The sequence below is a fragment of the Biomphalaria glabrata genome, chromosome 1, assembly GCF_947242115.1.
Source record: "Biomphalaria glabrata chromosome 1, xgBioGlab47.1, whole genome shotgun sequence".
NCBI lineage: Eukaryota > Metazoa > Mollusca > Gastropoda > Planorbidae > Biomphalaria > Biomphalaria glabrata.
This window is the reverse complement of record NC_074711.1, coordinates 79634194-79910651: the sequence shown is the minus strand read 5'-3', so window position 1 is coordinate 79910651 and position 276458 is coordinate 79634194. Positions and strand designations below refer to the sequence as shown.

Genomic DNA, 276458 nt, shown 5'->3' with positions numbered 1-276458 from the left:
TTATCTTGCATCATTCACAACCAATCGCTAACCTCTTCCCACCATCACCATAGAAACATACACACACTCCATGACACTCAATCCCTTTTTTATTTTGAGAAATATATATTTAAATTTAAATAAAGGGGGACGTAGGGCGGGAGACACTGAATGAAAAAAAGAAATGCTTTAAAGAAAAACAATTAGATAGATAGAAAATCAAACTTTTCAACAGTCGAACACAAATGATAAGAAATGACACGGATAAACCAAAATAAAAAATCCCATTAAGTTCAATATGTATCCAGGAGACAGAACCAGGAAATGGTCAGCTCTATCGATTAAACGTGAAACGAGAAAATGATTCTCGCAATTTCGAGAATTGATCTGTTGTGTAACGTGCTGGTCATTTGTGGAGAAACGTTTTAGAGATGGAACATTCAAAGTAGAACATACGCATTATGTCCACGTTTAAAATGTTAGACAGAAACACGCACACTTTGTCAAATAAATGAGTTGTGTCTCAGTTTAGCGAAAGTTGATATATAGGAAAACATGGCAGAACAAGTGACCTCTGTCTCAGTTAATATGAGCTGATATATAGAAAACCCTGGCAGAACAAGTGACGCTATCTCAGTTAATATGAGTTGATATATAGAGTTGTATAGACTGAGGAGAAGGGTACAACACTACTGCTGCAGGGATATCTAAATATCAACTATACTATTCCATGACTAGTTACAGTTTTGTTGTTTTTACAAAGGTTAGATCAACTTGTCTATTGAGAAAGCTAAAAGCGTGAAATTGCGCTAAACAAAAACAATTGGTATAAATGATTGTAATCGCAGATATTTATTATTGTTAGACCATGACTAGACTAGATCTATTACAAATTTAATCACATGACTGATCCAAACTAATTAATACAATTACACTTCGTATAAACTTTTTTTTTAAGTAAAATTAGTAGGCTATAAATATTTCTAATCGCAGAGATTTATTGTTGTTAGTCTAGATCTGTTACAAACTAAATGACATGACTGATCCAAACTAATTGATACAATTACACTTCGTATAAGCTTTGTTATTTTTTTTAAATATTTTTTTTAATGTTTTTTTTTTTGTGTTAATAACACAGATTAAAAAAAAAGTATTCATTTTCAAAAGATTTGCATCCTTCAGCAGAAGACGGCGAGGTATCATATAACAGCAGAAGATAAAAACGAGTTTCTACATTTACAAGTCAACACTATGGCTATGACACTATGACTTGTCTGGACCAGTTGGGAAAGGGGTTGGGGGAGAAAGAAGGGGGTATCGCGGGGATCGCTTTTTAAATGCATTTATAAAAAAAAAGGTTGAACGATATGAATTCGAACAAGCCTCCTCAAGTTGTAACAAACTACTGTGCCAGCGGAGTATTATGAAAATAGATGGTTTGATAGATATTGTCATGTACACTGTATCAGCCAAGGTCTGCCGGCAAGGTCTACTACCTCGGGAAAAACCAGCCTTGTATAAGTTTCAGTTTCAAAATGTACTTTATTGGTTCCAAAAGTTAATTGTTGTACATTAGACTGCAATGATTGGTCGGTCTAGCAGGGGTAAGTTGTTGATCACGTGATTACGAGCTGAAACCCGGCGAAGATGCAAAATAGCTTCAGTCGTGTGTATAGATTTGTAGAGATAAGATCTAACTTGTATGTAGTTAAGAATATATATTTTATTCGTATCAAGACTCAGATATATTATTGAATAGATCAGTTATTCAAGTACATTTAAGCACTGTAACTATTTGTGAATAGTGTTTTCAAGTTATTAATTAAAGTAATTGTTTTTGAACGAAGAGAAGTTTCTTCATTGAATTTAGATCGTACTTAGATCATATTTGTCAAGTTGTAACTCCTAGACCTAGATGATCCTCTTATCAATTGGCAACATTCTGTATGATCGTATTATCAGCATAGATCTGTCTACTTCTATATGATCATCTTATCGAAAGATCATTTCAAGATCCTCGGCAATCACGACCATTGATGGTGCAATATAGTTCAAGTCTGATCATGACAGTAGCACCATCTTGGATTGTGACATCAACACCATTGATGATCGTGACAGATATCTATTGTTAGTTTCAAACTTTAAAGCTTTCTCTTTATCGAGTACAAAGGAGACTAATTCAACTTATACCATCATATCAGTCAAGTGTTATTTCTTTCACTTGTCCGATATCAAGCAAAATAATTTATTACCAATAGTTTATTAATTAATTGGTTGGTTTTTTCTACTTATTCTTGTGTAGTCAGATAAAAGAGGAAGAGCAACGGTCAGAGCGTTGCCATAGTTATCCCAATGTTTGCAAACAAAGCTTACAGCCATCTTGCGAAGTTCGAGAGCAACAATTTCGTCCATGACATTTTTCCAGAACTATGCGACTGATAGAAACAAACAGTTACCTGAAGCATGAATTTCGACTACATTGAAAGACCTGTTGATTCCATGAAATAGATGTGAAGCGGTGGCCATGGTTAGGAAACGATAGGCACTTTGACGGGGCAAAATCAAAACAAAGTTGCAAAAAAAAAAACATGAAAGTATTTTAATGACACCAGATATAGACGTGTGCAAAAAAAAAACCACACATAAATGTAGTCAAATATAGAATGTAAAGAGAAGGATTACTTGTTCTTCCCCCCCCCCTCTCTTTTTTTTCTGAGCCGTGCTCTCTGTCGCCGCGAAAATAACGTGGGGAAACTATAGTACAATGTATTTCTACCAACTTATGACTGGAGACTGGACTATCTATCAAGTTAATTGTTTCAAGTCATGAATGTGTTGTCTGCCGATACACGCGTTGCTCAGTGCGATTAGTCTTTGTTGAGATATTACATACAACTCAAGCTTCTCAGCACACAGAACCACACATGTATCACAAGTAACAACTAAGCAATATATGACACGACATGTTACAGTGGAGACAACTTATATTCGTTGGAGCAGCGGTTCTCAACCTTTTAAGCTCGGCGACCCCTTTTTACTACCCCCACTCTGCCGCGACCCCCGCCCCCTAACATACACAGCAATAGAAGAAAACACTAAATACAGTCCATATTTTCGATGGTCTTAGGCAACCCCTGACAAATCGTCATTTGACCCCTCAAGGGGTCTAGACCCACAGGTTGAGAACCCCTGTATTAGAGCCAATGATTTCTGTGCAATTCATAAGAACCAGACATTATCGAGAGACGAAACACACAAGTCAGAAAACAGACTTTTAAATGTAATAAGACATAAATACATTGGGGGGAAAATACACAAGCATGCAACATTTCACTAGATTCTCTTTCCTTTAATATACAGTCTGCTTTGAGGTTTGACAATTGTTATTGAACAGGCAATATCTGTTTAGCATGGTGTCTGTGTCTGTGTCTGTGGAGTTTTAATGTTAATCAGATATAGCACTTGTTGAGAAAGATAACATCGAAATGAATTGGTTAATCTGTTGCTGTTTTGTGTGCGTGTTCGGGTGTGTATTGTTTACGTGTATAGAAAATATATTTATAAGATGATATGTAAGGCATTTCTCAAAGTTTTCACAAGGAACCCTCAATAGTGCAAATCTAAATCGAAAAATTCCTACTTTAGCTGCCTAGTATTGAAATAACAAATTCGATTATTTATCTTCTTTTTCTGCTGCAGTTAGGTTAATCCCATTTGTCACGTTTAAGTTATGAGCGATTCGTTTCTTTCAATTACAATGAGACTTGGGCTCCTAAGTTCTGTGCAGTCTATATTAACACTTTTATCTTTTATTTTAAAGAATGCTTTAAAATTGAGTAAATGGTCTTTTTTTAACACAAGATCTATTTTAACATTTTTTAGTACTTAGCATTTAGCACTTAGTAATTAGCACTTCAATATGATAGGGACAAAGTGACTTTCACAAAGAATTTCGGGTGTCATTGTCACGGGTGGTACTCAATTCTATGAGAACAAATGTAAAATGTACACGGAAATAACAAAAAATGTGATAAACTATCTAGACCTGAGTACATGTGTTTACACAAAGAATGATCGTGACAAAATGTAAGAAACATTGAAAGCTAGAAACATTCTAGAGGTCAAAAGGTCACTTTGTCCAATATTCGATTTCGCCAATGGTCTGTTCAAAATCATTTCTGGCATTTTATGTTTTGGAAAATATCAGGTTTTAGAGATCATTCACCCCGTATGTCAATGAAAGATTGACAGTGACAGAAAAGAAACAGAAAAGAAACAAAAAGCCGGTATTAAAACGGCAAAATAAATTTTGCATAATCTTCTTTTCAAGGAGTTTGATATGAAAAGATCGATTGTGCTCAAAGTTAATTAACTAATAAAAAAAAACAAACAATCAAAGTTTGCGATGAACGACGAAAAAGACAGCTGTTGTCAGTCACGTGATATTAGATTTTTAATCTATAGATTTTTAGGAAATAGACTTTTTCCTTAGGTACTCAAGCACTTTTTACATTTAAGCACGTTTTTGATAGATTGGACTTAAGACAGCCAAATTATTCATTGGTGATTTTGAAGATTAATGTTAATAACAGTAACTCCATGTCTGGTATCCGGTTTACATTCTTTAAGCAAATGGAAACATGAACGTATAAAAAGAAGGGAAAGCGATATAAGGGAATGCTAGGGCGATATTAGAAATAAAAACTTAGATTTTGAAAGAAATAGATAAAGTAAGCAATGTCAAGGCTAAATATATTAGCAATCAGCAATGTCAAGGACGCTAAATTGATTTTAAAAAAATAACAATGTCAATCAGTCTAAATACTGTTTGCAAATTAATACCTCAAGAGTAACTGTAGATCTTGGTATCGGCTCTGTTACCATTAGTTCGTTGCCATATTAAATGTTTTTAAGTTGCACCACTGTCTTACGTTACCGCCACAATACTTCTATATCAATATTCATTTGTGCAGCCACACGTATATTCGGTACATCAAATTTTTTAAATCAAAACTAGTATTCGTCATAGATAAAAATGTCTAATAGAAGATGTAAATACATCAAAAGTACATCTTTTACTGATTTATGTCACAACTAAGTTTTTTTTTTTTTTTCATGCTTCATTAACTTTCCTGAACGGTAGCGGGGCGTGTGTTTAACAACCGGATGTAGGTGGCTTCTTGCAAGAGCGCTTGATAACTGAAAAGACGCTGGGAAGAGATTCCTGGCTTAGCGAAGTAGACTTTCTAGACAAGGATTAGATCTAGGCTAGGTAGACAATTGGTCGAGAGTCTAGACAACCCAGCTCGATATATGTATACGTGTGTGTGTGGGCGAGAAGAAAGTGCGTCACTGTTGTTTTGCAGTCTTGAAAATTTCTTGTTTATTTGCTGGTGTTTTTTTTTTTTTTTTTGTTTTTTCTTTTTCTTTTTTTTCAATGCTCGAGAAATTTTTTTTTTTTTTATGATGGAATAAAAACCAAAATTTTTTGATGTTCGAATGAGAGTTTGTTTTATTGTCAGAGATAAGGAAAAAAAGAGAGAGAAAGAGAGAGAGAGAGAGAGAAAGAGAGAGAGAGAGAGAGAGAAGCAGAGAACGAAAAGAGAAAGAAAGAGCAGATAATGAACAAGCGAAATACAACAAAAAATACTTTTTTAAATTACAAAGCTTCTATTAGTTTGGATCAGTCATGTAATTAAATTTGTAATAGATCTAGACTACCAATACAATACGCTATGATGCTATCACAGTTGTGAAAGAGGAGGGAAGAACGGAGTATCTGGGTGATCGCTATTTACGTGTTTTTTTGTGATTTTTTTAAAAAGGAAACAAGCTGAATTCCAACTTGTGGGTTAGGGCCTTCTCAAGCCAAAGGGGTAACCACTCTGCTAGAGCCTATGAACATGAAAGATTGTCTAGCTATCTATTGTTTCTATTTCATGTTCGTGTTCACTCATACAGCAAGCTAAAATAAATAGGACTAGTTCAGCTCATACCACCATTTCAGTCTAGTACGATTTCTATCCCTTGTTTGAGATACCAAACAAAATAATGGTTAATTAATAAACTAATAGGCTAGTTGTTTTTTTTTATTGATTCTTGTGTTGTCAATTAAAAGAAATAACTGTGCAAAGTTTGTTTCATCCGAGATTGGGTGTCGGAGAAACAACGTGTCAGTGGCGTAGCTACCAATGTGCGGATGGTGCGGGCCGCACAGGGCACCAAGTGGAGAGGGGTACCAAAAGTGACCAAAACTCCCCCCAGTGTGTATTAATTTCCTATTTCCCTGAGCTTTTCAGTTAAAACGACTAATTGTATGGACACGAACAAACATAAACTACTGTATTTAAAAAATGAACTAACGATTTATAAACTAGTCATGTCGCTATTTTGTTTCATCTCCTTGACTATTTCTTCAATACAGTGTAAGCTATAGAACAGTTTGAATCTAATTTACTACATTTATTTCGGACACACGGCACATGTTGTTACTACACTGATCAATGCTCTGTAATATAAAGAAGAAGATAGGCCAACCTTTTTTTTACTTCATTGTTTAGTGCATTGGTTTAATCTAGATATTGAGTTTACAAGTATTTTTCTAAACTCTTTTAACTAACTAGTTAATACTGTAACGTAAAAAAAATGATGAACAGTGCTCAAGGCTGACTAGTCAGGCTGGCGCCTCAAAACCATTTTAAGCTCAGACGGAGAAATCGGCATCTCTGGTTCTGTCCGGTCTGGGTAGACTATAAAGTCTAAAGAAGCATCGAGACAATTTCAAGTCACATCATTGCCAGAGTCCACCGACTATAGGCGAGATGTTATTGGGTATGAATTAACTGAACAATTAAAAGCAACAAAGCAAGATGAGACGGTTATCACTGAATCCAGAAAAAAATGATGAGGCCGACATCCTGAATGATGAAAAAGAAGAAAATACTTCAATACCGCAGGTTCTAGAGACTCAAGGACAGCACACAAGCATGTCTTTAGTACACTCCTCAAATATTCATACTGAAGAAGCTGAACCATCAGACAGTGTAAACAATACAGAAAGCAGGATAATAAACTCTACACTTAACGACATTGGAGATTGGCCTTATGTCATCACAGATAATATTCGCATACACCTTGTCACTCAAGGATCTGAAACAGTTCAGCGTGTGGACAGTCAATTCAGAGAGGCGTATAGACATCAAGAATCAGCAAAAGGAAAGGCTAGAAAGCTTCAAAGGCTTGTTTTTTCCGGCAAATGTCAAACGGCGAGAAAGTTCTTAGAAAGTGGATGTGTTATTCGCCCCCAAAAAAAGAATCCTTATTTTGCTTCCTCTGCATACTCTTCTCAACAAGATCAAGTACCAAATCTTCATTTAAATCCAAAGATGGATTCAATGAGTGGTGGAGGGTATCCCCGAAAATAGAAAAACATGAGACCAGCAGAGCTCACATTCAGTCATCGCTTGCTTGGAGGGAACTTGAAGTTCGCCTGAGAGTAGGGAACAATATTGACAACAAGGCCCAAGATTTGATTATACAAGAGACGAAAACCTGGAGAGTTAGTAAAATTACTATCAAAGTACGATCCACTCTTGAGGGAGCATGTGCTTCGAACTACAATATTGGGGGATCACGCTAAAAAACAAATCATACAGCAAGTAAAAGAAGCCAAATATTTCTCTATTAATTTTGACAGTATACCTGACATCTGAAAACTGGATCAAACTTCCCAAATTTTACGGTACGCTGTCATGAGTAATGACGGGGTGCAGGTTTGTGAGTCATTTGTTGACTTCATCGACACAAAGGACAAACATGGTGCTGGAATCGCTAAGATGATTCTAGAGAAACTGCGTTTGGATGGCTTAGACATAATGGACTGCAGGGGTCAAGGCTATGGTAATGCTGCGGTCATGAAAGGTCAAAACTACGGTGTCCAAAAACGTATTCTAGAAGTCACTATTCATTGCCTGCTGAAACCATTCTCTTAATTTAGCAGAAATTCGAGATGCTGAAGATGAAGTCAATTCGGTAACATTTTTTGGTACACTGGACCGTTTACACGCCTTTTTCTCAACTTCAATACACCGCTGGGATATCCTCATCAAAATAACCGGAACTAGCCTTAAACGTTTAGTTGAGACCCGCTGGAGCGCCAGAGCAGAAGCCGTCAAGATGGTTAGGGATACACTTTCTAAAATTATAGTAACTCTGGAGACATTAACTAGCAGAGATGAAAATTCATCGACTACATCTGAAGCAGGTGGATTATTTGTTGCTATTTAGTCTTTTAGTTTTCTCACCTATCTTGGATTTTGGGCTCCTGTATTAACTGAAATTAATGATGCGCAAGTCTACCTTCAAAAACAAGGATTGTCTATTCAAGACTGCTCACTCAAACTAAAAACATTAGAGACATTTTTAAGTAGTAATCGAGAGGACATCGCTGAAGCCAGCAATACCTTTGCCGAAAGCGTATGTTCAGATCTGAGAATCAGTACAGAACCTCAAGAACGTATTGGCCATAAGAAAAAGATGCCTGGTGAGAAAAGTGACGACTCTGTACTTACACACAAAGAAGAGCTACGAAGGGAAATTTATTCTACCTTGGACAGGATTGTTCAAGAAATAATCACCCGATTCGAGCAACTTCATGATGTAGTAGACAGATATGAATTTTAGCCGCCTTCCCAGCTATTAAATCCTCAGGTCGAAATCAATCTCAATAGTACTCCTAGCGACATTGATAAAAACGAATTTCTGCTGGAGCGAAAGAGGCTTCAACGTTTTGTCTCAATTTCATCTGAAGCCTCCAAACTTCCAAAAACAAGGACCTGTTGAGCTCTTGAAATTTATAAAAAAATATCAGCTAGATGATTCAGTCCCGAATATCGTCATCATGATTCGCATATTTTTGACTATTGCGGTAAACGTCGCTACATGCGAGAGAAGTTTTTCCAAACTGAAACTGATCAAGAATTACTTGCGATCAACGATGAGAAATTTACGACTCACTAATTTGTCCATTTTGTCCATTAAACAAGAGCTGGTGGAAAAAATTGATAAAATTATTGATACTTTTGCCAGCAAGAAAGCGCGTAAAATTCATTTGTAGTATGTTTATGTAAAAGCGATTTTTTTAAATTAACAATATTTGATTAATGAATACATATTATTTTGAACAAAAAAGTAAGGTTTTGCAATGTTATTGATTAGTTGTTTGTTTGTTGTTGTTTTTTTTTTTGGGGGGGGGGGCATCAAGATGAGGTACCGCACCAGGCACCATATACTCTAGCGACGCCACTGCAACGTGTACAAACTTTTGGCCAGACAGACAGACAGACACACAGACAGAATGAGTTGATTTAGGCTTCGTAAAAAAGAGACAAAGAAAGAGAGGTCAAAGAGAGTTTCTAATAAAAAGAGCAACAGAAAGTAAGGAAGAGAGAAAGATAGATAGAGAGAGAGAGAGAGAGAGAGAGAGAGAGAGAGAGAGAGAGAGAGAAGTTTTTGAAATGCACAACATCTACTAAGAATGTAAGAATGTATTAATCAAGTTACGCACATTATATAGTCACACTCGCGTCACGTGAGCTCTTTATAATGAAGTAGAGACTGTCCAATTTTAACAGTACTATTGACTTGAATATAACAGCTTTGGTGATAACGATAATGTACGACTGTCTATAAAACAGTGCTAACTAGACATGATGGACTTACCTACCTTGTCACTGGGTTCTAAAAGCGATACTTTAACTACTATTAATTCGCATTTATTATCAACCATTTATAATTCTTATTCTAAACATATAAAGTCTGTTATTGAACTATTAACGATTAGGTCATTGGGTATGTATCTATAAATCTGAGATCTTGATTCTTTGTGATTAATATTAGAAACTGATCTTGCTCTGACTACTCGCCTTATGCTCCTACATTGGCGACGATGAATTTCTAATTAATGAACTATGATGGGTATATTAGAACTGTGACGGGTGTATTAGAACTGTGACGGGTGTATTAGAACTGTGACGGGTATATTAGAACTGTGACGGGTGTATTAGAACTGTGACGGGTGTATTAGAACTGTGACGGGTGTATTAGAACTGTGACGGGTATATTAGAACTGTGACGGGTGTATTAGAACTGTGACGGGTATATTAGAACTGTGACGGGTGTATTAGAACTGTGACGGGTGTATTAGAACTGTGACGGGTATATTAGAACTGTGACGGGTGTATTAGAACTGTGACGGGTGTATTAGAACTGTGACGGGTGTATTAGAACTGTGACGGGTGTATTAGAACTGTGACGGGTGTATTAGAACTGTGACGGGTGTATTAGAACTGTGACGGGTATATTAGAACTGTGACGGGTGTATTAGAACTGTGACGGGTGTATTAGAACTGTGACGGGTATATTAGAACTGTGACGGGTATATTAGAACTGTGACGGGTATATTAGAACTGTGACGGGTATATTAGAACTGTGACGGGTATATTAGAACTGTGACGGGTATATTAGAACTGTGACGGATATATTAGAACTGTGACGGGTATATTAGAACTGTGACGGGTATATTAGAACTGTGACGGGTATATTACAATGAATAGTGGACATAATCATGAACTATTTTTATTGATAACCTTCACTCTTCAACAGTCGGATATGACCCGCAGCTTGCGGGTCTTAGTTTGTGTATTACTGATTTAGTGGATTGGATTTAGATTTATGTCAGACATTGCGAATGTTCCCTTTACTAATTTTAGATTTTGTCATTAAAATAAAAGTCATATCAAATATAAAATACTGTAAAAATTGGTTTGTTCGATTTGTTTAAAAATTTCGCTTTTTAATAGAGATAAATTTAGTGTTTCTTTTAGGGCCTGCCAATGGTGGCAGGGACATTAATCATACACCACGGTCTCCGCTATAATCTAAGGAACATTTATGTCAAGTTTTATCAAGATTGGTCAAACGGTTTTGATTTATATGCAAAACATACATACATACATAGAAACATACATACATGCAAACATTCGACTTACTTCTGTTTTATATATTAGAGATAAATACATTTAAGAATAGTTGGTAAGCACATGCTAGTGCAGTTGGCCTTGAGATGCTTTCCTGGTTTTATGACGGTGCTCTCTTGTAAACATGCATGCGTGAAACATGGAAAGACTAAGAAGTAAACAGGGTCCGTGTAAACTACATTGGAAGACTTAATTGAGTCACTTGTCTCCGATGGCGTTTGGGTGTTGATTCATCAGGGGGCCTGTTATGTCCTGAAACTCCCCAAAGCCGTTCCACAAGTGAGAGAGAGGCTGGTATCTAAAAATAGCACTTTCTTCGCTTAAAATGGGGGTCATTTAATACCTATCGGGGTTTTTGACTTTCTTTTTCCGCCTGGTTGGACATCGACGAGATTGATTGACGAAAGTGGTGAGGCGAACGTCTAAAAACGTCATTTTAGATACAAGAGGGGACCAAGACTTCATGATTTTAGTTTTCACCATAGTCAGAAATCTTTCTTAATGGTCTAGGACAGTGGTTCCCAAACCTTTTTTCTTAACGGAACACTTCGCACATTCTGAGTAATTAGTGAAATACTTTCCTTATTTGGAAGAGAGATTAATTCACTTGGTGGCCTACTAGTTAATCATTCCAGTAGTTCGTGAAACACCTTATTCGGGCCTCGCGGAACACTTTGGTTCTGCAGAACACAGTTTGGGAAACACTGGACTAGAGTAATACCATTAGTAAAATCACTATAAGTATAACATGGGCGTAGCCAGGAATTTTTTTCAGGGAGAGGTTGGGGGGATTTTTCCCCCACTCTCGCCATATGCAAAATATCACGAAATAGAACATGCAATAACATCCTAGTTTTTTAAACGTGACTAACGGTCGGACCGAGGGACGGGCAGTCAGACCACACAAAACTGAGGGCGCATTTTCCTCTTTCAGGGGCCACTAGAAATAGAAAACTCAAGAAAGAGTAGAAGTGCTTAAACTTTATTTAAAAAGAAACAAAAAAAACTCCAATGAACGCTCTATTTTATGATTATGCGCATTTCCCTCTTGCTCAGGAAATATATGCCCCAAGATGTTCTAGGCAAGTTGTAAACATGTTTATAACAAACCACGACAATAGCAACACCAACCATGTCCCTACACAGTACTGAACAGAATCATAATGTCTCTTGGGACAGCAACAAAAGAACCAATCGGCCCAGAGTAATACACTCGTTGTGAACTGCTATCTGCGCAACTGCTGATTTATAGGCATACTCTTGACATAAGCATATAGAAACAACCCATCGACATCAACAAGTTCCTTCATCTTCACCTTCACCTATCACTTGGTCTGTGGAACCGTTGGGGCACCACACATGATCTGTCAACTGTCTTCCTCCATTTCTCTGCCGTTTGTCTTAAGTAAAATGTCTTCCAATAACAAGTTTGTCCACGCTTTGATGTCTTCCCATCGCTTTCTCTGTCTGCCTCTTCTTTTTCCTGGTACTGTTCCCTGGTTTTTGCAAGCCCTTAGGACTTTGTGATATAGCCATAAAGTTTTAGAGTCCTTTTTTTTACAGTGATCAGCAGGTCATCGTGGGGCCCAATTGCCATAGTGATCCTGTTCCGAATCTCCTCAATTCTGATGTGTTTTTTTTTGTAAGCCAGCGGTTCTCAACCTTTTAAGCTCGGTGACCCCTTTTTACAATTCCACACTCCGCCCCGATCCACCCCCCCCAACACACATATACAGCAATAGAAGAGTAGACAATAACAATCCATATTTTCGATGGTCTTAGGCGACCCCTGGCTAATCGTCAATCGACCCCCCAAAGGGGTCGCGATCCACAGGTTGAGAACCCCTGTTGTAGGCGATACCTGGGTCCTCTTCTCTAGTTCTTTTAGAACGAATACACTAGAGGAATGGGATCGGAACATTCAACCAGGTCAGTTAACTTAGACATAGAGTTTGACATTACTGCAAGGCACTGTACAACAGGTTAGGGGACCACATATAAGGCCTTTGTGAAACTATTGATGGTAAAGATGTCTTCTGTCTTTGGGAGGAGGAATATGAAAAGTTATGTCCATATGTATAAGCTTTGTAGAAAACTCTTGAAAAGAAAGACATTTATGTCTTTATGCACCTTATTACCTTATTCATTCTGGGTCCATATTTTCACCAAATGTTCTTCTTTCAATCATGGTCTTTTTTTTATTCTCATAACTTTCTCTGTAATTATTGCCTTTCATTGCCATTATTCTTTAATAATTTTCCTTCTTTGTAATTAGCGTTTTTTTTCTTATTTTCTTTTCATTGTCTATTTTCGTAATTATTGCGTGTCTTTGCCATCATTGTCTTTCTTCTAGACCATCATCTTTTTTTTTTGTTTTTACATTGTCATCGTCTCTTTGTAATCATCTATTTTTTTATTTACCTTTTCATCATCTATTTCTATTCTTTGTTTTTCTTCTTAATTATCTTCTTTTTTTCTTTAGTAACACACTGTTTATGAAGTGTGTGCGTTTGTGTTTGTTTGTTTCTATGGTGACGGTGGGAAGAAGTTAGCTATTGGTTCTGAATATGATGCAAGATAAGTGGCATTGTCGTCAGCGGTTTTAGTTAAGGGAGACGACTCCGGAACGTGAGACTGAAAAGAAGGGTTAGGGTTATTGTAGTGAGTTAGATTGTGTTCAAAAAAACATTTATATTATTACTAAAGCTACTACATTTATTTTCATTTCATATCAATTTGACTCTGTATATACTATAACAAAATTAATAGTGACTATTGTACACAATAGAAGTTACTCAAGTTATTTAAAGTTGTTATAAGTTAAGATATATTACGTCTTTAGCGGTTTAGTTGTCTATCTGCAGACAGGTGCCAGAAATTAACTTCCGGTAACAACAAACTTTTTTTTCTTTTTGCTTTCAAAGAAATATAAAAATTAACATATAGATAGACAATATCCTGTTATAGACAAAGCTTATATCTGTCTGTCTGTCTGTCTTTCTAGATTGTACTCATTATTCCGCCCACACCCAATATCGGATCAAGCTGAAATTTCGCACAATTATTTCTTTTACCTGACAAAACAAGAATCAATAAAAAAGAAAAAAAGATTATTCAATAAGTTAAATAAATGTTGGTAATTATTTTATTTGGTATCCAACAGGATAAAGAAATTGTACTTTGCGGATAATGTGTATATTTTGAGTAGGTCCCCTTTATACTTTGTAGAGAAAAAGTTTGAAGCTTATTGTAGATAACTATAAAACCTTCTATTTTCCTGAGTATGTGGAGGCTTGAGGAGGCTTGAGGAGGCTTGAGCCCTCGAGTTCGAAATGTTGCAACATTTTTTTTTTATAAATGCATTTAAAAAGCGATCTCGATAACATTTACACAGATACTCCCTTCTTTCTCCCCCCCCCCCCCAATTTTTTCCCCCAAGTGGTCCAGATAACGCTGAAAGCATGAAATAGCGCAAAACAAAACAAAAAATTCTTAAGATATTTATAATTGCATAGAGCTATTATTGTTAGTCTAGATCTATTAAAAATTAATTACATGACTGATCCAAGCTAATTGATGCAACTACGCTTAATAAAAGCTTTTTTTAAAAAATATTTTTTTTCTTGTTCTGTTATTTAATCAACAAGTACGCCAGACTCTGTCATGCTTTTGTTTGTAATTTGATTGTTTTACGAAACTGTTTTGCAGATTTCCATTCCTTCGTATGTAGCCATACACCAGGCGATGTCTTTACTCAAGTAACTCTTGCTTTTTTTTTAGTTTAGTCATATTACTGAACTGTTTAAACACATTTTATACAAAACATTTTTGCGCTTATGACAGACTAGCATATAGACAAAAATACGGACAGACAGACGGACAGACAGACTTTTTCAAAATGAGTTTTTACGTTATCTCAGACGAAGGACGCTTGGACATTTAAGTATGCTGAAGACTTGCAACTGAAGAGCAGACTCAATTTATTTCTTATCTTGTGCTTAAGTACTCGTTTTGACCTTGTACCAGATGTAAAGGTCGAAATCGTATTGAGCAACACCAGAATGGATGAATGGTCAAGACGTTTGACTAGCGGAGTGCTACAAGATATTTGTTGAGCATCCATTAAATCTTCAACGTTAATTAGTAAATGAGTTGAGTTTCAATGGTAACCAGTATAAATCAAATCCTTCAGACAGCTCCATCTCTCTCTCTGTCTCTCTCTCTCTCTCTCTCTTGTTTATTCTTTCTTTCTCTTTCTTCCTGACTGTCTTACTCAGTTGTTCTCTCATTTCCTCTCTCTCTCTCTCTCTCTCTCTCTCTGTCTGTCTCTCTCTCTCTCGTTTCTTAAACTTAAAAACAACCTAAGCCATGAACGAGGTCGGAATTTGTTGACTGATTTTTGCTTTGATTTTGTTTATTTTATGTAAGATTGTATTACTAAACCATTACTTCCCAGCGCAGCCAAGGGGGTTTTGAGTTATAAACTCCTTACCAGGAGAATTTTGCTGTTGAAGACAAAAATACCTCTTCAATATAAAAAAAAGCAAATTACACACTAAAAACTCTATGAACGTAGCCAAGCCAAGGAAGGTTTTTTAGTAAAAAAAAAAACCTCCTCCAGAAGGTTTTGAGTTTGAAATCCCCCTACAGAGAGTTTTGAGGTTGAAAACCTCACTTCAATATTATTCTAAAGCAAACTACAGTCACCAAATTCTAAGGGGGGTTTGAATTTGTTTAAAAAAATCTAAATTTTTAGTTTTAAACACCTAACAGATGATTTTGACGATAAAACTTCCCTTTTCGATATAAAATCTAAAGCAAACTACAGTCACCTGATTCCAAGAGGGTAGACAAGAGAGGTTACAAATTTCTACCAGTGGCTGGGCTCCATTAATAAAGTGCAGTGAATAGTCATCTGCCGAAATTGAAAAAGACTAAATGTGGCTCAACAAAGATATCTAAGACTGATTTTAGGAATCAGTTATTGAGAACGGGTCTCAATCAAGGAAATCCTATGCCAAACTGGGAGTCGAGGGAAGAGGCTTCAAACATTGCCAGTGACAGATTTTTGTGGAAGCAGCTTGCCGCCCAATGCGCCGAACGGCGCTGGAGGATCTAAGTAAGTAAGAATAGCAGATTAGGTTTTTAAATTAAAACTTTTTCATAGCAGGATAATGCATTGTAGATGCATTGTGGTTTTTAATACCTGAAATAGTGCTTGGCGCTCCCCCAGACCCCCTGGCAAGAGCGGGGAGTCTACAATTTTCCCACTAACTCCAGGATGAACCTATTCTAGGGTACAATAAACGTTTCCGAAAGAATGAAGGGTCATAATGTAATAAAGATTAATTATGTACACACACACACATACATACATACATACATATCTATATATATACATATATATATATTGGCGGGGGAGGGGGAGAAAAATCCCCCCCCCGAAAAAAATCCTGGCTACGCCCATGACCTAAGCTGATTCTGCATGTGTACACTAGACCACAGAAACTATCCAACTCAAACTTTACTTGATGTTAGTGTGTAAACCCGAATTCTGGAATTTAATTCAGATTTGCTTTGACTCAAAATAACACTAATAGCTTGCTAAATATAATAGTATCTAATATAGAACATAGCATTGGGCATATGTAATATGGAAACAAAATGTGAAAGCATTTGCCACAGTTGAAAAGAAATGCCATTACTAAAGACCCACTTGCTAATGTTTTGTAATGTTTCATAATGTCCTTGTAAATAAATTTTATACTTATACTTTTAAACGACACAAAAACACAACATTCCTGGTTATTTGTTAACTTTCTTGAGTCCACTGGTAAAGCTGTTGATTGGAGGAGCAAACTTTAGACATTATTACAGGAAATATCCCGCAGATACAGGAGACAAAAAAAAGGCGTAGTGGCCTTCAACCCTAAAGGTCACCTGCACTGCAACAAGCAACGACTTCCAGTTGGTCCTGTCCAAACAATAACACGCCGCCAGCGGTACGTTGTTCATCTCAGCGGTCAACATGAATGGGGAAATAATTCGACTTCCGCCAGTTATTATTCCCCCTGATCGCCCCTAATCCATTCGGCGGACATAGAAAGTACTTATAGGAATTCACCGATGACCTTTGAACTAGTGTGACGGGGGAAAAAATCGAATCTCGAAGGCTGGTTTCGTCATTTTGGGATTATTTTCAGGCCATCCGTGGTTTACCCAAGTGAAATAGGTACATGAGATTGTTTTGATTTATTTTACAATTTCTGATATTGATTCCGAAATAAATAATACATCGTCCTTCTCCAAGCCCAGGGGCTGACTAGGGGTCAAAATCGGCCCTGGCATTACCATGCAATCCGGGCCACAATTTGCTTGCCTTATGGGGAATTAGAGAGTTTAGGCGTAAGTCAGAATTTTTGTGGAAATGAGTTAGTCGTCTCAAGTGGCTTGATAGAGATGTGAATATTCTTTTGTAAAACTTAACAACAGATCTAACAAGGTTTCTTATCTTCTTCTTATCTTATCTTATATAATACAGACGTTACTTCACAAAAGAAGATGATTACGTCCTACGCGTCATGCATTTAGTCATGCATATTAACCAATGACCTAAATTCTGCCAAGTCACTGGTTTTCCTGGCTAGCTCAGGCAACCCATTCCATGCTCTAATAGCACTAGGGAAGAAGGAGTATTTGTACAAATTTGTCCTAGCATATGGGACAGGGAATGTGCCTTTATCTTTGTGTCTTTCAGAGTATTTTATTAAATTTTGTTTTTGTATTTGAAGATTATGGTTCAGTGTTTTATGTATGATTGCTACTTTACGTTCGAGTCTTCTGTCCTGAAGGCTTTCTAAATTTAGTGATTTTACTAAAGGTGTTACTCTAGTCAAATGTGAATATTCGTTTGTTATGAATCTCACTGCTCTATTTTGTGTCTGTTCCATTTTCTTAATGTTTTTTTGAGTTGAGGGGTCCCAAACGGAGGATGCATATTCTATTATTGGCCTAACCAAGGTTAAATAACATTTTAGTTTTATGTTCTTATTTGATTTATAGAAATTTCTTTTAATATACCCTAATGCTTTGTTTGATATTTTTATAGTTTCATCAATATGTTGATTCCATGACAGTTTTTCATTTATTATAACACCAAGGTATTTTGCGTTTTTAGTCTGTGTTACTGGTTTACCATGAATAAGATAAGTGGAATTAATTTGTTTTAGTTTTTTTTTACTCTTAACAACTGACATTTTTCTGGGTGGAAAGACATGAGGATTGGAGAAGCAAACTTTAGTCATGATTACAGGAAATATCCCGCAGTTACAGGAGAGACAAAAAAGTCGTACTGGCCTTCAACCCTAGAAGTCACCTGCACTGCAACAAGCAACGACTTCCAGAATTGCTTGTGCCCAACTGTGGAGGAAAGCAGTATTAAATTTCTTGGCAGAGTATTCCCGCAATTTTTCGCTTTTTATCTCACTTTATTTTTCTTTACCTTTTCCTTTTAATTCATATTAGGTAATGCGTTTAACTGCTTTAATAATAATTCTGATATTTGAATGTTTTCGTAGCAGAGAAAACCTGAGATCCTGCAAACGAACCGATCGACCCACTTATATAAATCACCTTTGACAGTCAGTTTTGGGAAAAGTGGATCTACAGACTGCTGTAAATGGTACTACCTCATAACATCCAGAACACTTTCTAATTTTCAAAACTGAGGATTTCGTTTATCAGTTACATTCACTCGAGTATGTCGAAGTAAATTCGACTACAATAGGACTATAACAAAATATAGGTCTTATGTTTTTGTTAATATCTTAATGTGTATAGAGGTTTGAAACTCACAGCATAGGGATATTTCGAAACAATTATTTTAGATTAGAATACGTGGCTAAGAGTAAAGTCTGTAAAGATCTTCTATAAAAGGTAGAGCGATAGATGGAAATCACGTTTATGGGACTTAATGACATTTCTAGTGGCCCATTGAGCACTCCCATCGGCCCATTTAGGCACCGGCCAACCGGGCATTTGTCCGAATGCCCATATAGGCAGTCCGCCCCTGTCCAAGCCTCATTCAAGACGGCAGGAAGAGCGTTTCGTTCGAACTCGTCGATCCTGGCTTTATACCACACTCCAGTCTGTCACCCATTTTTCGTTCGGGAAAGTAAAAGAAGCTTGTTATTCTTATCTTATCTTATATTATATTATACATTACAGACGTTCCTTCCTACACCTATCCATTTGTTAATCTAGCCAGGCATGTTGATTACAGATTTAAACTGTGCTAAGTCAATGGCTAATTCATGTTCTAGGGAAGGAGGAGCACTTGTGCGAATTAGTCCTAACATATAGTGTTTAAATCACGTGACATTTACATACATACACACACACACAAAAACACACAGTGCTGAAGAAAGTCCCAGAATTAGAAGCTCCCCTTAAAGCTCTTAATGGGGGGGGGGGACGTTGTTGTCTTTTGGAATCAGGTCTAGAACTCGCCTTTACTTCCATTACTACAACCATTAAATCTCTACACTCTGTCAATGTCACTGACACTGAAATGTCTTGGCTACTAATGGCCTACAACTTTCTAGATCTAGAAGCCAATGTACAACTACAAAAGTATCCCGTAGGGACCAAGGGAGGAAGGAGTGTCAAAATCGGCCAGGGCATTTCTATGCAATTCGGCCCACAAATTCTATATCATATGATGGGCATCCATCTCTAGGTCTACCTGTCCTCAAAGTCCTTATTTCAAGTTTGATAATGTATTAATATGCATGTATACAGTGAACTTTACATCTTTATTAGCAATATGGGCCCTTTGTTACTTATTTTATCTACGTCTACGTATGAAGGCTCTTACATTATTTCGGAAATGTATTAAATTAAAATAGTATTACATTGTAGAGTCATTGAAAGATTTCTTTTTAAACACGACGCTCAGAGGGACTTTTTATAAGAGAATTTTATAAAACCTTCAAAAATTTGATATAAGCCATAGTGGCTTTGATGCGGCCATTTCGGTTGCTCTACCGGCCACCTGGCATTTGCCCAAATGCTCATAAAGCCAGTCCGCCCCTGGTAGGGACAGAGGCGGCCTTAGGGGGTGGCGAGCGGAACAACCGTCCCAGGCACCGCGCCTTGGGTGGGGGCGCGATAAAGAGAATCTTTTATTAGCCCATAGTACAGCTATTCGTGGTCCTAATATGACAATCGACTTGGGCCTCAGCACTACGATGACCACCTCAACGTATGGGCTAACAGGGGGAAGGATTTGAGTCTATGTCACACGTGTCAACCTGAATGAAGCAAACACTTAAACCAATGTTCTTGTAGAATATAATCCATTGCAGGGCTTCCTCTGAGTAGATGCCGAGAAATATATGTGTCACAGCTAGATATTCTTGACTAATAGTATTACTGCTAATCTTCTTAAGTCGCGGACAAGAAAATGCCTTGTTAAACATTGGCGTGCCTAAATTATTGTCTTTTTAGTTGGCAACAGTGATCCTTCAATATGACGTTCTTTTTTTTCTGTTTCTTACGTTTTTCTTAGGTCTCCATTATATCGCCATCACATTTCTTTATATTGCTTTCTTTTCTTTCTCTCTCTTTCTCTCGTTGCAGAAAGTGAAGATCACTGGAACATATATAACAACACTGACCAAACAAGTTACACGATACAACGACTAGCCTTCAGGGTAGATACTTATAAATATACCTAAGTAGGTAAAAACAGATTTTCATAAAGGAATAGGTAATGCTAGCAAAAGAATTGGAATAAGGTGATTTGGGTGATGACACATCACAAGATTGACACATGTACATCTGATGATTGGAGTACACTTACCCAATTATATTTTCTTGTGTTCTCTGCTTAAACTACATTGAACACTTATTTGGGTCATTCCTAAAATATCAGTTGGGTCATTTTGTCATCAAGCTAAAAGTTGCGTTCAGCTCAGATCTGCACTCTCTCAGACACGTCTTGCACTGTGATTCAAAAATTTGGCGACATGCGCCCTGTAGTATCGTGTAGCTTATCTGTTGTTGAATGATGGCGCCGGGAAATGATTTCATGACAAGGATATAAGAAGTCTAGTGTTTAATTACTTAGTGCTACCGTGGTGACTAGCTACTACAGGGCAAAAGTGTAGAAAGGTCACCACGATCTTGGAACCACTGTTTTTTAGAACATTTCTCTGGCAGGTTACAGCGGCCGCCGTCAGAACGAAGGATTCCTTAGGGAGCGTCCAGTTGTCTAGCCATTGCATATGTCGTGTGGATGTGCCATGACCTCATACGATTCCTCTTCATCATGAGGGTATAAAACTTAATACATCACAGTTAATAGAATTGTGGTCGTTCTTTTTTTTTTATGCAAGAACCTCTATCCCAAGATTGAAACGATTCTTGGTACAGTTTGTAGAGTACAAATCTCCCTCCCGCCCTTAATGCAAAAGTTACAGTCTGACAAGCAATGATTGTAAGAGCCATTGAAACAAAGAAGAACAAAACATAAATGTATGTACGTGTCTAACTTGTATTTTTGTCTAAGTCGGTGCAAAATCTCGGGGCATAAGATCGGAAGTTTTATCAAATAATAAAGCGGCAAAGAGAAACTTATAATTGGGAAAAACAAAAAGATGGAGAACTCTTCCTAAAATGAAACAAAAAATGTTTCTCTTCGCATCAAAAACACATTACGTCCTTAAATGAAGTCACCCTCAGAGAATATAGGTCTGTGATGGTGTCTGTCAGTACAAACTACATTATCCATCCATCCATTGTCCGACGGTAGTGTGGTAGATTAATACTATCCATTCTAGTTTTCTACAATTAGCAATTTTGAAAGACTTATCTTTTATTTTCTTTAGTTTTTAATTTTTTTCATATTTAATATTTACAAAAAAATCCCGAAATTCAAAATCCCAATCTTTACCGAGATTCGAACTAACGTGATAATATTATAGTGCCTTAGAATATATATAGATATTGTTACGACGAGGGATTGAACGAAAGTAAATAACTCACAGTGCTCTCAGGGTCGCTGGTATCTCTCCCATTGCAGAAGCACAATCCAACTAGGATCAATTAATATCCCAGATCAAAAGAAATAATGTCACAATCTCCAAATCAAATTTACATATCCCGATTCACTAACACAATAGAAAAAAACAAACAATCCACAATCAAGAAATCCAAACTCATAACGCCTCTGTTAACACATCAACACACCCCTCAGGTCAGTTTCCCTTCAAGCACAAACACAGCTCAAAAAGTTTTTCACGTGGAAAAACAAAAGGTCAGTCGGGGGGGGGGGAACAAGTTTATATATATATATATTAATTGTTCTGAATGAAAAAGGATTAATTAAACTTCTTACATATTACAATTTTTCATCGAGTTTCCAAACCGCATACCTTTTTTTATATTTTTGTTTTGTTTTTTTGTCGTTGGTCAACTCTTTATAGCAGGTAACTCTACTCTGAAAATAGCAATCTACCAAATATTTGGTAACCATATTAAGTATATTATAACTCGCATGTTAAAGACCTAAATAATCATACAGAAGGTCTTCACCTCAAGCTTTTCAAAAAAAAAATAAAAAAAAATTTTTACAAATCATAACTACTCTAAAACTTTTTTTTCTGTATTTTTTAAAAAATAAAATATACATTTTTAAAATTCTGATTTAGGGGGAACATTATAAAATTTACTGCATAAAGCTATTTTTATATATTCAGTGACTGTTAAGATCTTATATCTATAATATAATTCTCTTCTTCCCTCAAGAGTTTGGACGAGAAGCAAGAAGTAAAGGAAAGATCACTCTCTTATTTCTGAGGAGTCACCCCACGAAAAAAACAAGGGGGGGGGGGGAGAACACGTTTTCACAGCTCGCTACGGATGGCTGCGCTTTGGACTGTCAAACCCTGCCCGCTCCCTTCCGCCTTCGTCCTGCGGGAGGTTTGGACTAGGAAGTAAACTATCTTCAACTCTGAAGGAACATCCGAAACATGTAAAACATTTTACAAACAAACATTTTACAAACACTAAATAGCATCGCCGGACTTATCCATTGTGACCAAGAAGTCATGGAAAGAGAACAGGTAATCTACTATGTATATTTACAGGTCACTAAATAGCAGGGCCGGATTGAACCATTGTGGGACCCTATGCGAAACGGATTTCGTTTGGGTAGGGAAGCGGATAATAAGTGAAATGTAAGAGTTTGTATTAGAAAATAAATGCGTCTATGCATTTTATTCATTCTTTACTACTTACAGAATAACTTTACGAGCCTTGCGTGTAGAAAAGTCATACAGTATATCATAATAATTCTGTTTCCTACATAGATCACGCTCAATATCAAGAATTACCAAATCTATCTTTGAGAACTGTTGACTGCAAGTTATTCTTCATTAGTCTGAGGCGCGAGAAGCTTCTTTTACTAGATTACACAATTACGGCTGATGCATAATGCCGTGCGTAAGATTGGCGTTTTCCATATTGAATGACACCCCAAAATGACAATTTGTGTCTATACATTTCCGTATATTTTAAGGACTTTTTCGTATATTTTGCGATTTCGGGACATTTCCAGGAACTACTGGTAAATTGACAGGAGGGCGCGGGAAATCTGTTTAAAGTTATAAAATAGTTTAATTTAATAATTTATACATCTTGAATTAGCGCGGGTCCTATGAAAGTGCGAGGCCCATTGTGGCCGCATTGGTTGCAGTGGCCTTAAGGCCGGCCCTGCAAATTAGCGGCGTATGCTACACCGCCGGTAGACTAGTTCAATTTATTTTCCTTCAAACCTTCAAGTAAAAGTTCTTATACTAACGTGATATAGTGCCTTAGGATATGTAATGTTCTGATAACAACAAATGGGCGACCACTTTAGCATTTTTCCGACATCGGAGATGCCCGCTGAGAACAAAGTCAATCTTTAATCAGTTTAATGGTCTTGTGTTTTGTTTTGATACACTTCTAAAGACTTTCCTTATAATTTTAAAAAAATATTAACATTAAAAAAAAAAATTAAAACAGAATCTCGAGTAAACAAAAAAATAACACTAGACAGATATTTTGTAACATCAGCTAATTGTTTATTACAAGAATTATAACCATTCAAAGTTTTTCAGAATACATCGGATTTTATTTTCACACTTCTGATTGTATGAACTAGTGTTCACAATGTATCTCATTGTTTATGGAGAGGATTCTTTGGGGACCATCTTTATCTCCTTTTTCATACCAACACTGCCTTGATACTTTGCCATAATAAACAGTTTGATTGATCGTGACCGACGGAGGAGTCTTTCTTCTATTCCCACCAATCGCACGAAACTTGGTTCTTTAAGGCATTCCACCAGGAGTTACTTAATTAATTTTCTATTGGTTTCCTCGCATAAGTGATACCACGGTACCTGGTTAAGTATATCAAGCGTCTCTATGTTTTGTGTGGCATTTCCCATATCCACAGAAAGTTTATATACGGAGTTCTTTCACCAGCCGCTTAAGTCAGTTGATTGCCATCATTTCTTAAGTTGTTCTGTTGTATGTCAAGTTTTCTGTTTGTTTTGAATTCAATTCCTTTGTTTGTGGAAGTCTATTTTTGGGGATGAACCTTCTTTGTCAATACGGGTCCTCTTTCAAAGACGCTTCTTTTTTATCTGGACGTAGGAAATGAATAATCCACCCTGAAAGAGCGTAGTCTATTTATTTTGTTTTGTTTTATAAGTCTCACACGTTTCTTCAGAAATAAACATTATTAAGCCCCAGCTCAAACGTCCTGCTGGAGGACAGAGAATTACGTCCAAGCCCAAACGTCCTGCTGGGAGGACAGAGAAGGACGTCGGGAAGAGTTCGAACTCTGGACATTCATAAGGACACTTCGTGGCATATAAACCCAACCAAGCAGGAAACATTATTTTGGAAAATTGCGAGGGGGAGGGGGAAAGCTGCATACTTTTAGGTACAAATGCACTTTCGAACTTATTTAAACCTATAACAGTAAGCAATCTGAAACTATAACTTTACTAATATATTTTTGTTATATAATAATTATATAAAAATAAATCAATAAGTAACTTGTGCCTACATATTGCAGTACTGAGTAGGTCGAAGCTTTGCTAAAATCTGATCTCTTTAACACTCTCTTATAAAGTGAAGCTAATGTTATAATAATAAGACCGGATTTAAGGGAGGGCAAGCCCCGATGCCTCCATAAGAAAGGGGTCTCCACAAAAGAAATAAAAATATATCCGACATTCGAGAAGTCAGAACTTTTTTATTTTTTTTTCTAATTTTTTTTTTGGCATTTTTATCGCTGGCAAAAATGTCGTGATTAAGAAGTTTATGATTGTACTTTGGAATAAGTAAATACAGCTTCAGATTTACGACAGTGCTTCTAGCAAGGGCCTTACCCTCCGCAAACTCAAAAGTAAAAGTAAAACTAAAATATGCATATTAATTTAAATTAAAAAAAAAGAAGAAAGTGAGATTAAATGTACAAGTAATCAATTTCTTTCTTCTAAAATATAGCCAGCTTTTAGGTAGACGTATTTTTATTCTTAAGTGGGTCTTTATTACAACTTTCGAAAAAAATTTGGGGCCTTTAAAAAAAATCCTGTTCGGTCCACCAAATACTTAAATCCGACCCTTATAATAGTTGTGCTATTTCCGTTAAAACAATATAAAAACTTTTAAAAGTAAACACCAAAATACTACTGTTTGCTAATCTGTATGTGTTGACCTATCAGGTTGATCTATATGTAGTCACCTATATGCTTGGAATTTCGGGCGCCTCTGAGTCCACACTATTGGGGACCTGACATTAGCTGAGGAAAAGTAAGCGGTTGGCGTTGTGCTGGCCACATGATACAGAAGCAAATGACCTTAACATCATCTTCCCCATACATCGCAAGGTCTGAAAGGGGAACTTTACTTTACTTTTTTTTTTTTTACTATGTGCGTGGACTACTATGCGTGTTGACTAATGTGACGCCATTAACGTTTGCATTCAGACATGCTGAGAAACTTAGAAACAAATACTGTGTACTTGCACCTAATTAGTTTCCACGGCAACATAAAAATACATTGACGTCAGTGTAATTATATTTGAGATGTCCGTCCTTGAGCTTTATTAAACTGTTATGAAACCAGAAAGCATTCTGTTATGACCTTGTGTAAGGTCAACAAGTTCTAGAAGCATACAGGTCTCTCAAGATAATTGTTCACTGGTCGTTTCTGACACAAAAATTTATTATTTCGTTCCATATATATATAAAAAACCCGGGTTTATGACATGTGATTTTTAACCTCTCAACGGTTGGTTTAAGTCAAAGAGCTTTCAAGCTCATCCCACATTTTTTCTCTCTTCTTTTGACAAAATTTTGTTTTGTAAGATACAGCGACTTTTGGCATCCGTAAATGTCCATCTATATTTCAAACTACGTACTCACATGATCGATCTATCCAATATGATATTCAGCGTAAAACGTAATATCTCGATTCCCTGTGACCTTTTTTTTCATAACCTCTATTTCATCGCCTGTTTACTTCTAATGAGTATCAAGGATATTTTGTGGTGTTTTTTTTTTGGGAGATCATTGCATGTGCTGTATATCTCACCCTCATTTTGTGATCATTGCATGTGCTGTATATCTCACCCTCATTTTGTGATCAGCAGGACGTCGCAATCATTATTTACAATCATTATTTACAATCTAAATATCCAAGGTGCATCCACATTGAGTAAAATCCTATCTCTTGACAATCTAAATTACCAAGGTGCTTCCTCATTTAGTAAAAGACTATCTCTTGATCAATGCGCTTTGGGGAACTCAGAGGGGCGGCCGCCACATGTGCTGCGCTCAACAGGGCCTCTATATTCATCTTCCTAATTATACAAATTGTGTAAATAGTTAGTTGATGATTTCCATTAATTTCTGCTACAAAAAAATATTTATCTAACATTTTTGTTTTAACCCTGCTCTACAAATCTAAAACGTGGTTTATGATTATAAGCGGAACTTACTGAAGGGGGACGGATGCCAACTGTTGGACACTTAGAATTGTTAGACATTTAGTTTGTATAGAGACGCACCATAGCTGACGGACTTTGAACGCGACATTTAGTGACGCCACGACTTAGTTGGGTTCTTGAAATGCTTATGTTAATATTGTTAATAAGGTCAGTTGTAGTTAGGGCTTGAAAGGGATAACTTCATAATACAGACAGAGACTTGACTGTAGACTTTACAGTATTAAACTTCAGTTGATCATCTATAACGTTTTGGACTTGGGTCTTTCTACTTGTTACATGTGTAGGCTCTATTCTGTTGTAGTTTAAGAGCATCTAGTACACCCGTTCAAGAGCCCCAGAAATATCCAAGGTAATCTGTCGAGGTCAAGAGCAAGGCATATCACACGACAGTACATATCACTTCGACCCAATGTCTTATACGCACACGCACCCCCCTGCGTTTTTTATTTTAAACTAATGATTCCTACATATATTTGAGTATAGTGTATAGTCACTTTGATTCGACTGTATATTAAAAAATATATTCCAATATAGGATTGAATAAAGGTCTGTACCCCATTATATTGCAATCTATTTCATATATTTGTTGAATATCAAATATATTCATTTTAAAATTTGTTTTGAAAAAAAAACAGTAGAATATTTTATGTTATAAGAATATCTACTTTAATCTTTTTTCATAGATTTTTTTTTTCGCTCGCTAGTGTGATTATCTCATCTGGGATTCTTTGTTGTCTCCCTTTATTCATTCATACTGACCTAATTGATTACACTCCCTTGAAATATATAATTATGTCTTTTTATACATCGGTGATTACTCTTTCAAATTAAATAGAATAGTGCCGCGCTTTGAATTTAGAGATGATATTGGCCTGGCCCTACTTATTCTAATTAACGATACGCCTCCTGCTTCCTATACGCCTTAATTAACAACAACAACAGCCTCAGATGTAGTTATACTACAATGCATTAAGTTCTGAAGGCTTTTCACGAGTTGTATTCTCCTATTGATTAACACTGATTGATTCAGTGCCTGCCTTACACTATGAGAGATAGGTCAATTAGTTTCTGTGGTCACATTTTGCTTGATACGTGAATAGCACTGTGTACAAGTGTTCCAGTTCGCAAGATGAGAAATGTTCTGCTCTATTGACTTGTCCATTCGAAATAACTATTTACAAGACCCGATGGTATGAAAGAAATAGTAGAGGGAAGGGGAGGGAGAGGGGCAGAGAATGAACAGAGATGACTGATTGAGGGCAGAGAGATGGGCTGATATACAGGGGTTAAAGGGGAGAGCAGGTGGAGAAAACCATAAGCGAAAAGTAGAAGAGAAACAAACGGAGAAAATAGATAGAAAGAGGGAGAGCAGAGAGAGTTGATTGACGAAAGGGCGAGAAAGGAGAAAGGAGAGCTGGAGGAGACAATTGAGAAAAAGGCGGAAGAGACTAGGAAAAGTGTGAGCTCGAGGAGAGTGAGTTGAGAGTGAGAAATTCGAGAAAAAAACGGGAGAGATAAATGGGAGAACAACGGGAGAGATAAATGGGAGAACATCGGGAGAGATAAATGGGAGAACAACGGGAGAGATAAATGGGAGAACAACGGAAGAACAATGGGGAGATAAATGGGAGAACAACGTAAGAGATAAATGGGAGAACAGAAGGAGAGATAAATGGGAGAACAATGGGAGAGATAAATGGGAGAACAACGGGAGAGATAAATGGGAGAACAACGGAAGAGATAAATGGGAGAACAACTGGAGAGATAAATGGAAGAACAACGAGAGAGATAAATGGGAGAACAATGGGAGAGATAAATGGGAGAACAATGGGAGAGATAAATGGGAGAACAATGGGAGAGATAAATGGGAGAACAGTGGGAGAGATAAATGGGAGAACAACCAGAGGGATAAATGGGAGAACAATGGGAGAGATAAATGGGAGAACAACGGGAGAGATAAATGGGAGAACAACGGGGGAGATAAATGAAAGAGAGACGGGAGGATAATTGGAAGAAAGGTGATAATTGGATGAGAGACGGGGAGATAAATAGAAGAGAGACGCGAAAGATAAATGGGACATATACGGGAGAGATAAATTGAACAGAGACGGAGGAGATAAATGTGAGAGAGACGGAAGGATAAATGGGAGAGAGGGGGAGAGATAAATTTGTACATCTAACAGACCTGTCAATGAGTTATTGGTCTAAACTGTAGACAGGTTGTGACGTTGCAGGACAGTTTCAAGCTTTCTATAACGATTGGTCTCAAACTCACCGCACTGCTACATTGATTGTTTTTTTTTAACAGAAAGACAGACTGACTGATAGATAAATGAATACATAGATAGATAGATAGACAGACACACAGACAGACAAACAGACTGACTGACAGATAGATAGATAGATAGATAGATAGATAGATAGATAGATAGATAGATAGATAGATAGATAGACAGACAGACAGACAGACTGACTGACTGACTGACTGACTGACTGTGTATCGCTGTGTACACTTTAAAGGTAAAAATCATTTACCACACTTTTTTTCCACCCAAGCTTCGGTATCTCTGGGCTCCATGGAATTTCGTTTGTGAAATATTTTTTTGTTTTACTTTAAAAAAAAAAGAAATTCTCATCATTGAGTGAAGCCGCGCCTCTATTCTCAGAGGACTAACCCCCCACTCCTCCAAATGGGATCACCAACAACTTTTCTCAATGAGCTGCGCGCAAGCTTAATTCGCCCCTGGTGATTACTGCATATCAACAGTTAGCATCACGCATCCACTTTGAGTAAAGTCCCCTGAGGGCCATCTGGGAATTAAATCATCTTGTTCATTGGCCAACTCGGTTAAAGGGAGACAATTAATCTTGTAGCTGTCTATTGTAGGAAAATAAATACAATCAGTCGGCTTGACAGATTCTAAGATGATCGGTAATGTCCTTTTATAGTTGGTGAAAACAACAAAGAAATAGTGAACACATATCATGCAGATACACACATAGTCTTGTTTCATGATATATATCATACAGTATATATTTGGGCGTATAATTTTAGATACAATCATACTATACACATATACCGGTATATATATACTTGAAAATGTATTTGGTTAATAACATAATTATACCTCAATTGCTTTCACAATAGACTATGATCCTTTCACTTATCTGGACCAGTTTGGAAAATGGGGAGATGGGGAAAGAAAGGGATATCTGGGTGAATTTTAAAATAGTTGGTTTTTTAAAGCAATTACAAAAAAAAAAAAAAAAAGACAAGGTTACAAAGACAGTTTGTGTGAAAACACAAACTCAAAATCGGCCCTCCAAGTGGTCCACCCAGGCATCAAAAAGGCAGGTTTCAATATTTTCAGAAAGAACATCAGAAAGAAATCCATCAAAGACAAATGACAGAGAAGAATGGAAAAAGAAGGTTGACAGATCTTGTGTGGTACCCCAGCGGTACAGCAGACCAATGAGTAGGTGAAAGTGAATGTGAAGTTAAATGTGGACCAGGCCTAACTGATGTCTTATAATGATTATCTAATTGATCTAATTGTTTTGTATCGGGTCAGTCTCTTATTCAGAGCCTCATTTTAAAAAAAAAAACACGCATGAATGGTTTCCGTTTGCATAAATGTGTTAAAATTATGGTAAGTAGTCATCTCCCCTACTAAAGAGCCTCCCGTGTTTGTTACTATTAATAGTTAATAGTTGTAAAAGTTGTATATTTTTATGAAAAAAAAAAACTGCTTGCATAGGTGATTAAAAAAAAATTTTTCGCTTTCAGAAAAGAAAAAAGTTGCCGTTGCATCAGAACTTTGAATGGTCTTTCTAGTTTTTAAGATCTAAACGGAACGGACGGACAAACAGACATTCCACACAAAACTAATACCGTCTTTTCCCCTTTCGGGGGCCACTATAAAGGGAGGAGAGACCAGAATTCGAACTCTTGGCTCACGTCTCCTCGGGCAGATGTGCTAACCACTCTGCTAGCGAGGTACTTATGAATACCGAAGATTATATAATTAAATATTGTTTATTTCAATTTAGAGCGGCAACCTATCATGGGGACTAATTCAGTTTATACTACCACTTCAGTCAAGTACTATTTCCTCCCTTGTTCGAGTTGCCAAACAAAATAACTAATTATCAATAGTTAATTAACAAATTGGTGTTTATTTTTTTTATTTTTTTTTATAGATGCTTGTGTTGTTGTATTGAGTTTGGGAGTAGAAGAAATAACTTTTTTTTACCAGACAGAGTGGGTTAATATAAGTTTATAGTTACAAGAAATTTAGGATGTGGTTTCAAAAGTATTAATCACTGATAAATTATAAGACGCCAGTGGCGTGTCCATTTCTAAAAACCTTTATGATTTATTTTACTGCAATCAATTTATGTTTCGAAAGTAGTTTTAATGTCTTTGAATAGATTTATTTGTTCTATTAGTTTCTTCCTTTTGTCTTCAGGGTCTGCATTGGATTAATTAGTACAACTCTGAGATATCTTTAGATTCAGCCTGAGGGAAGCCGACATTTTGGCTTACGTTCTGTGGACGATTATGGACGAAAAGAATTGCAGACATTTCCATGCAGAAAAAAAATATATTTACGGTCATTGAACTAACCACCTAACACTCTCGTAGATTAGGTAACTATAAATGCTGTATCATACGAGTCGCATTATTCTCATCTCTTATAGACGATGTTAAAATAGAAAAGCTTGAAGGGCGTGACGTAGGAATTACATAGATAGAAGGCCCAAAGCAAAATGTATCCAATTCTGATGTTTTTGGCCTACATTGCCAGCTTACATTCTACATCTACAGGATGGCTGCCTGGTCGTGCGGTTTGTGCGCTGGACTGTCGTTCGGATTTATCGAGCGTCGAGGGTTCAAACCCTGCCCGCTCCCATCCCCCGTCGTCCTGCGGGAGGTTTGGACTAGGAAGTAAACTATCTTCAACTCTGAAGGAACATCCGAAACATGTAAAACATTTTACAAACATATATATATACTGTAAGAAACGAAAGTATTCGAATGTGCAGTCTTCTATGGCCTCAATTTAAAAGACGTCTCCAAATTTAGAAGAAAACAAAACTTCAATCGTAACAAAATATTGAAATGAATTATAAGAAAAGAAGTGCATGGACTAACACGGACACATTCAAACCAGAGAACGTTGAGTCTGTTTCAAGATACGGATTTATTCGTTCTTTAGCCTAAATATAAATTAATTTCTTGTTTTTATTTTATTTTGAAAATGTTAACGTTCAAACTAGAGTTTTCCAAGTCTGACCAACGAGCTAGTCATTCTTTTCTCAGCGAAACACAGAAATTGTCTAATTTCTTGGAAATTCGTTAGAGACGTTTTCGAGAATCCCGTCCACCCACCCACCCTGAGATGAACTCCAATTGGTGGCAGGGTGGAAGGATCAGTCCTCCCGTAGATCCACCCACCCAGAAGGTTCCACTCCGAAAGTGTGACTTGAATAGAGGTATTGTAATGAATTTATTTTTCTGAACTTTAGGAATATTTTTTTCTGAGAATGTTTTTCGTTACGTGAAATGTGTCAATTTTTGGGAGGGGGAAGGAGGGTGTGAATATTCCTTCATGAGAGTAGCAATCAATTATTTAACAAATTATTTTACTTTATAATTATTTTTCTTCCTCAAGTTTTAGCCTTCGATAAAATTTAATAAAAACTGTCTTTCTAGAGATCCGATACCGGAAATGAAGAAGAAAACATGTCAGCGAACTTTAACCCGGAAATGGGAAACATACTTCCGTCGCTTGCTGAGCTCTGGGCAGGGGAGCAACATAATTCTTAGATAGGTGGACAAATGACTTGGTAATTGATCGAGATGGGGCCGAGAGATAGAAAGTTCCACTTAGATACGTGAACAAAATTCTTCTACAATTAAAGAATCTTAAACAATTTTCTATACGATATTTGAAGGTCTTTAATTTTGCGTGACTTCGACTTCTAAGCAAATTTTTAAAAATCAAAGTAGGTCATGATGTCGTGGTGATTTCTTTGCGGTGTCTTCAAGACACACTGGAGTGTCCCGCAACGCCCGAGACATCTGTTAAGGTCTTACTTAGATTGGACACGCAAGATTCTTACGTCCGTCTCAAAGTCAGTACTTAGTAAATAATGTGAAGATTTCTTCCTAGTTAGGCTGTGTTAGCGTGTGACTGTGTTAGCTTGTGGCTGTGTTAGCGTGTGGCACGTTTTGTTTTTCACATGGCCTCACGTTGACTTTCTTTAGCTTTATAAAATTAAAATGTATGGAGTTAAGATAAGTTAAGCACCAGATCGTACTTTTATGCCCAGCTAAAGCAATTCAAAGTTAAAGTAGTATCTCTTGAGACCTCAACTCAAGAAAACATTAAGAAACTGGAACAGACTCAAAACAGAGCAGTGAGATTCATAACAAACGAATATTCGCATTTGATTAGAGTAATACCTTTAGTAAAATCATTAAATTTAGATAGCCTTTGGGATAGGAGACTTAAAAGTAAATTAGCAATCATACATAAAACACTGAACCATAATCTTCAAATACAAAAACAAAACCTAATAAAATACTCAGAAGACACAAAGATAAAGGCGCATTCCTCATCCCATATGCTAGGACAAAATTGTACAAATGCTTCTTCTTTCCTAGTGCTATTAGAGCATAAAATGTGTTGCCTAAGCCAGCCAGGAAAACCAGTGACTTGGCAGAATTTAAGTCATTGGTTAACATGCATGATTAGATTTACCTAATTGACCTAGGACGTAATCACCTTCTTTTTTGAAGTAACGTCTGTATTTTAAAAGATAAGATAAGACTGTACATATAAAGCAGTCACGTTTCAATTGTTACAGCGTCTGATAAAACCTTTAGGGGTTCGACATGTGGATAAAGACCGTGAGGTCTTCATTATGACTCTAATCTAATGAATGAATGCCAATGCCTTCGATTCTGAAGATTAAGGATGATTTCAGTGTTCCACATGGCCACGCAAACCCAGTTACGACCTGAATATTTCCCCACAACTTAAGCGTACAACGTCCGGAGGGATATATTAAGGTTTACGTCTTCTGCGCCTATCTCATGCAAGGGCTTTTCTTTGGACCTTTTATGAGTGTCACGCGGCTTTCTTGAGAGCTCTCCAACTATCTCTTTCAGAATACATCTGCTGCCAGCTACTTTCCCAAATAGTATGACGCTACTGCATGTGATATAAATTCATAATTTCAAAAATAAAATACAGGAAACCAACAGCCACCTTAGAATGGCATTTGAAAAGGTCATAGAGATTATTAAAGTAGAACCACATGACGGAATAAGTCTCAGCCTATCTACTTAGCTTATCTACTTAGCTTATCTACTTGGCTTATCGTAACCCCCACTCCATAAGCTTGATCAGATTTAAATCGTTTTAAAATCGTGGTTTCCATCCTCTACGACGTTACCTCCCTTGCCAGATACACTACTACGTTCAGAAACGAAGTTAATAACGAAATCGATTCTTTTTTGTTACCTCAAAATAAAAAATTGTGCTAATCTCTAGAGTCAATAGAAATCGATATCTATTTTATTAGTATAAAAACCCAAATTTCGAGGTCAGGGCTACTTATAAAAGAATTCGGTAAACTAAATGTACTTTTTGTAGTATTAAAGTTTGTATTCAAAAGCGAAATTTGAGGAGATATGGTACGATATTTTTAAAATGCATAAACAGATTTTCATAAGAAGAAAGCCAGTAGATGTCTGATGTTGAGGGACTCGAAAGCAAAGAAATATTTCAAAAATCTACTTTTTAGTGGCCCCCGGAAGGGGGAAAGACGCTAATAGTTTTGTGTGGTCTATCTGTCTGTCCGTCCGTCCGTCCCATTTAGATCTCGTAAACTAGAAAAGCTATTGAAAATCCGGCATCATGATATTTTAGACTATTCAAAGTTCTGATGCAACGAATACTTTTTTCTTTTCTGAAAGCGAAAAATTTAATTTTTAAAATCAACTATGCAAGCAGTTTTTCATATTAAAAAAATACACCATTTTACAACTATTCAATATTAATAGTAACAAACACGGGAGGCTATTTAGTAAGGGAGATGAGTATATACCATATTTTAAACACATCTATTGAAAAGGTTTTTGATTTTTTGTCAAATTTTTTTTAACAAATGCATTGGTAAGTTAAGTATGGTCTGTCATACTATTCTACATTTAAAAAAAAAAGTTTAATTACTGTGGAATTACGACACTTAACTAAAGGATTCTTCTGAATATTTTTTTTTTGACGGATTTTTTTTTTTCTGGCTTTGAATAAGAGCTTGATCCTCTACAAAACAATTAAATCAATTAAATCATCATTATATGACATCAGCTAGGCCAGGTTCACAACTAACACCACCTTCACTTTCAACTATCACTTGATCTGCTGGACCGTTGGGGCACCACACAAGATCTGTCAACTTTCTTTCTCCATTCTTCTGTCATTTGCCTTCTGATAGAATTTCATTCTTATATTTTTTCTGAAAATATTGAAACCTACCTTTTTACCAGCTTGGTTGGACCACTTCAGGGGCCGATTTTGAGTTTGTGTTTCCACACAAACTGTCTTTGTATCCTTGTTAGAATAGGAATTAACGAGTTATATATCTGAAGATTAGAACCTAAAAACATTGATTAAATCTAAGGCCCTATCTCCAAATATGATTTACCCCTGGGCTTCAGAAGTATATTGAAGGAAGAGACAGTGCATAGTAGAGTCACATATTTAGAAGCTCATAAAAATGTTCATATCCTCATAATTAAGATAAGATAAGAATTAGTTTTGGGTCCAAGCAGATAGAGATTCAGTTTGACTACAATGGTCCACCTCAGCATTTCTGCTATAACAATAAACAATAGAGATGGAAACACGAACGACTTTCCCATGCAGGTGAGCTACACACACACACACATGCACATACATACACATGCACATACACACACACACACACACAACACGACCAGCGCTTTATATGCTGCTGTGTCTACGGTACTGCAACAGCGACCTATATCGGTGGCATTGACAGTGTTAAAAAAAATTATTGCGTTCTTCTGTTTGCTATTTAGGTATTAGTTTAAGTAAACATTTACCTGAATACCTGATGCTTTTTTTGAACTTATACAAAACGACAAAAACATTTAAAAAATACTTTAAAAAAAAAAAAAAAAGCTTATACGAAGTGTAATTGTATCTATTAGTTTGGATCAGTCATGTTATTAAATTTGTAAAGATCTAGAATCTAGATCAACAACAATCATGGGCGTAGCCAGGATTTTTTTCGGGGGGGGGGGGGTTGGAGGGATTCCCCCCCCCCCCATCGCGAAAAAAAAATATATGCGTGTGTGTACTTAATTAATCTTTATTACATTCTGACCCTTTCGGAAGACGTTTATTGTGCCCTAGAATAGGTTCTTCCTGGAATTAGTGGAAAACTTCTAGACTCCCCGCCCTTGCTAGCAAGGGGGTCTGGGGGAGCGCTGCCGCCGAGCACTATTTCTTGTATTGAAAGCCAACAAAATGCATATTCTGAGGTATCTACAGTTCATTATCTTGCTATTAAAAAGTTTTATTTCAAAAACCTAATGTGCTATACTTACTGACTTTTTTAGACCCTCCCGCGCCGTTCGGCGCATTTGCCGGCAAGCTGCTTCCACAAAAATCTGTCACTGGCAATGTCTGAAGCCTCTTCCCACCTGTTCTGAGTATCTCAATGAAAGTGTGGCGCCAAGTTGTACTAGGATATCATTGCAACTTTCATTATGCGTAATTCATTTTGTCGGAGAACATGTCCCGCAAAACCTCATTCGACGCTCTGTCAAAACTTTACTAAGGGGTCGACTCCCAGTTTGGTATATTTCTTTGATTTAGACCCGATCTCTATAACTGACTCCTAAAATCTGTCTTAGCCGTCTTTGTAGAGCACATTTAGTGTTTTTCAGTTTCGGCAGATGACTATTCACACTTTATTAATGGAGCCCAGCCACTGGTAGAAATTTGTAACCTCTCTTGACTACGCTCTTGGAATTACATGCCTGTATTTCGCTTTAGATTTTATATCGAAAAGGTAGGTTTTATCGTCAAATCATCTGTTGAGGGGTTTTAAACTAAAAAATCTCTGGAGTTTTTTTGGCTGTTTTTTTTTAAATTCAAAACCCCATTTAGCTACGGTCATAGAATTTGGGGACTCTAGTTTGCTTTAAAATAATATTGAAGAGAGAGGTTTTCAACTCAAAACGCTCTGTAGGGGAATTTTAAACTCAAAACCATCTGGAGGGGTTTTAAATTTTTAAAAAAGCCATCTGGAGGAGTGGGGTTTAAACTCAAAACCCCTCATTAGCTTAGTTACGCTCAAAGAATTTTAGTGTGTAATTTGCTTTTTTTTATATTGAATAGGAATTTTTTGGCATCAAAACCCTCTGAAGGGGAATTTAAACTCAAAACCTCCTTTGGCTACGCTCATAGCATTTAGAGTGCGTAATTTGCTTTTTTTTTAATATTGAAGAGGTATTTTTCAGCTTGAAACCCCTCTGCCAGGGAGTTTTAAACTCAAAACCCCTTTGGCTACACTCATAGAATTTTGAGTGTGTAATTTGATTTTTTTTATATTGAGAGGGGGTTTATCGTAATTTTTGGAGTGGTTTTTGAAGTCAAAATCTTCCTTAGCTGTTTTTTTGGAATTAGGGGATTGTCGTTTGCATTTTTATTTACAGAAGAGGGGGATTGAACTGCAAAACCCATGGTAGGAGGTTTTAAACTCAAAACCCCTGTAGGGGGTTTTAAATTCAAAACCCCTGGTAGGGGTTTTAAACTCAAAACCACCTGGTAGAGAGATATTTATCTCAAAACCCCCTGATATGGGTTTTTAACTCAAATACCCCTTGTAGGGTTCTTTTTTAATCTCAAAACCTCTTGGTAGGGGGTTTTAAACTCAAAACCCCTGGTAGGGGTTTTAAACTCAAAACCACCTGGTAGAGAGATATTTATCTCAAAACCCCCTGATATGGGTTTTTAACTCAAATACCCCTTGTAGGGTTTTTTTTTAAACTCAAAACCTCCTCGGCTGTACTGTGGTAAGTGATGATTTAGTATTAAAATCTCACCTAAAGTAAACAAAATGAAAGGAAAAAATCAGTCACGTAATTCCGTCCCCCCCCCCCGGGGGGGATTTCATTTCGGCCCCCCCCCCCTGGCTACGCCCATGACAATAATACATATCTGCGATTACGCTATGATCCGATCACTTATCTGAGAAAATTGGGGGGGGGGGGGAGAGAAAGGTATATCAGGAGCAGAAAGGGAAGCACTAGCACTAGCTGCTACCATGCTAGCAAATCATCCAAGTTCCCCTCACAGTCAGATTGTCTTTCTAACAGACGCGAAAACAACCCTCCAAAGCTTGCAAAACTCTGATTCCCCTTGTATTAAAAACCTCAGAACAGCACTTACAAAGCTCAACAACAACAGCAAAATAACTGTTATTCAATGGATTCCAGCTCACATACAACTAGCAGGAAATGAGAAGGCTGACACACTCGCCAAGAGTGGGAGAACAAACTCACAAGTAAACTCTGCACTCTATCCAGAAGAAATGAAGAAATTAATTGTAGATAAAATAAATGAGAAATGGACGAGCTCTCCTCCAAATCACAAGAAAGATGACGCTTACTATAAGCTATCCCGACAAGACCAACGTATAATCTTTCGACTCAGGACCGGACACAACAGAATGCGACAACACATGTTCCGGAAGCTCAAAATTGGAACCAGTGAAATCTGCCCATGTGAAGTATCACCAGAAAATGCCGACCACGTCCTCCAAAACTGCTCTCTCTACCAAGAGGCCCGTATAAGACATTGGCCCCAAATCACCCCAATAGAAAGAAAACTATATGGAGAGCTCCCTGATTTGGAAACCACTGCGCAGTTCATCTCATGTATTGGTCTAGTCATATGAACACTCCAACATAACAATGAGAACGATGAAGAAGAAGAAGGGTTAATTTTACTGTAATTGTTTTTTTTTAAGCATTGACACAAAAAAGTGGGGGGGGGGAGGGGAGGAGGAGTGACGACCTGAATACGATCTCGTGGCTCACACCTCCTCGGGCAGACGAGTTCACCACTCTGCTAGTGAGGTACTTGTGATTAGAGCAGAGTATATAGTTATATATTATTTGTTTCAATTTAGATCTGTGGCCTATAAAGGGGACTAATTCAGCTTATATAACTTCTTCCGTCAAGTTCGAGATAAGAACTAAATAAGTAATTATCTATAATTCATTAACTAATTGGTTAATTTTTTTTAAGTTGATTCTGGTGTTGTCAGGTGAAAGTAATAATTGTGCAAACATTTCAGCTTGGATGTGGGTGGGGAGATAAAATATTTACCATACAGACAGAAGTGAGTTGATATAAGCTTTGTGAAAAATAAAGTTCCCTTCTCAGAGGGGGGATCTATGTACAGATGTTCCTGTTGCAGGGGCGTAGCTATGAATTTTCCATCGTTTGGGGGCCCGAGGGGCTTGACTTCTTTGGGGACCCCTGCATTTTGCGTAATATTTAATTTTTATGTAAAAAACACTCATTTGGGGGCGCCCCTCAAGTGGGGGCCCAGAGTTTTTTCTAATTCTCCCTCCTCCTCCCCCACCCTAGCAACGCCACTGTCCTGTTGACCACTATTAACGAGGGTGTCATTTGGCCAGCACAACGACCAACCGGCTATACTTTTCCCAGACCATAGTCAAGTATCCATAAGAGCTGGATGGAGTTCCCTAAATTAAAAATCTCAGTGTTTACCACTCAGCCACCCGCCTCTATAGTGCGAGAAATACTCATCCTTGATTTATTTGTTGTTTGCTAACTAACAAGTTCTAAGGTGATATAATGATGAGAACACCATTTCAAAAACTCAATTGTTCGATCACAGGACCGGCTTGATGCATTTTATTTCTGCTGTCTAGTGTCGTCTTAGAAGACCATCGCCTAATGCTGACACTACCCCTCCCTCTCCATTCCACACTTATATTATTTTCTTTCTGCCTTACACTTTCCTAGCCTCGTTCCTATTTGGTCGCAAGGACTCACGTTGATGTTTACACAGGGGAAAAAAATCAAAAACAATAAATCATCTTGATTCATCAAATTGAATTAAAAATGGACGCACTCAATCTATTTCTAGAACCGAGCTGGTAGCATGACATGACCTGAAATCTGACCAAATGTCATTAATTATACATTAATCATACATCAGAAAAACTGTGCTCACCAAACCTCAACATTTTTATGTTAGACAGTTTCCAAATTTAATAATCTTACACTTTAATACATTTAATAACTAGTACTAGGTAACCAAGCCTTGCTCAGATGTATAATTCGTTAAGGAAGGATATATACCCAAAGTCATTTTGGGAATATTTTTGTAATAACGAAATGAACTATCAATAGGAAGTGTTGATTTTTCATTCTGTTAGTTTTCAATGTCATTGTTCGTGCATGTTGTACCCTATAACGTAGAGATTTGCGTCACTTGATGTTTCGTACTTAAGCCATAATGAATATACTAATTGCAATATTAAATGTCTAATCGTAACCATTTGAGAGGTTACTCATTGGAAGTTATAGAGATTTGTAGTTGTTGAAGAAATTCTGCTTACAAGACAAGTTAGAATAATCTTCAAGGAATGAATTTCTTTTTTTTTAAATTCAAAATTTCACATAATTTTAGAATAGAAAACACCAGCCATTTTTTAAATTATATTTCTATCTCTAGCATTTCATTAGTAACTCGGTTGTACTGAAAATGTCTATTTCATTTTGTAGGCGAGTGAAACATACAACAGAAAACAAACAAATGAGTTTATATTTCAATACAGTCATCCACATTTTCTGTTTTGTATTTCCCTCAAGAAAACTGTGTGGCCATGTGTTATACGTTCCGTTCTTTGGTAGCATTGGTTCCAGACCAACGTATCATTATCCCTTGACGGCACATCTCATTACTGCACTAACCACAAAGTCTGACAGTAACAACAAAGTAATAATAATAATAATAATATTTACGTTTCTTTAAGTATTCACAGTCCGAGTTTTTAAATAAGAGTAACAGTTTTTGAGCAGCAGCCAAATGCGTTCCCTGTTACACTACACACACTACTACACTACAAACACTACTACACTACAAACACTACTACACTACAAACACTACTACACTTCAAACACTACTACACTACACACACACTACTACACTACAAACACTAACTTCAGTCATTCGATGACTAAGTTCAGAGTCTCTCAAACATAGTTCTTACCAAGTACTGTTTAGAGCTGACTTTTCTGTACCTAGTACACTCAAACGTTTCCCCCCACCATCTATATTTGGATTCAAACAAAGCTTGAGTCTCTTCCCTTGACCTATCATTGGATTGGAGTTTGTTCACGATGAACTAAACAATGTCAAGGACGCTTCACTGGTGCCAACTAAATAAAAAGAATTAATCTGTAAAGTTAACACTATTTCAAAATACCGGATACACCAAAAGGTTATTTATAGCTTCTTCACTACGTATGAAAATCCACAGAAGCATTTTTAATGTCAATTAAGCTCTCTCAATGGGCATTGTTACCTTCGGGTGTTATTCGTGTTTGTAGATAAAGTAGGCCTTAACACTGACCTGCGACGTCACAAACCGTGGGTAGTGGCGACCAATAGTTCGTTGCCACGCCGTACAGAACTGTGACATTCCTACAACATCTCTCCCTAATACATTTCTAGTAATCCCTACCTAGTACATCACTAGTACATCCCTACCTAGTACATCACTAGTACATCCCTACCTAGTACATCCCTACCTAGTACATCCCTACATAGTACATCCCTACCTAGTACATCCGTAGTAAATATCTACTTAGTACATCACTAGTACATCCCTACCTAGTACATCCCTACCTAGTACATCCCTACCTAGTACATCCCTACCTAGTACATCCCTACCTAGTACATCACTAGTACATCCCTACCTAGTACATCCCTACGTAGTACATCCCTACCTAGTACATCCCTACCTAGTACATCCCTACCTAGTACATCACTAGTACATCCCTACCTAGTACATCCCTACCTAGTACATCCCTACCTAGTACATCCCTACCTAGTACATCCCTACCTAGTACATCACTACCTAGTACATCCCTACCTAGTACATCACTAGTACATCCCTACCTAGTACATCCCTACCTGGTACATCCCTACCTAGTACATCCCTACCTAGTACATCACTAGTACATCCCTACCTAGTACATCCCTACCTAGTACATCCCTACCTAGTACATCCCTACCTAGTACATCCCTAGTAAATACCTACTTAGTACATCACTAGTACATCCCTACCTAGTACATCCCTAGTAAATACCTACTTAGTACATCACTAGTACATCCCTACCTAGTACATCCCTAGTAAATACCTACTTAGTACATCACTAGTACATCCCTACCTATTATATCCCTAGTACATTCCCAGAACATCCCTACCTAGTATATTCCTAGTACATGTATTCACAATATTTATATTTTGAAAAATAAAAATAAAAATTGTCCAATCCAGCATATAAAAATAAGGAAATCAAATTTCAAAACGCGCGTAAGACGAAAGATAAAAAAGGGAGACAATCTGTGTGATAATTAAGTTCTCAAATTTCTTCTTTTCATTTGCTTTTTTCCCCCCTTTAGTTTAAACATAAGCTTGCAGTGACGTCACGTTTCAGCATTAAAAAAAAACTTGAAAAAATCTCATGTGTAAAATAAAGTTGCAAGAGCCCCCAGGATAGCGAGGGACAAGGAAAGATAATCACATGTTTCTTTTTACTCGGTATGAGCCCCCTTTCTATTTTTTATTTTTTGGTTCTATAGAAGTGAATGCCAATTTTCTTGCAGTCTCTGAAAGGACCGGGGAGGGGGGAGATTTGAGAGAGCAAATTCAAGTGCAATCAAATAACGAATGACAATGGGTTCATAGACTGGAACTATTTGATTACCCTTGAATTCTAGGAAGTTTAAAAAAAAATCAGAATCATGTTAAAAAATGACAGGAAGGTAAAAAAACAAAAAAAAAAAAACACAATTTGACACTTGTGTCCGCACGTGCGGAGCAAGGCTTCTTTTACTCAGTAATTTGTATACAAATTGTGTCGTTTTGGATTAGTTATCTGCAGAGCAGTCTCATTTAAACCAGATCGATAATTGTAGTTTGTTTTTTTAATTGCAACATAGTGTGTGATTCTAGTTTTAAAAGGTCGTAAAAGTTTCAAATGGCGAGACAAGAATGGATGATCACAGAGCCTCTCAGCATCACGACAATGTGTCAAGGTATGGTCTTAACGGCTGTTGCAGAGGTGTGATAATTCAATACAATCGGACCAGTTGGGGCCATTGAAATGTGTTGATTATTAAAAACTAAATGTTTTAACTTCCTATTGTACATAGCATCCTTCGTGTAGTGATATTTGTTAAATGACGTCATCAGCACAAAGATGCGTTCATGAAAAGTGTATAGAAATAGAAAATCAAAGTAAACCTTCTTAGTATAAAAAAAAATAAGGAACAGAACTGATAAATTGTTGAAATGACTTTTCACCCAATTCAAATATGATCTCTTAAATAAAAAATTATCAAGGTAACGAATAGAGTTTGTGGTTTCATCTAAACTTTTGGGCGTTGCCTATGAATCAGCTGTTTGAAGATGTTAATAGTGAGCTATTGTTTTTTTTTGTTTTTTTTAATTGTATAAATAACTAAACGTATTAAGCGGAAGAAGAATTAACTTGCGCTTTGTGGGTGACATAGATGGTCTGGCTTAGAAGTTGTTAGGCCCTTCCGCTATGTGTATTAGGCAGCTAAGTCAAACGGAGGGTACACATCAATGATAACGAAATCCAATAACAGGCGAAAGACCAACAAGATAAGTTATTCGACGCTGAGAGCGAATGTCGAATAAGTTAAATAATAACAAAGGGAACCGTCGCTTGTCGTCATCTAAATATACGTTCATAAAAAGCTGCCTCTCTTTAGAGCCATCAAAAGAAGTCTGTTTACGTTCCGCTACGATCTAGTCCAGCCTTGACCAAAAAAAAAAACCTTTTTAAAATTATTTCTTTAACTTTTATTTTATTTAATTGTTAAATGTGACAGTCCAACAATTTTTTTTTTCAAAACGTATGTAGTTTTATACTTTTTATATTCATTTTACTGAAAACAAACGCATTTCTGTCACGTAATACTTGATTTTCTGAACAATTAGAAACAAACCAGAAGTTACTGAAACAGACAAAAATTAAAAGAAGACAAAGTTTATTATGAAAGTTCCTGCGGGACGTATGGACTAGGAAGTAAATTATCTTTAACTCCGAAAGAATATCCGAAACATGTTAAACAAAACAAACGAAGCATGATAATGCAGTTGGCTACTGATACAGTGATCGTCTTGATAACAAGTTTAAACGTCAGTTCAAACACACCCTACTAAATATAGTTAATGAGGTTAATACTTCTATTCACAATGAAGTAAGATAGCCAAGGTGAGGAACAGGTCTAAACATATTTTTTTGAAGAGAAATAATTATTGCAATTCCTCTATTCCAGTCACATATTTGAGGTAGGCAAAACATGGAACCTTATGGGTTGAAACGGTTCTCGAAAACGGCTCTAAAGATTGTCGTGGAAATTTGACAGTTGATGTAGGCTATATCGTTGAGGAAAAAAATACTAGCTCGTTGGCCACACAGGGGAAACTCTAGTTTGGACCAATTTTTTTTTAAAGAATAAAAAAGACACTAAATTTCGACAGAGGACTAGAAAATGCTTATCTTTACTACAAGTGGGGTGCTTGTGGTGTCTCCCTATACGTCGTGACTTAAATTCTGCCAAGTCACTGCTCCTCCTGGCTATCTCAGGCAACCCATTCCATGCTCTAATAGCACTAGGGAAGAAGGAGTATTTGTACAAATGTGTGTCTTTCTGAGTATTTTATTAAATTTTGTTTTTGTATTTGAAGATTATGGTTCAGTGTTTTATGTATAATTGCTACTTTACTTTTGAGTCTTATGTCCTGAAGGCTATCTAAATTTAGTGATTTTACTAAGGTTGTTACTCTTGTCAAATGTGAATATTCGTTTGTTATGAATCTCACTGCTCTATTTTGTGTCAATTCCAGTTTCTTAATGTTTTCTTTAGTTATGGGGTCCCAAACAGAGGATGCATATTCTATTATTGGCCTAACCAAGGTTAAATAACATTTTAGTTTTATGTTCTTATTTGATTTATAGAAATTTCTTTTAACAAACCCTAACGCTTTGTTTGATTTTTTGATAGCTTCATCAATATGTGGATTCCATGACAGTTTTTCATTTATTATAACACCTAGGTATTTTGCGTTTTAGTCTGTGTTACTGGTTTATCATGAATAGGATAAGTAGAATAAATTTGTTTTAGTTTTTTTGTTGCTCTTAATAACTGACATTTTTCTGAGTGGAAAGACATGCTCCAATTTGATTCCCATTTCTGTAATTCTCTTTATAAAATTTCTGTATCTTGTGTTGTTTTTATTAAGCTAAGAAGTCTCTTACAGTATTTTTAATTTTAAGGATTAATGGACATTCCAAATATATATGCTTCTCGTTATCAGCATTTTCAAGTTGACATACTTTGCATTCATGGACATTTGCCCGTTTTTTAACCATATGGGGTCATCCCAAAGACGAGTCTATAAATTGTTTCTCTAGCTTTTGGTGTGATATGTTTGCTGTGTAGGTTTCTGAATGTGTCCTTGAATTCTGTCATCCCAAGGGCTCTTCCCCACTAGGCTTCCTTGTAACAGCTTTTAAAGTGTTGTGTATGATTCTTTGATTTTGTTGTGTATTAAATGTTCATTACCAGGTAAAATTCTTGAGATAGATCTGTAAAATGGATGAGTGACTGTACCAAAATACTGAGGAGTGTCATTGTGAGAGCTACTTAATCTTAAACAATAATAGTAAATTGTCAGGGAAAGTTGGCTGGGTTTCTAACTACTTGGCCTACAAGTTTTAGCCTTAGTGAATGTATTTTTGTTTTAACATCTTGTAAGTCTATCCCCCCATCCTCTTTGTTTTGAAGGAGTGTAGTGTGTCTAATGCTCTTAATAGTGTTTTTAAATATAAGGCCTCTAATTAATTTGTTTAGCTTGTTTATGAATTTGGGAGTTTGCTCTGTAATGCTGGCTAGATAGACAATCTTTGGAATAGCAAAACTATTTGACAATGCAGCTCTACCAAATGTTGTGGAACCTGTGTGCTGATAAAGTTTAAATGAGTTTGAGGCTTTGACAAAGATATTCTCCTACTGTACCACAATACGATGGTCATTTTTTATAGTACATTTTTACACCTTTTACCACCTTAAAAACTTGCATGATTTCTATTTATATAAAGAAACTATTAAAAGTAATATTGGTCTAAAATGGAAATGTACAATTTACAAAAACAAAAAAAATTAAGAAATATTTATAAAAACATATATTTTTTTTTATAAATTTTTTATAATAATGAATTTAAAAAATGTTTTAGCAATGTTGTGCCACTTGGACAATATACTGTAAAAAAAAATTTATTATGAAATAAAATGCAAACTTTTCTTATTTAAACACCTACAGAGTTCTCTATATCGTTGTACTACGAAATTAAAAAACGGAAAGGTCATTCCTTCAAAGATGGATAACTGTTGAAAAAAAATCCAATCTATTTTTAATTTATGGAAGCATTACTAAATTTAGAATTTTACGGTCATATTTGTGTTTGTATAAAACTTACACTTTCTTTTTAGTAATACTGTTTTAAAACATATACAAAGTTTTGTTTATATTGACTTAGCATTTTAAAGCAATATATGTAAGATAGGAATTTAAAAAATTGTAGATTTATCTTTCAGTAGGAAATTAAATTCAAAGTATATAGAAATAACTTTGAATTTCTTTGACAATATGTCTTGTATGGCACTTCCATAGAACAACGGCTTATAAGCTAAATGTACGGAGTACGATTCTCTGTAAGGGTATATTTCTAATATAATTTTTTTTATTCTTATTTTTAAATAAATAAACTGTATGAATAAACTGTAATATATATTTATAGTTTTTATGTATTTTAATTTTTTTTTATCACCATCTGTCCCTTAACTGGTGTCGTTGGGGGTGCTGTTACAGTTGGCGTAACAAAATTTCTTCACTCTTCCCAATTAGCAGCCATCCTTAGTAGAAATCAAGACAACCGCAGGTATATTGTTAGACGTCGATCGTCTAGCTTTTCTTTGTCATTTTATTACCTTTGTATCTTCATTAAGAATGATTTAGACAGTGAGTCTAAAAATATGACCGAACCAGTCCAACGTTCGTCACGTTACAGCATTGAGGAGTTCCTTCGTGTTTGCTTGCCAGAGTGTTAACTTTTAAAAATACAAAACCTATTTGTTCTCTTTCCTGAGATCTAATAGCAGACTTAGCATTCAATCTCAATGGCTCCGTTGTCCACTACAAGGTGGACACATTTAATCATCACTGCATCTGCAGCAAAGAAACGTTGTCCCTTAGTAAATTGACCACTTGATATGTCCCCCAAGCAAGCCCTGCGCTTCATGGATTCAACGCCTCTAGTTGAGACACACTTCTGTCTCACAAAATAGGGTTAGCCGGCTTTACACAGAGCTTATATCAACTCACTCTGTCTGTCTGTCTGTCTGTCTGTCTGTTCGGTCAAAATCTTGCACACGTTTTTTCTCCCACTTCTCATTCTCGGAGTTAAAGCTTTGCACAATTATTCATTGTCGATGTCAACACATGAATCAATCAAAACATTAACTATTTACTAAATCAATTATTTTTAAGTAATTATTTTTTTATAGACTCTTGTCAAAACACATGTAGAGAATTAGGTCATTTGCCGAATATCTCGGTGGCTTTCATCGTGGAGGGTAGTGTTCGAATTCAGACGTGAGCAACTTTCCTTTTTTTTTTTTTAAATAGCTTTTGAAAAGGCAGCACGGAAACCTTCACCTCATTACTGGTGCACCAAAGTTAGTGGACCAGAGGACACTGCTCCTGTTATAAACATGTTAGTTTGTAGAGAGTTTCATTGTATATTTAAACTGTTCACAAATTGAGAGCGCCTCTTGCTTCTATAGAGGATAGAAGACTTAAAAGTAAAGCAGCAATTATACATAAAACACTGAATAATAATCTTCAAATACAAAAACAAAGTCTAATAAAATACTCAGAAAGACACAAAGATAAAGGCACATTTCTCATACCATATGCTAGGACAAATTTGTACAAATGCTCTTTCTTCCCTAGTGCTATTAGAGCATGGAATGGGTTGCCTGAGCTAGCCAAGAAAAGTAGTGACTTTGCGGAGTTTAGGTCATTGGTTAATATGCATGACTTGTTTGTTTGTTTTACATATTTCGGATGTTCCTTCAGAGTTGAAGATAGTTTACTTCCTAGTCCAAACCTCCCGCAGGACGACGGGGGATGGGAGCGGCAGGGTTTGAACCCGGGACCATCGATAAATCCAGCGAGCAAACCGCACGACCAGGCAGCCATCCAAAAATGTATGACGCGTAGGACGTAATCATCTTCTTTTTGAAGTAACGTCTGTATCATTTAAGATAAAATAAGATAAGATAGATTCAAAAGTGCATTTTTTTTCTATTAGAATTTTGTGTAGTATATTTTTCCTTGTCGCTTTTTCATGATTTATTGTGACGTAATTTGTCAACTCTTGGTTTGGGTTCCGTTTCGCCTCCTTGGGCTGAGGAGGCAGGCTGTACTTTTGTTGGTACTGAATAATTCTTGGTTTTATACTACTGGACCGCCTTAGAGCTATTGTTGGTAGCACTGTTTCACCGCTGTTCACTATGAGTTTTATTGTATAGTATAATGATATTCCTTATCTGGATGTGTTCGTATTTATAGTCCTAGAGACTTGTTTGTATTAATTTTAAAGAGTTTCAGTGTTGTCTTTACTTAGTTGATAGTTCACCTTGGAGTTGATACTGTGGGTGCTGGTATTACCCTGGACATTGTCGTAGACATCTTTGTCAGTCTTGTTACTCAGAAGTTAATGACACTCCTTGAATGCTACTACCAAAATTGATGTTCATTAACAGTTCATGCAGTGTCTGTTATAGGGACAAATCTTTGGTGCAAGTTGTGAAAACAGTTGGTGTTGAAGTCACCGTTGATGCCTTGTCATTGTTGCTAGGTAACACAATACACTGTGTTTTGTACATTAATAGTATTCAATTTAATTATTATGAATGCAATTTTGATTTATTATTTTCATATTTGGGTTGCCTGAGCCAGCCAGGAAAACCGATGACTTGGCAGAATTTAATTCACTGGTTAACATGCATGACTAGATGCATGACGCTTAACCAGGAGTCTTTCTCGGTGAGAGGGGGAAGGGGTACGGGGTACAAGATGTTCCATTGTTTTTACATGTAACATTTATTCATTGTTAAGTTCTATAAAGGAGATATTTTCTTTAAAAAAACAACACTATTTTTAATGTTTTTCGTGTTAAAAGAGTATTTTTCATATTTATCTTGTTTCTGATGTTGTATTGCACTTCTTATCTTATATAATACACACGTTACTTCAAAAAAGAAGATGATTACGTCCTACGCGTCATGCATTTAGTCATGCATATTAACCAATGACTTAAATTCAGCCAAGTCACTGGTTTTCCTGCCTAGCTCAGGCAACCCATTCCATGCTCTAATAGCACTAGGGAAGAAGGAGTGTTTGTACAAATTTGTCCTAGCATATGGGACGAGGAATGTGCCTTTATCTTTGTGTCTTGTGGCTCGTCATAAAGTATGGTGTATAACTGAGTGCATTTAAAATTGCTTCAATGCTATTGAACTTTGAACGCGTAGCTTATATTTGTACGTAAATCTAAAATAAATGACATCTAGATTCTATGTCCTGGAGTAGACCTAGACTAGATCTTAAGAGTTCTAAATCAGAACTTTAGGTCTAGTGCTAGATCTAGAGCACATGTGAAACACAACTAATAGGACTAATTGATGATTTTTCAAAAGGTTTAGATAATAGTGAACAAATAGATGCTATCTTACTAGATTTTTCTAAGGCTTTTGACAAAGTTCACCACCATAGTTTGCTTAAAAAATTAAAATATTTCGGCATTAATGGTCCACTGCATCAGTGGATTAAAGACTTTCTGATAGGGAGAGAACAAACTGTAATAATAAATGGCTCTAAATCAACACCGATAACAGTAAACTCAGGTGTACCTCAAGGAACAGTCTTGGGTCCACTACTATTTTTAATTTACATAAATGATTTACCAAATTGCATTACTTCAGGAACAAAAGTCAGATTATTTGCAGACGATTGCATAATATATAGAACAATAAAAACAACACAAGACACAGATATTTTACAAAGAGAATTAGATGAATTACAGAAATGGGAATCAAATTGGAGCATGTCTTTCCACCCAGAAAAATGTCATTTGTTAAGAGTAACAAAAAAACTAAAACAAATTAATTCCACTTATCTTATTCATGGCAAACCAGTAACACAGACTAAAAACGCAAAATACCTAGGTGTTATAATAAATGAAAAACTGTCATGGAATCCACATATTGATGAAACTACAAAAAAATCAAACAAAGCATTAGGATTTATTAAAAGAAATTTCTATAAATCAAATAAGAACATAAAACTAAAATGTTATTTAACCTTGGTTAGGCCAATAATAGAATATGCATCCTCCGTTTGGGACCCCTCAACTCAAGAAAACATTAAGAAACTAGAACAGACACAAAATAGAGCAGTGCGATTCATAACAAACGAATATTCACATTTGACTAGAGTAACACCTTTAGTAAAATCACTAAATTTAGAAAGCCTTCAGGACAGAAGGCTCAAAAGTAAAGTAGCAATAATACATAAAACACTGAACCATAATCTTCAAATACAAAAACAAAATTTAATAAAATACTCTGAAAGACACAACGATAAAGGCACATTCCTCGTCCCATATGCTAGGACAAATGTGTACAAATACTCCTTCTTCCCTAGTGCTATTAGAGCATGGAATGGGTTGCCTGAGCTAGCCAGGAAAACCAGTGACTTGGCAGAATTTAAGTCATTGGTTAATATGCATGACTAAATGCATGACGCGTAGGACGTAATCATCTTCTTCTGTGAAGTAACGTCTGTATTATATAAGATAAGAAGATAGATGTCCATCTAATGAAGATACCAATAAAAACGCCTTACTCGCTGGTCAGATAATGCGTAATTTCTAGCAGAGGACGGTGTCACGGTCTCTATCGGCACCTTCGATCACCGAATAGAACCAAAGTTGTTTGTTATTTTTATTATTATTTTATAATATTTGAAGTTAAATAATGATGGTATTTTCTTTTAAAGAATATATTTATTTGTTTCCATTAAAATAAAACGCTTTGGATTATTCCTTAGTTAATAGTGTCTGGTATCAGCAAATACAAGAATACAGGTGGTTGTCCATAGGCTCTATGCTATTGGAACATTTATAGTCTTGAAAGAGATTATTTAGTTAATGTTAACGGTCATTTTAGTTCAGCCCAGGACTTGGTGTAAGGACATCTCCTACATTAGAACTAAGTCAAACGGAGGACATTATACATTCAAATGTCCTTAGTCTACATACAGCTATAGTCTTCTCACGCAACCCGCTTTATCTATATTTAAGGTTTCTATATTGTACATTAGAATATTTCTACTTGTAATTGAGATCTCTCATTCTGTTGCTGAGTGTATAGAAAGTTTTGTTAGGGTAACGTTCATCTCCAGCAAATAGATGGGTTTTACAATCATCTTGTTGAATTATCTGAACTGAAGGAAATCTCTACATAGGTTGACTTACATGTCCTATTGCACTAATCATTTCACATTTGATTTATAGTCCAGGGCATTCTCAATCCTAATGGAGCTTCTTAACGCTGTTTCCTCTAATTCACAGGACACGGCACTTGCCATAGAGATTTAGATGTTCTAATGCTAATCAGGGAGATATAGATGTACGAAAGTAATTGTCAATGGAAAAAGATTGGTTAATTCACACTGCATATTGTTTTTATTGTTCATAAGTAATATATATATCAAAAATGTAAATGGATAAAGCCTTGACCACAAACTGGAAACTACTTGAAGCTTTGACTGCTTTATAGTAGAGATGGGAAACGAACCGAACCCGAACCGAACGAACCGAACTCGAACCTCACTTATGACCGAACCGAACCGAACCCGAACTTTGAAACTGCTTGGTACGAACCGAACCGAACGAACCCTCCTTTTCTTAACCGAACTAATTTTGCAATTTTTACATCCCTTTTTTATATTTTGGGTTAAAAAAAAAATTACTTCAATATTTTATTTAAATTCTAATGATTCCATTATACTTTGAAAACTTGGGAGGGGTGGTGGTATTTTGAAAAAAAAAAAAAAGCGGCTCGCTTTGATTCCCATGGGTTTTTCCGTACGTGCCGACTCTCCCCTAACCTTGAATGTTCGCGGGCTGTTTGCAATATTGGTTTTGAGTCGAATAGGCGCCCTCTAATTAGATCTAGATCTAGATTCAAGTTCCTAGTAAGTAGAAAGTCAACATTAAAATATTGTCACTTTTATTTGAGATGACTGTTAGTTGAGAGTAGAATATTTTTTTGCCGATTAGAGAGTGTAGATATAAATAGGTTCATTTGTGTTCTAGTTTAAAATAAATTTTTATTATCTTCTATTAAGTGATTTATTTTTACAAAATTTTGAAGTATTCCATATTGGAATATTATCAGTGGCGTAGCAAGGGTGGGGGACGAGGGTGAGAAATGTAACCCCCCCCCCGGCCCCCACTTGAGGGGGGCCCCAAATTAGTGTTTTTTACAATAAATATTCAATATTACGCAAAATGCAGGGGCCCCCAAAGAGGTCCAGCCCCTCCCGGGCCCCCTAATGATGAAAAATTCCTATCTACGCCCCTATATTTTTACTATTATTCTGTTTTGCATTGATCATCAGTATTTTTAATGCAGCATTTCTCAAACTTTGGGTCCTCTCAAGTGGGTGGGGATGTTTAGTATCTTGAATTGGGGGATGTGGAGGCGCAACTTCTTGACAAAAAGGGGTGTCATAGAGTGTGTGTGTGTGTGTTTTCTGGTGGCGGTAAGAAGAGGTTAAGCGATTGATTGGTGTTTATGCATTAAGGATGATGAAATTAGCGTAATGCAAATGTGAAAAGGCAAACAATCTTGAGACATGAAAGAGTAAAGACGTGGTTTTGTGGTGACCTAGATTTTGTTTAAATATCAGTATATTTCATTAATATTACATCTCTATCACAAGTTAAATATGTGAATATTGTAATAATAGTTAGGCTATATTGAGTTGTTCACATAAGAACTTTAATTGAAAGTGTATTAAGTTTATATGTTATTATAAGGCTTGTCTTCGAGTCCGAAGATTAGTGAGGAATGCAGTTTTTCCCATGGCTGCGCAGGCCCAGCTGTGACCTACATATTTTGCCACATCCAGGGCAAGCATAACCACTGTTCGCATTTGGTCGATTTAGTTTTTCTTTTCGCGTCTGCGTTTGTCCCCGGCAGCGGATTTTCTTTTGGTCTCAAATGTGTATCCCGCGGCCTTCGGGAGTGAACTCCAACTGACTCGTTCTAAGGCCACATGCAACCAGGTGCTCTCTTCTATGTCAGCTAAGGATAGTTGACTCCTAAGCTGGTCTTTGAAGCGTTTCCATGGGGCGCCTCTGTAACGTTGACCACCTTTTAGCTCACCAAAAAAAAAAGACTGCCTTTTGCATACGTTCGTTTCCCATACGGGATACGTGCCCTGCCCAGCATAACTGTCGGACCATAAGAAGTCCATCTATACTATCCTTACCGGTAAAAATATAAAACGCCTATATTGATTCAATTGTACTAGCTGTTTGTAAGCGATAAACCAACGACCAACTAACAAAGAGAGGGGGCTTCGAAAAAAAAAGTTTTATTTTTAGTGTAACTTATCTGAATATTAGTATAATTACATGTTTAAAAATTAAAATATATTAAGTGGAGATGTCATTTTATCTTCTAATAAGACCTTGTCAACTGCTTTTTGCGAGGCGCGTATGCACAATGTGGGTCAAAACGTTTTGAAGAAAACATTTTAAAACATCTCCGCTAGTGGGATTCTTCTGCATTTTTTTTTGTCTCAGAATAGTCGAATTTCTTCCGTATATTGCAATTTATAATAGTGACGACTTATGTGTGAAAAAAAAATCCTCGATAGAGACGTCTTTACATGAAGAATATTTCTTTAAAAAGATCACGCCCATTATAGAAGTACGTGCGCAATATGTAGGCCTACCTAGAATGTCCCTTTCATAATTCTATTGACCAGGTCTGCCTCTTTATTATTAGATTTAATATGGCCCTCGACTTTTTTATTATGATAAATAGTGCGTTCTGAAAGAAAGCACATCGATATTAGCCTTTTAAAAAAATTCGCTTAGCGCCGAGTCACGCCCTGAATGAAACCACTTGCCTACTTGAGCGAAAACCTGCCGCATCTTTATTTCTATCTCCATTAAGAAATTTTTACAACGCTTTAAATGTATGTAGGCAACATTATTTTGGAAAAAGTATTGCCCATAGGCCTATTATATATTGCAAAGTATTTGTTTTATGTAAAAATTCAAATAAAAAAGTTTTAACTAATAAATTGAATTAAACCTTATAACTTAATTTTGCTATTACAAAATTTCATAACATCGAACCGAGCCGAACCCGAACTTTAGACCTGACCGAACCGAACCGAACCCGAACTATACTTGTCATCGAACCGAACCGAACTCGAACTTAAATCTGACCGAACCGAACCGAACCCGAACTTTAAAAGTTGGGTTCGATTCCCATCTCTACTTTATAGCACTACAGAGCACATAATACTTTCGCTGGTTATCTCCCTTAGCTCCGCTATTTTGCCTCGAGGCTTGAATAGGTGTTCCCTGAACTCTTGAAACAAGTCACTAGTAGACCTACACCGTTACACGTGAGGTATTCTGAAGTATACAGAACAGAAAAATATATTTAATTAGCTCTTCTCAGCAAACAACATCATTATGACCTTTGAACTGACCTTGATTTAGATCCTGACTCTATTTGAAACAAAGATACCAAGATCAACCATTACATTATTTCTAGTCATGTAGCCTACAACAATATTTCAAAACTAGCTGATGTTATTGTACTTTTGTTTCTTATAACCTATTTGTCACTACGAAAATTTTCGTCTATTTTCATTGCAACAAAGTCAAATTATAAATCTAGAAACAGACGGCTGGTGGTGGAATTAAGCTTATCAACAATCGAAAAGAAGTTATGTGCTGTATGTTTGTAGGACAATCCTAGTCATTTAACCTTCATCTTTATGGTGTTAATGTCTGTATTTTTAATATAGTTTTCTACTTCAAATATTTTTTTAAATTATAAATTTAGAATACGGTTAAACTCTTATTGTTTTTAATCTTAACAAATGGTCAATAATTCGACCTAAATTAAAAACAAGCGAAGGGTTCCACTAAATTCTACGAAAATGGGAAAAAAAAAGTTTGGGAAAAAATATCGGAAACCTAGTTTTAAAATGCAGGAATTTTTTGTTATTGTATCCTATACTCTTAAGCGAGCAATTCTTGTATGTATGTATATATATTTATATATATATATATATATATATATATATATAAATTTTATTTCGAAAACGGCTCTAACGATTTTCTTTAAAATTTCACGGTATGTGCATAATAGTGAGAAAAAAATTATCAACTCATTGGCCACATCGGGAAAACTCGAGGTCGAACGTTATATCGGTTTCAAAATGGCTCATTATCGAAAAATTAATTTTGGCTAGAATGTTTTATGAATGAAATTTTCTATATGACGTCAATGGGAAAAAAACTTGACACCGCTTACGTCACTAGGCTCACTGCAGTACACTAAGACATTTCTTCGCAAACAAGAACAAGTTTTAATGATTCAATTGGCGTAATTAAACATTTGCGCACCATCTTATTGTACATTGATCAATTATGAAACTATAGAAGAAAATAATGAAATTAAATATCGTTGTGTATGATTAGTTATTGTTTTAAAGGCTTTATAAATTGTTTACACTTTAATTGAGAGTACCCGTAGGTAGCTTTTACTGTTATTATTTTGCTGGTGAATTATTGCAATGTGTTTAAGCTTCGAAGTCTACTGTCCCATACCAAAGCATAGGAAATTGTCATAACACAGCTTATCTATGCCTTACTTGCACAACCAGGGCCGGCCCTAACATTTGAGGGGCCCTATGTGAAATGGGTTGCGCGCGGACCAGTAAGGATAGCGATAAGGATAATAAGTGAAAATAAAAAATTTGAATTAGAAAATAAATTCGTATTTGCATTACATTTTTGTTAAATGAACGCTGACGATGACGTTTTTTATATCACGCGTAGGACTGGCGTTTACCATATTGATTGACACCCCAAATTGACAATTTTGTCTTTTTAAGGACATTTTTATGAGTTTCAGGAGATTTCCAGAAGCTCCTTGAAAACAAGGAGACCACGGGAACCCTATTATAAATTATAATGGTTTAATTTAATAATTTACACCTAGAATTAGCGCGGGGCTTTTGAATCTTAGGGGTCCACTGCAGCAGCATAGGCCCAAGGCATGCCCTGATGATATCCAGCTCGCGGTCAACGAATTTTCATCACGATGCTGCTTTTTTTGGTTAACCTATAAACCTCGGTAAAACAGAAGTCATGTTCCAGAAGTCACCCAATAAAATCTACTCAGCCCCAAAGATCAGCGCGAATAGGCATTCCTTAACGTGGTAGACTACTTCACATATCTGTGAACCATAGTATCAAATGACGCATTGCTTTAAACTACTTTAAAGGGAGGTTGATATGTGATCAGGGTAAGTCGTGCTTTTGGACGCCTCCAAGCGAGAGTGTGGCGAAATAAATCGCTCCGCCTGTCTACAAAAATCAGTGTCAACCAGTGATTCTCTCAACCCCTCTATGTGGATCTGAGATATGAGTACTTTATAGAAAGCAGCTAAGACTTCTTGAACGACTTCACCAAAGACCGCAATACAACCATCGATATTCTTGCAAAATGGTATGAACTTCTTATAATCCGACAGTTACGCTTTGCAGGGCACTTATTACGTATAGGGGACAAACATATTTTTGGCAATCTTTATTTTTAGTAATCTGAAAGGTTGTCAGAGTAACAGAGATGCCTCACAATAACGCTTCTTTAGAACACTAACGCGATGTTTTTAAGTCTCTTAGGAAAAAATTCGCAATTTTACTTTCTTACAAGGTGCACTTTTTACACTATAACGTAGAGATTTTGCATCACTTGATGATTCTTACTAAAGCCATAATAATAAGGCTTGTCTTCGAGACCGAAGATTAGTGAGGAATGCATTATTTCCCGTGGCTGCGCAGCCCCGACTGTGACATACATATTTTGCCACAACCAGAGCAAGCATAACCATTGTCCGCAGGTGGTGATTTAGATTGTCCTCGGCAGCAGATTTTCTTTTGGTCTCAAATGTGTATCCAGCGGCCTTCGTGAGTGACCTCCAGCTGTCTCGTTCGGAGACCGCATACAACCAGGTGCTCTCTTTTATGTCAGCCAAGGAAAGTTGACGCCTAAGCTGGTGTTTCCGTGGGACGCCTCTGTTTCGTCGACCACCTTTTAGGGATACGTGACCTACCCAGTGCAACTGTCGGACCATAAGAAGTCCCTCTATACTGTCCATACCGCCGTTGGCAAGGACATCGCTGTTTATAGTGCGGTCCTGCCATCGTATGTCCATGATGGAGCGCAAGCATCTTTGGTGAAAGCTCTCAAGAAGTCTTAGTTGTTTTCTGTAAAGTGTCCATATCTCAGAGCCATAATGAATATATTAATTGCAATATTAAATGTCAGAAAGTAAACATTTTAGAAGTTATACTGCAAAGACTTTCTTCCAAGCCTATAATAGCCCAATAGTTTTACACGAAGGAAGCAATGTAAAACGTTAAGACGTGAGCTGTGGTTTTCTATAGGCCTACTGTTGGGGGGACTTTCTATTCTAATCGCCATGTACAATTACATTGAGAACTGACAGAAAGAAAAAGCAACTCTTCGGATTGATAGTCTTTACTCGATCGTTCATTTTCGTAATTACAACAATATTCCCAAAATGACTTCAGGTATATATTCATCCTTAACAAATTATTCATCCGAGCGAGGCTCGGTCACCTGATATTTATTTTTAATACTAGAGAAGATGTACTGAACTGTTTGGAAGTTTGGAGGATTGCTTTGTGAGAGAGTGGGGTTTCTATCATGTGATATATATAAAAAAAAAACATGCTTTTTTAATTGGGTTTGACTAATATTGGAAGGATATTGAATAATGGAAATGTCTTCAATTCCGAAGATTAAGGATGAGTGCAGTGTTTCACATGACTACAAAAACCCAGTTGCGACCTGCACAAGATTGTTACATCTCCTTATTGGGTTAAATTTTTAAAATATTTTCCATTGTCATAAAATCTTGATAGACCTAGATTAGTAATTTGGTAAGAGTTTATAAGACGTAACATTGGACAGAAATGTGATGATTAAGAAAGATCGCTTCATTTACCGTGGCAATAAAGACCCATCTGTGACCTATATTTTATCCATTCGTAACGTCGATCAAATCAAAGTCAGCTGGTGGAGAAAAGGGGGTAAAAAGGAATCAGGGAAGTCGAAAGATGTACTTAGTAAGTCGTCTGGACATTTCGGAGACGGAAGTTTCGTCACCTTTCTTTGAGTCCTCATTGTGTGTCCTACGAACTTTTGTAAGAAGTTCTTCAGACATCTCTTTCGGAAGCCATTCTATTTGTTGCTAAGTTTGTTTTCCTTAGGCCAGTAAAGAGTCAACTGTCTAGTTGTGTGTTTTTTTTCTCTTACAATAGAAAACTTTAGTCTGGTGTTTTTTTATCTTTAGAATTTTGTTGTAAGATTTTTTTTTCATCTTCTTCTAAATCTTTTTTTTTTAAAGTTACAGTTGAACAAACAAAAGTCTTTGTCCAAACATTTACTTGTTGACTTGGGAAAGTGTACAGGATCAAGACGTTCGTGTGTCGTCACTCAATGAGCTTCTGTGTGTGTCGTAACTCAATGAACTTCTGTGGGTGTTGTCACTCAATGAACTTCTGTTTGTGTGGTACTTAATGAACTTCTCTGTGTGTCGTCACTCAATGAACTTCTTTGTGTGTCGTCACTCAATGAGCTTCTGTGGGTGTTGTCACTCAATGAACTTCCGTGGGTGTTGTCACTCAATGAACTTCTCTGTGTGTCGTAACTCAATGAACTTCTGTGTGTGTCGTCACTTAATGAACTTCTGTGTGTGTTGTCACTCAATAAACTTCTGTGTGTGTCGTCACTTAATGAACTTCTGTGTGTGTCGTCACTCAATAAACCTCTGTGTGTGTCATCACTTAATAAAACTTCTGTGTGTGTCGTCACTTAATAAACTTCTGTGTGTGTCGTCACTAAATAAACTTCTGTGTGTGTCGTCACTAAATAAACTTCTGTGTGTGTCGTCACTAATAAACTTCTGTGTGTGTCGTCATTCAATAAACTTCTGTGTGTGTCGTCACTTAATAAACTTCTGTGTGTGTCGTCACTAAATAAACTTCTGTGTGTGTCGTCACTTAATGAACTTCTGTGTGTGTCGTCACTCAATAAACTTCTCTGTGTGTCGTCACTTAATGAACTTCTGTGTGTGTCGTCACTCAATAAACTTCTCTGTGTGTCGTCACTCAATGAACTTCCGTGGGTGTTATCACTCAATGAACTTATCTGTGTGTCGTAACTCAATGAACTTCTGTGTGTGTCGTCACTTAATGAACTTCTGTGTGTGTTGTCACTCAATAAACTTCTGTGTGTGTCGTCACTTAATGAACTTCTGTGTGTGTCGTCACTCAATAAACTTCTGTGTGTGTCGTTACTTAATAAACTTCTGTGTGTTTCGTCACTTAATAAACTTCTGTGTGTGTCGTCACTAAATAAACTTCTGTGTGTGTCGTCACTTAATGAACTTCTGTGTGTGTCGTCACTCAATAAACTTCTGTGTGTGTCGTCACTTAATGAACTTCTGTGTGTGTCGTCACTCAATAAACTTCTCTGTGTGTCGTCACTCAATGAACTTCTCTGTGTGTCGTCACTCAATGAACTTCTGTGGGTGTTGTCACTCAATGAACTTCCGTGGGTGTTGTCACTCAATGAACTTCTCTGTGTGTCGTCACTCAATGAACTTCCGTGGGTGTCGTCACTCAATAAACTTCTCTGTGTGTCGTCACTCAATGAACTTCCGTGGGTGTTATCACTCAATGAACTTATCTGTGTGTCGTAACTCAATAAACTTCTGTGTGTGTCGTTACTTAATAAACTTCTGTGTGTTTCGTCACTTAATAAACTTCTGTGTGTGTTGTCACTCAATAAACTTCTGTGTGTGTCGTCACTTAATGAACTTCTGTGTGTGTCGTCACTCAATAAACTTCTGTGTGTGTCGTTACTTAATAAACTTCTGTGTGTTTCGTCACTTAATAAACTTCTGTGTGTGTCGTCACTAAATAAACTTCTGTGTGTGTCGTCACTTAATGAACTTCTGTGTGTGTCGTCACTCAATAAACTTCTGTGTGTGTCGTCACTTAATGAACTTCTGTGTGTGTCGTCACTCAATAAACTTCTCTGTGTGTCGTCACTCAATGAACTTCTCTGTGTGTCGTCACTCAATGAACTTCTGTGGGTGTTGTCACTCAATGAACTTCCGTGGGTGTTGTCACTCAATGAACTTCTCTGTGTGTCGTCACTCAATGAACTTCCGTGGGTGTCGTCACTCAATAAACTTCTGTGTGTGTCGTCACTTAATAAACTTCTGTGTGTGTCGTCACTAAATAAACTTCTGTGTGTGTCGTCACTTAATGAACTTCTGTGTGTGTCGTCACTCAATAAACTTCTGTGTGTGTCGTCACTTAATGAACTTCTCTGTGTGTCGTCAATTAATGAACTTCTTCGTGTATCGTCACTTAATGAACTTCTGTGTGTGTCGTCACTTAATGAACTTCTGTGTGTGTCGTCACTTAATGAACTTCTGTGTGTGTCGTCACTTAATGAGCTTCCTCGTGTATCGTGTCTGTTCTCTTTTGTGGAATGTTGTTTGTTTTTAAAAGAGTCACAACGAACTTCCAATAAGGATCAACAAAGCGGTCTGTCTTACTCTTAATTAGCATTTATCCTGTAATCATTTAATTGAAACATGAATATATGATGTTTGCATTCTTTTTTTAGTGCAGAAGTCACAGTAGAGCTAAGACTATTGCATGAGAAAGAAAAAATATCCAAAACAGTCAACATAAACCTGTGTATTTTTAGGTTGTGAATATATAAACAGCCACAAAAAACTCTATTGTTCTCCTGGGAATCAATGTGAAATGTATATGTTGGTTTTCTGTCGTTAAAATGTAATGCAAGGTGTAAAGCACACATTGTAAATTGTAAGACAAATTTCCTTATGGATAAAAAAGATTTTTTTTTTAATTTTATTTGTATAAAGGAGCGAAACTGTCAACTTGGGGAATTGTACATTTCGTGATTTATGATGAATGTATTTCTAATTGTTATTCAGACTAATTAACATGATGTATTCTTACTTTGATTAATGTGTTTCTGTTTATTATATTTGTGATTTTAAAGGTTACATTTCTGTATAGGTATTCTGTAAGGTTTTCAATTATCACCATTTCAGGTAGCCCCTTCTACGTTTGGTTATTGTGTCGTTGGAATTCACCATTAGCTCTATTTCATAGTTATAACCATACTAGCCACACAATATCATTGCAACAGTTAGTATAGACTTAAATATTTTATTTTCCCTTTTTTTCGTACGAGAGTTCGAACTGAAGAGAGTTTGTGAGACGGGGAGATAATTCGATAGAAGCGAAGGTAATGTCTTTGACGGAGACATAATTACACAAGCAACGATCTTCAGGATGTGGTTCAGCAGATAATGGCTTCTATAGAAGTGCCACGATCCCAAGACAGCTTGGTCATGTTGTCAAGGCGACAAGGCCAACAGAGGCAGATCAAATTGCCTCGAATGCTCACTTACTAATTCAGATGTGAGTGCAATTTACGTTGGCTTGTCTGTCAAGTTTCTCTCTCTCTCTCTCTCTCTCTCTCTCTATTTCACACTCTGTAATGCTCTCTCATGTTTTTCTTTGTGATTCACTTTGTTTTTTCCTGTGTTGATTTCACCCTCTCTTTGTTCTCTTTTTCTTTCTTTCCAACTCTTTTTCCGTTTGTTTCCACATCTTTCTCTCTCTCCTTCTCTCTCTCTCTCTTTCTCTCTCTCTCTCTTTCTCTATCTCTTTCTATCTCTTTCTCTCTTCTTCTCACTCTCTCTTTCTGTCTCTCTCTTTCTCTCTCTCTTTCTCTATCTCTTTCTCTCTTCTTCTCACTCTCTATTTCTCTCTCTCTTTCTCTCTCTCTTTCTCTATCTCTTTCTCTCTTCTTTTCACTCTCTATTTTTCTCTCTCTCTTTCTCTCTCTCTATTTCTCTTTTTCTTTCTCTCCCTCTATTTCTCTTTTTCTTTCTCTCTCTCTATTTCTCTCTCTCTCTTTCTCTATCTCTTTCTCTCTTCTTCTCACTCTCTATTTTTTCTCTCTCTTTCTCTCTCTCTCTTTCTCTCTCTCTTTCTATATCTCTTTCTCTCTTCTTCTCACTCTCTATTTTTCTCCCTCTTTCTTTCTCTTTCTCTCCTTTCTTTTCCCTTTACTCCTCTTCCTGTATACCTGCTCTTCTCTCTCTTGTTTTTTATTTTACCTTCTTTTGTTCTTTTATTCTTTTAAAATCACGTGACACATTCACGAACTCAATGTCCTTCATGGTTTCATTCCGTGTTCCAATCTCTAGACCGAGATGTTCAACTAGTGCAGCCTCTAACACTTGCCCATAAGTCTTCATCGCTCAGTGAGACTAAAGTCCAACTCTGTCATTAAATATTGCTTTTTGCGTTTTCGATGGGGTCAGGTTAAGAACAAAATATGTGGAAACAAAACCGAAAAAAATTCAATTATTTTTTTAATGTATTTTTTAAAAGTTATTCAGATGACTGCAAGGGTGATGGTAACTATTGCTGACAGAAATAGCCCAATACTTTGTAGGTCTTCTTTTATCAAATCCAGTTAATTTCTTTCGCTAGGTTTTTTTTTTTTTTGTCTGATCCTCCTTGACTCCTATTGGTAGATTGTGTTTTCCAGACTAATCAAATAGCGGGTGAAAAGTTTTAATTACACATCTTTTGTTGAAAGGAAATTGACCTTGGCATGATGTGCCATGACGTAATGGCTGAGAAAAACAGATTGGCTTTCATTGCAAGGTTATCAGACGACCAATCCTCTTTGCTTACCCTTGGTTATAATTGACATACGTTCACAACAAGTAAAATAGAACACATATATTTCGAAAACAATGTTTAAGTTGTGTGAAATTGTATAATTATTTTTGGAATCAATCGTGTAATTAATTTTTAATAGGTCTAGACTAGCAATAATACATTTATCCAATTGGAAATATTTTTATTACAATGTTTTGTTTAGCAAAATTGTCATGTTTTAAGGATGCTCAATGTACTATAGTCCAATCACTATTGTGGACCTTTTTTTGGTTGGGAGATTGTGTTATGGAATATGTGTGAGTGTGTTTCCTAGGTGACGATAGGGAGAGGTTAAGCGATTGGTGAGAAGGATGAAATTGCAATAGGGTTTAGACTCACTAGAGTGTCACTAGAGGAGTGCACATGTGAAAAGGCAGACGATCTATACTTATAAAAGAGAAAAGACGTGCTTCTGTCCCGATTTGCAATTTGTTAAAATATCAGGGTTTTTTTTTTTTTATATATTAGTATTACGTCTGTATCTCATTTCAAGTTAAATCATTTTGAATATTGTCATAAAAGTTTTTCTGTAAGTTTTTTAGAGGTCTATTTATGAGCGATATAATATTGTCTATTTATTTAGAGCTACAAGTTGATGACCGATCATCAACGGGGTGGGCAGCGAGGGTCTAAAAGTAGCAATTTAAATTTGTCGAGGCCTCCATGATGGAAATCGACAATATGACCACTGAGTTATAAAAGTCCTTTAAAAAAAATGGAAGGTTTTATTGTTATCTTTTGTTAGTTTCACATTTTTTGCCAAGAAACTAATTCTCTATACAAGGCTTATCTCCCATTAGCTAGAACTCTTGCACTAAGCTAGTCACTATATAACACAAAATTAATTAACTAACTAACTGATCCAATAATTGGTCAATTGTTTCCATACACTCATGTGTCGTCACTGGCAATGCATTCAGCTTGGTCCTGATCGGTGAAGCGCTTGGCTTTTTAATTTCGGGAGTCCACCCAGCTCTAATGGGGGGATGGGGTACCTGACGTTAGTTAGGGAAAAGTAAAGGCGGTTGGTCCAGGGGCGGACTGGGTGTCAAAATCGGCCCGGGCATTTTTATAAAATTAGGCCCACAAATTCTCTATCATGTGACTAATGGGCATCCATTTCTATGTATATATGTCCTTAAAAATCATTGTTAAGTTTGATAATGTATCGATATGCATGCATACAGTAAACTCTACATCTTAATAATGTCACGGTTGCAGAAAAGAGTCTGGGACAACATATTGCTGACTAACAGTTCTAAAGCCTTAGTCTACCAGACCTGTGTGTTGAGCACTTTGCTGTACGGAAGTGAAACATGGTCAACCTACTCATGGCAGGAAAAAAAGCTAAATGTCTTCCACCTCCGATGCCTAAGGCGGATCTTTAAAATAAGATGGCAAGATAAGATAACAAATGAGGAAGTGCTACGAAGAGCAGGGTTGCAGGACATCCGCTCTGTTATCAGCAGCAGACGCCTCGGCTGGCTTGGCCACGTTCGTAGATTGCCAGTAGGTCGACTTCCACAGGACATCCTGTATGGCGATCTAATAGAAGGCAGGAGAGCCGCTGGTCGCCCACTTTTACGTTATACGGATGTATGCAAATGCGACATAAAGCTCTTCAAAATTGACACTGGCAGCTGGGAAGAGGTGGCACTGGATAGATCCACATGGAGAGAGAGCGTAAAGGAAGGGTCACGGATTGCAGATGTCATACACAACAGAAGCAAAAAGAAGGGTGAAAATGCAACGGCGCCTGGTGATTATATATGCCCAACCTGCGATCGCAGCTGTGTATCAAGGATTGGCCTCTTTAGTCACACAAGAAGTTGCAAAGGGAAAAGATCGTCTCTCGAGACGTAAAATGCCACAGATATCTTAGTAAGCAATATAGCGTCTTTTTAAATCAGCAATTATGTAGGCCCTAAAAAGATGAAGCCTACTAGTAGCACTGTCTACATTCTACATTTTAGTTTCGGAAAATGTGTTCGATTAGCCAGTCCGCCCCTGGGTTGTTTGTTGTGCTGGCCACATGATACCTTCGTTAACCGTAGGCCACAAATACAGATGACCTTTACATCATCTGCCCTGTAGACCATGGAAATAGGCTGCGGTATAAATTTGAGCGACTGAAAATATTTATATTAATTGTTTGTTTGTTTTCTTGTTGGTGGTGGTGTTTGTAAATACTTGAGTTTGCTAACACATGAAGTACGCGACCCAGTAGTCGTGAACAATCAGATCATTTCATTAGTATTGTTAACTTGGCGATTATTTGTTTGTTAGATGCATTGATTAAATTATTCCAAAATGATATCTTTGGATTATATACTTTATTCATTCCTAAATCTTGTTGTTTTTAAGGAAGAAGATAGTATTCGCTAAATTATTGTTAGGCTGCTGGCTGTTACTGTCGGAGCGCGAGTTTAAGTACTTGGTATTTTTTTATTAAACTATCTGACGAGTAAAAATAAGGCTGCTTAGTTAAAAGTACAAACTATTTATTTCAAAAGAGGGGAATAGTCCAAAGTAGGTACAATTATAAAAGAAAACGTCTTGTCCTAAGCAAGACTGAAGTGAGTCTCTACCGTTATTCTGTCTCTAGGCTATTTCCGTTCCAAGTTTTCTAATGTACAGCCACGTCACTAAAGGAAATCCCCGATTAGTCCCAACATGTATGCGTCCAACTCCAGAGTCATTACATTATAGTATTGTAGCAGATGATACACTCAATCAAGACACAACTTCACTATTGCTTAATGAGATATTTAGTTTGCTTTTCTAGGAAAGATGACGCCTAGATTTAATATCGATAAGCAGTCGTCAGTGGCGTAGCTAGGGTAGGGTAGGGGGTCCAAATTAGAAAATCCCCCGGGCCCCCTAATAAGTGTCCGAAATTTGTTTTTACATTAAATATTACGCCATTATCTCATGTCATGATATCGAATGTCAAAATGCAGGGGGCCCTAAAAGGTCGGGCACCCAAATCTAACTACGCCACTGAGTCTGGCGCTACACTAAGTTTGAAACATTTTCCTCTCCTTAAACCTGTTTTAAAAAACGAAAGTACTCAATCATTGACTTCTGGAATTTAAGTCAACACAACATCACTTTCACTAAGGTTCTAGAACTGGACTTGAAGTACTCTTTACCACATGGACTAAAAGCTCTGGACTCTCTCCGGTGTCAACGGTGCTCCCCACACACGCACGCACGTAAGTTTGAAAATGTGTGGGTGCTGTCCTGTTATTTATTACCTCCCTTGGCGACCTATTTCACGCACTCAATTTTCCACTTTTAGTTAGTGACGGGCGTAGCTCTGTAGCCTACAATGGCATTCCCAATTCGTTGTTTTCTGGTGTATAGTGTCAGAATTAGTCTAGCTAATAAAAGATACATTTAGTTAAGTCTGCGTGTTAAGCTCCCTTTGTTTTAACCAGACTAGAAGTTGACAATTTGATTTACAATAATGACTAACACATTTAAGAAGAAATAGGACAATAACATCTGTACATTACTTGAGAAAAAAAGAGGCTTCTAGAACATTATCGCGGTGGCTGAGGGGTAAAGCGCTTGGCTTCTGAACCCGGGTTTGAATCCTGGTTAAGACGGATACTCTTAATTTCCAGATCCTTAGGCAACTCTAATGTCCACCCAGCTCCAATGGGAACCTGACATTAGTTGGGGAAAAGTAAAGGCGGTTGGTCTTTGTGCTGGCCACATGACACCCTCGTAGGTCACACAAAAAAAGATGACCTTAACATCATCTGCCAAAGAGAACACAAGGCCTGAAAGGGGAACTTTGTTCTTTATCATAGCATCGACAATGTCTATTATGATAAGCCTTGTCTTGTAGCTAGTGATGCCTGTCTGACTTAGACAGATTACTCTGGAAATGTCTGAGTTTCTTTGTGCGGGTGTATTCAATGTGACTAACCAACAAGAACATAGACTCACACAAAGTAACAAGTGAAGAATCTTAAGTCCAAACCTTTGTAAAACACAGATGTGGTGATAAAAGCGGTTGGTCGTTGTGCTGGCCACATGACATCCTGCTCGTCAACCGATTGCCAAAGAATAGGATGACCTTAACATCATCTGCCCCATAGATCGCACCCCCAATGAAAAGACTATTGAGTTAGTCCACTCGGGTTATTTGTTCCCGTTGGTCAGAAAATCTTTGATTGCTTTCATTAGGCTTGTTTTTATTTCAACTGCAGTTAAACATTGTTTCTTGTTTTGTTTTGTTTTTGCTTTGTTTTTTTTTCACGGCTTTCTTCCATATCGTTCATTTTAATCTCTTTTGATCGCTCTTTTTTAAATCCATGTTGTAGCAATGTAACAATGCCTTGTAGACCCCAGGTGGAGAGCTCATTTCACTTCATTGACAGTTTTCATTTTTCTTCCTAGCACAACAATTATTTGGCCTTTAAAATTGAAATTGCATGAGAGAGGGAGTGGATCATCCAGTGGATGACAGGAGGAGAGAGAGAGAGAGAGAGAAAGAGGAAGACAGAGTGAGGGTGAATGTTCCCATAAACTGTGTCCTAGAAAGCAATAAAATTGAAATGTTGAATTGCAGTCCGCTGCGTTAATATGTTCAGTGTTTCTTTTAAAAGTGTTTGAGATGAGAGGAGAGAAGATAATGTCTACCTTCTATTCGGAGCCTCCAGTGATGTCAAGGGGAGGTTAGCGTTGATTGGGTTTGTCATTCGTCTGCGCCATCTCGTGAAGGAATGGTGAAGAATTTACAAGGAGCGACATTTCACTCAATATATTTAACGCCTTTGCAGATTGATCAGAATGATTGACCAGTTCACGGAGCAAAAAAAAAACGTAAGGAGGCTGAGTGAGCAGACGTTACATAGTACTGTAGGAAATGAGGAATGTATTCGATCTGGACCTGATATTAAAAATGATAAGGCCCTGGCGAATTTCAAAATTTTTAATAATTTTAAAAAAAAATTTACCCTTGCAAGAAAATTACGTTCCATAACTTAGAGCATATGATAGCTTGTATTCGAAGGCACTATTAACAACGTGATTCTCGCCAACTGTCAAGCGCTTTTTACAAAGTGTATGTTAACTCACTCTGTCTGTCTGGTACAAACTTTGTGCACCTTATTTCTCCCAATTCACATCCTCGCATCATGTTCAAACTTTGTACAATTATTCATTGTCTTAAGCAAAACATGAATCAATGGAAAAATTAACCACTAAATGAATTAATAAGTGGTGACTAATTATTTTGTTTGATATAGAAAATGGAAAATAAATCTTACAGTTTTGAGATATATGGCTCTAAATGTGCAGTTATTTCCCTAATATAGCTTTACTTTTATAAGTATTTTATAAGTATTTTTTATGTTTTGCTAGTTAGATATGGGTTGAAACTTAAATTTCCTTAAATCTCGTATACGGTTTTTCTTTTTGGCAAGAGATCTTTTGATGACAACCAAGTGATGTATTATATGCTATCAGCGACAATTTTTTAATATTAAAAATATATCATTGAACATATGTCCTCTTTGCTAATAGGTCATTTATTAAATATGTCGTCACTGGAAATAAAATGTTTATACAAAATTAGGTCATCATAGAAAGTAGGTCATCAGGAAAAATAAGTCGTCAGTGAAAATATGGTTATCGTTGTACGAACAGATCTTATTGCAAATAAATCATCATGGACAATAAGTCATCATTTAAAATTATGCATAATTGAAAAAAGTTCATCTATGACAATTGGTTATGACTGAAAAAGTCATACGGACAAGATTTTTATTTGGTTAATATGTTTTCTCAACTCTTCGTTAAGTAAGACCTCGGCTCAGAAGGTCAAAATGGTTACCTACAAGCAAGATATGCCTCCAGAGGGAGGCTTTAATCCATTCGAAAACCTAAAAGGCTCTTTGGTGGCTATACTCAGTTTGCACTTTTCGCTGGTTTTACTTCTATTGCTTGGATATTCTACTTCAGATGGAGAAACACTAAAACATTGAATGAACTTGAGATGAGGGAATCTCGTGTAGCTATTGAGCCCTTTCTTTTAGCTGAAAGAGATAGAGCGATACTCAAGCACTACAGAAAAAACAGAGATGAAGAAAATGAACTGATGAAGAATGTTGAGGGATGGAAAACTGGTACTCTCTGGGGTGAACCAGTCTACTACAACCCCCGGAACCGCTATGTTAAACCTGCTTTAGAAGAGCTTCTTGCACATATGAGTTATAGAGAGCAAGAAGACTTTAAATATGACAAACGTAAACGATATTGAAGTGTTGTGTGAAGTTTTGTCTTTAAGGAATTCTCTAGTTAGTTTAATCGACTGTTTGCACTCTTTTTTAAAAAGAAACTACAATAGAAAATAATGAGAGATATTGTATACAATTAATTAATAATAATACACAAATTATAGAAAGATTATTGTTGACTTTAATTTGTATAGTGATTGTGTGTATTTAAATGAAACTGTATTTTGTAAAAATTTTGTAAATATTTCTTATGAATGGATGGCTTGTAGTAACTGTTAATTTTTGAATATTAAAAAAAAAAAAAAAAAAAAAAAAAAAAGTTTGGGCTAGCTGGCTCAAATGTCTACATAATAATAAGGTGTTTGATCCTAATCACTTGGAATTAACATTTAGAAAAATAATGGACTTTAGGGTAGAGAATTATCTAGTTTGATTTTCATATACCTGTACAATGCTCATGTAGTTTTCCAGAAATGGGGTATTGGGGGTCAGGGATATCTGATATTGTGTTGATTGTTCTGGAGTAGAGGATACTTGTATCATTTTTCTGTCTTTAGGGGGTTCATTAGTTAGGTAGTATGTCTTTGATATTAAATAATATTTCTATTACTAAAAAAAAAAAAAAAAACCTCGGCTAAAAAATTTGGGGGGAAAAAATAACGTGTTTATTAGAAGTGATCAACTGGAAACAACCCGTCGACCGTCTGGATCAATAAGAGGCTTCAAGAGATTTGTAAAACAAAAAACAGACGCCCTAGTGGGGCGCTTCCTCGAGAAGTGGAGCCACTGGCAGTCAGTATTGTTTTTCTCATTATCTGACACACAAACATTAAAAAACGAAAATAAAATAAAAAGAAGGAACAAAATGGAGCGAGAAAAAAAAAGAAAAAGGGTTTCAAGTCATGATCCAGTTTGTCCAAGACAAGACGTTTATCAAAATGTAGTCTCATAAATATTTCGATTTAAAAAGATCCTAATATAATTTTTCTTTATTAAGGTTAAGGTCTGTGTATAAAAGTTGGAATAGATTATTTATTTTTGTTTGTTTTGTTTCGTTCGTTGCTTCTGACTGTGCTTCTTTTTTACAAAGCTTATGTCAACTCATTTCTGTCTGTCTGGTAAAAAGTCTGTAAGCGTTATTTCTACCACTTTTTATCGCGGATCAAGATGAAATTTCGCACAATTATTCCTTTAAAAGCCAACACAAGGATCAATGTAATCAAAAATTAATTAATTAGTTAATTAACTATTGGTAATTAATTATTTTGTTTGGTATCTCAAACAAAGGATAGAAATTTTAGTTGACTTATAAGGTGGTAGATCTATAAGTTGAATTAGTCCCCTTTATTGTTTGTAAAAAAAAAGTTTGTAAATAACTATGAAATCTATTTTCAAAAGCAGCTATCTGGCACAGTGGTTACCGTATTGGGCTGGCTTGAGGAGACCCTCGAGTTCGATTTCAAGTCGTTCACTTTTTTTTATACAAATAAAAAATCTCACTTTCATCAGGATTCGAACTTGGGACGCCTTGGTTTGGAAATCTAGCACTTTTCCACTCAGCCACCGCGCCTCTTTTTTATCTGTTCCCACTCTAAAATTAGCTTCTCCAACATAAAAGAATGAACAATAACTTAATTTTTAACTTTCTGGACTATATTAACACTTCTCGAAATTCAACGGTTGCTTCTCGAAACCAATTTGTAGGTAAATATCTTGTTTACACATCTCTTGAGACCCTGATGCGTCAATCACGTGACAGCAAGAGAAACTATCGAGAGATATTAGCAGACGAAGATTCATACTGCGGGAAACGATAACAACAGAAGCAAACAAAAAGAATCAAATAACTTTACGAAGGATCTGATCACTAGAAATCTCAATGCAGTGGCGTAGATAGGGTGGAGGAGGAGGGGGGAAGAATTCGAAAATTCCCCCGGGCTCCCATTTGAAGGGGTCCACAAATTAGTGTTTTTTACATTAAATATTAAATATTATGCAAAATGCAGGGGCCCCCAAAGAGGTCAAGCCCCACTCCGGGCCTCCAAATGATGGCTAATTCCTAGCTACGCCCCTGACAGTTTTAACTTCCTCCCCCGCAAAGAACAGTCTACAATCTTCCAACTAAGAACAGGGCACACACCACTATTAAATTACCACCTGAACAAAATAAACTCCACACAACTACCCCTTTGCAGACATTGCGCCCACCCCTTTAAAACCGTAAACCATATCCTCTTTGAATGCAACTCCCTAATCCACCTTAGGCAGACCCTACTTCCACTACAGCCCAACATAACCAACACCCTTTACGGCAGTGCTGAACATCTGAAGAAAACAGCACACTTTTTTTCCTTGGCACAGTCTGCAAAAGAGCTCACAGCTCAGCAGCAATAAAGCTGGCTAGAAGAAGAAGAAGAAGAAGCTACGCCCCTGCTTCAATGGTTTAAGATAAGAAGTTGTAGGTAGAGCTCTCAAAAGAGGATTCTATTATGATATATCAGAACATTTTGCCCCCAAAAAATATTTATGGTTCTAGTAAGTGTTTGAGCTTGGACGTGGAATATGAATGATTGTATAGCAATACAGTTTTAAATGTTGACTCGTTTTTTACAATGTTTTATTGAGTTCTTTGTTTGTGTCCCAGGTGACGAGCAGCTAAAAGCTAGGTCTGCGAAGTCACTTGAAACCTACACGTCATTTAACGTTGAACCCCTTCCCCACCTTTCTCCCCGAGAAAGAATCCTGGTTTAGCTAATGTATAGACCTACTACACTTGATAGTTTTCCAATGATAGGCCTTTATATGTAGACTTAGAATGTGTCAGAAGAAAATATTCAACATTTTCTCTGAACATTCATTTATTAAACTCTTGGATCAATCATGCCTTACAGTAGGGCATTCCCGAACGCGATAGTCCTTTCCAGAACGCAATAGTGCTTTCAAAGCCGATTTTGGATCTAGATCTAGACCTAGTTTTCTATCCAAATTTAAATTTATTTCTTTTTTTAACTTGGAAAATTTATATCGGTAGAACTAGAGTTTTCCCACATGTGGCCAACGAGCTAGTAATTCTTTTCTCAGCGATATACATTAATTGTTAAATTTCTAGGAAAATCGTTAGAACCGTTTTTAAGATCAGTGTCCAGGTCTCACCCAGGTTCCATGATGTCAAGAGTTGAATATAGGATTTGTAAAAAAAAAAAAAATCTACAGCTTTAGCTGCATTAAAATCGCTTATTTTAAAATCGCTTAATTTACATATATCAATGGAAGGCACTGCTTCGTAGTAAACATAGCGACCGTAGGTCACTCCTCTCTTGACACTACTTTATGTCCCCTTGGAAACCAAAGTCTAGTTTACATAGCATAGCATGAATGCACTTTCACAAACAGATCTACCTCCCTATGTAAGTTTGATCACAAAGGCAGTAATCGTTTTCTTAGCTTTGTTCAGTGGCGGACTAACGACTAATTATATCCCGGGGGCTGCTTTAGCACGTCTCTCTAAAGGTAATAGGCCACTGACTTCAATTTCAGCTTGATTCAGTCGACCACAGTAGAAAATACAACTTGGGTTTTTTTTCGTTTCTTTTTCTGAGTTTTTTTGTTTCTCCAGCACTTTTAGTCCCATGATGCTTCCTCTCCAACAAGGGAGAATAGAACAGATAAAAGTTGATAATAGCACAAAAGTACTTAGACAGGATGTTTCCCCCAAGAGAAACACATTAGAACTATTTTTCAAAGAAATATGAGAATTGTTTTGAGAAATATTAAGTCCTTTAACACACTTAAAAAAAAAAAAGACAAACTTTTCTTTATAAGCTAAGTCAACATTCTTTAACAGTGCCTTTCTCAACTCGAGCAAGTATACCCATTGTTCATTTCAATAGTTGGCAGCAAAGAACGTATTCCTTTATGGGATTAAATTATGTTGAACCGTTGGGGCACCATGCAAGATTTGTTGACCATCTTTCTCCATTCCTCCCTGTCTTTTGCCTTAGTTAGAACCTCTTTCAATGGCAGGCCCGTCCATTCTTCCCATCCCGTCTTCCCATCGCTTTCTCTGCCTCTTCTTTTTTTCCTGGTACTGTTCCATGAAGTAAGGTCTTTCCGAGCCCCGAAAAGCCCTGTAATATGGCCATAGATTTTTAGCTTGGGGTTGTTTTTTTTACGATAGCAGGTCATCATGTGGTCCAACCGCTGCAGTCTCTAATTTCTTGGTTTGTGATGCGGTATTTAAATGTGATACCTAGGATCCTTCTGTAGCATCTCGATTCCATTGCTAGGATCCTCCTCTCTAGCTCTGCAGTCAGCGTCCAAGACTCACAAGCATATAAGAATGTGACCATGACCAGGGAGCGCACCAGTCTGGTTTTGGTGCATAGGGCTATGCCTTTGTCTTTCCATATTATTTTAAATTTTGAAAGGGCTGCTGTGGACTGTGCAATTCGGACCAGTAGTTCCGGTTTCGTTCCTTCCTCCTTCTTAGCATTTTATAATGACGTCATCGCGTATCCGTGTATCAGTCTAGTCGTGCATGTTAGTTAAAGACAAGCTCTGCTTAGTCATTGATTTTCCTGGCTGATTCAGGCAACCCATTCCATCAACTCTAATGGCACTAGGGAAGCTGGATCACTTCTACAAATTAGCCCTAGCATATATAATAAGAAATGTGTCTTTATCTTTTATTTTATTCGGTTGCGTATGTTGTTGTTGTTTTGTATTTGTAAATTATGATTTAGTGTTCTATGTTACATAGCCCTTTTTAATACATGAATTGTGAGTTAACGCATAAGTAGAATGTGCTTCCAAATGAAACAGTACATAAACACTATACCGTTTTATTAATGCGTACCCGTAGATTAGTTTTCACAGGAGAAAAAGAAAATGAAAATCTTTAACTATTAAAGTATTTAATTCAGTGAAGATTCTAAGGTTACACAATGGTGAATAAAAAAAAAAGATAGTTAACATTATAAATGGTGCGAGGAGGGCGGATTATGCTTCAGTAATAAAATTGATGAATAAAAGTAAAAATTTAAAAAAAAAATGTAAAAAAAATTAATTAATAAATAAATAGAACAAAAATAGTCCTTGCTTCTTTTGATATTACATTTTGTTTTCTTCTGAGACGGATAAACAGGAAGAATTGTGGATATTGAGAGATAGAGAGAGAGAGAAAGGGAGAAAGAGAAAAAAAAGAGAGAGAAAGAAACAAATGAGTATAAAATATTCCAAACATATTTCTGACAAGACAAACAAGATTCAATTCTCTCCCTAGTTAGGGATTGGTAGCGGGTACGGGGAGGGGGAGGGGGTATATAACTGAGTGTGTGTGAGAGAGATGAAGTCAAAACTGACCTCAACCGGAAACAGAATAAGAGTTCACAGTGTGACCCAGATAAATCCCATTGGCCTTTTTTTTTTTATCTTCATGACTAGCGTGTGACCGCCAATAAAGGTAATTGATGATGTGGGAGGTGGTGGCGTACTGAAATGATTAGGGGAAACATATTTCCAGCCTGGACTTTATTGCTGTGCTCTGACCACCCCCTCTATTACTTTCTTGCTTCCTCCACGCCTACACGCCCCCCCCCCCTCTCTCTCCTTTTCTTTTGTCTTCTCTGACTCTAACCTTTAAACGTTTCTTTTGTTTTGTAAAAAAAAATCTTGTTCGCTTGAGTTTCTTTTATTTACTGTGTGTTTGACAAATGTTTATGAGGTTGGGCAAATGTTTATGATGATAAAAATCCCCCAGGACAATGAGATATGGGTTGACAAATGACTCGTATTCTGACATTCTGACATGTACTAAACTTTAAAATATTAATAAATAAATCAGAAGTTATCGGGTACCAAGTGTATAGCAAATATTAGTGGTTAAACATTGCAAACTTCGGGCTCATCAGTCTCTCTTCCATATTCTCTCTATCCTATCTATCTATCTATCAATCTTTCTTTTTTTCTTTCTTTTCTTCTTTCTTTATTGCGCCTTTCATTCTCTCTTTTTCTTTCTTCCTCTCATCATCTCTCTTTCTCTCTATTAAATGCCTTTCACCCACGCCTCATTCTTTCTCTCTACATTTTCTCCAGATTTCGTTTCCCCCCTCTCCCCCATCAGTTTGAATACTGAATCAGGCTCAACTTTCATCGTGCAGTCATTCCTTTAACCCTTTTACACCTATCAACTTATTTGTTCCAACATGTCCTCTCAATTGGATACAGTTTCTAGCAGTAGCAAATCTTTTAGTTTGTCGTTTTGCTGGTGCAAGATTAACTTTTTTTTTTCCCTAATAACCTTTGCCATACTTGCGCATTTATCGTATAGGTAATAAATTACTAAGCTGCTGCGTCAATTAAGCCTTGACACAAGAGTTGTCTTTTTTTTTAATATATCACCAACAGCAACGACAATCTCGCCGGGCATTTAGACTGACCCATTCCCATCATTCTATTGATTTGCAGCGCCACATGTTAAACAAATTAATGGAGACAACGGCACGGAGTTAGTTCCCTTGACTTCACTGTCACCTCTAGGTGTAACGTCATCTTTTACCTTGACCCTTGATCTTTGATTTATTTTAACATTTTTTTTTTTCAAAGTGTAACTTTTAAGGTCAGCAATCCTTGAAGGCAAGCTGTGAATTGTCTTGCAAGACTTGGATCTTGTTTCTGTGATTTTATTACTTTGTGTTCGGCTCGGAAATAGATTCTGTCTGTCTGTACTTAAAATTACTAGAAGTAAGAAAATCGAGTGACACACTCCCCGCGGTGAGAACAAAGAGACTGGAGATAAATTGACTTGGGTTAATTAAAACACAAAATAATGCCTCCCACGAAGGGAGAGGGAGGGGATGAAAGGTAGCGAGAGAGAAAGAGAGTGAGCGAGAGAAAGAGAGAGATAACGAGAGAAAGAGAGAGATGTTTTGTTTGTTTGTTTTCAATGTTTGTTTTCATAGAGCTAGAATCTACATGTGATCATACAAAGTGAATGACACACCTGGGAATACTGTTTAAGTACATAATATACATTTTCCCTTTCGAAAATCCTGATGCTGGCAATGTGTTATTGTCGCCACTTGTTATTGCGCCTGCTTAGGTTGAGCTCAAATCCTGCGACAAGCAGACAAATGTTACTGTCAACAAGGCCGGCCTTATGCATAGGCAATTTGGGCATCCGCATAGGGCCTCTGATTTGCGAAATATGGATCAAATCTTGAACATAGCAGAACTGTGTGGCTCTATAACTACTAGCCTAGCTCTAAGTATCTGATATGATTGACAGTTAATTCACAAATGTTTAGATTTTTTGTTAGACAATATATGTTACATTTACAAGATCATTGTTTATTCCTTTTGTTAAAAAGTTCAAACGTTATTTCTAGCCTGGTGATCATAAATCGTCTATGAAGCACATTAGTGCTATCAGTGCTTGGATTGAGCTGAAAAACAGCAGTCGGTCTATGACATCTGTAGGATTATTTTTAGGAAGAAACACCAAATAGACGCTAGGGAAATTGTGTTGTTTTTTTTACTGTAACGCTTTTGTTGATCTAGATCAGTGATTCCCAAAGTGGTCTATATAGACCCCCAGGGGTCTACGAAGACCTCCAAGGGGTCTACGAAAGTAAAAAACTAAATTGGGGGTCCATGAGATGCCCACGGGGGTCTATGATAATACATTTTATTTAAGCACATTTAATGTTCACATTCCACTAATGTAACTAATATATGATTTGTACCTTCGTTAATCCTTTAAATATTTATCCTGCTATTCAAATGAAAAATTGTTGTAATAAATTTCAATACTTATTTAAATAGCTTAATTTTGTCTAGATGTAACTAATATTTAGAACAAAAAAAAATGTAGACAGTACAGCATTAGTTATTTAAAATTGGGATTCATTCCTTCCTTGTCGAACAAGCCTAAGTGACTTTTTTATGACGATATGAACCAGGTTCGCTGGAAGATCATCTGAGACAATGCTACCCTGACAAAAATAAAGATTTTAAAAACTTTCGAACAATCAAAGTTCAAAATAGACCCGCAAAATCATAGTTCGACATCATATAGAGAAGATGATGGTTTGTGAGAGTCTTACAAGATTTCTTTTCTTATAGCAAAATACAGAAAACAGCAAAGGTCAAACATTGATTCTACCAGCCGTTTTGCACAAACCTACATCTGTTATTATTAAAAGAATTTCTTAAAGCAACAATACAGTTCAAGGTCGCTTCGGTGGCATGAGTTATAAAATTAAAAGCTTCTTATGTAAATCTTTGCAAAAGACATAAATACAGTTTGGTCTGACAAGGTGTAGCGCTGTGTGCTACAAACTGTCTAATGGTCACCATCTCATCTCATCTATGCCTGTGGTCCCTTCTGGGCATAGACCACCAACCAGCTTCCCCCAGGCATCTCGGTTCTGGGCGAATCTCTCCAACTGTCGCCACGTCTAGCCCATCTGCTTCCAGATCGCGGAGACCTGGAGAACCACCATCACCACCTAGAAAAAAATCCAGCTATTCATCAATACCTGCCTGATGAAAATTCGTATGATCCGCTGGCCAGACAAGATCTTGAATGAGGAACTGTGGCAAAGAACAAAGCAGCAGCCCATTGAAGTAGATATCCTTCAGAGACGCTGGAGATGGATAGTTCACACCCTTCGCAAGCTTGCATCCAACATAACAAGGCAATCCCTAGCCTGGAACCCCCAAGGAAAGAGAAAGAGGGGACGGCCCAGAAATACATGGCGCTATTGGTCACCTTCTCCTTTATATTTCCTTAGGGTTGACCCACGAGACCTTTCCCATGTTTGGGTATAGTAGCAAGGCAGCAGAGATTCGAATTCAGTTTTCCTTCTGCTAGGTGGGTAGCAAGCCAAGGCTAATGAGCCCTTCCTGCTCGAAGTTTACTGGTTTAGGCTCCATATGCTCGCCTTTGACCCATCTCCTGTTAATGAAAACAGTTCAGCAGATTCAACCTTTGAGCCACACGTGAAAGATCAAGAAATACACGAGAAACTGCACTATGCGAAACCTTTTAATTAATTAATTAATATTTAATATTGGAAAGACTACTTCATAGAACGACAAATTCGTATATTAAACATAATTTTAGTTGTAGTTTTAAATTACTTTTTCACTCCTCAACTCACTACAGTAAGAAATTTGTTTAAAAAATGTTAATGAATTTGCAAAAATGTGCAAGCTGAGCAGGGGGTCTACCGAAAACCAGAAAACATGGCAAGGGGTCTACGAGACGAAAAAGTTTGGGAACCACTGATCTAGATACATGAAGGCTTTTTATTCATAGCGTATTGTTTTGGTCTTTTTTGGTCTTAATTTTTTCTTATTTCCGGTTCATTTGGGGACACTTCGCCTAGGCCTCCAATTACCTAAGGCCGGCCCTGCAGCCAAGCCTGAGACAAGAGTCACAAGACTACTCTCTCAGAATGTTCTGAGGCGACAGCTTAGGTGATAACCACTGTCCCTGACTGGCAATCTTGGTCAAGGAGGTTGAAGTCACGTTGTACTATTCTACCTAGAGAAGTATATTCGTATTTCATCCAACCAAAATTCACAAAGCTGAGCTGCTTCTTTACATATTTTTTTTAGCGAACAATGCTGTATAGTATGAAGAGGTTCCACAATTTGACGCGCTACTGACAGCAACGTTCTTAGATGAGCGAATTCACTACTAAATGTGACACAGCTTATCAACATGTTCATTTCTACACCGGATACACCGAAATGCTTGCAATTGATTGGTTCTCCGCCATGTATGAATCAGATGTCCTTTATGGTTCAAGACGACCGCATCTCTTTTATGAACCATGTGACCCGGGAAAAGCTTTTATCCCGTGGACAGGATGTGAAATTGGCTCTTCACCAATTCCTCTGTAAGGAGTCCCCCGGCGACTAGGTGATCATGTAGTCACACCCGGCTTGTCATGTTGTACGGTCCTCCAAGCCCCGACATGAGTTCCTGCCCTCATGCGGGGCCGGAGCCCAAGCCCCACGTGGGGGCCCTCCTTATGTCTATACTGTCCCATCGCACCCGTGAGGGGACCATCACCACTCGTATGGTCCCCGTTGGGGAACGGGTCGATGGGGGGTTCGGACTGGTTAGCAAGCACATCCCCACCACGTGCAGGTACACTCACTAGAGCATACAGTGGTAGCTCACTGGGAGCCATGTTAGCTCTCGTTTTTGGCCTATCCACTTCCCCGGGCGGACGTTTCCACTGAGGTGTCACAATGAGGCGCCGGGAGCTGGTAATCCTCCGTCCGCCAGGTATCAGAATCTCCAGTAAATAAGCATTTCATTTCATTCAAAAAGAAGAAGATCGTTCAACTAAACTACTGTCTAGGTCAAAGAGTTTATTTTTTAAAATATGGCTACATTATATGATAGCCCAAAGGTTATTGATGCTACAGGGAAAAAAACTGTTTTACTGAGTTTGCACTTGTTGATTTTAAAAATAATTTTGTAGGGTAATGAAAAACAGAACTTATGAGACTAAGCGTTTGAAGAATACATTTTTTTTAAAGCACTATATTCGTTACTTTCAGTTCGAGCTATGCAGAAATATTGACCAGTTGAGAAAGCAGATTAAAATGGAAATTTAATTTTTCATAAAAACATTTTTTTATATTATCTTTCCGATAATTTTCATTTTTTCTTATAGTTATTTTAAAGTTTCTTTCTTTCATCATGCAAAGCGAAATATGAATACTTTGATTTAAAGTTTAAAAATAATTCCACAATGCTTGTATAGCTCTGTGAATATTTCATCTTTCAAATTATGGATTTGAAATCACGAAAACAAAGGTTTAATTTTTTTTTTTTTTTTTTTTAAGGGAAATATTATAAGTTATATCTCTTGACCGTACTTGAATTTCACTCTATAATTTTCTGTTGAAAATTATCATGTTTTCTCTCGGCACCGTGTCAGCCCCTTTCCACTAGCCCAGACGTAATCCTTTTCTTTTTGTTTAAAAAAAAAACTTTTTTTTTAAGTCGTCGTGAATAATTGTAGGACTCTCTTGTTTAGTCTATTGATTTCTTGGTATTTCCAATTCTGGTACGCATAGTAAAATTCATTTTCTACTGTCCTTTATATTATACCTTCCCCGCCACTTCATCTATCCCTTACTAAGTTAGTCTGTTGGGGCACCTACAAGACATGTTGACCGTTTCTCTCCATTCCTCTCCGTCTTTTGCCTTGGAAATAATCTCTTTATACTCTACAACAAACTCAGGCTTCTCAAGCCAACACGGTAACCACTCAGCTAGCGAAGAGCGTATGAACATGGAAGATTGTACAGTCATCTATTGTTTCTATTTTATGTTTGTATTCACTAAGTCTCAGACGACGACCTATAAATGGGACTAATTCAGCTAATACCACCACTTCAGTCAAGTACTATTTCTTTCCATTGTTCGAGATACCAAACAAAGTAATTAATTACCAATAACTTTTTTAAATATTGATTCTTGTATTGTCATGTAAAAGAAATAACTGTGCAAAATTTCAGCTTGATCCGAGATTGGGTGTCGAACAAATAACGTGTACAAACTTCTTACCAGACAGACCGACAGGGTTAATATAAGCTCTTTAAAAATTAAAGATAAAATCATTTCTCTTTAACGTTTCCTTCCGGTAAGTAGACTGAGAGTGGACGATAAACCCACATTTGTACTTTATTTCCTCAGACTACTGGCGTGTTTTGCTTGTTACATGTCGACATTGTGTAATCACCTCTATCCCTGGAACATCAACAGGACATTGGACTAGGTCTAGCCATACATCACAGACGGACACGCTCATATAAACACATACAGACTCATGCAGAACAACAATGCTGATATTTATCTGATACTAGGGTGAATTTGAACAAAAAAAAGGTCTTATGGGAATTTTCAACCTTCTAACATCGATGATCGGATCTTGAAAAAAAATCTCCGACTAACGGAAAATGATGTCTACCACGAAGAGGGGAAGTAATGGGAACCACGAAAGAGAAAAGGGGAGGTAACATAGAAGCTAATTGTTTTGAGTCTTTGTGTTCAAGTCATCAATTGTCTAGTAGGTTACTCGTCTCTTTCTAGCACGTATTTGTTTTCTTTTACAGTCGAGTCTTTTAGTCTCGTGACCCATTAAAATCTCACCCCATGATATTTATAGAATTTTACAAGGAAAAGATTTTAAAAAATACTTTTAAAATAGTTTGGATCAGCCATGTAATTAAATTTGTAATGGATCTAGATTTTAAACTAACAATAATAAATCTGTTCAATTAGAAATATTTTTATCAATTGTTTTTGTTTAGTTCAATTTCATGCTTTTAGCTTTCTCAATGCGCTATGATCCTATCGCGTGTCTGGACCAGTTGGGAAACGGAAAAGGTGTGTGTGGGGGGGGGGGAGAGAAGGGGGTATCTGTAAGAATTTTAACGTGACCGTTTAAAAAAAAAATAGGAATACTTGAATTCAAACTTAGGGCTCAAGCATTCTCAAGGGAGGCTAATTTAACGTAGGCCTATAGCACATCTGTCAAAAAGAAGAAGATATCTGTCAAGTACAATCACTTTCCTTGTTTGTTAACAAACAAAATAATTAATTACCAATAGTTAATTAACTAATTGGTTATTTTTTCATTGATTCTTGTGTTATCAGGTAAAAGAAATAATTGTGCAAAATTTCAGGTTTATCCAAGATTGTGGGAGAACTAACAAACAGAGTGAGTCGATATAGGCGTTGTAAAAACAGACGCTCCTTCAAAAGAGAATTACATCGTGCATGTTAATTAGAGACTTAAGCTCTTCTAAAGCCTTAAGCTCTTAATGTCTGTCCCGAAGAGACGCTAGACCTTGCACTCATGGGTCTGAGATAAATGCTTTAATTTCTTCATGCACGAATTGTCCTGGGTTTGAACTAAAGCATGCTGAATTAAACGTACTCAAACTTCTTAGATCTGGTATCTTCTACTGAACGTCTGCGAGACTTCAAACATAATAATAACAGAGGAAGACTTATCACCTAATTAGCTAATTTGTCGACCCCATTGGTGCAGGTCACATGACATTATCTGGTTCATTGTAAAAGAATAATTCTTTCATATTAATACATATTATAACTTCATACGTGTCTTTGGAGAGCATGTGTTGTATGCATGGGCGTTGCCAGGAATCCCCCTCCCCGGGGCCAAATATATATGTGCGTGTGTGCGTACATAATAAATCTTTAAAAGGGTCATTCTTCCTGAGAACGTTTATTGTACTCTAGAATATGTTCTTCCAGGAGTAAGTGGAAAAAATTGTACATTGCCCGCCCTTCCCAGCTAGAGAGTCTGGGGGATAAAAACTGTCTATATCGTTATTGCTATAGTAGCGATGCTAATGTGGACTATTGTAGTCAAACTGAATTTCCATTGGTTTGGACTCGGCTAAATTTATCATTAATGTCTTACGTTTTAGCAAAAATTTAAAATTTTTCATCTTTGCTTTTTAGATGTGGAGGTGCGCGCGTTGTTCGTGAGTTTTTATCGGCTAAAAATTTCGAGTAAACTGTTAAGATGCCGAGTAGAATTGTAATGATTGGTCCATACTTGAAATCGTCTGCAATTGACATTTTACCAGTGCTGCCCCTTGGGTTGAAAGTCGTAGGTAAATATGTCGAGGCCACTGTACCAAAATCCGACGTAAACAGCTGTTCAAAGTTTGAACGATATCAAATTACATTCGAATCATTCTAATAATAATATAATATGAATGATAATGATTTTTTTTTATTTCTTCCTTCCAAGTACGGGGACGTTAATTAAACCCAATTAGTATGCAAATATTTTAAAATAAACAACCTAGAATTTACAAGAAATGAAGAAATTTAATTCATAAAATAGTCTCCCAAATACGTTTATTCAACATCAGGATACACTCTTATTATATCGTCTGCTAATGGTCTATGAGTCTGTGGTAATATGTTCTTAATATTACATTGGAACGTTGTGGGTCGCTGATTCATTACCTAAACACAGCAGGATTTTGTTTCAGCTAGATATGAGGCTGACAAGACAGGACGACCGAAATGTGACTGCAAGTAATTACACTAGTTTTACTCTTTTTCATAACATTATCTTTTCATATAAGTATTTCCCGCCTTTCTTTATATAATAAAATCTGTTCGCCTGTCTCATTACGTTTCCCGCCTGTTTATTCACTCGTCTGTATGTAAATACATCTCTCTGCAGCATCTCATCTCCATGGTTTAGTCTTTCTTGCCATCTCTTTTGTTACACGTCCAGACAGAAGCGAGCAGCCATGAGTGTATCATCTCAGTCTGAGCGCCGGTACTTAGAGATTAGTCTTAGCGTATATATATAACGTTAAAACCACAGACCTATGTTAATGTAGCAATAGCCAACAGAAATTTCGGTCTAACGAAAAGTCACAAAAAACTGTGAATTTTGTTGTACTGCAGACTAAGACTATGACTGGTTTATAGAGCCTTCATGAAAATGTGTTGTGATTATAAGGGACTTTTTTTTAAATTTAAAACCAGTAACGACATTCCACATAAGTGAACAGACCTACACAACACAAAATAAATATTAGAAACAAACAACAAATAATATGTCACCTATAAATCGGTATGTATATCAAAGTAAGCTCAATAATTTGTCCAAGACTTTTGCAGATGTATGACTTGATCAGCATTTAGAAACAAACGTTGCTATTTTCCCCCCCAGATTACTATTTTAATCCAAATTATGCTATTTTCCCCCCAGATTACTATTTTAATCCAAATTATGCTATTTTCCCCCCAGATTACTATTTTAATCCAAATTATGCTATTTTCCCCCCAGATTACTATTTTAATCCAAATTATGCTATTTTTCCCCCAGATGTTTACTATTTTAATCCAAATTATGCTATTTTCCCGCCAGATTACTATTTTAATCCAAATTATGCTATTTTCCCCCCAGATGTTTACTATTTTAATCCAAATTATGCTATTTTCCCCCCAGATTACTATTTTAATCCAAATTATGCTATTTTCCCCCCAGATGTTTACTATTTTAATCCAAATTATGCTATTTTCCCCCCAGATTACTATTTTAATCCAAATTATGCTATTTTTCCCCCAGATGTTTACTATTTTAATCCAAATTATGCTATTTTCCCGCCAGATTACTATTTTAATCCAAATTATGCTATTTTCCCCCCAGATGTTTACTATTTTAATCCAAATTATGCTATTTTCCCCCCAGATTACTATTTTAATCAAACTTATAATGATGACCATTTGGCCAAACATTGGGATAAGGCTATTATTCCATCAGCCTCAATGTCTAAAGAAAATAACAAGATATAAGCCTATCAGAAGTGTTCAAACTGAGCTTACAGAATTTTAGACCAGAACAATACAAAACAATGATCTCCATGTGCCTAGCTTAGTGAGCCCTTTCCATGCTCCAGCTTGTTACTTAAAAGTTCTTTATGAGTTTTCATTTTTGTGCTTTTTTCTCAAGAATGGATAGCTTAGTCTGAATAACAGCATTTAATGATCAACTCTTGAGGGCTACTAATCTTTGTGCTCATGTATATTTTTTGGAAGAAAAGGTGAACTCTACAACTCTACAGGTCACACAATACCATTGCAAATTAAGGTCAAATATATTGAAGAACCAACTCCATGAAATATATTAAGGCTTTAAGTCAGCAGTTCTCAACCTTTTATGCTCGGCGACCCCTTTTTACAATCCACCACTCTACCGCGACCCCTCCCCCCACATACACACACACATGCAGCAATGGATGCATAGACAATAACAATCCATTTTTTTGATGGTCTTTGGCGACCCCTGGCAAATCGTCAATCAACCCTCAAGGGGGTCGCGACCAACAGGTTGAGAACCCCTGCTATAAGTCATTTGTCAGTCTATGATCATATTTATTGCCTTTAGGAAAAAAACTAGAATGTTTGTTAATTTCATTTTAATAGCAAAAGGAAATTTTGCCATTGCTAAGGGAATTTTATCACTGCAGCTTTTTTTTCTAACATGATACAGATAAGATACACGCTGTCTTTATTTAAAAAATAAAAACAATAAAAATACATTACTATTGCATTGCAAAAACCACTAGTACTTAAATGCATAACTTCATATTTTTTTCATATTGTTTTGTAACTGGTATACACAATATGAATATTTGATCTTTAAATAATTGTACAAGTTTGGAAGACAAAAGAAGTCATGGCACATGTTTCTAGCAGAATGAAAAGGAAGGTGGAATCTGAATTTTTTACAATTGCTTTTAGTTTCTGAGATTTAAATGAGATAGACAGCTCAAACACCATAGAGCATCTTTCCCTGTGATGGAGGCTACTAAATATTGACAGAAAGTAGTGTGGATGAAATCATTGTGATAAAAAAGATGCAATGCTATAATCATTAATGAAAAATTCTTTTTTCACTTTCATTACTATGCATTGTTAAAATTTAAAATAACTATGAAATGCATTAAACCTTTTTCAAATTTCTAGCTCCTTGTATAGACGCTTGTTTTTATCATATACATATTATTTAAATTAAATTTTAAAAATATGGTCAGCACATATAAATAAAACAATATTTAGCCCCAAATATATATATATATATATATGTATACATAATAAAATTGAACATGTACAAATCTCAAAGTAAAAATAGTTAACTCAAAAACAAACAAAAAATAAAACAATTACCCCCAGTTAGTATTGGCTAGAGCATTGCAACTCTAAAATGCAATATCACCATCAAGATTAAATCAGCAATATTAGTTTTACAAAAACATTTCAATAATGTTTTGGAATCCCTGTCCAGGTAGCTTATAATGTAACACTGCTATTTACACATCAATCGTATTAAATCTAACTGTTGCAATACCAGTTTGTGCTATTTCTTATATACAATGGCTACCTGGTCATGTGGTATATGAAAATATAGTACCCCGATCTATGGGGCTGATGATGTAAAGGTCATCTGTTTCTATGGTCAAGAGTTAACTAGAGTGTCATTTAGTCAGCAAAACAACCAAACGCTTTATTTTTCCTGACTAATGTCAGACACCCATTAGAATTGAGTAAACTTAGGGCACTCTTAAAATCCCTAAATCAAAAATATCAGTCTTCACCCAGATTCAAATCTGGAATCCCTGGGTTTGAAAGCCAAGCACTTTACCAATAAGCCACCGCACCTTCTAAAAGTTGTTATTTAAACTAATTCTAGTTCAAAGATTGCATGAAAATGAGAAATACATTCTTCAACTATGGATTAGTTAAAGTTGAATTACAATTTACCGCCCACACCCACATCACATAAAACAATGAAACAATGTTTAACAAATGAATCAATTATAGACTATTATATTCACAATTAAAGAAAGAGGGGACACGAGCATTGGGAAGAATGAAGAACAATTATAATTAAAACAATTTCTTAATCATTCTAATTTCTTATTCATAGACATCACTACCAATAATTTACATGTATCTTTCTCTCTCCATTTTTAAGTAATATATCAAAATATCTTGGCAGGGTGGTTAAATCAGTAGCTCACTAAAGCCACAATAGTTGTCTGAGTATTAACAAGATGGTCTCAAAGTGACGTAAATTATTCTTTGGATCTCCTGGCACGAATGAAGAGTGCAACTATTGACAAGAAGCGGAATCCCACTTGTAAAACAACCAGAAGGATGATGTCTAGAACAAGGTTATCCTAATTCAAGCAAAGATAAAATGTAAAGCTATTAATGAAATATTAAACCTATTTTTAATTTTTTTTTTTAAATTTAACATTATATGTCATACAAGGAACATTGCATCAACAAAAGGGCTTAACTCAATATGTCACTTTGTTGGACCATGAGTTCTAGATCTACTTACTTCAGAGAAACTGGTGTAGTCCAAGACATCTTTCCCTGAACGATAAAGGCACTGAGGCATGCTGGGCACACTAGGGGTCGTTATGTTGGGAGGAATTGTGGGAATTGTAATGTTGGGACATGCTAAAACAAGTTTGATAAAAAGAAATTATTACTTTGAAACATGCTTTATTATTAAATAACTCGCTAAAAAAATATCAATAGAATAGTTCTTCCAATCCTATAATTTTCATTATTGCTTAAGATACTTACGGATGTAGTCAATGTTCCTCCACTGATTAACCATTAATACTTCATTAGAAAATTTAAACCAAGAAAGGTATTGAAGCCAAATAAAGTAAACTGGAATATTTCTAAATTAAAAAAAAAAAGAACATTTTAAAATAACTCAAACTTCTTGACTTTATCAAAATACAACACAAATATAAGAATTTTAAAAAGACAGTGACCTAATAGGAACTGATGAAAAAGATGCCAACTGACTGACCCACTAAAGCTGAACTGAGAATAGACTAGATTACTAGAAAATAATCTTATCCTGAATATGATTTTGTCACATTAAGGGAAATAATTTTAAAAGTTCTTTTAGAGTAAAGCATTTGCATAAATAGTTCAAGCAATTAAATGAGAAACTAGCAGCACATCTTAGTGACTAACATTAACTTTGTGCGACACCTCATAAAAACTAAAGTAGAGCAAAATGCTTCAAAAATAATTTTAACAACTCTACATCAGTATAATAAACCAACTCAATAAATCTTCATGGCAGTGTGAATAGTGTGAGAGAATTTATTGACATACAGATGTTGAAATGATAAAGCATGTTATTGGAAACTCTGCCAAGTCATTGATTTTCTTTTGATTCAGGGAACCAATTTAAGGCTCTAATAGCACTAAGGAAGAAATATTACTTATACTAATTAGTCCTAGCATATAAAATATGAAATGGTGTGACACAGAATTTTTTGGCAAACTATAAAATATAAAATCACATGACATTAAAACATCTAATGAGATTTGCTTGAAGATTAATTAAAATGGTTCAGAATATTCAGATGTTTCAATCCAAGCCAAAAGGGGGGAAAGTGAGCAGTTATAAACTGAGGACCATCATAATAATCACAGTCCCATACATTCACAGCATAGCTAAACAGATGACCAAAGCAACAGCAGAGTGAAAGCTTACCCATTGTTTACAAACAGTCCACCAAACAACATGATGGGAATTAGTAGTGGTGGTGCTACAGCTAATGAAACAGTCACTGACCCACACAATGTTGAGATTAAGTAACCTGCAAAACAAGAAACAGTAAACATCTTATTTTTTTTAAAAACTTTTAGGAATGAAGAGGGCATAAAGAATTCAAACCTTTTTGAAATATACATCACCAAATTAAATAATTTACAATTAGGTGTTGATATATTCAATGTCATTAGTAGCCAAGGCCTAGAGAAAAAAAAAATTACAATTAACTTGTACAAATGTACTTTAATGACATAAATGTTACCTAATGAAATGGCTACATTGGCCACCAGCACCAGAATACCAACTGCAATCAGATAGGCTTCCAAGGAGCCATAAAGTCCTGCGAATAGAACAGAATAGAAACAGAGTAAAATTTATATAATGTTGTAACTCTGCCCTTGCTCTTGTGTCTATGGTGCACACCAGTGCACTGTTTACAAATGGTTTAAGACATCATTCAAGAGAGACAGAGCTTTTCCTTCCACCCAAAAAGTTAAAAAAAAAACTGAACATTTTAATATTTTTAAAATGTATAATTATTGACTATTGTAGGGCATAGCTTGGTTCACTTTGCAGTAACACAAAAGGGATTATTGCCCTACACAGACTAGCAAGGGGAGTAACAGTGGAGGTGCTTTGTAAGCTTGTCAGGACAAGACTGCATCTAAAAACAGTGGAAGGGTTGTGTTTGTGGAGTGGAAGATGCTCCTGGTGTGTTGAGAGTGACACGGATCCGTGACCTTTTGCAAGAGCCATAAAGGGGACACTAATCGACTGTGAATGGAGAACTGAATCTAAGGCTGATGTAGATGTTTGTTGTGTCCAAGCATACACAGTGTTTCATTTGAAATATACATGTTATCTAACCTTGATCCTACCCTTGAGTTGCCTCATTAAATTTATAACAATAAATACATGCCTTATAAATACCCATTTCATAGTTAGCAACTTTTTTTAACTTAAGCAAAAATTTAATATTTATAAAATTTTCTAAACAAAAACTTCTGTAGCATCGCATGCAAGTTGTATTTTTAATTTTTTAAAAAATTAATGTACAGGTCTCACCTATCATCCAGTAAGTTATTGTAGCAAATATAATACTGACAGCAACAAACAATGGCACCTAATGAGATGATAAAATAGAAAGAAAATGTGAGATGTCAGTGTAATACAGAGTAAGACTTACTAAGTTTTGTTTACTTTTACCTCCAGACTTACAACAAGAGATAAATTAAGAATGTGCTCTATTACTATTTGTCAAACAAAAAAAAGTAAAAGAAGAAAAAGGCACTATCTAAAAACAAAGTCATATGGCCACATACTTAAGCCTGTTTCCTGATGAAGATTTTTAACATTATTTGTTTCAATTTGATAGTAATGCACAATAAAAAGTCAAGTTTCTCCTTAAGACCTTGCGATCTATGGGGCAGATGATGTGAAGGTCATCTGGTTCTGTGGCCCACATTTTAAAGAGGTGTCATGTGGCCAGCATAAAGACCAACTGCCTTTACTTGTCCTCAACTGATGTCAGATACCCATAAGAGCTGGGTGGACTCAGAGGCACCCTAAAGATCCCGAAATTAAAAATCCCAGTCTTCACCATGATTCAAACTCAGGACCCCTTGGTTCAAAAGCCAAGCACTTTACCTCTTAGCCACCTTGCCATGGTGCACAATACTTCTTTGAAAAGTTAACATTTTGTATAAAAAAAGATCTTCTGTCTCTTAAAACATTACCTCTGCTATAGTTTTGGTCAAGTAGTATGTGTCCACTCTATACAAGCCTGTTCCATACTCTCTCAGAAATATAGACAGTTCTAAGGGAAACGACTGAGGAAAAATTAAAACAAAATTAAACTTTTTGATTCAAGTTGCTTAACAACTTTCAGAGATCAACAAAAAAAAGGAAAAGAGTGGAGAGTTTCAAACCACAAGTCATGTGTCACAAATGGGTAATCACAAACCACATATATCAATCATATATACAACAAGCTAGCCAGGATGACAAGTTGAAGATAGAAAAGTAAACTTATAATATAGTTAAGAGGAGAGCTTAACAGATGTCTAGCATCAAAAGAGATGACTATTTTGTGTAGCATTTCATCATGAGATACAATCTATTTGCAATTTATTTTTCAATAGTATTGAACTTTGAACAAATCAAATAAAAAGCTTTCTAATTATACCCCTTTAAAAACAAAAAACAAATAATTTCGATAATTTTGATTGTAGAAAACCATATGATGGGAAACTAATAATAAAATATTAACCTGCAAAAAAAAAATTATTTGGGTATTAAGAAACATTTAAATACTTCTGATTGGAGAAGAAAATGAACTCTACTCACAAACCAAAGTATCTCCACCACCATCAGACTTACATTTACTACAGCAAACATGTTGGAGAAGGATGTGTTGGTGATAAGAAGAAAGATGGCGCCATTGATGCTCATGATTCCCTTTTGATCAACCGTCTGCTGGAGATAAATGAGGCCAAGGACAATAGCCAGTGTCTGGAAAAAGAAAAAAAAAATTACAATATCCTAACATCCTTGGATTTTTTTTAGGTAAAATTAAACACTTTATATCAGAGACAAAAAAAATTAAACACTTTATATCAGAGACAAAAAAATTAAACACTTTATATCAGAGACAATTGTAAATTGTGTACAAGTAGTCAAGTAGGGTTCAAATTTGCATGACCAAATGAATACACAATAAGATGTGAATATCTACTCTTTTGAAATAACTGTAATTTTATCAAATTAGAGGAGTGAGAGTCCTAGTATGAATGTTCTCACCAAGGCCTGCATGATTCTGACTCGTGTCAATATGACATCTCTAAACATGCTGATCCAACTTCTCCAGAACAAATACCTGAACTGTGTTAACCAGGAGACTTCATATCTGTACAAGTATTGAAACAAATATTATATTATATATATATATATATATATATATATATATATATATATATATATATATATATATATATATATATATATATATATATATATATATAAAGAGAGAGACAAAAAGATATAGATATACACATATAAATGGCTAGTTAGTTATATTTAAGACAGGAATAACAGAAAATTGAATTAAACTAAAGCAAACACTTATGATGTCTCTTACAAAAAAGAAATCCCTTTTCACAATGTATACCAATTAACACAACAGATTTTATTGATATACATGCATTCATATGAGCATTGAAAATGAATGTGTAGGTATTTTTCTTTATAAAAATGAGTGAGAACCAAAATAATTTAATAATTATAACAATGACAACATGTTTAAAAAGGTCTAAGATGGCTTAGGAAATAAAGTGATATTTCCAACAAATTAGGGGAGGGGTGAATTTCATTGGTGGGAGTCTTGAATTCATTGATTTTTTTATTGAAGAGTGTAAAGAAGGTAAAATTGAGTGTAAGGTTTGACAATTCAAAACAAAACACTCATTTTTAGGGAGGGTATTTTTCTTTCATAACTTTTTCTTGAATGTCTTTCAAGAATAAAACATACATTTGTAGCTGATGTAAACATCATCACCATGTCAGATTTAAAAAAGTGTTGGCTTATTAAGAGTGAACTGCACACTAAGCAGCTTATTTTATTGTTTACAAATATGTAAACAGCTACATCATGTTTTAACACTATTCTCAATGCTGCATTAGCTAGGCTTTCTCAAAACTCACCTAGATTCACCTGCCAATATATCATTTAACTGTGAACACACACAAAAAAAGTGTTACTTAATATTCATTTCTAAACAGGTTCAAAGCTTAAAAAAAAAAAAAAAAAAAAAAAAAAAAAAAAAAGATTTACTGCTGCAGGGGTGAACGACTGTATAGAAAATATGAAACACATGCATATATGTGACCTTGCAGGGACCAAGAAACACAAAGGACGTTTGGGCCACAAGGCCTTCATCAGCTACAAAACAAAACAAAACAAAAAAATGACAAACAATTAACACAAAATAGGCTCAAGTTAACACTTTTACACCAGCATAGCTCATTTTCTTTTCTCCCTCAATAGAGAAAAACATCGGACAGATAAGTTAATTTAAGCCTATTCTGTGTTAATTCTTTGTTTTGTTTTTTGTTTTGTTTTGTAGCTGCATTGTTTTACTGCGTCCAGCAGGGTTACATATACGCATGTTTTTTATTTCTAAGCAATAGACCTACACAAAATATACTTTCTTATATCTTATATACTAAATGCTTGATGATAATGTGTAATTGGGTGTACAGAACGTTAGTGTACTCACCAGAGGATCAGTCTTGCTGTGCCTGGCAGTCTGTGTCAAGTCTTCAGCTTGATTTACCATTTTAATGTATTCTTCTGTTTCACAGAATTTGTCACATACAGCCTAAGAGTAACAAGTTTCTACAAAATCATCTCCAACATTTTACTTTTAGGTTTATAAAAGCATTTTATATATTTCATTACTTCATAATGTTCCATTTAGTTTAAAGAATTGAAAGTTATTTTCATTAGATGTGTTTTCACAGGACAATGCAGTTCCTCTTTTTTCCAGGGCAGGTATTTACATTCAAGGGAAAGGAAAATAGGGTCCTGTAGAGACTTGGCCCAGTACTGAGAGACTACAAATTAAGACTTTCTTTTCATATATTTTGATTTTGTTTACAGGATCAGAATTAGACTTGATAAGACCCCAAGCTGTTTTAGATATGGGGCACCTTGTAATCAACATAAGGCAATTTTTCATTTGCTCACTTCGGAATGATTAAAAATATCACTAGAACCAACTTTAGGATCCTAAGACCTAAGATAAAGTTTATGTAGCCTATAGGTAACTCTAGCATTGTTTGTTTCTAATAGTGACACCAGGCAGCTCCATAATCCATTGGTCCACTAAGAAGGTTTTCTCTCAGCAGAGAAATACAAACTGGAAGCTCTTTACCCCATGTTCTACCTCCATACAGAAAAGCATTTTGTCTCTTATCTTATAAAATATTTTGGCATTTTATGTCTCGAGAGACCATCTTTTCCCTTTGCAACTTCTTGTGTGACTAAAGAGGCCAATCCTTGATACACAGCTGCGGTCGCCGGTTGGGCATATGTAATCACCAGACGCCATTGCATTTTCACCCTTCTCTCTGCTTCCGTTGTGTATAGCATCTGCAATCCGAGACCCTTCCTTTATGCTCTCTCTCCACGTGGATCTATCCAGTGCCACTTTTTCCCAGCTGCTAGTGTCGATTTTGAAGAGCTTCATGTAGCGTTTGCATACATCCGTACAACGTAAAAGTGGGCGACCAGCAGCTCTCCTGCCTTCTATTAGATCGCCATACAGAAAATCTTGTGGAAGTTGACCTACTGGCATTCTATGAACGTGGCCAAGCCAGCCAAGGCGTCTGCTGCTGATAACAGAGTGGATGTCCTGGCATTCTGCTCTTCGTAACACTTCCATATTGGTTATTTTATCTTGCCACCTTATTTTAAAGATCCGCCTTAGGCATCGGAGGTGGAAGACATTCAGCTTTTTTTCCTGCCATGAGTAGGTTGACATGTTTCACTTCCGTATAGCATAGGGCTCATCACGCTGGTCAGGTAGACTAAAGCTTTAGTATTGTTAGTCAGCAGCATGTTGTCCCACACTCTTTTCTGCAACCTTGACATGGTGCCCATTGCTGTTGGCTATCCTGTTGTTAATGTCTTTATCAAGTAGAGTATTGTTGGATATGATGGAGCCGATAGCAAAAGTGATCATTTTTGCTACTTTTACTTTTGCCATCTTATAAAATACAGACGTTACTTAACAGAAGAAGATGAATACATCCTATGTGTCTCCCTAGGTCAATCTAGTCATGCATGTCAATCAATGACTTAAATTCTGCCAAGTCACTGGTTTTCCTGGCTACCTCAGGCAACCCATTCCATGCTCTAATAGCACTAGGGAAGAAGATCCGAAGCATTTATACAAATATGTCCTAGCATATCGAACAAGGAATGTGCCTTTATCTTTGTTTATTTCGATTATTAATATAACTTCTATAAGTTGTTGGTTTTTTTTTAATTATCCAAACAATAAAATTAAATTATTAAATGAACACATTTTTCTGTCACAATAGTAACTACAAGTTTTACAAAATGTAGTATTAAAACATTAATCACTAACTTAAAAGAGAGCCAATAGTTCAAAAAAGAATGCTAATACAGTTTACAAGCACTGGGGGATTTGAATTCTTTACTAGAACTTCACCTGTTTTAGTCTCAACTGAATGCATATAAACATTACATGTGTAATAGCTAAGAACAACAAAGACCTACATGTGTAATAGCTAAGAACAACAAAGACCTACATGTGTACGTTGGCGACACTCAGCCTCTTGACCAGGCACAATGGCTAGTGTTAAAATGAAGTGGTCAGCAGGATTATAATTGTTGGGGCAAGGATACTCAAGGCTAACAAGAAAATAAAAGTTTTTGGTAAATATGAAGTTAAATGACCACTAGAACATTCAATAAAATCTCAGAAACATTCAGATATTAATTCAATGACTTTGTTTTTTTCCTTGACTTTTTCAAGTTTGAATTCAGTCAACATCTTAAAACAAACACTACATCTTGAAACAAATAAAACAAACAATACATCTTGAAACAAACATCTTAAAACAAACACTACATCTTAAAACAAACAATACATCTTGAAAAAAACACTACATCTTAAAACAAACAATACATTTTGAAACAAACAATACATCTTAAAACAAACACATCTTAAAACAAACACTACATCTTGAAACAAACACTACATCTTAAAACAAACAATATATTTGTGTATACTTCACATACTTGTGAAAGAAATCCATGGCTGCTCTCTGTGTTCCCATAAACGCAGTCCTGCCTTCAGCCAACAGTAGAATTCTAAGGAGAAAGAATAAACAGATTTATTGTTTACCTGCAAGAAGGATATAGTTAGAATCTTCTTGAAATAAAAGTTTCAATGAAATTGCCATATTAGGATTTGAATGTTGACATTAAAAAAAAACAACTTCAGGATTCATACTCAATACTGTTTACTAAAGTAATGCTTATTGTTAATGCTATCTCAATTCAATTTTATCTTCTCTGTGAGTTCAGTGCTTTTCAAAACAATTACTTTCCCAAGAATATTGCTTGATATCAATGACAGATGTTCCTTCAAGAAGAGAATCATTCAGTTTTAACATCCAAAATATCCAGCCATATGATAATGATAGTGAGTTACTAGATAGATAATAAGAGCTAACCTCTATTAAAGCTTCAGTTGTTAATACCTCAATGTTTTTGGTGGACAGAGAAACTTTCTTAAATTAAACATTTTTTGTGGTAATCTCTTCAAAAAACATGAACAACGTCAATAATCAAACTAAACTAAGTATTCTTAATTGAACTGCTAAAAAAACAACTCACTGATCAAACATAGAAAACAATTCAGAAGATGGTTGATGAATGGTGCAGAGAATAACTCGCCCTTTAGAAGCCATTTTCTACAGAATTAACAACAAAGAAATAAATAGCATTTATATTAAGAGAAAAACAACAACACTATTACATAGATCAGAAAATAATATATGAGCATACAATAAAATTTTCATATTTAGAAAATTCATAACCCCTCCATCCCCCACCCCACCCCCAAATTGTAAAATTTAACAATAAAAGTAAAATTTCTTTACTTAAAAACATTTCATAAGTTAAGTTGAAGAATTTTTACAGATCAAACATTATAAGAAAAACAGCGACCTAATTATTCAACATTTTTCTTTTCATTCCAATAGTACTTGCACGACTGTCCAAATCTTCTATATATATTATAGAGAATCAAAATAAAATTATTTTACTTTTAGCACCTACCTGTAGTGTTGTGATAATATTCTGGGCCATGAAAGAATCTAAGCCTGAGGTAGGCTCATCACAGAAGAAAATTGGTGGGTTTGTCAATGCCTCTGATGCAAATGAAAGTCGCTTCCGCTCACCTCCTGAAATTCCTTTTTTACCTCCACCAGCATCCCCGATTCTGTTGTTTGCACATTTAGTCAGACCCATCTGAAGGGATACAAAAACATTTTTTATTTTTAATTTTAGCATACCTTTTACAAATATACTTAAGATGCTTTAGAAAAAATATTAACAATGGATTTTAGGTTAAGCTAGCTAGGACTGTTGAGAATTGGCAAGCCCATGTTAATGTATAGATGCACTCTGTCTTAATAGAGAGTCATATTATGCTGCATATATCTTCTCTCTTGATGGAATTTTTTGTTTCTTTATAGCACTTTTGTTTACGGAGTGGTTTCCAGAACATATATTCTTTGATTAAATAATATTCACAAGTAGAAATTATTGTTTGTAGCAGATTCATCACACAGCAAATGTCTTTATCAACACATTCTTGCATCACTTGCAACACTTATATATTGAAATTGCAGGAAAACAATGTGTACACAGCATTCTGTAATGTCCCTTGCACTTGCACCAACTCATTTGAGGCATTACTTTCATTTCTTTCAATGTTTCACTGCAGTCTAGGCAATAAAAGTTATCATCATAGCATTGATGTTTTACTGCAGTGGTTGTAAATTCTTCCTACTTTTCTTTGCACATTTCTGTATTCATTGACACGTTCAATTAGGATGTTCACAACCAGGGATAAGAGAAAATGTTTAGAACTACAGTGAGAAAAACAGTTCTTTGGTTGTATCAAAGATAATTTTTCTACAGCTATGAGACACAAAGTGTCTGTGAGGATTGTTTAATCAGCAGGAAGATGATGAGACAACTATGTATTGTCTGTCTCACTTTCATTGGTCTGATTAATTAGGTTCAAATATGATAGGATAGAGTCAGAGATAGTCTGAATATGCAGCTTTTCCTCTTCTTCTTCCTCATTCTCTGCTGTTCTATTTTAACTGATTTTCTCTGTACATCATTATCAACTTTATAAAACTGTATAGATTTTCTATCAATACCAAGACATTTCAAAAAAATTTTATTTGGAAAGTTCATCAATAATAATAATTTTCAATACAAATTAAATACAAATCTGTTAATTTACAATAAGATAATTTCAGATGTCTCAAGCAGGTGCAAATACTATCCTTTAATTGTCTTGGCTGAATTATAAAAGATGACTTTAATTCTTCAGATTTCATTCGGCTCTAATATAAAAATATAAAAAGTAAACTGTGAACAGCTCTATAATTACCTCAACTATAACATCTTCCACTCTGGCAAGTCTTGAAGCTTTGTCCAGCTTTTTGTCCATTCGAAGTAAAGCCTTTGTAGAAATGTATTTTAAAAATACAGGTTTAGTTGGAAACAATTTCATTCATATGTCAGCCTTCTATGTATTACAGTTTACCTGAGTTTTGAATTTAAACCCTTTAAATTTTCATAGGTGTCATTAAGCATATGGTAAAAAGTGGTCATCTTGTATTTAACCATTTAAAGGAACTGAAACTAAAAACCTTTAGTCAGACCTAGATATGATCTGAGAGACTCATTGATGTTTCAAAGTCTAGAAAAACAAATGCTTAAGGCTCAATCTTTAATGTTTGTTTATATGTTTTGGATATTTCTTAAGATTCAGATCTGCAGATTATTACATCATAGCCCAAACCTCCCAAAGGAAAGCATAGGATGCCAGTGAACAGGGTTCAAATATGGAACTATTGTGACCATTGAATGACACTTCAGAGCACATACCACATAACCAGGCAGCCATCTAATAAAAATGTAAAAAAAAAAAAAGAAAATAATAGAAAAACTAAATAGTTTAAATGAAACATAGCAGCATCTTTGCACATATCTTCAAATCTTTCTAATTTTTCTTTAATTTAATCTTTTTGACATACGAAATGATGTTCTTACCCTAAATTGTAGTTGCTCTCTGACAGTCAGTGTTGTAATAAATAAATCATCTTGCTGAACATATGCTGAGATACCTTTAATACTTGAACCTATCTGGTATGACAAAAAAAGTATGAGTCTAATCATTAAGGCATTCAAGTTTTAGCACAAATATTTCTTACTCTATTACCATACTATTCTATCAAAAGAATCTGAGTCCAATGGAAGAGGGGAATTGGAAAAAATAATGCTAACTTTTAAAATTTCCAGTGATTATCAACAAACAATTATGCTAAAAATTGACAGAAAATATCAAAATTCTTAGTAAAAAAAAAAAAAGGTTCCCCTTTCAGACCTTGCGATCTAAAGGGCAGATGATGTAAAGGTCATATGTTTCTGTGGCCCACGGTTAAAGAGGGTGTCATGTGGCCATTACAATGACCAGCCACCTTTACTTTTCCCAAACTAATGTCAGGTACCCATTCAAGATGGGTGGACTCAGAGGCGCCCAAATATCCCGAACTTAAAAATCCCAGTCTTCACCAGGATTTGAACCTGAGACCTCGGTTTGGAAGTCAAGCCCTTTACCGCTCAGCCACCACACCTCAAAAAAAATTCTTAGTGCATGTTATTATTTATTTAAAATAACATATTTATTTTCAGACATTTCTTTTGACCTCATTATAAAAAAAAAAAAAAAAAATGTTAAGAAAGCTTACATGCCAACCATTCACTCTTATGTCACCATTAAAAACATAATTTTTGGTGTTTCTAGATGTCAGGACATTCAATAACGTTGATTTTCCAGCGCCACTGCAGAAAAAAAAAGTCATACTATTTGTATTGCTTTTCCATAGATTTATTTAGAAAAGTGAACTAAAAGAATGATAAGCAGCATTCAATTACAGCTGTCAACATAATCAAAGTTCAGTAGAATTAAATACTTGTTGAAATTTTTAATAATCGAGACCTGTATAACCTTTAAGATTGATCTTTGGTATTTCAACAAAAGAAAGTAAGTTTTTGTTTACTAAACACCAGTGGACACCTTACCTTGCTCCCATAATGGCCACTAGAGTGCCAGGATTGACTAAGCCACTCACTAGAAATAATAAAAACCATAAGAGAATAAACAAGAAAAAAATATGAAACAAAAAAACATAAGTAGATCTTCATTAAAGTCCAGAAAAAGTAGATTTTTAAGTGAGAGAGAGAGAGAAAGAGAGATTTCTTCAACAATTATTTTGCTTTAAACCAATTTTTCTAAGCATTATTACATTATGTTCATGGTCTATGATACTGAAAAGATTAAATGGTTAGGGTGGTCAAACATACAAATTTAAAATGATAAAATAAGAATTCTAGATCTGTATGATACTGTATCAACTTGTTTTGGTGAATAAAAACTAATATATTTATTATAAAATTTTCTATAGAAGAATTCTAGATCTACATCTAGATCTACTTGTTTTGGTGATTAAAAATTAATATATTTATTATAAAATTTTCTACTATAGTCTATAGCAGTGATGCCCAGCCTAATTCGACCTGCGGGCCATTTTAATTTCCGACACTAGTGTCGTGGGCCACATGACCGAAAAGATACAAAAACGTAATGAAATAGAACTAAAACTATTTTATTAGAAATTCGTGGATCTAGCACTTACATTAATTAGTGAGAAGTTTGAAGTTCGTCTTCTTTTATACACTTCGGAACAATGGCTTCATTTCTCTACTTACAATACGAGCAACATTCTATCTAGCTTAACCGCCAACTCATTTTCTTTTCTGTTTTTGGCAACTTCAATTCTTCAATCTCTAGGCGAAGTTTAATAATATTTTATTCGCGAATCAAATCAAGAATGCTTCGATATTTGTTTGATGTTTTGTTAAACAGCCACACTATCTTTCCAAAACAAATACATTGGCTCATTGTCATGTTCGCAAAAAAAAAGTAGTAAAGATCCATTCACTTTTCCTGTTAGATTATACATCTAGTCACATTTCATAAACACAATGTCAAAGGTCATGGTATCAATCCATCAGAGGAAAAGTTAGGGCCCTAACGTAGGTAAATAATAACTTTATCAACCCTTTGGAGAGGGGATTTTCTACACTTTGTGCTGTCGTTTCGGCGGGCCGGATGGAAACACTTCGCGGGCCGGATCTGGCCCGCGGGCCGTATTTTGGGCATCACTGGTCTTTAATTATAGTCTCTACTCCCTCTAGACGACTAGGCTAATTTGCCATGATGCATACTGGTGACTTTTCTGAACAACCTGGCCAACAGTTTCAACATAAGCTCCTTAGCCTTTTATTTAAAAACTTAAACCTTAGATCTAGAGGTTTTACCATTTTTCAAAATCGATTTCTCCGTAGCCTTCTGTGTTGTACGGGAACACCATTTTTTCTTGGCTGGGATCTTCACAGAAACACTGACGTTCTTCCAACTTAGTGAGATGGGGTAGATTTTCTCAACGCTTATGTTTCGTTCGATTCGGCCATTAGGAAAACTGTTTTCATTTGGTCTAGATTCTGGTAGCGCCACCTGCATCAAAAGTTTTTCTTCTTCAAATACTTGCTCCATTGGAATTTTATAAAATGTATTTGTATTGATAAACGTAGATAAAGATTCTATATAATTTTAACGTGCCCAAAGTACTACCTTCTTCTGTAACAAAAGTTCACAAAAAGTCATTCAAGTGGAATTATTCTGCATTCGCCATTTAAGAAGCCTTGGTAAATTTTAATTGTTGCAATTCTTTTGAGAAAAGTAATAACGGTCTAAAAAAATTATCAAAATGGTGTAAAGAATGTTTTGAAAAAAAAAAAGGCTGTGTAGTGTTTAACGTTTTACTGTCTTCATTCGTTAACAATATAGTGTCGTATACTAATACCAGCTTAAGTATACATACCCTGGAAATAGACTAATTAAAAACACGTGTTATATTAATTAAGCTTTTTTAACATAAGAGGAGGCCGTAACACCGTTGTGAAATGGTTGTTATAATTAAATTATGACGCAATTAACAAATAATATGTCGAGACGCTTCTTGCAGTTTTGAAACGAATGTCTACCACAGATCTCGGCTGCACCTACAACACGTAATGGACTAAGCTTCAAGTCTTAACGTGTTCTCTAAGTGAGTAAACTGACCAAACTGTTTAAACAGGTTCCAACTAAGCACAGAATGAAAACACACAGCCTAATCCATTCTCAACCACAGCGCATAGACTCTAGCTCAAATAGTGGAGATCGATCTAACACGCCAAGCTGAAGCAGAATCAATAGAATGATACCGAGAATTGTTATGAATATAGCTGGCCTGTGTTGTTGATAATTATACACTAGTGCAGACATGTTTCTCATAAGTCTTGGAACCATTAATGACTGCATAAGTAAGCATATACTTACAGAGACACCTATGCAAAGAAAGCCTCTATTGTTGTCATGTTAGCTTTCTGCCCATTAGGTACCGGCCCACCATTCATTTGTCTAAAATCTATATATACACATTGCCAGTTCATCTCTAGTTTATCTTAAATCTCTATCGGTGTCTGCATAGGTAAGTAATGGCCTATGAATAGAAAACCTCTATTGTTTTTATGTTGTCTTTCTGCAAAATTCCAGCCTCACAAAGGAACAACGCTTATCGAAAACTAATTTTGTCATCGTCCTCATCGTGCTTCCAAATGTTTGCAACGCTTCTCGTGGTTGTACTCAAGCGTGACCTTTGATTCTTTTGGTATGCATAATTAAACACATATACCGGTACCGGTATCTAAGGATTATTTGGCGCCATACTAATAAAGAGAAAAGCAGCTGGCAGCAGATGGTCTCTGAAAGAGACAACAGGAACGCTCAAACGAGGGTCGCGGGACAAACATCTGAGACCAAAAGACCTTGCCAAAAGACAGATGCAGACGATCAAAATAACACTTTTAAATAAACCACCGGGGGGGGGGGAGTAAATGTGGAAACTATGCAGGTTGCGACTGGGTTTACGTGGTCAAGTGAAATACTGCATTTATAAGACAATGCCTTATTATTAACTATTACCAAAAAAATGACAAATGAAGTTTGTGTCCCTTTAATCGGAGATTTGGATCTTTGGCGGATAGCTATTTATAGTGAGCTTTTTTTTTTTTAGCTATTTCTGTTAAAATTAGGGTTTATTAAAATAAAATATCAGGTGACCGAGCCTCGCTCGGATGAATAATTTGTTAAGGAAGAATATATACCCGAAGTCATTTTGGGAATATTGTTGTAATTACGAAAATGAACGATCGGGTAAAGACTATCAGTCCGAAGAGTTGCTTTTTCGTTCTGTCAGTTCTCAATGTAGGCCTAATTGTACATGGCGATTAGAATAGAAAGCCCCCCCCCCCTTACATTAGGCCTATAGAAAACCACAGCTCACGTCTTAAAGTTTTACATTGCTTGTAGGCTTGGAAGAAAGTCTTTGCAGTGTAACTTCTAAAATGGTTACTTTCTGACATTTAATATTTCAATTAATATATTCATTATGGCTATGAGATATGGACACTTTACAGAAAACAACTAAGACTTCTTGAGTGCTTTCACCAAAAATGCTTGCGCTCCATCATGGACATACGGTGGCAGGACCGCACTACAAACAGCGATGTCCTTGCCAAAGCCGGTATGGACAGTATAGAGGGACTTCTTATGGTCCGACAGTTGGGTAGGGCACGTATACCGTATGGGAGACGAACGTATGCCAAAGGCAACAGTCTTTTTTTTTTTTTTTGGTGAGCTAAAAGGTGGTCGACGAAACAGAGGCGCCCCACGGAAACACTTCAAAGACCAGCTTAGGCGTCAACTTTCCTTGGCTGACATAAAAGAGAGCACCTGGTTGTATGCGGCCTCCGAACGAGACAGCTGGAGGTCACTCACGAAGGCCATGGGATACACATTTGAGACCAAAAGAAAATCTGCTGCCGAGGACAAACGCAGACGGCGAAAAGAAAATCTAAATCGACCACCTGCGGACAATAGTTATGCTTGCCCTGGATGTGGCAAAATATGTAGGTCACAGCTGGGGCTGCGCAGCCACGGGAAATACTGCATTCCTCACTCATCTTCGGACTCGAAGACAATGCAAAATCTCTACGTTATAGTGTAAAACGTGCACCTAGTAACAAAGTAAAATCGCGCATTTTTTCCTTCGAGACTTAAAAACATCGCGTTAGTATTTTAGAAAGAAGCGTTATTGTGAGGCATCTCTGTTACTCCGACAACCTTTCAGCTTACTAAAAAAAAAGATTGCCAAAAATACGGAATAAGTGCCCTGCAAAGCGTGACTGTCGGATTATAAGAAGTTCATACCATTTTGCAAGAATATCGCTGTTTATATTGCGGTTTTTGGTGAAGTTGTTTAAGAAGTCATAGTTGCTTTCTATAAAGTACCCATGTCTCAGATCCACATAGAGGGGTTAAGAGAATCACTTGTTGACACTGATTTTTGTAGACAGGCGGAGCGATTTATTTCGCCACACTCTCGCTTGGAGGCGTCCAAAAGCACGACTATCCCTGATCACATATCAACCTCTCTTTAAAGCAATGCGTCATTTGATACTATGCTTCCCAGACAGTGAAGTTATCTACCACTTTAAGGGATGTCTATGCGCGGTGATCTTTGGGCTGAGTAGGTTTTATTGGGTGACTTCTGGAACATGACTTCTGTTTTACCGAGGTTTACAGGTTAACCAAAAAAAAGCAGCAGCATGATGAAAATTCGCTGACCGCGAGCTGGATATCATCAGGGCCAGCTTTAGGCCTATGCTGCCGCAGTGGACCCCGAAGGTTCAAAAGCCCCGCGCTAATTCTAGGTGTAAATTATTAAATTAAACCATTATAATTTATAATAGGGTTCCCGTGGTCTCCTTGTTTTCAAGGAGCTCCTGGAAATCTCCTGAAACTCATAAAAATGTCCTTAAAAAGACAAAATTGTCATTTTGGGGTGTCAATCAATATGGTAAACACCAGTCCTATGCGTGATATAAAAAACGGCATCGTCAGCTTTCATTTAATAAAAATGTAATGCAAATACGAATTTATTTTCTAATACAAAATCTTTATTTTCACTTATTATCCTTATCCCTACCCTTACTGGTCCGCGCGCAATCCATTTCACATAGGGCCCCGCAAATGTTAGGGCCGGCCCTGGTTCTGCAAGTAAGGCATAGATAAGCTGTTTTATGACCATTTCCTATGTTTTGGTATGGGACAGTAGACTTCGAAGCTTTAACACATTGCAAAATAATAATAAAGTAAAAGCTACCTACGGGTGTAAACAATTTATAAAGCCTTTAAAACACAATAACTAATCATACATAAAGATATTTAATTTCATTATTTTTCTTCCATAGTTTCATAATGGATCAATGTAGAATTAGATGGTGCGCAAATGTTTAATTACGCCAATTGAATCATTAAAACTTGTTCTTGTTTGCGAAGAAATGTCTTAGTGTACTGCTGTGAGTGTAGTGACGTAAGCGGTGTCAAGTTTTTTTTCCCGTTTACGTCATGGAAAATTTTCATTCATAAAACATTCTAGCCAAAATTAATTTTTCGATAATGAGGCATTTTCAAACCGATATAACGGTCGACCTCGAGTTTCCCCGATGTGGCCAATGAGTTGAGAATTTTTTTCTCACTATTATGCACATACCGTGAACTTTTAAAGAAAATCGTTAGAGCCGTTTTGAAATAAAATTTATAAATATATATACATACATACATACATACATACATACATACATACAGGAATTGCTCGCTTAAGAGTAAAGGATTTCTATAAATCAAATAAAACTAAAATGTTATTTAACCTTGGTTAGGCCAATAATAGAATATGCATCATCTGTTTGGGACCCCTCAACTCAAAAAAACATTAAGAAACTGGAACAGGCACAAAATAGAGCAGTGAGATTCATAACAAACGAATATTCACATTTGACTAGAGTAACACCTTTAGTAAAATCACTAAATTTAGAAAGCCTTCAGAATAGAAGACTTAAAAGTTAAGTAGCAATTATACATAAAACACTGAACCATAATCTTCAATACAAAGACAAAATCTAATAAAATACTCTTAAAGACACAAAGATAAAGGCACATTCTTCGTTCCATATGCTAGGACAAATGTGTACAAATACTCCTTCTTCCCTAGTACTATTAGAGCATGGAATGGGTTGCCTGAGCTAGCAAGGAAAACCAGTGACTTGGCAGAATTTAGGTCATTGATTAATATGCATGACTAAATGCATGACGCGTAGGACGTAATCATCTTATTTTTTGAAGTAACGTCTGTATCATCTAAGGCAGTGATGCCCAAACTACGGCCCGCGGGCCACATCCGGCCCGCGACGTGGTTTGGACCGGCAAGCCAAAACATCGGCACAAAATGTAGGGGCAAAAAAGGTAGAAAAATGTATTTTTTTTCTTTGATACGACTCTAGCTTTTTCTTTGATGGATTTCATTCTAATCTATTTTCTTGTAGTATTCATGTTTATTTTCTTGTTTTTTTTTCGGCGACAAGAATTGACAGTTGTTTTAGAGTCTTAGACACTACCGCGGCTGTCTAGAGCTAGCCGTGTTCATGACATCTCATGTGTGTAGCACAGCACATCTCTTCTGCATCATTTTGGTTCGTGTACTTCTGACGTCAGCATGTGTCGTGTCATATTTGCACGTTAATGAAATGGGAGAGCTGAAGAAACGATAATTGGATGTTTAGCGAGAAATGAAGCAAAACAGAGTGCTTGCTAGCAGTGATGGAATTAAATCGGCGTGGAAAAAAATGAAGCTGTGCCGCCTTTCTGGCATGACAATAGCAAAACGAGTCGAGCAGACGATGTTGGTGAAAATCTCCATTCAAAACTAAATGACAGAGCAGCAGATTTCGAAATAATGACTATTGCTGCTGGAACTTACAAATCCAGATTTCGAACAATGAGGACAATAGATGTCTATGCCAGGTTGTCTACATAAGCCTTGCACATTTGCGAAAACAATTCATGGTATGATCACAATGTTTACAAGAACTTATTTTAGTAGAGAACTTTTTCAGTTATAAGACATCTGAAACCTATGTTACGTAATTGAATTATGGTGTAAATAGGCCCATTGGAGCCACGAAATTGTAATATAACTATTTAAAATGGTTTATTCTCTATTTCATTTTTTTGGTATCTTTTTTGTTAATGTGGCCCGCGACACGAGTGTCGGAAATTAAAATGGCCCGCAGGCCGTATGAGGTTGAGCATCACTGATCTAATGTAAGATACGAAGTGATGATGTGCTATATATTTTAGAAGTTACATAATACTTTTACATAATAATTTTTATTCTGTAGTTGGCAACAGTGATTTCAAAATCTCGTCAGGCGTTCGACTTTTTTTTTGTTTCTACCAATCAATTAATGTACAACGAAGAGATTACCGAGTTTAAATAAAATCTTTCTAGAAAATCCACAGTTATTGCATAGGCTCTAGATAACATCCGACTGTCACCACCATTCTTTAGTTCATACGAGTGGCATCCACTCATGACAAATTAGACTGTTGTTGGAAGTCATCCATTGTTTTGTATTACCCGCTCGTTAAATAGACGTCATATCAACATGTATACTTAAATATGGACCAAATATTACACAGCAGCTGTTCATGGGGAATGTTACTCTGGAGACATTTGTTTGTTTGTTTGTTTTTTTTTGTTGTTGTTGTTGCTTTGTAGTGGTTTGTTGTTGTTTGCAAGTCAACAAAGGAACAATATTTCTCAGTCTGTAAATGATTAAACTTGTTTGTTGGTAATTTCATGGTCAATGTTGTGAATGTGTTGTGTGTGAGTCTGTGAGACACATTATCATAAGATTAACCATGCAATAGTACCATTAACAAATTCGTTGAACACTAAGTCCCTTCGTCACTTTGCATTTAAAATGGTTTCAGTGTGTTTGCATAATTTTAAATATTTAAGATATGCAGATATATATCTATACAAAATAAACCAAATGTTTAAAAACGAATTCTAAGGGAAACTATTCCTATTCTTTTAAGGTCATCGTATTCCAATCAATATGGCGTTAACGGTCTCATTAAAAACCTTCAGTTGCCGTCATTTGTTACCTAATTGATTTAAATTTTTATAACTAAATACTCAAACGACGTTTTTAAAAATGGGTGTGTCGTGAAACAAATGGCACGCCGAGCGATCCCCCACAATACACATGGTCATGTAGTAAGGTTTGAACTGAAACAATTCACACGAACTCTCGAGAGTCATCACTGGCAACGGAAAAGTTCGATAATTACATTCAGAGGCGATAGGCTTGAGTTCAATCCTAGTTTGAGGGTCTTGAGAAAAGAGACTATCAAAGCCTCTTACACGTCATACTACTTCGAGAGGCACTGTGCCAAAAGATTAACTCAGAGTTTTAAATTACTGCAAGCTAAGAGACTATCGCTCATAGCATTGAAAACCTCGGACCAAGAGATCATCACAGCTTGATAGTGTAAGCTTAGCAAATTACATAGTATTAAGCTTAGTGTCTGGGACAAAGATTGACAGTGTAAATTACAAGCTACAGTATACTGTTTCGAGGAAAAAATAAGTGAGAAACATGTCAGTTTAAAGTGTTTAAATATAAATATTAGTGAGACGTTAAAACACAACCAAGCGAAGATTAAAATAGCAATACAAGAATATGAAAACCTTATTTACAATAAAACTTACCCTTGTTTCGTCACTGCCTAGAGACCCCAATGTTTCTACAGGTTGAGGCACCATGACATGAACTGGGTTATCCCCCTTGGCGGAACGCCCTGACCGAAGGAGGGGCGTGTTTTCATCGACTTCTGCCATAGTTGATACACCCCTGGTATGTGGGTGCTTTACTATTTTAAATTAGTTCTTCTGTTATCTAGAATTATGTTTCATTTAATGTCCACAATGTTTCAAGTAAACTTCATTTTTGATCCTTGAAATGAAAAAAAAATATATAGAATGCATTAATGCATACATTAATTAATAGATGCTTTATTGAATGGATAGATAGGCACAGATTGAAATAGAAGAGGGGACTTAAGTTTAAATACTTTACAATTTAAAATTTTGTTCAAAAAAATTCAATGATAGAGCTTAAGAGAAGAAACAAGGTGGCTGAGGGGTCCCGGGTTCAAATCCTGGTGAAGACTGGGATTTCTAATTTCGATCTTTAAGACGTATCTAAGTCCAACCAGCTCTAATGGGTACCTGAAATTAGTTGGGGAAAAGTAAAGGCGGATGGACGTTGTGCTGGCCACATGACAACCACGTTAACTGTGGGTCACAGAAACAGATGACCTACAAACTGCCGAATAAAGTCGCAGCCTCCTTATTTCTCCGCAAGGTTAACTCTTGAAACCTTTCCCATGTTTAGGTATAGCTGCACGCGGGCACGTTGCCCTGCCTTATCGTGGCGCCCGCGTGGAAACGGCCATTCGAGGAAGTGGCTAGGCTAAATGGGTAGCAACACAAGACTCCCGTGGTGATGCCCACGGGTAGACGAGAGTCCACTCATTGCACGGGCGGCGTTGCAAAAAAAGTCCCCACAAACCTGTCACCAATCCATGCGCTGTTCCTCAAAGGGACCGTTACATAAATGGCGGGTCCCGCACAGTTAGCTTGGTACATTGAAGGAAAATGGCAGAAGATCCCGGTGCATTATCGGCCTTCGGCCGTGTATCTAGCCCACGTGTCGGGGGTCAAACGCATCGGTCAACAGCAATGCTTTACATAGGCATTGTCTAGGGTCTCTCCCAAACAGAACTGTGTGTTCACACAGGTTGTTTTTTTTTTACTGTTTGGCGTCCAAGCAGGTTTTTTTTTTCAAACTTAGGGTTCGAAGAGCCTTCGGCTCAGCCCTTAGACATTAACATTGGTATAGCTGCAAGACAACAGAGATTTGTATTGAAGAGTACCACAATATTTCAAAACAAGCTGCTCGATTTCTTTTTACTTCAGTTTCTTACGACCTTAATGTGTGAAGCAAGATTACAAAAAAAAAACAACTCAAAAGTATAGAAGTAGGGCTTGACGCCACACTAGTTATTAGAATTCAGCTTTACCAATATCGTGGCTAATATCAAGAAGTTATGCTCTTCAAGAACACAGTACCGTCAAAGTCTTTAGACCTATATATAAGTGATTATATCACATCTATATTTTTTTTGTAATTGAAAAAAAAAAGCTTAATTTAGAGTACCGGTATGGATTAATACATCTTTGTTTAATTTTAACAATAGAAAAAAATCCAACCTAAAAATAAGCAAAGTGTTCCTTAAAGGAAAAAAGTTTGGGAAACACTGATGTAGAGATTAAAATCCATTAAAATCTAAATTGAAATATTTAATATATGCTTTCCCATTCCCGTGCTTTACATGAAGCTTTCTATATAGAGCAGCTGTTCTCAACCTTTTTAGTTCCGCGACCCTTTTTACGTGGCCACTGTGCGGCTATCCCCAACCGTAAAATCGCTAATGCTATAAAATCGTAATAATAATGTAAATATCTTATATGAATTGCCAAAGCTGCATATTTAATCATGAGACTAAAAACTATTTCAGCTTGTAACCAAACTACAAAAATAAACACATTTTAATTTTATTACCGCATTTATTTACTTTTATATTGCGTGATCACCATATAAATCTTTTTAGACTTATGTGACCATTACAGAAGCATTACGGAGCATAGTCAACAGCTAAAGCAAATGTTTTCTACATTTGTACAAAACTGTTGCGCCGGTTAGGGACAAATATCAACGTCATTGTGAAAGTTGACTTTATTTCTGTTTTATCAGATCAAAAATTGTAGGGCAATCTTTACAAGATCAGAACGAATATCGTCATCTCCATCAAGTCTACATCTGTATTGAACAAGTTAGACAAACCTGTTTCGCAAAGATAAGTAGTTGGAGATTGAACTCATTTAGATTTAGGATGACAAAGATTTCAAACAGGAGGTCTTTTCTGTAGTTGGCTTTCACTGTCGGTTATGTTTGATTCAAAACTGTTTGACTTCAATACGAATATAACAAGAAAACGTTTCAGAACTTTGCCTCTCGACAGTAGTCTGACTTCAGCCTGAAATAGCTGAACATTTTGGACATCTCAAACTGATTACAAAGCATTGAAAACAGTGGACAAAATTGAAAGCATTAACATCGTTTTCTTGTAATACTTGTGGTATTTACTAATATTCGTCGATGAGTTTTGATGATTTTTGGTGACTCATTCTGTAAAAAACTTGAAATCCAGACCAACATCCAGCATACTTGGAGCATCATTTTGTAATCACTACAAATATTTTTTGCAAGAGATTTTATACTTTTTCAGAAATGAACATATTTGTCATATACATCACGTGCTGTAGTAGTCGTTTCAAGAAGAGAAACCAGCATTGACAATCGCCATCCTCACGTAAACCAGTCACTGTGATCCATTTCCAACATCTTCGGATTCTTCAAGCTCGATGATAAATATTTGAAGTGAAGCCACACCTTTCATAAGTCTGCATCCAACATCACAATACTAGCCTTCACCTGGAATCCTACAGAATACATGGCGCCCTTATTGGGAAGCCTATGCAAAGCAGATGGGCAAGATGTTGGGACAGTTGGAGAGATTTGCCCAGAACCGAGCCGCCTGGATGAAGGTGGTTGATGGTATGTGCCCCAGACGGGACCAAAGGCAGTTATATAATTTCCAGGATTATCTGATCGATAAATCACCAGACAGCTTTTCTGTCATTAGATACGGAGATTGGACTAAGATCTAACACATGCGGCTCCAATCATTACTCGAAAAATGTATTTACGCTGGCAACAGGAAGTCCTCAGCAATGATGTGAGGTTTCATAGTTCTAGCAGTTCTGAAGGCCACCCAATAAGAAGTCCTCAGCAATGATGTCAGGTTTCATAGTTCTAGCAGTTCTGAAGGCCACCCAATAAGAAGTCCTCAGCAATGATGTGAGGTTTCATAGTTCTAGCAGTTCTGAAGGCCACCCAATAAGAAGCTCCAATCGTTCGACGACTGCTATGTTTTATTTATGTTTGATATCAAAATGACTTTCAGATTGTTCTGATTCATTGATTCTGACAATAGCACGTCGTTACAATTGACGCACTGTGATTTCTCAATTCCGGCTTTAACCATTGAAGTAATACCATATCGTACAAATGGTCATTCTAAAAAACTATTATCTTTTCTATCATAGACTAGAACTTGATGGTGTATTACTAATTATACACGGATGTGGTTTTCAATTACGTGCGTAAATCTTCCCCATGGAAATAAAATCTCTGACTCCGCAATGGTGTTGCTTGTGTCTCATCACAGTAGTTTGCAATATCTATTCTCATAAGACAATTGTAGTATTTAAAAAAAAAAAAGCTAGGCTACTCATGAAAAATTTTGCATAATGTCACGTTTTTTTTTTTATCTAGGACTGAATGCCCTGCTCGAAATGCATTATGTCATCAGTGCGGTAAAAAAGGACACTTCCAAACTGTTTGTAAATCAAGTAAAACAACAGCCAACAAAGCTGACAGCAAAATATCACTGACCAGTGTGATAACTCCATGTACATTGTCATCAACGCATTTCTCTGGGCTTACACAGTCTACGGCCCAAGTGAACGTCAACGGGTTGCTGTTGCAAGCTCTCATAGACACTGGCAGCTGTGAAAGTTACATATCAGAAGCCATGCTATTGGTATTCTAGTCGTTATCATTTCATTACATTTTATAATATTTTTTCCGATAGTCTTAGGCGACACCGAAAAATCGTCATTCGACCCCCAAGGGGATCGCGCGTCACAGGTTGAGAACCCTGATTAAGAGTTACAATATTGTTATGATCTTGGCCTATCTACGTGACCAAATATAGGTAGGTATAACTTATTAAGTTCGTGTAATAGCTAGCACTATTCGTTTCTAACTGTGATAATGTGTAGTTAACATTTACTACACTGAAAAAAAAAAAATGCAACTAATTTTGTTTTCACTTTTACTTGTAAAAGAAAATTGGCAAAAGATCATTTGGTAACCAGCGATTATTGATGTAATTAATGCTGGCTAGACTACTGTAATCTTCAAATAGTCGTTTAAAAAAGTGTGTATGACTTATTTGTAATTACAGACATAACGATAAATCTTTGCATATTTTTTACAAATAAATGGACAAGTTAGTATAAGATATACATCAGTCTGAATCAGACTATTAAAATACATTCGTCTATTTGAGTCTAGCATGAGTTAATTAATACCTACCTACAGACTATTACCTTCGATATATTAGGTGCACAATTTCACCTCCACGTTAGAATAACTACGAAACACATTTAGTCCCACAGCACACTGCAAGAACGTCAAATATATTATACAATTGAAATAGCCGTTGAAAGGGAAACCGGCAATGTTAGGCTATATGTTATAATTTTCAACCTGATTAGCTCTGACAGCTCTGTGATAAATAAAAAAAAAGGAATATTGTCTCCTGGTTGGCTAGATTCTAGTTAGGCCTACATATATCCTATTGTGACTTCATTCTGATAAACTTTATTGATAAGGAATATTGAAGATAAACCGACTGTCCATATGATTGCTATAGGTCTAGATTTTATATATATTCAACAACATAAATCAATAGATATAAAAAAAAAAGTATGCAGTCGAGTCTTTATAAATAAACACTGTTACAATAAGAATATTCAATAGTATACACATCTAAAATCTAATGATCTAGGTCTAGCTCTTATATTCTTAATAGTAGTCTACTATCTATATTCTATATCTAGATCTATATATAGAATCTAGTCTTTTAATGAATGTATGTAATGTAAATGGATTCTTCAAAACTAGATCTAGGTCTATGTCTAGTTCCAGATTATTTTAAATCTAAATCTAGATGATAGACCTGGATTCTGGATCTAGAGATCTATCATCTAGGTTCTAGTCATTCTAATTCTAGATATAGATTAATATAGATCTAGAATCTAGGTCTAGTCCAAGACTTTCGATCTGGTTCAAAATAATTAAATATTCCATTTACAGACTACATCAAGATCTTTGTCCGAAACTGCTTTATACTTTGTTAAAAGAATGTAGATCTACATATAGACTTTAAGTCCAAATTTTCAAAGACATAAAGTACACAAAATATGTTTAGGTTGGACTGTAAACAATAACAAGGAAGACGAGGCGTGTGTACTTGGTCTCTTCAGTAGAAGCTGAACACACCGGCTAGCACAAATCGAATGTCTAAATTTAGAATTGTTTTGACCTGACCTACTTTTACTTTACGTAATATAGTCGTGTTAAACATACGGCCTGCGGGCCACGTGTAGCCCTTTGCATTTTTGTGAGCGGAACAGCGCATACTACATATCGCTTCATTAAAATGGCCTTTTTTTGTTTTTATTTGAAACGAAAAAAAATTTTTTTTTTTAAAGTTAAAATAGTTTTAACTTTCCATAGCCGATTCCAAACTGCAACACACCTGTTCGGAAACTCCAATAGACTATATATAGGTTATTGTTAAGGATTCTAGTTGATAGAACACACTGAATTCAATTTGTATGTAATAATGCAACAGACATAGTTTCTAAAGGCAAGCTTGTTTAAAGTTGTTATCAGGGAAGTATCATGTGTTTGAAGGTAGAGATGCTTGTGATCTAAGCTCAATATTAAGCAAGCTCCGAACCACTGGCGCTCAGGGAAAACTAGAAGAGATGATATGTTTCTATGTTGACAGTGAGAAGATGTTAGCGATTGGTTGGTGGTTATGCTGTGTGAATTATGTACAATAGGCAGAACAGTTGTAAGTTGTCTTGGGTACACCAGACGACTCTATGATGCATGAGTGAAAAGACGTGTTTTTGTAGTAAGCTAGATTTTGTTAAAAATACCTTTTCATGGCCGGATTTAGGTATGTGGAGGCCCCGGGGCAATTTTTGGAAACTTTTATAATAAAGATTTACTTATGAAGGAAAATACTTATATCTAAAAGCATGCTTAGTACATTTGAGAAGAAATTGATTTCTTGACATTTTAATCTCACTTTCCCTTTAAAAAAAAAATTTAATATGCATATTTTTGTTTAAAAGTGTATATTTTTGAGTATGGGAAGGGCAAGGCACTGTCGTAAATCAGGAGCTGTAGTTACTTTTCCAAGCATGCTACAAGCGTACACTTCTTAATCACGACATTCTGCAGGCCGTAAAAATGCGGGGAAAAAAAGTTAGAAAAAAAAACTTGAAAAGTTTTTGACCCTTCGAAATTTGGATATATTTTTATTTCTTTTGTTGAAGCCCTTTTCTTGTTGAAGCCCCTTTCTTGTGGAGGACCCTGGGCTGTAGCCCCACCTGTCCTCCATTAAATCCGACCCTGTACCTTTCTATATAATTACTAAAATCTACTAGGCTACATTTATTTCATTTCTTCTCAAGTTGAATTTGCCAATATTGTGATAAAAGTTATATTTAGTATTGTTAACAAAAAAAGTTATTCAAGTTATTTTAAGTTTTCAGCGCAGCTGTCGAATGGTATTAGTACATCTATACTGTTAACACTGGCCTACAACAAAACCTTTTTTTAAATGTAGTTTTGCCAGCTTATTCCCATCATGAAGCGAAAGCATTTTGATAAAATAAATACAATAGCAAGAATAAAGTTTTAAAATGCATTAAAAAAAAAAACAATGCCTCCATTACATAACTTACAATAAAATATTTTTTTTAATGCATCGGATATTGAACTCTTGATTCTAACACTGCCGGCTTCTTCATTGAACGATTTTATCAACTAGGCATTGTATAAGATATTTATAACTTTTGGTACGTTTATTGGTAGGCAAAGACCTTCCTTCAGAGAACAGTACCAGGAAGAAGAAGAAGAGGAAGACCGAGAAAGCGATGGGAAGACAAGCATCAAAGAATGGACAGGCCAGCTAGTGAATGAAATTCTGTCCAAGGCAAAGGACAGAGAGGAATGGAGAAAGACGGTTGGCAGTTCTTGTATGGTACCCCATCGGTTCAATAGAATAGATGAAGATGAACGTGAAGAAAACGTTTAATAAAATGTTTTTTGGTAATAAATTGTTGCTTTTTTGTTCACTTAATTGACCAACTAACGTCTTGTATCACTCTCTCCTATGACTACTCAAGAAGTAAAGCAAACAATAGAAAACACAATGAAAGGAACAGAGATTGACATCTGCTAAAAAGGAAATAGAAAAAAAAAAGCTATTTAAATATTTAGTCACGTTATCCACTGATTTTTTTATTTTATTTCTTGTAAGTTGTAATATTATTTTTAGATTACCTACAATGACCTACATTTTCTTTTCATATGTTAAAATATGTAAATATAAAAATATTAGGTCCCACCGAGATTTGAACTCGGATCGCTGGATTCAGAGTCCAGAGTGCTAACCATTACACCATGGAACCAGTGACATTACTGTAAAGTATTTGATCTAAGGACAGTTAGATCTAGTGTTTTTTTATTTGTCTTTTTTTTTGTTGATTTTGTGTTCGTTCATTATATTGTTATAAAGCTATTATGATTTTGATTGCTAGTCGCTTTTGAATATATATGCCCTCGAGATAGGACATTGAGAAGACTGGGAGTAAAAGAGGAGTGGGAGATCGAAGCCTTGAAAAGTTGGAAATTTGGGAAGGGGATCGGTAGGTATAATTTTTGACGGCCTGGTTGTAGGTCTATGCACTTCAGGCTGTCATCGTGTTGGTGTCCCTTCCCTAAGTCATGCAGTCCTGGCCTGAAGTAGACTTAGGCAAGGGCATAATGAGGAACGTGTGTAACTTATTAAAAAAAAAAAACATAATCACGTGCATGCCTTTAAAAAACGAGGCTAGTTTAATCTATTTTTAGCAAACAACAATGCGCAGTTTGACAGTTTTAAGTTAGATATAGATGATAAATAATTCTATTTCTGTAACATTTTATGTGACCTACGTAAAGATGCAATGCAATCTAACTCTGTGACTGTACGTAAGTATATACATATTACACTGACGTAGGCCTATTGCTGTGGCCGCGCTGGATGAGGAGGCGCGGTGGCTGAGTGGAGGTGTGGTGGATGAGTGGTAAAGCGCTTGGCTTCCAATTCGGTAGTCCCGAGTTCGAATCCTGGTGAAGATTGGGATTTTTACTTTCGGGATCTTAAAATTTAGGGCGCCTATGAGTCCACTCAGTTCTAAATGGTACCTGACATTAGTTTGGGAAAGGCAAATGCGTTTGGTTATTGTACTTGCCACCGAGGGCCATAGTAACAGATGACCTTTACATCATCTGCCCCATAGATTGCAAGGTCTGAAAGGGGAACTTTAGTTTTTTATATGAAGCAAAATTAATTAATTACCACTAATTAATAAAATAAATTAATTAGTTAATGTTTTTGTGATTTATATTTTGTTAGGGCCAATGAATTATTGAGCAAAGTTTCAACTTGATCCGAGAGTGGGAAATGAGAGAAATAACGTGAAAAAAAAATAGCCAGACACAGACAGAGAGACGAAACTTTGTAAATATATTGGTGCCAAAGACAGCTTCAATGATTTTGTTTTATTGATCGTAATTCGGAGAGGCTGAATATCACCTTAATGCTCATAAACTTCTAAACCATTGAGTAAGCCACCGATTTCCATTCAGTGTATTAGGCTACATAGTATCATTTCACTATTTAAATGTAAGCCCACAATATTATCTGCAGGCGTGTCACCAAAATAGTGTTTAAATGTCACCTAATCGAACAAGTGATTACAAGTGTAACATGACCTATGTAATATCTACGCATCATATCTCGTCTTCATGAGCGACGCTTCCCAACCTTCGGTACGCGCATGTGATAATAAACGGACTGTGGTGGGGATAGGCCCGAGCTTTGAAATGTTTGGGTCTTGTGCGAATCAGCAATAGGAACTCCATTACTTCGAATTTATGGCCCCAAAAATGAAGCTATGGGTCCGGAAGAACACTGTAAGCTCTTCTAGTGGGGCTCACGGCGGAGCCCAGGGGCTCTAGACCATTTTATGTTTTCTGAGATGATAAAATGCTTAATTTAGGTATCATTTTTTAAAATGGGATAAATGGATTTTGAACATTGAAATCAAGCTTTTATGTTATTCTAAATGGATAATAATAGTTGGGGAATACACGCTCTTCAAATTCTGGTTGTGCCAAACAGCTGTATCTCTTGCGGAAAAAAAATCGCAGGATCCCTTCAGCCTCGATGCTTTGTGCGGTCGCAAATCTTGCATACTTCAAAGTTCTAACCCACATGTGAGTTGGCCTGCTTTAACAGAAATCAGTAAAAGCATAAACACACTAGTTAATATACAACAAAAACAACAAAATTCTATTATGGTCAACCTTTGGTAAGATTTACATGCCCACATATACGTTGAAAATTACGTAAAAGATTTACCCTTATAAAAAATAAATAGAATTTAGTGTTGCTGTGAGTGAGACAAGTTCGAACAAGAAGGACTAAAATCAACAACATAAATCATACAAAGGGAGACAATACGACTCTACTTAAATATGATAAGTTATCTTTCTTTTTACTTCAATTCTGCCATAAACTTCCTAGCTTCATATGTTTTATCCCACAAATTTCCCTTGACCATTTCATCATTTCCATTTCGCCAAAGTGATCTATTTGAGAGTCCGTAACATTTAAACATAATGTCAAGGCCATCAGGAAGGAACTCTTTATTATCTAGAACAAGTTTCCTATACTCAGCTAAATTAATGAGGTTAAATTCCTGATATCTTTATTACGTAATTTGGGAACCTTGTTTAAAAGAATCGCCAGATTTACATCCACATCTGAGTCACAATTAGCATCTAACAGACTTTTAACAGTATTTTTCACCTTAGAAAACAACGGACAATCTAGAAATAAATGTTTCTCTTCCACTTCCACCGACCTGTTACATATTTTACATTTACAACAGATTTCTAAAATATTGACCTTCTTGTGCTCAGTAGGTGTCATGCCAAAAAAATGAGCATATACGTTATTTCCCTAGCCTAGAGTCAAGAGCGCAATGTGCTTATGAAGATTTATAAAGGAATCCCTAAACTCTGTTATACCTCTTTCCTTTCCCCATTTGATTCTGAGACCCAAGTTCTCCTTTAATTTGTACTTATGTGCCGTGTAAATTTACTTGAGCTTATTAAGCATTAAGTCTTCATTATTCAAAAGGATTCGTGAAATCGATCTATACAGTGGGTATGTATACAGCAAAGTAATGTGGGGTATCATTCTGAATTGCAAGTAATCGCCCCAATCTGATTCCATACAAATGCACTGCCAATGGACACTTTATAACTAATGTCTTTCTTAGTGCCTTAATCTTAACTCGAACATCATGTAAATTAATTCCATCGTCTTTTTTTATCTTGGATCAAAGTGTTATGCTTGATACATTTGTGTTCCTAAAAATGAAGCTTCAGGAAGCTTCTAATTAATCTTATATATTTTTTTTTTAAAGGAAACCTCAGAATTTGCGCTATTCAGTTTTAGCTTTATCATCATAGGAATCCTTGGGCCTTGGGCCTCTTTTCTTTGCCTCTTTTTTGGGCTTTATGTGCCTCTTTTTTGGGCCATTTTGCCTCTTTTGTGGGCTTTTTTTTTTTTTTTTAAATATGTTTTTATTTGTAAGTTATCATAATTCACAAGTATTAAATCATAAACAATTGAAAAGTGATTAACCTAAAAATATAATAACAGTAATAGAAATATTATTTAATATCAAAGACATACTACCTAACCAATGAACCCCCTAAAGACAGAAAAATGATACAAGTATACTCTACTCCAGAACAATCAACACAATATCAGATATCCCTGACCCCCAACACCCTATTTCTGAAAAACTACATGAGCATTGTACAGGTATATGAAAATCAATCTAGATAATTCTCTACCCTAAAGTCCATTATTTTTCTAAATGTTAATTCCAAGTGATTAGGATCAAACACCTTATTATTATGTAGACATTTGAGCCAGCTGATGAAAAAATATTGTGATGTCGTTCGATCGGAGAAAACTTTTGAACACACGGTAAACTCATAATATTAATTCTTGCATCTCAACAACTTAACAACTACCAAAATAATTATTTAAAAAAACAATTAAATAATTTAAAAAACCGTTATACTACCATTTGATGCACCTTTGGAGGATTTACTTCTAAAACTTTCTTGATTATTATTTTATTGTTGTATTTTGTTTAAATATTTTACCTGGGCGTATTATGAGAAACACCGTAAGGACAATCTAAGGGTTACCTTCTTTAAAAAGATTTCATCCAATAATAATAAGTTGTTCAGCGTGTGCCATCCTTCATGTATATACTTCATACTAATGTAATAAGTTGTGCATCGATTTGTTATTTCGCTGTTCAGTCTTTATTTATGTCAGAAATGTAATGACGAATAATATACATAGGTCATAGGTCACTTGATAAAATCGTGTAAGGGTTTGAAAGATTGAAATTCGTACAATCAATGCATTTTTTTTTCAAATATTTTATTAGAAGGGTACCTCATGCAGGGCCGGCCTTAGATAATTGGATGCCCCAAATGAAGTAGAAAAATAAAAAATAATCAATGAAAAAATAAAATTACACAATTTAAAAAAAAACCTAGGGTAGTACAACAATAATATTGGGCAGTAGTTTCGATATTTCTACTCTAAAAAAAAAAAGTCCTTTGGGAGGTCCCCACCAATTGGAACTCTAGGCTGTTGCCTAGTTTGCAATGACCTAAGGCAGGCCCTGCCTCATGGCTCCAATTGGTATTGGGCCCGGGTGAAGTAAATCCTTTCGTGACATGATTGCTACGCCACAGTGGAATGAATGATGTCGCCCGTACAGCAGTTTATAAGTCCTTCCCAGGTGGAGGTGCCGATACAGTTAGGAATTAGTGTCGTCGCAGGTTCTGCCAGGACCCGGTCACACAACTCGCGGCCTCACCGTGGCACTCGAGTGAAAACGATCGCTACAGGAAGTGATTTGGCTAAGTGAGTAGCAGCACAAGACTTCTGTAGAAGTGTCTAAAGGAATGCGAGAGCTTTCCCATTGCACAGTGCGGAGTTGTAAAAGAGCTTCCACGACCCTGTCGAAAAACCAGGCAGCGTTCCTCTAGGGACCGTTACACCAATGGCGAGTCCTGCACGTTAGCTTGGTAAATCAGGAAAATGGCGGGGGTTCCCGGCACTGGCGGATCCAGGGGGCGGTAGGGGTGATCGCCCCCCCCCACTCGGCCGACTAAAGAAATCACACAATTTGTATACGAATTTAATAGTTATGTTAATAATATATACTAATTATTTATATTTCAACCTATTTTTAGATTATTTCGGCCCCCCCTCTAGTATGTTGGCCGATTTGGTTGGATGGGGAGGTGGCGATGGCATCAATTCCGCCCCCCCCCCACCATACACTTTCGAGTGGGGGGGGGGGTCCAATTTATTTGTAGAAATTATAGCTTGTTAACGGAATCAATTAAATATCTATATAATTAAACCTTGTTATTGATATTTTAACCAATCTTTATATTATGTCGTTCCCCTGTTAGCCCATTTGGTGGGGGAGGCGAATACATCTACTGCCCACCTAAACCCTTTGAGTGGGGTGGGGGGGCGGTCCTACTTTTAATTAGAAATCATAGTTTGTGAACAAAATTAGTTGAATTACAATATAATTTTTATATTATGTCACTACACTTCTGGTATCTTAGCCGATTCGGTGAAGTGGGGGGAGGACTTCTACTGCCCTCCCCGCTCAAGCACTCGGAATGGTGGGGGCGGTCCTAGTTTTATGGAGAAATCAAGTTTGTGAACAAATTTAGTTGAATATCTATATGATATAGGGTAGATATTCATGTTTTAGATGTTTTAACCCATTTGTATATTATGTCGCACACACACTCAGATCTCAAATTTTATCATTAGTAAATATAAAATGAAAAAGAGTTGTATCATTAGAAAAAACTATAAAAAGGAGCGAGGATTAACGTTTTCACTCTACCGCCCTCTCCCCTTTCCAGATGAAAAAATTACGTTTAATAGTCAAATATGGCGGCAGAGTTTATGTAATTGCACACTAATTTATCTGAGTTATTTTAAGAAAGACTTTGTTTTGGAAAATTTTGAATTCATACGAAATTGTTCAGTATAAGAGTAACAATTGAGATGAGTTCTGAACCCAAATATTATTTTCCTTGTCACCTTTTTCCAACCTTTACTCATACTGATATTTTTCTATTGTATAAAACAATTTGGGACTATAACTCACAATATATTCTTGAATCCTAAAATGCAAAAAACAAAATAGATTAGTATCTAAATGGTTCACTTAATTTCTCCATCCACTGCCGAAATTTTTTGTTTAGAGCTATGAAGTATAGTTCTGTAACAAAATTGAACAAACAAAGGAGCTTTTTTTTTTTTAATATTATTTTACAAATACATTTTTTTTCGCGCGATCTTCAAAGTCTTAATCTAAATATGTTGGGTATCTTATCTTTTCAAGGAACAAATCAGTTGTATTTGCAATGTAAATTCCTATTATTAAAATGTTTTTTAAGTAAAACATTATTCAAAAGGTCCTTTTTTGATAGGATGAATAATGAGTTGTAGATGTTCTTGTTATGTTTTGATTTACATCACATCTTATTTAATCACAATGGTAAGAAAAAAATATGATAAAATAACCACAAAAAAAAAACATTAACAAAAAGCCACAGCATTTTAAAGTAATATTTTTATCTCAAAAAAAAAACGGCCTCCTTTTGCAGAACATTGGCAACCGTACTCCGGAAACACCTTCACAAACATAGAAAAATGCAACGTACTCAGTTACAAAAATACACTAGTTGAAGCTAGATAACATTAACAAGACACACAAACAGGACACAAAGAAAAGACACACAAACAGGACACACAACAAGACGTACATAAAAACACTAGCTGATCATCGCTTGGGCTTTTTATCTTTCCTATCAGCGCGATCGTTCAACAGGCCCACTCATCTGAGACCGTGGACCATTGAACATTAGATGCAGGGTTAATGGTGTGAAACTTAATAGACATCCAGCTACAGTTGTGATCTACAGTAGTATCTTGGCTTGTATCTGGGCAGACACATCATTTTTACCAAGACTTCTCCGAAGAATGAACCTTTCAATATATACATGCAAAAATGAAAGGGGAAGGGGTGATCAACATGAACTTTTATGTGTCAATGACCTTTACAAATATTTTTTTTTTCATTGACTTGTTTTTAAAGAAGGCTCGATATCTCAGTCAACAGTTTAATAAGCGAATTAATAATTATAAATGCTCAGTTCTTTAAGTCAAATATTAAATTGGGGGGGGGGGGGGAGCTGGGATTTATGGAAATCAATTAAATAATCAAGAGCATACAAGATCCAATGTTTAAATGGTATTCCTCTAAACAATGCCAATGGTACAAACTAAGCTTGACTAAACGATAAACAAGAAACTTAAGGCCATTATTTCTTATAGAGATCGACGTTAGTGTGAACATATTCGCAGGAATCTATAAAGGGACCGACAACGTTTTAGGTCCTATAGATGACATGTACAGTAACATGCAAATTCTTTTTGGTCATGTTGTCGCAGCCGCTACGAGGTCCTGCACAAATCGTAAGTATTATGTTGAGCAGTGTAGCAATGTGTTAATGGAATCAAAATACAAAAGAATCGGAAAAAATAAGAAAATAAGTCAGATAAAAGGCAACAATTGCTGGAATCCTGGGCAAAAAAAAAAAAATATAGTAAAATTATTTGTTTCCTCGCAAGCACTAGAGATTTACCAGCGTTATGATGAAAATATTTATGAAATAACAGGCTCAACGCCATTGGAAGACAATGATATGGTCGAAATACGTAGAGGGTTGATAAAATATGAAATAATCTTGACAGCATAAGTTTGACTGAACTATTTCAAATTACCGTCAAGCAAGTGGACTTAATAATCTGTTGTTTGTGTAGACAGTCAGTTTGGGTTTCTGGGTTGTTTGTGTAGACAGTCAGTTTGGGTTTCTGGGTTGTTTTTGTAGACAGTCAGTTTGGGTTTCTGGGTTGTTTGTGTAGACAGTCAGATTGGGTTTCTGGGCTGTTTGTGTAGACAGTCAGTTTGGGTTTCTGGGTTGTTTGTGTAGACAGTCAGATTGGGTTTCTGGGTTGTTTTTTGTAGACAGTCAGTTTGGGTTTCTGGGTTGTTTGTGTAGACAGTCAGTTTGGGTTTCTGGGTTGTTTGTGTAGACAGTCAGTTTGGGTTTCTGGGTTGTTTGTGTAGACAGTCAGTTTGGGTTTCTGGGTTGTTGTTGTTGAGAAAGCAGTATTTGAGCTTGTGAGTATAGTAAGATTCCCGTGTTGGACCATCTATAGGGCAGATGATGTTAGGGTCATCTGTTTCTTTGGCCAATGGTAAGCGAGCAGCATAACTAGCCACCCTTACTTACCCCAACTAAGGTCGGGCGCCCTAGGAACCCGAAATTCAAAATATAATGTACATATTTACTACTGTGAATAGAATATGCTTTAATTTTCATCACTTTTTTTAGAATTAAATTCTGCGTTAGTATATTGTATGGGTCTTGCAAACATATCTTATATATCTTTTGTTAATTTTCTGAATACAACATATTTAAACCTTTTTCTATTCATATAATTATAATAAGGCTTGTCTTCGAGTCCGAAGATCACTGAGGAATGCAGTATTTCCGGTGGCTGCGCAGCCCCAACTGTGACCTACGTATTTTACCACATCCATAGCAAGCATAATCATTGTCCGCAGGTGGTCGATTTGGATTTTCTTTTCGCCGTCTGCGTCTATCTTCGGCAGCGGATTTTCTTTTGGTCTCAAATGTGTATCCTGCGGCCTTTGTGAGTGACCTCCAGCTGTCTCGTTCTGAGGCCGCAGGTGCTCTCTTCTATGTCAGCTAAGGCATGTTGGCGCCTGATCTGGGCACTTCTGTTACGTCGACCACCTTTTGGCTCACAAAAAAAAAAAAGGACTGCTTTTGGCATACGTTAGTCCCCCATACGGGATACGTACCTTGCCCAGCGTAACAGTCGGACCATGGGGGGTCCCTCTATACTCCATAATGTCCATACCGGCGTTCGCAAGGCCATCGCTGTTTGTAATGCAGTCTTGGCACGTATGTCGAGGATGGAGGATATAAGGTACGTGTAGTGAGATGAAGTAATTTTTGTCGTTTTCTATATAAATAAAATATTAAAAGTAGAATTGGTTTACAATTGAAACGTACAACATTTTCAAAATCTAAATTCTATTTAAAATAGATACAAAAAATACTTTTTTTTTCCTGCAAATTTGTGTAATGATTAATTTAAAAAAGATTTTAGTAATTTATGTCATTTGGACAACTCACTGTATAAAAAAAATTATTATCAAATAAAATTCTAACTTTTCTTATTAAAACACCTATCGAGTTCTGTATTTCGCTGTACTACGAAAATAAAAAAAAGAAAGGTCATTATTTCAAAGGTGGAAAGGTAGTCATCTACTTTCAATTTGTTAAGGTATTACGAAATTTAGACTTTTTAAGGTCAAATATAGTGTAAGATTAAAAGTGATCTTTCTTTTATTAAAAATGTTTTTAAACCTATAAAATGTTTTAAGTTCATATAAAGTTCAACATTTTTAAAGCAGTATTTACAGAATACTGAATTAAAAATTGTAGATTTATGTCTTAGGAAGAAATTTTATTCAAAGTACGTATAAATATTCTCGAATTTCAATGACACTTTTTGAACTGTGGCGCTTGCGTAGAAAATTGGCTTTCCATACCAAAGATACAGAGTTCGATTCTCTGTAGCGGATTTTTTAACATTATGTTTTTTTATTTTTATTTAATTAATAAATAACTAAAATTTGCAATATATTATGCTTACCTATTTTATATTTTTCTTTTTTTTTTTTAAATACTTTTATCATCATCTGTCCCGTAGAGTGGACCACAGAGGAATGTCTTCACTCTTCCCAATAGGAAGCTATTCATAGTAGAAATGTACATACAAATAAATCAACTGTTCGATGTTGATTAACTAGCTTTTCTTTGTAACTTTATTACTTTTGTACCATTAATTTAGATGATTTTGACAACGACCGACCAAACCAGCATTGAATGCCTTAAATTTGAATGTCAAGTACATTTATATTTGTTCATTAAGTAACAGTGCTTGTCAGGTAGTCTCCAATCGTTTAATAAATTATTTATATAGCAAAATACTTTCGACACATTATTAAACTTTACATAATGCTTTTCAGGACAGATATGATTGGATGCCTATCACATGGCACAGAATTTATGGGCCGCATTGTATAGAAACGCCCGGGCCGATTTTAACACCCAGTCCGCCCCTGGCCATCAGAAATTAAGAAGTATTATTCTGTATGAATAGAATACTAGATGTATACTTTATGTTTTTCAGCTACTGTCACGTAGACCGCAAAGTACCTCAAAAAAGTGTTTACGATGTATTGAATGCCAACTTTTAAGTAGCCCTGAATTTCAACCAAAGGTTAATTAGTATCCTGTTTCAGCCACACTGTTTTCGAAGAACCAAAATGTTCAAGTTTGACAATCGTTCGCATGTTTTGTTGGTCTTGTTGTATCAAACATGTTTTTAATGGAATTTTTTACTCCAATTTTTATTTATTTCGGTCATTCTTCGCTACTCTCTTGGACGTACGAGACTACAAGCACTTAAAGTGACTTGGGATTTCTGAATAGCTTGTGTGGTCATTTACCCACGCGAACATTTACACTTTTAAATAAATAAGAATAACATGTCAGATAAGTCGCAAATTGTGTGGAGCTTAGACTACAGATTATATTAATCTGTTACAAGTCGTTAACTGCATCAGGCAACCCGCAGTTTCTAAACTCTTGGCCGAACAGATTAAAAAAAAACAGTCACCAAAGTTAGATTCTTCTGCAAAACTAACTTAAGTATTTTTATAGAGGCTATATTTTTTGTGTCTGTGCTCAATCTGTGCAAAATAAAACAAAGAAATTCCAAGGACTCTGTGAAAACTGTTCTTTTAATAAACAAATGTGTTTTCATTGTCGTGAAAACTGTGATATAGTTTAGTTTTCAGTTCAGAAACATTTTCGCAACTGTGAGTATCTTGTATGACTTAAAGTAAAATGATTATATACAAGTATCCTTAGAAAATTTAAGTAATAATAACTAAAAAAATATCAGTTTAAAATGTATGGATAGCTGTACCTTTAAAAAGAGCTGCTACTTTGAACAACGTAATATGTATATAATTTTAATAAGTAGACATTGTACTGTTTTAATTTATTAATTTATGCATCTGTGAACCTTTGGCTCCGGTGTGCAGGTAGAGAGGACGATGGTGAAACAAGATGAAAAGTCACCTCTGTATTATTTTGGACAGTTTAGACAAGGAGACAGCCCTGTCCACGTGACTGTACCGGAAGTGAAACAAACATTTGAGGATGCGGACGACGAAGATGACGAGGATGTGTGGGTGAGTCAAATCTAAATAGTTTTTAAAAAATGTGCAGTCTACTCTGTTTGTCTGTCTGTCTTTGTTCCTTTCCTCCTATCGTTTAGTTTTGTCTTCTTTGTAATATTTTTATTTCATGATTCATTTGCACTATCTTCAGTCTTACCTCTTTGTTTGGTTTTATTGCCATGTCGGCTGTTTTCTGTCTTTATCCAGTCTTTTTTTCTTGTTTTTGTTTTGTTCTGTCTTCTTTGTTTAAGCAGAATGTTTCTTTTCATTTTCTCTTGTCATCATTGTCCAGTCATTTGTTTTTATTTCTGTCTCTCTCTCTCTTTCTCTCTCTCTCTCTCTGTCTCTCTGTGTCTGCCACCGCAACCCCCACCTCTTTTTCTTTAATTTACTTTATAATTGGCATCCTTTTTTTCTCTCTTTCTCTCTCTTCTCTCTCTTTCTCTCTCTATCTCTCTTCTCTCTCTTTTTCTCTCTCTATCTCTCTCTGTCTCTCTATGTCTGTCTTCCTCATTCTTTCTCTCTACAGAATCATAATCAAAGGCCTAGTTCTCTCTGTTAACATTTATCCATTATAATCATTTATATTGACTGAAATCAACGTTTCACTCTGTAGCCAATATTCTTTTTTGCAATTGTCTTCATTGATACATTCTAATATATAGCTAGAGAAAACTATTAAGCAAATTTATTTTGTGATTAAAAATATGAACAACTTTGGTTGACTTAAAGCTGCATGTTTTATAAATATAGGTTTTGGCATCCGATCCAAAAGTATGTACTCAACAAATAGGACGCTGTCAAGGTCAAGAAAACATCCACCCCATCTGTCTCAGTTGGCAGAACGTCAATGTCTCTGTCAAAGTGCCAGTCAAGAAGCAATGCTGCACTCGTGGATCAAGGCAGACTCTGGAGAAGCGAATCCTAACTGATGGTAAAAAAAGACAACTTACTATAACTATATTCGCTTCTCAAATTTGATAATAATAATAATAATAATCTTTATTGTCCGTAAGGAAATTTGTCTTACAATGTGTGCATTACATCAATAGAGTTCTTTATGCCTCGAAAACCATATAAACTAGATTTAAGTTCATATCAAGTGAAGAGTTCCATTGGATTGCTCAGAAAGTTTTAGAGGTCTTTTTTTTTAAAATGAAGTCACAACCAATTCACACTCAGAATGAAAAGTGTTTCAACTCGGGCGGAAGGTTTGAACTTGGGACCATCGTTAAGAGTTCAATGAGCATAACATGATGGCCTTCGGCTGTCCCCAAATTACAAACGGCCGTTACATAAATTAGATTGCGTAGATTTGTACACAAAAAATTGCAACTTAACATTTGAACATTTGTTTTTTCATGTTTCTAGTGAGTGGTTTGGTCCAGCCTGGCACATTAGTAGCGATTTTGGGAGCCAGGTATGATATTGTTATGAAAGCTTAAGCGCCAATACACAAAATGATAGGTTTATGTAACAACACAATTAATAGAAAATCTAAATTATTTTATTTTAACATAATGCATTGTTGTTGTTTTTGTAAATGTGGCATAGAGCATATAAAGTAATACTTTTTTTTCCTTCATTTTAGTAGTAGACACTTTATATTTTAAAGCAAAAAAGACTAAAATGAAGTACTTTGTCTTCCAGTGGTGCTGGTAAATCAACGTTGTTAAATGTACTGACGTCAAGAAATACAAATAATTACATTCTGAGTGGTGATATCCGAGTTAACGGTTGGCAGGTCAGTTATTGTGAGGTGTGTCTTAGTGAGAGAGAGAGAGAGAGAGAGAGAGAGAGAGAGACAGAGCGGGGGGAATTGAGTGAGTAGATGTGCTAGTGGCACATGGAATTATTTAATCGTTTGTAAATAAACTGGTCGCAGTTTCACTCAGTAGTATTTTAGTGTCAGTAAATCTTTATACTAAAACAGACATACATGTATTAAGAACTAAAGTTATATTGTACTTCAGATTGGACGATGTATTCAAGGAATATCAGCCTACGTCCAGCAAGATGACTTATTTATCACAACTCTGACCGTCAGAGAGCAGTTGCAGTTCAGGGTAAATACAGACGCGCATCCAAATGTATTGATTGATTGATATGTCAATAGTATTGTTTATTTCAAAGAGAAATATAAGGAAAACTACGTGCTTTGTTCATGACTTTAAATACACTGAATGAAGATATCTAGTCAAACACGTTACATGTTCAGTGTCTTGCCTGTTCCTGCTGTGTGCTGTACACAAGACAAACACGTTACATGTTCAGTGTCTTACGACATGTGTGCTGTACACAAGTCAAACACGTTACATAAACTGTTCAGTGTCTTACCCCCTGTGTGCTGTACACAAGACAAACACGTTACATGTTCAGTGTCTTGCCTGTTCCTGCTGTGTGCTGTACACAAGTCAAACACGTTACATAAACTGTTCAGTGTCTTACCCCCTGTGTGCTGTACACAAGACAAACACGTTACATAAACTGTTCAGTGTCTTACCCCCTGTGTGCTGTACACAAGTCAAACACCTTACATAAACTGTTCAGTGTCTTACCCGCTTTGTGCTGTACACAATACAAACACGTTACATAAACTGTTCAGTGTCTTACCCGCTGTGTGCTGTACACAAGACAAACACCTTACATAAACTGTTCAGTGTCTTACCCGCTGTGTGCTGTACACAAGACAAACACCTTACATAAACTGTTCAGTGTCTTACCCGCTGTGTGCTGTACACAAGACAAACACCTTACATAAACTGTTCAGTATCTTACCTGCTGTGTGCTGTACAGAAGTCAAACACGTTACATAAACTGTTCAGTGTCTTACCCGCTGTGTGCTGTACACAAGACAAACACCTTACATAAACTGTTCAGTATCTTACCCGCTGTGTGCTGTACACAAGACAAACACCTTACATAAACTGTTCAGTATCTTACCTGCTGTGTGCTGTACAGAAGTCAAACACGTTACATAAACTGTTCAGTGTCTTACCCGCTGTGTGCTGTACACAAGACAAACACCTTACATAAACTGTTCAGTGTCTTACCTGCTGTGTGCTGTACACAAGTCAAACAAGTTACATAAACTGTTCAGTGTCTTACCTGCTGTGTGCTGTACAAACACGTTACATGTTCAGTAACTTGTCTTTTCCTGCTGTGTGCCTACACATGCTAACGTAGAGCTGAAATATTCATATTGATGGAACTTATCCCATTCACATTTTTAGATAGTTATCCTTTCAAATCAGACATGAAATCTGGATACCAATAGCCTCCAAACCGTAAATAGGAAAAAAAATTATTAAAGAAGTATACAGCGACTGTAATGTGATTTTAAAGTGTATATATAGTAAGTGGAAAGTAAATGGAAATATTCTTTTGAATTATTTTTTAAGGCATTGCTTAGAATGGACAAAAAATTGGACAAAGAATCTAGGCTAGGAAGAGTTGAAGAAGTCATAAGGGAGGTAAGCGTTAAATATGACTTGATTTCTTGTTTCTAGTTGAAAAATACAATCTATACAATTCTAGAGATGTTTCAAATCCATTTAATCTTGCAAGGAAAATATGTTCACTACTACTAATGCATCAGGTTTGTTTGTAGTTAAACCTCCCATTTTGTCTTTTCCTTACAGATGAGGATCAACACTATTCTATTCCCCACCAAATGTGTTGACATAATTCTTCTCCTTACTTAATATATTGGGAGGCGAGGTGGTTGGATGGTAAAGTGTTTGGCTACCGAACCGGGGGTCCCGGGTTCGAATCCTGGTAAAAGTAATACAGTTGTTCATTGTGCTAGCCACATGACATCCTCGTTAACCATGAGCCATACAAACAGATGACTTTTACATCATCTGCCCCATAGATCACTAGGTCTGAAAGGGGAACTTTACATAGTAACTTGAAGTATTTACTTAATTCTCTTCTCACAGGGTATCTCTACTTCAATCACTTCTCACAGGGTATCTCTGCTTGATTCTCTTCTCACAGTGTATCTCTGCTTGATTCTTTTCCACAGAGTTTTGACTTGATTATATTTCCTACATTTAATGTTGATAACTTCATCTCCTTTCAGATGGGCTTGACAAAATGTGCTAACAATACAATAGGAGATCCTGGTGGAACCAAGAAATGTATTTCTGGGGGTGAAAGAAAGCGTCTTTCGTTCGCTTCGGAGGCATTGACCAATCCGCCCATCTTTTTCTGTGATGAGCCGACCTCTGGTTTAGATTCGTTCATGGCTCAAAGCATCGTCACAACGCTACAGGTGAGAAGTCTTTGCCTTTGAATGAATGCATTCTAACCTTTTTATAGAATGAGACTCAATGAGTTCTACATTTGGTCTTTGAATGAATTCTTGTCTTGGTCTTTGGTTGAATTCTTCTTTTGGTCTTTGAATGAATTCTCGTCTTGATCTTCTAATTAATTCTATCTTTGGTATTTTACGATTGGTTCTTTTATTTGACAGAAAATGGCTTCCAAAGGACGAATTATTTTGTGTACCATCCATCAGCCTTCATCTGAAGTCTTCTCGATGTTTGATCAGTAGGTTTTGTTATCATAAAAACACTCCATAAAACATGTGTAGCTTTTATAACAGACCTTTTCAATTCAGCTCACATTCCATTGTTTAAATAATAGTTTTTAAATTATTTGCGCTTCAACACGATATTCAGTGGCGTAGCAAGAAATCTGAGGGCCCGGAGGGGTGACCTCTTTAGGGGCTCCTGCATTGTTGACATTGAACATTATGACATGAAATAATGGCGTAGTATTAAATGTAAAAACAAATTTCGGACACTCTTTTGGGGGACTTAGATTGTGCTGGCACTGAAGATATTTGGCACAAATATTTTCGTAAACGTGATATGGATATTCAAAACGTAATTTTGAAACAGGAATCACAAGCAGCCACTTGCCTTTAAAATAAAAATGACACATTCCTTTAGCTTCAATAATAAGACTGGCCCTTTGGTTATCTGGTTCAATAATTAAATCTTGTCTATCGCGTATCTATAATACTATATAGTTTTTAAATTATTTGCGCTTCAACACGATATTCAGTGGCGTACTATATACTATATGTTGTAGAATGTCTGCACTTAACATCTATTCAATATTTTCATAATTTATTGAAGGAAACTATTCTAAGGTAGATCTCTATGTGTGAACTTTCTCGTGCTATAAATAACGACAAACAGGAAGATCCTTTAATTAACATATGCGAACATTAATGAACAGCGAATAATTTTATAATGTGTCCAATAGCTATTAGCTGTAAAGGACCCACACAACTGAACACATGACTTTATGCAATGCATAATTTATATTTATACACAGAATTCTGTTGCTGGCTGAAGGCAGAAGTGCTTTTATGGGGACTCGAAAGGCTGCCATGGATTTCTTTGAAAGGTTAGGAAAAAAAACAGACCTTAAAGATAAAAATATTTAAGTCTATTTAGATAAAAAATAACAACATTGACCTGACTGAAACGGTTTGATAACGATATCAATCAGACGAAAACAAAAATGAGATACCCATTTATTAACGGCTGCTAGGTCCAATTAACTGACATCTCAATTTTCTTTTCGCATTAAAATGTGTATAATTATCATTGATTAAACATGTGGTCTTTATGCTGTCTAACAAGAAAGACAAAAACCCACAATAAATTGTTACTCTTGGCGGAGACCTGCTATTTGCGAGACTATAAAGTTATAAAATAATATGGGTAGCATTTTAATTCGCTTTGCATTGATAAGTCTAGATTTTAGTGGAAATCTTATAGGAAAATATTCCGAGTGTTTATAGTTGTAAAAACGCGCATCGAAAAACCAAAGTATTACATTTGTAGGTTTGTCAGTGTAGACTCTGGATTTAAATCTAGACATCTAGAGAAGATATTTTCACTTGACATGCTAACCCGTCCACTGACCAGTGGGCTAGATGACCAACTACATTACAACCTTCTGGAATGAAACCTGTTAATTTAACTAATTCCTTAAATTTTGTAATCCCAGCACAACTATTCAATTATCTCTTGCAGACCCATAATGTGTCCTAACAATTTTTGTATCAGACTTTATTCTACATCCTAACAATTTCTGTTTACTTCTGCCCCAGGTTGTCTTATCCCTGCCCTAACAATTACAACCCTGCTGACCACTTTATCTTGACGTTGGCCATTGTGCCTGGACAGGAAGATGTGAGCCGTCAGCGTACACATGTAAGTTTCACACGACTGGTTGTCTTTTGGCTGTGTGTTGTGTTCCCCCAAAAAGTGTGTAAACAAAAAAACTGCTACATTTGACAAAGTCAATGAGAGCGACAAAAAAAAAAAAAACAGAATGAAGAACCAAAACCAGGTATTGGCAGGAGTAGTGAGAAACTAAACCTAAGAGTTATCTTCTTCTTATCTTATATTATACAGACGTTACTTCAAAAAAGATTATTGCGTCCTATGCGTCATGCATCTTGTGCATGTTAACCAATGACTTAAATTCTGCCAAGTCACTGGTTTTCCTGGCTAGCTCAGGCAATCCATTCCATGCTCTAGTAGCACTAGGGAAGAAGGAGTATTTGTACAAATTTGTCCTAGCATATTGAGCGAGGAATGGGCCTTTATCTTTGTGTATTTCTGAGTATTTTATTAGATTTTGTATTTGAAGATTATGGTTCAGTGTGTTATGTATAATTGCTACTTTACTTTTAAGTCTTCTATCCTGAAGACTTTCTAAATTTAGTGATTTTACTAAAGGTGTTACTCTAGTCTACCTTACGGACAACTCGCGACTGGCTCAAGAAAAACTGGTCGCCCCCACCTCCGCTACATAGAGGTAATAAAACGGGACCTCAAATCAGTGAACATCAATACTGACCATTGGTAAGACATAGCTCTAGACCGCACCAGATGGAGAGAGACCGTGACCAAGAAAGCTATGGACAGTGAAAGAACATGAGTCTCAGCTCAGGGAGAAAAACGTACAATATGAAAAATGGCTAGGTCCTCTACCACCGGAGCAAAAACCACCTTAACCTGCGATATCTGTGGACGGGAGTGTCTCTCCAAAATAGGGCTCCACAGCCACATGAGAAAGTGTGTGAGATGAACCACAGTCGTTCTAAGGCTGAACGAGGCCTACTACTCTAGTCAAATGTGAATATTCGTTTATTATGAATCTCACTGCTCTATTTTGTGTCTCTTCCAGTTTCTTAATGTTTTCTTGAGTTGAGGTGCCCATTTTCTATTATTGGCTATTATTGGGTTGGGAAAATATATTGATACTAAAACATTTCACTTCAATGAGGTTTCTCCTTTTTTTTCCCTCTTCACTCATGGAATGACTATGGTTCAGGTTCATCTCAAAGAGATGAGATGAAGTCATGAGCATTAGCTATAGGTATAAAGTTATTCTACCCCTCTCCATGTAGATAGTCTCTCCCCTCCACGCAGTGTTTTCTTACTTAACAATCTCTTAAGCTTGTACTGTTCCGGTTACATTAGAGGAAATACAAACATCAATTTAATAACAATATATAATATTCAGGCAAATTCATGGACGTATGTTCTTATTTTATACATATTGGAATACAGTACAGCCTTATTTTGAGGAACTATCGATAGCGGCTTTTTAAAGGTGCAGTTCAGGTTCGGATATCACTGTGTTCTATGCAGGTGCGTTTAATGCAGTTCAGTTAATTTTTATAGATTAAGTTGTTTGTTTGTTTGTTTTTCGTTTTAGTTTATTTGTAACCAGTTTCAAGAAACTGAAGAGTATAGACAGATAGCCAAAGAGACTCGTGATCTGAACCAGACAGCAAGAGACAGCCAAAGTGATCCTCTAGTTAGTGAGATTTAACTTTTGATGTTATCATCTAATTTTGAAGACATTTAAAGTTCTTTCAACATTACATAATTTGTTTCTTGGTACATTTGTGCGTCACTCTTATTGTTAAGTTTAGGAAAGTTTCAAATGTGGAACGTCGTTATTTGTAGTCCTAGCAATATTAGTCGTAGCATTCTAGGAAAACTGTTCTAGTATTTGATATTTAGTATTTGGTATGGCCCATGATACAATGTTAGTTTCTTTCATGTGAAACATTCAGATAAAAATGTAGATTGTGAACGCATGAGAGCCCTATTCACAAATGAATTATCTTTTTTACAATTCCTCTTACTAGCTTGCGAACTCTTAATGGGTTCTGGAAGCAGGGCGGACACGATTTTTTAAAACGGATGGAGAAAATTGAGTTGATATTTGACAGTTAATATAAAACATCTTTGTGAAACAAATTACCAGCTAATTAAGCAAAGTGAAAACTCTGATTAGACTGTTATACCTTTTTTTCAAAATGTAATTATCTTAAAATTAAATTCAAGAGACCGTCTTTTATTCTGAACACGGTTCAGTGGTAATTGATAGGTGAATAAATAAATAGTCGACATAAGCATTTTGCGAACAGTCTTTTGTAGGAATTATGAGCTGGACTTTTAATAGAAGAACTTGATTGTGAAAGATCACTGAAAAGACCCCTGGCAATAAGGAAGCATTACCAGAAACAAATAGAATGAGAAATTGTAGACCGCCTCAAGGAGGAGTTCATTTAAAAAGCACACAATTGTGTTTGTTACTTGTTTGCAATGTGTTCGTTGGGCAGTTTATTAATTGTAAACATTCAACATGGCGGGCCTTAGTCTTATGAATATATTCATTCTCTATTTCAAACAGTTGACAGACATACTGGCTGGTGAATCCAGGTAAACAAATACATTTGGGCTTCACATCTTATTGCATTGTAGTATTTATTGTTATTATTGTATCTGTGGATTGTAACTTAAGCTGTAGTTGAAGTTTTTGTTTTGGAAACAAACTCTGGTCACTAATTTTGTCTGGGCACCACTTGAAAGAATATCTCTGATTTCTCAATCTTCTTACCATTAATGGAGGACTGCCTGGTCAAGTGGCATGCGATCTGGACTCTCGCCTCGATGGCTCCGAGTATGACACCCTGCCACCACCATCCCGTCATGCGGGAGGTTTCGCTAAAATGTAAGAATTTTCCATTTTGGAAGAAAATCCGAAAGGTATAAAACTAACAAACAATTGTGAAACCGTCTGCGGGTTCAGTGCGGTTAAAATGATCACAAAATACAATAATTCTGTATGTTGTTCGTATTTGCATCTGTATTGTTATTGTACAGTAGTTACGCTGAGATGGTCAATTGTAGTCAAACTGAATTTCCATTTGATTGGACTAATAAAAATCATCTTTTCTTAAACTAGTTAGACTCATACTATTTTTAAAGTGATATTGATAGATAGTATCTGTGTACTTCAATTTGTACAAAGTTTATAACAACTCTGTCTGTCTGTCTGTCCATCTGTCTGTCTTGTAAAAAGTTTGAACATGATTTTTCTCCCATTTGTCATTCTCGGATCAAGTTTAAACTTGTCGATGTAAAGCCAAGTAATTGTATCAAGAGAAATAGAGAAAACAAAAATCTCTTTTGTTACAAAGCTTATTATGCCAACTCTGTCTGGCAAAACGGTTTTCCATTCTGGAATCAAGTTAAAATTTGGCATAATTATTCAAAGTCGTAAACTATACACGAATCATTCCAAAAATTAACAAATCAGTGAATCATTTAGTGCTAATTAATTAATTTTGTTTTCTAGTGCAGAGAGGACGCTAAACCACGTAATTTTTAAGATCAATGGTAGCAATTAGCGGTTATTTTCCCTTAGATAAGCTTTGGTTTTAAAAAGTATTCTTTTGTTCTTTTGTTTGTTGTAGTATTCCATTTTAGAAATATTTTAAAATAGATTTTATTAATGTCTCTTAATACTAAAAAATGGACATTATGCTTGCTAAATTAAATGCACGTAACTGTTTTTAAAACAAAACTGAAAATGTACACAAATTTTGCAGAGTACTAAGAAATGAAATAGCTATTCATATCAAGTATTTCTTATTAATGACCAATCCTCTGCAATTGTGTAAGATAGCATTAAAACAAGAAGATCTTTATCTTTTCTTACGCTTTCACCTTTCAGGTATGAAGTCTCCTGGCTGACACAGTTTAGGTATCTATTCTGGAGAAGTTGGATCAGCATGTTCAGGGACGACAACTTGACCCGCGTTCGATTCATGCAGGCCTTGGTGAGTTACGACTAAACATTACAGTAACACAAACTAATAGTTGAAATATTCCTTTTCGGTTTGCTGATTCTCTACCCTAAAGCATTCGGAATCTTTAAATGACAAGTTGGTGTAGACAGCTTTCTATTTTCCAGACTCTGGCCATCGTCCTAGGGCTTATATACCTTCAGCAGACGGTCGACCAGAAGGGAATCATGAGCCTTAATGGTGCAATCTTCCTGTTGATAACTCACACCTCCTTTTGTAACATATTCGCTGTGGTCACGGTAAGTTATGTCTGGCTGTGGTCACGTCTCACTGTCGTTACGTCTCACTGTAGTCATGTCTCACTGTGGTCACGTCTCACTGTGGTCACGTCTCACTGTAGTCACGTCTCACTGTAGTCATGTCTCACTGTGGTCACGTCTCACTGTGGTCACATCTCACTGTAGTCACGTTTCACTGTGGTCACGTCTCACTTGCTAAGATCACGATAAGCTAAGTTTCGCTGTCATTACGTCTAGATATGGTCACGGTAAGTTATAGAGTTACACGCTGTTGTCAAGATGGCTGCTTTTTGTATTAGCATGCATGACATGATTGACCTAAGAACACGCGTACGACGTAATCATCTTCTTTTTTGAAGTAACGTCTGTATTTCATGAGATAAGATATTTTGTTGAGGTCATGGTAAATTGTCTCGTTGTTGTCACGGTAAGTTATGACTCGTTGTGGTTACGGTAATTTAAGTCTTGCTATGGCCAGGTCTCACTGTCGTCACGTCTCGCTGTCGTCACGGCAAGATATGTCTGTCGTCACGTCTCGTTATCGTCACGGCAAGATATGTCTGTCGTCACGGCAAGATATGTCTGTCGTCACGGCAAGATATGTCTGTCGTCACGTCTCGCTGTCGTCACGGCAAGATATGTCTGTCGTCACGGCAAGATATGTCTGTCGTCACGTCTCGCTGTCGTCACGGCAAGATATGTCTGTCGTCACGGCAAGATATGTCTGTCGTCACGGCAAGATATACCATGCTGTGGTCAGGGTAAGTTAAATCTTGCTTTTAGTCTCTGTAAGTTATGTTTTACTGTGGTTTCATTTCGCTGTGCTCACGTTAAGGTATGCCCTGCTGTGCTCACTCCTTGCTGTGGTCAGGGTAAGTTAAATCTTGCTTTTAGTCTCTGTAAGTTATGTTTTACTGTGGTTTCATTTCGCTGTGCTCACGTTAAGGTATGCCCTGCTGTGCTCACTCCTTGCTGTGGTCAGGGTAAGTTAAATCTTGCTTTTAGTCTCTGTAAGTTATGTTTTACTGTGGTTTCATTTCGCTGTGCTCACGTTAAGGTATGCCCTGCTGTGCTCACTCCTTGCTGTGGTCAAGGTAAGTTATCACTTCCTGAGATGTATATAGATGATCTCATTCTAAAATATTTCTAGTCATTTCGATACATATATTGAGTTCCTGCATCAAAGCTTGTCACCCAAATGGACTACATTTTGGTCCAACGTGTTTTTTCTTTGTGTGTGGAATAGATATTAAATTGCCTTGTATATATAATTAGTCGATAAGTAGATTTGAAATGTTGTGCGTATTTGTTGGGTCAACGAGAGTTTCTATTCCATTGGTTGCTGTTGTTTTCTCATGTTCATAAATTGTTTTACCTTAACTACTAAATGAATCCGTTTGAAAAAAAACAAATACGTTTGAAAAGTACTAATCAAATACAATTGTAAACAACAAATCAGAGAGAGAGGCAGAGTTGTGTGTGAGTGTATATATGTATGTGTGTGTGTAAAGAACTAAACAATGCATGTGTGAAGAACTAATCAATATATCTGTAAAGAACTAATCAAATTATTTATAAAGACCTAATCAAGAATGTGTGGGTTTCATTCTTTTATTTCTTCATTTACAGACCTTTCCGTCAGAGTTGTATATATTTCTGAGAGAATATGGTACTGGACTGTATAGAGTAGACACCTATTATCTGACCAAATCTTTGGCTGAGGTATGTTGAACAAACACATCTGTATTAGGGCATATTTGACTCCAATTTTTTGAACTTAAGCAAAGCGGGACAGTTTTGTTTCATTGGAAGTTTGTGTAGGATATACTTAGTGGCCTGACTCTATAGATGTAAAATATACAATTTATGATTTGACCTAAAACCAAATATGTTACAAGTTTAAGAGATATATAGTAAAAGCTACAGAAATATTTTTTATTGTGACAATACGAAACTGGACTAAACGGATCCAGGCAAGAATAGCCAAAACAGAAAACTCCTTTTAAAAAGAGACGTAAGCAAATTAAATACAATGAATATTGTTAATGATAATGAACCATAAACTCGATAACCCCGACTGCTCGACAGTGCTATAAGGTCTGGACGTGGATACGTTAGCATACTTGTATTGTGTGTCATTGTGAAGTGAAAGTGTAATCTGAATAAACAACTAAGATCTCAACGGCTTTGAGAATTTTTTAATTTTCCTATCGTTGTTTATCTCAATGTTCTTATTATGGCCACTGAAAACAGCAATGACATTCTAAATGCCTCAATGGGTAGCTAAAGCACTAGCGTACAGCTTGACAAGGACTGGAGGACAGTTATAGACCTTTTTTTTTTAATTTGTGATCCTAAGTTAGGGTCCCATGTTTGGAAGAACAGTGCTGGACAGACACGTGACTAGTGGACATGAGAACGAAATCATCGTCCACCCCTGATGTCGCAGAAGTCTGCATAAATGACCAAACGTTAAAGTCTTCATCACATTGTTCTGTTGCCCCTGTGTGCTACGTAAAACAAGGGCAATGAGATCGAAATTTGCTGAATACTAATAGAGAAGTTTATAAATTAATTTGTTAAAGACATCTCTTAAATAATACTGATTTAATGTTTAATTTATGTTAGGTACCTTTGGTCATTGTAACAACAATCCTTTTTGTGGCAATAACATACTGGATGATTGGTAAGATTGTTTTCTTAAATAAGTAAACTAAGAATTGTATATATATGTATTTTGTATATTTGGTATATAATTGTTTTTAAACTGCTATTCTGAAGGTTCAGCTGTGTTTTTTTTTCTCTGATATTAACCTTAGGATTGTATAGCTCCTTGGAGTCCTACCTGGTAGCGAATGGAGTTTTGATGCTTGTAGGAACAAATGCCATTTCTTTAGGTAGATTTTGTTTCGTAATAAATAAGTAACAGTTTAAGGCGCAGTCAATATCAAGCTTATGTTTCTGTGAACAAGGGTTAATGAGAATGTTATGAGGCTGGGACAATGACCAACCACTTTTACTTTCTCAATGACTGAATGTAGCTTTTTACATGGGTCGTTGTAGCCCCAAACTGCAGGCAGACAACTAAACCGCTGTAGGCGTATTATATATCGAAACACGATGGACGAACTATATATATATATATATATATATAAACTTAAAATACTCTAATAACTTCTTTGTAAATAGAAATTTTATTACAATATAGACAAATTTAGGAAGCGTTGTCGAGAGGCTAAATACGCTTGAACTTGGCTTGGCTTGGCTACCTAGAAGAGGGCTCGAGGTTCGATTCCCGACTCGGGCAGAGTTGTGTTTACTGAGCGCCTAAAGGCAGCACGGAAAACCAACTCCTAGTTACCCCCTTCCCCCCACTGGTCCACAAATGAGATTGGACCAAATCGCTCTGAGCATGCTATAAGCATGAAAGTAGCGCTATATAAAAGCTATAATAATAATCTAGCTTGAGATCAAATGAAATAAGAAGAGTAGACTCAGTAATAATATAAAATGGTATTCTGAACAAAATCTAGCTACAATAACACGTCTTTTCACTCAGGCAATCTGGAGACTTCTCTTCTACCTAGTACCGCTGACGGCAATGCCTCTTGTCTTGCATCATTTACAATCAATCGCTGACCTCGTCCCACCGTCACCATAGAAACACACACACACACTCCATAACAATTGGGTCATCAAGAACTTGAACTCCACACGAGTACTTTATAACACCAGTCAACATTGCCTAGGAGCAAGGAAGACGCGTTAAACTAAAGAATCCAAATAATTATTGATAGATACAAAAAGACTCGAAAAGTCAAGTTTAGTTTTTGCTATACAAAGAGGCGCGGTGGAAGGGTGGTAAAGCGCTTGGCTTCGGAACCGGGAGTCCCGGGTTCAAATCCTGGCAAAGACTGGGATTTTAAATTTCGGAATTTTTGGGCGCCTCTGAGTCCACTCAGCTCTAGCTAATGGATACCTGACATTAGTTGGGGGAAGTAAAGGCGGTTGGTGGTTGAGCTGCCCTCGTTAACTTAGGGCCACTGAAACAGATGACCTTTACTATAGGTCTGAAACAATATTTATTAAACGATTATTTTTATTCAAGATGAATTCAATTTTGTGATTGGATTTTTTTTCCCTATCCTTGATCATTGCTGCACCGACCGTTGATTACATATAGCAGTAATGCCCAAAATACGGCCCGCGGGCCAGATCCAGCCCGCGACGTGCTTTCATCCGGCCCGCCGAATAGTCGGCACAAAAGATAGAAAATCCCCCACCCTAAAAAAATGTTCAAAATATATCTTTACCTACTTTAGGGCCCTCGCTTTTCTAATGGATTACTACCAAGGCATTTAACATTTCTGCGTTCATGAAATAGGACTGTAGAATCTACTAGGAAAAGTGAACGGATCTTTTCTATTTTGTAGAACATGATACCATTGCTAACCAACATTTTTGTTTTTTATAAAGAAAATGTCTGTCTGGCTGTTTTTAAAAAAATAAGAATAACAAAATATAAACAGAACTTACGCCATTGTTTGAAGTGTAAAGAGAAACTTCAACTCTCCCAATACTTCAATGTCAGTACTAGATCCTCAGGTTTGAAATAAAATAGTTTCAGGTCAATGTCATTCAGTTTTTGTATCTTTTCCATCATGTGGCCCGCGACACTGGTGTTGGAAATTAAAATGGCCCGCAGATTGAATTAGGCTGGGCATCACTGACATATAGCGTTTGAGATCAAATTTGTCTGACATATTGATCCTTGGTTTTAGTAAAGATACGGGACGTTAAAACTGTATACATGTGTGGTAATCATGCAACAACAACATCAAAAATGACTTCTCTGTTTATTTGTTTATATTCTCAGGATATTTTGTCTCAACGATATGTGGCTCAGTGACAATCTCCCTCGCAGTGGCGCCGCCTCTGCTTATTCCGTTCATGTTATTTGGTGGCCTCTTTGTCAATACAGCGTAAGTCCAGACTTTTTTTAAAGATAAAATAAATTCTTGACTTGTTGAACATTTGATATTGGTCTTGAGGCTTTGATAATAAAAATAGTTTTAAAAAAGAAGTCTTTGAACAAAGCATTGGCTGTGTTTAGTAGCAGTTGAAGTGGAATTCACACCAAACGCTTTGATTGTAAATGATGTTCTACTGTTTTGTTTTTATAGTCTAAAACTTTTACGATCCATTTTCTACCACTATTGCTACTCAAACAACGTAACAGTCAGAAGGTTTGTAACCCAAACATTAAACTTATGAGAGTCACATTTAGGTCTTACCGTTCTCCAAAAGAATTCCTACAGGTGTGTAGTAGTATTGTATACATACCACCAATGACTTATCTCCCCTTAGCCATATAAAAACAAAATTAATTAACTTCGACTAACTGATCAACTTTTTTTTTTGTTATTGATTCCTGTGTTATCAACGAACATGAGCTTGTAGGCAAAATTTAATCACAACAGGATGAGTAGAAGTGGTCGAAAAAAAATCAATCTTAACTATATAAGCATTGTAAAATCAAAATACAGTGGAATCAGTTAATTGAATCTAACCGAGACGCGATCATTTTGGTTCTAGTAACTGGTTAGTCCAACTACAAGTACGTGTCGTGTAGCAAGACGGGTCTAGGATTCGGTCCATATACTGGTCCAAATAATTAATAGTCACATTAACTGGACTCAACTGTAGTCTTAATATTTTCTTTCAATAATGTTCTGTCGGCTCTGTTAAATTAATCATTAAAACTATTAACAGCCCCATTGACAAATGATTAAAATTTCGCACATGTCTGACGTTATATGAAAATAGCATTCATTTTTATCTTAGTTCCGTTCCTTATGTCTATGTTGGATGTTCAGCATGTCTTGGTTTAATGGAGACAGTGTTTCTTTGTTAGCGCTGTGTTCAAACATGACGAGAAGACGAAAGAGGCGTTTAATATTTTCATCAAGTGGATAGGCCTACAAAAAAAAATGCACATGTGTCTTATAACAGTGGTTCCCCAACTTTTTCTCTGACGGAACACTTCGCACATGCTGAGTATTTAGCGGAACACTTTGTTTTTTTTCTAGAGAGATTAATACAAGTGGTGGCCTACTAGTTAATTATTCCAGTAGTTCGTAGAACACCTATTGAGGCCTCGCGAAACACTGGTTTGGGAAACACTGTCTTCTAGTATTTTTGTGATGTCACATGTCTATTTTTTTTTCTAATTAATTCTTAAATTAATATTGGTGCTTAAATTTACAGACTCACAATTAACAAATTTGCTGCTGGTCATATGACTTGCGCTTCGGACGGACTGTCGTCGTGATAGTCCTGAGTTCTAACCCTGCCACCCCAGCAGGTAGTATCGACGTTGACGTAACAATCTTCATTTTCTGGAGAAACGTCTGAAATGTGAAGAAAAAAAAAACTGGTCCTAAATTCAGGCCACAAACTCCCAGTCTTTATATGCACCTGATGCTTTGGTTAGTAGGCCTAGAGTAACCTTAAGCTATTCAGTGAATAGAAGATCTAGACTTCTGCTATGCACTTATGCCAAGTGTTGTGTGTTTTTATGTAGAAACATCCCCATCTATTTCGTGTGGCTGGAATACCTTTCTTGGTTCAAGTTTTCTAATGAAATTCTTATGGTGAACCAGTGGAGGAACATTGATTACATACGTGAGTGATTACATATATTCGTGTGTAATAAAAAAGCTTATTAATTATATGATGAAATATTTATATATGTATGTTGTTAAATAATAAGGCTTGGGTTCGATTCCGATGATTAATGAAAAATGCAGTAGTTCCCGTGGCAACGCAGCCCCTGCTGCGACCTACATATTTTACCACATCCAGCGCGGTCGTCTTGACCTCCTTCAGTCGTAGAAGCTGGAAACAAATCAAGGGGTGTAACAAATGTGTAATGCTAGTATAATTAATTGATAGATGTTATGCATACATTATTACTTACTTAAATATTTTGTTTTTCTAAGTTATATGTCTAAGTGCTTAATTATGTAGTGACTAGAATGTTGTGACGTATCAAGTTATAAATCGTCACCAGCGATTTCAAAACTCTAACTTGGAACTCGAAATATGGAATAAAATAGAACGATGGCTTATTATAGTGCCACGTCCATACAGAATTAATGTTATAGTAGCAATAATAATAATTTGAAATGTTTTTAATTTTCAGTGGGTTTAATTTTTCACATGGCATAAAGAATACTAATAGTTTGTTGTTGCTTTTTTAAAGTGCATCAGTGAACACTGACAGCTTCCTTAAAGCTGTGGATTTATCTACAGTAGGACGTTAAAGTTCAAAATAACTGAATCTCAATCCAACAAAATGCGTCTCCTATTGTATTAGTTTTATTTCATCGCATTTAATCAATGTCATTTTACTGCCCCCTAAACTTGTTCCTTTGGTTTCAGCCTGCCCCAACGTGTCGGTGCCTCAGGCAGCACCGAACCAGACACAGACCTTTCAGACCGCCTACCCCCAGTGTCTGTATCGCTCAGGAAAGGATGTCCTAGAATATACAACATTCTCCGAGGTAAGCCTCGCCATAAAAAAAAATCAAGGCTACGCCTACGTAATTATATTATTTTGTGATGGGTTGTCCTTAAAGGCTAGAGAGTTTATCATTAAAACGATACCGGGTTCGAATCCTGGTGAAGACTGGGATTTTGAATTTCAGGATCTTGAGGGCACCTCTGAGTCCTCCCAGCTCTAATAGGTACCTGGCATTAGTTGGGGGAAACGTAAATGGGGTTGGTCATTGTGTTGGCCACACGACACTCTCGTTAACCGTGGGCCTTAGAAACAGATAACATTTACATCATCTGAGAGAACTAATACTTAACAAAATGCATTAAAGGATAATTTGTATTCCTGAAAAGTTTATATTTGTGATTGGAGTTTTTTCCTATCCTACACCATTGCCGCACCGACCGTTGATTACATAAACAGTTTGAGCTCAATGACTTATTGATCCTTGGTTTCTATATTAACAATTAGTATTCCATAGCCGTCTCTTGATACCTGTTTTTATACGCTCTTAATTACCTTAAGTACGGGGTTAGTGTTAAAGTCCTAATAGTCGACACTTGGGTCCCATTTCACCAGTGTGTGGTATTTTTAATCAGAGAGCTGGGCTTTTTAGTTGCGTTAGTATTTTAGGATATATGATATAAATAAATAAATAAATAAATAAATATATATATATATATATATACGACTGTATCTGTGGAGTTCTTCCTCTTAGATAAGTTGATCTTTTTTATTTGGGGTGGGGGAGGTTGGTTTGGGGGGGGGGGTCAAGTATTGTTTTCTTTTTTATTTCTTTTTTCTTCTTGTCATACAGGACAATCTATTTTTGGATATCTGTATGTTGGTTGTCCTACAAGTGGGACTTCGACTGATTGCCTTCGTCGCTGTTTATGCTCGAGCTCGCAGATCGAAAGAATAAATTAAATATTTTACTTGAATGTATGTTTTGTGAATTCCTTTTATGTGGAGATGTTCATATTTTATAATCATGCATATAATCATTAGCAATCATATACTATACATTATATCTTGATTTTATCTAAAAACAAGATTACAAAGAGAGTTTGTGTTACACAAACTCAGAGGCGGCCCCCGTCGAAGTCGGATCCCTGTCGGATCTGCATATTCGCAAATAATATTCAAGAGGTGATTTAATTTTGATGTAAAATGTTTTACACGTTTCGGATGTTCCTTCAGAGTTGAAGATAATTACTTCCTAGTCCAAACCTCCTGCAGGACGACGGGGGATGGGAGCGGGCAGGGTTTGTACCCTGGGCCATCCATAAATCTGAACGACAGTCCAGCGCGCAAACCGCACGACCAGGCAGCCATCCGATGGTCAAAAGTAATAATGTTTCAAAGATTCATTTGCCGTAAATTTAAATTTAAATTTAATAAAAAAATAGTAGATTAGTTTTAGTATATTAAAACATTACAATATTGATCAAAACGTTTGGAAATGAAAATCTACACTTTTTTTTTTACACTTTAAGTTTAGAAATTGAAATTCTACATCTTAATCTAGTCTATTTTAGTCTAAACTAGATCTAGAAATTCTAGATCTAGACTCTAAAATAATTTTAATTAGAATATAAATCCAGATCTAGATATACTGTAATAAAAATCTAGATCTAGTTTAAAAAATCTAGATTAGATCTAAATCAAGATATCATTCCTTTTTTAAACGCGAGTCACATAACGAGGCTTAATAAACATTACTATACCGAGTTCTTTTTTCATTTCATTTGAAGAATTAATTCCATATAACGTCAGAGGGAAAAAAAAACACTACGTCACACGGCCTAGGTAGACTAAAAATCGCCTTCATCTATAAGAGCCATTTATCGAGTGTTCATAGACTTTGGTGCACCGAGTGCGTTCTTTAAGCATTTCATTTAAAGAATTCATTCCATATGACGTCAAAGGAAAAAAAAAACACTACGTCACACGGCCTAGCTAGAATAAAAATCGCCTTCATCATTACGAGCCTTTTATCGAGTGTTCATAGACATTGGTGCACCGAGTGCGTTCTTTTAGCATTTCATTTAAAGAATTCATTCCATATGACGTCAAAGGAAAAAAAAAACACTACGTCACAAGGCCTAGCTAGACTAAAAATCACCTTTATCAACACGAGCCATTTCTCGAGTGTTCATAGACATTGGTGCACCGAGTGCGTTCTTTTAGCATTTCATTTAAAGAATTCATTCCATGTGACGTCAAAGGAAAAAAAAACACTACGTCACACGGCTTAGTTAGACTAACATATGTTTTCATTAATACAAGCAATTTTTTCGAGGGTTAATAGACATTGGTGCACCGAGTGCGTTCTTTTAACATTACATTTAAAGAGTCCATTCATATGACGTCAAAGAAAAAAAATTCCATTACCTCACAATAGGCTAGTACCGGTACCATAAAAAAAAATGTCTTTATTTACACGAGATATTTAACGAGGGTTCATAGACATTGGTGCACTGAGTTCTAATAGATATTATTTAAAAAGGATCAAAGCCACATTGTTTTTGCGTTTTGTCTGTCAGTCGGTCTGTCCGTTATCTTGATATAAAAAAAACAACTAAAAGTTATTAAAAATTGATTAACCTTTATTTTACGTTTCAAAACATCGCAATAATTTTTAGGTATGAACACAATTGAAAAGTTTATATAATAGATTGTTCCGGATGTTTGTATAAATAGTAAAAGAAAAAGAGAATTTCAGATAAATGTAATACCGTTAATTAAATTTTTTGGATGGTCTCGTATAAAAATTAGATGTACTACAGCCACGTGGAGAGATTTTCATACCTTACTTTGGTGTTTGGATTCTGTTTTACTTAAAAATCGGAACATAATATTAACGATAATTAGATTTTTTAATGTTTTAGGTAGAAAGTTAAATGTACTGTAAGAGAGTAGTGAGTTAAAATATTTTTCATAAAAATCCGTAAAAACATTATTTCGTAAATGAGAAGATTATTTGTTTATTAATTAGAAGAGGGAGTTCAAACAATTATTTGGCGTTAGTAGATTTTTAAATAAATTCGGAAATTTCTGGCGACGATTTGTAAGAAACAAAATCCGGAACTTTCTTTATCGATTACAAAACTTCTATGTTATGTTTTACAAGAAAATTAAATGTCTAAAAAGTAATTTTCAGTAATCAATTCTAGTAAATTACTTTTTTTAAAAGCCTTATGCGATTTCAAACAATCATTAGGCATAATTCATGTTTTATAAAACAATATCCGGAACATTTTTACACTTAATGAAATATAAGTCAGTATAGAGATTTTGATTTAGCATTAATATGCTATTTACATAAAAAACGGAACAACATATTATTGATAATGTGTTTTTGCAACGTTTAAGCATGGAAATTGAATGTAATATAAGTTAGAAGAGCAAACAAACATTTGTTGGCGTTGATTAGTTTTGCACAAAAAAATCCGGAACAATCAATTTTAGATACTTAAAACTATTGAGATGTTATGGGAGGAACATTAAAGGGTAAATCAGATTTTCAATAGCTTTTAGAGTTCTAGTTTTTTAAATCTAATCGTGACGGACAGACCGACCAACAGACAAAACGCACAAAAATAAGCTTCTTTTATTCGGATGGGGGCGCTAAACAAAAAATAAATAAAATCTGATTTTTAAAAAAAGTTTAAGGAATTGGTTTAGCACCTGATCATGTTGCGACGTTACGCTACTGCACGAAAATCGCTGCATAAAAAGTCCATTTAAAAAAATGTGCGTGATATTTACATACAAAGTGCATTATTAGCCTTTATAAACAAACAGAAATGTTTTCTTTTAATTTTAGCAGCTAGTTGACCAGAAAAAACGTCTTTAACTATTATTTGTATTTGTTGTAAACATTTCCTGTACATTTTAAAAATATATTTGACTTAGTGATACTGAAAATACACAAAAAATGTCCATCTTTGTTAGCATATTGTAACATTGCCTCCCTTACATTTACGTAATTGTTTTAGAATTGGTGTATTTTTATGAAAAAATCGCTTGCATAATTAATTTTATAAATTAAACGGTTTGCTTTTAGAAAACCAAAAGTAGCCGTTGCACCTAAACTTTTCAAGCCGGATTTAATGATGAAATAATATTTTTCATATCTCTTCTAGTTTTCGAGATCTGAGTGTGACAGACGGACAGACGGACATTTTGCACAAACCTAATAGCGGCTTTTTCCCCTTACCGGGGCCGCTAAAAAAACATATCATTCGTGTAGTTATATAATGATGGTGTAATATATTCTATTTCAATACTGTGCGAGTAGCTGAACCTTTTACTTGAAAACTTGTAAATGAAACACTCGACGAGAATATTAGCAATATGTAACTACCCAGTGAGTGATTTGTCTGTGAACTAATAGTTTGTGAATAGTCTGAGAGCCATTTGTCGAGAACCAACGGTTGGTGAACTATTTGTCGGGTGAACTATTTGTCGGGTGAACGATTTGTCGGGTGAACGATTTGTCGGGTGAACTATTTGTCGGGTGAACTATTTTCGTGTGAACTTTTTGTCAGGTGCTATTTGTCGGGTGAACCTGTGACTTGGCAGGCAGCGAGCTATTGGTCTAAACTGCCCACAGGTTGTGACGTTGCAGGTCAGTGTTCAGGCCTCCTATAACGAATGGCCTTGTCCTGGTTCGCCGCCCAACCCTCGGACTGTATCAGTATGTGTCTTTCCTTTGGACACATCAGCTGCGTCAAGGGGGAAACTGATGTGTGGGTGACATCATTCCGGCCATAGCTAATACCCAGGTATTTATCTCATTTTTATGAGTTGATCCATAGACGTTTCGTGACTGGTGGAGTTCGTATGCATGAATCATATTAGATGTGTTAGTAGATCTTATTTGATATGTATTTGTGTGAGAAGATCTTATTTGATATGTCTTTGTGTGAGTAGATCTTATTTGATATGTCTTTGTGTGAGTAGATTTTATTAGATATGTATTTGTATGAGTATATCTTATTAGATATGTATTTGTGTGAGTAGATCTTATTAGATATGTATTTGTGTCAGTAGATCTTATTAAATGTGTATTTGTGTGAGTGTTTACTATTCAACATATCCATAGGACTATATATATACTGTTTTTCTAAATCCTGACTTCTGTATTTCTGTATTTTTTCTTTTAGTTTCTTAATAATTGTATAGTACAAGCTAGGCTTATTGTTATGTGAAATATTTTTGCATTTTTTGGAAATAGAGACTTGTTGCTGTAATTGTTTATAACTTGATCAAAACATTATAATGTAATATTTACATTGTTTACATATTGAGAAATGTTTATTGATCAAATGCCTAAATGTACAAGACCCTAGCCTAGACCTAACACAATGATGACTTATTGAAAAGTACCTTCTCAGTTGATGAAGTGATAGCAGGTAACCGCAACTTTAGTAAACATTAATGTATTGGTATCAGAGATAATGCAACCTATGTAGGCCTATAGTACATAAGTAGGCTACATAAGTGATAACTTCTTCAGTCCCGGAATTAGAGGCGTCAGTAGAAAAAAAATCTTAATACTTGGTTCCCAAAATATTTAGATCATAGACACATTTTGAATGCTTACTGCTGAACTACAGAAGAGGATCTTAGTACAACATTAAAGAATGGACTGGCCTGTCATTGAAAGAAATTCTATTTCAAATCACAGAGAGAAATGGAGAAAGACGAGCGACAGATCTCATGTGGTGCCCGAATCGTTCAACAGAGATAGGGTTAGATGATTGTGATCTAGATCTATATTATTAAGAATAAAATATTCTTTAAACAACTAAATTTTAAAAAAGTCAAATATTCCAATGTGTCGAATTGTTCAAATTGCAGAGGACCCAAGGTGTAATATTTATTTTTTTTTCTAAAGCGTGCATAGAACTTTAAAAGCTTTCTTTGTTAACTTGTAGCCGCTTACTGGTTAAAGCTGGGAAATAAATCGAAGACAGATAATATTGTAAAAAGTAGAACTCAAACTTTCACGCCCTTCAGATACGAAACAATAGTAAACTAGAACTCAAAGATGGCAGCCTGGTGTATGGTATGTTCTCCGGGCAATTGTCTGGGGACCGAACTCTGCCCGCCGCCATTCTCTGCGGCCCTGTACTAGGCTTTGGTTAGGGTGTAATTATACACAAATATTGAAGTATGTTATCACCAACACTCTCTATTATCGTTCACCATACATTAATCTATATCAAAAGCAGTGACATTAAAACTATAGACCTTTCTGTCGATAATATGAAGAACAGGCGTCTAGTATTTCGGGGAGAAATAGGATGGTTTGGAACTGTATATATGTTTACCGCTGATATGTGTCATGTAAGTAAAGATCTATAACAATAGTTTACTCGTATCTTTGAAATAAAATTTAATTATCTCCCTTCATTATGTTTCTTTAAAAAAAAAAAAAAGTTCGCCTTTCAGTCCTTACGATCTATGAAACAGATGATGTCAAGGTCACCTGTTTCTGCGACCCACCGTTAACAAGGCTGTCATGTGGCCAGCACAACGACCAACCGCCTTTGCTTTTCCACAACTAATGTCAGGTACCCATTAGAGCTGGGTGGACTCAGAGATACCCTAAATCCTAAAGATCCCGAATAGAAGAATCCCAGCGTTCACCAGGTTTCTAAAAGTAAAAATAAAAAGTCCTAATAATGTCATTATCTGAATATTACACGTTTCGGAATACGAATGTCCTTGTTGCGATGTACGGAAAGGTTCGTTTTCATCAAAGACAGTTTCAATAGCTCTTCCCGACAGCGTTCTAGTCTCTTATGGTTTCTTGGAATGATGGATCCTAAAAACAGAGGATGAGGCTCAGACTACGGGACCGTTAAAAATATTGTTTTCTTAATACAAGGAATATAGGTAGCTGTAAAAGCAAGAACAAGCCAAATAATGTCTAAAAAAGCAAAACAAAGAATTAAAAAATAAAAAACCTAACGTCATTATTCATTAAAACAACTTGTGTAGTTCACATAATTTTTGCGAAAGTGCCTGGATCTCAGTGTCTGGACAAATGCCCAGAGCTATGCCAAGATTAAATGGCTTCATGAGTATTTCAACTTAGCTTCTCAGCTCAAGACAACCAATGATATTAGGGATTCCAGGCCCGCCTTCAACAAATACCCAGAACCTAAGTATTTTGATGTACACAAATAAACGGCACCTATATTTATAATAAAAATAATAATAATAATAATAATCTTTATTATCCGTAAGGAAATTTGTCTTACAATTTGTGCATTACACCAAACAAAAAACATTATAACTATAAGAAACCAAAGTTGTACATTCACACCAGACTCACTCATAATTTACATGTGACAAAGTTTATATCAGATTGTTCTTATTTAATGATTTGAATTCCAGTTCAACAGAAACAAACATTTCAGGGATTCCAAGTCCGCCTTCAACAAATACCCAGAATATAAATATTTTGATGTCCCAAACAAACGACACTAATATTGGCAATAACCCTAGGCTGTCTTAGAAATACAAAGGGTATTTAGATCTTTGACAATGTCACACTAAAATCAGTCTTTGATATTCTCTTCAAATTGTGACTTAGTCTGAGACTTGCAACGTCAAGTGACAACATTTTATGTCTGACTGTGAATAAAGAAGGTTAGGTTATTATGTTAGGGTGGTGCTGTGGTGTGTGGTCCAGACGGCATTCGTGCATGAAGAACCGTGCATGTATGACAGTGTACGATCCCTAGACGACAGTCAATTGTTGACACTTTGATACGATGGCTGGGACGCTTCCGACAAGGGCCGTGAGCTTTATAGGTAGTTGAGTAGAGCGGACCGAAAGGATGGGTGGTGGCAACTTAATCGTGCGTAACAGGCTGTCCTAGCGCAGTTCTGAGTCGGTCACTGCCCAATAGGTGCATACTTCAGACGGTTACGAGAAAACTACGACACACGGTGTCGCCACTGCATCGAGGACGATGAATCAGTAGACCGCATTCTTTACGTTTGTTGCGTTCTGCATGAGGGACGATAGGGGCAAGGATGTGATAGAGAGAGAGCTGGTTCGTGTGCGGCATTAGGTCTGTCCTTGTACGGGGGGACAAGGTGAACTTAAAACTCACTGCCAGCTTAGTTTCACTTGCTCTGAGGTAGTAATCTCAGCAAGGCTCTTTACCAAATGGTGCTTCTGATTCGGTGCTGTGGTACAGGTCTATGTTCCGTGTGAGCAACTGGTCATCCAGCTTCGTCCTGAGGGAGTTTTAGGTCACGATGTAATAATCTTAAATTTGGTGGGAACATCCAAAATATGTAAACCAAACAAAATCAAAGACTCGATTCTGCATGGTGCGTTACGTTTATAGAATTTTGACTCTAAAACAAAAGTTTTTATCTCCACCATCTGCACTGAAGTGATCAATAACCTGATTGGTTTATTTATTATAGCACGTAAATGTTGGCTACTCCATTATCATAGCCGGGTGGAGCAGTAAGGGAGGTAAAAACAAATGGGCGATGTAACTTGGTCAAGAAAGGAGAGTTATTGAACCTGAACACGCACAAATTGAATTATGAAAAGGTCATCGACAAGCTGTAACAAAGTGATTAGGTCAAGATGTGAACTTTGAACTCTGACCTGTGGGTAGAGAGAACTGAGAAATAGGATCAGAAAGATGGAAGGCAAGAAAAAAAGAGAGAAACAAACAAAGATAGTGAAAGGAGAGAGAGAGAAAGGTGAAATTGGTAAAGCGAGAGAACAGTAGAGAGAGGCGGGGGGGAAGATATAATGAGAACGAAAGAAATAAAAGAAGAACAGATAAACAAAAAAGGAAAAGAGAAAGAAAGAAAGAGAGATTCAGAGTGAGAAATAGAATAAAAAAAACATTGAAAGAGATGCAGAGAGAGAGAAAGAGAATCAAAAGGGGGTAAAAGAATAAAGAAAGAAATATAAAGAGAAAGAAAAAGTGAAGGAAAGAGAGAAAGGAAAAAAAAAGGAAACTTTAGAAATACGGAGACAGTTTGAGAGACAGAGAGAGAGAGAGAGAGGGGGGGGAGAGTAAAAAAGAAAAGAAAGCCTAATGATTGACGAGAATAATATATGACTATACTAATACTATATATCTGGTGCTAGACCCCCCACGAAGTGCTTGGAATAACAACTTTTTTTTTTCAAAGCAAGTAGACTGAAAAACAAATGGCGCAAGTCCACCGCCTCTGTCCTAGCAAGAGTTGATTTCTCAATGTGATAGGTTGTTGAAAAAAAATATTTTGGCATGCAATCTTTAAAAACAAAACCATCTCCTCTTATTAAACATTTAACAGATTCTTATAGGCATAGAAGGGAATCCTAACAATGTGTCCAGTTTGTGCAGCTTTTAAATGCTTTAAAATAATGAGACCTAGTCTTTGAGGATAGTAGATGAATGGTTTCATAACTAAGCGTCCTATAAAATGATTATGGTCATTCTTAGGCTACCATTTGACAAAGGAATCTGTCATGCTTTCATTTCCATTTCATCTTTCATTTCCATTTCATCTTTCATTTCCATTTCATCTTTCATTTCCATTTCATCTTTCATTTCCATTTCATCTTTCATTTCAATTTCATCTTTCATTTCAATTTTATCTTTCATTTCCATTTCATCTTTCATTTCAATTTCATCTTTCATTTCAATAGTACTTTCTATTCTTAATGGTTTCACTTGTTTTGTTCTTGTACGCTCCAGAGCGTGTTGTACCGCAACTATTTTCTTCCACTCTGTACTAAAATTTATTTTCCGTAAATTCATTCTTTGCTTCATTTGATTTTATTGTCGATTCCAATGTGGATATCTTTCATCCAATCTAGAAGAGAATCTCTTCAATCCACACAGTGTTAAGTCATAAAATGCGACGCATGAAAAAGTTTTAATAAATGCCTTAACAAAGTCAAAATATACACACAAAAAATACCTGCATAGATCTTCCCTATAGCAGCATTTCTTCTATTAAAAAAAAAAATACAGCACATCTTTATTAGTAGGTTAACGGTTATTGCTATTAATAAAATACTAATACGTTATGACCATTGATACTATTTTTGGAACTCTCTTTTAGTATTTAATCGTAATGGTCTTTCTTCCCCATTTCTCAAGCCGAATCATTTTCACTATCGAAGAAATATTATTGATTTATTTCATTCATTCTTTCAGTGGTTTCACGTCTGCTTCGAGCGCTGTGACAATACATGTGAATAGCGTCCCCTTTCTTTCTTCCAATGCCACCAATGTACTCTCTTTGATCTTTTGCTAATCTCAGCCTTTTCTAGCGTTTCCCCTCCCCCTTTCTACGTTACTTCTTTTTCTTCCGTGTGCTTGTCTTATTTCGTTTGGCCTCCTCTGCGCTGGTTTATCTGGTAAACATTAATGTAGGGGTTGCCTCTTAAGCTTTTTTTATTTTTTACAATACTTCTGACAACACAACTTGGGTAGACTTTATGCTGTAAACAATGTTCCTCCCCAAGTTTTCTTATTTATTCGGTCTTAGAACAAAATGAATTTAGATATAGTGTTTGAATTGGATTTTAAGAAAACCTCGAAATCTACACCACCGTAAGTATCGCTAACGTAATATTATGCTAATTAAATAGTGATATCGTCAAGTGTTTATTGTAATCGTATCATCGATGTAAGCGTGGGATCGATACAATTTTTTTACTCATTAGTATGAAAAGGTAGCAGAGAACAGAAACAACAACCAAATAGAAAGTTGCGATTTAAAAATGTGGCGTTCAATTCATATATGTATTAATAGCATCATAATGTGCCTTATCTTTGTGTCTTTCAGAGTATTTTATTAAATTTTGTATTTGAAGATTATGGTTCAGTGTTTTATGTATAATTGCTACTTTACTTTTGAGTCTTCTGTCCTGAAGGCTTTCTAAATTTAGGGATTTTACTAAAGGTGTTACTCTAGTTGAGTGTGAATATTTGTTTGTTATGAATCTCACTGCTTTATTTTGTGTCTGTTCCAGTTTCTTAATGTTATCTTGAGATGAGGGGTCCCAAACGGAGGATGCATATTCTATTCTAACATTTTAGTTTTATGTTCTTATTTGATTTATAGAAATTTCTTTTAATAAATCCTAATGCTTTGTTTGATTTTTTTACAGTTTCATCAATATGTGGATTCCATGACAGTTTTTCATTTATTATAACACCTAGGTATTTTGCATTTTTTAGTCTGTGTTACTGGTTTGTCATGAATAAGAAAAGTGGAATTAATTTGTTTTAGTTTTTTTTATTACACTTGACAACTGACATTTTTCTGGGTGGAAAGACATGCTCCAATTTGATTCCCATTTCTGTAATTCATCTAATTCTCTTTGTAAAATATCTGTGTCTTGTGTTGTTTTCATTGTTCTATATATTATGCAATCGTCTGCAAATAATCTGACTTTTGTTCCTGAGGTAATGCAATTTGGTAAATCGTTTATGTAAATTAAGAAAAGTAGTGGACCTAAGACAGTTCATTGAGGTACACCTGAGTTTACTGTTAACATAAAAACCTTACCTTACTATTAAACTCCCTTGACATGTGTACTTTCTTGTGGAGATACTTGAATCTTTGAGAAGCCAATGTATTAATAAACTTCCTGTTTACACTTCTCTTGTCACCTTGACGCGTACACCACTTCCCATTCTCAGATTAAGTTGAAATTTTGCATAATTATTCATAGTCGATGACAATACACGAATCAATCCAAAAATTAACCAATTAGTTCATCAATTAGTACTAATTAATTAATTTTGTTTTATATAGCAGAAAGGGAGCTAAATCCTGATAGTATTATTTTCAGATAAACTGAAAGTAATTAGCGGTTCTTTCACTTAGACAAGCTTTATTTGTTATTCTTTCTATTTTTCGACACATTTTTTCTCTGTATGTCTATTAAAATCTTTCTATCATTTTTCTGTGAGTGTGTGTGTTCTTGAATCGTCTGCTAAAATATCAACGTTTTGTTTCCCTTTCCATTTGCCTCTTTCTTCTTCGGAAATGTCTCGTGTACTTGAGATAAGACACGTCAGCCCAATTTGTTCATGCCATGCCAAACACTATTGTCATAATTCATTATCTACAAGTCTTGTACACTTTTAGTCTGAGGTAATGACACATTCAGTGATATCTCTTTCTCTAAATGTATTGTACTATTGTATTGTTGTTTTTTAATGTAATAGCCTTTTAGCTTAGGTCTGTTCTCAGACGCCAAGTCTTGTCTTTCACCATGCAAAGCCAAACCAACCAAGATTCTTTACACACCCCAATTCTTATCAGTGTAATTAAGGAAGCTAAAATACTGCACACACACACACACACACACACACGCACACACACTTTACTCATCAATAGAAGGCGAACAGAGGCTATAATTCTCTTATGTTTTGTTTCTTTGTTGCCAGGCAACAGAGCCCATTTTGATCCTTTGTGTCCCCACAGCTTGATCTTAATAATATCTTAAGAGTATCTTGCACAGAATGAACCTAGATAAGAGGGCGGTCACTCTGTAAATGAAAGGATTTATCGGTGGAAGTTGTTGGCATGGATCATTTTTCTAGGGTTGGTTCTCTCAACCTGTTGATCTGTTAGCTCCAGAGCAGTGTTAATACCGTATTATCTCCCTTTACTTTGGTCTCTTATTTCATTGTAATAAGGCCAATAATGTAACCACCCTTTGTTGACTCTATAAGTCTCTGGTGCATTCTTTTTTTTTTTTTGCACTGGAATCTGGGAAGGTGGAAAACTTCGCTGGCCATAAAACAGATGCCTTCACATGCATGAACTGTAGCAAATTTTGGCGCTTCAGAATAAGTGTGTTAAGTCACAGCTGAGCGTCAAGGAGAGGACGTCACCAGTAGTTCATTTGGGCGGATATATCGTCTTATGAGACAAACTGGGATTCTAGTCCACTTTGTTTTTTAAATTTTATTTTATAAATTACAGACGTTCCTTGAAAAAAGAATGATTACGTCCTACGAGTACGACGTTCGTTGAAAAAAGAATGATTACGTCCTACGAGTACGATTATCCATGTTTTAATCTAGTCGTGCGAGAGACTTTAAGACTCTAAGTCATTGTTTTTTTCTGGCTGATTCAGGCAACCTCTTCCGTGATCCAATGGCACTGAGGAAAGGGAATACTTATATGGCCCCGCCCTAACATCTGGAAAAAGAAATGCAACTTATTTGTGTCTTTCTGAGTTTTTTAATAGGTTTTGTTTTTTTACTTATATGTAATGGTTCAATTATGGTTGATCAAGTTAAATGTGAATATTCCTTGGTCATAAATCTAAAGTCTCTCTCTCTCTCGCTCTTTCTCTCTCTATAGATAGATAGATAGATAGATAGATAGATAGATAGATAGATAGATAGATAGATAGATAGATAGATTTGATAGATAGATAGATAGATAGATAGATAGATAGATAGATAGATAGATAGATAGATAGATAGATAGATAGATTTGATAGATTTGATAGATAGATAGATAGATAGATAGATAGATAGATAGATAGATAGATAGATAGATAGGTAGATAGATAGATAGATTGATAGATAGATAGATTTGATAGATTTGATAGATAGATAGATAGATAGATAGATAGATAGATAGATAGATAGATAGATTTGATAGATAGATAGATAGATAGAAAGGTAGGTAGATAGGTAGATAGATAGATAGATAGATAGATAGATAGATAGATAGATAGATAGATAGATAGATAGATAGATAGATAGATAGATAGATAGATAGATAGATAGTGCTATTCAAAGAACAACTGCATGAAGTTCTCTAGACTATGTTTGTCTCTCCCACTCCTGTTGTACCTGGCACACTGCCCGTGTTATTGACCACCTAGAAGAAACAAATCTCACCTAACATACTTGTCACTTTTGTACTAGAGTTGTTATATATAGCTCTTCAGTTCTCACGTGACCTCGTTCACGTAACATGCTTACTTACACACTGCCGACATACATGTCAATGTCAACAGGTTGTGTACTTTTTTTGATCAAAGACTGATGAAGAGACTTCTGATTATTCTTAGGGCGGGGGAGGGGGGGGGTTCGCTAGCGTTGTCGTGTCTACCACAATGTTTCTCAGTCTGTTACACGGGATCCAGCTCTATCTATGCCTATGTATACTGCCGTGAGTCTTTTTAGTGATGTGCTGGTTCTCCTTATAATAATGCGATCAATATGAAAGTCAAATCTCTCTAATACTTGTTTTTCTTTTAACAATTTGTGTCTAGTCAAACCTAAAAAGAGATTGAAGATAAATAATAAATATTAAAACCTGTTTAAGCAGAGGCGTAGCTAGGGTGGGGGAGGGAGGGGGAAATTTTAAAATCCCCCCGGCCCCCCACTTAAGTCGGCCCCTAATAAATGTTTTTTTACATTAAATATTAAATATTACGTAAAATGCAGGGCCCCTTAAAGAAGTCAAGCCCCCCCCCCCCCCCGCCCCAAAAAAAAAATAATGGCTAATTCCTAGCTACGCCACTGTGTTTAAGCTTGGCATCTGCTACCATGAACAAACTGTAGAAAATCTGGAAGAGTAACTGTATAATTAAAACTGTATTATTAGCTAGTGGTCCCTGTCAACCTCAAACAGAAGAGGTTATAGAATTTGATTTGAAAGTGCTAAAAAGTGCGCAAAAATAATCATATCAATTTTATCTACACGTCCTTTATTCTTTATGCTGGCTGTTTATTACTTTTCGGCCATGCATGAAAATTTCCACTAAAGAAAACACGTACATCAATGAAATAGTGAATAGATAGGCCATGGTTCTTGGAACAGCATGGTCTGTATTTAATCATTATAATCCTTGAAGAGTTATTAGCACATGCTCGTACAGAGCACCCTTATCTCAGGGGGCAGGACAAATATATGAATACGTTTATGAAGTAGGAAGGGTTAGGTACTAGAACAATAAAATACATTTCGAAATGGAAGTCTTAGGCTAATCTTCCAACTTGCCAAATCGTATAAGCCTAGTAGTAAATAAATATGATAACAGCAATGTTTGCTATATTACGTTTTTTTTTTAATTACATTTATATTTATTCTATACAGGTTTTGCAAAGATGATGCCACTTACCAATGAAATTCGCCTTATTTTCACCGCTGTAAGATTGTATGTGGGATCTAGCTTCCTGTAGCTACACCCAATATAAATATGTCTGTACATCTCAATCTTGGTTAACACATCGTGCATAAAACATTGAAGAGATATAATCAAAAAGTGACAGATGCCTTCAGCCCAGAAAGGTCGCTACAGTGAAGATAATGCCAGAAGTCAACACGTACCTTACCAAAGCGATCACTTTTTGCCCACTCTTGCGGCACCAGTTCCTGCTCAAGAGCCATCAACTGTTGGTCATTTCCGTCTAGTGCAGTCCAGGAACTGGGCTTCTGCCTCATCCAGCAACGGACTTACTGCAACATCTCATGACGCAATGGACGAAGGGGACCATCGCGTGGACAGGAAGAAGCAGCTGGCCAGGCGCCAGTTAATGGGTGGCTTGACTGTAACTCATCTCCCGCCTCAATCAGAACTTCCTCGTAGGACCCACAGCTTTATTTTCAGGCCGGACGTCGGCGACTCCGGCCATGAATCAAATCCCGTTTACCCCGATGCATTTCGCCGACAGCGACATAGCCTTATGCATCCGAGACGGTTGGCGACTCAGGTGTTTAGCTCGGCGGTGGAAGTGAACCTCAACGAGCAGAACAACAGGGGCTCGCGTCGTATGATTCACTCTTGGAACGAACTCGTTCAAGAGCTAAACCGCCGTAAAGACATGCTTCAAACGGACAACTTGGATCATTTGGCCTTACCGCTGGACAATGCCTCTAACCACTCCTCCGGTTCCTCTAAAAAAGGCCTCACTCGGCCTTATGGCGGACACACAAACGGAGGCAACACGCAGGTGAACTCTGTTCTGACTTTAACGGCAGACATCCAAACTGACGGTTTGGGGGTGACCAGATACAGGCCTATCACCCCAAGGTTTCTGGCCGGCCTGGACAAGAAAAGATTACCATCCCGCACACTAACCCAACTTTGGGTCAATACTATCCCAGACAATCTTCGTTCGTATCGTGTGACACGGCCAAAAACAACATTGACCTATGACGATGTAACGAACTTTGACAAATAGAACTGATCAAACTGATCTCTTGTTGTACGGGTATTTTTAGTGCTAATGTGTTTTTTTTTTAATAATTCTTTTTATTTCACTTTCACTAGTTCACACCAAATGGACACTCATTTCATTAAAATTTTAAAATATGCCTAAACTTAACGAAATCTAGATCTCCATCTCTTATAAGTCAGGTATATGCTTATATCTTTTTGTTTAGAAACATTATTTTACTATTTTAAAAGTGGCTTTATGTTGAGAGTTTATCATTAAAACGATACCAGACATATGAAGTGGCTGAGTGGTAAAGCGCTTGGCTTCTGAACCGACGGGTCCCGGGTTCGAATCCTGGTGATGAATGGGATTTTGAATTTCGGTATTTTTAGGGTGCCTCCCAGCTCTAATGGGTAGCTGACATTAGTTGGGGAAAGGTAAAGACAGTTGGTCGTTGTGCTGGCCACATGACACGCTCTTTAACCGTAGGCCACAGAAACAGATGACCTTTACATAATCTGCCCTATAGACTGCAAGATCTGAAAGGGTAACTTTGCTTTATGTTGAATAGGTAAATTTGTTACAACTATTGTTCCTAAATATAGAAAGCTTTGCTTCATTAGTCTTAACAGAAACCCTCTACATGTAAGTAATGTCAACACTAATTCCTTAGAAACAAACCATAATTTTACTATTAGAAATATCTTCACTAAGCAATTCATAACATCTCGGAAAATATAGTTGTAACTTTTAGCTTTATGCTTCCGTCAGATTTATTCTAAACCAATAAAATTTTGACCTAAAATATTTTTAATAATAATTGTATTTAAGCGTATTGGGTTGCACTCTTGTTTGTTTATGAACGTACTCTTGTTTCTGAACGATATAGTTAGGCTATTAATTACTTTAAAGGAGAGTAAAGCATAGTACGTCAAGATATCTATGATATTTAAATAAAAATAAATGGTGAGTTCTAAACAGGTCAATTCAGTGATGATAACAGTGACTTTCGATTTGTAAATAATATAGCTTAATTATATAACAACAACTGGAATTATTTGACTCAATATGAAGGCTATTCCTGTGATTTAGAAAACAATGTATGATGCTATTAGTTTTAAGTCTCATTAGATTTTGATTGATCTCATGACGTTGCTGACCAGTGACACTTGGGCAGGGGCAGGAGCACGCAACGTACTTGACCTTGTAGCTACAAACTCAACTGTTTCTAAATCAACAATGATTTTAAAAGTAGAATTTTGTTTTTATAATAAAGGAATAAAATAATTTAAAAGCTATACATAATAATGCCTTGGAAGTTATTGTTGTGTATAACAAATTTGATTTTCCAGATCCACAACTTGCTTGTAATGTGTGCTGTGTTCTGTAAATAGATATCATTTTGTAACTTTATGAAATAATTCCACTGTGTTCTTTTTTTCTTGTACATGGGGGGGGGGGGGGGGGAGGGAGCACCACATTAGGGGGTTAGGGTACATTCTTATATTGCTCTTGTTATATGTGAATTGAGGCCGAAGCGGTGGCTGACTGGCAGAGATCTTGACTTCCGAACCGAGGAACCCCAGGTTCGAATCCTGGTGAAGACTGGGCTTTTTAATTTCGTACACCTCCGACATTATTTAAGAAAATGATTAAGGCGGTTCGTCGCTGTGCTGGCCACATGAAACTCTTGTTAACCGTTGGCCACTGAAACAGGTGAACTGCCCATAGATCCTATGGCCTGAAACGCAAATCTCTTTTTTTCAATATGTCAATATTGTAAAGTGTTTGCCACTGTGAAGATGCGTCTGACATTTGTATATCTTGAGTGTCTTGTTCGTGTGTATATTCATTCATATGCGAGTTTGGTTTGGCTAAACACAGTACAAGAACTACAAGTGAAAGACTAAGTATATACTGTTTAACAATAATTTAGAATAGGCCACAGTCGAGTCTCTCGATAACAGACGGTTTCGCCCCTGAGTCCTAATGCCAACGGATTCAAATAATACCTAAACAAACTAAAACTCACTATCTGCGACGTCACTAAAGGTCGCGTTCAAAGTCCGTCAACTATAGTGCGTCACTATACTAAACAAGTACATACTTTTGTAAGACTATAGTTACCTTTCTATACTTCTGTTGAGAAAAGCCCTACTGAACTCTCACCAACGTGAACCCCTTTGCCCATTGACACTGTGTTGTGGACATGGCATCAAGTTTCTGTACCAACGTCTAATAATGTCGTGCTGTTACTGGATGGTTTTGTTAATTGAGTGAGTTGGCAAGTTCAGGCAGTGGTTCTCATACTTTGGCATACGAGTGGGAAGCCTTTACCTTCCTTCTTCCATTATTTGCTGCCAAACAAACAATTTTAAATTTCTCTAAAAGTGCTGGGAATGTTTGTCTTAAGTGAGTCTTAACCCTTTTTGACTACTAATGGACTATAGGTCTCAACCACGGTGCATAGGACCGCAACAGCGGAGCATAGGACCGCAACAGCGGAGCATAGGACCGCAACATTATTTCACTATCGTCTTCTGGGCAATCCCCCCTCAGTCGGGACCATGTTCATACAGCCATATTTTCTTCTTGTTTTTCTGGGTTTTCATGTCCGACCGTTGATTTAAAACTCCAGACAGCTAGTACAACTCAACCGATAAAACCTTTTTTTGTTGTTTCATTCTTGTTTTTATTATACATGCATAATTTTCAATAAGAATCACAGACTGGACAAAAAAAAATTGCAATATAACTTATTTTCTTTTTGTTGACGTAAAAACTTCATAAGCACATTTCAGCTTTGTTTCCTACTCTGGGCTTGCACCAAGTCGTAATAAGCGCCGTGTGTTGCCATGAGTTGGGCGTGACTTCCCAGCTCGGAGACCACTCCACCCTTGAAGACTGCGATCTTGTCAGCGTCCTTGACCGTACTGAGCCGATGGGCTATTGTAATACATGTTCTTCCTGCCCTGGCTTTATCTAGCGCCTCCTGGACTATCTGAAGGGAATAGAAATTTAGAGGCGATAAATAAGACAAACTATAAATGTAACGTTGTGCTTTCTCTGAAGTTATGTTTTAAATTCTATTTTTGTTTTAGATAAAATGTTCTATTATATATCATACTAGACATATGTTACCCGCGACCCGCGGGTCTTTATTTGCGCATTACTGTCGATATAGTCACTGAGAGTGTTTTGTAAACAATTAAACGAAATAATAATGTAATAAGTAAAGCGAATGTGTCAATGTAAAAATAGTGTGAATGAAGCTATCAAATCAAAATAGCTAATAGGGGAAAATCCATTTTTTTTAAAATTAAAACATTTGCTTTTGAATAATCTAGTGGATTGGATTTAGATGTATGTTAAACGTAGCTAATGATCCTTTCACGTTATTTCTCTTTCGCTACGAAAATAAAATTAGTTTTGCGAAAATGGTTTACCCGAAGTCGATACATTCTTATCTATTAAAAACGAAAAGAGCGATAGCTTTGTTAAATAAATTGGATTATAAAGTGAACAATTAAACGAAATAATTTTTAGTACGCGATTCATGAATGAATATAGATCTAGGCCTATCTCAACTCGGCTTCGCAGCTTTCGTAGACGAATGTAGATTTAGAAAACCAAATTTGAATGTTTATTTGATCAAAATATGAAATGAATGGACTTTAATTAATATGTTTATACGTTGAAGTATAAAACTATCTGTGCGAAGAGAAGTTTTATCATCTTAGAGTTGAATTAGAGTTTTAGATCTAGGGATGGGATTATAAAGTAAACAATTAAACGAATTAATATTTAGTACGCGATTCATTACGGTATTGTCTAATGAAAGAATGTTCGTCAGGAAATCTGTAGTCACAGATATCAGGAACTAATTTATGTAAAAAATGCTTTTGAAACACAAAATTGAAGGTTAATTTTATTATATAATGAAATCAATGAATCTTCTTTTGTATTTTCACGTGTCAAAGTAAAAAACTATCTGCGCAAAGTGTATTTCTTAAAATTAGATCTAGGTCTAAATCCTTTCTATCTTTTCTTATGTCAACATTGTAGACATGGCCTAGATCCATAAAATACTATAGCTGTAATAGAGTCGGACAACTTTATTTTTTTTGAGGGTCTTACATTTGTTTTAGGGCTACAATACATTCACTAAGGTCTAAGTTGGTACCCAAGGAACATTCCTGCCTAGTTTTATCAAGATTGGTCAAGCGGTTTTGATGTCTATAAGTAACATACATACATACATACATACATACTCCACACATTCTACTTTATAATATAGAATAACAAGGTCGCATTCAATGAAACTATAATGATTGATAGATTTAGTTCATGCCAAAGACTATTGAGGAAGGAAGGGAAATTAAGGTTGCATTGAATTACAGTCAAGGACAGTGAAATAAGGAGAACGAGGGAGACATAGAGATTGTATATTTTATTGATAGAAATCCCTTTCCCTTTTTCTTCTCTCTCTCTCTCTCTTTTATCTCTCTCCTCCTCTTTCTCTCTTTTATCTCTCCTCCTCTCTCTTTTATCTCTCTTCTCTCTCTCTCTCTCTCTTGCCACTCAGTCTCTTCAAATTTCTCTTTCCGCTTGGTGTCTATCAAGCTTTATCCATCTCTCATTCACTTTCTCTCAATTTGTCCCTCTGTCCCCTTCTCTCTTTCTCAAACTTATCCCCTTTCTCTGACCACCCCTCTTTCTCTCTCTTCACTTTTCTCCCTCTCTCACTCAAAGAAGGTGCGGTGCTACTACCTGTTACCAAAGCTACCAATGCCTCATATTTACATTCCGTATTTGTAATATTTTTTTGGTCTGTGTATTCATTTAGTTTTTCTCTTTCTGTTGTAAGACAATGATTTCTCAAGGTCTAGCATTCAACTCTGCAATACCTTCTCACTTTCCGCATCCAGCGCAGACGTGGCCTCATCAAGTAATAATATTTTAGGGTTTCTGACCATCGCCCTAGCAATGGCTATCCTCTGTTTCTGACCGCCACTGAGTTGCGTCCCTTTGTTCCCAACAATGGTGTTGTAGCCCTGGAGACAGCGCCAATCCATTGAGTTCCGAAGGAAAGAGATAAAGCCATGTATTTATACAACGATAATGATTATAAAGATACTTATAGAAGACTGAAACATACAGAACACTTATTCTTGTGATTCGAAGTTTAATGCATAATGACCTCAACAGATTTAATGCAAAATGACCTCAACAGAATTAATGTATGATGTTGTCAACAGGTTTTAAGTATAATGACCTCAACAGATGTAATATATAATTACCTCAACAGATATAATGCATAATAACCTCAACAGATTCAATGTATGATGACCTCAACAGGTTTAATATATAATGACGCCAACAGATTTAATGTATAATGACCTCAACAGATTTAATGTAAAATGACCTCAACAGATTCAATGTATAATGACCTCAACAGATTTAATGTAAAATGACCTCAACAGATTCAATGTATAATGACCTCAACAGATTTAATGTATGATGTTGCCAAGAGGCTTAAAGTATAATGACGTCAATGTGTTTAATTTAGTATGACATTAGCATCTAAGATGTATAATGACATCAATAAATTTTATTAGATAATAACGTCAACAGGCTTAATGTAAAAATGAAGTAAATAGTTTTAATGTATTAAAAAATTATATAATAAACGTAGGTTTTATGTATGTATGCATATTTATTGCTATCGTTGGCAAAGACTTAAATGTCTTAATTTTGTAAACTTAAACAAGTGCTAGAATATATATTTATGGGCCTTATTGAATATCGACAATAAAAGTACCCCAAAATATGTACGTCGCATAGGGTTTACAGACTTATTCCAGGATAATAAAAATGTGAAAAAATTAATGTATGCTCATCAAGCAGCAAGTCCCTCTTAGGTGCAAAACACTAGCTTTGACTGCGTTAGATGTGGAAAAATGTGTTGGTCACAACTGGGACTGCCTAATCACGTGATAGACTTCACTTAACATTAATCTATCAACTCACAGGCAACACCTTCTTCCTGTTACTTACATCAGGAAGTGACGTAATGAAGCTGTGAACGTTGGCTTTGCGGGCTGCGGTGATGATTTCCTCCATGCTGACTGTCTTGCTGTTGTCTCCGTAGGCAATGTTCTCCGCCACACTCATGTCAAATAAAGTGGGCTCTTGGGAGACAAGACCAATTTGTGACCTTAGCCACTGGACATTGAGATCCTTGATGTCGTACTTGTCCAGAAACTGAGCCGGCAGAAGAAAAAAAGATTTATTTCAATCTGTTTCTTTAGAAAAGGGGAGTGGATAATAATTATAGTAGCTTGGTAGTAGTGAGCGAGGTGGTGGAGTGATAAAGCGCTTACTTCTGAATGAGTTGTCTCAATTTCAAACCCCGGTGAAGACTGGAATTTAATTTTGGAATTTTAGGACATCCCTGAGTCCACCCAACTCTAATGGGACTTACGTCAGCGAAGTAAAGGTTTTTGGTTGCTGTGATGGCCACATATTAACCATCGACCAAAGAAACGAGCCTTACATCAGCTAGCCCCATAGATCGCAAGATCTGAAATGGGCACTTGGTGGTACATAACATGACTACAGGATATATAGTTACAAGGTGTTTGTTTTAAATCTTTCCATACATTTTATAACATTGAGTGTTAAACGTTTTTATTTAGCATTGCATAATTTCATCTGTATACATCTGGGCCCTCCAGCGGTGCAATTATTCCTGCAGTCAATTTAATACCTACACGATGTAATACAGAAAGATCGATATAAAGTTGTAATATAGACGATCAAGAAACTAAAGACAAAGAAGATTTGTTGTTCTGTACATACCAGACTGCCGCGCTCTGGGTCATAGAATCGCTCAATGAGCTGGACGGTGGTACTCTTGCCGCAGCCGCTTTCGCCAACGAGGGCCACCGTCTGACCTTGCTCCACGGTAAGGTCAAGGCCGTTGAGTATCTTAGCATCCGGCCGCATGGGGTAATGGAAAGATGTCTTTGAGAACCGAACTGAACTCTTGAACTCTCCCTGTAGATACGTGAAAGAAAAGTTGGAAAAAGTGACGAGCTATAAAAACATGAAGTATATCTTTCAACATCTATTCGTTGTTGTACTTCGACTACACCAGTGATTCCCAAAGTGGTCTATATAGACCCACAGGGTTCTACGAGGACTTCCAAGGGTGTACAAAAAAAAAGTTTGAGAACAAATGTACTAAATGGTTAGACATAAGTTCCAGCAGATGTACTCTAAAAGTATGTCCTGTAAGAGGTAAAAGGAGTTTTTAATTCTTAAAGTCACGTCATGAAGTAATGTCTGGAATTGATCATCATCATTATCATCAAACTCCATTGGAGTGAGGGCTTGAGAGGTTCAAATACTCTCTTGCAAAAGCCCCTGGATAGAAACTCTGCTGTTTTGCGTAGTGCATAAATGTCGCCATACAGGTCGAGAATATTTGGTTTCCCAGACCTTTCGAGACGGAGGTCAGCAAGTCTTGGGCAGTCAAACAGAATATGAGATATTGTAATTGATAAGATAATCCTTACAGTACTCATTTCGTACTTTTGCTTTTGTGATAACAATCAACTTACTTTAAATCAAAAGAGTTTTAAAAATTTGAATCCTTCTTTAAGGAGTTGAACTCCACCATCACCCTTTTTTTTTATGTTCGAGTTATAAATATAATCGTTATTCCCATTTCTCAATCTTGGAACAAAACTAATGGCTGGCTTGTTAGTGGTAGCAATTTTAAAAAGATATTTAAAAAAAACCATTTGTTACATTCAATTCGGTAGAAAACTATTTCTTCCACAAAATTTCAAACAATCTTTAATTTCTCAATCTTGGAACAAAACTAATGGCTGGCTTGTTAGTGGTAGCAATTTTAAAAAGAAATTTAAAAAAAAAAAACATTTGTTACATTCAATACGGTAGAAACTATTTCTTCCACACAATTTCAAACAATCTTAAATTGTGTAATTGAGCTTTAAAAATAAAAACAGCAGATAGAATGGATGGAGTTACGTTTCAAGGACTGACCTCAGCAAGTTTAAGTCCATCCTGGGAGTAAGGGTCAATGTCCGGTACGTAGTCGTGCAGAGCAAATATCCTCCTGGCTGCCTTGATGGCGTCATTTAGAGCTGGAGCCATAGCTACAGTCCTTCCAAAAGTCATGGAACTCAACACCATACAACCAAACACTCTGCAATCATTTCAAGAGCACAGAGTGACATTTAGAGAAGAGCACAAAATGACATTTAAAGAATAGCACAAAGTGACATTTAGAGAAGAGCACAAAATGACATTTAGAGAAGAGCACAAAATGACATTTAGAGAAGAGCACAAAATGACATTTAAAGAATAGCACAAAATGACATTTAGAGAAGAGCACAAAATGACAGAGATGTTGACAAATTCACATTTAGAAAGTTAGGATTTTTGGAATGCTAAAGACTTAAGTTGGTTTTTATAGCGATTAGGGGTGCACCGGATAGTACTTTTTGATATCCGGCCGGAGCCGGATATGACCGGATAGTAAAATTTGATATTCGGCCGGGGTCGGAGCCGGAGCCGAATACCTAAGTGTCTTGTAAATAGCTTGTATTGCTGAGCATTTTACGAAACTGTTAAATAACATACCTATATTTGTTGGTATTATTTTTTTCCCTTTTATATACCTTATTGTTTTAAACTCTGTTACTGATTGATTTATTCAAGCTTAACAGTATTTATAAACAAAAATTAATCTGTGTAGCATGTACGAGGCCACCAACCATAAAGGCTGTGTGTTGGAGGGTCAATGTAAAATATGTTAGTATATATTTAACTAGTTACTAATGTAAATCTCTCATCTGGCTTGTATGGTGGTTGGATGTATGTGTTCAAGAATTTCTGACCAACAACTGGTCATCAGACTTGTAATTTTAAGTCCAAAGACTGCTTCTGGTTCTGGCATCAAGGGATTAATACTGATAGCTGTTAGTTAATAGTTGGAATCTGAAGCGTAGTAGGTCATATATTTATTAATCCATTTGCGGCAAACGATATTTTATTAACAGCAGGAACATCTATTATACCTACTCATAGCCTGAGCCTTAAATGTTGCGAAGCATAGATTTAATTGTAGTCTGTAGGCCTATTATTGGTATCTATGTTTAGATCTACTGTTATATAGATCGAAGAAAATCACGAAAATCAACTATAGAAGAAAAAAAACTCATTCACACCCTCCGTACCAAAAAAACAACAACATAAATAGACTCTGTGTTCGACTGATAGTAACAATCTGGTCAGATAGACTTAGTGAGCCTACACATGTAGTCCTAGTGTAGTGTGTATAGATGATGGTGTTGACCATCACGCGTTTTGTTCTTGGGCATATGCAACAGTGTTTAGTGTGGAGGCGAAAAAAGATAACACATTGACATGGTCAGTCAAGCATATAGATAAATTATATCTGTACCTTAGTTACAGAGGTCAAGTGTTTCTTAACATTCCAGCATATTTTTTCTTTGTTTGCTAGATCTAATTGTGGTGCTTTAGATCAATTTATTTTCTGCGATGTTAAATGTTACTGTAAGGTTTTCCTTTATATATTAAGTCAATAGATTAAAACAATGATAATAGTTTTCTTTCTAAAAGTTTTAATACAAGGGGAAAAAATACATACACGCACACATGCACATATTTGTTTTATTTTATTGTGCAACGAACGTGTGTTCAGCGCCCTAAATGACATTTCTCTCCAAGTAAACAAACTTAGTCTCATCATCTAGTCACCTCTAGACAGTGTCAATATTTCTCAACAATCTGCGTTAATCCATTCTGGCTTAAGAATGGTCAATGTCTAGCAATACATTGTCATGGATTAAACAAATAAGAAGTTGGGGGTGATGAGTCTCTTTAGCCCTCCCTTTAAAGATAACCCTGGTCAGTGTCTGTTTGGCTTGTAGTCCAGCCTCCTAATTGAGACTTAAAGTAAACAAACTTATTGTCCCGGCCAATAGTATAAATGGTGTGGCTTGTGGTCCAGACCCTTGATTGACAACCTATCTCATAATAAACAAACTCATACCAGATTAACCTTATAGAGATTTGGCTTGTAGTCCCGCCCCTAATAAAAATTCTTCTCCAAGTAAACAAACTCAGTTCCCTCATAAGATGTGACCTCTAGAAAGTGTCAACACGCTGACATCTGGCTTAATGTGGTCAGCTGCCTATCTGTGAACTCAATGTTATGGACTAAACAAACAAAAGGAGGTGGGGGTTGCTCATCTCTACCTCTGGAGATATACCCGCACATCTAGACAATCAGCTTGAAGTAGTTCGAAATATTACATGGTTACTAGACCACTCAAAGGTCAAGACAAGCTTTTAAAGTGTGCCATACATTGCTGCTACGTATGTAATACGAATTTATAATGTAAAGTCTAGTCCACCCCCCAATATCAAACCTAGTTCCCTCGTGTGACCTCTAGAGAGTGCTTACGTCCATTGTATCTGACTTGGGTTCACCTGTCAATCAATGAACTCAATGTGATGGGCTAAACAAATAAAAGGGGGAGGGAGATGTTCATCTAGAAATATACCTGGTTACCTTAGAGGTGTGGCTCTTGTAGTCCAGCCCCCCCCCCAATAAAGATTAACTACTAAGTAAACAAACTCAGTTCCCTCGAAAGGTGTGACCACTAGAGAGTGTCAATACGCTGACATTAAACTTACGTCCATCGTATTTAACTCGTGGTCACCCGCCTATAAAAAAAACTCAATGTGATGGACTAAAGGGGTGGGAGTTGTTCATCTCTACCTCTGGAGATTACCCGCACAGCTAGACAGACGTCTGGTTAGCATGACGTAGTCAAGGAATGTAGAATTTTAACATGTTAACTAACTTACTCAAAGGTCAAGACAAATTGAAAAAAGTGCCAGCCATTGCTGCTCTGTATGTAAAGCGCATTTATGATGTAAAGTTTCATCTCTATTTATATTAAGTTATTAACATGCCTTGTCTTTATAATAAACGAAGTTTGGTGCATATTCATAATGGCTCTATTTTTAAGCACATTATTTTGTTTTCATATAAGCATTAATACATTCTATAACAGACAGTAATGGAACGAGGTCCACTTTATGCATATTAAATAGGTGTATTTTTTACTATCCGGTTTACTATCCGGTAGTGATATCCGACCGGAGCCGAATAGCACCGGATAGTAAAAAATGCCGGATATTCGGCAGAAGCCGGAGCCGGAGGGACTATCCGGTGCACCCCTAATAGCGATACATATAAAATTATTACCCACCATGGTACTTCTAGGTAATTTAATGTACACAATTTCAAAAAGTGAAAATGGCAAAATGTTATGGATTATTACGATTAGCATTATTTTTAAATTGTGTAATATCGAGTTCGGCGATTTGATTTCCTAGATGTTTTAAAGAAGTTTTGTAAAATATATTGAAATAAACAAAGTCATATTTCAACAGCTAAAGCAAATAGACCAATTAGATTTATTTGTAGTGTAACGCTTATCTGACCAACTATAAGTATGTCATACTTCTCTCTCTCTCTCTCTCTCTCTCTCTCTCTTTTTCATATCTTCTCTTCTCTCTCACTTCTTTTACCTCTTTTCTACTCTTCCCTCTATCTTCTCTTTTTATCTCTCACTTACCTCTCTTCCCTCCTCTCTCTACTCTCTTCTTTATCTTCTATTTCTGTTCTCACTTTTTTTCTCTTCATTCTTCTTTCTATCCTCTTGTCTCTCTTTTCTTTTTCTATTCTCTTCTCTACTCACAACTCTTCTCTCTCTCTCTCTTCTCTTCACTTTCTCTTTTCTTTTTGGGTTAACATCGTCACCTATAATACACCCCCCACGATCTAGCAGACTATTCTGATAGAATATATGTTCTAAAAAGATTCTACCTACTTCTGAAAAGATTCTACCTACTTCTAAAAAGATTCTACCTACTTGATGATATCATCAAAGCCCATATCTTCGTCTCGAAGCAGCCTGGAGCCGTAGTAGAAAGAGACAGCAAAGGATATATAGTACATGCCGTTGGAAACACCATAGGCTGCCGCAGCTGCTGTTGACCTCAGCATGTTCTTACGAAAAGGCCGCATCATAGTGTCCCTGAAGTTGTTGAAGAAAGTGGCTTCTCTGGTTAAGGCAGCTACTGTGCGTATGTTGTCAATGCTGGCCATGGCATTCTGCAACAAGGTCATTCATTATATGCTTCCATGTATTCTTTGTCAACACACAGTTTGAATTCATTCCTTACGAGCAAGCTTACATCATTCTTTAAAAGACCTTTCTGTTTGGCCTTGTAGTTGTAGTTAAAACTATAGAAAGAACATTCAAACTCCTTTTCCACATAGATCTACATCACACTAGTGAAAATGAAAAGAAGCGATTGAATACAGCAAAATAAAACTTAGCAATTTTATTATCATTATCTCCCTTTATGTACAAGTGTCATCAACAGTAAAGCGGCATCCTCCACAGTGGGCCATTTATTAAAAGATAGCAGCCAACAACAGAGAGCAAGCACCAACACTGACCTATAAACTACATTGAGAAATTCACAACATTAAGCCATAGTATCGTATTTGTTGTGTTTGTCTATTCAGAACATGTCGTGCCCTTTGATAGGACAAACATTTAACTTTAGCATTGGATTGTTTTAAACGCCTGTTTCTGCCTAAACTTTTCCCTGAATGTACATAGGGTGCACTGTACTGAATACATAGGAATGTATGTGGCCTACTGGTCCAGGTGTTACGTTGGTAGCGATGTGCTCACGATGTGTTTAAGTGCAATTACTTTACATATATATCATAACAAGAAACTTTCCTTTTGAAACAACATTAAGAATTTGTAAAATATAGAAAAAGAAATCTAAGATTGAAGATGGTCAATTATGTTAAAAAGTAAGCTAAGATTGAATATGGTCAATTATGTTACAAAGTAAGCTAAGATTGAATATGGTCTATAGTGCTAAAAAGAAATCTAAGAGTGGATATGGTCCTTTATTTTCTTTTTAAGAGAATTGCAAAAAACATTTTAGCAACAAAGAAAGACGCACCTTGCTCATTTCTTCCATAGTTTCTTTGTTATCATTGGCGGCCCCTCCGAGGAATTGAACTGACATCAGACCGCTGTGGACATTGAAGAAGTAGCTGTTATAATACAACAATGATATTTGCTTTGGTATTGTCTCTCTGGAGTGACCCACATAGAACATTCAATGTGTGTCTAACAACAAAATGGAAATGTTTACTTTTGATCGGGAACTAATTTTAGTTTGTTTCTGTAATGATCTAGCGTGTTGTTGTTTTTTGGCAAGCAGGTGGCAATATCTGCAGAATACAACACTGGATTGGTTTCTGTTTCCCGCCATTTGAAAAACCTCCCGAGACACTTACGATAAAACCAAAAATGGCATAAATCCCAGCAGGGCCAGTGACAACTGCCAGCCATAGATAAATGACAGCACCAAACTTGTTCCCAAGTTACCGATACTCAACAGAAGACAGCCGACTAGAACTTTCACAGCCTGGAAGAGACAGTAGATAAATGTATCCCTGAAACATTATTTAAACATTAAGCCTAATAGTTCAAATGTTTACGTGATGTATTAATGAGCCCAATATAAGACTATGTTTAACATCTGAATATTGAAACAATCAGTTTCACGCATTAAAACGTGTCTCTTTTTATCATAATTTGATATTTTATTACCTTTACGTCGCGAAGTTTCAAATTGCAAAATCTGGACGGTGTTGAAATTAACTGATTAGTACAAGAGTGTCTTCATTATGTTGTCTGGAAGAACAAGTGTAAGCTAATTCTGTAAATACTTCTACTTACCCCCTGTACTACTGATGTCTCTACTGCCAGCTGGGTGCTCAATATCCCTGTCTCGTGTCTGTGGTCATCAAACCAGCTTATTTTCTGGGGAAAATCAAAAATGTTTCGTTAAGTCAATTTATCTTAGAAATACAGTGTTAGACTCGTCTAGTGTTTATCAACTATGGCCGTATATAATATAACCAGAAGATTTACAATATTTAAATATTTACAATTACAAAGTGAATTTATTTTGAGCAAACGTTAATAGTTTAATAGCAGTTAAGAAAGTTTTGGCTAAAAGAGCACATAGGAACACATATCTTATAGTTGTTGTTTTTTTCAAGAAAGTTGTGTCTTTAGTTTCTCTCAATATATTGCAGCCACGGCCTTAAGTTTAGGAATCGTAAATCAACCGCTGATTACAAATACCTGACGGAGTATTGCCTTAAACAACATCTGCCTCATTCTGAGAGTCAGGGCTTCACCAGATATTCCAAACATATAGTCCTGTTGTGATAAATTTGAGGTCATTAAGAAATACGATCATTAAGCTTGTATTGCAGTCTTATTGGTTATAATACAAGTATCTTGTTAATATTGTATTATTTTACATGCTCATGGTTTATATTCTGAGATTTAATTAACTTAATATACACATTTTAAACTGAATAAAATATTGTGATTTTGTTGTTTCTTAGTAAACATGTTTATCTGTAATGTCACCTGCAGAAAATAGGAAACCAAGTTGGCCGCCGCCATGCAATAGGCGTAGTTAGATGTATCCTCCATCACATCTTTCTGTCTTTCTTTGTCTTCATAAGAAAATGACTGAAAAGAAAGTCGATAACAACTAAAAAATTCTAATTGTTGTTTTTTTTTAAAGTATAAAAAAATCTAATTTGTTCGGATAAAAAAAGAGGCTGAAGCTTAGTTCATCAAAGTCAAAGCCCTAGCCACTGAGCCATGCCCAAACATCTGCCCTTTGAAATGGTTTTTTTTTTATTAGCTTAAATTCAAACTGGGAAAAAATGGATCCTGTTATGTGCCAATGTAGGGCAATTTAGCTTGCATGATTACATTTAAAGTAATTATGTGCATTTGGTATGTGGAAATGTTTGATCTCTCTCTTTTGGTATGTTTTTCTCTTTCTGTCTCACTTTCACTCTCTCTCTCTCTCTCTCTCTATCTCTCACTCTCTCTAGTGCTTTCTCTTTCCGTCTCTTATTTTCGAATACCCTATACCCATTATAATTTCATGAATAAGTGAACTGTAACTTCCATCTGTTAGTACTTACATCAAGAGCATCTCCCAGGACAACTGACCACGCCGGCTGGATGGCCCCACAAAAGAAACTGGCTATACATCCCAGAGTAATGAAGTGCCACTCCTTGGCGTTCATCTTCAGAAGTCTTGTCACAGTTTGGACAGTAGTGGCCGTTGGTTCAAGCTCGCTGGACACCAAACTCTTCATTGAGAGAGATGAAGATGTAGATGGTGTTGAATAGTTATTATCTGAGTGACTGATTGATTTTTTATGGAAGTTTGATTCTTTTCCCTTTCATTAATTCGTTAGTAGATATTTTCATGGGTGATAGTTTCTATTTAATGAAAATGTTAATTTTCATAATCATAAAAATGCTTAGCGCAGACAACTTATTGTGTTCCCTCCAAAGTGTTGAAGAGAAACTGGTTGTAAAGACATGACCTGGTTGTAAAGACATGACTTGGTTGTAAAGACATGACCTGGTTGTAATGACAAGACTTTCGAATGTAAATACACAATCAAGGGGTTACTTTGAAAAGGAAACACACAAAGGGAGTAGTTAGAAAACTTTCCATGTGAGAAAACAAAACGTCATAGATTGATGAGAATACGATTGATTCAAAAGAACGCGAACCCCCCCCCCCCCCCCACCCGGAGAAAGAATCAATTTCTTTGAGGATTTCAAACAGTTATTAGTCCTTACCCAAAAGTACCATGCCAAGAGCATTCATTGTTAATGTTAAAGATGCCAGAACATGCTTTAAAAAATATTTAGTTACAAGTCTTGGTTTATGAGAACTGTTTATAAAGGAATCAAGCACTTCATATTTAAGTTTATAACGGATGGGTACGGAATGATAGCATCCATTGACTAGGTTCCACGTAATCGTTTGATGTGCTGACGGAGACAAAGTATAGGATCTTGTATAGATGTGATATCAAACAAATGATTTACCTCCATTAACAGTACGTTTTCTTCCGTAGAATCTTCAGTTGGCTTGCTTCTGGTATCGAGTACTGTATGTTGCCCTTCATGGACTTCATGTCCGCTGATGTTGTCAATTTTATCTGCAAAAAAAAATATCAGTTTGTTGTATTGTGTTTGTTTGTTTAGAGTTATAAAATAATATTCAAGAAATAATAAAGTTTCGTGGATTGGTATAGTAAATAGCATCTAACTAAGCTTATGCCTTAGAAAAATGTAGAAGCGACGCTCCAGAACTTGGTAAAATATATGATAGACAACTCGAGTTAGCATGGGCATTTTTTTTTCCTTTATCGAACTTTTGTACTGCCCATATACATTTTATCGTATGGACGCTAAGTTCATGTTAAGTATTTTAGCTTTACTCATCCCTTAATTTTCCTGGCTGATTCAGGCAACCTGTTCTATAATTGCTTTTAAAATAAAACTAAACAATTACTTTGACAACGTAAATATGAAATTTGTTGGGTTTTTTTTTCATACTAATCAATATGGTTACGAAAATATATTTTGAAATGATTAAAAACAACATAATAAAAGTTTGTTCTAAGATATAGGTTAATACTTACGTTGTTTAAGCTTCAAGCAGCAAAGGAACAAAAATGTTATCATTACAGTTTATTACTGAACTCTTCAGAGAACATTAAATTAGTTATAAAAATGTATGAATTGTTTAAAGAACTCTAATTTTAAATAGCGCATACAATATGTGGAAAAAAAGCATGCCAAAGTTGAATAATAATAAGGTTCATCTTGAACTTTTCATGTGACTGTTGAGCCCTATTTTGGAGAGACACTCCCATCCACATATATCGCAGGTTAAGGTGACCTTAGCTTTGGTGGTAGAGGAGCCGGCCATTTTTCGTATGGCACGCTTTTCTTCCAGAGCTGAGGCCCATGTTTTCTCACTGTCCATAGCTTTATTGGTAACGGTCTCTCTCCAAGTAGTGCGGTCTAAGGCTATGTCTTCCCAATGGTCAGTATCAATGTTCACTGTTTTAATGCCTCTTTTTCATACAGAATTACATAGCAGAATAAAGTCTCATAACAATTGATACTTGGGCATAGATACCCCAGTTTTAGAAAGAAAAGCCAAACTGTCACAAGTCAGATTGTGAATTCTAGAGGTGGCTAAATTGTGTTAGCCTGACTGTAGCGCAGGTATTGAGAAACTGACCATAGGTAAGCACGAGGGATGTAAGATCATGGGGAGAGGATGGGGATATAAGAATCTATACAGATTATTTTTAGTTACGGAGAAGACATTTTGTATTTGAGAAATGTTTTTGTATGCGATGTTTGACTATTCTCTGTTTCCCGTTGATGGATTGATCTTATCGATGTACTTTGTACACAGTATAGGCCTATAGATGTTTAGCTGAACTCTTGATGACAAGGTTGTGTTGTTCTTTTCTTTAGAAGAGTAAGCGTGCTATGAGAGCAAAGTACATCAAGCTAGAGAAGATCATTGCAAGAAACTGTACTGGGGTTTGTAATATACTGGACAGCACTGAAACAAAAATACAGACACGCCTGTATAACCACCCCAGGCAACAGATCAATAGGCGGTTTGTGGCACAGAAGGAAGTGGATTTTGACGGACACTATAGAAAGTCAGAAGTGAATTCACACTACAATACAAAATTAGAAATGGGTATGATTATAGATGCTACAGTAACAAACACAGAAATAGACAGAGTAAGGGGAAAACCACGAAATAACGAAGTTTTGAAACAATGCAATACAGAGGCAAAAATGATTTTTTTAACGCCTTTCATGCTTCAAGGCTGGGGTTCCAAAGCCTAGTACTCTATAAAATTAGTAACAGTTGGATATATTATAGATTTTTGCGTTCTTATGTGGATGGAAGCTGTAAAAGAAAATCATTGTGCAGGCAATGAACATACAGAAATCTTTGGACTAAGTTTAAGAGATATCTTAGCATGTATTCACCTGACTGGATACTAGATTATAGTAGAGGCCCCGTTTTGACATCAGTTCATCGTGAGTGCCTTTCTCTGCCACACTTCCTTTGTCAAGAACAATTATTATGTCAGCGTTCTTGATGGTGGAAAGGCGATGAGCAATGATGATGGTTGTCCTCCCTTTGCTGGCCTTAAAAAAAAATCATTTTTCTGAAGTTAAATATTGAAGTACAAGTACTGTACAAAGAGTTCATTCTAGAACTTTCTCGATATGACAGAACATAGACATAGAGAGTACATAACTAAAATTTAATAAAGCTATTGGTTTATACTGAGCATTGATCTTTACTCTGTCTAAAGCGTCCTGTACAATAGCCTCGCTTGTATTGTCCAGCGCTGACGTGGCCTCGTCCAGCAATAAAATTCTTGGTTTCTTGATAAGTGCTCTAGCAATGGCTATTCTCTGCTTTTGACCACCGCTCAGCTGAGCGCCTCTTTCCCCAACGTGAGTCTCGAATTGCTGTTCAACAAAAACAAATGGGGAGAGATAAAAACAATTCTGATCATATAGTCTACTCAAATATTAAGTTCCCCTTTCAGACCATGTGGTCTACAGGGTAGGTGATGTAAAGGTCATCTATTTCTGTGGCCCATGGTTATCGAGGTTGTCATGTGGCCAGCACAACTACCAACCGCCAACTTTTCCCCAGCTAATATCAAGTATCCATTAGAGCTGAGTGGACTCAGAGGCGCCTTAAAGATTCCGAAATTAAAAATTCCAGTCATCAACAGGATTCGGAAGCCAAGCGCTTTACCACTCAGCCACCGCGCCTCCTGGATTTGTTTGGTAAAAAGGATGTATTTCAGTTAGTACCTTAGAACCTACAATACCAAAGTGACATTCACACATCGACTTTTTGTAAAACTTGTTATTTAGAATAATGATCTGAATGTTATAGTTCACTAGATTAACTTTACTAATGTTCACTTTTAAAAAGTGTTTACTTTTTCCCAACTAATGTCCTAAAGATCCCGAAATAAATAAAAAAGTCCAGTCTTCATCAGAATTCGAACCCAGGATCCCCGGTTTAGAAGCCAAGCGCTTTACCATTCAGTCTACCGACAACATAAAAATACAAATAATAATATAGTATATTGAAGGTGGTCAGTGTCTTTAAGGCCCTTACGGATACAGTTTAGTTTGTAAAAAAAACGTATAATACTTTCAAAATGAAATGTTGATACAGACTACAACAAAATGAATATCACCTCTGGCATCTTCATGATGAAGTCATACGCATTGGCATCTTTGCAGGCTTTGGCCACTTCCTCCATGGTGGCCCCATCCCGACCGTATCGGATGTTCTCCAGAATAGATTTCCCGAAGAGGACAGGCTCCTGGCCCACTAGACCGATGTTTTTACGGAGCCATTTAATGTTGATATCTCTCAGGTCGACCCCGTCCAGGCAGACCTGTTTTTTGATAGAGAGACATTAGATACAGGTCGTTGCCTAATATGGTGGAGTTCAGTTGAAGACACAGGTGAGCTGAAGCAGATCTGTGCTAATTGTGAATTGGTTCTTAATATAATTGTTTCTGGTAAAGCAAAGGAAAAAATGACTAAGGACTATTATTACAGACTAGCCCATGCTACCCGCAGGATGGTGGCGGGTAAGGTTCAAACCCAGGACCATCGAGACGACAGTCCTGAGCCCATACCATACGGCCCAGCAGCATTCAATTGATAAATTTCCATTTGGGAAGTGGGGGTGGAGGTTTAACGCCTCTTTTTTTTTGGGTGGGGGGGGGGGACAGGGGGCTTCGTGCCTTAGGTAGTATGGAGTGTAAATTATTTAAGAGAGCAAAAATTAATCCATTCGTTTTGTGATGTAAAAAATGGTGAATGCATTCCTTCTATCACCATGGAGGGATCATGTTTAAACCAAAAAAGCAAAGATGTAATAGGAAAGAGAGAGAGAGAGAGAGAGTATTAAAATTTCTCCCGACAAATGAATGTTACCTTGCCCATTGTTGGTTCGTAGAATCTCATTAAAAGTTGAATCACCGTACTTTTGCCACAGCCACTAGCACCCACCAGCGCCACTGTTTGTCCTGGGTTTACTGTTAGGTCAAGGCCGCTCAAAATCTAAAATATATTTAAAAAATTGTTTGAAATTTCTTTCATTGCTGTTAAAAACAGCAAAGGCATTACTGTTTAGATGCAGACAAAAAATAGACAGATTCTATTACTAATAGATATAGGTCAAAGCGGGTCATTATATTTCCACGACAGAACAATGAACAAGAGAAACTAAGAAGATGAATGCAAATTGCTTAGTACAAATGATATGTTAATTCATATGCCGCTATATTGGCAGTTCCTAAAAAGGCAAAGTTAACACAATGTACAATTTCTATCATTGTAGGCCACACTTATATGTGTGAATATGCTAATGTATATATAATAAATAATAATATAAAAATATATATAGTGCAAATATATTGAAAGCATTGTTTTTACCTTAACATTTGGCCGACTTGGATAGTTGAAATGAACATTTTTAAACTGTATGCGCCCGGTCAATGTTTCGGGCTGAACTCCATCTGTGGACGAGCTGTCAATGGTGGACTTCTGAAAAACAGAATTAAAATTGGAATGGTCAATTATTTATTATGCAATCATCGTCATTAAAACAGTTCAACAAGCAACTAAAAAGTATTCATAAAAAAATTGTTGTGTGACGTCGTTAACTTTTGAAATGGTAGACCGAATTGGGGCTTCTTCAGTATACCAGGTGGTATCAAAGTACTCAAAGCGTGAACATAAAGTGAACTCAGTCATTCAGTTCAACAGCCTCTTTCCAAAAGGGTACAGTTGACCCTGAGTCACGTGATATACTAGCAGACTTTAAGAAGACAGCAGTGTCTCATTGGTCTAATGCCGATGGTCATCCCAAGAGATATGACCTTGGAAATACTTGGCACCAGCTCGTGAGAGATTTTTGAACATCCTGACGATGGCACCGATTGCTAAAACGTTGTTGGCTATTTACTGCCCCAAGTTCTGACATCGAAACGACAGTCTAGAGCGCATATCACGTCACCGATGCTTAACGAACAGGGTGTGACAAGTACAGCGGTCACACCGCGTTTACTTTCACCACGAAGACTCACGAAATAACGAAATTCAAGATGCCACTGAGACTCAAATCCAAGACCCCAAGAAGCCAAGTGCTTAACCACTTAGCCACTGCACCCCCATCATTCCCTTAATAACCTTTATAAACTGAGCGGTCCCGGGTTCGAATCCTGGTGAAGACTGGTATTTTTAAATTCGGGATCCTTAGGCGCCTCTGAGTCCACCCAGATATTACGGGTACCTGACATTAGTTGGGGAAAAGTAAAGGCGGTTGGTCCTTGTGCTGGCCACATGACACCCATGTTAACCTGGGGCATAAAACATATGACCTTTACATCATCTGCCCTATACATAGCAAGGTCTGAAAGGAGAACTTTACTTACTTTTACTTTTAAAAAGCTTAAATATTCAGTAACTTTTATAAGTGCCATACAGCACTGTACTGTATGTCGCATTACAGTCTAAAAAGAATTGGTACCGACAGTGAGTACAGAGTCTGACATAGAAAGAACATTTTAGTATTAGAATTAATATTTGTAATATTTATTTTCGACATTTTGTGAGTGTAGTGCACTGCTCCTACCTTACCTTGTCTATGATCTCGAAAACTCCACTAGCGGCACCTCGACCTACATTGATCGCCACTAAGCCTGGTGCCGCCAATCCAAGAGCTGCCGACGCCAGAAAAACACCAAAAAATATCTGAGAACCAAATACAACGAACAGTAATGTTAGGTATTAGTCAATGAGTGGTGGTGTTCATTTAAACAGATATACCTATATAACGCAACAACGCATAGGAAAACGAACATCCGGGATTAAAAGATGAGTGAATATTTGAACATAATTTTTAATTTACTGGGTATTTATTGGGTAATCAATCTGAAACGCTCTGTCTTTTTAATGTAATGCGACAAGTTCTTGGACATCTGCATAATCTTGGGTTTATTCTCCCGACGTCGTTTTATTGACCTGTCGTGTGTAACTGTAACCAGTGTAAATTTTAATTTTGTACACATTTCTGTATTTAATACTATTACAATAATGCATGACGCGTAGGACGTAATCATCTTCTTTTTTGAAGTAACGTCTGTATTATATAAGATAAGATAATAGTTAGCTGTACTCTTCAGTCCATTGACTCCTCAATGCAGCCTTTCGATTTTCGCTCTTTCGATATGCAAAAAAAAAAAATAAAACCACTCTTAGAATTATAAATAGTTGTATAGAAAAGGCTTAGAAAATAATATCTTGTGTTTGAATATCTTGCAGGTTATCTATATTAAAATCACCTTCGAAATCTGTTCTTGATAAACTGGAGGCGATGTTACATTTAATGTATCACTGATACAAGAGAACCGTATTAAATAATTCAATTCAAAAAGTTTTGTTTGCTGCACTTTCAGAAGCTCTCATAGCGTTGTTTTTTTGTTGTTGTCCTATCTATTAGTCCTATCCTAAGGTCATTAATTCTAATTTTATTCTACTACCAAATAAAGAAAATTAAAGTTTTAAAAAAAACTCACAAAACAAATTAAGCCTATTGGCCCACCTTATCTTCATAGGAATATATATATTTATATCTGGAGCCACGTTGTTAGGTAGCTGGCGTTTGATGCCACCCAGCCACACGGTGGTCCGACACAGTCATATTTTAGACCTTTTTTTTTCTTATCCTAACATATTCTAGCTTAATTTTTTTTTTAAAGTACCGTCATCATTTCCTTGACAGTGTAGTCGCCGTGTCTGACAAGCCGCCCACCGTACCAAAAACCGATGGCGTAGTCGCAGAAGATGATGCACCAAGAGACTCCTTGAGCGACGCCTCCAATGAGGCTCTTTTTAATCCCAAACTTTTGGACCTCAAACAAATTATCAACGTACCTGGAGTATAGAGTGTATTTGTAATATAGATGAGCATTTATTTCTACTTACTTCCATAGAACATCAACATGTTTCTAGGTTATAGTGTTAGCAATGTACTATTTGTAAACTAAGCGTCGGGAACGAATCGCCGTTGAACCTTCGATGAAGTCCAGTAGGGAATCTGCACCGTAGAGGCCAGGGATGAACCAGGAGCTCTTCACCCATGTCTGAAGGTTGAACCAGTTGTCTGCAAACCACTAGTCGTGGAACAGTCAACTCACATATAAGCGCAGAAAGAAAATATTTTCAAGTTCAGATGTAACAGGGACGGCATTCCTATTATTTACAGAAAAGGGTTCGAAAAAAAGCGGGAATGGGGGGGGGGGTCAAGAGTTGGACGACAGACAAAAGTGTCTTTGCGTCTAGAAGATAGACAGCATTTTTCTATTTTTAATTTGACTCGACAATTAGGTCTTGAGCGAATTCACTTTTTTTTTAGTACAAAGGATAATTAGAAGAACTTTGTCATTGGCTATTCATCAGAAACGTGTGTTTTTATGACCTTTTGGTTTCCTTCTCCTGACCATGAAAGGCTTGCACAGTTCGTATTGAAGAGAAAACTTCTTCGGCAATTTTACCAGCTATTGCATAAGCTTTCCTCTCTTTGGCAGTCATAGTGGCGATTATCTGAAAACAAAAAAACAAAATGTTCAACAAACGAATGAATTTTGAGCGTGGAAAGAAGAAGTGTACGAAAAAAGAAACAGAAAGAAAATGTCTGCAAAGTAGGCAAAGATATAAACAGGCGGAGGAATAAAGTGCAAAGAGATAAAGAGTCCTAAAGAGTCCGTGGAAAATACGAAGGTGATGGAGTCAGTGAGAGAGAAATCAAAGAGATAAAGAGCCAGTGGTAGAGCGGCAAAGAAATAAAGAGCCATTGGCAGGTGCAGAATATTCCAAGTGATAACGAGTATGTGGTAGTAGAGGCAGAGATAAATATTCAGTTGAAGTGGATGCGAAGAAATAAAGAGAAGGTGGTAGAACAGTATTAGTAGAGAACTTGTGTTGCACACATCATTATAGCTTTTTGTTTTAGCCACAATGCAACTTGAGGGTCAAATGTTGAAAATGATGATGGTGATGGTGATGATGATATCGCTGATGGTGCAACAAAAATATCGTAAGAAAACAACAAATAAGTTAAGATACATGACAGTGATGTACTTACATAGCCCATGGTGGCGAAGGCAATGCACAAAAGCGGCGCCCCAACTTGGAGAACGAGGGTAAGTTCCCATCCATTAATGTAGCAAACAACTAGCCCAGCGATACCCACGGTCAGGTATTGGATAGAGGTCGCTGCCTTATCCCCAATGGCGTCATGGATCTTGGAGATATCGCTGGATAACAACATTAAAAAAAAACTTGATCCAAGATTGAGTGTGGGAAAAATTACCTGTACAAACTTTTTACCAGACAAAAAGAGTGAGTTGATATAAGTTTTGTAATTTAAAAAAAAAAAGTGATGGCGACTTACTCAGTCAGTTTGACCGCTAAATCCCCGGGACTGTGTTTGTCAAACCAAGCCATCTCTTGCCTCAGGACATTGTGGTAGAATGCCAACCGTATCTTCATCACTTGTCTCTCTGATGCCACAATGAAGAAATAGATTTGAGAGAAGGAGCAGGCGATCAGTATCACACCTCCCACTGTTGATATTTAGATATCTCATTAGATTCATCACACCTCCCACTGTTGATATTTAGATATCTCATTAGATTCATCACACCTCCCACTGTTGATATTTAGATATCTCATTAGATTCATCACACCTCCCACTGTTGATATTTAGATATCTCATTAGATTCATCACACCTCCCACTGTTGATATTTAGATATCTCATTAGATTCATCACACCTCCCACTGTTGATATTTAGATATCTCATTAGATTCATCACACCTCCCACTGTTGATATTTAGATATCTCATTAGATTCATCACACCTCCCACTGTTGATATTTAGATATCTCATTAGATTCATCACACCTCCCACTGTTGATATCTAGATATCTCATTAGATTCATCACACCTCCCACTGTTGATATTTAGATATCTCATTAGATTCATCACACCTCCCACTGTTGATATTTAGAGATCTCATTAGATTCATCACACCTCCCACTGTTGATATCTAGATATCTCATTAGATTCATCACACTTCCCACTGTTGATATCTAGATATCTCATTAGATTCATCACACCTCCCACTGTTGATATTTATATATCTCATTAGATTCATCACACCTACCACTGTTGATATTTAGATATCTCATTAGATTCATCACACCTCCCACTGTTGATATCTAGATATCTCATTAGATTCATCACACCTCCCACTGTTGATATTTAGATATCTCATTAGATTCATCACACCTCCCACTGTTGATATCTAGATATCTCATTAGATTCATCACACCTCCCACTGTTGATATTTAGATATCTCATTAGATTCATCACACCTCCCACTGTTGATATTTAGATATCTCATTAGATTCATCACACCTCCCACTGTTGATATCTAGATATCTCATTAGATTCATCACACCTCCCACTGTTGATATCTAGATATCTCATTAGATTCATCACACCTCCCACTGTTGATATTTAGATATCTCATTAGATTCATCACACCTCCCACTGTTGATATTTAGATATCTCATTAGATTCATCACACCTCCCACTGTTGATATTTAGATATCTCATTAGATTCATCACACCTCCCACTGTTGATATTTAGAGATCTCATTAGATTCATCACACCTCCCACTGTTGATATCTAGATATCTCATTAGATTCATCACACTTCCCACTGTTGATATTTAGATATCTGATTAGATTCATCACACCTCCCACTGTTGATATCTAGATATCTCATTAGATTCATCACACCTCCCACTGTTGATATTTAGATATCTCATTAGATTCATCACACCTCCCACTGTTGATATCTAGATATCTCATTAGATTCATCACACCTCCCACTGTTGATATTTAGATATCTCATTAGATTCATCACACCTCCCACTGTTGATATCTAGATATCTCATTAGATTCATCACACCTCCCACTGTTGATATTTAGATATCTCATTAGATTCATCACACCTCCCACTGTTGATATCTAGATATCTCATTAGATTCATCACACCTCCCACTGTTGATATTTAGATATCTCATTAGATTCTTTGAACCCACTCTTAAAGTCTTAATCATAGACAATTATCACCTAAATATTTTTGTTGAGCCCCATAGTTCACGAATAATAAGGGCCCACACTTCCCTTGAAAAACATATAAGACAAAATGTGTGTTGACTCTGGGAATTAAATTTCATAAACCGTAACACAATTTTATTTAGCATCTCATTATGTGAAGATTTTTTTCTGCATTGCGTTTAGACGTGATTCAATTGTTCTTAGGGGCTTCTTGGAAGACCAGAAAAACGCAATTTTAGTATGTAGGCCTTACTTATCGATTGATAAAAAAAGAAAGTTGATATCTACTGATAAATAATACATGGTCGCAGAATAATATTTGTTGAACGTTTTAAAGTTCAGAGATGTAATTGTTGCCAAACTCATGACAACGTACAATGTGTGTAATGAAAGAACAAATGTTTGTTTTGGTTCATTCCTTATAACCACTGACCTGTAAAAATGATGGCCTGATCCTCCATTTTATCAAAGACGTTGTCGGCATCTTCTAGGAAACTGCAGTCAACTGACACGTCGGAAACATTTGTAATCAGACGACAGAGCGGCCTGGAGATGTAGAGAACGTTAAAGTTCCTCCCTCCCAAGCCCGACCATCAAAAACACCCTCCATCCATTTTGTGTTGGCACTTTTAAACAAGTGCACTACATGACAGTAGACTACCAGCATGCACCCCCTCTCCCCTAAATAGACTGGTTTTAATATGAAATAAAATATTAAAATGTAATAGAAATATCAGCTGAATAAAACAACGAAAAGATAATAAAAAGCTAAGACTAAAAAGGCAAAACAAACAAAAAATTAAATGTAACAATCTAAATGATACTGTTACTAAAAATAAAAAGTCTTCAGCATGCTTCCCAAATCATCGAAACGTCTATATACACGTAGATTAATGCCTTATGAAACAACAACACAAATTTACCCAAAGATCTCAATGTCCAGTCGGGCGTCACTCCGTGTCGTGTTGAGCACATACCAGAGGTGGTCAGGAATCTTGTCCAGCAGCTCCTCAAACTTTCCCTGGTTGACAAACTCTTGCACGGTGTCTGCAAACAGCACGATAAGGACTGGCCAGGACGCTCCGTTGCCCAAAGCACCAAGAAGTCCGCCCGCTATCAGAAGATAATCCCACTTGTCCGCAAATCGATACTGTTTGATTGATTGATTTTTTTAAATCGCAAAATCATTTAGGTCCATTAAAATTAAATGACCTTTTTTTTTACCTAAATTAATAAAACAGAAGACCATCTAGAAAGAAATTTAACGACTTGGTCGGCTTGGAGGATATTCCAAGTCAGTGGTCGGCAGCGTGCCCGACTTGTTGGTCCAAATAATTTAAGAAACTCAAGTAGGATAGTAGGATAATACACATACTTAGATACCATGACCTATATCTAGCATGTTACTACAAACGGTCTCTGTAACGAACGTATCACTGTTAATATCAGGGACAGACTGGGTGTCAAAAATCGGCCCGGACATTTCTATACCATTCGGCCCATAAATTGTGTATTATATGATGGACATACAATTCTAGGTCTACCTGTCCTCAAAATCATTATGCTAAGTTTGATAATGTAGCGATGGCTGTACACGTGCATACAGTGAACACTATATCCTTATAAGACGTAAGGCCTTTTTGTTACTTTTTTAATCGCAAAGAGTGTAGGCCCTAAAAGAATGAAGCCTATTAGCAGCACTGTCTACGGATGAAAGCTATTACAATTTTTCGGAGAATGAGTAAAGGTGTACAAATTCACAGATTTTATTCGCAGACCTCTCGGTTTCAGGAAACTCCCAAGGAACATCTTTGCAATGCCCCTAATGTGACGATTCATATTAACACGGAGAAACTCGGTGGGTCACATCTGGCCCGCGTGTCACGTGTTGACGACCCCTACCTTACAAAAATAGTGATGCTAGGCTGAGAACCAGCTTGGTGCGATACATCAGTATACAAATTCTGAGACCCTTTTGACTCTCGTCACTGTCCCGTCAGAAATCAATTTTGTTGGTCAAAAGGTCTCCTTAAGTTTCTCATTCTACACTAATTTTGTTTAAACTTTACAAATGAGTGTATTTTGGTTTCCTTATAAGAAAAAAGCAGAAGAGGCAGAGAAAGCGATGGGAAGACAACGTCAAAGAATGAAAGGGCCTGTCCTTAGAAGAGATTCTATCCAAGGCACAAGTCAGAGAGGAAAGGAGAAAGTCGGTCTACAGATTATGTGTGCTGCCCCAAAGGTTCGACTAAGGTATAGGTGAAGATAAAGGATAAAAAATAATTGAATCAAACGCTGACATATCTACAGAGATAATTACGTATCCTAAACTTTAAACACACACACACACACACAAACAATGCTAAAATGTTTTCTTTAATATTTACCTAGTCGGGCATTTAGATATTAAGTATAAGATATAAGATAAGTAACTAGACTACATTTAGACTAGTTCAGTCGCATCTAGGCTAGTGCTAGTGACACCAAAAATTTCTATATGAATATAAAGCATACTAAAAATATTAATAGGCCTTTTAAAAAAAAAGAAAACAACTATTGATATTGTAAGGCCGAGAAGTTGGAAACTGTTATGTATACCAGTTGTAAAAAGCCCACTTTTTCCGTCTTCTGTTTCTCTGCTTCTGTAGTGGTGACACCATCGTATCTTTTTGAAGAGCTTTCTGACAAAAGATGGACTGTGTTATTGGTTGTTCCACTTTCGGAGACATTAGGGGGAGTGCTGTTTGTTTTCCCATGAGAAGTTCCATTAAAAGTTTGTTCTAAGAAAAATTACAGAATATATTTTTTTTACAAATGTTGAATTTTAAATACATTATTTAAGACTAAAGCAATTTTTTTAAATGTTCGTATTATCCAGTTAAATTTTTACATAGTAGAGGGCCAACGCTATTTTCACACACACAAAGTTTTCAACGGGGATCTGGAATATAATATTTTCTAGGATCATCAAATGGATAATGGAGGAAATCTGACTCTTTTATTGTGCTTGGTTGTTACCTGGTAGTCCGGAGCTCTATTTCATAGTGTTTTGTTTACCTGCTCTTGGCATGTATACAATGTGAAAAATCTTTCTGAAAATGCAAATATTTCGCATTAAGTGCTTCCCACTCCCCATTTTGTAATCGATGAAAAACTTTTTTTAATTATAGAAATTGGAAGGATTAATGTATTTAGGCTACGTTTCTTTGTCTCCTGATTAGATTAATTACAAAGTTAACGTCTCATTCACCACATCGTTTCGTTTTCATTTCCGACATCTTGATCTTTTGCAAAGAGTTTTGCACTTTTTTTTATTCATTTCTCAGAAACCAAAAGAAATTTGAAAATGTCTATGCACAAACTGGTAGAAACAAGCCGACGGAAGGTGCAGCAGATCATATATATTCATTCATTTAATCTTTTATTCCCATTTCACGGTATTATTTTCGCATGTTCAAAAACTCAAAGAAATGAAATAAGGCCTACCTTCAGAAAAGGTCATTCTCAAGACTTAAATCTTGTTCGAATAAATCGATTCTTGTCACTCACCAGAGTGCTACTTTGATGACAACATGAAACTTTTAACTAAAACCAGGCTTCTGTATGAAGTTAAATAGATCGATTGAAAAGTTTTAAGGCCTGGGCACACGTCTACATTCTGACCAAATTATCGTGTCTACAGCATACTAAAAATGTCCTCGATCTACAGTTAGTTCGTTACACCCAGCTGCTGCTAATTTTAAACTAGAAATTTGATATGCGCTATACTCATCTCTAATCTCACATTTATATGTTTGTGTTTACTCACTTCTCAGAGATAGATGAGTTAATGGTTTTAATTGAAAGATGCGTTGACTGAATGGTTAAAAGAGTGACTGCAAAGCCAAAAGGCCTCGTTTTCGAATCCTAGTTATGATCATGGTTAAAAATGAGGTTGAAAACTTGGTTGTTAAAACTAACCATTGTCCCTTAAGTATGTTGAACAGAGTAAATGTAATCGGTACCTATGCTGACAACTGGCAACAAAATCTACTTGTAAACCGTTTGCACTAGTTCTTTGTTAGAAGGCATTGAGCAGTTCAGTGAGCAGTTGGGCACTGACGTGACCGTGTGGTAAAATCTTTAGCTGCTGAGATGACATGCACAAGTTCCAAACGAACAAAAATTAAGTCGTGTGTCCACCCAGAACAAAGTCTAGTGTCCATGTGTCCACCCAGAACAAAGTTTACTGTCATTGTGCCCCGCCATAATCGTCTAATGTCCTTGAGTCCAACCACAACAAAGTCTACTGTCATTGTGCCCCGTCATAATCGTCTAATGTCCTTGAGTCCAACCACAACAAAGTCGTGTCCTTGTGGTGAAATTTCTATTCCATCTGACGCAGCCACGTTGGTTCTGGGATGAACAAGTTAAAACTTTCAGGGAATTTAATTTTTTAACACCACCCAGTGATTCTCAATGTCCAGTAACTCGCAAGGTCCAGTGATTCTCATACTTGTGAAGTTCTGCACTGAGACTAGTTTCCTCTTTGTTTCAACTAATGAATTCATTGAACAAAGTCTACTGTCATTGTGCCCCGTCATAATCGTCTAATGTCCTTGAGTCCAACCACAACAAAGTCGTGTCCTTGTGGTGAAATTTCTATTCCATCTGACGCAGCCACGTTGGTTCTGGGATGAACAAGTTAAAACTTTCAGGGAATTTAATTTTTTAACACCACCCAGTGATTCTCAATGTCCAGTAACTCGCAAGGTCCAGTGATTCTCATACTTGTGAAGTTCTGCACTGAGACTAGTTTCCTCTTTGTTTCAACTAATGAATTCATTGAACAAAAATGTTGGTATTAATAGATGTCCAACAATTTACCCGGTAGCTCTATTTCATAGTGTCTAGTTGACCTGCTATTTGGCATGTGTGGGTTACAAGGTGAACAATCTTGTCTGTTATTCCATGATCAAATGTTAACATTTTCATTTTCTCTTGACTTAGAACTTAGGAACAGATTCACTTTGATAGGTTAATACCTTTTCTATGAAAGACAAAATATGAAACAATTTTTAAAAATTATAGAATCTTTTAAGACTTGTATTACCAAAGTACTGAATTACTTTCTTGCCAGTTCACTTGTAACACTCCAAGAGCCTCAGGTGACCTGCATGATTAGCATCAGTCATAATATCTATTCTTTGTTCTCAAGAGTATTAATTAATTTTGATTCTCCATAATTCAAACCATTTAAATGTAAATACACTTTTATAACTAACTATAACTCTAGTGAAAAAAAGACATAACCATTCACTACAAAAAGAAACCAGTCACTATGTTATATCAGTTTTTATTCATCAATAAAAATGACAGTTAACTGTTCAATATTGAAAAATGTTACCTTTGATCTAAACAGATTTGACAAGTGTAAAGAAAAAAATAAAAGTAATGACAATAAATGGTATAAATGATACAAACTAGTAAAAAAAATATCAATTACAAATTTGTTTGGTACCTTTATCTTAAACTATAACTGTACAAACATTGACTTTAAAAAAAGAGTTCAATCAAATTAAAACTATTGGTAAATAAAACGATGACTTCCAATGTCATGTGTCAAGATTCTATTTATAATGATGTTACATAATTCCATTCCACCTTCTAAAGTCTACTACACTATGATATTACAAGAATACACTGATAGATCAACTCTACATGTATACAAGAAAAAGCTACAATACTTTCTATTCACTATTAGTGGAAAAAGAAAACAAATCTTTTGCTTATCTTTTTATTCCAAGAAGACCAAAAAACAATAAAGAGGATGACCACTTCAACAGACAACAGCCAATACACATTTGATTATAAACTAAACTGAAGTATTAATGCGTTGACTACTACATTGGACAATCAATGTATAAATACTTAATAATTGACACAGCAACCAGATACAATTACAGAAATAGTTTTCATCAGTTTAACTGGCATGCAAGGCAAACATTTCAATTTCTAGCTAATGCTTATTTTTTCCACCAAAATAAAGTTACATAAAAGGCACTACAATTTAGAGAAAACTAACAAAACAGAAACAATTGATTTGTAATTTGGAATACCTCCCACTCTATTCACAAAAAAATCCTAATACTAGAGATATGAAGATGTTTAAAGATAAATACAATAAATTTGATTGAATCTGATGTCAAGTGAAATGAAAAAATAAGACATTTTAACAGAGACATAATGAAACATATATAAGGCTTTCAAAAGAATACCTGATAAATAAATGAAACAACTGAAATCAGTTGAAATAAAATAGTTAAGCAAGCACCATCTGAACAAAAGTATTGCTACCATGCATATCATGATTTATAACAGTTTTAAAAAAAAAAGCGGTGGGAATATTGTTGCTATCAATGTTGTTGCACTTTTAGCAATGCAAACATGGGTATATACAGAAATTATGCAACTCTTGAATCACTATGCCTTTAATGTTACATTATGTACTTCTTTTACCTGAACAGAAATCTTTTTGTTTTGAGGTGTAAATTATCTGTCCTAATGGCCAGTGGTTTTATTTGAAGTATTGAAAATATTTTAAAACTCTTTGTGCTACAAAAAAATGGTGTCCACTTAATATCATTGTGTCCAAGCTTATGGTCCACTAGCTACATCTTACAGAAACCTTCAAACAAAAACATCAATTCTTCTATTAATTACACTTTTGAATAGTTTAAACCACAACATCTAAAAAATTTTTTGGTGGAACACACAATTCCACAAATAAGTGGAGTAAAATGTTGACAAAAAAATTATATTTTATTAGCTCTTCTCGAAAATGGAAAAAATTCTATAAGATGAACTTTGAACTGCTCTAGATTTGACTTCAATTTGAAACAAAGATCAATCTATTAAATGATTTCTGGTCAAGTTTGTCTCAAGGGAAACAATATTCTAAAACATAGTATGATCATTTGACTTCCATTTCTTACAATCTATTGATTGAAGCAGTGATTTTTTAGTCTGTTGAAGCCAAAGTCAAGGTATAATGACAGGCTTGACACACCAGATAGTGGAAATCATTTCATCAATATTGTGCCTGATACCAAGTAGTTATGCACTTCAATAACTCAATACCATCAAAGTGATCAAACCTTAATTTTTCTAATGCTTTATTCTGTATTTCATTATAGTTTTATACTTATTCAGATATATTTCCATGCTTAAGTCATTAGGTACATAAAGACATACAAAAAAGTATATACCTTAGCAATGAAGGCAAAGATTGGTAGAAGAAAAAAAAAAAGTAATGGAGAATTTTTAAAAAGTGATTCGGCACTTTATTTGACACAGCTCCCACAGTCTTGTCAATTCTAAAAAAAAAAAATAGTCAACATTCCAATAAATAAAATACTGTTAATAAAAATATTGGTTACAATTGCACTATGGTATGAGAAAGTAATAGTCACAAACAAAATAAATAAATTTGTATGCAGCTAAAATATAAACCAATTACAAGCAAGGCAATACACAAAAAAGTTTGTTTTTTTTTAAACTAAACACACACAAAAAAAACTGTTGAATGATCCAATGCATAGTTGACATGACATGGTAATAGCAGCCTGGTCTCATCCAGAGTGACAGGTAAATATTGTAATGCATGTATGTAAATCTCAATAAAAACTGAGTTAAAAATTAGGGTTTTATTTGCTGATGGAAAAATAAAAAAGGAAGGTGGAATTTTTTATTAAATGTTTGTCAAAGATCTTTTAAAATAAAATTAAAAAGAACATAAATATCAATTATGAATAATTAATTGCTTTAAGGCACAAATCAGTTGATTATTAATACATAATTATCTTCCAGGGATTGGGATGGTTGAAGATCTGAGCATGATAACGTTTTGTTAAGGAGGCGGGCCATCAACATACTTTCATACATGGCTTTAGCAAATGTTGTTCTATGTCTGTACAATATCAAAGAATACATTGCTGTATGAAGTTATAAATAGCAATAAGATCTCACTTGACAAGCTCTCTTGTTTTTGACAATAATTTTATGACATCTGGGGGACACGGGAAGCACAGTATTAAAACTTCCAATCTGTACACGTCAACCACAGCTCATCTTTTTTCTACTGCTGGGTCCAATATGAAGGTATAACAAATAGAACTAGATGCTGGAAGACAAATCTCTTACCTGTAATTAACCTGGTTGTTGTTTTAATTACATAAATTACAAGGGAACAAGTGTGTCTTCTTACAAAGCTGCAATGACTCAATATAGTTAAACATGCTAGCAACAATGGAAGTTGGTGAAAAGAAAAAAAATGAACAGAATGACAACCTCAAAAGATTTCAGTTCATTCAAGGGCAGCAGTGAACTAAAAATAATGCTAGGAATCTCAGATCTTGTTACTTTCTCCATTTGAAACAAATGTATTCTTAATAAATCATGAATTGACATTTACATTTGTCATTTATATTGCGCAATACTACATATAAACAATTTGTTTTCAATGTCATTAATATATAAAAGATCATACAGCTTCAACTTGATTGTGACATAGTAATATGAATATTATTGAAGCACTGAAGATAGGCCTATACAGCCACCAATATAAATTGTTCAAACCTAAAACTGGATAGTTAAAAGGGAAATAATTTAATGACTAGTGGATGGTCAGTCATGATGAAACTGCCTCCCTCTTGTAAAAAAAAGTATAAAATAGTGCCTTGTGTATTATGTGCTTCTTTTCACATTGAACGCATGAGCTACATCCACATGTACATGAATTCAGTCTTGGGACAATCAAGACAAGAATCCATAACAGTGCCATCACATGAGGCCTAAGTCACACACCAAAACACCAATACAAATTTTGATTTCATCCCAAGACTTTTAGTCAATATAAAAAAAAGGTAAACCTTCAAGCTAAAAACTTGTTGCTAGCTACAAACTTTATCCAACGAGTGGAAGTCATTTCCTCATGTCCTGAAAGTTTCTGTTAATAAATATATTGAAGATGATAGTTTTTAAAAGTAGTTTTATAAAACCACAAAATAAAACGAGCACCAAAATGAAAAAGAATGAGTATTGTTCTAACGTAGTTCCTGTGACGGTCATGTAACATGGAGAAATTATGAGACACTCATTTACTTGTCATCAATGTTAAGTCTGTACCTGATGTTTCAAAATTTATGACAAAATCAACTTCCTTTGTAATGTGTTGCAACAGTCTGGTACCAGCACAACTACTGGCCACCATAGGTTGGGTTCTTAAATGTAGAAGTTGCTTGTTTATAGATTGGATTCTCTCCCTGCACAAGAATTTGAAAATTATAGAGAATTTTTTTTTAATCAAATAAATTTGATCAATTTATAGGCAAACAACTGAATAGGAATATGCTTTAAATTTAATAATACTAGATCTAAAACAAAAAATTAACTCTTCGTACCAAATATTAAGTAAAAGGCTACCAATTTTTCACAACAATTAATGGAAATTATAAGATTAAGAATCTTGAAAGATAAGATGTTTTAGGTTTCAGGAGTAGGAAGAAATTGTTCATATAAAAAAAGTGTACATCATCTAATTCTTAAAAATCCATAAAATAATGATTTGTATTTGATTTTTTTTTAAATTGTAAAGCATTATCAGATAATGAGTAATGGAAACTTACAGTATCCCATTTAGCATTCTGTCTTTCCTTCTCAAACTTGGCAAACTCTCTGGTGTCATGAATAAAGGTCAAGAGTTTCCATAGTAGCAACAAGAACAAACCAACAGCAACAATGCCTCCAACCACACCACCGACAATGGCCAACACATTCACTGATTCAGGGCACACTGCATAAGAGAGAAAGCAATGTAATCAGGACATCTTAAGAGAGATACGATAGCATTCAGGAAATAGAGAAAGACTGATGAGTTTTTAGAGTATAGTGACAGATGACAGACTTGGGACCAAATGTGCTAGCAGTAGTATTGAGGTTTATTTTTGGTGTGCATCCAGCGTGTCTGTTGTGTGTGTCCACCGTACTTAGGCAGTAACTCAATTTGTTGGTTTTCACTGTCGAAATGAATCTTGTTGAATAAAATTATATTGCAATTTATTCATATTGGCATATTTTGACAGACAAACATAACACAATGTAGTGAACACATCACACTACGGTATGATTCTATTACCCAGAGACAGCAAATAACGAAAAAAAAAAAAATATATATTTTAACTGTCATATTTTTTTAAATCTGTGAATTCTATTAGTTCAAGTTTACAAGACAAATAACAAGAAAAAGGACACTGTTGCCATCGTACCTTTAGTTATTTGAGCCTTGATCAGAACTTTCCCATTTCTGTCATACTCATAGGTGTAGTAAGCCCAGCACTCATCATCATCTTTTATTGGACACATCTGTATGCCATGGCCCTCTGTTGGAGACAACCAACATAGACAATGACTCAACACAACATAGACAATGACTCAACACAACATAAGACAATGACTCAACACAACATAGACAATGACTCAACACAACATAAGACAATGACTCAACACAACATAGACAATGACTCAGTACAACATAGACAATGACTCAGTACAACATAGACAATGACTCAGTACAACATAGACAATGACTCAGTACAACATAGACAATGACTCAACACAACATAGACAATGACTCAGTACAACATAGACAATGACTCAGTACAACATAGACAATGACTCAACACAACATAGACAATGACTCAGTACAACATAAGACAATGACTCAACACAACATAGACAATGAGTCAGTACAACATAGACAATGAGTCAGTACAACATAGACCAGACCTGCCTACCAAAAAAAGTCCAAATGCGTAACACTTACGGTCAAAATGCGTATTTTGGCACCAGAATGCGTAACACTTACGCAATCCACTATTTTGTCATATATATATATATATATATATATATATATATATATATATATATATATATATATATATATATATATATATATATATATAAAATATTAGATGTCATGATTAGATCTACGATCTAAATCTAGATCATTAGAGATGATATCTAGACTAGATCTGGAACTATGTCTAAGACTTTATGTCTATATAATGAATATAATCTACTCTAGATCTAGGCTCAAGAGTATTACAGATGCCGTGGATCCGCTACAAACGTAGACCGTAGGTCTATTCTATACTAAGACTAAGAATCTAGCCTAGATCTAGACTATATGGTAGTTATTCTAGATCTAGTCAATCTAAATTTTAAATCATACTAAAACTAATTTCTACTAATGAACTTACAAAAAAAAAAAAGTCACGTTGGTGTTTCAGCTAACTGACGGTACCAACCTGGTACCAACCCGCCACTCCCTCACTCTCGCGTTCTTCATTTCTAGACATCTAATTGCTATTTAGAACCAATCAACGTATAGATCTGGGCACATTGTGTTCACCCCACCTTTTCTGTTTCCCCTCTCTCCCCACAGGCGGGCTTAGCGTGACCTCCTTGACCGCTTGTAAGCTAGTCTAGAGAGGAGAAAAAAAAAAGGATACGAAATGCGTAACGCGACGGGTTAAAAGCGTATTTGCGTACTGGCGGTCATTTTTGGGAGATTTTGCGTAACGAATACGCATTTTGCGTAACGGTAGGCAGGTCTGATAGACAATGACTCAGTACAACATAGACAATGACTCAACACAACATAGACAATGACTCAGTACAACATAGACAATGACTCAACACAACAAAGACAATGACTCAGTACAACATAAGACAATGACTCAGTACAACATAGACAATGACTCAACACAACATAGACAATGACTCAGTACAACATAAGACAATGACTCAACACAACATAAGACAATGACTAAACACAACATAGACAATGACTCAACACAACATAGACAATGACTCAGTACAACATAAGACAATGACTCAACACAACATAGACAATGACTCAACACAACATACACAGTTTATGGCTCTCTTTGGTTATGGCTATGTTTTTCCATAGAGATGGGAATCGAACCCAACTTTTAAAGTTTGGGTTCGGTTAGATTTAAGTTCGAGTTCGGTTCGATGATGAGTATAGTTCGGGTTCAGTTCAGTCAGGTCTTAAGTTCAGGTTCGGCTCGGTTGGATGTTATGAAATTATGTAATAGCAAAATTAAGTTATAAGGTTTAATAAAATTTATCAGTTAAAACACTTTCATTTGAATTTTTACATAAAACAAATACTTTGCTATACATAATAGGCCTATGGGCAATACTTTTTCCAAAATATTGTTGCCTACATAAATTTTAAGCGTTGTAAAAATTTCTTAATGGGGATAGAAATGATGATGCAGCAGTGTCATATATCAGTTTTAGAACACTGTAATATTTGGTGACCAGTAGTCACTTAACTATTCCGTGCGGTCAGCACGAGATTTTGCTTGGTCAAGTAACTGACCACGAGGTGGACACCTCAGTTAATTTCAGACTCCCAGAGAGAGAGGAGTGCTATGGATATCTTTTACAGTGGAGTAATGTACATGTACTCAAGTTATTATAATTGATTTGTATTCAGAATATATTTCTCTGGACATATAATTTGTGATGGCTGAAGTCACCAATATCTTTTGTGATTTATTTTATATATAATAAAATCCATGTCTGCTACCAACGTGTCTATTAATGATTCTAAATGTTGTGGTCAGAAAGTCCAGTATGTTAGTGTTCTCACGCACCTGCAAATCTAGTGCGTGTGAGAAAGTATTTAGTCAATAAGTCAGAGAACATTATAGTAGTACCAGAAGAGGTATCTACAACGCACAGAGACATTCGCGTCTTCACGTCTACAACAAGAACCAGGCTGTGACAGGCAGGTTTTCGCTCAAGTCGGCAAGTGGTTTAATTCTGGGCGTGACTCGGCGCTAAGCGTATTCTAACCTTTTTCTCTTAGTAAGAAGAGATATTTTTTTAAAAAGGCTAATATCTTTCAGAAAGCACCATTCATCATAATAAAAAAAAGTCGAGGGCCATATGAAATCTAATAATATAGAGGCAGACCTGGCCAATAGAATTATGCAAGAGAGACATTCTAGGTAGGCCTACATATTGCGCACGTACTTCTGTAATGGGCGTGATCTTTATAAACAAATATTCTTCGTGTAAAGACGTCTCTATCGAGGATTTTTTTTTCACACATAAGTTGTCACTATAATAAATTGCAATATACGGAAGAAATTGGACTATTCTGAGACAAAAAAATGCAGAAGAATCACAATAGCGGAGATGTTTTAAAATGTTTACTTCAAAACGTTTTGACCCATATAGTGCATACGCGCCTCGCAAAAAGCAGTCTACAGTTGACATGGTCTTATTAGAAGATAAAATGACATCTCCTACTTAATATATTTTAATTTTTAAACATGTAATTATACTAATATTCAGATAAGTTACTCTGAAAATAAAACAGTTTTTTCGACACCCCCTCTCCTTGTTAGTTGGTCGTTGGTTTGTCACTTACAAACAGTTAGTACAATTGAACCAATAAAGGCGTTTTATATTTTTACCGGTAAGGATAGTATAGAGGGACTTCTTATGGTCAGACAGTTACGCTGGGCAGGGCACGTATCCCGAATGGGAGACGAACGTATGCCAAAGGCAGTCTTTTGGTCGATGTAACAGAGGTGCCCCACAGAAACGCTTCAAAGACCAGCTTAGGCGTCAACTTTGCTTAGCTGTCATAAAAGAGAGCACCTGGTTACATGCTGCCTCAGAACGAGTCAATAGGAGTTCACTCCCGAAGGCTGCGGGATACACATTTGAGACCAAAAGAAAATCCGCTGCCGAGGACAAACGCAGACGCGAAAAGAAAAACTAAATCGACCACCTGCGGACAGTGGTTATGCTTGCCCTGGATGTGGCAAAATATATAGGTCACAGCTGGGACTGCGCGGCCATGGGAAAAACTGCATTCCTCACTAATCTTCGGACTCAAAGACAAGCCTTATAATAATATATAAACTTAATAAACTTTAAAATAAAGTTCTTATGTTAACAACTCAATATAGCCTAACTGTTATTACAATATTCATATACTTAACTTGAGATAGAGATGTAATATTAATGAAATATACTGATATTTAAACAAAATCTAGGTCACCACAGAACAACGTCTTTACTCTTTCATGTCTCAAGATTGTCTGCCGTTTCACATTTGCATTACACTAATTTCATCATCCTCAATGCATAAACACAATTCAATTGCTTAACCTCTTCTAACCGCCACCAGGAAACACACACACACACTCTATGACACCCCTTTTTGTCAGTAAAAAGCGTCTCCCCATCCCCCAATTCAAGGTACTCGCCATCCCCACCCACGTGGGAGGACCCAAAGTTTGAGAAACGCTGCATTAAAAATACTGATGATCAATAATACAAAACAGAATAATAGTAAAAATATTCAGGGGCGTAGCCAGGAATTTTTCATCATTTGGGGGCCCGGAAGGGTCTGGACCTCTTTGGGGGCCCCTGCATTTTGCGTAATATTGAATATTTATTGTAAAAAACACTCATTTGGGGCCCCCCTCAAGTGGGGGCCCGGGGGGATTTTACATTTCTCTCCCTCCTCCCCCACCCTTGCTACGCCACTGATAATATTCCAATATGGAATACTTCACAATTTTTTTTAAATAAATCACTTAACAGAAGATAATTAAAATGTATTTTAAACTAGTACACAAATGAACTTATTGTAGATATCTACACTCTCTAATCGGCAAAAACTATTCTACTCTCAACTAACAGCCATCTCAAATAAAAGTGACAATATTTTAATGTTGACTTTGTACTTACTAGGTACTAGAGTCTAGATCTAGATCTAATTAGAGGGCGCCTATTCGACTCAAAACCAATATTGCAAACAGCCCGTGAAAATTCAAGGCCAGGGGAGAGTCGGCACGTACGGAAAAACCCATGGGAATCTTAGCGCGCCACTTTTTTTTTCTTTTTAAAGTTTTCAAAATACCCCCCTCACCCTGCTCCCAAGTTTTCAAAGTATAATGGAATCATTAGAATTTAAATAAAATATTAAAGTAAATTTTTTATATTTTTTAAAACCAAAAATATAAAAAGAGGGATGTACAAATTGCAAAATTAGTTCGGTTAAGAAAAGGAGGGTTCGTTCGGTTCGTACCAAGCAGTTTCAAAGTTCGGGTTCGGTTCGGTCATAAGTGAGGTTCGAGTACGGTTTGTTCGGGTTCGGTTCGTTTCCCATCTCTATTTTTCCAGAGTCCAATAATGTTGCAATGGAGCCTGTTCAGCCCGTGTGTGAGCTCTTCAACTTTTCCTTCATCTCTTAATGATCTCACATTGAATGTTCCTTTATTGATTTTATTGATGGCATTTATTTTCTTTTGTAGAATTACAGACAATGCTTCATTATTACAAAATGTCTTTCCTTCATGGCCCCTTCTTCAATATTTTTTTGAATAGATGGATAGTAGAAGGACCAATCAAGTTTAAATGTAAACATAAAACAAAAGCAAAATTTACCTCTAATTTTGTCATGAAGAGAAATCTCCATTTTACATTCTCTCAGGCACCTTTCTTGAGTCAGCTTCCCAGATTTGAAAGCCTTGCACTGGACACAAGGAGTATACTCTAGGCACTTATCTGGGCAGGCCTTGACAAAGAAACAAATTGAATTCTATTCAGTCAATAACAAAACAAAGAGACTTGGTGATCCAAAAACTAAAGTTTTAGCTGCTGGACAGAAGCTCTGAAGTTTAAGTGTTCTAGTGAAGTTTGACCATGTTTTTTTTAGTTTTGGATTTGAGTCCACAGAACAGAACTCTGCCTGCCACAATCCCCATGAACAGAAGATCTCGAAAGTTAATTTTATATTGTTTTAGTTCCTACAGAAAGCTTAACTCTCACCCCCCCCCCCCCCCAAAAAAAAAACTAAACAAACAAAAATATTGATCTTCATTGAAACAAAACTTGCACCAGAAAGAAAATATTACTATTTCCCATTATCATCAGAAGAAAAGATAGTTCCTATCATGGAACAGGGGGCTTGGTGTGGCTGAGTAGTAAAGAGCTAAACCCTGAGTCTCAGGTTCAAATCTCTGTGATTTTGAATTTCAGGATTTGTAAAATGCCCCTGAGTTCATCCATGTTGCTCATGCTGTTTTAATTTTATTTTTGTCTCCTAACTACTGTATAAATGGTGAACATGAAATTAATTGCCTTAGCTACAGATCAAGTAATTAATGTTAAAACATTCTTTTGATTGAAACCAGTTTAAAAAGTATACAGACTTACAGGGCACTGCTCACATTTGAATCCTGTGTACTGGTTTTCACATACACACTTGCCACAAGTACAGTTTCCATGGCCATTACACACAAGCTAAGAATAAACAAGTGTTTTAAAAGAAATTATATTAAATCTGGATTAGATTGAATCAGATGCAGATTGGATTGGATTTTAACTGATAAGATTGAGACCGATCAGATCATATCTGATAATCTGATTGGAATGGATTGAATAGGATAGTCACTGAAAAAAATGGCCAGATTGGAGATCGAAACCATGATAATTCACATTATTTATCAACTTCACTGCCAATTTTAAAAATTTCCAGACTTCTAGCCACCCAACGTTTTCCTTTCAAACTTCTTCCTGTGAAGAATTTTTAAGCTAATAATAGGAGGAATAGGAAGAAAAAAACTATTTGAATAAAACAATATAATAAGCTTTTTTTTTTAAAGGCTGTGTGATTATTAATTTTTTTTTCTATAGCATTTTCAACTTTAAGAGACACTAGGTAGGACATTAAGTAGCTAAAAGAAGTCACAAAAAAATATTTCTCTTTGAAATAAAAAAGAAAATGGATTGGAAAATCTTTTAATAGATAAGACCTACCCCCTTGTCTGTGGTACATTTTTCCATACTCAGTTCACACTCACAAGCTGTGCCATTGTAGCCTAGTTTACACTCACACTTGCCACAATTACATTTGCCCCTCTCTGGACCTGTAACAACAATATATGGCATTAGCATGGACAGCTATCCCAACATGGACAGCTATCACAACATACATTTTAGAGCAAAAGAAAAACTTCCAATTTTTTTAAACAAATAAATAATTTACATCAAAAAGTTCATATGCTTTCCATAAAAAAAAACTTGAAAATCTAAACGCATAATAAATATAACAAGTAGTAAGGTAAATGTTTTTACAAGTCTATAAGGAATCTCATGGATCAATCATTGCTATCCTGGTCTCGATAAAAGGATGGCATATAAACAAAACCTACAAGTAGAGAATCAAGAGATGAGTTTTATAATCATTGCACTTAAGAGCATAATGTCTACCCACCACCACAGATTTGCTCATTGAACTGGTTACAAGAATAGTCATCACATTCGCAGTATGGGCCACTAAATGTCTGAGCGGAGTCAGATGATCGGGTGTTGCACAAACATTCTCCACAAACACAGCTACCTCTTCCAGAGCAAGGTAGTGTAGCATTGGGCCTGTAAATTGTTTTTAGAAGTTTAGATTCTTTGTTATTAAAAAACTGCACTCCTTATAGTAGGGCTGCACAGCAAACCTATAACATGTAATATGATAAACATCTAAGAAGAATTAATTCATAGTTCACTGATCTATGTAAATTACTTTTTTAACGTATCAACATAAATATGAACGTAAAGCACGCAATAGAACACATAAAACATATTACAGAAACATGCATTAAAACAAGTATTTAAAATTGAAAATGAAATGGTCAACTTTTGTGTAGTGTCTGAGTTGAAAAAAAGCTCTTAATCAATATTTCCTCAATACCCCTTTTTAAAAAAAAAAAAAAGAGGCATTTACAATACACTGAATAACTAGAAGTAATAAGGTGAACATACGCTGTACACTGTTTGATAGAATCCTTGCTGGTCAGATCATCTGCTTTACACTCACAGAACTTGCCATAACGTCCAGGGTGGCAGGAACATTTACCGCATTCAAACGTGCCATTACCATTAGAACACTTATCACTATTCAGTTCCTGTAGAGTATCAATAACACACATAAAGAACTAGATGCCTAAGGTATATTTTGAACAAGAATGAGCTGTCCAAAAATCAATTTTTAATAGTTGAAAAGGTATCACAAAAAGAAATTGAAAAAAAAAAATGCACAAAACTAAATTTAAAAAAATGATTCCCAGAATGACCTTAAAAGTTTAACTCATTGAAAATTATATTTTCTAGAATATCCTTATCTAACTTAAAATTCAAAATAGACCATCTGTAAAGTTAAATATATACATCAAGTTGTTTAGTTATTTTGAATGTATTTCAGTAGCAATAATAAATTCCAGCAGTTCTTTCTTCTCATTTCATATCAACTGACTTTAAATTAAATAAAGCACAAAACAAATCCAGGAATAGACATTTCAAACATTTGAATTATTATTACTATTAATTGATAAATCCAATATGAATAATTTCATGAATACTAATGACAATAAAGAGAAGCAATGAATGTAATTGTTAAGCCAAACCAAATTCTATCAGTGAATAAAAAAAAAACAATTACTTCCTGTAATCTTTCCCTGCCTTATCTGTTTTCTTCAATTCGCATAAGCAAGAATTCGACAAAATTTTTTTTTTAACCTACGGGAGTTTCAGTAGATTGATCTAGATTTGTTTTTTCTTATTGCTGTAGAAGTGGATTAATTCCCCCTTTTTTTTCTTGGCGTGTGCTGTATCATAATCTTTTTAAATGTATTTAGACCACCAACAATGTGCAAATGTCAAAGTTAATTAAACAATGTTAATTAAACCAAGACATGAACAGTTGAATATTGGGAGGCTGACCAAGACATGAACAGTTGAATATTGGGAGGCTAACCAAGACATGAACAGTTTAATATTGGGAGGTTAACCAAGACATGAACAGTTGAATATTGGGAGGCTAACCAAGACATGAACAGTTGAATATTGGGAGGCTAACCAAGACATGAACAGTTGAATATTGGGAGGCTAACCAAGACATGAACAGTTGAATATTGGGAGGCTAACCAAGACATGAACAGTTGAATATTGGGAGGCTGACCAAGACATGAACAGTTCAATATTGGGAGGCTAACCAAGACATGAACAGCTGAATATTGGGAGGCTAACAAAGACATGAACAGTTGAATATTGGGAGGCTAACCAAGACATGAACAGCTGAATATTGGGAGGCTAACCAAGACATGAACAGTTGAATATTGGGAGGCTAACCAAGACATGAACAGTTGAATATTGGGAGGCTAACCAAGGCATGAACAGTTGAATATTGGGAGGCCAACCAAGACATGAACAGTTGAATATTGGGAGGCTAACCAAGACATGAACAGTTGAATATTGGGAGGCTAACCAAGACATGAACAGTTGAATATTGGGAGGCTAACCAAGACATGAACAGTTGAATATTGGGAGGCTATCCAAGACATGAACAGTTGAATATTGGGAGGCTAACCAAGACATGAACAGCTGAATATTGGGAGGCTAACCAAGACATGAACAGTTGAATATTGGGAGGCTGACCAAGACATGAACAGTTCAATATTGGGAGGCTAACCAAGACATGAACAGTTGAATATTGGGAGGCTAACCAAGACATGAACAGTTGAATATTGGGAGGCTAACCAAGACATGAACAGTTGAATATTGGGAGGCTAACCAAGACATGAACAGTTGAATATTGGGAAGCTAACCAAGACATGAACAGTTGAATATTGGGAGGCTAACCAAGACATGAACAGTTGAATATTGGGAGGCTAACCAAGACATGAACAGTTGAATATTGGGAGGTTAACCAAGACATGAACAGTTGAATATTGGGAGGCTGACCAAGACATGAACAGTTGAATATTGGGAGGCTGACCAAGACATGAACAGCTGAATATTGGGAGGCTGACCAAGACATGAACAGTTGAATATTGGGAGGCTAACCAAGGCATGAACAGTTCAATATTGGGAGGCTAACCAAGACATGAACAGCTGAATATTGGGAGGCTAACCAAGACATGAACAGTTGAATATTGGGAGGCTAACCAAGACATGAACAGTTGAATATTCGGAGGCTCACCTCATTCTCAGCATTTTCACACTGACATTCACAAATCATCTCCAGCTCAACTGTCAACTTCTCCTGGTAACCCAATGGTCGAATGCTAAACTCTTTCAGCCACTTCTTCCTGTCCTTGGGACACGCTGTCAACATCACTTCAGCTCTGAACTCCACCTGGGCAAACAAGAACACTGTTTACAAGTCCTTCTATTTGAAAAGATCAATTTATTAAAATAATTGAGACTTAACTGGCCAACAAATGGTTATGCTTAAACTCCAAGGATCATGATCGTTCACCCATGACAATGTCTATAAAAGTGCTACATTTTAAAAAAAAAAAAGTGTTCTCACTGATTCTCCAATTTTCAGACTGCCACATTCATTGGTCTTGATCTCTTCTCCTCTGAAATGTTAAAAAAAAAAAATTAGATAAGTCTCAAATGGTACTTGCTCACTAGTTGAACAAAAAAAAATATTTCAGAAATCAAGCTTACTATTAGAGCTTCAATAAATCAAGTGTTTATTGTTGTATTTTTTGTTTAAACAGACTGAGACAGATATCTTTCTATTTCACGTCTATTCCAGTCAGGAAATTAGTTGTAACTTTTAAATTGAATAAAAAAACTGATTGTGATCATAACTAGCAAAAACCCCATTAAGTTAAAAAGTTGTTTTTTTTTGTTTTTTTTTAAACCAAAATTGAGTATAAGGTTATCAAATTAAAAAAAAAACATTTTTGCTATTGACATCCTCTTTCACAATTTAGTCCTCTCCTGCACAGACATCCCACAGTGCAACTTCAAATTTTAGAAAATGGGACATATTTATTAAGTCATTTCTGAAGGCTTTATGAAGTAATAAAAATAAGCCCTTTGCATTTCTCTAATAGGAAATAATGCTTATAAAAAGACTACCATTTTGAATTAATTTTTTTTTGTTGTTAATACATATATACTCACCCAAAACACCTAGAGAAAAAATCCACAGTAATATTCTCACCAAGACCATCTGCTTTTAGGGTTACCTTGGAGGTGATTTTCTAAAATAAAATGTAAAATTTCTTATAGGATGTATTATACCACTAGTGTAATGACTTGCAGTTAAAGAATGAAGTATTAATAAAGCCAGAAAAAAACTTGCAGCTAAAATTATTTGGCATTAACTGAAATCGAGCTTAGATGCTGGCAACCCATTGCTACATCTGGCACCAACTAAATATCTCATCAAATTACAGAAGAACTAAAAAACATTTGACATTTTCCTTATTCATTCTGGTTCCATCCTCTTGAGGTAATTACAGCTCCCCTTGGCCTAGCTGAAAACAAAAACATCTGATAGTGGAAACAGCTGATGGACAAACAACAGGTGACAAACATACCCATTGCCATTAAGCTGTAGGAGTGGTCCTTACATAGCATGTGGCATTTACAAAATAGGAATATGAAGAAATTCCTGTTGTTAGCGCTGCCTTAAAGCGGACCCAGGACCATAGGTCTGCATGCTACGAATATGACAAAACCTCTTCATAGTAATGGTCACTGCCATTGTGGACCCTTCAAACAGGACTTGGGGTGTTACGTAGAACTCCCAGTCCATTAGGAGAAGTTCTTCCTAGGGGTCAAGCATAGATGACCCAAATCCCTAATGGACTCTTTCAAGGGTTTCATTCTATAAAGAAAAATAGTTATACTCAAGTTCTGGTTAGTCTGAACCTTTCTTTTTTTTTAAATTATTTCTTAAGTTCTCAACAAAAACAACTTTGTAGTGAGTCAAGATTAACATTGGAATTATTGTCATAGAATTTTAATTGCACATTTCCACATCAGCACTTTCTCTTACATTAGACCATTTGAGTACCTTATAATTGTCCTCAATAAGTTTGACTATGTTGGAGGAGTCATTGGCCAACCTTCCTGTAGTAGAGCTCTCAATGTATTTACTCAATTTCTCATAGATATCAAACTGTAGGTCAGTCACTGCAAATATAACACTGACAGATTTTTCCTTGATCTTGTTTGCTATCTGACTTACTGAGGGGTAGTCCTGCAAAGAAAACCAAAATAAAAATACCCAGCTTAAGACAAGCAATTTAACAATTTTTTTTTTACAAATATAATCCAACATTCACAGTCACTTGAGATTTTTAAAGAATGTATTAAATGTTGTTTCATATAAAATGTAATTACTTTTTTTTAATCAAAAGAATAAGCTAAGCTGAAGTGGAGCAAAATACAGTTCATTTTAACAAACATTTTGTTCATCTTAAACATAATGTACATTTCCAAAAAAAAAATAAAAATTATAAAACTAAATTAGGTTCACTATTTCCAATCAAATCTTCAAACTACAAAAAAATACAATTTTAAAGTACTATCTCACCAAATTTGAACTTTCTGAGTAGAGATTATTTTTGAGATGACATTGTCCATCATTCGGTGTGACTATACCACCAAGCTGCATAGGAGGATGGAAAAAAAGGTATAAATATTTTGTTCATAGGATTTTTTGTCAACAGTGTTTTATATGACATTCTTTTTTTCTGGTTTAGAAACATTTCTTTTCAAGGTCATTTCCCATTTCAGATTATATATTTCATGTTTATTTACCTTGCCATCACCAGCATGATGGAATCCAGCATCTGTAGAGAATACCAACATTCTCCTGGAAATGGGTCTCCAACCAATCTCATCCTATAAATATTTGTTTAAAAGATTGAAGGTGTTTAAAATTTTTACACAATTTTTGCAGCAAATTCTAGTCTGATTGTCCCAACATAAAATTTTTTATTTCTTTTTATTATGTTTACTGGTTGCATGGAACATGTTTTGGGCAATGCCACTGCAAGATAGAGGATATTGGGCAGGTGAAATCCCTAAGTCCTAAAACAGTCACAAAGTTCATTAAAAACTGACTTTCATAAACCAATAAAGAATCTCTCCATTACAATGTTATCATTCAATCATAAATTGTTGACCATTGGGAAATACATTGTATCTAATTATAATTTAGGTTTTATTGAAATATGTATACATTAATAAATAAATAAAGCATACATTTATAAAGAGAACATAAGTTGTGTGGAAGGTAATAATAAAATGTAATACATACATGTGTTTCTTTTTTTTTTTTTACTTAATAAATTATCTGTATTCACACACACACACACACAAATAGTTTACTATCAGGCAAATATTAAACAGCAATCTTTATGTAAATTTTAAATAAAACAAGTATTACTTCACATGCCACTGCTTGCATGATGGCATCAAAGCCTCCTTCAGGGGCATCTAAATTTCCTGACACTCTGGCTTCCTTTACTTTTTGCTGTAGAAAATGGGAACACAATTTTTTTTTGTCCTTTTATAATAAACAGATCTTTTTAAATAAACAATAAAAAAAACAACAACTATATATTGAGGATAAAAAGAAAAGAAATGAAGTGAAGAAATGAAAAGTGTTCAAGTTAAGTTGGGCATATTTTGCTTGGTATATCAAACAAAAAATATTTTCCCCTTCAATATTATATTATCAAATGTCCATAAATAGAATAAACAGTGCTTATTCTTCATTAATATAATGTTCAATGATTATTGATAGCATTAAGTACTTACAGAAAACTTGGTGGTCTCTAAGTCTAGACTAAGTTGGTTTTTAAATCCATAGGGAGCCTCACACGGCTCACCATTGTATGTTTTACATGGCATCTTCAGTCTGTGCAAAATAGACAGGATTTAAGTCATTGGGACACTTCACTACAGTTCTTATCTTATATAATACAGACGTTACTTCAAAAAAGAAGATGATTACATCCTACGTGTCATGCATTCAGTTCATGTGGCTTACATCAATATATAGCACATTAATCTGCAACTTCATTGCTAATTTTCACAATAAAATTTGGAAAGTGTTCAAAGTTACTAGAATTCTGCTATGTAAACATATTAACATGTTATAGTTTAAAAAACAAAATTAATGTAATAACTTACTTCTGTGGGACTGTACTGACATAGGGTGACACCACTTTATCAACAAATGAACCAAATCCAAGCCGAAAGTTTTTAGTGATGGCTGACATTTGTTCAGCTGTGAGATCAAATTAAAGAGCCCGAAATAATGTTCATAATATTGTAGAATAATCAGAATATTTAGGTAAGGAAAATCTATTAAAAAAAAAATTGTTCTTTTTTTTTCTGATCACATATCAAGATTTACAACTATAAAAGGCCATCCGCAACATTGATGCAGTTGGTATTAACAGCAACAAATAAAATTTTTGGTTCTGGTTCATGACATTGAAGTTTATTTTCCCACCTATTTGCATCTGTATCATTATTGTTATAGTATTGATACTAAGGTCAACAATTCTAGTCAAACTGAATTTCCATTAGTTTGGACCAATACAATTATTATATCTTATCTTGTATATAAGTGTCAAGATTCTGTGGAAAAGTTTTCACAGTTACCTATCTTATTTCCCAGCAGTGCCAATTTTTCCTTGTCATCTTCCATAGAGTTGGATAAGTCCATGAGGTAATACAAGTCTACTGGGTAGTTCTCTGCCTGACGGAACGTTAACTTAACCTCCACTGGTTTGTCTGGTAACAGAAATAACAATGATTGGTAAGTCACTACCAGACTGGCAAGATTTGATTGTGTTCTTTTAGTTTTAAGATAGACTAGTTAAACATTTAGCAAAATGCAGAAGCAAATTATTATTGAAAATCACTGATAAATGAAATGAATTTTTAGAATGTGATCATGGATTAGATGCTAGTTTATAAAAAAAAAAGTTAAGTACCACTTTCAGACCTAGCGATATATAGATCAGTTAATAAAAAAGTCATCTGTTTTTATGGCTGAGTGTTAATGAGGGTGTCATGTAGCCAGCACAACAACCAACTGCCTTTACTTTCCCCAACTTATGTAAGGTACCCATTCAAATTGGGGGTCGACTCAGGGGCGTCCTAAAAATCCAGAAATTGACAATTTTTGTCTTTGCCGAGATTCGAACCCTTCAGTTAAGAAGCCAAGCACTTAACCACTTAGCCACCAAGCCCCTTTAAACAAAGCTATGAAAAAAAAAAAATTTCATTAGGATTAAAATATTTAGTTGAAAAAAAAAAAACATACTTGGTCTAATTTTAATTCTGACTTTCTGGGGTTGCACTTGTACTGCATCTTCTGGATGATCTCCATCTCCAACATCCTGGTTCTAAAGAGAACAAAACAGTTAGTACATTAGCATGGACAGTTTGATTCTGATACTCTAATCAGCACCTTACTAGTTCAGGACTCAAAGAGAGTCATACTTTTATAACAGAACTTTCAAAGTGACAAGAAACTAATTGACATTGCCAGTAGCTTTATTGAACAAAAAAAATTAATTAAGACTTCATCAAAAAAAGTTTTTTTTTATATTATATGTGTTGAATCATATATATATATATGACTCCTTCTGTCTCGGCACTGTCACAGTCTCGGTTGACATTGCCTGTTAAATGTTCACCTCGGGCCATGAGAGTGAAAGACGCATGAATCCTCGGAGATAGAAACAGGAAGTAGGAATGACTAAATTGACTTTTGGTCAGTAGTATCTTTTGGTCACTTGGAGAACAGTAATAACTTTGAGTTGAGTAGTCGTCTCTGTGAGTAGAGACAGTACATATATTTCTTCTGTACTTAGAGCTGGATACATATTTTTGAAGATTATTGTTACCTGCTGTGATGCGGACGTATTCTAGTAGCGAAGTTGTGTTGTAACAGACTTGTATACTTAATACCGCTGTTATGCGTATGTAGTTATATTGCAAATTAGATATTTTGGTGTAACGACTAGAAGTGCAGTATATTTTATTATTGAATAAACCTCATATTTGTCTGCTGAAGATGGAATCAAGTTTTTGTATACTATTCATGTCTGTTAAGTGTTAAGTGGACACACGAACCCAGCATTCTTCAACATTACACACATTAACCACAAACATAACCTTTACAGGCACACAATGGATGCACCCAGATGAGTCACTGACTTTGGTTTCATCTTGAGACGGGGTAGAATCTGAAGTGACTAAACAAGCCAATATTGGAGCGGCAGAGTTTGGCACAGTTCATGCATGTACATGCACCTGTTTTAGGGCTAGCTGATAGGGCAGCTTTCTTTTTCTTTCTCTCAACTAAGGCAGCTTCATTTGTTTGGCTCTCGCCGAGGTACAAGCATGCACAGTCTGTCTCCATGCTGTCCAGTCTTGGGCTATCTCCTCCCTCATACTTTCATTTATGCCTGTGGTTATCATGTCTCGCTTGCAGACATCTCTGCAAGCTCAGCATATAGGATATCTTTAGGGATTCTTCCATATGGCATGCGGGTGACATGTCCGAGCCAGCATAGTCTTCTTTGTGTCAGAAGAGCATAGATGCTGTGCATATTGGCCTGTTTCAAAAAGTCCTGGTTAGAGACATGATCCCTCCAGGAAATGCACATTATATATAAATAAATAAATAAATAGATATAAAATCTGTTCAAATCAATAAAGTACCTTTAATTTTTCAACTTCATCTGTTGGAAATTGGATATCCCCTGGGTCACAATAAAGACCTCTCAAATGATTTTCATGAGTATCACAACGCAGGCGATTTTCTTGTTCATAACTCTGAAAGGACCATGTAAAATTTAATGCAGGACATTCATGAAATCCAATATCTTAAAAGTAATTAGAATCAAGAAATGGGTATAAAAGAGTGACCATATTTTAATTCTAATTTTACGTTGAAAAATAAATATACAAGTACCAAAATTTTTAGTTGTTTACACTTTATCATAATTTAATTAAAGTGACTTTTAAAGTTTGATAGAGATTTTAGTGATTTAACTGTCAACCAGCTCTGGTAGATACTGTAAGATTACAGACATTTCCAACTACCTAAGATGTTCAATATTCCAAGATTTGACTTGTATGAAGCACTTACCACTGAGACACACCAAGCGCACTCTTTGGATGTGGCTATACAGGATGCACAAGACTTCTGGGCATCCGCAGACAAACAAGGATTTATTTCATTCCCTGCACAAAAAAAACAAAAGATATTTGACTTTGGAGCAATAGAGAATAACTTTATTTACCAACCTTTTTTTTTAATAATATAAATTATATCTTTTAAATGATTGAACTGTAATAATTTACATAGCTTTCTAGTGAAATACAGTTGAATGGTTACTATCGGTTGCGGTGGGTGGGTGTGTAATTACCCAAAAGTCACATCTCAAAAGGTTAACTGTACTTCAAAAAATGTAATCATATATGTTTATGATGTAAGAATTTTCTTTGCTGTTCAAGTGTATAAAATAAACAAAAGATGAAAAAGAAATTTTTTTTGATCTGAAAAATACATATTTTAGCTTTCTCATTCTCGTAACATTCTACATTACAACTTAATCCTACCTACATACTAAAAATATATATGCACTACAGTTTACATTAACTACATCAGAACTGCGTGGGATTACTGAATGAGTTAGATTAAGTGTCAGACTATCAAGAGAACTGTAGTTAGAATTTTATGAAGCTATTTATTTTTTAAAGCTGCTGAATGTTTTTAAAATACAAAGTTAAATCTCTAAAATCTAATGAAAAAAATATCTACCAAACAAAAATAAGAATATTTAGGCTAAACTTAAGAGGTTTTTTTTTTTACTTAATGCTTTTATCTGTCAAGTTTTTAAAAGTAAGGATTGACTCTTGAATCATGTAAAATCTATATAGAAACAAACAAAATTTCAATGAATTGACAGAGAACAAGCCACATACCTTGAGCTAAAGTTCCTAAACATGCCACTATCAAAACAACAACCAGCTTCATCTTGTATTCACGTATCCTGAGGGTTGAACAATTACTACTGATAATTAGAGATAATGATACTAAATTGCCACCAGGCAATTACAAACACACTAAAAACATACACATTATATGAGTCAAGTGAGAAGACCTCTCTCATTCATAACTTTAAGCATTTCACAACATGAAATGTGCCACACAGTTTAGGCTTAAGTACTTCAAATAACAAAAATCTAGATTTTAGCTTTTTCTAGTTCACTTAACAGAAAGCACGAATTGCACTTTTTGCAAAGAAATTGTTTTATGATGTGATAAAGACAACGAAGAAAATCCTCAATTGCATTAGAAGTTTTTATTTTATTCAATGGCTTATTTATATTTGTCAAATATTACAATATTTCTTTAAAAAAAATAGAAAATCAAATGTGTGAAAATTCAAATTCATGTCATTTATTATCAATTGTCCTCTGTCACTCTAAGGGTGTGTGTTCAGGTACTCTACTCTGTTACTCAACAAAATTGTTAAATAAATAATTCTTAGCACTGTCCTGTTCTTTTTTTCTTCCAGCTCAATAGAACCTTATTGTATCTGAATATTTCATTCTATGACAATTCTATCTCTGTATCCTTAGAGTTGGTTACTATGCTATTTCACTAAAAACTATACCAAATGAAAAGTTCAACTGATATCCTGAATGTATCTGTATATAAAAAGAATTCAATGAATGTCAGCATTGTGACTTTGTTGCTTTGAAATTGAATTCTGTAAAATCTTAAGCCAAATGTTTTAAGCTGAATGTCAATATGACACTTGACAGGGTTATCATACTATTTTGTAATGACCAAAATCTCAAGTTCCAAAGCTTGTAAGACTTTTTGTTTGAAAATGTTAATCTTTTGTAACAGATGTTTCTAGATCACACACTTTATAAATTGGTCCTTATGCTTCAATATTAACGGAAGTATTGGCACCACAAGATCTTCATTTCAAGCATATTACCATTAAATAAACATTACAATGTATTTTAAATTTTGTTTAAACTTTAAAACCTAATAAACACTACTATGGTCACACTTCATTATGTTGACAAGTGTTATATCAAAATTCTAGTTAGTTCTTCAGTCATGTATCAGAGTGAACTAGGTTGATTAAAATATTTGTTAATTGTGAACTTTGACAAGCCAACTCCCTTTTTTTAACAACACTAGATAAATCTGATTTTCTAGTTCATTAAGAGACTGTAATTATTCATTTTATGACTTTTCATGCTTATATTGACACTAGATGATATAAAATTATGTAGCATGATGTAGGACAGTTGACTTGCGGGGACTTCTTAATCCAGGAAGGAAACAGAGATGCAGGTGATTGCTCTTCTTTGCTACAAAAATGGTGGAAAAATGTACTTGTGTGAATACATTAACAGTTTGTGTAGTGAATTTTCAATTTTAATTGATTTTCATTTATACTTCAGAGAACGTTTCCAACAAGCAGCTATTTTCAAAGCTTTCATATATTTTCCTTAGATCAATGTGATTATCAAATGTATTTTTACAAACACCACGAAACATCTGTAAGAAAGTGTCTGTGAGAGGAAATACAGTAGTTAATAATAACCTGAAGAACAATTTAGAATGACTAGATCTAGAATCTAGATCTACAAGAAGGACTCCATTCTAAATGAAAAGGTTTTTTAAATCCTAAAAATTATCACAGTGAATATAAGGGTCGATTTAAAGTGTGTTTTTGGGGTGTTTTTGTTCTTTTTTTTTTTTGGGGGGGGGGGGGGGGGTAGATGTATGAAACTGTTTGTGGAAATGGGTTATTGTAAATAAGGTGCATGTCTAGATCTAGATCTATGACTGACAAAATGTTTTTGAAATATGTAAAGAGTGGACTAGCTTGTGATTAGTGATGTTTCCTTCTTTTAAACTGTTATACTGCAAGCGCAAAGTTTCAATAATTTATTCATCCATACCTGTCATATGAAGGTACAAGTTTTGTAGTATTGGGGCATTTGTATTATATACCAGTATATGCTAGGATGTAATGGGCGACTCAAAGAAGTGCATGCTTTGTTTAAAACTGTACTTTATTGACCTTTCAATTAAAGAATGCAACAAAAAGTGAAGCAGTCTGAAAGTTCGTAAATGGGATATATAGGGCTTTCTATAGAAGAATTACAAAACTTATGCAATTTTGTTGTAATGTTGGCTGTTCCACTGAATATACAAAAATAAGGGACAAAAGGTGTGTAGTTGGGAGTTAGAAGGGATTTTATTTTTAAGTAGTGTGTGTATTGAGTGTGGGGGCGGGGCATACTTGACCAATATTTCTAATGCAGCGGAGAAGGCTACAACTGATGGGCCTAAAAAGATCTTTAGAACTTAGAAATCTAGAGTCTAGTAGATGAAGATTCGAGAGCTACTAATGATCTAATCTAGATATCTATCTATATTAAGTATAAATTCTATTAGTATATAAATCTCTAGATCTAATAATATTCTATAAAATGTAGACTAATAAAATTATAGATATAAAAAATATCAATTTAAAAGTAGATCTCTGACAATTTATTATTAATACTAATAGTATTAACTAATTAAGATTATTAATTATGTAGAATCTAGAATCTAACAATTTTTTTTGCAGTCTAGAATTTAATCTATAGATATTGGCTAGAATAGATAGATATCTATTATTTCTTTACTAGATCTAATAATCTAATTAAAAAGTATAGTATAGAATAAGAATACATTAAAAATAACCATTATTCATTTATTGACATTGCCCTGCCTATACCAAGCCTAAATCCAAGCTATGCCTATAGGCTATACTAATCTCTCTCTATTAACTCTGTATATATCTAGCCAATATAGGGTCCTAGAATCTAGATCTGATTAAATCTAACTAATGATTAATGATGGTGACACAGACATAGACTCAATTATCAAATCAATGCGTAGGACGTACTCAGCGTAGGACGTTATCATCTTCTTTTTTGAAGTAACGTCTGTATTATATAAGATAAGAAGATAAAAACTCACTGACTGTGACTCTAATCAGTCTAATTACTAGATATCTAGACTCTACATCTAATGACTAACGTAAGTTTAAGTTATAACGAGTAACTCTGACTCTGAGAGATTCACGGTCAGTGAAGTTAAAAATGAAGTCCTGAGTCTGAGAGTGAGACTGAGAATTGAGAGAAGATGTCTCGACGAGTCGACTCTCGATCTAGAAGAAGAATTCAATCTACATTACTTGAAGATTATCATCTTATTCTAGATCTATGTATGTCTATGCCGTCTTCTTCATCTAGATGTCTGGAACTGAAGTACGCTAGATCTAATCTACGACTTTAGAATTATATTAATAAAACAAAAAGATATGTATGAGTCTATGAGTCCTAGAAATGTTACCTGCTTTATTTTCTAACCCTCGGGTGCCCCTCCAATGCCTAAAGTTATGAATTGTCGTTCCTAATTTAAAATGACGTCACTATGCCGGAAACTAGAAATTCTTCTCAAATGTCTCACTGGCTCACTCTAGCATTAGATCTATCTGTGCCTACGCTTGAGGCTACACCAATACGTCGTTGTGACTTAGAGCCCCTCCCACTGCTATTTTTACTGACAATTACACAGACTGTACAGAGTGTCGTTTAATAATGTACTTTTCACAAATTAATTAAGAATTTACAAATAAAAACGGTTCGTCATTATGTTTTTAGATCTAGATCTTCAGTACCAACATTATCTATAATCTAAGCCTATATATATTATAGAAGGCTTGTATTCGAGTCCGAAGATTTATAAATAAAGGTTGCATTATTTTCCCGTGGTTACGCAGCCCCAGCTGTGACCTACATATTTTGCCACAACCAACTCAGGCATAACCATCGTCCGCCGATGGTCGATTTAGATTTTCTTTTCGCCGACTAAGTTTGTCCTCGGAAGCGCATTTTCTTTTAGTCTCAAATGTGTATCCCGCGGCCTTTGTTTTAAGTGGCCTCCAGTTGTCTCGTAGGCTACTGAAGCCGCATGCAACCAGGTGCTTTCTTTTATTTATACGTTTACTGAATTATTTAAGTAATTAGAAAAAAAAACGTGGATCTAGAATAATCTAGATCAAAATTTAATATCTAGTACCCGGTACTTAATAAGTCATTGGAGATTGTCATTTTTATTGCGTTAATCAGTGATCGGCCCTTTCTTTATTATTTAATCTGGTTTACATTCTTTAACTTCTTTAAGAAATAAAATACTTAGAAAAAGAAGAGGAAGCAATAGAAGAATTAGACCATAGGCGTCAATAGGGTCGAAGTCACCCTGTGCGATAAGCTCACCCCCCTCCCCCGGCCTAAACTCCCCTCCACTAAAGAAACAAACTTTTCCAATATTTTTTTTTTTAACCTTACCATGATTAAGGCCAGGGGCGGACTGGCTATATGGGCATTTGGGCAAATGCACGGTGGGCCGGTACCCTAATGGGCCGGTAGGGCCACCGGAATGGCCTGATCGAAGCCACTATGGCACATATCAAATTGTTAAAGGTTTTATAATATTCTTATTATATTATTATTTTTTTTTTGTAAAAGGCCCTCTGAGCGTCGTGTTAAAAAAAATCTTTCACAGACATTACAGTGTAATACTATTTTAATATAACACCTTTTTTCGAAAATAAAATGTAGAATGTAGAAAGTGCTACTAGTAGGCTCCATCCTTTTAGGGCCTACATAATTGCTGATTTGAAAAGACCTATATTTCTAATAAAGATGTAGAGTTCACTGTATGCATGCATATCGATACATTATCAAACTTGACACAATGATTTTGAGGACAGGTAGACCTAGAAATGGATGATTAAGGCATACATTGAATGCATCGGCTTATTTTCATTGATTATTGAATTATAGATTCTAAAAGTCAAGGCAGGCGGGTAGGCCTATACTGCCCCGGGGAATACACAAGAAAGTGGCCTCCACAATAGAGAACTTAAAAAAAAATAAGAATTTCGACGGGTCAGAAACTTTTAATTTTACTTTTTTTTTTAAATTTTGGCCTATTGATTTATTTTTGGCAAACTTTTTTTTTATTTTACCGTCAATTCTTTAAATTTTACGATTGACAACATTGTCGTGATAAAGAAGTGTCCGCTTGTAGTAGCCTACTGTGGTAATAGTGGTGGCGTGCTCATATAAATTTAAGCTTTTTAGATATAAGCATTATTATCAATAAGTTGATTTTTATTAAAGCTTTCATGAAGGTGTAGGGGCCTCCACTCATTGAAATCCGGCCCTGATAGTAGTCGTTATTATGTTAAATGATTAAATATGCAAACGTGTTGTTTTGATTTGAGAAGAGCTTTTTCTAAACTGGCCATCGGCTATCACATTGTCGATAGTTCATTAAATCTTCAGTCTGCAAGTTCCCTTGTATATTATTAATTTCGTTCGGTAGGCCCACATCTGCATGACAATTAAGTCACACCTGGAATTAGAGATAGTCATTGTCATTCTCGTCAGGTGTCTACATTTTAGGGTCAGTTGCAAAGATCTTCAACATAAGTCACTGTGTTCAATCTTCCCAGAAAAAAATAAAAATGAACGTTCACGACCCCCCCCTCCCCCCAATAGCTAGCTAGGGCGTCGTCTGGGTGAGTACAGGCTGAGCTTACTACTGGACGAATTGACCGATCGGGAAAGCCATTGGATTCGCTGTTGTGTTGAATTGACTCGACTGCTGTCATCCATGAGCTTGTCCATGACCAACGTAACGGCAGGACATATATAATCTTTCATTTAGGCCTATGTGGCTCAGTGTAGATGCGCTGGACTGATTTTTATTTTGTAAAAACTCTTATCACTTGTGGAAGACTTTAAACAATCACTGTTCAATTCAATAAAGTAATAGCCTACGTTTGTGCTAAGCAATGAATTGTTAATTAATTAATTTTTTGTTAAGTAATGATGAATATTTCTCAACAACACTTTGTGTAGGCTACCGGTGGCAATTAACTATTTAACCGGCGATGTTGTAAACACTTGAATGTAGACATTTCAGTGTATATCATACTGTGGGGCGAGCCCATTAGAGATCAGAATATTGTATTTGCATTGTCGCTAAACATCCCATGCTCTAATAGCACTAGGGAAGAAGGAGCATTTGTACAAATTTGTCCTAGCATATGGGTCGACGAGGAATGTGCCTTTATAATCTTTGTGTCTTTCAGAGTATTTTATTAGATTTTGTTTTTGTATTTGAAGATTATGGTTCAGTGTTTTATGTATAATTGCTACTTTACTTTTGAGTCCTCTCCTGAAGGCTTTCTAAATTTAGTGATTTTACTTAAATTAGGTGTTACTCTAGTCAAATGTGAATATTCGTTTGTTATGAATCTCACTGCTCTTTTTTGTGTCTGTTCTAGTTTCTTAGTTTTCTTGAGATGAGGGGTTCCAAAGAGAGGATGCATTATCTATTATTGGCCTAACCAAGGTTCTTATTTGATTTATAGAAATTTCTTTTAATAAACCCTAATGCTTTATTTGATTTTTTGATAGTTTCATCAATATGGGGATTCCATGACAGTTTTTCATTTATTAAAACACCCAGGTATTTTGCATTTTTAGTCTGTGTTACTGGTTACACGGGGATTCCCAGAACAATTTCTATATTCTCTACATTCATGCGTTAGAACTTGGTAGTTTGAGTCGGCAGACGAGACAATATTTCTGACCATTAATGGACCTCATTCACCAATCGTAAATAAACATATTTAGCCACGTCATAATATTGATAAAACAATGAAAAATACCGTACGTATCACGTGACAGCCTTTATGGATTACACAATTTGTATAGAAGATATATAGAATCACGTAGATAAATGTTGTTTGTTTACGATTGGTGAATGAGGTCCATTTAGATCTAAATCGAGTATTTACATTGTGTTTGATCTTGGTAGTCTCGATTATTCCGGGCTGCCCATTTGTCCTGTGATTTAAATTCCGACGGAACATCCAAAAACGTAAAACAACATAATTCTTTACTCGAACTTATAGCAATATGTGAACCCTTATAAGGGGGTCTTATCTCAAAATAGTGAACACCTTGGCAAGTCTAAATCTGGTCCTTCCCATTATCTTGAATATTATATATGTATTAGACGCTATTTACTAGCATTACCCACAGGCTTCTGTTGATTTGTTCCCAGGAGAGGATAGATGTTTGTTTTGCCATGGACCTCTCCCCATGCCCCCTTTTTCTTAAATTTATAACAGGATCACAGGTTTTGCATCTATAATCACCTTCACCCTTCTATTCACAAACCAGATATTTGAAGAATCTACAGGGTGAGCACCCCCTTTTTTTTTTTTAATTTTTGCTGGGAGTGAAAGGAATGATATCTTAAACATGGTTTGACCCAAACCACATTGATACTAATACAGATTCCTGAAGAAAAGGAGTGTAAAAAAAAATAACTTTTCTTCAGTCTTAGCTCAGATTTTTTTTTTATAGTAATCAATGGTATCATTGCAGTACAGACTAGTGATAGCTCCAACCCTAAACAGGCTTCATCAATGGCAGGGGAGCTAAATCATTAGACTAATTAAATATTGTATGGCTCCTTTTGTCTCGAAAGGCAATGGATGCGCCCAAATGAGTCACTGGTTTTGGCTTAATCTTGAGACGGGGCAGAATCTGGTGTGGCTAATCAAGCCAATTCTAGAACGGCAGACTTTGCCACAATTCGTACATGTGTATGCCTCTGATTTAGGGCTAGCAGACAGGGCAGCTTTCTTTTTATCCCTCTTGATTAAAGCCGCTTCAATTCTTTTGTTCTCAGCAAGGGTTGTCCCAGCACGCACAGTCTGTCTCCATGCAATCCGGTCTTTGGCTATGTTTTCCCACATACTTTCGCTGATGCCTGAGGCTCTCATGTCTCGCTTGCAGACATCTCTATATGTTAGTCTTGGGCGGCTCTTGGGTCTGACTCCTTCCACAATCTCAGCATATAAGATATCTTTCGGGATTCTACCATCTGGCATGCGGGTGACATGTCCGAGCCAGCGTAATATTCTTTGTGTCAGGAGAGCATACATGCTGTTCATATTGGCTAATCTTAAAACTTCCTGATTGGAGACATGGTCCCTCCAAGAGATGCCCATTATGCGTCTCAGGCAGCGCAAGTGGAAACTATTCAATCTGTGCTCTTGGTGCATGTATGTTGACCAGCTTTCACTGCCATAAAGGAGAGTGCTCACAACACAGGCGTTGTAGACTAGGATTTTGGTCGCTGTGGTCAATTTACCATTTTCCCAGACGCGCTTGGAGAGTTTTGCCAATGCTGTGGTAGCTTTTCCTATCCTTTTTGTCAGCTCGATGTCTAAGTCTAGGTTACTGACAATTGTTGAACCCAAGTAGGTATATTACACATGTATAAAATTATATTGCTGAACCAATTATATTATTAGCAACATAAATAACAGCACAAAATAAACACTTGAATGATTTGAAAATCTATTTCGAAAATGTTTTTTCCCAATTACATTTCAAAACAAGTTTCAACTTTTAAATGGTTTGAACTTTCTAATCAAGTTAAAGTGCATTTATTAATATACCGGTAGATATTGTTCTTATCAATTATTGCAGTTCTATTTCATTAAATTATAGAACCAAAAAAAAAAAAACCCTGTTTGCAGAAAAACAGGCAACAAAAAAAAAAAGTTAATTCATTTTAAGTATCAGTCCCAATAAGCTTTCAATGACCAGTACTTTGAACGAACTTAATTCCTGACCAAACAACCTACGAAAACAAATATGGCATCTTTAATAATAACAGCTCCAACATATAACAATTCTATTATGTGGGGAACTGTAATGTTGGTTATAAAACAAAAAAACAAACAAACCTATTTACATAGTACCAGTACTGTAAGGCAAAAGAAAACTAAAAAAAAATATTTTTTAACAAAACTATTTCATTGAAAACAGAAAACTAAATACAGGCTTTCACATCAATGTCAATAAAGGTACACAGATAATTATTTAAAGAATCAATTTGAAAAAGATCTGAACAAAAAAAATGTAACAGCAATGAGTAGAACTGAATTAATGAATACAATGGATGTATTTGAATTTCAAAACTAAAAAAAAAATAAATTGAACACTTCAAGGTAAGGCCTCAGAGTCAAAATTAGAAATCAAATTGAATAATCTGATTCAACATTGGAACAGGATCAGAAAAGACATATAGGCCATTTACATTACATTGGAAACAGGAGCGGCAAGAACCATGCTGTTAAAGTTTGAGTAAAAAAAATAAAAATAAAAACTTGAGTGGCAATAAAATCAAACATAAATATGATGATTTCAATCTGAAACCACCAGAGGACTAAAGATAGTTTAACAACTCTAAGCATATATATTTATATTTTATTTACAAGCCAATGTATCTACAAATGAAAAAAAAAAAAAATTTTCTTTTTAATTTTAATACAACAATGAATAATGGTTTTATGAACATTATTTGAGTCAGCTTAAATAGGAGTTTTCTTTAAATTTAGTTCTTTTCTTATTTGATGGAATCAGTTCAACCTAGTTTTGAATACCTAAACTTCAGAGCAATAGAAACCAACTCAAACACTCTCTCTTTAAAGCTAACATTAAAACAGGCACATATTTAATCTTCCATTTCTTATCTTAAAAAAATACAAGAGGGTAGGACATTTTATAAAGAGTGTTTTCTTTAAGAAGCCAGAGAAATTATGGGTAAACTTTTCAAATACAACATTTGTAATTTAAAATACAAATACTTAGTTTATAGGCATATAAACGTAATGATAAACATGACTTGATGTAATGAGAAAGATACTGAGTTCAATAAAAGTATATACATACAAAAATCGACTATACTGTCACATAGCTAAAAATCCTGGAACTTGAAAGTGCAATGAATAATACAAACCATATAGAAAAATATATATGTATATAAATAACAGTATGATACAAATGGTAAATACATGATAAAGGCAGCTATCATATTTCTGTTTCTTGCCTCATGAGCTGAATGCCCTATAGGTAGTAACAATTATAAGTACTTAAAACTTGTGGAATATTATAGCAAACTGATGCCTCTCACAAATTTTTTTGTACATACCCCCCCGTACTAGTAAAATTAGTTAACGTATGAGTGAAAACTGAAATGGAATGGAAACCTCATGAGTCAAGACTTTTTTTTATTTCCTTTTGCCTCTGGTTGAACGTTTGACTTCCACAGGCTCTGGTAGGCTTGCCTTGTCTTTTGTTACTCTGGTCGCCCTGGCTTTGGCTGGTAATTTTGTTTCAATGGTAGATTCCATTATGTCTTGCAACTTAGATGATCTTGTGGGTTTTGAGTTGGAGGTAGAAGTTGTATTAGCATTGGCTGAGGACTTGCTTTGCTTAGCAGGAACAGCGTGTTCAGACTCAACATTGTTAGATTTCTTCCCACGCTTAGCTCCAGCTTTCTGCTGGTGGGGCACAGGCGAAGCCTGAATGTCTTTAAGTGGAACCAATTCTAATTTTGCTTTTTTCCCTCCTCTCATGCTTAGAGAAGCGTCTACCTCATGGGTAGATTTTTCATCATCTGGAGTGATCAAAGCCCTTTTCCTAGCTCTGGTGGACTTTTCAGCAGGTGCAGCATCTGCTGTACCTGTATTTCTTCCTTGTCTTCTAGAAGGTAAATTAGTCACATCTTTAGCTTTTCCTTTTGACTTTGCAATAGGGGCAGAATTCTCAGAGAGAATCGTCTCTGAAGATGTGGGCTCATTCTTTATAGTTGATCTTTTGTTTCCACCAGTGTGGGGTTGTGACTCTGCAGATGCAGGAATTGTCTCTAAATGGCTAGCTTTGGTTAGCTGCCCGGTCTTTCTGCCTCTAACAGGAGATTTGGGTGTGGGTTGTTCTTTAACAGGGGATGCAATTCGTCTACCCCTGCCTTGCTTGGTCGCCTGCCCTGTCTTTCTGCCTCTAACAGGAGATGAGGGTGTGGGTTGTTCTTTAACAGGGGATGCATTGCGTCTACCCCTGCCTTGCTTGGTTGCCTTCCCAACATTCTCTTGCTGTTTTGTTGTATCAATTACTTGTGCAACATCACTAGAAGATGTGACAGGCTCATCAGCTTTCAGCTTACCCCTACTGGTATCATTTTCTATGCTCAATGGGATGTCATGGACAACATTAGATGCAGCTTTGTTCTTTCCTAATCTGGAGGACTTTACAGCTGGTACAGCAACATCACTGCTGGATGAAACAGGCTCAACATCTAGCCCTATCTTAGCAACTGTGTCTTCAATGGTTGTAATGACTGAAGGTTTCTTACCCCTTCCAGTCCTTGTGGACTTCACTTCTGAGGTATCAACTTCAGATGATGCAGTGACAGTATTTCCTTTGCCTTTTTTAGCAGCAATTTTAACATCACTAGGAACTGGCTCAGTTTCGTTTCTTCCTCTTCTAGTGGCTACCTCTATGCTAGGTGCTTCAACTAGTTCAGACACACTGAATTTGACTTTGCTCTTGTTTGCTTTAATTGATGCAGATTTTGATATTTGTTCTGATTCTGGTGCCTTAGTTCTTCTCTTGCTTTTGACAGGCTCTTGTGTTAGTATAGTCTCTTTTACAGGTTCATTATCTGAAACGCTTGTCTTTCCTAACCTTGTTACTGTTTCCACAGGCTCTGATATCTTGACTTTTCCTCTGCCTTTTCTGGCTTGAGGTTCAGCAACTTGCTCAATTATTTCAACAGTTTCATTAGTACTCATGTCTTTTCCTTTGCCTCTACGCTTGGAAACTGATGCAAGGTTTTCCTTGGGTTTGTCTTGACTGTTTAAATCTGGTTGTTCATCTTTTTGAGCAGCACGTCGCCCACCTCTCTTGGGAGCAGTTGTAGGTTCAGTCTCTTCCGGACCAGGTTTGTTAGGAACATCAGTCTTCTTTGAAGGAGAGCGTCCTCGTCCTCTTGTGGGAGCAGAAGGTTCAGCTTGATGTGGAACCACAGACTCTTCTGGACTAGCCTTGCCAGGAACATCTGTTAAAACTGTTTTGTTTGAAGCAAGACGTCCTCGTCCTCTTTTGGGGGCAGCAATAGTAGGTTCAGCTTGATGTGGAACCACAGACTCTTCTGGACTAGCTTTGCCAGGAACATCTGTTAAAATTGTTTTGTTTGAAGCAAGACGTCCTCGTCCTCTTTTGGGGGCAGCAATAGTAGGTTCTGCTTGATGAGGAACCACTGATTCTTCTGGACCAGTTTTGTTAGAAACATCAATATTTACAGTTAAAATGCCCTTCCTCCCCCGAAGTTTAGCATTGGCTTCAGGTTGAAATTCATCTGTAGGGAGATTTGAAACATTTCTTCGCCCTCTTTTGACTGTAGCAACTGAAAGCTCAACTTGGGATGATGGTGCCACAAAGACTTCTGAACTAGTTTTATTTTGTTCATCAACATTTGCAGACACAGCTTTACTGTGTCCCTGACGTCTAGTTAACGCAGTGGGTTGTGATTCTACTTCTTCAGTAGTAACCACCATGAGATTAGAAGAAGCCTTTCCACGCCCTCTCTTGGGAGCAGAGTCTTTAAATTTATCCTGAGATGATATTTCTGTCAAAGACTCCTCTAAACCAGGTTTGTTAAGGTCAACATTCACAGACAATGCCTTTCCACGTCCATGGCGTTTAGCTACTGCAGTGGGTTTGGGTTCAGCTTCTTGTGCGGTGACTACTTTTAAATTAGCTTTTGGACGACCTCTTCTGGCAACAGGTGAAATTACAGAAGAGACACTAACTTCCTCTTTTTCTGGAACTATAGCATTCTCAGCATTTAGGTTTTTCTGGGCAGGCTCATAAGTAATCTTTACTTGGTCCTGACCCTTATCAAGCTCTGTTGCAGTTTTCTCTGGAGATTTCATCTTTCTGCCTCGACCTTTTTTCACGGCAACCACTTCTTTCATCTCGTCAATTTCTTGAGAGGAAGCTCTCATTTTTTTTAAAGGAGCTTGTATAGCAATGTCACCAGCCTTTCGTTTTCTGCCAGCTGAAATACAGTGAAACAATTTTAACTTTACATAAAAAAGTTTGCATTAGAACTTGTATGTTAAACATTTATAATAGTGTCCCTAGTGTCACATTTCAATCTTCTTAAAATAAATAAAGCACAAAAATGTTTAAGTTATATATAAATTTGTTTAAGCTGAATTAACACACACAAACAAAACATGCAAGGCACAGTTTATTTGTACATTTAGAAGAGAGACTTGCAACAACTTTTTCTCCTTTTTGCACAATCTAGCATTATGTCTGTTCCAGGCAGTTGGAACGTGATATATTAATGCATTGTCTGGTATAGCAAAAAAAATCTCTCTCAAAACAAACTAGATTAGGAAGAAAATGTGTTTGGAAGCAAAAAATGCTTCTACCTTTGGAAATGTTTGGTATACTGTATGAACTAAATTCCTAATTGTTTCACTGTTTATGAGTGAAAAAACAGCTTTACTCTAGGTCTACTAAAATTGTTAAAAAGACAACTGTGAGAAAGCTTTTTAATCTCTGCTGAGTTCTTTAGCAAGAGACACAATGCTCTAGAGGCAGATGTAGAATAATCTAAATATCTAGATCTATTATCTACTACTTTAGATCTAGGTGCTAATCTGTAAAGTTTGTTTTGACTTCAGAAGTTCATTGTTATCATTTGCTGTTGATATCTATTTGTCTAGATCTAGATCCAATTCTCAATCATGAGCATTATTCAAATGCAATTTTAGAATTTTTTATCTATGAATCCTAAATCTAGATTTACTGTAAAAATTGAAATAATAAACCAATATCTAGTTAAGATTTTAGAATAAAAGTTTTCAATGCATTATTCAATAAATCACAGAACAAGGTGGAACTATTTTTTAGTGTGGTATTTAGTTTAATCAATATTGAGAGTGTTTGCATGTGTAATAAAAAAGAAAGATACCTAGTTTTGTTCACATTTTTCTAATTGTGAAATATTTTTGTATTTGTTATTGATTAAAGGAATTAAAAACAAAAGTTCAGATTAATTTTAATTGGGGAAACATTTCAAATGTTTTTCATAGGAAAAATGCTTTTCAGTCTTGAAAGGAAAAAAATTCTTTGAATCAACTAAGACTTCAAAGAATCTTTCTCAATGTTCTATTTCACATTTTGAAACTGCTATATCTGGATATATCTACAAGGATGCCACCAGTGCAGTGTACTTCAACAATAATATTGGGGACTGGTTCAAAACCACAGTTGGAGTAGACAAGGCTGCCTACTTTCACCAACACTCTTCAATATCTTCCTTGAAAGGATAATGGAAGAAGCTCTCGAGGGCTATGACGGTACTGTTAGCATTGGAGGAAGAAGAATCACTAACTTTCCGCTTCACAGATGACATTGATGGCCTAGCAGGGACAGAAGAAGAACTAGCTGACCTGGTGATGTGCATTGACAAGACTTCTGCAGCATATTGCATGCATATAAATGCAGAAAAAACACAAATTATGACCAATAGCTAACAGGGCTTTAAAAGAGGCATCAGTATTGGAGGTGAAAAGCTGACTAGTGTTAACAGCTTCAAATACCTCGGAGCTATCGTCTCAGATGAAGAAACAAAACCCGAACTACTGGCCCGAATAGCACAGTCCACAGCAGCCCTTTCAAAACTGAAAATAATTTGGAAAGACAAGGGCTTGGCCCTCGGCACCAAAATCAGACTGATGCGCTCCCTGGTCATGGCCACATTTTTATATGCTTGCGAGTTTTGGACGCTGACTGCATAGCTAGATAGGAGGATCCTAGCAATGGAATTGAGATGCTACAGAAGGATCCTAGGCATCACTTTCAAAGACTGCATCACAAACCAAGAGATTAGAGACAGGGTTACTGCAGCATTCAGACCCCACGATAATCTGCTAACTATTGTAAAGCTTAAAATATATGGCTATATTGCAAGATCCACTGTGACTGGGCTCGCAAAGACCTTCCTTCAGGACACAGTACCAGGAAAAAGAAGAAGTGGCAGACAGAGAAAGCGATGGGAGGACAACATAAAAGAATGGACGGGCCTGCCATTGATAGAGGTTTTAAACAAGGCAAAAGACAGGGAGAAATGGAGAAAGACAGTCTACAAATCTTACTTGGTGCCCCAACGGGTCAACAGACAAGGGATAGGTAGGTAAAATATCTGGATAACAGTCTTAAAAATGATAATGTGAAGAAAAAGTTTACAACCATCTATTTCATTTAAGACTTCTTAACTCCTGCTTACAAGTGTTGCCAAATCATTTTCTACTTACTTTTAGTTTGTTTGATTTCAGATGATGCATTAGAAACAACACTTGAATTTTCATTTTCTGAAATCAATAAGAATTTAGTTAGAAAAAGCTATTTGTAGAAATCACACTTATGATGTGCAGTCATTAAGTTATCCATGCAAAATAATGTGGAGAAGATAACTGATTTTAATTTTTTACTATATTCATAGCTGTCTGCAGCTTTGAAAAATCATGAAAATTCCTGGTAAGAAAAAATATTTTACATGTGAAAGCCTGTGTCGATCACAAAGGGTCATGTTAAACAAGTTTTGCAGTGTTTATTCTTAACTAGATTTTTGGGGCAAATCCTCCAATGTCGTTATGGCACAAAAAAAAATCTTTAAAATGTACACATTGGTCTAACCCATATGAATGTGACTTGATCTGAGATTGGAAGTCAGAGAAATAATGTGTACAACCCTTTTACCAGATAGAGTGGGTTGATATAAGCTTTGTAAATAGTACTGAGATTAACAGACTGAGGAAGCCCAAGGAAGGAACTAACATTTTGAGTTATATGGATGAGACGATATATGAATGAATGAAAAAAAAAGCCAAAGTAAATACACACTTTAGGAAAATCTAGACAAAAGTTCAGGAATCACATTAATACAAAATGGATAAACATGTTGTTTTTTTTAAACATTTAAGAATAAAATAACAACTACTATTTTACTGATGATACTTTGAAATTTGAGTTTTTGAGACAATTATCTTTATAAATGAACTATAATAATGTACCATTTCCTTACCATTTATCTCAAAAAACTATTCCTATATCCATCAATCCTAATTAAATGCAATTTCATCATCACCCTATTAAAGTTTCTTTGAAATTATTTGAAAAGTAATTTGAAGAAAAACATAATAAGGCAATATTAGATATACCTTTTTCTATAATATATATATATATGTAAGTAATAATCCATTTCCTAATTATTGAATCAATTTATATTGTTCAATTACCTGTAGGTGCAGTTTTTGGACCAGAAGCATCCTCTTTGGGAGTCCTATTAAGTAATAATAAAGAACAAAGTCCAAATATTTAATGACCAAAAAAATGAATGTGAGTCAGGAAGATAAAAGCATTTAAATCAAGCTGTAGAAATGACAATAAGATGATTTTTAAAAAATATTTTTTTTTAGTTTTCTAAAGCACTGGGAAAGGATTTTTCAAAAGGGAGGGAATGCAGACTCTTTAAAAGAGTGTTGATCACAATATATTTTTTACTACAGTATTAATTTAAATATAGAGAGAGGTATATACAAATACCATATTAATTCCATCAAGCTCAGTATTACTTAGCAACAACACACTCATTAAGGCAAATCCTAATATTCTATATTCAAATAGTTGTGTTTGGAATCATAGTAGCAAACTTACATAAATTGTAGCTGAATTAAAGAAAAATAGTTAAAATATATATATATATTTACATCAGTATAATATTATGACTTCATTATTATAATTTATAAGGTGTTTGACAAAACCATGGCCATAATTATAATTTGAAAAAGAAAGAAGATAACAGAATTAATTAAAAAGTAGAACTTAAGTGGCATTAGACTTCAAGTGAAAATTTACAAAATTTAAATAAATTCACTCTGGTACAAATAAAAGAATACTCACTTGGATAGTCTCCCTTTTCTAGAAGACTTTGGGGTTGCATCCTGGAAACAGAAATGCACAAATCAATTAAAATAAATGTACCAAATAAATGTTTTATAAGACTATCCTTAGCCCACCCAATTCTAATGGGTATCCGACAGTAGTTAGGGAAAGTAAAGGCAGTTGGTCATTCTGGTGACCACATGACACCCTTGTTAACCATGTGCCACAGAAACAGACGAGTTTTACATCTTCTGCCACAAAGATTACAAGAGCTAAAAGGGTACTTTACTACTATCAGTTCGCCAAATGCTGAATAAATACAGGAGTACTTGTCAAATGCAGATGAAAATGGTTTGTATGGGAAAGATATCATCAACCTTTTACTTCTCATAGAACACAATGTTTCTCAACTAGTAGGTTTTGAAGTGATGTCAAAAAAACGAAATATGTTATATTAAAAATTATTATCTTTCAATAATCTAGGTTGGATTGAGGTTCAGGCATAAAGATGAAAAGATCAGGAGAGATTTGAATAGAAAGATTAGTTAAAAGAAATCAAGATGCTCCATAGGCTTTTAGTGCCACTAAATTGTATGGATGAAAATATTGTGGGCTAGTAATTATCAATTGTTAATATTTGGAAGACATGCAGCTAAAAATTTGTTTTTAAATATGCCCTACACTTGCAATACAGGTTTCATTAAAATGCAAATCATGTTAAAAAAAAAAAAAAAGAAAAGTAGCCAATACCTTAACTTCAGTGAATAAAGTCTCTACCCCTGAAGGGCTAACATAGGTAGGAACTTTCATCATACGCTTCAAGCCTGAAGGAGTTATAACTGGGGAGATTTTTGACATGGACTTAGATTGACTAGGTTTCTGAGCTGCATGAGGGGTCTTCATCAGACGTGTTAATGCAGTAGGAGAGAGTGAATGTCGACCAGGTAATTTTGGACTTTTCATAAGCTCCTTCACCCCAACCAGATTCATGGACTGACGCTTCTTGTACGTAAAGAGTTCGCGCACTCCAACTAAATTAGCGCTTCTCCGTTTTTCTTTGGTCTCTGACAGTGGAGATACAAACATTTCATTGGGTCCATTTGGCGTATCTGGAATCTGATCATATAATGCACTTGTATCAGCAGAGGAAGTTGCTTCTGGGGTTTTAAACATATCGGGTAGCCCAGAAAAGCTTGTATTGCCAACAGAAACTCTGGACATTTTGCTCTGTTGAAAAAAAAAAATACATGCTTGCTCATCAAAAAAGTAATTTAGGACCTCAATGTGTAACACATGGGCTAAAGTATATTAATAGATCTACAACTATAATATTTAGACCTAGATGTATATGTTAAAGAAGACAACTTTTAAAACTCAGGGTTAGTAGCACTTTTCCATGACAAAATTTTAGGAGATTTTAGGAGGTTTTTTAAGGATGAAATGTATGATGTGTGTGTGTGTTTCCTATCCGTTTGTGTGATACATAGTAAAACATACACAAAACTAAGCATTTATCAAATCAATTATTGTTATTTGATTTTTAAAATAATAAATATCTTGCCAATATGCCACAGAAACAATGTTATCAGCTGTGGTATGTCCACAGAAAATGTAATGAAAGTTATCTTTTAATCTAGTAACAACTTGACTGTCATCCCAAAACCTCAAACAACCATTTTTTTTCAAAGATTTATTTAAAAACATTACAAATGGTTACTTTTCCATTTTTTTAAAAATAAGAAACATTCATAGAGATGCCTTATTCATGATGTATATTCTCTGTGATGGAAATGTACATTTTTAGTTCCTATGTGTATCTTATAGATACTAGAGTCATGGTGTGCATTTGAGGTAATGTTTTATTCTTCTATTAGTTAACTTAAATCCTTTTCATAAACAGAGCCAGTAATATATAGGGCAATATTGGCCTATTTGAATGTTTAGTTGACATTTGCTTACTATAATATGGCTTTTGGATTTAAGGGGTGGGGGGGGGGGGGGGGGGGGGGTTTAGACCTATTCGCGTTTTTTTTCCTAGCAGAATCATTTTCAACCATATAGTTTCCCTGGCTTTTTACGAGTGAAATAATTTTTACGGACTTTTCACAGCTGTATGAGACATATTTTCGTTAAATCTACAGTAGATCTAGACTCTTGATGTAAGTCACTAAAATTCGCGGACTTTTCAGGGATGTGAGAGAAATATCTTCACTATATATATTCTAGTGATTTAGCGTAAATCTAGAGTCTAGATCAAAGTCACGAAAATTCGCAGACTTTTCACTGCCGTGTGAATATTATCTTCACTAAATTTACAGAAGATCTAGACTATAAAGCTAATTCGCTAAAATTCGCGGACTTTAACTCTAAGTCACTAAATTTTGCGGACTTTTCACGGCTGTGTGAGAATTATCTCCACTAGATTCTAGTGATTTAGAGTAAATCTAGAGTCTAAACATAAGTCACTAAAATTCGCGGACTTTTCGCGGCTGTGTGCGAATTATCTTCACTGAATATACCGTAGATCTAGAGTCTAGATCTAAGTCACTAAAATTTGCGGACTTTTTGCGGCAGTATGCGAATTATCTTCACTGGATATACCGTAGATCTAGAGTCTAAATTTGCGGGCTTTTCACTTCTTTGTGCTAATTATCTTCACTAGACTCAAAGTGATTTAGCGTAAATCTAGAATCTAGCGTATTTCTAGAGTAATCTAGACATTAGATGTATCGAGATCATTAAATTGACAAAAATTCACGGAGTTTTCAGGTTAGGTGCGAATTATCTTCACTAGATCTAAATTAAATCTAAATCTAAATCTAGATACTATTACAGTTACTAGATACTAGCTAGATCTAGAAGATTTACGACTTTCCACGCGAAGTCACTCTTAGTCTTACACTTACAACAAGAAGATTTTAGGTGGGGAGGGCCCGGAGGAGTGTAGCCTACAAATTAGTCTTGTAATTGCTCTAATTATAGGCAATAGTCACTACAGACTAGATCTAGCGCGTCTTTAGTGGTAACAATAAATGACTTCAGAAAAATACTGCCAGGTGAAATGCTTGCTTGATCCAAGGCCATCTTCAATCACGAGGTCGCGCTTCACAAGTGGGTGAAAGGCGGTGTAGACGCGTCACTGGTCAGCTCATTAACACAGCCAGCCCGTAAGGTCATGCGATCAGAATGCCTAGTTACGCTGTTGTTTTTCCCCTCACATTTTTAGCAAGAAATAAGCAAGATTTTTTTTTTTAAATATTGGGTAAAAATTTTAGGAGAGTGGACAAAATTTTAGGAGACTTTCGGCAATTTTTAGGAGAATTTTAGGATTTTAGGAGACTTTTCATTTTTTAGGAGATTTTAGGAGTTTTTAGGAGCGCTACGAACCCTGAAAACTATCATTCTTGTAGGCCACTAGATGTAAGAGCAAATTTCTTTCATTAGCACAGGGGAAGTTTTTTTCTTACTAGATTTAGCACACATCACTATATACACAATATACAGTAATAAATAAATAAATAAGACTTTAATGTATCACTGCTATCACTACCATACTTTTCTATACAAAGTTGCTTTTCACTATGAATCATTTAAGTTTAAATCAAAGTATATATAAATATATATATATAAATATATATATCAGATCTTTAATAAAGATGTCTATTTTAACATCTACATATTGCTACCACATAATAAAAAATGTGTAGAATTAAGTATAATGCCTCACTAATTATCATGTATAAATTAAGACTAGTTAAAAACCCAAAAGAGAAACACACACACACTAAAGCAAACTTACCGCAGACTGTTTCCTTCCTTTCCTTGGCAAGAGCTTGGGAGTCTTTGCTCTCATTGTCAACTTCTTTCCAACTAGAATAGTAGCAGGAGACTCGGCATGACCAGTAGTGGGAGCTAATGCCCTGGCTAGAGCACGAGGGGTTTTTGGTGTTTTGACTGATTGCTGCAATGAAGGTCAGTTTGAAATATTTATCATTTAAAATAGTATACATTTAATGTAAAAAGAAAAAAAACAAGCCTTCTTTAAGAGGTTTCAACAAATAGTTGAATACTTACTTTTAATGGAATTTTATGCGTCTTTTTAGCAGCTGTAACTTTAGAAATGAAAACTGAAGGCTTTACAACAGTAGTAGATTTAGGTACTCCAGACTTCACTATATCAGACCATGTTCTGATGGTTTTTTTGACAGATGCCATCTTTCTACTTGATCTGGGAGTTGCAGAGGGTGACTTGGCTAAAGCAGCAAATTTTGGAGTGGCAACATGGGCATGAATAGCACGAAGTGCTACAACTTTATTCTTGTCTTGAGGTGGGGATTTTATTTTCCCTGCAGAATTTTCCACCCTAGATGTTTTCTTTTGGGCTAGATCAGTCTTTTCACTCAAAGGTGTCTCTTGACTTGAGGACTTCTTTTGAGTTAAAGGTGTCTTTAGAGGTGATTTCTTTTGAGTCAAAGGTGTCTTTATTGGTGATTTCTTTTGTGACATTGGTGTCTTTAGAGGTGATTTCTTTTGAGTCAAAGGTGTCTTTAGAGGTGATTTCTTTTGAGTCAAAGGTGTCTTTATTGGTGATTTCTTTTGTGACATTGGTGTCTTTAGAGGTGATTTCTTTTGTGACATTGGTGTCCTAACTGTTGACTTGTTTTGAGCCAGTGGTACTTCCAAGGGTGACTTATTTCCCAAGGTGGACATTTCATTGCTTTGCTTTTTTCTGTAAGAGGAGAGTGGTGAAATTTCATCAAAGAATTTTTTAGGTGTTCTACTTCTTTTCTCTGATATAACTTCTGATTTAGGTGTTGACTGTTTGGCTTCACTCAAGTGTTGGATAGGAGTTTTAAATAATTCAGATATATCAACCAAACTAGACTCTGCTGCTATAGGGGTCTTAGCCTTTGCTGATTTTTTATTTGAAAGAGATTTAGGAGTATTAATTCTGCTTTGTGAAGTATTCATATGGACATCAGGTGATTTAAAGACGTCAGATATGCCAGTGAAGCTTATATCCTCAGGCTGAGCTTGAGGTGACTTAATGGTCTTGTTAGGAGTACGGCTTCTGGTAGGTGTAGCTAGTGCAGGAGTATTGACAACTTCAGTCAAATTAGCCGTTGCTCTGTGTCCATCTAATTCATCCAAATGGTCAGTGGGTGTTGAAAACATATTTGACATTCCAGAAAAGCTAACATCTACTGGCTGACCAACAGGTGTCTTGGTCAAATTCCTATCTGGAGTGCAAGCTCTTTTGATTGCAGAAACAGATTTTGGTATTTCAACATTAATTTTGTTCAACGAAGCCTCCACATTATTTACAGGAGTTTTAAACAGACTAGACATTCCAGACAAACTGGAATCTAACTGTTCTTTCTGAATCCCAACAAGGCTCTTCCTAGGGGTGCGGTTATGTTTTCCAGATACATTTAACAAATCAGCTGAAGTGTTCATTGCAGCTTCCTGCTTACCAGCAGGTGTAGTGAACAAATCTGACAAGCCAGAAAAACTATCATTAGTTGAAAGGGCTTTTGGGGTTTTAACCAATTCTTTAATCCCAGTAAGATTAACAGATTTATTTATTAAGTCTGTCTTGTCGCCAGACTTCTTTCCAGCTCTTTTAACAACAGGTGTTTTCTTATATGTGACCACACTAATAGGGCTTGGTCCAGAAAGTCTTACATGTTTGGCTTTGAAGGATGATAGTGGTGATAGAACCAGTGGAATAGTTCCTAAAGATCTGGCTCGTTTTTCCACTTGCCTCTTGGTATTCAAATTATCTTTTATTAAATTTTGTGGCCCTTCACTTTTGCCTCTGGGGGCTGACTTCTTCTTGGCAGAAGTTGGACTTTTCTCTGACGCAAGAGAGGTGTTTGCAGCAACAGGTGATTTCTTCCTGGCAGAAGTTGGACTTTTCTCTGAAGCAAGAGAGATGTTTGCGGCAACAGGACTCTTTTGAGAAAACAGGTCTTGAGATAAAAATGGAGAATCTGTAATTGAAGCAAGGCTCCTATTAGCTAAGCTGCTTTTAGGAGTGATACTGTTTTCTCTTTTACTTGATAATGGAGTGACATTTTCTGCTTGAAGGATGGGAGTCAGAGATCTTGAACGAGGTGATCCTCTGGGAGACTGCACTTGGACAGGAGTAATGACTTCCTTAGTCTTCTCCTCTAAGCTTAAAACTGGAAGTGGTGAAGCAGAAGAAACTCTCTTTCCTACTGACTTTTTAGCAGATCCTTGTTTAAATGGACTTTCATCCCGATTCTCCTGAGATGCAGTCTCTGAATTTACATTGTTTGAAGATGATCGTCGAGGTGAAGGTGTTTTTCGTAATGCCAAACTTTTAGGTGACTGACGTTTCAAAAGTGATTTCCTTCCTGGATTAAGTCTTGTGGGGGTTGCACCTCTTTTAATTGGTGTTTTTGGGGGTAAAGTTTTATCAAAATGTTCAGGGCTTAAACTGGGTCCAAAAGATACTCTCTTATTTCTGGCATTCAACATTACAAAAGTAGACGACTTTCTTTTTCTGTCCTGTGTTATGGACTTGTTCGTTTCAATTACTGGAACTGAAAGAGAAATATGAAAATGTTTTAGAAATTTTCTTCAAGGAGGAGAAAATACTTCAATTTTTTTTATATAGTCATAGCTGACTGAAAAAATATATATTAGGAAACAAGATTTAAAGTTATTTGATAATATCACTTAAATCAAACCAACAGATATATACACTTGACATCTTTTTAAAATTTTACCTTCTGGTGATATTGGTTCACTTTTACTTTCTTCGTCCCGCTCAAATAATGGCATGGATCGCCGTTTCAATAGATTAATACTTTTTTGCAAGCTTTCATTGGTTCTAGTGTAGAGAGTTCCGCCAGTCTTCTGTTGAAATTAATATACAATGACTTTTAACATATCTTAATTCCTTACAACTCAAACACAAGAAAGTGTTCTAGATAATACAACTTGTACTTTCATAAACAAAAAACAACAACAAAAAAAAAAAAAAAAACTATAAAACTTAAATCAATAATAAAATTTGTCTAACTTTTCCAAATAAGTTAATTATAATTTTCCAAATTTGACATATGATGCGATGCCTTCTAACTAAATTGGAATATCAGAAGATTTATTTCTATAAACAAGCTCTTAGAATAGTAAAATGAATCCACATATATATACAGATAATAAATTTCCTCACCTTTCCTGGCAATGGTGAAGAAATAGTTTCTATGTTCGCTTGCAGCACTGGAGAGGCAGCTTGAAAAGAAGTCCCAGGTGTCATTCCTTGGACGGATGTGAACTTGTGTTGCTGAGCCTCAGACAGCCTCTTTAAACCCTTGGGGGTTGAATTATAAAAGGAAGCAGGAGACATGAGATACTGTGAGATAGAGTTGGAATTGTTACTGGACGTGTTGACTTCATTGGTCAGTACGTCCTTTAATGGGGTTTTGTTGGTTTGTTTTTGTGGTGATTTGGAATAAACTGCACTCACTGGCACATTTTCTGTTCTTGGTGTGAGTGGTCTTGGAGTCTTTTGAGGTGATTTTGCAGGACTTTTCAATCCAACCACTGACTCACCAACCTAAAAAAAAAAAAAGTATAGAGATACTTCAACTTTCTTAAAAGAGATTACATAAACAAACAATATAAGCATGTCTTTTATATTTCATCTGATTAGAAAATATTAAACATCAACTTACTGCAATAGATTTTCTTGGAGATTTGGGACTTTTTGCTCTAGGAGATTTGGGATAAAATTGTGATTCAGAAGGAAATTCGAATCTGAATTTTCTATCAATAATGGTTATAATATCCCCATGAGAGAGTGCAGTCAAGCAGTCTGCTGCTAAAGCCTTGTCATTGATATGTGTTGGATTCTCTTTACTTAAATTTGTCAAAAAAACCTGAAAGAAAGTTAACAAACATAAACATACAAGTTGTTGATATAATAGTATTTTATACCCAGCAACAGAAATGTTTTCAAGTAATGCTACCACTTGATAAAGGTTTTATTAAAACAAGGTGGTAAGGTCAACATTATTTTCTTCAGTATGCTGCCCATTTAAGTTTGTACTATTTAATTAGACCTAAAAAATCAAGATCTATTTACATTTCAATTGCTAACTTTCCTTTTTTTTTTTTTTAAATATCAACATTACGTTTTTCTTGTCAAATGTAGTCTGTTATCAAAATATCTTGAGTACAGGTACCCCACAGGTCCAATTCTGCCTTTAATTTAGCTTATCAAAGTAGGCACGCTTGAAACAATCAAAAGCTATAAAAAAACAGCTATCCATATTTATACAGACGGATCGGCTTTCAAAGCTACCATCAATGCTGGTCTTGGTGCCTTCCTGGTCTTCCCTAAAAATAAACACTTTGAGATAAGCGCACCCTGTGGTGATTACTGCTCAAACTTCCAAGCCGAAATTGAGGCAATTACCATAGCACTCCAGACAGTGGAAAAAAAATTATATGAAGGAGTGCAACCACCATCAGATATTGTTGTCTTTACAGACTCCCAATCTACTCTGCAAGCACTTAACAGCAGCACCTCAAACAGCCCAAGAGAGTTGACAACACTCATTGTGATAATCCACCAGATGATATCAAAATTAAATATCAATATTACACTACAGTGGATCCCTGGACACATTGGCATCATGGGAAATGAAAAGGCAGAAAAGCTATCAAAAGCAGGTTCATCTATGGAACAACCAGATAGACCTGTTAACTACCCCACCCTAAGGTCAATGTTAGTCAACAATCACAAAGAGGAGCGGCTCAACCAATGGGCATCAGGAAACACAGGCAGAGCCATGTACAGAGAAATGACTATGCCTAACAAACTGGACAGTATTAACTTCCTCCCCCGCAAAGAACAATCTACAATCTTCCAACTAAGAACAGGACACACACCACTATTAAATTACCACCTGAACAAAATAAACTCCACACAACTACCCCTTTGCAGACACTGCGCCCACCCCTTTGAAACCGTAAACCATATCCTCTTTGAATGCCCCTCCCTAATCCACCTTAGGCAGACCCTACTTCCACTACAGCCCAACATAACCAACACTCTGTACGGCAGTGCTGAACAACTGAAAAAAACAGCACAGTCTGCAAAAGAGCTCACAGCTCAGCAGCAATAAAGCTGGCTAGAAGAAGAAGGAGAAGCTTATCAGATCATATTTTTTTTTTTTTTACATTTCTATAGTATATTTTTTTTTCTATCTGAACTTTTCTGAAGAAAAAAAAAACAAAAAAAAACTTACATGTCCTTTTTCATCAACATTAACAACACACTGTTCATTCTCGACATCTGGCATTTGAATACGAATATCACAGTGCTGGCCTCTATATTAGTGTGCAAGAAAACAAAAGTTAAATTTTACACTCATTTTTAAACATAGCATCAATATGTGTATGCTTAAGACCTACATACTAACATAAACATAATAATTATCTAAATATGCAAACATTACACAGTGAATCAATGCATTTACCTCCCAAAAAGGCAAGTGTTTAATGTCAACGGAAAGTGGGCCCCATCTGCCCCAGTTCTCTTAATAACAACGATTTTTCCAAACATTTTATTGATCTGTAATGAAAATGTAGGTGACAAAATATCATTAATAAAAGCTTAAAACTAAAAAAAAAAAACAACTTATTACTAAATTGTATTACTATTCAAGCATATATATAGTGTACATCTATGTCAAGTAAATGATGAGGGAATGTAGACCTAGATTGTTCTTTATGATAAGTTAGGCAGTTTCATAGCGAGAAACAAAATAAAAAACAGACCCTCAAACATTTAGTGACAAGTCATAAGTTCCACACATACATTGATCTCAAGTTAATCATGTTGATTGCATAATTTTGGAAAACACAGTCAACTGCTTCATACCATGAATTAATGTAATCATAATTTATGTCTAGATCTAGACTAGTTTGTATTTGCTTTAGGTTTAAGCTCTGAACTATTTTATTTCTGATGTGGAAAGACATGGCATGCTAGATTTAATTTAATCTTCATTTCCCCCCAATATTATAATAAAGGCCAGACATCAGCTCAGAGGCAATTAATTCTAAATCTAAATCATTCATTTCTACTATCAGTGGCACAAGTATAACTGGTGATAGATCAAGCCATGCCAAGTGGCACTAATATTAGTAATATGTAATCCCTTATTTTCCATAAATCAATGCCTCAATCTTTCAGTTTCACAAATTATTATATAAAGTTTTTGTTTTTTTTTAAACAGGAATTTTTTACGTTAACAACATCTAAAAGATATATATGATTGAACATTCTATAAACAAGTATTAATTTGTGGGTTTTTTTATCACCCCCAAGTAAGTAATTAGAGACAGAAAAATCTAAAAATGATGTAGATCTAATACAGTGGCTTACTTCTCAGCAGCTATTTCTTCAGAACTTAAGACCATTTTTTATGGTTTAACTCAACTTCAAGGTGGTGCTTTATATATATATATTATAATATACATGTGTGCAGTTTTATAGATCTGTAGCAGACCAAAGCCAAAAGAACCACACACAAAAGAGGAAAAGAAATCAATGAACCAAATTGCAAGTAGATCTAAATCTAGATCTTAACGACACTACAGTGAAAACTATTTTTGCAAGCAGCAATAGAACTAAATGGGCTATTTCGTACATTAAAATTAAAAAGTGAAATTCATCAGAAGCATGTGTGCCTTGGGCTTAGGATATAGATCTAGATTCTAGTCACTATAGTCAGTACAGATCATTAATCATTAGTGACACTATCTCTAGAGCTAGATCTACTATAGACAATATTCTAAATCAGCAATGAGTATGACTACGACTCTGAGATATATATATATATATATATATCTAGATCTGCTATCAGTCCGGTCTCACAGCACCCTTTAACAGTATTGTCAGTAATCTAGATTCTAGAGATTTAGATTAGATCTATGTCTATGAACATATTTATATAGACATTATAGATCAGCAATAATTAAGATTGGCACTAGGAACAATGTCTCAAAAGTTGAAAGCACAAAAAATCTCTCTTTATCACGAACTGCCATGTTCCTTTTGTCACTGTAGTGCGGAATCTTGGAGTTTTCTTCGACTCAACACTATCTTTCGACCCACACATAAGTCAGCTCTGCAAAGGTCTTTATCTGCAGCTGCGCAGATTAGGCCAGATCCGACCATATTTAACAAGAGAGTCAACAAAAACGCTAGCTGTGGCATTCATACTCTCCTGCCTTGACAAAATAGCCAAGCTCCAACGTATACAGAACAACGCCGCTCGAATAGTCCTTAAAAAAACTAGACAAGATTCTGCTACTACGCTCTTGCGCACGCTCCATTGAAAGCGAGAATCGATTACAAGGTCGCCACACTTTGTCATCAGTGTATATATAACAGTGAGATGCCCTTGTACCTTAGCGAACTGATTACTCCATATGTCCCCCAGAGAGCCCTGCGCTCAATGGACTCAACGCTTTTAGTAGTGCCACGTTTCTCCCTCAAAAGATACGGTCTACATGCTTTTTCAGTTCACGGACCAAAGGTTTTGAACTCACTCCCCATTGATCTCAGACAGACAACATGCTACACCACTTTTAAGAAGAACATTAAGACCTATCTGTTTAAAACTTTTTAGATTAACTGTCATTTTAGCTCTCGTGTTTTTGTTTGTAATGTTGTTACAGCGCCTTGAGCCTACATTTTTGTTTGTTAACAGCGCTTTATAAATAAAATTATTATTATTATTATAGATGATCAGATCTAGATCTATAATTATATTACAATAAAATTCTAGATTAGACTATATTTTCGATCTACATTAAATTCAAGCCGCTAACACCCTGGACAGCCATCAATTCCCAAGTTTTAATTTTAAGTTATCATCAACAATCATTAACAATGTCAACATGACATGAACAGCATTGAACATCATAATAATCATGCATGGACATGTATGTCATAAATAATAATTGTGATTGTCAATCATTGTCATTGAATATCATTGAACTCTGTCATACTTTATGACAATATGAACTTTATTTATTACTTTAATTTATGTTGTGTCAGTAAGTCTGTTGTAGATCTATTTAAAGATCTATTTAGACTTTTTTAGCTCTATTAGATACCAGACTTATGATCTATGTGAATGTTTCTGTTGTGTTGTCTTAACTTTATAAAGTTTATATTAGAAAAGACAAGAGTCCTTGTAACATTAGTGATTAGATTAGTAACAACAACAAATTTCCATATCAATAAAAATAAAATCATAAAATGAATAAAAACGTAGGTCAGTAGGTCTATAATCTAACTTTAATATTAACTTAGTGACATTAGTTAGTCTTACTAAGTAACTAAAGTCTCAAGACTAGTCAAGACACTCAAGTTAGTCACTTAGACTTCACTTAGTTAGACTTAGTCTTGGAGATCTAGAACTAGTCTATATAGTCATAGAATCTAGAGTCTAGATCTACAGAATCTACACCATCTATCTATGATCTAGATCTAGTCGATGATCTACTAGAGTCTAGTAGTGACTTATTAGTCTTAGACGACTTAGACTTAGTTAGATCTAGTGACTCTACTCTAGTCTTAGTTCACTTAAATCTAGAGATGTAGATCTAGAATTCAATGTAGATTGTAGATCTAGATCTAGTATCTAGATCTACAAACTACTCTAATAACTCTAGTAGTGAAGTTCAAATTTTTATTAGATCTAGATCTCTACTAGATAAGATATAGATAATTTTAATTTAAAGTTGGTATGATCTTAAAGTTACCTAGTCTTTTTTACTCTTAACTTTCTTTAAACTCTTAAAGTCTTTAAAAATAAAATACTAATACTTTAATCAATCAAGTCAATCATCATGACTGACATGACTTACTTCACTTACTAATTTTTCTAAGTTAGATCTAGATCTAATCTATCAATGATCTAATCATCAATGTCAACATGATTATTTAGGCAAATTATTTATTCTTATCAACTCATGATAACGATAACTTCATACAAAAAGTGATTAAAACTTACAGTTGATTACAAAATCAATGCCATAACTAGATCTATAACAATATTTTGTTTATCATCAACATTCGATTAGACGACATATATCCACGAAAAAAGCGCGCATCATATGTTTACAAATTTGAATATACAAAGGATGTTTCTTCGCGGATAAAAAGTAGTGCAAACGCAATTAAGAAACAACATTATAACTATGTTTTAAAGATCACACAAGTATTTTGAGTAAACAAAACTTCTATTTTATTACTAGACTGAAACTGCTAATTTCTAGATCTTCTAGGATACACGTTTGGACCGTGAGCGGAGTAATTCATAGATCTAGATCTAGCTACATTCAATCTATTTAAACAAAACAATGATTGGCCAAGTGAACTATTTTTAAGGCTATTGGTAGGGAAGGCGTTGTAATGGATTATAAGAATTTGACAGATTGGGATTCTGTAGCTACTATCTAGGCATATCATATTTTAACAAACAATAGATCATTTTGATCTAGATTTAATTCATAGCATAAAAAAGCTATAACTATATTAGAATCTAGATGAAATTGTTAAATATATGTCTATGGCCCCAATACGAACTCGGTTAAAAAAAAATGGGGTGCTACCATAATATCCACAACACACACACAAAACTTGATATCAACCATGACCATGAATAAAAGAGAGCAGTGTTTCTCAACCTTCGGCAAAAAAAGAAAGTCATGTTGAGGCCTTTCTCTTGCAAGCTTGGGGGTCTGGGGGAGCGCTGTAAGATTCCCCAGTGTGATTCGGAGCGAAGCCCCTACGCCAAAAGCCATTTCTTGCATTCTTCACTGAAGAAACGCATTCTCCTGACATTTATAGCTTATTATTTATCAGTGGGGTTCGGGGCGAAGCCCCGAAGCAAAAAGCATTTTCTTGCATTCTTCACTGCAGAAACGCATTCTCCCTACATCTACAGCTCATTATTTATCAGTAGGGTTCGGGGCGAAGCCCCGACGCAAAAAGCGTTTTCTTGCATTCATCACTACAGAAACGCATTCTCCTGACATTTATAGCTCATTATTCATCAGTGGGGTTCGGGTCGAAGCCCAATCACGAAAAGCGTTTTCTTGCATTCTTCACTGAAGAAACGCATTCTCCTGACCTAAAGCTCATTATTCATCCTATTATAAAGGACCTTGAATAATGTTGAAAAATATTCTAATATAAATTTTTAGGCCCTTAATACATTGCAAATAAAACCGATTTGTTCCTTGAAAAGATAAAATACCCCATTAAGGCTTCGAGGATCGCCGCCGAAATTATTTTTTTTCGATAAATAATATTCAATAAAATTCAAGCATAAATTGTGAGTTACAGTCCAAAACTTATTTAACTAGAAAAATATCAGATTGAGTAAAGGTAGGAAAAAGGCGACTAGGAAAAGATTATCTGGGTTTAGAGCTCATCTATTACATAAACTCTATCTGGAAAGGGGAGGGGGCGATAGAGTGAAAATGATTAATCCTCACTCCTTTTTATAATTTCTGATTGCATTTGGCATTAAAGAATAGGGTTGGGGCGACTGGATAAAAGAATTTAATTTTATAGCATGTATAAATTATATTAGTGACATATTTTATTTATTTTGTAATTTCTTAAGTATAATACAAAAAGAAAAAGTATTGGTTTGTCCCATGGAGGAAAGTCCCACCTGGTACAACTCTTTTTCATTTTATATTTACTAATGATAAAATTTGAGATTAGAGTGTGGTGCGACATAATATACAATGGGTTCACGTAGTTTATATTATATACATATTCAACTAATTTTGTTCACATACAATGATTTCTACATAAAAATAGGACCGCCCCCCCCCACTCATAGAGTGGGGAGGGCAGTACATGCATCGCCCCCTCCCTAACCCACCGAATCGGCAAAAATACCTGAAGGAGAGCGACATAATATAAAATTTATATATTAATTCAACTAATTTTGTTCACAAACTATGATTTCTCCGAAAAGTAGGACCGCCCCCCCCCCAATCAAAGGTTTTAGGTGGGAAGGGCAGTAGAGGTATTCGATCCCCACCCCATCGGCCAACAGGGGAACGACAAAATATAAAGATCGGTTAAAATACCAAAAACAAGTTTTAATCATATAGATATTCAATTGATTCTGTTAGCAAGCTGTGATTTCTACATATAAATTGGACCGCCCCCCCCCCCACTCGAAAATTTAGGGGGGGGGGGGCGGAATTGATGCCATCGCCCCCTCCCAACCCCACTATATCAACCAACATACTAGAGTGTGTGTGTGTGTGTGTGGGGGAAATAATCTAAAAATAGGTTTAAATATAAATAATTAGTATATATTATTAACATAAGTAATAAATTCGTATACAAATTGTGGGAATTCTATACTAAAATTCGGGGGGGGGGGTCAGCCGAGTGGGGGGGGGGCGATCGCCCCTACCGCCCCCCCCCCCCTGGATCCGCCAGTGGGCGTCACTATGGAGGGAGTGCGGGCCATCACCATCAGGGGATAACAATCAAGTGGAAAAATGTATGTCGGCAAAAGCGAAAAAAAATTTTATTCTGGCTAAGTATACAAACATCCTTATACAAAGGCTCCCATCCCCCTTCGTCCTGCGGGAGGTTTGGACTAGGAAGTAAACTATCGTCAACTCTGAAGGAACATCCGACACATGTAAAACATTTTACAAACACTAAATAGCAGCGCCGGACTTCACCATTGTGACCAAGAAGTCATGGAAAGAGAACAAGTAAACTACTATGTATATTTAAAGGTCACTAAATAGCAGGGCTGGACTTAACCATTGTGGGGCCCTATGCGAAACGGATTTCGCGGGGCCAAGTTTGGGTAGAGAAGCGGACAATAAGGGAAATTTAAGAGTTTGTATTAGAAAATAAATTCGTCTATGCATTTTATTCATTCTTTACTACGTACAGAACTACTTTACGAGCCTTGCGTGTAGCAAAGTCATACAGCATATCATAATAATTCTGTTTCCTACATAGATCACGCTCAATAGCATGAATTACCAAATGTTTCAATCTATCTTTGAGAATTGTTGACCTCAAGTAATTCTTCATTAATTTGAGGCGCGAGAGATTCTTTCACCAGATTACACAATTACGCTTATGCATAAGTTCTTTTTTATTTATCGCGCGTTGGATTTGTGTTTTCCATATTGATTGACACCTCAAAATGACAACTTTTGTCTATATATTTCCATATATTTAATGGACTTTTTCGTATATTTTGCAATTTCGGGACATTTCCAGGAGCTCCTGGTAAATCGAAAGGAGGGCGCGGAAAATCTGTTTTAAGTTATAATATACACCTTGAATTAGCGCGGGTCCTATGAAATTGCGGGTCCTATGAAAGTGCAGGGCCTACTGCGGTCACATAGGTTGCAGTGGCCTAAGGCCGGACCTGCAAAATGCTACGCCTCCGTATTCGTCTTATGGGGCCCACCAATATATTCTTGAACCCGGGCCCACGAGTATCATGCTACGCCACTGGATCGAACCCATTACCTTCAAACTTACATGCTCTTCGACTTCGATTAAAGTTTCTTACTCTTCATCATAGGTCCATGATCTTTCCCACCAATTCTTAAGTTAATTTTATTTGACCCGCAATCTTCTTTCCAGGAAAATGGGGCCTGGTCCATATTAAACCAAAGAAGAGGGGCATGGTTTCTGAGTGGTAAAGTGCTTGGTTCCAAACAGAGGGGTCTAAGGTTCGAATCTTGGTGAAGATTTGGATTCTGACTTCAGGATTTTTAGGACGCCCTGAGTCCACTCAATCATAATGAGTACCTAACATTAATTTTGGAAAGAAAAGGTGGTTGGTCTGTGAGGTGACCACAAGACACTCTTGTTAACCATTGGCCAAAGAAACATATGCGTCTTACTCCATCTGCCCATTAGATAGCAAGGTCTGAAAGGGGTACTCCCCCCACTTTTTTTTTTTACACATTTGGAGAATGATATTCTGGACACCAAAATGCAGATAACGGTGGTATATTAAAATTTTCTTTTTGTCTTCTGCGCATGTCTCCAACAAGTTCACGTGTGTCCTGCGGCCTATGTGAGAGCTCCTCCAACTGTCTCTTTCAGAGGCTATCTGATGCCAGCTACTTTCCTCTATGCCAGTTTGGGTGAATTGGCGCATTAAATGATCTTTATAGCGCTTACGGAGGGCATCTCTGTTACGCCGCCCACCTTTAAGCTCGCTAAAGAAGATCGCCTTTGGCATGATGTCGTCGCCCATGCGGGATTACTGTCCGACCCAACGCATTTGCGAATGGTAATTACTGCTTCTAGCAAGCCTCCAGCAGAACATAATTACATGTATTTGTAAAGTAGTCTTACCAGCGTATGCAGTTGGAAAGCCACATTTAAGACCCAAAGAAAAGACCTTACAGGCGCAGAAGACGAAAAGAAAACTTTAATAGACGGCTTTGTCTGCACGAGCTGCGTGCAGATCGCAACTGGTTTTGCGCATAGTCAAGTGAAACATTGCTCTCATACTTTATCTTCGGAATAAGAGACATTTCCTATACATAGGCCCTATATATATATATATATATATATATATATTAGGAAGACTTCTCTTCGAGTCCGACAATTAATGAGTAATGCAGTATTTCGCGTGACTACGCAGCTCCACCTATGACCTACATATTTTGCCACATCCAGGGCAAGCATAACCATTGTTCGCCGTCTGTGTATCCCAAGACCTTTATGAGTAACTTCAAGCTGTCTCGTTCTGAGGCAGCATGCAACCAGGTGTTCTCTTCTATGTCAGCTAAGGCAAGTTGGCGCCTAAACAGGTCTTTGAAGCGTTTCCTTTGGGCACCTCTGTTACGTCGACATCTATCTATCTATCTATCTATCTATCTATCTATCTATCTATCTATCTATCTATCTATCTATCTATCTCTGTGGCATTTTACGTCTCGAGAGACGATCTTTTCCCTTTGCAACTTCTTGTGTGACTAAAGAGGCCAATCCTTGATACACTGCTGCGATCGCAGGTTGGGCATATATAATCACCAGGCGCCGTTGCATTTTCACCCTTCTTTCTGCTTCTGTTGTGTATGACATCTATCTATCTATCTATCTATCTATCTATCTATCTATCTATCTATCTATCTATCTATCTTTCTATCTATCTATCTATCTATCTATCTATCTATCTATCTATCTATCTATCTATGTGCATGTGTGTGCGTGCGTGAGTATGTTTGTGTGTGTGTGTGAGTGTGTGTGTTAATCATATTGAGATGGAATGATGTGAATATGTAAATGTTTATTCAAGTCAGGTTTATTTTTTTTTTAATTTAAAGAGAGAATTTCGAGCTTTATTTATTTGATAAATTGATAGTTAAACAATCCGACTATCGCACCAGAGTCTATTGTTATTTGAACTAACTTTCATTGTCCATTCATCTCCATGCTTAGGTTTCTATACTTGATTTTCTTCAATTTCATTTTTTTTAATGTCTCGAGATAATGGTTCTGAAGTGAAAATTATAATTGCAGAATTTTGCAAAGATCTAGCATTTCAGCGGCAGTGCCGAAAATTTATTGATATTAAGTATCTTAAACTCTTTACGCGCATGACCTCGAAGATGTCTTTGTATGACAGTATAATCAGCCCCTTCGGCTGATATCACACTAGGGTATAATCCTTATTTCAACCCCCATAGTTAGTTATTATATATTTTATCTTTTTAAAAAAATTCTTTTTTTTTGTTTTTCTCTCTTCCCTTCGTAACCACCATCTACCTGTGAGTAAAACCTGTGTAATGGTATGGATTTATGCAAATCTTCCGACGGTGTGTTTGTTTAAAGGTAGTACGTTGCCCATCAAAACACGGCTCTATTCGGATAGACAAATACACAGGACGAGAACGTCCCATGCATAAGCCTATTTCAAGCTCCAGGAGGAATGAGGTTCGAGGCAGGGAACAGAACAAAATGGACTTCACGTAAAATTGCAAAAACTCAGGCATCCAGTCCCTCCCATTCTGGGACTAAATTTGACGCTGTTGTGGTTCCTTGTTTGCTGCAGGTCGTTCATGTTTTTTTTTTATGGGGGTGGGTGGGGTGGGGGGGGGGAGGCATTTAGTTTAAAACTAGGAAAGTAAAGGAAAAAACAACAACCGAAACTTATTTGTTGATAATATGCTTATTAGATCTTGAAACTAAGCACGCTAAACACATTAAAAGGAAGGCATGGGTAGGTAAGTAATCAAGAATCAAATTTTATCTCAACAGTTCTAATTTCGTACCTTTAAATAAGGTAATATTTAAACAAAATCACTTCCTACATTATATTCAAACAGCAATGTAAACTAAATATTCATAATTTATTTCCCATAATTATGTAAAAATTCTAAATTAATTAAGATATAAGAAGGTGGTGGTTATATGGATGGTCTGAATCACGGATACTCTGTAATAAAATAATAACAATAAATGATGTCCGGGTCCCATAGATAGTACATCTATGGTTACATTGTTGCGTTTTTGTTTCTTTTTGTTTAAGTAATTCGATAATTAGTGAAGTGATTCGATAATTAGTGAAGTGATCTTTCTGAAATTTGAATGAAATGTTTTGTCATGCAGCATGAGGTCATGTGCTACATTGCAGCTCGATAGGATAATGAATGAAGTCTCAAGATTAATGGGAGTTGATAGTAGGAAATATATAACGCAGTTAAACAAATACATATAGAATATTTATTTGTACAGTCACCAAGATTATATTCTTAATTCGTGTTATAAATCCTTTCCGTGGATTATTTTTCCCCATATAAATGTAATATGAAGTTGTATAGGATTTTTGTAACAGGGAAATTTTCAGTTGCAGTTCAGGGCGTAAAAGGGAGATCACCCATTTTACACATCGCTAGCTTTCGAAAAGATATCGAGTTTTTACTGTAGCTTTGAAGTTTGGGGCGTGGTCAGGTAGCTCGCATCTGGCCTCCATTACTATGGAAACAGCACGCGCCTAATTTTAGATCTTTATTACACATGAGCATTCGTTCATTGGTCCCTATTTGAAAGAAAACACCACTATACTCGTGGACGACGAATCAATAATAAAGGAAATTATTCAAATCATGGAAAACTCGCTCACCAATTAAAAAAATATTTTATTTTCCACTGACATTTGAAAAATTCTAGTTCGCACAATTAAATAGGACAAAAGGGTAAAATATTAATATTAGTTTTGTTATCCAATAGTTCAGTACAATGATATAGCTTAACAGTACCAATAGTTCAGTACAATAAAATAGCTTAACAGTCAGTGGCATAACTAAGGGGGGGGGGGGATGGGGGGAGAATTTTAAAATCCCCCCGGGCCCCCACCTGGGGGGGGGCCCAAATGGGTGTCCGAAATTTATTTGTAAATACATACATTAATATATTTGATTGACAAAGAATGCTAAAGAAATTAGTACCCTTTCATGCTTTCTGCAAAATGATGAGAAACTGACAGAAACCCAATCCATCGAAAAAGCAAAAGAAGGTAGTGATTACTATGGATTCCCTGTAATTAAAACAACCAGAAAAAGAAAAGAGTTGATGGGAAGTTGAGTTCTAATGGAGGACTGTCAATAGAACTGCAATTCAAACGTATTGCGACAGAGGTGCTGGACAGATTTCATATGGAGATGAAGGGCAGATTCTCTGGAAAGAAAATGGATACCTTTGGGTTTCTTCTTGAACCATGACACCTGTTAGATGAAGACACGCTTATGACAAACTGTGCTACTTTTCCTGTTTGTATGATGAAATAAATGGCAAATCGCTTTTTCAATGATGTCATTGATGCACGAGCACTTTTCATCAACAAACCAGTAATACAATCACCAATAAACATATTGAGGAAACAGGCTTCATATGGGAATTACGTGTGCTCAAACCTTGCAACCTCCTCCGAATACCGCTAACTCAGGCCACTTCCATTACGTCATTTGAGTGATCATTCTCAAAGCTCAAGTTCATCAAAAACTATCTCAGGAGCACAATGACTCAAGAAAGGCTTATCATGGCTTTAATGTCAGTGAAGTCACAAATACTAGAAAGTATCGATGTAGATGATGTTATAGATGTCTTTGCTGCACATAATGCACGACGTGAAGCGATATCAATTGAGATTTGTCACTTGTGCATTATTTAACTAATAAAGAACGGTATTATTCATTAAAAGAGTCTAGATGATTACTTTTTGTTAAGTTTACTGATGTACTGAACCAATTTGATTTGGGGCTTATATATTTTTGCGTACATTATCTAATGTCATATGTCGAATGTCAAAATGCAAGGGGCCCCCAAAGAGGTCAATCCCCCCGGGCCCACAAATCCCTAGTTACGCCCCTGCTTAACAGTACCAATATATCAGTACAATGATATAGCTTAACAGTACCAATAGTTCAGTACAATGATATAGCTTAACAGTACCAATAGTTTGCATTTTCCTCCATTAGCTGACTGAACTTTAACCTTTAAAAATAAACCTATCTCCCCTGGAATGAAAATTAAAAAAAAAAAAAGAAGAAAAGGCTACTGATAGATAGCTTTACGAATGGGTCTCAATTTTAAATACCAACACAACTCTTGCACAGAGTAAAAGAGTAAATGTGTTTATTACGTCAATCATAAAAAGTAAAGGATGATTAGGGCCAAACTTGACACACAGAGAACCTCTGAGCAACGGGAGACACGTCAAACATTAAAAGCGAAATGTAAACAGCCAACAAATAAAAAAAAAGTTGCCCGGAATTTAGTCCAAAAGTAGGCCTAAAAAACCTACGAATGTAGCCTATAATATTTTTTTTTATTGTAGGCTTACAACTGATTCTGGCAGGTAAAGAAACAGCACATTTTCTCCACCTCAGATGTCTCAATCGCATCAAGGGAAAGCAGCCGTCTTACAAAGATCAGTGTGTCCGAAGAATGAAATTTTTTTTTATATAGGTTAGATCAGCTGCGACGAATGCTAATTGACCGAGTTCCTATTGAGATATATGGGGACTTTCAGGATGGACATCCTCTGCAGGAATACTTATCTTATCTTATCTTATAAAATACAGACGTTACTTCCAAAAAAAAAAAAAGAAGATTACGTCCTACGCGTAATGCATTTAGCCATGCATATTAACCAATGACCTAAATTCTGCTAAGTCACTGGTTTTCCTGGCTAGCTCAGGCAGGCCATTCTAGTCAAATGTGAATACTCGTTTGTTTATGAATCTCACTGCTCTTTTTTGTGTCTGTTCCAGTTTCTTAATATTTTCTTGAGTCCCAAAAAGAGGATGCATATTGTATTATTGGCCTAACCAACGTTAAATAACATTTTAGTTGTTATGTTCTTATTTGATTTATAGACATTTCTTTTGATAAACTCCAATGCTTTGTTTGATTTTTTGATAGTTTCATCAATTTAGGGATTCTATGACAGTTTTTCATTTATTATTTACCTCTGATTTATGCCTTCGTGAATAGATGCAATCGTTATTGATTTCAATAGATTGAGCAGACGAGGGCTTTAAAGGTGATAATGGAAGGGGCTTCAACGGGCTACAACGAGGGTATTGGCTCGGAGATGGTGAATATGCCTAGTGCAAAAAAAAAAAAAAAAAAAAAAAAACATTTTAACTGACATTGTTGGTCTGATTTGCATTTATTAAGAGGATAGGTGTAGGCTACTTGTGGTCACTTGTGGATCTAGGGTTGGTCACTTCAGCCAACTTAAGTCTTGCAATAGGAAAAGGCTGCCATACGATAAGTTAATTTCCAAAGAGAAATTCACGAATTTCTAATTCATTAGTTATAACTCATGCTTTTACCAGAGACTACGAATAGAAGCACGGTGGCTGAGGGTCCCGGGTTCAAATCCTGGTGAAGACTGGGATTTTTAATTTCGGGATCTTTGGGCGCCTAAGAGTCCACATGACACCCTCGTTAACCGTGGGCCACAGAAACAGATGACCTTAACATCATCTGCCCTATAGATCGCAAGATCTGAAAGTGGAACTTTACTTTTTTTTTTTACGAATACAGAAAGACTGCTTCAGAACTTTTGTATCAGATGATTCGGGAAACATACCGATCCCGTGTAGCCAACCAAACTTCCGGTTTGATGTGTTTCTTTCTCTCTACAAGGTTAACACCAGATAACACATAGAAAGTGGGTAGAAAGTACTAGAGACTTGGCTACTGAGTAGTAAATAGCCAAGCGGAAATGGTATAGGCAACGGTGTATTTTTTTAAACTACGACCACTGTTCAATTCCTTCAGATGACCTTTTGTACATATATATATATAATGCATTGCATGTTAGATGTCGTGTAAATGTATAAATGACACTTATGCTTGTAAAATGTTGTAGCTGCCTTATTGTAAATACCGATACCTATAGGATAACTCGATATTCTTGAACCCGGACTGGTCCCTGACTCACGGGTATCTTACAGACTATGGCACGTTGGTCTAACAAGATTTAACTACTAGCTATACTCTTACTATTTGATTAAAGAAATAATGGTTCCAAAAATAAATAAATAAAAACTTTAAACTCATTTACCAAACATTGGGGTCGCCGTTTTGAATCTTTAGAATGCTTTAATCGTAGACATTTTGCTGATGTCAGCAATGCAAAAATAAAAATAAAATCATTTCCTTTGAAACATTTCGATTATTTGCATATCTAGCGCGGTATCCAGCCCCGCCCTACCCGTGTTGCCCTCAAAGCCGTAGATCTTCTGTTTACAAATGTCACCATTTGGGGCCCCTGGCCCGAGAGAGTAAACTCGCGTGAGAGAGAGAGAAGAGAGAGAGACCATCTACAATTGTAGGCCAAAGGATGGATGCAAGAATATACCTTCTATTTATATCACCCCCGCCCCTTACCAACTACATCCTTACCCAGTTAAAAAAAAAATCTTCCATTTTACCGAGTTTTGCCTTCTCTCACATTCAAGCTGAGAACTTGGATAGAAAGCGCGAAAATTGAAGGCGTGGTTATTATTGGCACTTAAACCATTCTTACTCCCACTGCAGTGATTCATAACGGGAGTACAAGTGACGTTCGTTTAGCCTCCTTTTCGCGATCAGCTGAACCAATGGTTTGACCTAGATCTACTTTTTGTGACGTGAATTTCATTCAAAGTGAAGACTACATATTCTGTCAATATCATTGGATGTAATTTTTTTTTTTGGAAAACATAGATCTCATTGCAACACATGGACAGTTTTAATCTTTTTTTTTCTTAAGTATGCAGTATTTCAATTATTAATATTCGGTTGTGTGATTTTTAATTACCAAATTCGTGTTATATTATTATTATTATTCTGGAGGAAGTAGATAGTTCTAAAGTTATTCATCTTCAAGAGTACGAAGATTGTACTAAAGTTATTCATTTTCAACAGGTGCTAACATTACTTTTTAAAGGTATGATCTAACAGCATGTGCAATTGTAAAACATAGGCCCTACTTTTCTTCCTGTAGTTCTTGTTAGTTAAAGCAGAATAATTTTTTTTTTGACTTAATTACTTGTTAAGTAAAAAAAAAATATTGCCTTAAGCAATGTCTGTAAAAGCAGAAGAAATCACAAGATCTTGTTTCAGACCTAAATTGTATTAATTTCTGTGGATATTAGCTAATAATGTTGCTGTATGGTCACGTGGTATGCGCTTCGGACTGTCATCTCGATGGTCCCGAGTCGGAAACCTATCCGCTTCCGCTCCCCTGTTTATCTGCAGCAAACGATGGGAAGCGTGGTCGAGTGCGCTTGAACTTGGCTTGTCTTGGCTACCTAGAAGGAGGCTCGAGGTTCGACACCCGACTCGGGCAGAGTTGCGTTTACTGAGCGCCCAAAGGCAGCACGGAAAACCAACTCCTAGATACCCCCTCCCCCCCACTAGTCCACAAATGAGATTGGACCAAGGCGCTCTGAGCATGCTATAAGCATGAAAGTAGCACTATATAAAAGCTATAATAATAATAAGGACTAGAATGTAGTTCTCTTCAAGTCTAAAGATACGCAAGCGATTAGGGCAAATGCCTAACTACTAAACTTAATACGATGCCTAATCCACATTTAATTAGGTTAGATAACTAAATTGAACATAAAGGCCTATAATGTATTCACAGTTTTAATTGGTTGACTTAGCTTGACTTCTTACATTTTTTCTTACATACTTCTAAGATAATTGATAAGCGACTTCAGTTCCTCATCATCATGGATGTCTGCCTGGTCGTGCGGTTTGCGCGCTGGACTGTCGTTCGGATTTATCGACGGTCGAGGGTTCAAACCCTGCCCGCTCCCATCCCCCGTCGTCCTGCGGGAGGTTTGGACTAGGAAGTAAACTATCTTCAACTCTGAAGGAACATCCGAATTATGTAAAACATACTGTAGAATTTTTTTTTTGTCTGCATCAGTGTAATTCTTGAATAGTCTACTCAGACTACTAGACCCATTGACAAGTTTATATATTTAGCTCAGTAGTTTAAAATTCTAGCTATCTAGAGTCGTCGTGAATCGTTTCTCTTTTCCATTTCTCATAACTATTAGCCTATGTTCCTCTCAATATCATGGTAGATGATATCAAGTTACTAGCATGTAATTACCGGCAGTATTTCCTTCTATACGTAATTACAAAAAAAAACACACAATCTGACAGTTTATTTTTAAAGCACTAAGCTATTGCTATTTCTTACTGTTTAGGCCCCTCCTCCCTTTTTTTCTTTATTATCTTCTTTTTCTTGTAGCTTGTTTCAGCAGGCTGCGTTACTTTGAGGTCTATCATCTTTCATTGAGTCAATTTGTCACTGATATTCCTAGGCATCACTTGCCTTCACCGAGTTTCTGTTGTTGGCATCTTGTCTGAAAGGGCGTCCAATCCATTTCTACCTGCTTTCTTTCTGTCCTATTACTAACTAGTAGGGTTGCTTCATAGGTACTCTTTACAACAACAAAAAAAAAAAAAAACCATTTCATTAGCTACAGAGCCGGACTAAAGTATGTAAGCATGAAAGTAGCGCTATATAAAAGCCATAATTTAATTATTTTAAATTTTTTGAGTTTGTGGAGAGTAAGGCCCTTGGCAGACGCACTGTCATAAATCCGGAGATGTATTTACTTATCCTGATCATGCTACAAGCGTACACTTCTTAATGACATTTTTTTTCCAGCCGTAAAAATGCGAAACCAAAATGTTTGGAAAAAAAAAACAACGTACAAGTTTCTGACCCGTCGAAATTCGGGTTTATTTTTCTCTTTTGTGGAGGCCCCTTTCTTGTGAAACTCACCGGGGAGCCCTGCATGCCCTCCATTACAGCCGGCCCTGATTAGCCATTTCTTATAGACGCAGTTAAATGGTTTTCAAACATTTATTACTTATATTTACAACAATGTTCACTAATAACATTGTGCTTTTATTGTATAAAAGCATTTTCCGCGAGAAACTTTAACATAGGCCTACATATTTATTATTATATGCCTAAGAAACACATCTAACGATATTTATTTCCTGACTTTGCTCAATCTAGTTGTTAGTAATAGAATGTGGATCTAAAAGTAGCTAGATCTTAAGTACATCTAAAAAAATACTGTCACTAAACCACGCCCCATTGTGGTTCTATAACATACAGACAGTGCAAGTACTTTCCCTTTGCCTCTAGGGGCCGCTACCGGTATTTGTTGAAAGTTGGAAAGGTCATCTACTCTCATCCCCCCCCCTCTTTTTTTTTTCACCAGCTCCACCTAACTTTTAGGTTGTTCAACAAATTCTTGTAATGATATTAGAGGAAGGGCAAATATTGCCTTTAAAAAAAGAACTTCTCTAACAAAAAGAAAAAGACTGTCAACAAGGTTTTGATTATTTGTATCAAGACAAGTGTACATTTTTATTAAGCGTAAAAGACGAATGCATTTCTGGAATCTTAGCTGAACGTCAGTGTGGATAGTGTTATAGCACTACTTATTGTTGGACAGCTGGATTAGGATACTTATCCCGGGATAACCGTAAGTCAAAGGCGATTCCTTAAATATTTTTTTTTGGCGAGATCAAAAGAAGACGGCGTATCAGAGGTTGCCCCGGAATTAAAGACCAACCCAGGAGTCAGTTCGTCGTCACCGGCATAGAAGAAAACTTCTGTCAGAAAGATACAACTGGAGAACTGACTAAGTTCCTGGACTAGCCTTTGAGATCCAAAGAAAAGCCCTTGCCGAAAGTCAGGCGCAAACGACGTCGCGGAGAACGTCTGCCTCAGGTGTGACAAAATTGCGTGAAGTAATGCTTTTTTTTTTTACATCATGGGACTCAAAGACACTTAATTAGTGACTTCTCAGACAAAAAAAACACCCACAACTCTTTTCCTTTGCTTTCTAAGTAAGTAGGTATCTTTTAATCGGCCACTCCCCGCCAGACAGAATCTTAAATCTTTGCTTAGCAAATATGATAAAAGAAATGTCAACGTTCAACTTGGAGTTTGCCGATTAGTTCTCGGATACAGCTTGTAGCCACACTATACCAACGTAAAACCAGTATCCAAACAATCCACATTTTCTTAATACTTAGTATTATCATTATCGTATATTGAGTCGACATATTAGTTTAGCATGCTGAACGCTTGTGTAGACTTTTGAGGTAGTAGTTTTGTAGAAGGGTTTCAACCTTAGCAAAGACAATCCAGCTCTTGTTTAGCTTCATTCATGATTCGAAGGCAAGCCCCAAGTTAGAATAGCCAGCTTTTTATCATTGCTAGCACGCTGTCATATTATATCATAACCAGAACTGTCCGTGTGTTTCTTTTATTTTCTTCTAATGCCGGGGAAAGGGGCGACTTATTTAGGATAGCCAAGTAGTTTATATGCTCTACTTTCTCGTTAAATCTATTATGGATTTGATTACTTTTTAGTTCATGTGAATTTTTGATCATAAAAATCAATTATTTTCCTAGCCCTTGCAGATAAAAACAAATGTTTGCAATTTTTGACATTCAGACTATAATATGAAGTGATAGTACAGCTTATTCAGTTCAAAACGTGCCCAATACAAGAGTGAATCTCAAGGAATATCTTCTCCAGCCCCCTATCAGGGCTAACAATTCGTCACAGGCAGTCCCCTATCAGGACTAACAATTCGTCACAGGCAGCCCCCTATCAGGACTAACAATTTGTCACAGGCAGCCCCCTATCAGGGCTAACAATTTGTCACAGGCAGCCCCCTATCAGGACTAACAATTTGTCACAGGCAGCCCCCTATCAGGACTAACAATTTGTCACAGGCAGCCCCTTATCAGGGCTAACAATTTGTCACAGGCAGCCCCCTATCAGGACTAACAATTTGTCACAGGCAGCCCCCTATCAGGACTAACAATTTGTCACAGGCAGCCCCCTATCAGGGCTAACAATTTGTCACAGGCAGCCCCCTATCAGGACTAACAATTTGTCACAGGCAGCCCCCTATCAGGACTAACACTTTGTCACAGGCAGCCCCCTATCAGGGCTAACAATTCGTCACAGGCAGCCCCCTATCAGGACCAACTCTGCCTTCGTGCCTCTTTTTAATTTCCTTCTAATTAGAGGCTTCTCTTAAAGTCTTGAAATTTACATAATAATCTCCCTTGTGGTAGAATTGCGACATTCTTGTCTACTTGATGTTGAAAAGTAATTTTTTTTCTCCAATTTTTTATCCAATTTCTTTCCCAGTATGAAGAATGTAGCCTTTTTTGTTTCGGGTCGACCACACAATATTTTTTATATTTTTACCCAAGGCAGTGACGTCTCAACGAGCCTCATCGGGTGCCACCCACTAGCATAATTATCCCATTTGTGTATGGTTCAACAAAAATACCCCCGCCCCCCCCCCCCCCAAAAAAAAAAAAAATCAACGATAGTTTTTATTTCGAGTTTTTTTTTTTTTTTTTTTTTTGAGGATTAAAATTGATGGGTGAAGTGCATGCACAGAGTTACCGCACCGGATGACGCCGACCCTGGTGACGCCACTGAGATCTAGAAATCTATTATACTAGTTCACTAAAAATTGAATGTTGAATCCCACTATCTTCTGTTCATATTGCTGAATCGAAGTGCTATATGAGAAGATAAATACGTAAATCTGTTCCAACAATAAGCTGTTCCTATTAAAACTGAATCCGTAAAACAAATGTTCACAAATATTTCAACAAAGTTGTAACATGCTGTAGTGAATAGATGTGTAGCAGTGAATAGATGTGTAATGTATAGCAGTGAATAGATGTGTAATGTGTAGCAGTGAATAGATGTGTAATGTATAGCAGTGAATAGATGTGTAATGTGTAGCAGTGAATAGATGTGTAATGTATAGCAGTGAATAGATGTTTAATGTATAGCAGTGAATAGATGTGTAGTGTATAGCAGTGAATAGATGTGTAATGTATAGCAGTGAATAGATGTGTAATGTGTAGCAGTGAATAGATGTGTAATGTGTAGCAGTGAATAGATGTGTAATGTTTAGCAGTGAATAGATGTGTAATGTGTAGCAGTGAATAGATGTGTAATGTATAGCAGTGAATAGATGTTTAATGTATAGCAGTGAATAGATGTGTAGTGTATAGCAGTGAATAGATGTGTAATGTAGGGTATAGCAGTGAATAGATGTGTAATGTAGGGTATAGCAGTGAATAGATGTGTAATGTATAGCAGTGAATAGATGTGTCATGTGTAGCAGTGAATAGATGTGTAATGTATAGCAGTGAATAGATGTGTCATGTATAGCAGTGAATAGATGTGTAATGTATAGCAGTGAATAGATGTGTAATGTATAGCAGTGAATAGATGTGTAATGTGTAGCAGTGAATAGATGTTTAATGTATAGCAGTGAATAGATGTGTAATGTAGGGTATAGCAGTGAATAGATGTGTAATGTATAGTAGTGAATAGATGTGTTATGTATAGCAGTGAATAGATGTGTAATGTTAGTGAATTATGAGTAGAAGTGAACTGACTTGTGATGTGTGGAAGTATTTGCTATTATCCAGTGTTACAACCGTGTAAGTGCGCAATGAAAACTAAACAGACATTTGTAACAGACTATAAGAAACATCCTCACCGTAGCACACTTGCGATATTTATTATTTTTGTTGATGCTGTTTCCTCTTTTATTTTAATATTCTTCTACCCCCTTTCTCTCTTTCCATGTATCTTTTTTTCGACCCTAATTTACTCGCGCTCTATAGTCTTCTATTATTGTTTTAATTTGTAAAAACTATTTTGATATTCGTATACGACTACTTATATTTTTCTATTCCCCAGGACGCAGTCAATAACAAAGGCGTGCTTGTCACCGAACCAACCCAGCTGGTGCTCTCGTACAAATAGTACAAGCAGCTTTATCGTTGTCAAATCTCGACGTCTTTCAAAAGACATGTTAACGTGTGAAAAATCTATACGGATCTGAATATCATAAATCAAAATTCTCAAAGAAGCCCACGGATATTGACTTTTAACAAGACAAAAAAGTCTTTACAACGAAAGTGGAAACAATATCTGTGCAATACAAACTCAGTACCCAAAGCGTTGAGTTGCTGTGCACCTTTCTAAGCCAATAGCTTGTAAACGACAAAACTCTTTGTAAATCATTGTGTAGTCTAATTTAGATCGAGGCTACTGTAGCAGACGTCAACCATGCGTACAACTAGAGGGAGCATGAAAGTGAAAGCAACAAAAAAAACTGCAAAATCCGAAATTAAAAGTCAGAAGCTCAAAGCTCCGAAAAGAAACGAAAGAACTCCCGAATCAGGATTGTATAATAAAGAAATAATACTTTTGAGAAAAAGCAAATCAGCTCCTAATCCAAAGAACGAAACTCAAAAGATAAAAATGTTGTCGTCTGCAAGAAAAGTTACCGCTAAACAATTGGCGGATCTAATTTCTAACGATCAAATCCTGTTGCCCATAAGAAAACACTCATCCGCCATACATCAACCAAAGGACCAGTTGACACAATCGTCTAGGGATGCCACGCAAAGTTTAGTAGAAAAACTTGACAGAAATAGTAGAAAAAGTGTTCAAGTGAAACGTCTGCGAGAAAAACAAGTGCACAGTCGAGTCCAGGAGCAGCAGAAGACAGTTCATACACATGAGAGCAGCCAAACGCAACAGCTCATTACAATTACCGAAAGGGCACAACAAAAGTCTTTAGTTAGCACAACAACGCCAAAGATTTCCTCATCGTCTGCTAAAAGAACAGCCAAACAATACCCACGAAGTATTTCCGGTGAACGTGTTACAAATACCTCCAAACCATTTATTAACAAAACAAGGAAATCGAAATCAGTCTCTCCAAAAAGAGAAACTTGCAGTGTTGACAGACAAAATATATCAGACAAAAGTGGGAGTCGAGCACTTAATGCAACCAGAACTAGAGGCACTACTCAGGACTCGCTCACTTCCAGAAACATTGGAATAAGTGAAAAACGTAGAGAGCACATTTCAAAAGGTTACCAGAAAAACTCCATTGATCAGCCACAGCATTTAACACCCACATTACTAGAAAATGTCCACAGTAAGAAAAGAGCACTGTCTCCAGACACATCTCAGAGTTTCAAGGAAACAAAGAAACGAAAAACGTCTTTGCCCTTTTCTCAACCGAAAAAAAGAATGCCATCGGAAGATACTCCAGGCATGTCTTTGCGAAGCTTAAAATCAGAATCAGAAAATAAGCACACAACAACTCCTAACCACAAATTAGCAAAGCCAAATTCAACCCCTGTCCCAAAATCTGCATTAAAACAGACTTCAAAAAGTCAAGATAGAAATGAAATTGGCGAAAATTTGAATACTACAGTCGAGTCCAGTTCGAAGAGAAAGTACGAAACCAATTATCATAATCTAAGTCCACCGAAGGGACGCAACTCTTTAATTCGTTTTTGCAAGGATGCAAATCTTTCTTCAAGCATTGTGAAACAAAATAAATCAAACAAAATTCGTAAGTTTAACCAACCTGTATCAGACGCATTTATCAAATCATCAGCTTTTATGTCAAAAACAGAGGGCGCAACTGCCTTACCACACCCTGTTTTCAGAAAACATTCCAGAAAACTATTTTCTAAGCTACCTCGTAAAATTGCTCCAATGAAGCACAGCTCATGCAATCTGTCTAGTCACACACCAGTAACAACGCCAATAATACATAACCGAAGAAAGAACACTCCATCTAGCAAAAGTAGCCTTCATGTTTCGCGGACTACTAGTCCTAGTGATAATCAGCAGAAACTGAGACCGATACTAAACTCTCAAACCCCTAATTCCAAATCAGACATTCTTAATCTTATATCAGATTTGAGAACATTATCAACACAGCTGAAAAGTGCTTCTAAAAAATCTAAACTCTCTCAAGAAAACTCTCCAAATAAAATCCATACATTGAATGAAATGAAAGCAACCGAAAAACATTTTTCTAACCGCAAATCACTGGGCAATGATGGGCAAGAAACGGAATCTCATGGTCAGTCTACAGGTCAGCTAAAGAAATCCATTCAAAAGCAGCCATTACTAAGAAACTCAGTAAATTCGCCTGCACATAATAGCAAGGGAATGTTTACAGCAGTTCAAAACCAGACAGACAAATCAACAAAAAGGAAAGATGAAAGAAGATCAACGACTACAACAACCTTTCTTTCACCCAATACATTCACAAGGTCATCGCGGATGTATACATCTGACAACGTACGTAGGCCGAATGGCGCGATCAAAGCAAAAACAAGGTTAATCATTGGTGGAAAGTTTGGCAGAAAGAAAACAAAAAGATCACTAAAGGGAAGTCATCAAAAATCTGGTGATCAAAAATTCACTTCCAAACGATGTCATAATTCTACTTCAGATAATGAAAGTGAAGATCGATTATTTAATTCCAAGAAAAGTAGATCCAGGAGAGATTTTGTACGACTAAAGACTGCCAATAAATTTCTTTTAGTGCACAGAGGTAAGCTGGGAAACTCTATGCGCTCAGGAAAAACAATTCAGTTGACATCTACTCCAGACGCAAAACTGACTTCTCAATCACTAGAAACTGAGACTTTAACCAGATCGAGGCAAATAGGGAATAGAAAAGTAAGAACACCAAACTTACAAGAGACTTCAAGAGATTTCAAAAACCAAATGTCTCCTCCTTCACATCAATCTAAGAAACAATATTCGTCTTCGGTGAAAAGTGGGAATAACTTAATTCGTCAATCTGCAAGAGCCACTAAATCATCTTCAATGCCAATTTCTGCAGAAGTATCTACCAGAGCCACTAGATCTAGATCAACTTCAATGCCAACTTCTGCTAAAGTATTTACAAAAGCCACTAGATCTAAATCAACTTCAATACCAACTTCTGCTAAAGTATTTACAAAAGCCACTAGATCTAGATCAACTTCAATACAAATTTCTTATAAAGTATCTAGAAGCGCCACTAGATCTAAATCAACTTCAATACCAACTTCTGTTAATGTATTTACAAAAGCCACTAGATCTAGATCAACTTCAATACCAATTTCTGATAAAGTATCTAGAAGCGCCACTAGATCTAAATCAACTTCAAATCAAACTCGTGCATCTATCAAAGCAACTAGATCTAAATCAACTTCAAATCAAACTCGTGCATCTATCAAAGCCACTAGATCTAAATCAACTTCAACACTTCCTTCTGCTAATGCAATACCGCACATAGACGTAGAGACTATCAAATATAACATCATGTCGACTTCCAAGTCAAAGAAAAGATTATCCCATGAAGGAGGCAGCAAGAACGATAGGACTGCCCCACCTTCCTCTTCGAGACAAAGAACATCCTCCAGTCAATGTTCAATCAAAGCTTCAAGAAAAAAACTTGCCAGGCCTGCTCCTAACTTAAAGGACCGTCCCAAAGTTCAAACTGACCGTCCCTCTCGACTGTTCCAAAGATTATCCTTTGAACCGGTTTCTTCCTCTGACACCAAAACATTTTCATCATTAACCAAAACAATGTCGACAAAATCACAAGCTAAATCAATTGATAATTTATCGGTCCGGGAGTCGACAAAGGCGGCTAAAGCTCAAGGCTGCAGAAAATCTTTATTCAACTCGTCAAAAACAAATAATTCCATGAAAAATATAATTCAAAGTAACTCCAAAAGAAAAGGTTTACAAACGATAATTTCTCCTTCACTCAAAAAGTCATTCAAACATAAGCATGTCCAGGTTTCGTTGATTCCATCTCTGATCAACATTCAAAGGTTAGTCACCAAAATGTCGAACAGCATTGCCGTGCGCACACGGGTACGGGATGAATTAAACAAAACAAAGAGAGAAATATGTTCATTCACGGATATAATTTCTATAGAAGACCTGTTATCTTTTGCAAATGATTCCAATTTCGAGCCTGGATACTATTTGCCACTGGATGATAATTATTCAGAGTCGGAGACAGTGCATGAACTCCAGCTTAAATCTGGGAAAATAGTTTGCATGGTGGATAAAAAACTTTCTTACAGTCCGTCGCGAATCAAGAGACATAACCGAGCAATTAACATTGATAAAACAAGACAGCAAGAGTTATCTCCTACTAAGAATGCCAAGTCAAGTTTTGAGATTGAAGTTGGGACCCTAAAGAACAGCAGCCCAGAACTTGTCTCTGATACACATGAGGATGGAAGTAATATTGATGCCATCATCACTGAACACGACGACGATGAAGAGTATGTAGACGAATCCGACTCTGAGATCATTTTTAGGTTAAGGAAGCCATCGTTACATATCCACGACCCACCGAATTCATCATTTGCGTGTTTAGGTTCAACAGAAGTTAAACGCGATACAGTCAAACCAATCATAGATTCAATTTCTTCATCATCATTTTCAACTTTTGGTAAAAGTGGCAACAATTTAGGAGTGGAAAAAAACAATTTAAAGTCTACAGATCCACTAACAGACAACGCAAAGTCTGTAAATGAAATAGATGAAATATTATCACCAGGGCGTGAAGTGCAAGGTTGGTTATCTACCGAAGAAGCTTCTACTTCCAAGGTAGATCTAATTGTTCCTACGCAAAGCAATTATAATGAAACTAAGAAAGGCTCAAAAGGCAATCAAAATCAGGAACAAAACACTCTTTTAGCAAGCAGCATAAAAACTGTGGAATTTAAAAGCCAGGGAAATGAAAGCTTTATAAGCAAACCACATAATAACTCTAATACAAATAAATCACCATTTAGTTCTAAGTCAAGCAAGGGGCCGAAAATAAAGCCGATAAGTAAACCAAAGAAACAGAAAAAAGTTTTGCGAAAAAAGAAACACAACCCTGTAATTAAAGTTCACAGGGTAAAGAAACAGGAGTTATCCTTCATGTTTAACTCGAGCATTGACAAATCAGATACCGACTCGGACGACGAACAGGAGGATGACGAGACATCGGAAGATAAAAATTCCAAAGCAACCGGAAGTAGATCAGATGACCCTGTTCAAGCCATCGACATGTCAGACATTGTGGACGAAAGCGATATCTTTTTACTGTCTACTTCCAATGCTAAAGATGGCGCCAAAGCTCAGAAAGCTTCTGACGAAGTCAGGCCAAAGGTAGAATCGATCAAACGATCAATGAATTCATTACCCACATCAGAACATGAGTCCACGAAACTAATCGGCCAAGAAGAAATAAAGTCGCAGTCTATTTCACCAAATAAAAGCGTTGGTCACAAAAATACACCAGGAAACATCGGCTTTTTGTTGAGGGAAGCTGATAGAAAACATTCAAAGACTGAAAACAATAGAAAAAATCTTCGACTCTCTCATGAAACTCTCGATTTGAGTAAGTTAAAAAGAGACACCAGAAGATCAAGTAAAAAAGGAGAATCGGAAATTATTACGAATCAAGTCCGACAAAGTCCTAGAAAAAGATCATCTTCAGATCACAAAGAAACTGGACTATTAGAATCTTTACCAACTGCTGATTTTTTTACAAATCCGGCATCTCGCAAAACTTTCTCAGCCCAGTCTCAAAGTACAGCTTTACAGTCTGCCTCAACGTCTGTTTCAATCAATTCACATGTAAGTCAAACAAGATTGCAGACAGAAACATTGAAAAAATCAAAAAGTTTAACTGACTTAAATTTATTGACTAATGATTTTGCGAAAGAAATTTCACTGAGGCCTCGACGATCGTCTGCTCTGAAAAAAAGCCACGTGGTAGAAAGTGAACGATTTCTGTCTCAGACTCAACAGAGCCCCTTGAAAAAACATCCAAAGAAAGCATCAACAACCCCTTCAATGCTCAAAGCAACACCGGAGAATTTCCCCAAACAAGCTGACACGACAAGTCCCATAGGACTTAGTTCTCGTAATCCTTTGCATTTGACCAACTCTCAGAAAGTCCCAGAAATGACGTCACCAAAATCCTTGCGCATGACTAGAAGCAGCAGAAATCAAGTACACGCGTACCTATTAAATAACTCGACAGAAAAACCTGGTCGCAAAACTCAAACTTTACATGATCAAAACAACAAGTCAACTATCAGATTTAAAACGAAAGATTTCCAAAGACAATTGCTTCAAACTGATAAAACCATTCAATCTAACAGATATTTGATTAAAACTCAAAAGGCAGAAAGATCTATAAAAGGTGCCAAAAATGAAATTTTTAAAGCGGTTGTCGAATCATTGGAAAATACAAACTACCCCAAACAAAAAGTATTAAAATCTGAAAAATCTGGAGATATTATTTATAAAATAATGAATAAAGATTCGGAACAATCCGAAGAAACCAAAACAGGAAATGGAAGAAAAAGTTCTCCACGAAAACAAAACAAACGAAAACGCGTGCCTTTAGTTTTATCTCAACAGAATTATTTCCACATTAAAGGCTACAGAAAAGGGCGATACATTCTACGTGCTAGACGACGGAGGAGCGCTGCAGACTCGCCTCACTCTAACGATACGTTTTCTAAAGTGATGAGAACCTGCGATGTGCCAAATGAGATTCCGGATAAATCCTCTACTCCAGCTCATTTTAAAGAAAGAAAACAATCGTCTGCTGAGAGTGAAGAAAATACCAAAACACCGGCGACTGCAAACAAAAACAAATCCGTTTTATTTTCTAAGAAGCTAGACAGTGGGCAGAAAAGAATAACTAGGCAAATATTTGTTAGGGAATCTCCAAGCAATCCTAACAAACACTCAAAGCCTCGAAACGTTGAAACATTAGGACTTTCTGATGATCTAACTTCATTTGGGACGTCTGCATTGAATAAGACAGACAAGACTGATTCGAAAAAGACCAATTACACATCTACAGGCAAGGCCAAATCAATCTCAGATTTCATTCAATTAAAAAATCTTAAAGTTTCCACGAGAAGGAAAGACAAAAGTTCCACAGCACAATCACAAAAACTTCATCCTTCGATTAAACCAGAAGGATCTAAATCGGAGTTACACAGCACACCTATCAATACTTACAGACGAGCTTCTGGGCTTACACGTACTGAAAGATCTGATCATACCCATTTCCAACCTGATCAAACTTTCGATGATATCGATTTCGGGGAAGAGCGTGTTTCAGAAAGCATCACTGGGTCTTTGAGAAATGCCAAAAACAAAGTTCCCATGTTTGTGATCACAGAACCAACTCCAGTCAGACGACGAGGCTTAAGCAGCTTAGCAAATCCAACCAGGGCTCGTGTGAATCGTGTCCCAGTGTCACGGCTGTATAGTTTCTCCAATGCAGGCTCTGATAGCGATGACAATGAAATCCAAGGATATTTCTCTTCTTCTGATCGCGTGGATACGTTCTCTTACAGTGGTGAGAGAAGTTCTAACTGCAGTGGGCTTTGGACACCAACCAGCGATCTCGGGCGTCGAGCACTCAGAGTTTTGGACAGAAGAGACGTGCTGACGTCACCACTGAAGCAGAAAATGGACAGCAGTGCCCTGTCCAGCCCCATAAACTCCCTTGGTAACTACACACAATTTGACTTTGAAGAGATAATTGATGACTTTACAAACTCGTTCTCATACAAGGATTCTCTTGCAGGGGAAGAACAACCAAAGGCAGCTCTGAAAAACGTCAGATTTAAATTCAATCCATCGGACAGTTGCATTATATTATAATATTAGACAATTTCAAGTCATTTATACTTTCTGTTTTTGTATTTTTATGTAAACTTTTAATGAGGGTATTATCTGCTCAGGACAACAATTAACGGCCTATACTTTCTCTATCTGAATCTGTGAGCCTGTAGTAAAAAGTAGTTCCCTTTCAGACCTTGCGATATAATGAGTAGATGATGTTAAGGTCATCTGTTTCTATGGCCAGCGGTTAACGTGCAGGGTGTCACGTGGCCAGCACAACGACCTATCGCATTCACTTTCCCCAACTAAAGTCAGGTAACCATTAGAGTTGGGTGGACTCAGGGGTGCCCATAAAAATCCAGAAATATCCCAGTCTTCACCGAGATTCGAACCCAGGACCCTAGGCTCGGAAGCCGAGCCACCGCGCCCCCTGTGAGACTGTATTCAACAGTAAATATAATTTATACAACTTCTAGTGACGGCTGTGTAATTATGTTTACAACGGCGCTAGTTTATTGAGGCAAAGGCTCCTAGCCCAATCTCCATTGTAGACAGTTACTAGACAGACATTTTTACAAGAGACTTAAAAATGATAAAATTTCATTGAGCTGTTATGAATACCTCATCTCACTTAAGGGGAGTTAAGGTTGTTAATAGCTGTAATTATGTTGATGGTTTCGCTTGTTTTGTATCACTCTCTTGAACTATCTGCACCAACAGGTGATCCCCATTAGATTTCAATACACAATAAATTCAGTTTTAACTATCACACTTAACTCGTAAGTAAACTCAAAACTTTTATCAGAAATCTACTTTTATCATTTTATAAAGATTTTTCATTCTCTAAATGTCTTTGAGAATCTTTGACATATCCACGACCAGATCAACTTGATCTCTTTCATGCATTCTTTCTCCTCTCACGCCCTCATTGACTCACATAAATCATAAAACTTCTCATACCCAAACTACTCCAACAACTTTTTCGCCTTTTTCTTTCTTGATTTCTCGGTCAGCTAAAAATTCCACTAGAAACATTGCACGTGAAATGAAAATATTTTAGGTCAGTGTACACATCCTATATATTATTAGACACTCGTGACGTTACTCTTACACTTTGCACACACACACACACACACCTAATTTCCCAACGTGACAGTCTCGTGCAACTAGTGGCACTCTGAGAGCTCGATAGTGTGACCCAGTGCATAGAACATCAAGTCCAATTATTTCAAGTAGATGCAAATCTTAACAATATTTGTCTTCTGAGTGGGAGGGGGGATTACGTCATCATGCATTTATTGACTGGAATACGTTTGTGTATGTGTTTGTGTGTGTAAATGTCAAGAAGTCATTCATATTGAAAACAATGTTTTGCACTCTGTGATGCTTGATAAAAAAGGCTGTCATGACAATTTTATGCTTTCCAATCCACAGCTAAAGCCGTAAAAATGTCTGGAAAAAAAATATTTTAAAATAATACTGTAGCGCTTTAAAAAAAAGATATTTGAATTATGAAATATTGCTTAAAAATATAATAGCTCGTTGACCTGACTTCTGTATGCGTAATTTATTTATCACCCGTGTGGATGGAAGTGTTGTGAAGAAGGTTGTGAGTCTGCTGACTTGAAATGATGTTAATTGTAGCTAGTTTAAACTCTCAACAGAATAAATAGAATAAACAATACGGCCTCTTTAAAATATATAACATTTATTACAAAAGAAGTGCACAGTCCAAGTCATCAATCCACGATTAGTCCCGATTTCTACGCGTCTTACTATAGAGTCATTACACATGTTAACGATCCGCCAGTAAACAAAATATAGGACATAGAAACTTCAACCAGGCCTATAGACAAGAAAGCTACAGATTGCAATTGTATAGATCAATATAGATCTCTCTCTATATATATTTTCCTCATTAGTATTTGATTATACAATATTTGTAGCCTTTATGTTCTGCTACGAACAAATTAATCACTTATAATTTTATATTCTGTTGTTAGCAATAATTAATTGGCAACGCTGGCAGCAACTTTACTAATGTCAACCACTGGTGCGACATTATGACATTCATGATAATATGTAGTGATGGGAACTAAACTAAATATTAAACATTAACTAAACATTAGTTAAACTTTTACTAACTATTTTGACCTTTTTTAAGGACAAAACAGCCAAACATTAAAAATATAAAGCACAACCAATCTCTTTAGCAAAATGTAATAAACATTTATTTGTGCACATGAAAAAAAGATTTAAATGTCTTTAATGGGATAGATGTAGATCTTAATAGAATCAATAGAATGATACTATTATAGAAAGAAATTAGAAGTAATTGTCCATGTTCTAATATAAGTTGCCTTTTGAAGTAGGCCTATCCTAATGATAAAACTGCATGTTGACTCAACTAACTCTAGATTCTAGAATATTCTGGATCTAATATCTTCTACAAACGAAATGATCAGAAATATAATCTGGATCTAGAATTAGATCTAGCTACTAGACCTAGATCAAATAATTAATATTTTAATCTAAAAATAATCAAAGAAATACTAGTTACTACTACTACTACTACTAGATTTAGATCTAAAATCTAGATAGAGTCTAACTCTACTATAATTTTGATTATAACTAGATATGAGTATTTAGATCTATATACTCTAGTAGATAATACTAGATCTAGATCTAATATAAGATCTAGATAGTAGATATAAGTATAATTATAATAGAAGTAGATGTAGATCTAGTCTAGATTTAGTTAATTTAGTATTAGATCTAGTATAGTGACGACTATTATTAGTATTATAGTCATTATTCATTATAGATCTATCATCTATGCATCTTAGGTCTTAGTATAATAAGTAATCTAGATATATCTAGATCTAGACTCTTTAGTTTAGTTCCCATCACTACTAGATTCTAGAATATTCTGGATCTAATATCTTCTACAAACGAAATGATCAGAAATATAATCTGGATCTAGAATTAGATCTAGATCTAATAGGGCCTAAGTAATCTAGATATATCTAGATCTAGACTCTAATTCTAGAATAGTAGAATCTCTAAACTAATAGTCTAAATAGATCTAGATTCTAGTCTAATAAAGTAAAGTAATATAGATTTCAATTAATAGATCTATATTATTGACTTATAATTTTACATTTACATCTAGATCCAAGACTAAGACTACTAAGAGTTAGACTCTACTTAAGACTAAAATAATTAAATATAGACTATACTATAGATCTAATAGTAATAGACTAATACTAATAGACTAGTCACTAGACGTCACTAGACTTAACTCTATCTATCAAGTAAAACGTTTTAAAATAAAAAGAGTCGACATTTCTTTTAGATCTATAGTAAAGCAAAATTCTTTGCCTGCAGCTATACAGGAACACACTGGTGTTTAATTAATAAAAAGCAGAATCAATGTAGATCTATAGAAGCAAGGAATTATCAGAATTTATCAAGCAGCGAAATTTGCTAGAAATATAATGAACACGTTTATTTTTCTCGCCTTTCAAATACCTTGAATTGGCGGGAATAGTGACCATTATAGGGTAAAGGTCAAAAGGCTTTCTAGTGACCTGTGCACCCTCTAGTTTATTCTCCTCTCTATTATTCATTATTTTTATTCTCCAAATTACATAGATCTAAATATTTATTGGTATGTGTGTTAAAAAGTTTGTAAAATTTGTAATTAAACTTTTTAGTTTGTAACTAAAAAAAAATAATTAAACTAGGATTTTAACTAAACTTTTTTTTTTTAATTAAACTTTGGCCTTAACTAATTTTTTTTTAGTTAAACTAAAAGTTAGCAACTTTTTAGTTAACTTTTGCCCATTACTAATAATATGCCGTGTTACGTTATGTGGTGTTCTCTATGACAGAATCAGTTTTTTAATGTTTTCTCATCGATTGTTAACTAAAATAAAATCACTAGAATCAAATATAGATTATACTTTGTGAACTTTTTTGGTACTTAAAATGAAAATATAATATCCATGTGACGTGCAAGCTTTTTTTTTTAAAGTGCTAAAAAATTGCAAGGAAAAATTTCAGGGCTCGTTATATATTTTAAACATAAAAATGCATTAAGTGAGTAAGAAATTGTGTTTCTCTCTGAGTTTGTGTAAAAACACAAACTCTTTTGTAATCTTGTTTTTCCTCTAATAATATTTGACATTTATGTAATTTCCCATGTAGTATTAGTGATGATTCGAAATTCCTCAATTGTTCACAATAGTTGTAACCTCATAGTTTGTATCACTACGAATTAAAATCCTTTCATTGTTGGTCTTTGTTGTTTATTATTACAAGCATTGTTTGTTTGTTTCTTCATTACGTAGTTTACAACTAAAATGAAGACTGTTAATTAAGATCTAACTTCACAGTCAGCAATAACCAAACAACTGCCATTAGCGTCAAGGTGGAAAAGACTTTATTATCTTGAACGAGTGCACCTTTGCGCACCATATCAACAAAGACAAACTCTCAAAAAGGAAGAGGAGGGGGCTAGTAAAGAGGCTATAGGAGGTCACGGTTGGGAGAAGCCACTCAGGGTTCATAGAAGTGGGTATCATGCAAACATAATAAAACCGCACATTTCAATTTCATTCTAATTCCAGGAGGTTTTAGACAGGGTGTGCGATAGACAATGTAGGCCTAACAAATAAAAAAAAAAAGTCATATATGTCGTAACTGAAAGATATACTGTCAATGTCAGATGTACAGTCAATACAATATGTACTGAAATGTAAAATGTGCTACTAATGTAAGATGTGCTGTCATTGACAGGTGAGAAACAATCAGCAATGGTTCCACAGTGACCCATCCTGGGGATTACAAAACAGACGAAAAAGTTCTTTTATTCATTTTTAACCATAGGAATTCCTGTGTAGGCCTACCTACTTACGCTTTAAAAATAAGCTATATCTCTATATGTCTATACAAATGTCTTTCAACACCATTGATCAGTATATCTCCTAACTGTATCGACACACCCACAAATAATAAGTAGCAGTATTTTGCCACAACATATGTATTTATTGATTTGAAACAAAACTAAACCATAATAATCTGCTACAAATTTTGGGACAAAACAAACAAAAAAAAGTTTTCACTTAATAACCAGGCTACCTACAATGCAAATGGCCTGGAGGCCAATTCTGAG

General features: G+C 36.0%; 7 protein-coding genes, 1 non-coding gene and 1 pseudogene across 13 annotated transcripts; 4 read left to right on the top strand and 5 right to left on the bottom strand.

The window, feature by feature from the left end:
* Positions 1–43450: 43450 nt before the first annotated feature.
* On the top strand, positions 43451–70151 carry LOC129926375 (NADH dehydrogenase [ubiquinone] 1 alpha subcomplex subunit 13-like; annotated as a pseudogene).
* A 15846-nt stretch (positions 70152–85997) lies between these two features.
* On the bottom strand, positions 85998–114285 carry LOC106074852 (protein white-like). 3 transcript variants are annotated; one of them, XM_056017647.1, is made up of 23 exons: positions 114206–114285; positions 113387–113473; positions 108811–109054; positions 101408–101603; positions 100109–100157; positions 99775–99868; positions 99077–99169; positions 98412–98483; positions 97061–97252; positions 96617–96693; positions 96017–96088; positions 95524–95626; positions 93465–93566; positions 92890–92918; positions 91990–92095; positions 91570–91701; positions 90927–91019; positions 90256–90313; positions 89453–89530; positions 89131–89236; positions 88197–88297; positions 87946–88067; positions 85998–87778 (listed from the first exon to the last, which is right to left on the bottom strand). In XM_056017647.1, the coding sequence occupies exons 3-23, from the start codon at positions 108937–108939 to the stop codon at positions 87674–87676; spliced, it is 2109 nt and encodes a 702-aa protein (XP_055873622.1). In that variant the 5' UTR covers positions 108940–109054; positions 113387–113473; positions 114206–114285; the 3' UTR covers positions 85998–87673. The 3 variants fall into 3 exon arrangements, with proteins under 3 accessions (XP_055873622.1, XP_055873636.1, XP_055873629.1); XM_056017661.1 differs by having other exon boundaries at positions 113401–113473; positions 114206–114221; XM_056017654.1 differs by lacking the exon at positions 114206–114285 and having other exon boundaries at positions 113401–113571.
* Positions 114286–116493: 2208 nt separating this feature from the next.
* Trnaq-cug (transfer RNA glutamine (anticodon CUG)) lies at positions 116494–116565 on the bottom strand. The gene has a single exon. It is a non-coding gene; the product is annotated as a tRNA-Gln (tRNA).
* A 14460-nt stretch (positions 116566–131025) lies between these two features.
* LOC106053862 (protein white-like) lies at positions 131026–146661 on the top strand. Its single transcript, XM_056017681.1, has 16 exons — positions 131026–131162; positions 131774–131965; positions 132167–132243; positions 133039–133110; positions 133823–133925; positions 135442–135543; positions 136429–136457; positions 137755–137860; positions 137995–138126; positions 139756–139848; positions 140755–140812; positions 140946–141023; positions 143003–143108; positions 144710–144810; positions 145570–145691; positions 146502–146661. The coding sequence occupies exons 1-16, from the start codon at positions 131103–131105 to the stop codon at positions 146604–146606; spliced, it is 1536 nt and encodes a 511-aa protein (XP_055873656.1). The 5' UTR covers positions 131026–131102; the 3' UTR covers positions 146607–146661.
* A 9393-nt stretch (positions 146662–156054) lies between these two features.
* Positions 156055–163248, top strand: LOC106062972 (uncharacterized). The gene is made up of 2 exons (XM_056017782.1): positions 156055–156288; positions 160814–163248. The coding sequence occupies exon 2, from the start codon at positions 160990–160992 to the stop codon at positions 161899–161901; it is 912 nt and encodes a 303-aa protein (XP_055873757.1). The 5' UTR covers positions 156055–156288; positions 160814–160989; the 3' UTR covers positions 161902–163248.
* Positions 163249–164645: 1397 nt separating this feature from the next.
* On the bottom strand, positions 164646–191288 carry LOC106062971 (ATP-dependent translocase ABCB1-like). The gene is made up of 28 exons (XM_056029844.1): positions 191276–191288; positions 190817–190998; positions 189142–189368; positions 188652–188764; positions 186482–186653; positions 186173–186344; positions 185507–185631; positions 184791–184962; positions 183667–183780; positions 182461–182571; positions 181960–182085; positions 181208–181411; positions 180288–180458; positions 179967–180128; positions 178583–178592; positions 177984–178096; positions 177059–177229; positions 176487–176591; positions 176193–176270; positions 175782–175865; positions 175337–175467; positions 174997–175090; positions 173880–174121; positions 169951–170113; positions 168739–168930; positions 167935–168141; positions 166785–166931; positions 164646–164878 (listed from the first exon to the last, which is right to left on the bottom strand). Exons 1-28 carry the CDS (start codon positions 191286–191288, stop codon positions 164675–164677), a joined length of 4005 nt encoding a protein of 1334 aa, XP_055885819.1. The 3' UTR covers positions 164646–164674.
* Positions 191289–193537: 2249 nt separating this feature from the next.
* Positions 193538–219742, bottom strand: LOC106062969 (integrin beta-PS-like). 2 transcript variants are annotated; one of them, XM_056021139.1, is made up of 23 exons: positions 219588–219742; positions 216137–216204; positions 215298–215392; positions 214868–214981; positions 213462–213543; positions 212795–212926; positions 212318–212414; positions 211943–212042; positions 211569–211655; positions 210938–211021; positions 210711–210785; positions 210189–210374; positions 209291–209370; positions 208683–208734; positions 208350–208505; positions 206135–206277; positions 205593–205750; positions 205136–205245; positions 204533–204619; positions 203762–203891; positions 198523–198636; positions 197884–198050; positions 193538–197520 (listed from the first exon to the last, which is right to left on the bottom strand). In XM_056021139.1, the coding sequence occupies exons 2-23, from the start codon at positions 216186–216188 to the stop codon at positions 197455–197457; spliced, it is 2367 nt and encodes a 788-aa protein (XP_055877114.1). In that variant the 5' UTR covers positions 216189–216204; positions 219588–219742; the 3' UTR covers positions 193538–197454.
* Positions 219743–224669: 4927 nt separating this feature from the next.
* On the bottom strand, positions 224670–246347 carry LOC106062970 (proliferation marker protein Ki-67-like). Of its 2 annotated transcripts, XM_056017613.1 has the most exons (14): positions 246205–246347; positions 242653–242747; positions 242422–242503; positions 240844–241047; positions 240636–240725; positions 240342–240479; positions 239893–240022; positions 237212–239706; positions 236937–237098; positions 233888–234364; positions 233156–233196; positions 232492–232535; positions 231508–231564; positions 224670–229235 (listed from the first exon to the last, which is right to left on the bottom strand). In XM_056017613.1, the coding sequence occupies exons 2-14, from the start codon at positions 242736–242738 to the stop codon at positions 226405–226407; spliced, it is 6837 nt and encodes a 2278-aa protein (XP_055873588.1). In that variant the 5' UTR covers positions 242739–242747; positions 246205–246347; the 3' UTR covers positions 224670–226404. The 2 variants fall into 2 exon arrangements, with proteins under 2 accessions (XP_055873588.1, XP_055873580.1); XM_056017605.1 differs by having other exon boundaries at positions 240342–240725.
* A 10850-nt stretch (positions 246348–257197) lies between these two features.
* Positions 257198–272108, top strand: LOC129924004 (uncharacterized). Of its 2 annotated transcripts, none has more exons than XM_056017588.1 (2): positions 257198–257661; positions 263510–272108. In XM_056017588.1, the coding sequence occupies exon 2, from the start codon at positions 263882–263884 to the stop codon at positions 271319–271321; it is 7440 nt and encodes a 2479-aa protein (XP_055873563.1). In that variant the 5' UTR covers positions 257198–257661; positions 263510–263881; the 3' UTR covers positions 271322–272108. The 2 variants fall into 2 exon arrangements, with proteins under 2 accessions (XP_055873563.1, XP_055873570.1); XM_056017595.1 differs by lacking the exon at positions 257198–257661 and adding an exon at positions 262439–263247.
* Positions 272109–276458: the final 4350 nt, after the last annotated feature.

Coding starts and splice junctions, on each gene's coding strand:
- LOC106062969 (XM_056021139.1), bottom strand. CDS start 216,188: ATGAAGCTGGTTGTTGTTTTGATAGTGGCATGTTTAGGAACTTTAGCT. Junction 210,786..210,937: donor ATCATGCTGGTGATGGCAAG/GTAAATAAACAT, acceptor CCTCCTATGCAG/CTTGGTGGTATAGTCACACC. Junction 205,246..205,592: donor CAATGAGCAAATCTGTGGTG/GTGGGTAGACAT, acceptor TTGTTGTTACAG/GTCCAGAGAGGGGCAAATGT.
- LOC106062970 (XM_056017605.1), bottom strand. CDS start 242,738: ATGTTTGGAAAAATCGTTGTTATTAAGAGAACTGGGGCAGATGGGGCC. Junction 240,023..240,341: donor CTTCACCATTGCCAGGAAAG/GTGAGGAAATTT, acceptor TAATTTCAACAG/AAGACTGGCGGAACTCTCTA. Junction 234,365..236,936: donor AAGGAAGGAAACAGTCTGCG/GTAAGTTTGCTT, acceptor TTTTTTCAACAG/AGCAAAATGTCCAGAGTTTC.
- LOC106062972 (XM_056017782.1), top strand. CDS start 160,990: ATGCCTTCAGCCCAGAAAGGTCGCTACAGTGAAGATAATGCCAGAAGT.
- LOC129924004 (XM_056017588.1), top strand. CDS start 263,882: ATGCGTACAACTAGAGGGAGCATGAAAGTGAAAGCAACAAAAAAAACT.
- LOC106053862 (XM_056017681.1), top strand. CDS start 131,103: ATGGACAAAAAATTGGACAAAGAATCTAGGCTAGGAAGAGTTGAAGAA. Junction 131,966..132,166: donor GCATCGTCACAACGCTACAG/GTGAGAAGTCTT, acceptor TTTATTTGACAG/AAAATGGCTTCCAAAGGACG. Junction 136,458..137,754: donor ATACTGGCTGGTGAATCCAG/GTAAACAAATAC, acceptor TTCACCTTTCAG/GTATGAAGTCTCCTGGCTGA.
- LOC106074852 (XM_056017647.1), bottom strand. CDS start 108,939: ATGGCAGAAGTCGATGAAAACACGCCCCTCCTTCGGTCAGGGCGTTCC. Junction 99,869..100,108: donor GTGGCCATTATGGGAGCAAG/GTAAGGTGTCCA, acceptor TTTTTTCTGCAG/TGGCGCTGGAAAATCAACGT. Junction 88,068..88,196: donor GAGGAACATTGACTACATCC/GTAAGTATCTTA, acceptor AACTTGTTTTAG/CATGTCCCAACATTACAATT.
- LOC106062971 (XM_056029844.1), bottom strand. Junction 186,654..188,651: donor TCAGGCCATCATTTTTACAG/GTCAGTGGTTAT, acceptor AAATATCAACAG/TGGGAGGTGTGATACTGATC. Junction 175,091..175,336: donor ATGCCATTTTTGGTTTTATC/GTAAGTGTCTCG, acceptor GTATTATAACAG/CTACTTCTTCAATGTCCACA.